Here is a 222,619-nt window from a genome sequence, read left to right as displayed (position 1 = left end):
ACAGTGACCCCACCAGCAGAATAGTGGGTGCAGCTCTGGAGTATAATGAAGGCTCTAGAAGTAATACATGGTAGATATGAAGTGTCTGAGCTTCTCCTATACAGTGGTTATAGTCGGACATAGGCCATGTATTACTCGGGGTGAAGGGAGATGTGCTCGGTCTCAGAACAGCTGTTTTCAGGTACGCTGGTGTCACGCAGGTCTGGGAATGGATGGGCGTTGTCCTGGTGCGTCTGTGAATATTTATATACACTCTGTATATATTATTCTGATATATAGTGCAGTTATTGCAGGGATGGGGAGGGCGGCAGAATGTAACCCAATCATTGCCAGATTTCTAATAACCATGAAGTGAGGCGGCGCGGTGACAATATCAGAACATCGGCCTCAATCACAAGCTTATAAAAATGGCTTTATTGTGTGTGAGTGGTTGGGAGAGTGTAGAAAAGAAGAAGCGGATGATAAGTTATAATACTATGAGTCCGTCCATTGGTCCGTTCCTGCCATCAGTGCCCGCCGCCTCTTACCGCACCGCCAGGACACCGACATTCTCACTACTGAAGATGCCCATCACTTCGTTGGCCAAACCGCGACGACTACTATAGCGATGAGAAGTAGAACGATGACCGTCATCATGGCTGCAGGGAGAGAAGAGAGGAAAGGGTCAGTCATTACACCAAACATTCATATAAGCCTCTTATCTAGGTCTAGGAAAGCTGGGTGACAACTACTACAGCCGCCAGATTGTCACCCAGCTCCCAGCACACATGTATGCATTCTATAGCGTTACAGCTCGTTCATGAACCAGGAAGCTCCGGATGAGCAGGCCACCCATCAGTAATGTGACTATTATTATTATTAGGTGATGCTGCCCGCCTGGACGCTTCACTAGTAATTTATCACTTCCATTTGGCATCTCTGGTCATTTAGACAGCGCTGGCCTCTCCAAGACAACAGGTGGCAGCGCAGGATTGAGGGGGATCAAGACATTCCTTCCGCTACATTCCCCGGCCGTGTTAGTGTCCTGTTGTGATTATGTGCTCTATTACTACGATTCCACGGCCCGGACGGCACAACCTCTGGGAAAGTCTGGGAATATGAAGCCGTAGAGCAGGGCCCTTATACCAGTGTGTGCCCACTAGTCCCCGACATGGCAATGCAGCATGGCACACGTATTAAAGGGGACTTATACTGTTATAACACGGCATATTTCTTCCACTAGAGACAAATGCAGGATGGGAGTTGGTGGAGTCCGGCTGCTGTAATGCTTTGCTCCAAAGTTTTATATAAATGACAGTATCACTTTAAGGGATCTGTCAGCCATATATCATGATCAGAGCTGAACACATGGGCCAATAACTGATAGGAGACAATACATGATACCGGTCTCTCAGCTGTTATAAAATCATGTTTTTCTTCTAAGTGCAGGAGTCATAGAGGCAGTGTTAAAAATGGCTCCTCCCTCCCTGCATACAGGGCTCAGTGCTGGAAGCCAAGCAGAAAGAGGTGGAGGAGAGATGAGGCACGCATGCTGCAGCTCAGCCCAGCCTCTGGGACTCTTATTATAATATGATTTATTTCTTTGCAAACAGCCATAAGAAACAAGTATCATATGTTTTATCTCGGTATTAGCCATCCACTATGATGTAGAGCTGACAGATTCCTTCCTGACAGATCAGTTTTTAACCTAACAAGTTAGTAGCGGAACAATCTTAGTCTTACAAGAGGGAGGAGCCAAACTGGGGTATGTTCCTAAAAGTAACTGGTAAAATTTTAAAAGCCCCTAAAACTGCAGAGAATATGTTCAATAACACAAGAATCAGTAACAAACTATGTACAGATAAAAAGGGGGAAAATCGATGGGTAGACTTCACATGCTACAGGCTGGTACCTTAAAGGGATTCTCTATCCATAATCAGCTGCCACTCTAGACATCATGTAATGTTATGCAATTCCCTTCCAGCCTTCACCAGTTAGGAAACCCCCTTTAAGAAGAGTGGGTGTGCCTAAAGACTATCGATGATGTACATCGGTGACACTAGATTTTGTATATAAAAGATATTACATCCTGGAGAGCCGGACCTAATCTCCAGACTCTGCACCCCCCGCTGTCCTGTACAGACTTCATTAAGGGGGGCTTATGACATATTTTAATATCCGTCAACCAAGAACTTGCCCCCCCCCCCCCCTCCGTCCTCAAATCTGGGAGAACAGTAACATGGGAATGGTCAGGTAGGTGGTCAGTGTTACAGTTACATCCACATGATGCCAGGACACAAGGTCTCCAGCAGAACATTGCCCATCACACGGCCCCCGCCATCTTCCCATCACACGGCCCCCGCCACCTTCCCATCACACGGCCCCCGCCATCTTCCCATCCCGGAGCCACCTCCTCCCCAGGTAAGTGACGCACAAGCACCGGCTGTGATGGAAAACGTGATCCATCAGACCAGGCGGCATCTTCTATTGCTCCATGCTCCAGTTCTGACGCTCATGTTCCCAATGGTGGACTCTAACCAGTGTGCGATGTCCTGCGTGATCTGACACCTTTCTATCATATACAGTAGGAACTTTTCAGCACTTTTCTTTACAGCAGCTATTTAGTGGGATAAGACCACATGGGCTCCTCACACATTAATCAGCCCCAATGTCCCTGTCCTCAGTCACCGGTTGCTCACCCTTTGACATATTTGGTGGGTACTGACCACTACCCAACAGGACCCCGGCGTCTACACATCATTAGTCGCTCAGATCCTTAGGGTCCTATTAGACAAAGCGATTTTTAACCATTACCGATTAACGGTTGTTTATCGTTAACCTGAAACTGTTCACCATATTACACAGAAAGATAGTCGTTATTTCCGATTGTTACAACAATCGTTTACTCCATCTGGTCCTGGCAAAAGACGGAACGATGTGCAATTACACTGAACGATTAGCGTTGATTTTAGGTTTAGATCTAAATCAACCATCAATAACACACAAAGAATTTTTCGATTGTTGCCTGCAATTATACAGGACGATTATCGTTTCAATCCAAACGATATTCGGCACAATAATCGTCCCGTGTAATAGGGCCCCTCCATTTACCCATAATTCCTGCTTCCAGCATTAACTTCAATACGGAAAGATATCAGATATGAGATATGGAAATGAATCAAAGTATAAATATTATAATTGATAGATTAGTAGATCCTAATGATATGCGTATTTTCTCTCTATCCCTCCGGCTTCATCATCCCATGTGAACTTCTCTCCCATTATAACATTTTTTTGCTTGTGTTCCTCTCGCTCCATGGCAACATTAACCCTCGTAACACTTGAGGGACCACCGGCAACAAAAGGGCAATGGCCGTAGCTTATGGCATATATCAGGAGAACAGCGGCACTAAACTTACAAGGACTTTCTCATCTGTGCACAAAGGCAGCAATTGTCGGCTGTCACAGGGAGATGCAGGGCCCGGTCTCCCTGGCACGGTGGTATTTACACTGTCAGCTCTCCGGCTCGCTGTGCGGCTGAGAACCTGCTTCACATCCTGGCAGCCATTCAAGTAGAGTGTGAACAAAAAAAAGCCCGTCATAAATATGTCTTGTTCTGACGGCCTCCCTTGTGTATCGGCCGCCTGGATGCACAAGTCTGGAGCGGGGAGCGCTGCGGCTCAGGCTGATTTACCGTGAAGGAGCACTCCGAGGTGTCGCTCTACCCGAGTGTGGAGAATATGGGATCAATTACGGGGGCCGCGCTAATGGCTTTATAATAAGGGTAGGAGGGTAATGGGGAAACAGGGATTCATCCCACTATTTTCCCGATTTACATTTAATAAACTGAGAAACGTCAGTGGACAACGAAAATCTAAGTAGAGTGGAAAAGGTTAAAAAAATAAAAATTCAAATTTTTATATTACTAAAAATGCAAATGAGAAATCCACCCTCTGTTTTCCATCACTCAGCCAGTTGCTTACCCATTTACATATATTTTTTCTCATAGTCCTTCATCAATGTCTGGTCTGATACTCCAGTATAGTATACTTTGCCAACAATAGATGTTAGACTTACAGGCCTATAGTTTCCAGGACCACATTTTGACCTGTTCTTGAATATTAGTACCACATTAGTTATGCGTCAGTCCTTTAGAACAATCCCTGCATTGTGTGTTTCCAGCTTTCTTTACACTTAGAACAATCCCTGTCAATATAGACTCTTTAAAGGGGAACAATCAGCAGGTTAGACAAATCTAACCCGCTGATAGCCCCCTATTGCACAGTAGACGCAGAAAAGGAAGGTACGTCTCATACCTTCCTCCTCTGCGCTGTTCCCGTGCTGTTAGCAGTGTAATCCTTGGTCTGGACCGTTAGGAGCACTGCCTTGCCCCCATAGCACCGAGTCAGCCTGCCCCCTCCCTTTATTATCATTAGAAAGAGCGGGCACTCTGGGGGTGGGGCAGTGCTCCTAATGGTGCTTCAGACCAAGGACTGCACTGCTAATAGCAGGGGAACGGTGCAGAGCAGAAAGGTAAGAGACATACCGTTCTCCTCGGCAGCCCATCTAACATGCTATTAGTTCCCCTTTAAATATTTGGAATAAGGGTCCTTTTACACGTGAAGATAAATCACTTAAGCACTTGTTTAGTGAACGACAAGCAATGATTGTTTTCTTTTAAACAATAGGTATTTAGACAAGAAGATAAATCTTTATGAATAGTAGTTAATACCATCATAAAAATTATACTAATTGTGTTCGTATATATATATACTGTGAATGATCGTAATTGGGTTTGAATCTATATACTGTGAACAATGACTATTTACACTGAAAGACTTGGGCCCAGTGATTTGTGTATTTTAATGTTTTTAAAGCTAAACCGCACTTCTTGTTATGTTAGGCAGGTGAGATTTATTGGAGGATTTACATCATCCCTACTCACATAATCTGTTATAGGATTCTCCTCTGTGAATACAGTAGAAAAGAATGTACATGTATTTAGTAGATTGGCCTTTTCCTCATCTCCCTCCACTATTACACCTAGATTATTTCAGTTTTAACTTTATTATTTAAGAGCATTTTGGGAATCTTTTTACTTTTTGTGGCAATCATTCCTTCTGGTTTTTGTTTTTTTGTCATTTGTTTCAATTTTATTTGCTTTTTTATACAATTTATTCTTCTGCCTAGAATTTTTCAATGCTTCCCCACTAAAGTTAGAGATCTAAGGGTTTCAACCTCCCTGCTCCCCGGCGATCTCCAGATTGTAAATTACTTCAATTTAAAAATCTCCAGTCTTTCAGCACCTGATGTGGCAGCGGTGGTGGCGGACATGAAAGTGTTCTTGGCCGCTGACAAGACTCAATGTTGAATGTCGGAGGAAGAAGCAGGCCAAAATATTTGTCAACAAATTTTCAATCTTATGTCCACCTATTTTGCCACACAACGTGGTATCTCACCTCAGATATCAGCGGAACCCTGGGGGATCTTCCCTTGTCTACATGCTTCACAGAGTAACAGCAGCTTTTCACACAATATTTTTTGAGATTCCCTTCCTCCCTCCAATCCTCTCCACTCCCCTTTTCCACCTTTTCTTATTTTGTTTCTTTTCTCTTTTTTCCCCTTTCTTTCTCCTTTCCTATCTTTTCTCTCTGTCTCCCTATTGAGACCCTAAGAATTCTGAATTGTCTAGAAAAAAGTAAAAAAATTTGCAACTATTCGTTGAATTCTGAGCTCTTGTTGTTAGGAGTTATGTGTACCCTTTAACTGGAAATGATATACCACTTCCTGCAGGATATACAGCAGCTGATAAGTACTGGGAGACTGGAGGAAATAGAAGTAAATTACAAATCTGTAAAGAGGGCATACTCACCTGTCCCCAAACCCTGCTGATGCTGTTCTAAAAATGCCCAATCCCTGGTGTTCTCCTCTTCTTCCTGTAATGATTCTTTCCTGAAGGAGATGCCGGCTCAGCCCAGTGTTTGGCTAAACTGACACACCTTGCAGGGGAAAAAAACATCACAAAACAACAAAGAGGAGGAGAACAGCAAGGTCTGGCCATTGTCACCAATCTTCCTCCATACACAGCACCTCAGCAGCTTAAAGGTTACAAAGGTTTAGAAAAACATGTCCGCTTTCTTTCAGAAACAGCACTGGGTTTGACTGGGTTTGGTTTTACATTTACGCTCCATTCACTTCAATAGAACAGAACATATAACAATAGACATTTGTTACATGTTCTGTTCAAGTTGCCAAACAACAGAATAGTAATCGTAACTTCTTAATTTTGGGGCGTCTGGTTGACGCTCCAGGGTCCCTGTGATGCCCATGTTCCTGCCCTGTGTTTATGAGCTGGTGACATTACTGAACCGTAGGCACCATTGGGCATGGAAGGGTTAAAAGTGGCATCTGTTGGTGAAGAGGATATGAGCTAAGTGTTACATCCAGCATCTCTCCCCAGTGCCCGGCCTGCTCCAGGCTTCTAGGTCACGACTGTTCATTTAACAGCTAGAAGAAGCTCAGTTACTGGACGGCGGATCTGGCAGAGGCGGCACACAAAGCCAGGAACGGGCAAATGATCGGCCGGCTGTACTGCGACTAATGTGTCCTGCTGGACCCCAGCCCCTCACTAAGAATCTGCTGTAACAACAACATAACACATGTTACTACCAGTGCAGCCAGAGCCGGAAATCTACCTGTATCCATAATCCTACTCTAATACCGCACATCCGCACCGCGCTAACATACTGCAGATTTACACCTGTAACATAGACAGCAGGCAAGTGTATGGGAATGTGACTAATAGTACTCATGTTCTTGTATACGGGAAGCAGTATTATAGTAGTTATATTCTTGTATATAGGAGCAGTATTATAGTAGTTATATTCTTATATATAGGAGCAGTATTATAGTAGTTATATTTTTGTATATAGGGGGCAGTATTATAGTAGTTATGGAACAAGGTAGAAAAAGAGAGGCGGTCACTCACCATTAGATGCCGAAAACATTCATTTATTCATCCAGGAATGAACAAAGCAAGGAAGGTGGAAGGTGGAGGAGCAGGTGCAATCAGACGAACGTTTTCACGCTATCGCGCTTCGTCAGGTCTGGCCAGACCAGACGAAGCGCGATAGCGTGAAAACGTTCGTCTGATTGCACCTGCTCCTCCACCTTCCCCCTTCCTTGCTTTGTTCATTCCTGGATGAATAAATGAATGTTTTCTGCATCTAATGGTGAGTGACCGCCTCTCTTTTTCTACCTTGTTCCATATCGGACTGTTTTCTTTGGCGTTGAGCACCTCCATGAGCCGTAACTACATCCAGGTGAGAGCTTGCCTATCCACAAGACTGCTGATATAGTGTGTATTCCCGTAGTGCCAGCCACCCAGTTCTCACCCTGTATTATAGTAGTTATATTCCTGTATATAGGAGGCAGTATTATAGTAGTTATATTCCTGTATATAGGGGGCAGTATTATAGTAGTTATATTCCTGTATATAGGAGCAGAATTATAGTAGTTATATTCCTGTATATAGGAGCAGTATTATAGTAGTTATATTACTGTATATAGGAGCAGTATTATAGTAGTTATATTCTTGTATATAGGGAGCAGTATTATAGTAATTATACGAACTGGAGAGAATGGAACGGCTGCACATCCCATCTATGGCTGATACTAATGCCGCTAGGCCTATATTAAAAATCAACACCAGAGTGTCTGTATATGAATTGATCAAGCCATATTGCCCCGTGTACCACCGCGCAGGTCCTCTGGTCCACACGGGTCCCTACGCTAACTCCACACCGTGTCGGTCAGCGACCGCCAACCCCGCAAAGCGTGCACGTACAGGGAAGGGAGGCCATGGAACGGCCCTGCAACCCCAATGTCACAGGACCAGACCCAAAAAGCCCCACCAAAACCCAGCCAGCACCACCGGCGGGGAAGACACAAGTATGGATATGGTATTACACTTACCATTGCTGCTCTCACAGAATGGGGAAGACATAGGGTCCAGACATGTGAGCACAGGCATATCCTGCTAATTTTGATCATGTGGGTCTTATAAAGGAGTGCTAGAGCTGTTATGCAGCCGAGAGGTACTAGTATCAGCCATAGGTGTGAGGTGCAGCACTCTTTTTCTTCCCTGAACCGTATTATAGTAGTTATATTCCTGTATATAGGAGCAGTAATATAGTAGTTATATTCCTGTATATAGGAGCAGTATTATGGTAGTGATATTCCTGTATATAGGAGCAGTATTATAGTATATTCCTGTATATAGGAGCAGTATTATGGTAGTTATATTCTTGTATATAGGGGTAGTATTATAGTAGTTATACTCCTGTATATAGGAGCAGTATTATAGTAGTTATATTCTTGTATATAGGAGCAGTATTATAGTAGTTATATTCTTGTATATAGGAGCAGTATTATAGTAGTTATATTCCTGTATATAGGAGCAGTATTATAGTAGTTATATTCTTGTATATAGGAGCAGTATTATAGTAGTTATATTCCTGTATATAGGAGCAGTATTATAGTAGTTATATTCCTGTATATAGGGAGCAGTATTATAGTAGTTATATTCTTGTATATAGGAGCAGTATTATAGTTGTTATATTCTTATGTATAGGAGCAGTATTATAGTAGTTATATTCTTGTACATATGAGGTGGTATTATTGTAGTTATATATCCCTTACATACTTTGTAGGCTACACATTATGGTGGCCAATGTCCACAACCCATGCTGTTCCTTAGTGGTACAGTGTGAATGTAGAATTGTGTGATATTATCTCTTCATGTACATTAGCCCTTGCCTCGACCTCTTACAGGGGGCAATGAACCTCCAAAAACGCCATTGCTCTCTGCCCTGTGCATCTGCAGTTATATCACTGCCCAGTATGAAACAATGTCCTGTAATTAATCCTGAGTTGGGCCATGTGCTCGGCGGTCTGCGTACAGTCTGTGTTTTAACCGCAAGATGGACGGAAAAATGTCAACCTGATGCTCGGCGACTTGTTAGCACTGTGTTCATATGTCAGTAAAACCACAAAGGTCTGGATTTCATTTCTTCCTTGGCCACGGAAGGATTTAGAGGAGGAACAGGGCGGACAAAGGACAGGCTGGAGGGATAGGGAGAGAGTCACGGACAGAAAAGTGCCGCTCTGGTGAGTATACTCCGCCTTTCCACTGCTAAAACCTTAAGTAGCCGGATCTCAGTTCTGTCGGCTGAGCCAGGGACATTTAAAAAAAAAAAAAAAAATACAGTATATGGTGCAAAAACTTTCATTCAGCTTATCTAGCCTTGAAGAACACCTGTCACTGTCTGCGGCACAGGTAGCTACGCGATGTAAACTAGCGCTTCTAGCTAGATTGGCGCTCCTTCACTAGGCCTATTACATGGCCCGATAATCATTTAGCAAGGGCTGCAGGGACATTGTTAGTGATGTCCGTGCAGCCCTTGCAGCCAGTGATTCGCTGAGCGGCCTGTCAGCTCAGACAGACCTCTCTGGAGCCGTAGCACGCAGTTCGGGGATACATACAGAGTGCAGGAGAAAACCGGGAGTGCGGACAGCGTCAGCTGTCGGCTGTGCATCTCTATTACATGTACGTCGTGTTTTAAAGAAATGATCGGCTGATTGTTGTCTCTATTACATGGAGCGATAATCGGCCGAATCTGGACAATTTTCACTCTGTGTAATAGGGCCCCAAGACTGGGTAGTTCTCCCTTGCTCTGACTTAATACCTATAGCCCTCTGATGACAACCCCCCCAGGGCCCGGACCTTATAGCCCTGTGATGTCCCTCTCCCGGGGCCCGGACCTTATAGCCCTGTGATGTCCCTCTCCCAGGGCCCGGACCTTATAGCCCTGTGATGTCCCTCTCCCAGGGCCCGGACCTTATAGCTCTGTGATGTCCCTCTCCTGGGGCCCGGACCTTATAGCCCTGTGATGTCCCTCTCCCAGGGCCCGGACCTTATAGCCCTGTGATGTCCCTCTCCCAGGGCCCGGACCTTATAGCCCTGTGATGTATCCCTGGGGGCCCGGACCTCATAGTCCAGTGATGACCCCTGTGGTATCAGCAGCAGATCCTGTATGGTGCAAGGTGCAGCCTCCATGGATCAGACTTCTTCCTCCAGCACATCCCACAGATGATCGAACTGAGGTTTGAGGAATCTGGAGGTCGAGTCACCTTGATCTCTTTGTTATTCCTGAGCAATGCTCCAATGTTCCTGCAGCCATAAAAGAGACACTTGGTGAGTATAATGGTTAGGTAGGTGGTGCCCGTCACATTAACATCCACATGATGCCAGGACACAAGGTCTCCATCCAGCAGAACATTTCCCATCACGCTGCCCCCTCACTTAGAGGGGAAAGGATCCAGCACTGGGTCTACAGCTTTAGGCACAGATAGGACAGGCCCATCCCGGCCACACTATGGGTTAATTTTCATAATAAAACAGACCACAGGCCCACACACAGCTATTGGTAACCTGCCTGCCCCTTATTGTCTGGAAAGGAGGGGAGGACAAGGCTATTCCCTTGTCAAACGTTCTCCTAGCACCAAAACACAAGACAATTCATTCACAACCCTGAAAAATGGGTGAGAAAGGAGGGGGCTGGGCGACCCATGTCATACAAGACACAGCGGAGGGCAGGAAAACATGAGGAAGGGGCTCCTGCACTTGTGGGGTTGTTTCTACAGTAATTTGTCAGGATATTAAATAATTTCAGTTCACCTGTGCCACATACATATACATCCTTAACTATGTATACACAGAAAGTATATTATATAGCACAAAATAATATATAATACAGGAGAAACAGTACTAAGAGGAAAGAGCAGAGGAGTTTATGTGCTGGGTGAGGGTGGAGGGGATTTATTACAGAGTACAAGCAGTCAATGGGCTCCTCCAGTCTCATGTGAAAAAAGCCTCATCAAAAGTTCTGCAACTTTTACTTCAGAAGTTAACAGGCGATTCAATACAGTGTTTTTTTTCAAGATATAGCATATATATGTGATAAGAACCTGTATATGAATTGTATTGCGGCTTTACAATCCTCTTGCCTCCAGACTGATATATCTAAGGCCGGGCTCACACTACGGCTGCTGGTGTGTCTGTGCTCAGATCAGCATGGGCCCAATTCATCTATGTTTGGGTCTTTTTCCAGGTATATATTAAGTTCATCTCGATCCAAGCATGGACACATCAGTAGCCGATTTTCAGTTTTTGCCAATGTATCAGTACCCAAGAGGCACACAAGGTGGTGTGAATCTAGCATAAGGGTGCCTTCACACACACCGGATCCGCAGCAGATTTGATGGTGCAGATTTAATACTGTGTTTAGTTATTTAGATCAAATCTGCTGCGGATCCGCTGCGGATCAGCAGCAGAAAATCCGCTGCGATACGGTGTATGTGAAGCTACCCTAAGGCTCTTTTCACTTCCATATAAGGAACCATGCCAATAGACCCGGAGCAGTCAAATCACGGACCAATTTGGCCGATTATTGATCCGTGTAATAGAAACAACTATCGTTGGTTTAGGTTTGGACCTAAAATCGCCAGGGGACGGACCGTGCATCACTATGTGTAATAGTGATGAGTGGCCAATGACTGACCATTGCCTAAAAACTAGGGATGGTCCGAACCTGCCGAGGTACGAACCCGAACTCTCGGCAATGATTCCCGCTGTCTGCCCGCTCCGTGGAGAGGGTGGATACAGCGGGAGGACCGCCTGGAAAACTGGGATACAGCCATAACCATAGGCTGTATCCCAGTTTTCCAGGCGGTCCTCCCGCTGTATCCACCCGCTGCACGGAGCGGCCAGACAGCGGGAATCTGATGCCGAGCGTTCGGGTTCATACGAACCCAAACCTCGGCAGGTTCGGACCATCCTTACCAAAACCTAATCCCTTACCTCTCTCCGCTCCCGGTCTTCTCTCGACAGTCCCATCCTGTCAGCTAACGGGCCGCTCAGGGGGATTATCGGGCCGGCTAATAGGTCCAGTAAACAATTGCCAATCTAGCAGATCGGCGCTTGTTTACTAAAATGATCAGGACGTAGTCGGCCCATGTTCTAAGACCCTAAGACTTGACTAATAGACCCCATTGTCTTATGACGCGGTCCCTCAGGTTTCGTCGTGTTGTCCATGTCCTGACAGGAAGAAGTTGTTTGCTGTGCTAGCCTTCCTGTCAAATCTGACAGAACCAGTAAAGGAGTCTCTGATGGAAGCAGAAACACGGCCGTAGGCAATGCATCTAGAAAAGTCTGTCGGAGGTATACATCTGTCTATCTGATATCGAAATAGGACTCTACAAACATCCCGCTATTCCAGGTTCTAGTACACGCTGAACAATCATCCGGTTCCTCCCACACGGTAATGTGTCTCCGCATCACGCCCCACACACGTGCACTGCATGAACACTCTCAGCAGTCAGATTCTTCCCTTAGGAAATTGCCTTCATTTTCCAGTCTTGTACAAATCAAACACATCACTGTCACTCCCTGCAGCAATTAACAAATTCCAGACAAATATTAGAGCACAAAAATTATTTTCAATGGGATTTTCAGATGGGGGTCACTACTACGGCAAATTCCGAGAGATGTCAATATTGCCTGGCGGCGAGCACGGGCTTGTGGGGGCATCGAAAATGAAGTGTAATTATAAGTACATGCATATTTTATACATTACATACAAAACACCAGGGCAGGAAAGGTTAACGTGTGCCTGTGCTGGGATACAAAAGTATACAGGGGACGAGGGAAGATTTACGGATTTAAGTCCTTGCTTTTTTTCTTCTTTATATCAAATCACAATTAAAGCAGTAAAGCTACCTGCCATAGCAGTAAAGCTACCTGCCTGATACTGTGCTCTTCCCCAGTTCTCTGACTGGTGAGGCCCAGACCCTATGAACCCCAGCAGATCCTGTAGGGCCTCCATGGATCAGCCTTCGAACCACAGATGATTGACCAGACTAAAAGCTGAGTCACCCCCTTGATCTCTTTGTTATGTTCCTTATTCCTGGAAAATGTCTGCAGTGTCATCAGGGGGTTCCGCTGCTATGATGGGATTGTAGGGGCTTGGTGGTGTACAATGGTTTCTCTCCTTTGCTTATTTTGACAAACATTCACATCAGTAGGTACCTGAAGCTGTGTTGAGTCTGGGGGATGAGTACATAGGCTTTCACCATAGGAGATTTACAGGAAGACATGGAAATGGTTGTTGTGAACAAATTCAGCCCCTGGTATCCAGTTGGACCAATAGACAACTACTCAGGTTCTAGATATTGCTTGAGGAACTTATTGATGGGTTCCAGCTGACTATTACTCAGATGATAATATCAAGGGGAAAAGTCCTGATCGATTTTTAGGGCTTTCTAGAAACAAGTTGTATTCCATAATTCAAGATAATATAGGCAGGGAACTCAAAGATGCACTACTACATCATTACAAAAACTCAGCCAACAGAGGACAAGAAGGCAACCCAGACAAAAGGAAAATTAAAAAAAGAGTATTCACCACTCCCCCAGATGGTAGTGAAGGCCTTAGCAGGAGGGAAATTGATAATAAAAGTCTATCGAGATTTCACTCCAAGGTTTGGCTGGAATGAGCAATGGCAGAAGAAGAGCTAAGGATGTCCATCTAGAATTCTAGATGGTCTAAACTATACAACAAACTCTCTAACTCCACGCTTCCATTTGGGCCGCTGGCCAATAAATCTGTGGAGAACCTTGAGCCCCGTAGGATGCAGGCAGCTCACTAATGAAAAGACTTTATCTGGATCCATATGACGATATAGAGGATATAAAGTAACCCAGAAAAAGAAAGTCTTGTTTAAGATACAGACACACTGACAAATCCTGCAGGCAAGATTCAACAGGCCATATTAATAATCCCGAGGGCAAAGCAGGAGAGACCGAATACATGGAATAGAGTGCAGAAATTACTTGATCCAACAAATTATTTTTGTAGTGAAGATTTTTGGAAATTAAAGTAGATTAAAGGGTGAAGACCTAGAGGGCACTAAGGTCCATATTAGATGGCCCGCTCGCTTACTGAGCCCATATACAGGGCGATAATCATGCAGCAAGGGCTGCATGGAAATCATTAGCGTTGTCTATGCAGTTCCTGTAAAATAAACTATACATACCTCTCCACCCTCCCTGCTCTCCTGCTAACTTAGGCCTGCTTCCTGCAGTGTCTGAAGTGACAGGACGCTCAGCCAATCACCGGGACTAGTGACTGGCTGAGCAGTCTGTCACCTTAGACACTGTGAGGAGGAAGGAGGACATCAAAGAGCACAGAGAGGTATGTATAATATATTTTTTTTCCCCACAGTCATCATCTGTCAACCAGGCACCGCTAATACGCCAGCATCTGATGTTTTTAGGTCTGGACCTAAAGGCACAATCAGTTCATGATCGGTGCCATCAGCTGATTGTTGCCTTTATTGCATGAAACGATGATCTGCCAAATTGGACTGATTTAATAGATCATGTCTCTGTGTAACAGGACTCTTAGGGTCGTATTACACAGAACGATTGTCGTTCAATTCAAAAAATTCTTTGGATTTAAACGATAATCGTTTTGTGTAATAGCAGGCAACGATTAAACGACCAATGGGAAATTGTTGATCGTTTGAAAGAATCTGGACCTATTTTAATCGTTGATCATTCACAAATCTTTCGAACAGCGTTCGGTGTAATAACACGTCATTCAGTCGTTTCCTGGTCTATCAGCCAGGAAAGGACGAGCGCAAGAACGACTGTAAATAAGGATCATCGTCCTGTGTAATAGGGTCAACGATTTAAAATCGTTTGTCATAGCGGTTGTTTAAGATCATTTATCATTAATCGCCGGAAAATTAGACTCCACGCTCTCGCGTGGCCCAAAGCCAAACCAACTCGGTACGGAGTCCACACTCTGTCCGTTACAGGATGGAAAACCACTGTAAGAAGTACTTATCAGTAAAATCCCCTGGATGTATCTTCTATTTCAGCTGCAGTAGAAAACACAATTATACCTAATTAAAGGAGAAGTACGGCCAAAATAACAACTGAAGGCAGCGCCACTGCTCGGCTCACTGATCGCTGCCGGGCTCCAGTTTCTCCCTGCTTTCTGGTAAGTCACGACCAGAGGGAAAATACCCGCTCAGCCAGTCAGTGACGGCAGCGGCGTCATGCCTCAGTCACTGACTGGATAAGCAGGCATTCCTAAGCCCAGGTTGTGACATGGCAGGAGCGGTGATGCAGTGCTGCGAGGGCACAGAGAAGGGTAAGTATACATTGTTTATTATATTTCCGCATTAAGAAGGCATCTGATACATCATACTACTGGCACTCATCACAGTAAGTGATGATCCCTGCACCTTGTTATGATTTACAGCATCATTATGTGCTATTTACCATCTTTTCTCCTATCCAAGTCAGCCAAAAATTCTATAATTCAGGAAGGAGTTAAATCATTATATCCAACACGGTTTCCTATTGCTGCTTAAAAAGAAACTAATGGCCCCAACAAGCTTCAGGCTTTCTCCACAGTAGAAATAATAGGGACTGAGATTCTTTATCGACAAGCACCCCGCTTTTTGTCACTGAGCACCCTCGAGGAGAAAGGGCTGAGCCTCAGTCTGACAAATGATGGTTCCAGTACCCAAGTATTACCGGGAGAACGAAGTCTGAAGGACCCTCTCGATTTCTAGTCCAAGGTAGAGAACAATGGGGTTCCTTGTCTGCTTTTACCGTACGATAGTCTGCATCTCATACGCTCACCCCTCGTGAGGCCGAACCCTTGAGCGAAATGCTAGTCATTAAATGGTGCCTGACCACGGTGAAAACATTACCCACAGATTCAGTGAAAGACCTCCGGAGCAAATCACTTCCGATCTAATAAACTTTATCTGGATGAAAGCATCTGGAAAGGGATTCTGATCAACCGCATCTATAATTTATACAAGGACGCAACAAGCAGTTTGCATAAATACTTCCGTATATCAGGGAGCCATCATCAGGTTGAAGTTAAACAACTAATCATCTGGGCAAGGAATCTTCTCTTCTGGATGTATGGGTTTCCATTGCATTTGTCAACCAGTCGTCCCTATGAAATGCCAACATTACGAGACATTGTGGACCTGGAATTTAGTCTCAATATTTATCTAAGTTGGTCATGAATGCAGCCATGGTGTCAAATTGTAAGGTTTTTTTAAGGAAAGGTTTTAATGGTTCAGTGTCAGTGTGAACACGTACTGATTGGAGCCACAGGAAACAAAGCCTGGTCAGTATTGTTAGACTAGCCAGGGCCAGGACTTTAAAAACTGGCAGCCATGTGGGATTTACTGAAAATGGTCCAGGAGAGAAGAAACAACTAGCGAAAGGGGGTGCTGTAGATGTAAGCAACTTGTCTACAAAAGGGAACATCAAAGAAGTGAAGAATTGTTTGTGACGAAGAGATGATGAACAATCAAGGAAACTGCAGTGGTTTCTACCAAGCCAAAACTCATCGCTCTTCAGAAAAGATGGGCTATGCCAGTGGATGACCGATTCCAGTGCCAGTGTGTCTCAAGAGAAACACAAAAGGCAAGACTGATGCCGGAGGATCGACATTTGGCCTATAGGACTTATCTAGGCATAGTGTCCTACCAAGTTCATTCCTTCACAGAGGTAGGACAACGTCAGCAGGACAATGCACCATGCACAAAGGTCGTATAGGTATGGATTAGCCGCTGGAAAACAGCAGTGAGTTTTCCTTCCTTGTTGGCCTGCAAAGACCCCAGATTTTAATCCTATAGGGCTATTCTGTGATGAGTTAAGGCCCTATTCCACCAACAGATCCGATGACAGATTATCTGTCAAAGATTTGAAGCCAAATCCAGGAGTGCATTTAAAAAGAGGAGAAATTTAGTCTTCCCTCTATGACCTGTTCTCTGATTATAGTCTGTTCCTGGGTTTGGCTTCAAATCTTTGGCAGATAATCTGTCGTCAGATCTGTTGGTGGAATAGGGCCTTTATTTCGGAGATGCAACCGTTGCAAAAAGTGATCCTATCTGCGTGGGTCAATATTCCTGCAAAATGATTTAATCACCTAATGAAATATATACAATGATGAATTTCTGCAGTTTGTAATGCCAAAGTCAGTCAAATGTGTTATTAGATGGGGAAAGTGGCTATTCAGTGTATACCACTCTAAGAGTATGTGCACACTACAAAATTCCAGCGGATCACCCATCGCTGATTTGATAGCTCACCCCCACTGGTGCACGTACGCATCTCCACTGGTCCCATAGACTTCATTCTATGGTTTGGCAGATTCCACCGTCCGCCCAAAGAATGAACCCACTCAGTTACCATGTAAGCATCTATCTTGCATTCAGCCATAATGTAGATGATGTAGGATATATATTACTGTTATCTCTGCACAAGCGCATATTGTATGGAAGAGACTCTCCTATCATTATGATGTCTTAGCAGTGACCTGTATATTTTTATTTAACCTATCGCACATGTGTTCATTCTGTGCTTGGCTACATTGTTGACCTTTCACTTCTGGATCTCTATTATTGCGTTATGTGGTAGTTCAGGATTCCTCCATGTGTTTTTTTTTTTTTAACACGAGGGAATGGAGTAAACCATTGGACGCTTTAGTTATATGCATGGGGTTATGTCATACACTGTTTTTTGTTTTTCATCTCTAAATCAGTGGATCGTTTGGCTGTGAGTGATTTATTAGGAGGGAAATTATTGTATATCTTTACATCGCCACTTGTGCTCTTTGTTACTGTTTAGGTGCATTTACAAAATGACTAGATGTATTCACTTTGTACATTATCTGAACGGAGCATGCGTACTACTGCCCATTGAGGCTAGGAGTCCTGGACGTCTGCTTACTATACTCTGTGTCTAATAAAATGGTTGCGGTCACAACAAGATGGTGCCCAGCCAGAGAAAACAATGGATCGTGGTAAGACAATCTTTCACTGCGATTCCCTTACAAGGTCTCCCATGGCTGCCCGGCACCCTGCTTACTACCCTGAAGTCTCACCCCACTATTGGACCAGTGATTGGGGCGTGCTCGGAGAGGGCGGTATGGCAATTTCTTCTCCCTCTGAACTCCAAACTTTCCCCTGTACTGGGACATCCTGAGTTTACGCCTAGTCTGGAGGACCCGGTCTTCCGAGAATGGATTGAAGCTGGGTTTTTCCATGCTGGTGATTTCATCAAAGACTCCTCATGGTTATCTACCTCCAGCCTGCTGGAACGTGCTGAACCATGTTGCCTGGGCTTCTGGAGAGCAGCACAGTTGCGCCACTTCCTCCTCTGCTGTCCCAACCCTTCTACGCTCGCCACATCCGTCACCCCCTTCAAAGCCTTATGCTCGGGCAAGGAACCCTTACGACAGTCTTTTCTTGGCTTATCAATTTCTGTTGAGTCCCCCGGAGGTACCCCCCCCCCCCTGAGTTTATGGTAAAATGGGAGGAAGAACTCAACCTCACCCTTACATCGGAACAAAGATCCAGGATTTTCACCCTCACGCATAAGTCCTCTATTAGCTCCCACCTTCAGGAAGCTGTATACAAAATTCTCTCCAGATGGTATCGGGTTCCCTCCCGACTGCATGCTTTCATCCCTGAGGTTGAACGAACATGCTGGAGGTGTGGCACCGAGGAAGGTACGTTCCTCCACATTTTTTGGGACTGTACTCGCCTTCAAATTTTCTGGTCCGAGGTCACATGAGTGATACGGCAGGTCACTGATCTGACGTTTCCAATGGGCCCGCCTTATTTCTCCTTCATCACTGCGACTTATCTTTGTCAGTATACAAATGCTTCGTTTCTTGGCAATGGCCGCCAGAGCATGCGTTCCCCTTTATTGGAAGAAACAAAACCCCCCTCCGATCTCTCTCTGGATCTCAAAGGTCAATGACCTCATACATATGGAGGATCTGACAGCTAGCATCCTAGATTCTAATGCTCGTTTTACCCAAACTTGGTTTGCATGGATATAATTCCAAGAAACTGATATGTATAAAGAACTACTGCGAACCCCCTCCACAACTTGATTTCTTTGTCTGCTAGGGGACATTCGCTATACTTTCTGGCTACTTCACCTCGGGCACCCCTTTCCTCATTTTCTCAGTTCCTTATCCCCCCCAATCTCTTCTTTCCCCTCCCCTCCTACATTTCCTTCTTGTGTTCCCGCTTTGTATTTCTGTTCTGTCAGTTTATGTCTTATTCGGTGAATGTATGTGTTGTTTGTCCTTTTTCATGTAGTCCGAGCCCCGGCTCGGCTCGTTGTTTCCTAAATTTTGGAGACCCAGCGGAGTGGTGACACCTTCTTGACACCCTGGTTTGCTGCTCATTCGTGTACTGACATTAGTGGTTACATCTCTTGTCATTGTTCTACTGATATAAGTTAAGACCTCTGAGCAACCACACTTTTTGTTGTACCTTTACTTTCACTGTACTTATATATTTCGATTATACATGGTGCTGGCGTTGTTGCCATTTCCTGGTGTATCCTTTTGAAAATACAAATAAAGAATTAAAAAAAAACAAAAACAAGAAGATGGTGCCACAGCGCGGATGGGATCCACACATGCCACGGCGTTCACGGGAGTCACACATGGGTATTTCTTCATACTGTGTAAGTGCTGAATCCATGTCTTACATGGCGCTCCCCTTATACCTGTTATGGAATCGTTTTATCATCAATGCTTATGGCTATATAAAACGCTGCGGCGGGTTAATTCGCTTACCCCTGAGGAAGTCTTAGTGACGGATCGTGTGGGCTGTCTGCCCTGATCCGCTCGAGATGTGATGCCTGTTGTTACATATCTAATCACGGTTTATCATATAAATTGTTTCTGTATTTTTGGCACTTTTGGATGTTATTGCCCTTTCTTTGCATAGTCCGATTCTACCATCTCTGGTTCTCTTTTTGTGGCTTGTGAGCAGATGCTCCACCATGAAGCTTCCAGTAAAGGTATCTTCTGTTGATGTATCCATCCGGACATTTAGAATCTGGTATCGAGCCTTCCAATGGAGTAAAGATGAGCCTTGTTGACTATATAGTTTTGCATTCGGTTGACTTGTACACTCGACGGGCTGTTTCCACTGCTAGACATTTATAGTTGACCAGCTCGATGCAAAGGTGGCCAAGAAGAGAAAAACTGGGATCTATGTAGACTCCATCTTTTTGTTCAGCTGTAAGCAACAGACTGAGCAAAAATGACTGACCCTACACATTGGAATAGGGGTCCATATATCTTTGGTCATAGGCTTTATAGGATTTCATTAGGAATAAGCTTGCATTGTCTACATTATGTCCTTATAACCAGAAAATGATATTGAGTAATTGGATATTTTATCAAATAACTTTATTGACCTTCTTTGGACTGTCAGTTGATTGCAAGCTCTTGTATCCCAGTCTGCAAGCGACTGGGCTAGACACCAGAGCTCCCACCGTGCTGACCTCTTCCAGCACAGCAAGGGTCTACAAGAAACCTTTTGAGGCTTCTATACATGAAACCAATCGGGTATAAAGTCCTTGGAATGGATAGAGCTTGTTCCCGGTCGCCTGGGTGATTTATCTCTCTCACCCTCCCCATCCCCCACCCCTTGTGCCCAGCATTCATTATACACTAACTCCTAGACACCCCCTCGTCCTCTCCTCTGCAAATAAAGTGGATGAAAAGGGAGAGAGGGGTGAGATGAACCAGGCTTGCAGGGGAAACAAATAGCTGATCTCTGGAATACATTAATTTCCTTTGCTGGAAGCTCTCGGAGGGGATAACAATAGGGCACTGACTCTAGGGTCTGGGATCTTCAAATAAAGACTCCCTGCTGTCATGGGTAGCGGGACGTGGAATGAAGGGCGATATCACATGGTCCTTCGTGTTGTTGTTCCTTTGGCGCAGGCTGGAGGCTATCTGTTTGGCCGTTACTAGGCGTCTTTGGCAGAAAAATGGAGGCATTTCCTATGCTATTGAAGACTTGGTTTATTAGGCAAATAAAGCTGGTGTGAGACACTTTAGTTGGGGCTGCAGAGGGGGAGACAGGGAGAAGTGGGAGCCCTGTATTTATGTTTTGCCTTTTTTCCACCTTCATGCAAGCACAAGCCCCGTTGGAAGACATGAGAATCGGAGGCTAATATCCTGAACTCCATCATGGCCCCAACACAAGAGTCTGACACGACATAAAACTTTAGACTTGCCCATTAACACCTCTTATGCCCCATATAACAACACTTCTCTTCCTCAATGCTGTCTACATCCAATTTCCATCTGCTAAGCACAATGCCTCTCTATGACACCTAGTGCTCGGTCTACCCTTGCTGTAACTTTTTGAAGGGTGAGATCAGCAATCGGCAACCTTCCCATTGCAAAACTATGAAACAGTAAAAGCTTTTAGGATCTATCGCCTATGTTATACCCTACAAGCTTTAAGTATCTTACTTAAAAGCTCCAAGGTGCTAAACTAAGCACAGATTGTCTAGCTCTCCCTCCTATGTAGAAAGCAAGCCTCAAAGTCCATGGTCAACTAGAGCTCTGAACTGTGAAATCATATTGGTCACATTTATATATTAAAAAAAAAAAAAACTTCCCACATGTAAAAGTATAAACCCCAATACAACAGAGATACTGCATTATTCACAAGCAAGGCGGTTGTCACTGTTTGAAGAGAGAGCGGTTGTGCTGAGAAGAGACGTCATCAATGTAACCTTCCTCCATGGGTAAAGAGAATATATCACCGGTGCTACATCCTGAGGTATGTTTGGAATGGACACTGAAAAATTACAAGAATTTGTCAGCCGTTTTGACCCATGAAACAGCCATATATAGAGGTCAGAAGGTGGGCAGAACGAAATCTGTCAAAAAGCGTTGTGTAATTTTTCCATCCACCACCGTGGGAAGTGAGTAGCAGGTGAGCTCCTTGTATTGACAGCTTCTCCACCATGATTGACAGCTCCAGAGTCTTATCAGGAGACTGTTAGATCTGTCAATCACAGTTGGTTAGAGGGGGAGCTCTCAACACAGAGAGTCCAGGGGCGTCAAGTGAGAAGAGCTCACCCACTGGACACTGGGACTAAACAGCAGGTGTCTCCTTCCACTGCCTCGCTTTATTTCATACTTCTTATATTGACTGTGTTCAAAAAAAGAAAACTTTATCAGCTTCCCTCTAGTTTACCACTTTATAAAACACAGCGAATCTTACCATTGCACAATATTATTTCGAAGGAAAATATCTTCAGAGCCGACAATGTTTCACTCTCTGAGCCTGTGAGTAGTGTCCAGGATCTTACGGTTAAGCCTCAATCCAGACGCTGGGAACACAATGAGGTCATGATGATTTCTTTCAAATAGTACCCAACGTAATTTAAAGACAAAAATCAAATTATCTTTAAGGCGGGTGCACGGAGTTTAGGCAGCGGCTGCAGGAAAGGTGAACTCTTTTGCAGAAAGGCTCCTAAGGCATGAGTGAAAGCATTGTGCAAGATCCCAATATACAGTAAATGTAGATTTATTACTCCCAGTCCAGTAAAAAGAGGATGCTGGAATTAGTCACAGATGCCAGAGATGAACCTTTGTACTGCCAGAGGCCTGTTCAGCATTTGTTGCAGGCCTCAATGTTCCGTACCTTAAATTTTCTCAATCTTCATTCACCAGAAAACAATCAATTCAAGGAGGGCCCATCACTTTAGGACAGTATACTGAACCATTCTACACGTGTACACGTGGTAAGTTGAGAGTCGTCTTCTTCCCTCTAGCAAAAGTTGCTGGGATGTTGTATAAAAATATTTGTTGAAATGGAGACTAATGATAATTTAATCTTGGACAATGAATTTAAAAGTCTTAAACTTTCAATGATGTTCAACCAAAAACATTAAAGTAAAAGTCACATGAAACAAAAAGAAGGGCAGGAAGACAGGTGGGTGCAAGAACCTATCCTCATGCCCCGTAGCACTGCTTCCCAGTCTCACTGACAGCTGCCGGCGTCCTGCAGCTCCTTCAACAGCAGCATTACGTACCCTGTTGATTGACTGCAGCTCAGCCAACCAGGCCAAGTCAGTGCCAACATACCGCCCAAGTCACTGACTGGCTGAGGGGGGGCAATTGATCAGCCAGGCAGTTGCAGCTGGGGTAGACGAGTATGTGACGTACCAGGATGCTGAGCAGAAATGATAGACCCGGAAGTTGCGCAACAGAGGCACGGGGAGGGGACTGGTAAGTATAGTTTGTATATTATGTTCCCGCACCCCCGGCCTTCTAATTTCATAGGACTTGCTTTTTAAAGGGAAACTATCAGCAGCTTAGATGAATCTAACCTGCTGATAGCCCCCAACTGCACAGGAGATGCCAAGGGGGAAGATAAATCTCTTACCGTCCTCCTTGGTGCCATTCCGATCCAGTTAGTTGTGTGCCCCATTGTCAGTTGAGACCATTAGGAGAACTGCCCGCTCCCCATAGCGTTGATCCGCCCAGCCAGCCCGTCCTTTGCTAATGATAATGAATGAAGCGGGCCGGATTGGTGCTAAGGGGGTGGCCAGTGCTCTTTACGATCTCACGGGACTGTGAAGCACATGACTAAAGGGACATACCTTCCTCCTCGGCGTCTCCTGTGCAATAGGGACATATCAGCAGGTCAGTTTCGTCTAACCTGCCGATAGTTACCCTTTAAGGAGTGCGGATCCAAAAAGAAGAATGTAACCACTCTGAGGGGATGAGGGTGGTCTGGTGGAAGGGGCAGCAAAAGAGCAGAGTGCAGTTGAGCTCCCTGTGTCATTTAGCAGTGCTGCACTAGTCTCCCTTCCCATCCACCTTCTGCAAGGGGCGCTCACATGAAGAAAAAGTCCTATCTTCTGAAAACATTAACAGGAGCAATTCTTGAACCAACCAAAATTCTGCAGACATGACTTCGGGCCGGGCCTTGTAAAGGTAGCCAAGAAAATGGACGGGCCTGTCTAATGATGCATCTTCTAACGTTTCAAAGGGTGGTATTACACGAAGCGATTATCGTTCGAATAATCGTTCAATCGGTCGTATTTGAACGATTATCTTTAAGTGTAATAGTAGACAACGATTAAATGACGAACGATTGGTCGTTGGTCGTTTAATAGGTTTTGGATCTATTTTTATCGTTTGTCTTTTACACATCGTTCGCACATCGTTCGTTTGAATAAGATGTCGTTAGCCGTTCCCTGTTCATTCGCATATTGAAAGGGGAGTGTTCTTGAATTTTGTTGCTCCAATATAACCGATAATCTTTCCGTGTAGTAAAACGAACGATTATTAGGCAACCGCTATTGCGATCGTTGGAGATCGTTTATCGTTAATCGTTAATTGAAAAAAATCGCTTCGTGTAATACCACCCTTAGACCCTTTGAGGAGGTGTGATCTATTCTTCATGCATGCTTCATAAAAGGCCCTGGAACTTCTCACCTTGTAAAACACTGCACAAGATCATGGTACAAGTAGTATACTACTCCAACAAGTACAATACTGAATGCGGCTTTAGATGTTACAGGCAAAATCTATCGCAGTGCGAAATTAGGAGAGCAACCGGCTGTGTCGCCTTACATATAATCTACAACTCAACTATAAAATTAAGTTGGAAAATCGCAGCTACTCTTACAAGTACATAGAGTAACCCAAGCCTTGCAAAACACACTTTCTTAAACTGGTATTGTGCTTGTGACTTAGCACTACGCAGAACAGGAAATATCCAGATTCAAGTGTTTTCAAACGTCTACATCATCGGGGCATTTACATTTCTCGTCTTTTACTTTGAGTGGATTGGTCAAGATATCCTAAAATTAGGTGCTAATGCCTGCAAGCTTCTGGCTACGCACAGACCCCGGATTATGTGATGTGTTCCGCACAAGCCTCGTACCCCAGTGTCCCAGCGCTAACCGCAGCCAGAAAAAGCTTAATATCATGAAGTCACTTTTTAGGCAACACATTGTATTATTAAATGAAAAGCAAAATTCATGCCACTTACAATGAGTCAACATCATAGGTTACACAGACTTTACCAGACGTACATTATCTTTCCACTCGCTGGAGTATATTACAGTAAATGATCTTTAGGGGTTTGGTTTACAAGCAACTCAGCAAGAAAATCTCTTTCCCATCCAGATCCATGTATACAGGGGACAGTGTTATAATACCTATATTATTGTACATAGGGGACAGTATTATAATAGTTATATTCCTGTATATAGGAGCAGTATTATAGTGGTTATATTCTTGTATATAGGGAGCAGTATTATAGTAGTTATATCCCTGTATATAGGAGCAGTATTATAGTAGTTATATTCCTGTATATAGGAGCAGTATTATAGTAGTTATATTCTAGTATATAGGAGCAGTATTATAGTAGTTATATTCTTGTATATAGGGGGCAGTATTATAGTAGTTATATTCTTGTATATAGGAGCAGTATTATAGTAGTTATATCCTTGTATATAGGAGCAGTATTATAGTAGTTATATTCTTGTATATAGGAGCAGTATTATAGTAGTTATATTCTTGTATATAGGAGGAAGTATCATAGTAGTTATATTCTTGTATATAGGAGCAGTATTATAGTAGTTATATTCCTGTATATAGGAACAGTATTATAGTAGTTATATTCCTGTATATAGGGAGCAGTATTATAGTAGTTATATTCTTGTATATAGGAGCAGTATTATAGTAGTTATATTCTAGTATATAGGAGCAGTATTATAGTAGTTATATTCTTGTATATAGGAGGATTATAGTAGTTATATTCCTGTATATAGGAGCAGTATTATAGTAGTTATATCCCTGTATATAGGAGGCAGTATTATAGTAGTTATATCCCTGTATATAGGAGCAGTATTATAGTAGTTATATTCTTGTATATAGGAGCAGTATTATAGTAGTTATATTCTTGTATATAGGAGGCAGTATTATAGTAGTTATATTCTTGTATATAGGAGCAGTATTATAGTAGTTATATTATTGTATATAGGAGCAGTATTATAGTAGTTATACGGTTCAGGGAAGAAAAAGAGTGCTGCACCTCACACCTATGGCTGATATTAGTGCCCCTAGGCTAAATAAAAAACACATCAGAAAAGAGCACCGCCGGCGGAGAAGGTCGCCCCCAAACAGCACAAGTCTGGATGAGGTATTGCACTCACCATAGCTGCAGACAGAATGGGAAAAGACAGGAGGGATTAAAACCATGTGCACTCAGGTGTCTCCTGCTAATTGTGGTCATGTGGGTCTCACCAGGAGGAGTGCAAAACACAGAGAAAAGAGAGAAACAAAATGCGGTTCAGGGAAGAAAAAGAGTGTTGCACCTCACACCTATGGCTGATACTAGTGCCCCTAGGCTAAATAAAAAACACATCAGAATTTTGTGTATGAATTGATCAAGCCATACTGCCCCATGTACCATCGCGCAGGTATCTGATACACATGGGTCCCTACACTAAGTCCACACTTATAGTAGTAATAGTCTTGTATATAGGAGCAGTATTATGGTAGCTATATTCTTGTATATAGGGGGCAGTATTAGGCTATGTTCACACAACCTGAACACCTGGCTGTTCCGTGACCCCGGCCGGGTCACGGAACGGCCGGTCTCAGCCCGGATCATCCCAGCCGGTACTTAAGTACCGGCCGGGTGATCATTCCGGCCGCAGAGCTCTGATGCAGGTGCATCAGCGTGCGCCCGCATCAGAGCTTCCCATAGCCCACAGTGAAGCAATCGGCCGGAGCCGCTCGCTTCACTGTGTGAACCGACAGGGCTTTTCAGTGAATTCCGGCCGCAGAAAACTGACATGTCAGTTTTTTCCGGCGCCGCATGGGATCCCGGGCGGAGCGCATACGATGTGCGTACGCTCTGGCCGGGATCCCATTGAAAATAAAGCTATGTTCCACCCCTTAAAACTACGGCCGTAGTTTTACGTAGTGTGAACATAGCCTTATAGTAGTTATATTCTTGTATATAGGAGCAGTGTTATAGTAGTTATATTCTTTTATATATTCCTGTAATAGATATTGTAATATATTATTGTATATAGGAGCAGTATTATAGTAGTTAGATTCTTGTATATATTCCTGTAATAAGGATATTGTAATATATTATTGTATATAGGAGCAGTATTATGGTAGTTGAATTATTTCTCTCTCTCTTAGCATGTGCCATTAAACCTTCTTATTATGGTCGCTGTCATTAACAACCTATAGCTTAAAATAAGGGTTCCCTGAAACAAATGTTTCATAGGAAAAGCATTTACATTAATTTAATTTACTCCTATAAAATGCATATAAATATAGACATCCATGGCACATCACCATATCCTTGACAAGAAGCAACAAACATCAATTGTCCTTCAAATTATTTACCAAGCCCTTCCCTACTGGGGCTTTACATTGTGAATACTGTATCTTGCATATTTTAGGTTTCACAAAATGAGTAACTTCGAGTGACCTTCTCAAAACATTCTTGAGCAAGGAGATAAGTCAACGGCCAAAGAAAGACTTCTCCATTGATTACCCAATGTTTGAGGGTAACAAAGACACAAGTGTTCGGCTAAGTCGTCCATGAAAACCGCTTAGGCGTCTTAACTGTGGAATTAAAGGGAAGAAAAAAAGTATAGGGGGGTTTGAAGTTCCCGTGATCAAACTAGTCTTAAGGAGAACTTCCTGACCTCTTTGGTTATGCTTCCCTGGCTGGCTTGTCTCCCGTTAGCCATCAATTTTGGGTCGGTTCCCAGTGGTTCCCTCAGAAACATATTGTTAGCCTTTTGAATCCTAATATCCTAATGTCTCCAAGCCAGGGGCCACCCAGGGTGGGCAATAACAATGCCATTGTGGGATGCTTGGTTTGTCCACCACCCTCGTTCTCTGAACTTGATCTCCAACTGGGATAAGTGACCGTGATCTCTCTCGAATCAAAGGAAACCTAACAAATTGGTGCCTTAATCCACTTAGCCTTCTGTCACCCTGTCCACTCTGGGGTTGTAAGGAGCCGGACTCTGTCTCTTGAAATGGAGGGTCTTCCGCACTAATCCTTCAGTGACCAGCAGGAACACGTATTACTTGGCTTTAAGATTCCTCAACGCTTGCCCTTGGTGTTCCGACTTACAAAGGAACTCACCCATGTGAAACAAAGTGTGTAAAATCAGGGTGAGAACGGTTAACGGGAAGAGGAGGAAAGTTTGTCGGGTTCATGTGAAATCAATAAAATTCACTTCAAACGAAAACTTATGTCGGATTCGCTGGGAAGTGATGTAACAGAGATGTCTACAGTGACTTTACAGCGAGATTGGAGGGGGGGCAGTCCAAAACATGTTTGGGTGGTCTGAGTGTTTCTTATCTCCCGTGAAATTCCATTTAAACATGCTTGTAGTGATAAATGGTAAGTCTATCTACGGAGCCTCGGTGGCTCTGCCCTTGAGAATTCTTTGGAAGGGGCTCAATGTTACTTGGTGTCTGTTCAGAAATCTACATTTAAAAGGAACCTGTCAGCAGTTTTCAGCCATTAAAATGGGCGATAGCCCTATACAGAGGTTGGAAAGATATCTGGTGTCTTGGTTATGCAACTCTGTTTAGTGCCCCAGCTCCTGCTTGTGAACTGTCCATTAGCTGTTGCGCATTCCGCAGCTCGCAGACTGAGCCGGGTGCGCGCGCCACCGCCCATGTTATAGACTCAATTCTATGCACGGGCGGATTCCGTCCTCCATCCAAAGAATAAACATGTTCACCAACGGGTAATCAGTCACCACTCCGCAGTGTGCACATACCCTAATGGAAGGGGCTAGCAAAGTCGGTCTTCTGGGCACTTTCTAAGACATAAAGGCTAACACATAAAAAGTTGCATATTTGAGACACCATGTACCCTTATTATCCCCTCGCCAACCTCTGTATTGGGCAGTCAGCCGAAATGCCAATAACTGAATTGACGCCGTCCTGGCATGAGAGCACCAAGGGAGACACTTCTGATTAAAAAAACTGATGGTACAGATTCTACCAATCCTTACCACAATTTAGCAATGGAAGGTTCACAATTTTGCAATCTTTGAATCTTCTGTTGGTGCAATGCTTGCAGAGACATCACCAATGATTTACATTCTAGGAGGTGCTACTTTTATATGTGTTATAATAAACAATAGGATATTGTAACTTCAGATCGAAAACATGTAGCTTATAGCGGTGACCATTACGGTAAATTATCAGCTGGGGAGATGAGCATGAACCGTCTTAGAGAAGCATTAAAGAGGATATCCCAAGGTATCACCTATCCACATAGATGGGGTCCAATTGCTGGGACCACATGCTTGACCACTTTTCCATTTACTTCCTATGGGACTGCCGTAAGGACTGGTGGTCCCATTATTTGGACCCAAATGATCTGATTTTTATAGCCTATAAATAAGTTATAATCTTGAGAACGACCCCTTTAAGGATGTGCACCTAAAACAAGAAGTCGGACTTTGCAGAATGATGATGGCTTCCACCAATATTCTCACCAGTCAATACACAATGTGTTTTATTTGCGAGCTGGGGATTTTAGATGCTACATATCAATAACAATAGGCAAGCAAGAAAACCTTTTGTACCGTGTCTGATAAATCGTCCAATATCTCTTCGGGAAGCCTGGTAAAAGGTATCTCTGTGAAATCTGGAAGTAATCAGATTTTTCTTTGGAATGGGACCTGCTTGTGATTTTCCAAACCCTTTTATATAGACGCCTAACTTATGAATTTGTTATAATGAAATACAGTATATAGTCCGGCTACGCGTATATGCAGGCACCTAATATCTCTGCCTATGGTTTTTCCACTTTCATGTTCGCATATTGAGTAAAGACGTCAAAAGTTTTTTATTTCCTCAACTTATTGCCGGAACATTTTTTTTTAAGGTGAAAAATATGGAAGTTTATAGGGACAAAATGTGTTCCTTAATGCGTCTCTATATTAAAACTATATAGGGTCACATTCAAAGCACCCATTATAAAGGCCCCTGGCCAGTCCGCTCCGTGGTGAGACAAGAACTGTATCAGCTGCTCTTTTTTCCAAAGAGGTTCTGCAGCAGTTGCGGTATTATGCTATATAGTGCACCAGAACCTCAGCCACTACAGAATTCACTACTGTAAATGACCCAGACAGGGTTAAAAAGAGGCAATTATGTACCATTGTGTTTTCATATTGAAACTATGAGAAAAATGGCTCTTGAAGAATTCAAAGCAGAATGGAGGGGGAGGGGGTGGTAAACTATGGAGTGAGGTAGAGGAAAGAGGAAGGGGGTTCTACTTATTCCTGGCTGGTTTTCAAACACCTGGCAACCCGATTCCAGAAAAAACAAAGCATAAATTCACACCCCCTCCCTGTAAAATCCACTACGGCCCTGTCTCAGTCATATTGTACGCGGCCATTATTTTACGTATTATTTGACACCGTTGGTCGAGTAATAAATCAGGTTTCGTCTTATACATTGTTTTATATAATCCACCACCTTACACGTATATCTACCAGGTGTCTGGGGTCTAACAGGCAATGCTTCCTGGGAAACAGTATGATTAAAGAGCAAAATTCCACCTATAGGTCAAGATCCGACTAATTAAAGAAACTTCAAAAGTGATTAGGGATATTGGCCAAAAAAGAGAGATATCTATTAGAGAGCAACCTGTACCATACTTATGGGTGCATGGCTGCTATGCCTAGCCATGTTATAATGGGTTGAACATTGAGTTACATATAGGTGGCATTAGTTAAATAGTTCTGAGGATGGCTAATTTGCACACTTTTCCCAGAGGAATTGCCTGTAAGACTCCTTACATCAGTTGGATGTCCACAAGGAGAACTGGAACCTTCCACAGGTCCACCAATAGGATTGATTGTTGGCATTGTGTTGGCATAAGGTGTCAAGATCCTCTCACTTTGCCTTATCGTTGTTTGATTTACTTAAAAAAGTTACGGTTTTACTCCAAAGCCTTTCAGGTTAATTTTCGTATTAATAAATTAAAAGACGGGCTCATAGACAGCTACATTGGGTCTGCCGTCAATAACAGTGACCATTATCTAAACTAATTCAGAGAAAATCCTCAAAAACCTAAACAATGGGCAACGCCCAATATTATCGAGCTTTAGGTGTTCCTTCAATTATGGACCTCGTACGGTTAGAAAGTTTTTCTGATACGTTGGGATTACTCACCACACGATCCAGATTTCTTGTCCACCAGCTTCACGTGTCTGGTCTGGTTACGAACTTTTGTGTCCGTGTTTTCTACAAGATTTGTCAGGTCATCGATAATTTCTAAAAGATAAAAAAAAGGAGTAATGTGTTTAGTTAACTGTTGCTGCTATCCATATTGGCGGTAAAAACCAAAACCCCTTACCAGTACTGATGAAGAACAATGGAGTATGTACCATACACGCGTGAGATGCTATGGGGTCCTTGAGAAAGAGACTCCACATTGGTTTTATCACCTATGCTTGGTGGCAAGAACCTGAGCTGGCAAGTAGGTTGGCATTACTAACAAGAAAACAGAGCAAGGCTCATGGAAGACTCCTCCTGGCATCATAATAGGGCCCCTTTTTGAGGTTTACTATAGGGGTGCCTTCAATTCTGACAAAGAGGCCAAAAGAACAGAAATCCAAGTGTGTGTGGGGGGGGGTCATGAGTTCCAACTCTCAATAATCCCTAGAATTAGAGAGGAACATGGCCACCAGTCACCAGTTTGCCACCTTAACACCCTCTCCACCATTACCCCTTTGGATTGGCTTGCTATGCGGTGCCTAAAGTGACTAAAATACAGCACTGTAGTACATGTGGCATCATATGAACAACATCTAAACATTCTAAGTACTGTATTGGCAATATAAAAGGAATGTTCCAGATTGACGTCAGTATAATATATGACCAAGATGGGCTGAAAAGCTTGTTGACCCTCATTGACATACTTCGCTCCAGCATATCAATTTGGTCACAGTAACCAATAACCCCCCCCCCCACAAGCTTTGGTTCAACCCACTAAATTTTCTCATCAGTATGAAGGAGCGATCTCCGAATAATAAAAGCCCGTGGAAATTTCGGAGGCCAAATAAGGAGAGGTTAACGTTGGCCTCTGAAATGTATTGCTTTCAATAATAAGAGGATTAGTTCAATGAAATCCAAATAAATCACACCAGAAATTCTGTATATTCTGAGGAGAGACCAGACTTGGGAAAGTGGAGGGGGAGACCGTGTAGTGTTCTTAACCTTTGTGATGCCAGACGGACCCATAATGCACAGCAGGACAATAGCGCGTCCAAGTGGATTAGGCCACCACTGCTACGTTATTACACAAATAAAGGATATATTATTCAGATTTAGACATTTTGTGACCCGTTTCTTAGTAATTGGCTAACACCACACCAAATCCTTGTCTTTCTATCATCACACAAGTATGACGGCAGCGATCCGGCCGCCCAAGTTGCTCGTCTGGGTTTCTGCGTCAGGCTCTGAGTGTTTTCCTATTTACGTCTTTGGATGTGCTAAAGGCCCTTCAGGCTGAGAACTTCTCATCACCTAAGTATTCCACCGAACACAATGCTAACCATAACGGCAGCCTGGGGCTTCAGGATTAACCCTTTGTGTGAACCCTGGATTTAATTTGTGCAAATTAACTATTTCCTATTCTTTTTTTATTCGGAGATCTGTATCTCATGTCAGTTCTTCACTTACAGTGTTGGGGTTTCACAGCTGAGAGACGACTGATGACCATTACCGCACCCATGTGAGGGTCACCACTCAATTTTGTTAGAAATTTTGACTTATGATGCCATAATATGGAGGCAAGGGATGATGAATAACTAGAAGACATAATGAGGAAATCATTAACCCCTTCATGACCAAAGGTCATTTCTGCACGGATGTCCAGGTCACGATAAAGCAGAAATCTCCTCATTGCCTTCAAAGAACCATAACCCTATTATTTTTCCACCTACAGAGCTGGTTAGGTTGTAATTTTTTTGCCATGATCTTTAGTTTTTATTAGTCTTATAGTGTTATTTTTTAGCGCTTTTGTTTTAGCCTCTTTTCATTTACATCGTTCACCATTGTTATATTTTAATAGATCGTACAATTCCGCACGCTGTGACATATATGTTTATATTTACAAAATTTTATTTTTATAATGGGAAAGGAGGTCATTTTAACTTTTATTGAGGGTTTATTTCATAGGTTTTTTTAAATAATAAAATAATATTTTACTCAACTTACACTATGCTTTTTTCTTACAGTTACATATGCAATCATTAGATTGCATACACTGGTCAATACTATGCTATAACATATATCAGTACTATTGGTGATCCTCCCATATAGCCTGCCTGAGGGCAGACTCTATCAAAGGATAGCCAATCCGGCAAAACAGAGATAAGGAGATCTCCTCCGCGTGCCAGGGAAAGTGAACAGCTATGCTGCAGGGGTCCCGATTAGTCAGTGACAGGTGTTTATCCTGTCACTGACTTCCTTAAATGCTGGGACCACACACATTAAAAGCCCCTTCACTGCAGGAACGTGTGTATATAAAATATATATATATATATATATATATTCCTATTGCATGCGGCGTGTGCAGTAGGAACGTATATATATATATATATATATATATATATATATATATATATACACATACATATACACACACACACACACACATACAAATTGTGGACGTGAAGGGGTTACCAAACTTGTCTATTAGGGCTTAGGGAAAATGTGGGGACAACACCTATACTGAACTTTTATGTTAGGAGATAACAGTCCTATTTTACCCATCATGTGTCATATACAAATGTAATTTTGGTAATTGTATACATGTCCCCTCATGGTACTGGTGTTCTGTACTGCTCTTTTTTACATTTTGTGTTAATAAAGGATATATCCTTGTGAGATTGAGTAGTCCAGCATTTGTCTGATCCCTGCAGATCTTAGTGTTTTTTTATATAGTTAATATGTATATGGTCAGGTAGTGTATATACATAGTATACATTTTTTGGGTTTAGATCCCAGTCCTGTAAACTTTTCAACTGCGATAAATATTATTTTCCAAGTGCAGACTCAAAGGGGTATATTCCAGCATAAAAAAAAATCATAGATTGATAGGGCCATAAGAAAAAAAAACTATATGTATTTACCCTGGTACCCCTTTTGTCTGCTTCCAGTCCAATGCTGCCCCTGTCTTCTGTCTGCTTGCAAGATGAGAGCTCAGAGTAGGACCTGCCGGCTCAGCCACTCGCCAAGACAGGACACCACCGCAGCCAGCGATTGGCTGAGCAGGCAGATCCTGCTCTGAGCTTTCATCTTATAAACAGGCAGAAGACACGCGTTGCACATGTAACAGGGTGGTGTCATTTGCCACAATTTGGAAAAAGTAGGTGTAAACTCAGAAGAAGGTGTGAACGTGGCCATACTACCAGTAACATAAGAGGTCTTGTTTTATATGCCATTTGATTGCCTTTGATCACAGCCTGGCAATACATTGTATGTAACACCAGTGAGAAGGCAGGAAAAGCAGAGACCACGCTTTTCAAGGAATCTTGGTGACTGTGTGAGAAACAGATGGTGCCAAAAATGGATGTTTCAACGTAGCTATTTCTTATGACTAAGGGCTAACTGTACAGCTCGAAAAGCATCAAGATACCGTTGTGGAGTTTTTGTGCATTTCTTTTTTAACTTTTGAATGACATGACACTCTTTGCTGGACTTCTGTTTGCTGCCTAACTAGGTCACAGCTATGAGGGGATAGAAGCTAGGTCAGAAGCTAGCCAAGGCAAGAAGAACGATCGCTCTAATCTCTATCAGTACACCATCCAGCCAGACGTTAGGTTGCGGCACTGTTCCTTTAAGTTTATGACTTTACGAAATGTGGCCGCAGGACAGGCTTCAAATCGACAAACTGAGCTCCGAACGCTCTTGAAGAAAGTTACAAGGTTTGCATACTCCGCCTGTTATCGTTTCTAAAAGCTCTTCTGCTTGTCCCCTGTGGGGATTATGGAAGCTTCCTTCTTGGCTGTCGGGCCCTGCAGTCATCTTTGCTGTCATGCTTAAAGATTATGATACAGAAGGGAAAACAGAGATCTGGTGAACAAATACATCTAACAGAATTCTAGAAAACAACTGGAGATGTTGGGTCAAATAAGAAAAACTAAAGAATTTACAGAAAACATCAACTTTTCACCATGTAAAGAGGATAGACTAGACCACAGCTCCATGCATCCAGGACAGTCAGTGCCCGTTCTAGACATTATAAGAAGTCTGATTCCCCACAGATTCATGGTAACTTTTTAGGGGCTGGGATACCCCTTTAAGGTGACCATAGACATTAGTCGTCCAAACTTAACGATAACTTTGCCTGGATCTGCCACCTAATTTATATGGGATGTAAAAAGGATCAGACATGTTGGATTTTAAGTGTTGAGGTTGATTTGACCAACCAATATTGGCCCAATGGGCACCTCACCATAAGCTCTTTTCCTTTGAAGAGTTCCTACATATGTATATCAGATGTTCATTGGCCAACCTACTGTAGCAACGTTGTTTAGACCTGATGTTGAATATAGCGGGAAAGAGAGATTGACCATGGTGGATGTAAACCATTAATGTGTACCAGATTGCTTTAACAAAAAGTTGATGGCTAAGTGGGCATCAAGCCAATAACGATCTAAGGTTTGAAAAAATTGGGGCATCATGGCGGCTCAGTGTTTAGCACTTGTTACCATGTAGCTCAAGTGTCCTGGGTTCAAATTTGACCAAGAATACCAAGACTGTTCTCTCTATGCACGGGTTTCCTTCCCCACCCTGAAACACACGAAGGGTAATTCACCGCCTATGAAACTGGATCTAGAGTGTATGAAATTACACCATAAGCTCCACTGGAGCCAGAGACTGATGTGAGTGATGACAATCTTTGTACAGTGCTGCGGAATAAGTTGGTGCTATGTAAACAGGACAACTATGTTCACACTGTGTAAGAAGACCACCGGACCTCAAGAAGAAGCTGGTGTTCATTACCACCACAATCTAAGGGGAGATGACTTTCCGAGTAGAAGTTAATACCGGATGATTGGCAAATCCCAGGGATTGGAGAGATCTGTATTTCCTGACGGACAGGAACATGTGAAGGGGAACGCCACTGACTGGCAGTTCCCGGGTAAATTGTATTGCACTTCTCTTGGCCGTGCCAGCTATTCCCACTCCAGTACATGGATGTTTTATGAATGTTGTTCTCTGTGCTCGGATTACACACAATTCCCCCTATTCTGATTGCCACAATCCGCTGGAACGTGTTACATATGTCTGTCACGGCAGCTGTGCTTTTCTTAGAAAAAAAAAAAATACTAAAATAAAAAATGGTTTGACGGGTTCAGTGTAAAACCCCAAGGCAGGTTGTTGTTTTTCACACAGATATTTTAGATGAGATTTGTGTCTTTCTAAGCCGTGATCCGTCTATTACCGAGACAAACTGAGCCAATGGGACCCTGAGCGTATGTCCCGCTGCCAGAATTTTTTACGGCTCAAGATGATTATAAACATGGAACACTGTAGTTAATAAAAATAAATTGTATAACTATATTGCTAAGGTTTGGACATACGCTACTTGCCAGAGGAGTCCCTCAACAAAGTATGACTCCCACTGATCATCTGTAATCTGTGGGCAATCCTGGCCATAGGTGTAAAGCTGCCCTGCAGCGCCACCACAGAAGAAATGAAGTATTACACAACGCCAATGAGTTGTCAGTATAATGCAGGACAGTACAGGTCCTCCAGAGTGAGAGACGCTCTTTATAAACGCTCTATCCTCTGGCCATGAGATGAGGATCGTGAAGAGGATTAAATTAAAGGGATTATCTAAAGATGAAAAGTTATCCCATCTACATAGGATGACTGATAAAAATCTGTTCAGTGGGAGGGTGAGAGCTGGGACCTCCATCATCATCCCCAGGAGTAAACATAATGGCGGCACACCAGTCCTTATCATAAGGGTCCTAGACACTCACTGTTAAGATACCCATCATATATCCTTAGGACAGGTGATAAGTTTTACCCTCAGGATGACCCCTTTAAATCCCTGATGAAGTAAGGTTTATGGTCAACTTTATTAAAAATAATTGGACAACATGGTGGCTCGGTGGCTACCATGTAGCTCTGGCGTCCTGGGTTTGAATCTGACCTAGAACACCAAAACTGTTCTCTCTCTGTCTGGATGGGTATCCTCCTCCTATATCCTATGAATGTACTAATGGTAAATCCCCGCCTATAAAATTGGATCTAGAATGTATAAAAGGACACCATAAACTCCGCTGGAGCCAGAGACTCATGTGAGTGACGACAATCTTTATACCGTGCTGTGCAATAGGTTGGCGCTATATAAACAGGAAATAAAATCTGCATTGGCCAATATGGACGAATGTGTTTACACTGTGTATGAAGACCACCAGACCTCATGAAGAAACTGGTATCAATCACCACAACCCCCCCCCCCCCACCCCTCAAATACGAAAATGGGTATTAAAGACTAAATTAACCTTTAAAGCGTGATGGTGATTAAAAAATAAAAATGGACACAAAAGTTTTGGTTGGTCATGGCCGACATCTCCAAGGATCAGAAAGAGTAGAGGGAGGCGTTCTTCACTTCCTCGCTGTCAATCATTTCCGTCTAGTTGCCGCAAAGTATTATAATGGAGCTGCCTGGACGTAGATCACTGCAGGTTGGAGGGTGAAATGCTCTTCCACTTGCTTCTCCCGAGACCACTGACCAGTCGAAATCTCTTACATGACCCTGTGAGGTGTTGACAGTGCCCATTAAGGGGTACTTGGCATGCTACACATAGTGTCTATTTTTAAGAACGCACATCCTACACATGCCCTAATATTGGGGAATTTCCATCCCATTATGTGATGACATATTGCCAGAATATGCCAACACTTCATAACTGGTAGAGATCCGCCCTATGAAACTCTCTTTAAAGGGGTACTCTGGCGAAAACCTTTTTCTTTCAAATCAACTGAAAGTTATGAAGACTATAATTTACTTCCATTTAAAAATCTCTAGTCTTCCAGTAAGTATCAGCTGCTGTATGTCCTGCAGGAAGTGTTTTCTTTTCAGTGTGACACAGTGCTCTCTGTTGCCACCTCTGTCCATGTCAGGAACTGTCCAGAGCAGGAGAGGTTTTATATGGGGATTTGCTGCTGCTATGGACAGTTCCTGGCATGGACAGAGGTGGCAGCAGAGAGCACTGTGTCAGACTAGAAAAAAATACACCACTTCCCGCAGCTGATAAGTACTGGAAGACTGGAGATTTTTAAATAGAAGTTAATTACAAATTTATATAACTCTCTTCGTAAGAAAAACATTTTCGCTGGAGTACCCCTTTAATCCTGAGAATGACTACAGCACAGTGACATCTCTCTCGTAGCTGTGTCTGGGGCTGGCAGCAACTCCTTTAAAAAAAAATTTAGAAGGTGACAAAGCCCCTTACCAGTGGCTGCATCCCCTTCATTTTTGTGATCACGAGTGGTCAGACCCCCACAAATCCTAGTGATCCATCTTCACTTTATACATTGAAAATCCTCTACTGTAAATGGCCGCTGGAGCTGGTAGCCTGGTATATGAGGGAGATATAGATGTGCTACTTTCTGTAGTATTGGTGCCATCTTAGGTACATGCTGGTGCCCCAACATCTCTAGGCCTGGGCGGTGGTACGTTTCTCTAACCCATAATGTGGTTGGCCCTGTAGCCCGACCGAAAACTGAAACTCCAGAAAATTCCTGACAGACCGGTGACTTGTATAAAAAAAATAAAAGCGGTAATGAGCGACATGCTCATATAATATGGGGGAGCGGGCTACGGAGCGCATGGCTTCCAATACTAATAGGCCGTATGCTAAGTGTATTGTATGGCTCCAGGCCAAGACCACCATATTAACACTCCCGGGGCACGGCACAGCACCACTCCGAATACTGGCTCATTCTCCCAGTGCCAACATATGCAATAAATTAGAGGCACGGTGTTATATACATATTATTCTTACTGTTTTCCTTTCAGGACTGGGAATTACTTATTATTCATGAGCAGGTTCAGGATACGTCAAGTGAAAATATTTGGTTGTACTACTCCGAGCTCGGGAATTATTCGACCTTGTGAAGGTTTTCAGTGCCCGTCCTGGTGGCTTTGTGTCGCCTGCCAAAATGGCTTCAGCCGGGAGACTATGAAGTATATATGCGGTGCTGATAACTCTATCATTTGTTAGAATGTTTTTACTAGACGGTTTATAGCTGCGGGCCGTAAGAGGAGAATTCATTAGAGAAGTGGAATAACAAGTGTACACGGGACGGCGAGGGGGACCATGACCGCCCATCGTGGTGCATGGTAAGGTGGCAATGGTGGGCGCAAACGCCTATATGTGGTAAGATTTCATATAAAATATGGGCGACTTAGACTGTTCTCTGACTGTTAACTTTTTGTACATTTTTAGGGGGGCATTTCGCGGAATGCTTTACAGCTGCCCTATGGAGATGTAAACAACAGAATGGAGGGGACCCTATTGATTTATACAGGAGCGTTTACTTGGCATGCTCTGTGATTATGCGAGAAGGGGATTAGAGATGAACGCAACTGGAGCATGCCCTAGACCGGATACAGCCATAGGCTCATGTCTAGATTTGACCATTGCCTATTGTAAAAGGTCTGATCTCATCTTATCTATACATTGGTGTCACCTTTTATTGTAATTCTCAAGTGTCAGCGTATTATTAGGCTTAGTGTCCAGAATGAAAACTGAAAGATTCTTAAAACTAAACTGATAATTTTCTTTTTTGGTCAAAACAAATTTATCAAGACAACAAACGTGCGGACAATAAATGGCAGATCGGTGTTGGGTGTCAGGACCCAGTCGATCAGTAACTGATCCTATTTTGAGGATACTAAGTTTTGCTCAGGACCCAAACCAAGCCTAACTGGGCCGACTGGTTCCCCTTTAAGCATGCATCCAATGATTACATATACATTTCCGCAATCCATGAAACACTCCCAGATACGTCAAGCGGTTTCTAAGGAAATACTTTTTTGGAAGGAAACCCCAAAAATAAACAGTTCTGATGCCGGTTCCAGAGGATTTGAAAGCGGGGCCAACGTGGTGAGTAACCGTAACAGGACCCAACCGCGGTGCGATAAGCAGATGTGATGCATCACGCCGCTGCGGTCAGGAGTCTGCCAAGTGGTTCCATTACAATTACTATGATTGGCTTCCTGAACGGTTTTGTTCTCTTGCCAATAAAGTTGCCATGGACGGACAAGACCTCACACTGCCATGTGCTACCAACGCTAAGGTGCCCGATACTGTAGAACAAGCAGAACAGAGGTGAATGGGAGCCACCCAAACCATTTTTGTGTTTTTCAATACAGTTCCAGGGTTCTAAAAGCCGCAGAAGATCGGCTGTCTGACACCAGGATGTCGGTCTACAGAAATCTTAGTGTATATAGGTAAATCTTTTATAATCTTATCTATTGGTGGAGAGATTTTAGTCACTGACTAAAGCAAAAGTAGCAACACTGACATCTACTGGTTATAGAGGCCGAGTAAAAGTACCTGATGTTGTACATGTTAAAGGAACACTAAAGGGGAGATTTATCAAACATGGTGTAAAGTGACACTGGCTCAGTCGCCCCTAGCAACCAATCAGATTCCACCTTTCATTCCTCACAGACTCTTTGGAAAATGAAAGGTGGAATCTGATTGGTTGCTAGGGGCAACTGGGCCAGTGTCACTTTACACCATGTCTGATAAATCTCCCCTAAATGTATGGAAGTAAAAAAAAAGTGATCTATTGTATTATTAACACGAATGATCAGCAACAATCATCTATATATCATCTAGTTAAAAATAAAAGCACTACAAAGGTTCTTTCATAGGTCTCCTACATACTCATGTAGGCATCCATTAACCCCCCCGCCCAAAATGAGCCACGAAAATGAACCCACCCTCCCTACTACTGCTCCCCTCAATTACAATGACAAACATGGAAAAGCCAAAGTATGAAAGGATGTCTAGGCATCAGCTGGAGGGCCGCAGGTTCTCTACAATTATGAGTTGAAGGATGGATTCTGTCTACCTATCAGTAACAGTTCAATAATAACTGTGTATGCAGTAAGCTTTGAAAGCTCCCCCTAGTGGTGGCTGCAGGCAGTCAGATTTTTATTTAAAAGTGTCACTTTTTTTTGTTTTGTTTTTGCAGAAGTCACTAGTCCAGGCAATTTTAAGAAAATTTGTAATTGGGTTTATTAGGCAAATATGCCATTATCTGCATTCAAAAAGACTTTCCCCAGGTCCCCCCCCCCTCCCTCCTCTCTCTCAATCACTGCTCATTATCAGGAAATCTCAACTCTTTTACATCAGTTGAGCCCTGTCTAATCTATGGAGAGGGGAGGGGGAGAGAGATTAGTCAGCGGCAGAGAACAAAGGATTACACAGCAGGAGCTGTGTGAAAGCCACTATTCAAATGTCAAATAGGTTAGTGCTGACTTCAGAGGTGACAGCCTGGTGATGTAGCTGTAAATTAACTCTTTGTTGTCCTGTTTTGGTGCCTCATCTACCTCCACCCCTCCCCTCTCCATAGAGAACAATGAAGACGGGGGAGAGCTTCAGACTGCTTTTTCATAATAAAAATGCATTTTCAGCTAATAAACCCAATTACAAAGTTTCTTAAAATCACCTGTACTATTGATTTCTGCCAAAAAAAGTACACTAGTTAAAATTCACTACAGGCTATGAACACCATAACAATAATAATAATAAAAAAATAACTGCAGTCACCCCTGAACTCCTCACCATTTCAGCGCATTCTCTCCCTATAGGTATTGCATGCGACCACTAGGGCAAGTGATGGATGCACACAATGAATGGGACATCATTGCTACACGTTGGGTGGAAGACATGCAGCGGCGTCCGTCATTATTCACAGGGAAATAGTTAAAGGGGTTGTTCATCCATTTTTTTTTCTCTTTTAAATCATCTGGTGCCAGTAGTGCCAGAGATTTATAATTTATTTCTATAAAAAAAAAAAATCCAAGTCTTCTAGTACTTATCAGCTGCTGCATGTTCTGCATTAAGTGGTGTATTCTTCCCAGCCTGGACAGCAGTAGAGATTATATTTATGAGGATTTATGTGCCAAAGTTACGTTTAACAAAGAAGAAGAGTAGTGAGAATGGCGCCCCTCAGTGGCCAAATAAAAGATGAATGCTGGTTGTGTAATGGGTCAGTATTACACAACTGTGATGTTCTGGGAGCCAGAGGAGTAACACGTGCTCAGTAATTGGTAGTGGATGTCAGACTTGCAACACACTTGTTATTATGAATGGAAAGGATACTACTCCTGGCAGCACAGAGGATTTCAGGAGAGAAGTCTGCCATCCACTCGTGATGATGTCTATGTGACAGGGCTGTGATGTAAAGAAAAAAGAGAGAGGGACATAGTGGAAGAAATGAGGTCTCCCTGCAGCACAGAGTATGTCAGGAGAGAACTGTACTGAGAAACTACCTGTTATTATGATAGAGCGTCTGACAGCACAGAGGATTTCAGGAGCAGGGTGTGATGATCTTGGTATGTCTGAGGAGACAGCTGCATGTGAAGGAGGTAGTGTCATTACTAGAGTAGGGGAACGGAGACAAGTGAGAGAGTGGCATGGCTCCTCCCAGCAGCACAGAGTATGTCAGCAGCTGATGACGATGGCGAGTGTCCTGTCTGCTCCTGTAATGATTATATTGATATTAGTCAGGACAGGACTGGGACTGTGTGTGGAATGGGAGGTCACAGACTGAGTGTGGCATGGTCCCTCCCAGCAGCACAGAGTATGTAAGCAGCTGATGACGATGGCGACTGTCCTGTCCCCTCCTGTAATGATTATATTGATATTAGTCAGGACAGGACTGGGACTGTGTGTGGAATGGGAGAGGAGGGGGGGGGGGGGGTCACAGACTGGGCGAGGCATGGCTCCTCCCAGCAGCACAGAGTATTTTAGGAGAGGAGTGTACTGCCCATGACCTGTCCATCTACCATGCTGGGAGTTGCAGTTCTAAAGCTACAGGTTGATCATGTTTCCACAATTTATGTAATCCTGAAACAAATGTTATCCTCGCTTCACTGAGCGCAAGCTCAACAATCTTGCGCTGGTAACCAGTGTAAAACCACCTATAAAAGGGACCAGTATTCCGCTACTCCTGCCAACGCCTTCATACCCGGTGACGTTGACGACTCCTGACATGTAAGTGACGTCCGGGACCCTCCCCCCCTTACACTCGCCTTGTAATCCGTGTCAGCAGCTCTTTCCGGACGCGGCTCGTTAGGGGTTAAGTTTTGGCCGCGTTTAATTGAATGATTTCTTATGGGAATAGTTCAAGGAGGATTTAAGGGCGTCCAAGAGCTATTACCAATTGGCATATACCACGGCCTGGATGTGCCAACTTAAATACTACTCCTTAATGTTACTGGAACGCGCTCCCCTCCAGATGTGGTGGCGGGTCCCAGCTCCGAGGCGCAGGCTATATTTACAAGGAGAAGTATTTGGACTATCCTCTCGCAGTTATCTGGCGGTGGATAACAGCTCTTGTAATTAGAAGCATGTGCTGGACGGGGGAGATAAGAGGCGGCAATGGCTTGTTCTGCTGTCAGACGCCACTTCTGCTATCTCACCGGGGTATTTACAGCCGGCACAGAGCAGCCTGACACCGGGGACACCGGGCAGAGGGCCGACGGCTGACGCTTTTACACAATGGTACAGGAAGAACTAAACTTTTGATGGGACGGGTGGTGTGGGACTACAAGTCTCAGGAGGGAAATTAAGTTATAGAACAGGTTATTGACAGGCAAAACAGAATTTCCCACGGACTGTGCAAACACATGAAAGTTTTCGAGTCAGCGATCTTGATTTTATAGGGTATGTTCCATGTAATACAGTGCTTATAAACATGAATACTCTGTGCTGCCCCTTCCTTTATGTAACTCTAGGATGCAGTCACACTAGCCTTATACCGACCTAATATATGTAGTTTATAGAGATGAGCGAACCTGGAGCATGCTCGAGTCGATCCGAACCCGAACTTTCGGCATTTGATTAGCGGTGGCTGCTGAAGTTGGATAAAGCCCTAAGGCTATGTGGAAAACATGGATATAGTCATTGGCTGTATCCATGTTTTCCAGACAACCTTAGAGCTTTATCCAAGTTCAGCAGCCCCAGCTAATCAAATGCCAAACGTTCGGGTTTGGATCGACTCGAACCCGATTCGCTCATCTCTAGTAGTTTAAGACTGAGTGTAGGCCTGAACTGATATCCATCAGGTCGTGGAACCGAGGGTGGGCCGGGACTTGTGGGCATAATGCAGATACTTAAAAATACATCTGTATTGGGTTAGTATAAACATGGCCTTAGGTTAAAGGGCTAAGGTTTTGTTTTTTTGTTTTCTTTTTCCAAATCTAGCACTACATGAAAAAGTTATATAACTTTGTCACGTGGCGCCATTAGCTTTCTTGCAAAACAATATTTTAATAAAACTTTTCACCGGACTTCTCCTTTAAGCTAGGGCAGGGATGGGGAACCTGTAGTCCCATCATGCCTGGACAGCCAAAGCTTTGGTTTTGGATTCCCCATCTCTGGGCTAGGATGTTCCATAAAGTGACTCCTCTAACTGTAGAGAACCCTTACCTATACTGATGCCTGGCTCATATCCGGACATGATGAAGAAATGTCCAGGAGCCTGCACATCCAGACTGTATAATGACAGGACAGGACTTTTTGTGGTACGGGCTCTGGGTGAATGTACAGACCATGGAATCGACAATTATGTGTATTGAGAGATAGAATACATCGGGTCTTATACTTTACATAACTGCGAACAGTATGCAGATAATTTCTACGGACATGTGCAAGTGCGGGCATACGATAACTACTAAGCTTCCCCTGCTAGATCCTTGGAGATCAGATGTAATCTGTAGGTAAATCTAGATGTAAAGGTCCTATTAAACTAAAGCCCCTATTACACGGGGTGACAGAGAGGAGCAAACGAGCGCCATCTGCCCCTCGTTCCCCGCGGCAAAAGTGAGCGGGTAGGTGCAGGGGAGGCCGTGGGGAGCTGCGGGGGGGGGGGGGGGGGGGGGGGGCTGCCCGGGTGATCACTAGATCGTCCGGGCAGCCCATAGAGGATAGTGGCGGTCTGCTGCCACCGCTCATATTCAACGGAGCAAAGGCAGAAGATCGTTCATTTCGGCTGATCGTTGCCTTCTATTACACGGAACGATTATCGGCCGAATACAGCCGACAATCGTTCCACGTAGAAGGGCCTTAAACGATAATTAGCCCTATTACACGAAACAATTATGCCGATTCAGCCGATATTGGCCGATAATCGTCTTGTGTAATAGAAGGCAACAATGAGCAGACATGAACAATGTCAGCTGATTGTTGCTGTCATTTGTCTTTCAACATGTTGAAAGACAAACGACTATGATAGCACCGATATGTTGCCATCGCTCCGTGGAATAGGAATGGTGGTAGCAGACTACCGCAGTGAGTGGGGAAAGAGGATAAAACGAGCAATGACAGCTCTCATTTGCTCCCCTCTGTCGTGTGTATAGGGGCTTTACTTGGCCGATTACCGACCATTCAGGCCAATTGTTTAGTCTAATAGCACATGTTGAAACATGCTGTAAGATCACTATTACGTCAGCATTGGTCTGCTCTGCGTCGTTCTGTGCAGTAGGAGCAGCGGCCTCTGACCTCAATGGGCTGCCCAAAGACCTGAATGGTCATTCGTGTGGCCCCTTCTGCTCCTCCCTGTTTGTTGTTTGTGCGTGTATTAGCATAGGCAGTGAGCGGGGAATAAAGGGGAAGCAAGCACTGAGCTAACACGGCTAACTGAGCCGTGTCGTGTAATACGGCCTTAAGTGTTGATAAAACCAGCAGTTCAGCTGCTGTGATGTAGAGGAATTTTATATGACTTTGAGGATCAGTGATAACACCTGTAGTGGTTGTCACCCAGTAGGCTACCAGAATAACCAGATATGATATATAGAGGAGACATGTCGAGCCCCGTACCCCGCAGAGAGCCAGGTGTCCTTTTAACCTGTATATTGGTCCCCAGCTAAACACACTATAATAAAGAATAACACGCAGGGTAGTAAATAGACTTGTAAATCTGTTTTTCTCCTTGTTGCTGTACGTTCCCAGATGGAAGTTTGCTTTGACTCACAGAAGAGTTTGCTGGTGTGTCAGATGTGCCTCGATGGAGTTGTTGCGTTTGACCGTTAACCAAGGAAGTTACACAATCCAAAGGTTTGGCACGAGAAGAAAGGCAAGAAAAGCACAAGGAGGAGGGAAGGAGGATCGCTGGTCTATTCTACGCTGTGTCATATGCCTCCTCCCTAACACTGACATGACTCCGGCTAAACACAACAATGTACCTTGCTGCAAGCAGACCGCCACTTACGTCCTGTGCTGGCGCAAGCGCAAAGGCTTCTGGGAAGGTGCCATGCAGGTGCAGAATACATGCATCATTTATACCGTCTTGGAGAATGGACTAAGGTCACTCAATAGTCATGTCAGCACCGGTCCATGAACTGTTGCCGTTGCCCAATCTATGTACCAACTCTACTAGGAAATGTAGCGTCTGATGACAGACAGGAGACGTTTGGCCCACCCAGACTGTGGAGACACAACCTCATATTCATGAATCCACCGTGCCGTGAACAGGTTTTTCGCTATGTAGTCGTCTGACTAAAGAGCCATACAGTCCATGCAGGGATTTTCCTAACAAGTGAACTGTAAAGCTTTGAGCTGGATGACAATAGACAGAGGGTTCGTACCACATTCATACGACATGATGGAAGTCTTATGCAGTTCATTTTGCACAAATCTATCATCCCCCCCCCCAGCCCCCGTCCTTGCTTAAAGGGGTATTCCAGTATCAGAAAAATGTATTTAAACAAAACTATCGCTCCAAGATTTATAGCGTACACCTGACATGAAGTTGTGCAGTGCTTCCATTTTTACTGTGGTGTTGTCTCAGCAGCTCCTTGGCTTCTTTCTCTCTCCTGAGGCAACATATCCTTTGCTGTTTTAGGAGACTTGGCTGAATCTTGTCTCTCAGCTTAAGCCCCACCCCCTGAGTGATGTCACTACCTGACCAGACCCTACAGCCTATCATGTCCCTGTCAAATACACTTATATCTTTATTGAGACTTTTAGGAAAGAATATGGTGTATTCATAGCCTTGTGCTGAGCAATGCCTCAGCCAGAGGAACTGGCAGGTAATGAATGCAGCAGGTGCAGCAGATTTACTGACTGCAGAGCAATAGTCAGTTGTGCATTGAAATGTTCTCCAACAGCTCTGGTCCAGGAGCTGGTGGGAGTGCTGTAAGGGTGGTGTATTCCGCTATCTGCCGAAAGAAATGACATAGAATGGTACATAGAATGGTGTCTATGGAGCCGGCGGAAGACAGACAGCAGAATTCCGCGGATATTGTCCGCGAGAATTCGTCAGTATGAACCTACCCTAAGATAGTGAATGGGGCCGAAGGGCTGAGGGAAAGCCATGCATTATAGAACTTAGAAAATTACATACCCACAAAACAAATGGATGAACCATGACCATTTCATTCATTGGACCAATCCCAGTTTACTGGTGATTATAACCTTCATAACAGGGCAGACAGACATGTAAAACAATAGTATACACGGGGCAATGGACTGAACGTGGTCACTAGCAGACTATGGTCCATTGAAGAGAATGGGCCTGGCTTACGTACATCATCGATGTATGGTTCTGTTCATATGTCGACATATCAGTGGTGTCAAACCTGCGGCCTTCTCCAGCTGTTGCAAAACTACAATTTCCATCATGCCAGGAATTGTAGGCTTGCAATAGGTGGAGGGCCGCAGGTTTGACATCACCGTCTTATATGGTTAGCAGGGCAAAAGGATGGGGTAACAAGTGCCCCCCTTTCCACTGTTGTTACTATTTCACTGCTCCCATTCACATAGTTTTGGTTCTGGTAGGAAAACCCAATTAGCCTTTTATATGATGTAGAAATGTGCTTTATAACCGGAAAACCACCATCTGTAAACACGATAGCGGCTGGAACCAAACGCTACATAAACAAATCACCGCCGCCAATTACTTTTATGGCTTCACTTTCCTTGAAGTTCTTGTGTATGAAAAGTTGTCGTTTTTACGCAGTTTAAAATTTTTTGTTTGTTTTGCAAAATTCTTCTTAGTTCCTGGAAAACACATGAACATAGTAATATCTGACAACGCGTAAAACTACTGGTTTTTAAAGGGTGTTGTGCTTCATCCTGGTCAGGACTGATGAAGAAACCCAAGATAATTCAACGATGGATTGGGTAAAAAAAGACAACCAACCGATACATGGCCACCCGAGGCTGCCCGGATAGGACAGGGTATTGTAAAGTACCCATACCCTCCCTCTAAGACCCCAGTTTTACCCCAGTTTCCATTTGGTACTGCCTTAGATGCGACCAGCTGGAAAACAAGTGCAGAAAACTATTATTCCTTTATCTCGAATCTAAACAAACGCGACATCTCATAAAGGGTCGAATGACTAAATCCTTATTTCCATTAAATAAAAAACCACCGGCAATAATACCATAAAGTGCCACCGTGTGAAGCAAAGGCTCCATTTCCCAGAATCCCCTGTGCCTCGGCTTGGCAGTCAGGCAGGCCGGCCCCGCAGTCTGAGAAGGGGTCACAGCTCGTTTCTCTAATCAGATGACATACACCCTATAAGAATCCCATGCGGGCGTTCAGAAACACTTACACACTGAATGAAAATATTTGTAGACCGGGAATACAGGTGCCTGACCAAGGCTATTAAATAAAAGAGGCGAAAGAAAGAAGGAAAGTAGGAGAAACTCCACTAACAATAACACCATCTGTTCTGCTGTACGGGCCGCTACCCACAATCCTCTGCCGAATGAAATAACACACGTGTGTGTGTGTGTGTGTGTATATATATATATATATATATATATACACACACACACACACACATACACTAGGTTCAACGATCAGCAAATTGAACCTAGTGGTGTGCAATCTGGGAAATATATATACACATATACATAAAACATGCAAAAAACAAAGTGCAACAGCAACCCACAGGTGCAAGCTGTATACTTCCCCCGGTGTACACACAATAAAAACCTGCCCTGTAGAGGATGAGGATCTTACAGAGTGTACCATGTCACAGCGTTACAGAGTGTACAATGTCACCGCGTTACAGAGTGTACCATGTCACCGCGTTACAGAGTGTACCATGTCACCGCGTTACAGAGTGTACCATGTCACCGCGTTACAGAGTGTACCATGTCACCGCGTTACAGAGTGTACCATGTCACCGCGTTACAGAGTGTACCATGTCACCGCGTTACAGAGTGTACCATGTCACCACGTTACAGAGTGTACCATGTCACCACGTTAAGGTGTCCTCAGAGACATGGTCCCTACTCTAGCATTTTTACACTAGCAATGGTCTCTCCTGGGCTGAACAAGCCTACAACTGGGCAGATAGGAGCCAAATGATTTCCTTTTATAGCACCCTTGGGGCATGGGTGGAGTGCAAGCCAACAGGAGGTAGCCACACACCCCACATTCAACAGAAAAAAAAAGAAAAATAGGCAGCACCCCTATGCCTCTGTTCACACTGCATATATATATATATATATATATATACACACACAACCTTTATAGAGGCAGTGCTAAAAGCATCCATTACAGTGCCCAATGTTATGTGCTATTACGCTCATCTATCTCAAGCAGTCTAGTAGAGAGTGAATTTTTTGAGTCAAGGCTGAACTCGCATCACGCAACACCTATTCTTTAGGATGTATTTTGGGGAAACCTCTTTTTTGCCTATGAATAGAACAGCGCCGATGCGGGGAAGCTTGTGCCGCAGTCCTTTTTTTTTTTTAAACACAGTCCTGTTCCCGTGTACGGGAACGATCTATTACCAAGCTCCGGCTTGGGCTGAAGCACTGGAGGCGGATCGGCCCGCCCCCAGTGTGATGAAACCCTCTCTGTGATGTGGCACCATTTAAATCAATGGAACCGCATCATAGAGGGACAGGGGTCTCCTCCCACTGGGGACCAGCCGGCCCGTATACAGTCCTTCAGGCCAAGCCAGTACCCGGCAATAGACCGTCACCGTACACGGGAAATGGGCAGCGGCAATGTTGGCCATTACTAGTTACCCTTGTAAGAAACTAACATACCAAACAGTATATGGCTTCTATTTCCAGGTAGCTATAGAATGAACTACCCACCACCAACAACAAATGGTGACATGGTTACTATGGTACAAGGTAGGAGCGATCGCTTGCCGTTCAACGAAGACGCGCCTAATCCAAACCATAATGTTCCCTCAGAAGTAAATAATGAAAACAAGTTGTTAAAGGCCATTAGCGAAAAAAAAACAAGCCGTAAAACAAATCCTGGCCGGGCGAGGGGAGTATTCTGCCGGCAAGAAAAAAAACCACAAAAGCCTCGTAGACACGTGCCAAGAGATTAGTGTTACAGATCGTATGAAAAAGAAGTCACCGGGGTAGGGTTTTATGGGCGATTTTTATAGCTCCATTTCCAGTAGAGACCTAAAGCCAGACAAGAGGCAGATAAGAGTCTAAATCTTTTGTTCCCTCTTTTAAGTAGACTAAGCAGCCCTCGGCTTTTTAATGGCAGATCAGGCCGGTTACATTATTAGGAGACGTTTACAAGGAGAGAGGAGATTAATCTCTTTGGAGGATCTGTTTGGCCGCTGCGTTTTACATTTACAAGGTTATTAGGGATTGTTTAGCAATAAAGCGAGGTGTGCTTAACGCAAGACTAGAGAGGAGACAAGGTAAGGCCAATAGTTTTCATTAGCCGCTACCTGATGGATCAAAGGTTACTGCAGCTGAGGAAGGAACATGCTCGTATCCCGAAAGGTGGTGAAATAGCCAAACAAATAATAGTAATAGGCAGAATGGAAAGTCATAGTATAGAGAAACTTAGTCCAGTGCTCACAGAGACCATCAGTGATAATTCAGAGCAGTCATGATCCAGTTCTGGTAGAGACCTTCAGTGATAATCCAGTACTCGTAGAGACCTACAGTGATAATTCAGTGCTGGTAGAGACCTCCAGTGATAATCCAGTGCTGGTAGAGACATCTAGTGATAATTCGATACTGGTAGAGACCTCCATTGAAAATCCAGTACTGGTAGAGATGTCCGGTAATAATTCAGTGCTGGTAGAGACCTCCATTGATAATCCAGTACTGGTAGAGATGTCCAGTGATAATATAGTGCTGGTAGAGACCTCAGTGATAATCCAGTAGTGGTAGAGACCTCCAGTGATAATCCAGTGTTGGTAGAGACCTCCAGTGATAATCCAGTAGTGGAAGAGACCTTCAGTGATAATCCAGTACTTGTAGAGACCTCCAGTGATAATCCAGTACTCGTAAAGACCTCCAGAAATAATCCAGTGCTGGGATTGACCATAATTGTTAAAAACATCAGTAATGACGAAGTGCTGGTCAGTACCTCCCAGTTCTCCGCATGTTCCTCCTATTCTAGCCCCTCAATCAGAATCCTCCTAAAGATTATAATCATCCATGACATCACCAGCCACAATATGGAGTTCCATAAGAACACAAATATGTGAATGAGGTAAAGGGAATGTATCACCTATGATCTTTTCTAAACCGTTTCTGTTATCCGATTGTAAATTGTTTCACTTCATTTTTTTGTAGGGTATTATGGAGACTGCCATTTTGCTGCCCTGAGTTTTACAATATTTAGAGATATGGTTTACAGCCAGCCCTCTGTATATTGGTACGACAGACTGGGCCAGGCCCTATTCACCATAAGGTTCAGCCTACAGTATAAAGTATATGGGGGGGGGGGCCCTCCCGGTTTTCCACCAACATAACCTGTCGGGCCTGATGGCTTTTTAGCACTCGACTGCTTTGTTCTCAGAGAGATAAGCTGGAACCAGAGCTATGTTGCTGCAGCTTATGGTGCGTTTACACGGAACGATTATCGTTAGAATTTTTGCAATAACAATCGCATTTGAGCAATAATTGGCTCATGTAAACACAGCGAACGCTCAAGCGACGAGCGAAAAATTGTTCATTGTGATCTTTCAACACGTTCTCAAATAGTCGTTGTTCGTTCGCTAAAAATTTGAAGATTTTCTAATGATTTATTCGTCTAAACGCTGATCGTTATAAAAACCAAATTGTTACTTCAAAATCGTTAAACGATCGATTGGGCGAATTATCGATTTGTGTAAACACAGCATTACTCCTCCCCTCTTTCAAGGAAACACATGAATTCTTGGCTGCATCGAGCATTCAGAAGAGAAAACTGTCGGCCAACTCATTGATCTGCCAACAGGTAGTGAAAATGTGAATGGGGCAGGATCACTGTGTGGCGCAGGTGCCATACAGCTCATCGGTGGGAGTGTGGGGTGTCAGCACCCAACTGATCTGTGATCGATTTGTCAATTTCTACCTAAAGCGGTGAAATAGTTGCACATTTTTTCGGCAGAAATGAGTCTCCAGGAAGCTTTATAGCAACCTCTATTGTCCAAGTGACAAATTCATATTACTAGGGCCGAATATTCCCTTCAGGCCGACGACACATCTCACCAGTATACTTAATATACACTTTAACCCTTGCATTGCTAAGGTAGAAACCCCAAAAAATTAAGCATACTGTTGGCAATGAAAGAGTCAACATAAAAAGCTAACACTGGCAATCTGAACAATAACAACCTCACTTACATTGGCTCTTAGCAAGTATCTGGCCAGGATGAGAAGGAAAGAGAAAAAAAAGAGAGAAAGAAAAAACACCCCACTAGTAAACGTGAGCCAACGGAAAGCACGCAGGACGCTCTTCTACTCATCGTCTCATCTTTTCAACCCAAAAAAGAAGAAATTTATGGGACTGACTCAGTCACCTTCCAGTGAACCCTTTAAGTCGTACTTTCCACCTCTCCGGGACTCGGAGCTGCATCAATCTTTCTGACCATCTCCCGAATACTGATATTTGCCATTTCAGGACACATAGCTCGATAGGGATCCAAAAATTATTTTCGGCAGTAAACTTTAAGGGAAATCTGGGTTTTGGATAAAAGACGTCAAAGTAATATTTAGGTTTCATGAGGCGTAGAGTAACTGCGTCAATGCTGGTCTTCAAACTATGGAGCCTTATTCTCCAGTCACCTCTGGAGCGACACTCAAAATTCTGCTGCATTCCCAATACCACTGTAAGTGATCACTCCGGATCTCTACAACAACTGCACTTGGGGACTGGCAGCCATCACCTGACAGCCGTAGACTCTGTCAGCAGCTAGGCCACCATAGCTGTCTCCCTGGCAGCTGGAACCAAAATGTGCTAGAGACACATTGAGCAGACTCCCTTAGAGTATGTTCACACGTCTGATTTTGTCACGGATTCCGCATCATATCCAATGGATGAGACTGGGGTTTCTACAACTCTGCTCAGATGGATTTTAGCAGCAGCATCATCATGGAAGGACAATGGGGTATTCCCTATGTTAACCTGCACCAGTGTGGGATGGTATTTTATATGGTTGTTGTACAGGTACCATATTTATTCTGTTTCATTTCTTATGGTTCCATATTATGGTACCATTTTTCATCGTTGAGAGCACACATAAAGGTTTTGATATTTCAAAAGAACAACACTGGAATATGGACACCTTTGAAAAACAATTTTTGCTTTGTATAAAAAGTCATCTCTATAGGTCTTCACTAAAAATGTTACTTACTTTTCCTTGTAAAGCCTTTACAGTGTGCTGCAGGAGCTCTATTTTCTCTCTACACAGCCTATAGGACTCTCCCCTGCAGACTGCCCTGTATCTGGTCTTCACTCTATGTAAGCTGTCCTCAAAGGTTTCTCTTCTACCAGTCTACTATCTGGGCTGGCACGTAATCCCAGACCCCTGCTGTTATTGCCATCACTAAGAGACAAGAAACTTCATCAGAAATTCTGACACTTCATTAGAATCTATGGAGAAAACACATTGGATGTCCCTACCAGCTGGGAAGTGGAGTGAACTTGTCCATCAATACTGTATTACGGGGGTCAGTATTTCAGCTTTTTGATGATCAGCCGATTAAAGTCACACATTCCTGTCCGTCCTTACCAGACACAGCTAATATCAATATTGTAATGGCTCTGCACGCTATTGCAGCTTAGTCCCACTCTCTTGAATTGGACACACCACATACTAAAAAGGTATGGAGCGCTGTTCTTAGCAAACGAAGGAGCCGGCACTTTCCTCAGCCGATCGGTGGAGCGCAGATCTAGTAATGCATTTTTTTTTGCAAACAGTCCTGAGTGAAAGTACCATTCTGTTTTGTGTCTTCAGCTCCCATATATACCCATCTGTACCCATGAGTACTGTAGTCCAATCCTGCAGATGCACTCTCTTCAATCTGTCCTCTATTTCTTGCTATACTACATAATGTACTTGCAAGATGTAGGGGATAGGCAGAAGGGAGAAAGGATGTTCTATGGAGAACATCAATGTCATATTGGCGCGTGCAGGGTGACATCAGCGCATGCAGGTATGGCGGCTTCCAGTCACCAGGGGGAGCTCACCACAGCACATTCGTACAGCACAGCAGGGGCAGTGTATGGTACGGTATGGCAGCTTTTGGCCACCAGGGGGAACTCACCACAGCACACTCGTACAGCACAGCAGGGACAGAGATTACAGTATGGCGATGGGATAACGACAGACTGTGTGCAGCTCTACATCTGGCGGTAGGGGACAACATGGATGGCAGCATGCCAGATGGCACTCATCGATCAACAATCCGGCTTTATTCAGTTACGAACCTTCACGTGACCCTTCCTACATTTTTTTTTTATCATGGAGAACATTTAGGTATATTGGTGACATTGGCGCGTTCATTGTGACATCAGCACGTATATTATGACATCAGCACATACAGGAAAAGCGGCAATTGCTTACTGCTTTTAAATCGCTACAATGTAGCAGGCGGCAGATCTACGTATGCCATTAGCGGAAAACTCTCTCTGCACATCTGTCCCGTCCAGATTCAACACTTCTGCAATACATTGTAAAGAAGTAAAAGAAGCAGAAAAAAAACACGGAGATATTTATGTTCCTAATTTGGAGCAAATGATCACAAGTCTTCCGAGTGGAAAAACCTGTCAATTCCTCTATCATAACACTACACAATGTTACAGGGAAAACGGAGAGTAATTTCTCCCCTACAATCTATTAGTCTTGTCAATGGTCTGTGGTTACCAGTATATTTCTGTACTCTGGCTATTTCCACCGCTCCAGGATCTGGAATTGACCTCCCACCACTCTCCATTCTCACATTTTCCCCTCGGCAGAAAATATATATATATATATATATATATATATATATATATATATATATATACACACACATCATATTTCCCCAAAATTCAGACAGCGTCTTTTATAAATTTTTGCTCCCAAAGATGCACTAGGTCTTATTCTCAGGGGATATCCTGTTTTCCATAAAGAATTGACATGTCACATGCACAGCAGGGACAGAGTGTACGGTATGGCAGCTTCCGGCCACCAGGGGGAGCTCACCACAGCACACTGGTACAGCACAGCAGGGACACAGCATGCGGTATGGTGGCTTCCGGCCACAAGGGGGAGCTCACCACAGCACATTCGTACAGCACAGCAGGGACAGAGATTACAGAACGGCGACGGGATAACGGCAGACTGTGTGCAGCTCTACATCTGGCGTTAGGGGACAACAGGGATGGCAGAAGGCCAGACATCACTCACCGATGTGAATCAACAATCCAGCTTTATTCAGCTACAGGAGACTGGACCTGGATACAGTAAGTATGGCTGTTATATAGCTGCCTGCAGGAGATTGGACCTGGATACAGTAAGTATAGCTGTTATATAGCTGCCTTCAGGAGACTGGACCTGGATTTCTGGTAAGTTCAGCTTTGTTTTACAGCATGAAAACAAAAAAAAAAAAAGAATGTATAAAGACAAAATTGCTTTATATCACATTTACTGTTGATTTAGATTTTGAAAGTTATAATGACAGGTACACTTTAAGATTTTCTAGAAACATATATAAAACAAGAAAAAGGCTGAACATATAGGGACACGCCACAAAGTGCAGTTAACTGAGGCTGGTGATGTCACAGGGTAGGAGTATGGTTATTAGATATCAGAGCTGTCTGGTGACGTCACACATTGGGAATGAGGATATCTAGGATGGATGGTGAAGTCACATAGTGAGGTGTGGCCAACAGAGTGACAGCATGGATATCAGATATAAGAAATGGCTGGTGATGTCACGGTGTGTGGGTGTGTGGTTATCACGGATGGTTGGTGATGTCACAGCGTAGGTGTATGGTTATCAGAGTTATCTGGTGATGTTACACAGTGGTAGTGTGGAGATCTGGGATGGATGGACACAGTCAAAGAGTGTAACTGTGGTTAACAGATACCATGGATGGTTGCTGATGTCCTAGAGAGGCAGTGAGGTCATCAGATATCAAAAATGGCGGTGTGGGAAGCGAACAGAGAGAGGATGCGGTTATCAGGGATGGATGGTGATGTCATACCAGGGGAATGGTTACAAAGAGGGTGTGATCATCACAGATGAGTGGTGACATCGCAGAGTAGGTGTGTCATTATCAGGCATGGTGGGTGATGTCACAGAGCGGTTGTGTCATTATCAGGAATGGATGGTGATGTCATACTGTGCGGAGTGGTTATAGAGAGGGAGTGGTTATCACAGAAAACTGGTGATGTCACAGAGTGGGTGTGTCATTATCAGGACTGGATAGTGATGTCATACCCTTGGGGGGGTTACAGTGTGGATATCACAGATGACTGGTGATGTCACAGAGTGGGTGTGTGGTTATCAGGGATGGCTGGTGATGTCACAGAGTGGGCGTGTGGTTATCAGGAATGGATGGTGATGTCATACTGTGGTTACAGAGAGTGAGTGGTTATCACAGATAACTGCTGATGTCACAGAGTGGCTGTGTAGTCATCAAAGAGAATTACTGATGTTACAAAGTGGCAAAAAGCTAAAAACTAAATAAAATAAAAAGTTTTCACACATTATAAAAGACATGTACAGCGCAGTTTTTGGGAAAAAATAAAAACAAAAAATTTTTTAAACAATTTCGAACATTCAATGCAACCCTATAAAACCCCGGGAAAGGGGTCATGAAGGTAGCTGTAAATAAGACGATATGACAGCCCTTCAATCACAGCCCACAGTGCCAGCTCTGTGCCATACTCCCTGCCACCCGCCAACATACACTACTCTTTCCGCCTGAGGTGACGGAGAGTTAAACAGACCCCCAGACATGATTTAGGGCTCCTACAAAAAGTCAGCCCTGCATGGAATCTCTTCTCTTAGTCATCGAAGCCTTTGATGCGAGTTTGTCGGAAAAGGGCACAGGCTCTGGCAGAAGCTAAAACCCCTGGCATGGAGGTTCAGAATATGGAAAACCCTCCCACGCAAGCTGCCATGAACACGGATACTGGCTTCTACTTCAAGTGTCATCCAAGAGGAAGAGGTGACCGTAGCGGCCCAGGAATTGGGAGTTTAAGTGGGAAAGTTTACTGAAAGAACTATAAATAATCACTATCTAAGGCTATGTTCACGCAACGTAAAGAGACCGGGTCACGGAACGGCCGGTCTCTGCCCAGATCATCCCGGACGGTACTTAAGCACCGGCCGGATGATCTTTTCGGCCGCAGTGTTCTTATGCGGGCGCATCAGCGCGCGCCCGCATCAGAACTCGCCATAGGACACAATGAAGCAAGCGGCCGGAGCCGCTCGCTTCATTGTGTGAACTGACAGGGTTTCCTACGGCCGCAATTCACTAAATTGCGGACGCAGAAAACTGACATGTCAGTTATTTGCGGGTCCGCATGGGATCCCGGCCAGAGCGTATACGACATGTATACGCTCCAGCAGGGATCCCATAGCAGATAAGGCAATGTTCCACTCCGCATAAAGTACGGCCGATGGCAACAACGGCCGTACTTTTATGTAGTGTGAACATAGCCTAAATCTGTTTTTACAAAAATCTGATAAATATAAAAGGGAGAGATAGTTAATAAAGCATCATATACAGAGCCTCATTGCCTCCCAATACTACAAATGTCAGGTCAGCCGAGGTCCTATACAATCTGAGACAGACTGAACTGCCTGACAACCGCATATCATAGCCTGCACCACCGATGTATCCAGTAGAGCAGTGATTTTCAACCTTTTTTGAGCCGCGGCACACTTTTTATACTTAAAAAATGCCGAGGCACACCACCAACCAAAATGGCACAAAATGTCACTAAAACAGTACATATTATACATACAGTTAATAATAGATTCTAAAAGTATTTATACTCACTCAGTGTGAAACCTGGGCCTGTTTTCTTCTCCCCCCTGTGCTTCTCTCCACCATACTTCTCCCCCCCTGCTTCTCTCCTGTGCTTCTCTCCCCCATGCTTCTCTCCTGTGCTTCTCTCCACCATACTTCTCCCCCTGCTTCTCTCCTGTGCTTCTCTCCACCATACTTCTCCCCCTGCTTCTCTCCACCATACTTCTCCCCCCCTGCTTCTCTCCCCCATGCTTCTCTCCACCATACTTCTCCCCCCTGCTTCTCCCCACCATACTTCTCCCCCCTGCTTCTCTCCTGTGCTTCTCTCCACCATACTTCTCCCCCCTGCTTCTCTCCACCATACTTCTCTCCCCCATGCTTCTCTCCTGTGCTTCTCTCTCCCATGCTTCTCTCCTGTGCTTCTCTCCACCATACTTCTCTCCCCCCTGCTTTTCTCCGTTGTTCCTCTCCCCCATCCCTAGGTTTCTCTCCCCACCTTCCTCCTCACCTCCTCCGAGATGGTCGCCGCTGCTGTCCGCCTCACCTACTGGCCACCCGTAGGGCCCGGACGTGCTCCTCCAATCAGCGTGGTGCGCTGATTGGATGTGTGCATCACGGCCCGCTGCAGCGCACCACGCAACCGCCCACATTATAATCCGCCAACGATCGCTGGGCATTGCCGGGGAACAAAACACAGGGGCACCATAGTTTAGGGAACTTTCCCCGCGGCACACCCGACCATGTGTCGCGGCACACTGGTTGAAAATCACTGCAGTAGAGCACCGTATATAAGACTACAGAAAAGAGGGGGCAGTATAACAGTAGTCATATTCTTGTATATAGGAGGTAGTATTATAGTAGTTATATTCTTGTATATAGGTGTGCTGTCCCACCAGGGGTGTTGCTATTGGTTGCACCCTTCGTAAAAGCCTGTACTTTTAAGATTAAATGGTAATGTAGTAGTACCATTCCATGAGACGTCGTTGCTACAAGTATGTATACCTAGCTATTGCACGGCTGTCTCTCTTTACTTCTTACACATACACTCCTCACCCACTCACAGGACACCTTATATGCGCTGTAGGAAGGAAGTCACATGGGTTGAGGAAGTGTAGGGTCTTTTGCCTTTGGATTCTGTAGAGAAAGGACGCAAGCCAGAAGGCTCTCAACAGCGGTCCAGTTGGGCCCTGGCCCCGGTCAGGTCCCCAGACGTAGAGCACATGAACCTAGACACAGTTTCTTCTCAAGCAACATCACTACCCACTATGCAGTGTCAAGCTTCCACTAGAGAGGACAAGTCAGGGATAACCCTAACCCATGCCGTGGATCAGAGGAACACAGTGCAGGACAGTATCCATAGAAAAGTAAAGGAACTGATCCGTATAGAGCAAAGTTGCTGGAAGCCTATGAACTCTAGCTTGCAGTGCGGGTGTAAGCAGGAAACCTTCAGCATTCCGCTCATCCCAGGTAACAAGGTCTGAGGCTTGTGTCACCCTCTAGGACGGGTCACTGGACACTGGTGGGCAATAGGTGATGCAAAGACCAAAGAGTCAAAACACAGGCACAAGTATTCTCTCTACTCTTAAGTATTCTTCTATTTCTACCTCTGAAGTTCCGGCAGAGCACAGTACTACTTGGGTTTGGACTCTCGACATCCTCCTCTCTACTTCTCTGATCCTCTTCTCCACCTCTTATCATGCAACTCAGTCAGGGCAACTGTATCACTTCTTCTACTCTCAGCGCAGATCTGGATTCTAAAGTATTAAGTAACATATCAAGTGTAAAGTATTGTATCAAGGCAAAGCTGTATTATCTGCTGCCTACCTCAGGCATCTTCAGAGTAAACCAGATTATATTTATGCTAAAGAGACTCTGTGATTCCTCGTCAAGCACTGACACAGCACACACACTACTTGGGTCATCTCCCCTTTGTGTGGGTGGCAGTGCCAATAGTCCGGATGGGTCGCTACTCCACTCCGGACCACCGTCATAAGTACCCAAGGGACCCGTAACAGCCCGACAGGTCACGGACCACAGAAAAACAAGGTATAGCCGGCCCATTAAAATAAAAACAGGTGTGCCACCATACCTGTGTGCCCAACAGACACTGGCGTCACAACAAATTACCATCACTGGGCAAGGCTATATCTCAGCCAACCACCATAGGACTGGCGTCACACATAACGATCTGGCAAGTGACCTGACGTACTTCAACACCGGGGTTCACCACATAGGGAGCAGTACTACAGTAGTTATGGTTCAGGGAAGAAAAAGAGTGCTGCACCTCACACCTATGGCTGATACTAGTACCTCTCGGCTACATAAAAAACATCAGAATTCTGTATGTGAATTGATCAAGCCACACTGCCCCATGTACCGCGTGCAGGTATCTGATACACATGGGTCCCTACACTAAGCCCACACTGTGCCAGTCAGCGACCACCACCCCCGCAGGCGTGCACAGTCAGGGAAGGGAGGCCATGGAACGGCCCTGCAACCCCCATGCCACAGGACCAGACCTAAAAATGCCACACCAAAACCCAGCCAGCACCACCGGCGGAGGAAGCTGCTCCCTGAACCGCATTTTGTTTCTCTCTTTTCCCAGTGTTTTGCACTCCTCCTGGTGAGACCCACATGACCGCAATTAGCAGGAGACACCTGAGTTCATATGGTTTTAATCCCTCCTGTCTTTTCCCATTCTGTTTGCAGCAGCTATGGTGAGCGCAATACCTCATCCAGACTTGTGCTGTTTGGAGGCGACCTTCTCCGCCGGCGGTGCTGGCCGGGTTCTGGTGTGGTGTTTTTGGGTCTGGTCCTGTGGCATGGGGGTCGCAGGGCCGTCCCATGGCCCCCGTTCCCTGACTGTGCACGCCTGCGGGGTTGGTGGCCACTGACTGGCACGGTGTGGACTTAGTGTAGGGACCCATGTGTATCAGATACCGGCACGAGGTACATGGGGCAGTATGGCTTGATCAATGCATACACAAAATTCAGATGTGTTTTTTATTTAGCCTAGGGGCACTAGTGTCAGCCATAGGTGTGAGGTGCAGCGCTCTTTTTCTTCCCTGAACCGACTACAGTAGTTATACTCCTGTATATAGAAACAGTATTATAGTAGTTATATTCTTGTATATAGGAGCAGTATTATAGTAGTTATATTCTTGTATATAGGAGCAGTATTATAGTAGTTATATTCTTCTATATGCAAGGCAGTATTATAGTAGTTATATTCTTGTATATAAGAGCAGTATTATAGTAGTTATATTCTTCTATATGCAAGGCAGTATTATAGTAGTTATTATGCTGGTTGGAAGAAAGGCATTACGCCAGAAACAGCCGTCGCATCGGGTGACACGCCTGTACCCTCCACCACTCCCTGGCTGCTTGGTAGGGTGGCTTCTGTAGATAGGAGTCAGTATTTTCTCAGTTATCTTGCCTGGATTGTAAAAGGCAAAACTACCATGCAAATAAAAATGGCAATTACAGAATGGAATCCTTTTTCTCCAAATCTATATGTTTGACATTATCCGAGAATGCCAGACCCTATATTTAGAAAGAATATGTTACCCTTGTAAACATGAGCAATTTCCCCTGAACATACCACAGTTATGACAGCGTTCCTATAGTATTCCTATAACACACATAGGCGCGGCAATCGGCAGCTGATATCAATCTCCTCTGCTTGACACCATTTTGTCAGTGATTTGCACAATTAAAGCCATGATATAATATACATGTGTTATCCGTGCATTCACATTCTCCTATGTGTGTTGAGCGATTTCCCTCCTTGCATCTTTTTTTTTCTCCAGCAGATTCCTTAAATCAGAAACATCTTGAGCGGTTGTCAGGGACGGCATTTTTCACCTATGAATATTCCATCGCAAATGTCTTGCTTCTCGAGCGAGGAGAGGGGAGAGCACATGTTATTCATTGGAAAATAATGAGCACAGTGCCTGCTAGTCATAAAACTGTCACCCGGCCGCTCTGATCTCTGTGTTAATGCCGAATAAAATCCTTCTGGGATGGGACGGCTAGTCGAGCTGACAGATTTTCACCTTTGTGAAGCCGGTGGGGGTGAAGGAATGGAGGGCCATGGATTGAGCACTCTAAGAATACATATATAACTCGTTCCGGTCTGTTATAGTATGAATGAGAAGATTAGGGGCCACTTAAAGGGGAACTCCATTAATCAGGGAGTCTTTAGGCACTTTCATAATTCATTCTCTTCCCAGTGGACCCGGTTAGCGATAGGAAGTGGGTGACATGGTAAGTCAATGGTGAGCAGGTGTCACGTGACGTGATGAAAGAACGTGCATCTCCCCACCACCACCTACTGGTTACTAAAAAAAAAAAAAAACTTATGGGCGCTCGACCCTATTTCAAAACATGGTCAAGCTCTTGCAAAATCCTGCAAGGTTAATCACGTCAGCCTCCGAGCCCCATTTGTTTAGCTTTAGAAACATCTGGCAGGCAGTAGGTGCCTAGGAGAAGGGGACGGGGGGTTTTGCAGGAAAGGTAAGAAAGCTTGTTTGACTGCCAAATAATTCCAGGAGAATAAGCTCAGCAGATCTGCCTAGGAATATGTGTTCATACAGTGGCGGCACAGAGTGAAGGGGAAGGGGGGGGTTCGTGTGTGTTCGGGAATGCTAACCCTATAATTCTTACCACCATGTGGAAGCGGTGAGGCCGGGGGCAGTGAGGTAATGCAGACCACTGACGGAGATCTGTAAATACCACAAAATGTCCAATTGCCAAAATTAGGAGCGTGCCACCCACCCACCGTCAAGAGAAGAGACTTGAGCAGGACTGGGCCCGTTCCAGTATTGCAGGCAAGAGTGTACGACTCCCGGCCATGCCAAGTGCCCTTCTGAACTGCATCTGTTGAACGCTACGGAGCTATGTACGCCGCAACTCCTCTAGTCTGGAATTTACAGTGCATGACCGTAACTAGGCTTCTGGAATATTGGATGTTTAGAGGAAACAACATGACGTTTCTCTAGGAGGGTTGAGATATTCCAGAAAGGGAGAGTAAAAAGATTACATCACAAGGATATTCTGGTATTCCTGGATCATTAGAATCTCTGAATCAATGGATAAAAGTAAAAACAAAAAGTTATCATATATATATCTTCCACTGTGGTGTGTCTAGTGTAAACATGGATGGATAATAAATTCAATGGGAGTAGCTTTATTGGGAGAGGATAAGTGTAATAGCCAGCAGTGCCCTATGAGGACTATGACTGGTAGTTTAACCTCTTTGTCTTCTCGATCGTCCTTGCTGGATAATCACAATTTAGGGTGCGTTCACACGTACAGGATCTGCAGCAGATTTGATGCAGCAGATTTGAATCTGCAGCAGATCTGCAGCAGATCCGCAGCAAATTTGATGGACCAGAATTGATTTGCTTTGAATCTGCAGCTTCAAATCTGCGCTATCAAATCTGCTGCAGATCCTGTATGTGTGAACGCACCCTTACAATAAGTGTTCCTATGACAGATCATACATACCGGAGAGAAGTAAAGTGTTTGTCTGTTTAAGTGATATTGTCACCCCCCTACGGATATGTGCAGTTCTCAGCACCACTTAGAAGTTTACATTCTGCACTGTTCATATTTACCTGTATAAAACATGTCTTTGTTGTTCTTTTTTTCATTGGTGGACAGTGTCATGTGGGCGGGGCTTCCCTGCCGTTGTGCCCCTATATTTCCGTAGTCCCACTCTCAGAATGGGACACTCCTGCTGCAGTGGAGGCAGAGATCAATCTTCTTTGGCGCATGCGTGGTTGGGCAGTGACGTTGCTGTATCCTTATTTGCTCTGTGCCACAGAAGACGAATCCCAACCTCCACTGCAGTAAGAGCGGCCCATTCCGATGACATCATGGAGTGGGCGGGGACTATGGCACTGACAAAAGGTGGGAGGACAGGGCACAACAGCTGTGAAGCCCCGTCTAGATAACACTGTCGACCAATGAAAAAAAACAGTTTGGGCCAGAAAGACAACAAAGACATGTTTTAAGCAGGTAAATATGGGCTAATTTTTCTTTTGCCCGAAGGACCCCTTTAAGCCCACATGCAAGCCTCTCCTGACATGTAGGTTTGAGGCCTACTTTCCATCGATATTTGGTATTAGATGTTATGAATGACAGGGGCGGCGGTCATTATAACCTGCGAACATTTCTGGGGACAGTATCTTCAAGCACACATGTGAAAAGATTTAGGGAGAGTACTGACCTAGACTCCCTAGGGATCACATGCAAATAAGCCAGGAGAAGGGGCTCCTGGGTAATGCGATAGACATATAAGGATTCCTGGTTGGGGTAAGCAGGAATGCTCAGGAACTGCGAGGGGTCTCCTACAGACCGCCAGGACTATTTTAGCAGGGAGGGGATGACGGATTACATGGTGTCAGGCATGATGAATCCCCTGTAATGAGTTCCTGCTGTGGGCCCAGAACTGTCCATCAGTGTCTCACTGCAAAAGATGGAGTCCTGGGGAGCAGATGCTGCGTGTCACTCCAAACCCCCCCACTACTGACTCCGACATTCCTATAAGTCATTGCTCCAATAAACAGTTAAAAGCGAGGGCCACAAGGACACTATAGGGTGCTGCTTACCATGGGAGACATTTGGGTAAGAAATACTCAAAATACAAGAAAAGTGGAGTTTCACTTTAAGTAAAAAAAAAAAAAAAAAAAAAAAAAGAGCAGAGCTTCCTCCAGAAAAGGCTCTGGAGCATCTCTTTACTATACCCGATCCTCATAAAGGGTTAAATCAAAAATGTATCTGGCTCATAACACGGTAGAAACCATACAGACGTGTGTTTATTTTTGCTTTTCTACGTCCCATTTTTCGGTTTGTTTCAGTGATGGAGACCACCTGGTACAGTTTACTAACTCCGAAAAAAATCTCAATAAACAACGTTCACTCCTTTCAAGCCGTTCCATACTGGCGAGAATAATAACTCACATATTCATAACGCAGATATCGCTGGAGGAGAAAGGGAAAGTGAATAACAGAGGACGAAAATCACCATGTGGGAAAGAAAAGAGAAGATACTTCCACCTCCATGACATAGAATGATGTCCAGTCTACTCCCAACCATTCTATGTAACATGTATGGAATTAGGGTTGGGTCACAGTGTACATATCTAACAGCACTTATCCTGTACTAACCCAACATGGTATCCCATATTATACCCCAGAGCTGCAGTCACTATTCTGCTGGTGGGGTCACTGTGTACATACATTACATTACTGATCCTGAGTTACATCCTGTATTATACCCCAGAGCTGCACTCACTATTCTGCTGGTGGGGTCACTGTGTACATACATTACTGATCCTGTACTGATCCTGTATTATACTCCAGAGCTGCACTCACTATTCTGCTGGTGGGGTCACTGTGTACATACATTACTGATCCTGCGTTACATCCGATATTATACTGCAGAGCTGCACTCACTATTCTGCTGGAGGGGTCACTGTGTATATACATTACATTACTGATCCTGAGTTACATCCTGTATTATACTCCAGAGCTGCACTCACTATTCTGCTGGTGGTGTCACTGGGTAAGTACATTACATTACTGATCCTGAGTTACATCCTGTATTATACTCCAGAGCTGCACTCACTATTCTGCTGGTGGGGTCACTGTGTACATACATTACATTACTGATCCAGAGTTACATCCTGTATTATACCCCAGAGCTGCACTCACTATTCTGCTGGTGGGGTCACTGTGTACATACATTACTGATCCTGTACTGATCCTGTATTATACTCCAGAGCTGCACTCACTATTCTGCTGGTGGGGTCACTGTGTACATACATTACTGATCCTGTACTGATCCTGTATTATACTCCAGAGCTGCACTCACTATTCTGCTGGTGGGGTCACTGTGTACATACATTACTGATCCTGAGTTACATCCGATATTATACTGCAGAGCTGCACTCACTATTCTGCTGGTGGGGTCACTGTGTATATACATTACTGATCCTGAGTTACATCCTGTATTATACTCCAGAGCTGCACTCACTATTCTGCTGGTGGTGTCACTGGGTAAGTACATTACATTACTGATCCTGAGTTACATCCTGTATTATACTCCAGAGCTGCACTCACTATTCTGCTGGTGGTGTCACTGGGTAAGTACATTACATTACTGATCCTGAGTTACATCCTGTATTATACTCCAGAGCTGCACTCACTATTCTGCTGGTGGGGTCACTGTGTACATACATTACATTCCTGATCCAGAGTTACATCCTGTATTATACCCCAGAGCTGCACTCACTATTCTGCTGGTGGGGTCACTGTGTACATACATTACTGATCCTGTACTGATCCTGTATTATACTCCAGAGCTGCACTCACTATTCTGCTGGTGGGGTCACTGTGTACATACATTACTGATCCTGAGTTACATCCGATATTATACTGCAGAGCTGCACTCACTATTCTGCTGGTGGGGTCACTGTGTATATACATTACATTACTGATCCAGAGTTACATCCTGTATTATACTCCAGAGCTGTAATCACTATTCTGTTGGTGGGGTCACTGTGTACATACATTACTGATCCTGAGTTACATCCTGTATTATACTCCAGAGCTGCACTCACTATAGTGGCACTGCGGCAATGATGTGACAGTCATTGAGCGTCACAGCGATACAGTAAGGATTAGGAGGTGAGACATGAGATGGAGGACGTCACCAGCATAAAACAATACAGACTAAAAAGTACAACTTGTCTTATAGAAGAAAACGTCCCAGTAATTACAATGGCAGGAAACCAGGACTAAATCACCTCATAAACTGCAGTACGAACAAGGAAAAAATGAGAAAATTATGGAGAGAATAATTATAAGAAAGTTATTGCTTATTTCCATAATTATCCACCTCGGGGTTATTTCACTGGACGGACAGAAGAACATCTGTGGACGGAAGGAAAACATGGAAATAAAGGACTCCAAAAATTAGATGCCGCTGCTTGTTAATAACAGTCCATAAAATGGTCATACCCCTGCAGCCGCTACAGAGCATGACCACAATGTGGGCACCGATCAGAATGATTGCATGGACCATGGATCTCTCCTTCTCACTATGTACCCAAACACTAATAATAGGGGTAAGTAAAAGGAAGAGAAGGGGCACAAAGGTATTGATCCTTCTGTTTTAGGATGTGAGGTTGCAATAGAAAAGAAGAACGGTCATGGCTGGCTGATTGCACAACCACATTTTTGGGGGTTTGTTTGACCTTCAAATGACCACTAACTTTTTTTTTTTTTTAAAAACAATGTATTATGAATTAATAGGACAAGCAGATAAGAGAAACTTTGTAATATATCTTATCAGAGAAAAATACTTTTATCTTAAACTGTCACTTTTTTTTTTTTTTTTGCAGAAATCAATAGTACAGGCTCTTTTGAGAAAATCTGTAATTGGGTTTATTAGGCAAATACGCCATTATCTGCATTGAAAAAGACTTTCCCCAGGTCCCCCCCTCCCTCCTCTCTCTTATCCACTGCTCATTATCAGGAAATCTCAACTCTTGTACATCAGACATGCCCTGTGTAATCTATGGAGAGGGGAGGGGGGGAGGAGGGAGATTAGTCGCCAGCAGAGAACAAAGGATTACACAGCGGGACCTGTGTGAAAGCCGGTATTCAGAGGTCAGAGAGGTCAGTGCTAACTTTAGAGGAGATAGCCTGGTAATGTAGCTGTAAATTAACTCTTTGTTGTCCTGTTTTGGTGCCTCATCTCCCTCCACCCCTCCCCTCTCCATAGAAAACCATGAAGACAGGAGAGAGAGCTTCAAACTGCTTTTTCATTATAAAAATGCATTTTTCGGCTAATAAACCCAAATACGAAGTTTCTTATAATCGCCTGGACTATTGTTTTCTGCAAAAAAAAAAAAAATTAAACGACAGGTACACTTTTACTTATCAGACTTCCACCCTTCTAAATGTATCATTTAGTTTGTAAACCTTTTTACGACCGATTAGAAAATTAAAATTGGAGTCTGCATTGGGGAAAACTAATGAATGACATATAGTATACTAGTTATATAATACGTATGTAATACATACGTATGACTGGCTCACACCAAGATATATAGCTTACTAATACAGTGTTATCCCTAACAGTATCAGCTTAAGCAGCTTTTACGTGCTTCTACCCGACAGGAAATAAAAAATAGAAGAACTGCAAAATGTGTATTGTCTCCAGCTCCTCGGCTCCTCCCTCTCTCCTGAGACAACACCTCATTCTCTGGTGTAAAAGGAGACTTAGCTATTGAGCTCTAGCCCCACCCCCAAGTGGTGACATCATCTCTGACCAGTCTCTCCAGCCTACTTCCCCATCTCCCTGTCATATATACAGACACAGAGTGAGGAGTGATTACAGCATGCTGCTACGTGATGAATGATGCCACAGAAAGAGCAGCAGAGAAGAAGCACGCAGGTGCTGCAACCTCACCAATTGTAGAAGGAAGTCTGCAGAGAAATTGGATGTTCTGTAACAGCTTCGGTCAGGGAACAGTCAGGGTTGCTGCAGAATTTAAAGGGGCTGTCCAGCGAAAAATGTTTTCTTTCAAATCAACTCATGTCAGAAAGTTATATAGATTTGTAATTTACTTCTATTAAAAAATCTCAGGTCTTCCCATACTTATCAGCTGCTGTACGAGTGTGTTAAGAGGAATACGTATTTAAAGGGGTATTCCACTCAAACACAACTTTTGATGCTGCCCATGGTCAGACTAACAATGCTGAAGACACAAAAATCTGTGTGTGAGCCTTTCGATCTGTCTCTTCCGCCTCCCTTCTGAGACAGCTGAGACAAGTCCTGGCAGTCTTCATCTGCAACATTGTAGCTTCTTTGCAATGCAGGGAGAGTTAATCATTAGCAACCTGACCTCAGAATAACCCTCACAGCTTTACAAAGTTGCAGATACAGCCAGGAAGGGACTTGTTTACACCAGCTGTCTCAGAAGGGAGGGGAGACAAGGGGGAGACAGAGAGAAAGGAACACACACCGATTTTTATGTCTTCAGTAGAAATCAACAGCTGAGAACTGGGGAAAGGAGACTGAATAGATAATAACAAGTATTGAAGGAATTGTTAGTCTCACCATGGGCAACAACATATTAAAAGTTATGTGTGAGTGGAATACCCCTTTAAGATCAAGCACTGAAACGTCATCTGTGCCAGATACTGTAATCTATGGGGCCTCCTGGAACAGCCCAGGTGAAAGGAAATGGGCTCCCGAACAGCAAAAACATCTTGAAAAATGGCAGACTAATCCTTATTGCTGTAACACGGCCATATTTATTGCGCAACGATAAAGCCCCACAGAGTCAAGACTGTGCGCTAGGACTCGCTCCATTAATATTACAATGCAGCCAGACAAAATGGCTTTTTTTTTCTTTTTCTTCCAGGGATTCTAGCAACATACATCAGGAACGTGCAGCCGAGAGGAGACAGGACATCCTTCTAGGTGACAAGCAGGTTGCTATATTACTAAGCAGGACTGATGAATGGCTGGAACTTATACACAGGTCACAGCACTGAGCACATTTCGGCGTCATAAAGCGATGATCTATGGCTATGCTGGCCTCTGCTGCCGGGCCATTCTAGATATGCTTATATAACAGTCGGGGGCTTCCTGTGAACAGGGTCGTTTGTCATCAGATGTTGGTGTGGCGAAGCGTGCCAGGTCTACAGGTGAGGCGAGGCGGGGGGGGGGGGGGGGGTCAGTCCTAAGCGGTGACTTCACACTGCACATGATCTATTCGTGTTCTTAACTTTTTATTTCTAGAATTAGATTTCGGGCAATTTGTGAATTTTTGTACAGGAGATAGAAATACGAGTACAAGATTAATAAAATGGTCTGGCTCAGTACAGATACAGTACCACCCTGTGTCTGGTGATTTTCACATGGCTGGCATCAAACAATGATCGGGGTTGGGTAATGGTCAGGGCAGGTTATAAAAGAAAAAATAGATATATTAAATTCACAATCCTCCCCCACTACCACTCCAATGCTTAAAGTGTTTTTTTTTGTTTTGTTTTTTTTGCAGAAATCACTAGTCCAGGCGATTTTACGAAACTTTGTAATTGGGTTTATTAGGCACATAGGCCATTATCGGCATTCGAAAAGACTTTCCCCAGGCCCCCCCCCCCCTCCTCTCTCTTATCCACTGCTCATTATCAGGAAATCTCAACTCTTTTACATCAGTCGAGCCCTGTCTAATTTATGGAGAGGGGAGGGGGAAGGAGGGTGATTAGTCCGCAGCAGAGAGCAGAGAACAAAGGATTACACAGCGGGACCTGTGTGAAAGCTGGTATTCAGAGGTCAGAGAGGTCAGTGCTGACTTCAGAGGAAATAGCCCAGTGATGTAGCTGTAAAATAACTCTTTGTTGTCCTGTTTTGGTGCCTCATCTCCCTCTACCCCTCCCCTCTCCAAAGAGAAAAATGAAGACGGGTCTCCAGAGTAAGATCTCTTTCTTACATCATCTCTTAGTTGTCTCTCTCCCTGTGTACCCAGGTACTCCCCCGCCTACTCCCCCCACTTCCATAGCACTGTCTTGCTTGTAACTTGACCCCTGAGCTAGCTACAGGATGGGACATAGTGGATGACAGTTTAGCAGGGAGAGGAAATACGCTTAATAACAGAAGAAAAGATTTTTGTCTGATAAGATATATTACATTTCTTAAATTCGCATTTACTATTGATCTATGCAGAGTTTGGTTAAACAACAATGCCAATTTAAAGAGAGTCGAGGTCTTGCTGAGGAACTGATTCACAAAGAGGATAATGTACAATTCTCTCGACAGTCATTTTTGCGGGGTTTTTTTTAAAATTATTTTTGTGCTATTCACACCACTTTATAAAGGAGGAGGGGGTGGCCTCTTGCACAACCTGGTGGGTTTTAAATAATTCATGCCAGAAAATTAGCATAAATTGTCATAAAATTGTTTATCAGATTGCGGCTGGTGTAGATTCCAGTGTGCGGCACGTGGAATGACAAAGATGTACACACTGTAAATGCTCCACATATATAAATCAATTACGCCGCTTCTGTTAAAGGGGAACTCTGGGTAGAGGTTAAAAAAAATTAAACTTCTGCAGAAGCATATAGTATGACTTACCTGTCTATCCCAGTTTTGAAACTACAGGCTTTGTTCTGTATTGTGTTTCTGTCCTTCCTGGTTGAGCAGTTCCCAGAATGCAATGCTTTCCCTGAGCTGATCATCACAGTTCCTCACCCATCACAATCAGTAAAATTAGTGCTGCACCTGCTTCTGGCCGGACAGAGATGGTGAAGCCTCCTGTGACCTCACGCCGTGCCCCCGTCTGCATCATCAGCCTGTGCTCAGCAAACACACACAATGTGAGACAGAGGCATGGAAGATTTGTCTCCTAAGAGGGGAGAGCAGTGGGAGCAGGAGACAATGTGGATTGGCACAGGGGCCATGTTTTTTCACTTCCTGGATTTCTATCAGCTACCATTGTGGCAGAACCAGATAGGTAATACATTGTATAGACAAATCTATATAACTTTTTATTTACTTTTAATAGAAAACAAGTTTTTCTTATCCAGAGTTCCCCTTTAAGCTCCACCCACATTTCACAGCTCTCTTAAAATTGTCAAAGAAGAAAACATTTAGAAAATTTTGGCAAACATGACATGCACCAAAAAAAAAATAAAGAAAACTGGAATAAAAGGCTTAGATATCTGTCTGTGCTTCCAGGTAGGACCCACTGCAATCTAACCTGTGGATAGGGGACAAGTCTTTTTTTCCTGGACAAACTCTTTAAGAAGCTTGGCATCATCTCTGTGTTACTTTGCATAAGAAAACAGAAATGTTTCGGAATGACAGCTGGCTATATAAAAGGTACCATGTGTCTCCTTGTCCAAACAGTGAGTTGCAGCTAAAACATCGACTTTAATAGACCTCCATGAAAAAGCAATTAAATATGGCGCGTTTGACCTCAATGTCTTATCGTTAAGTACTCAGGACTGAAGGGTGAAGGATGAAGGATGAAGGAGATGGGGAATAATCACTCATGGGAAATGTATCCAACATCCCAAGCTCCGAGTGTTCTCCTTACTAGAACCCATCAGAACATGACCTATGTGTATCCATGACTCCCCCCACAACAGTGTCACTTCAACAGTAAGTTTTTCACAGTCCTCCTCGATGACAAGCCCATCTTAGAGAAGAAGCCCTTCCAGTTTCGGGCTGAATTTACGAGCAACTCTTGTAGCCACAATGAAGCTCACAAGTTTTATGCCACTAGAACAACTTGCCAAAAAGATATAACTCCAGCAGCAGAAATGAGGCAGTCACGTCTCTGACAGCACAATAAATTTGCTCCCCTAGTGAGCGCAGGGATGAAGAATTCAGTTCAGTGACCTCGGATGCTTCCGTAAAACTTTTGGGCATGTGGGACTAAACAGGATGACATCTGGACCAAACCGGGTGGGTTGCTTGTGTTCCTAAGCATGGTGGGAACATGGGGATTTATGTTTTAATAGACTGCAAGGACAAGCCAAGAAATAAAGACATGTGAAAAATTTGACAAAAATCATGATTAATCACCTATTAAAACTCATAAAGACGCTCATAGTTCTGCAGGTGCCATTAACAACAGACCCAAGCCTGCTCCCCCTCAACCAAAATCTCTTCCCGACTGCTTAGAGGTTGTCAAAAAAATAGTTATTTATTCTGGGGGTCGGCTTAGAAGTGCTCAAACTTCTAGCACACTCTCCCAGGGAAATGAAGAATTGGTCCTCCTCTCCTCTTTTGCCAAGAGAGTTTAGAAGAGTTCTTCGGAGATGCCTAGTAAAGAGGGGCGAAGGCGACCATGACCCCATCCTGCTCAGAGCGTTGGTTTGAAAGTTGCTGAGTCTCTGGATTGCATATCATGCTAGTTAAGATACCCTTAGGGGTCTATTCCACGGAGAGATAATCGACCCAATTCAGCCGATTATTGCTCTGTGGAATAAAGACAACGATCAGTGATGATCGTGTCATCGGCTGATCATTTATTTAGGTTCCAACCTAAAATCATTGCACACCGCTGCGTGGAATAGCGGTGTGCGGACGACGATTTGTAAAGCACCATACATTACTTAGTATGTTGTCTTCTCCTGCGTGCCTTCTTCCTCCCGGTCCTGCGCGCAGCACCAGCTTTGGTCCAGTCTGTCTTAGCGGACAGACCGCTCAGCCAATCACTGGCCAGGACGGCCGGGGCCAGTGATTGGCTGAGCGGTCTGTCAGCTCAGACAGGCCGCACCGAAGCTGTTGCTGCGCGCGGGACCAGGAGAAAGAAGGAGCGCAGGAGAAGACCTGCAACATGCTAGGTAATGTATGGTGTTTTAAAACAAGGGCTGCCAGGACATCGGTAACAATGTCCCTGCAGCCCTCACTAAACATTATTGATCGGGCCCCCATCAGCCCGTGGAATAGGACCCTTAGAAGACCTAAAACATGATGCCCCAACTCTCAAATCGTAAATCTGTATAGTATCAGAAAAAGGGTACACTTTAGTGCTTATAAAGGAGGATTGGATTCCCACATGAGTTTCTAACCTGATGATATGTCCCTATAGCACACAGGGCGCAAACGATGAAGAAGAAGTTTCTTACCTTGACCCTTGGTGCTGTTTCCCTGTACTTTGTAGTTTAATCCATATGCTAGTGAGGCGGTTTGGAACACTGGGGGCAGGACTACCACCCTCAGTGCACCAATCTGCCCTGGCCGACCACCCCTTCTAATGAATATTGGGGTGGGGCTCTGCAGTGATGTCACTTTGACCGCTCATCATGCACAGTGCCAGATGAATATTCATTAGAAGGGACAGATCGGTGCACTAAGGATGGTAGTCCTATCCCCAGTGCACCAAACCAACTTATTAGCATATGGATTAAACGTCAAAGTAAGCAACCTTCCTTCATCCTCAGCACCCTGTGAGCTATAGAGACATACTGTATCAGCAGGTTAGATGCTTCTAGGCTGCCTTAGGCTGTGTCCATGTTTTCCCAGACTTCCTAGGGTTGCATCTAACTTCTTTAGCCACCGGTATTCAAACACGGAACGATTAGCTTGAGCATGCTTGAATTGCCCTCATCTTAAAGAGGCGTCAATCGCAAACAACGTGAGGGGTATTTATCAATATTTTCCCCAGAAAACAGGTGTAAAAAGTAAAAACTTTTTTTGTGCAACGCTGTAAATTTTTGCACGGTGCTCTCCAAATTTTGTGCAAGGCACAGAAATAGTTTATACCAAAACCACTGATAAATTCCACCCGATATGTGCGTCTCCTATACAACTAATATACCATATTCTTACTGTATCTACATTCATCTCTCATCTTTGGCCAACACCAGTAACGTGTCGAGTGCTAAAACATTGCTCATGGTGTACATTCTCACTAACTCACCTGTCTTCTCTTCCAAGGTCCCGAGAGGCCAATGAGTAAGGCTCCTACACTGACAAGAGCCCCTGGGTTATGACTCCAGAACCACATCTTTAAACATTACCACCATGAGAGTCAATGACTCAGTGTTGAAATATCGGCCAAGAACAACAGTAATGGCCCCCGGGGACCCCCAGAATGACTAGGATTAACAATCTATTCATATAACCCCAAAAATATGTCGAATACGTCTAATTGTCCTGTTCGGGTCTCAGCGACTTTTGGGAATGAAACAGTCTTAACTTTCTTTTTCCCCGGCTGAATACTTCTGGGTACCGCTTCCCGCATTTACCCTCCCTCTTTAATAACAAGCCTTTTATTAGCTTTCTCACGACTTTGGCCTAAATTGGGACAGAATTATATTATTTTCAGCAACGCAAAGCCCAGAAGGGACGTGCGAGGTGTTAACGCGCGTGAACCGCAGATGAGTGAGAGGTTGAAGCATAGGACTTGACAGAAGGCGAAACGTACACAGCCGCAAGTCTTCTGAATTTCCATGAGGTATTAATGAATAGAGAACATATGGGCTAGGAAAATGGACGCAGAGATATGAGAGACTGATAGAAGAGGCGTACGCCAAAAAATAACGGTGGTATCAACAGAAGCTTACTATGAATTATTTTCTTTTGATCTATCGGATAGAAAGAATTTCGACCATTTGGGACCATGGAGGTGATGGATTCAATATTTTGCAGGACTAGCGGATCTAAATACAAAGCACATGAAGTCAGTGATAATACTTGAATTTATAAACAGATTTGTTAATTTCAGTGGAATCTTAAGGCGGCCATTCACTTTCAAGAACCGTCAGCGAATATGCCTTGGGCTAACAGACATCTCTTTTGACATTCCTATATGCATGGATGTTCAGCGTGGTAAAAAGGTTTTGGTTTCTTCTGTGGGGAGGAGAGGGGTAAGCCGTAGCCATACAGCAATGATGCCAGGGTAATGGTGCCTAGAATGAGATTGGGAAGTAAAAATCCAACACAATCCTCCTTTACATGAACATTTTAAGGGGTTGTCGACAACCAACACTTAAAAGGGGTTGTTCACCCCCCAAAATTTCTTTTAAATCAATTGGTTCCAGAAAGTGCCAGAGATTTGTGATTTACTTCTATTAGACAATCCCTTTGGGGGAAACACGGTCCTTCCCGGAGGGATATCTGGCTAGACTCTTTGATGAGGCTCCATGGGCTCTCTTTTTGCATATTCATGTTTCCCAGGGGGCAATGCACCTAGGATTTCACTGCATTGAGCGCTCAAACCGGCAGCCGGCAGTGTTATCGTTTGGCTGGTCTCCCTGAGATCAGCGATCTGTTTCTCTTATGGCTCTACTAGGCATTGCTCCCACCTAGCCAGAATCCTGCTCCACACTGATGAGGGGCAACACCGCGAAACAGCTGTATGTGAATGGATACCTGGCCTTGGTTTTTCCCTTGTCATTACATTGACTTATAGGGCCACTTAATATGGTGGTTTTGGTGGTTTCCTTACAGGAGCCACCCCTTGGCTGGGTTCTTCCTGGAGGAATATCTTGCTAGTCCTGTTTTTCGATACTCTTCGATGAGGCTCCACAGGCTCTTCTTTTACATATTCATGGTCACCGAAAATAAGACAATGCCTTATTTTAATTTTCGTTCCCAAAGAGACACTCTGTCTTATTTTCAGGGAATGTCTTATTTCTCCGAAGCCGCACTACACGAGCACCTTGAGGGACAGGTGAGCAGCACGGGAGGAAGAGGGGTCAGTCGCGCAGGCGGGAGAGGGGTCAGCCGCACAGGCGTAAACCCACAGAAGAAATCCAAGGGCATGCCTGTGATTTATGCCACAACAAATTTTTCTGACATAGAAAACCATTGTGTGGACAAACCCTTAAAAACAACAAGATGATGTCCATAGCAGGCAATCGCAAGGGCCAAAGGATGGGCCAAGATAGTTTAAATACCTGGCCCAACCCTTCCTATCAAAGACTATCATCACACAATCTTATACTTCCTTATACCTACCATTGCCGCCATCTGTCCCAGCTGAGGAAACAACCACCTGTTGGCATGTGTCCTTACCATACATCTAGACTCGAGAGCAAAATTAAAGGCTTTGCACTGGTTTACTATAGTATTAGAATTGTTAAGATTTCTTTTTTTTTTTTCCTTCCTGTTTCTTACATTTCTATAACGCACCCAATAAAAAACGCATAATTGAGCTGCATTTCCAGAACATCTGTGGACACTTAATTTTCACCCTCGTCCTACACAGCCTGACCTGTTAAATACAGGAGGGTCTTCACTGAAAAATTATGACTTTTCATTTACAGCAATGGCAGCGGCTCATGTTTTCCTAACCGAAGGAATGTTTGACGGCCTTTGATTTAAAGAGCCCTGGTGTTGGGGCTGCCGCAGAGCGTGCGATGATGTGTAATTATTAATCACGCCGTCCTCTCTTCCGCTGGGAACAGCTGAGACGATAGGCCAGAAACGTTAATATGATGCACTTCTTATTTGTGTGCAAAGACCGAGGCTAAGAGTCCAATAGGAAGAGAAAACACCATCTCGGTGATTCTAGGAATAGGCAATCACCCAAATATAGGTCAGTGGTTACCAATGGGTCATCACCAAGACTATGGAAAGACTAGCCTAGCTGAGGAAGCCGAAACGCACCCTTGTTTGGTATACAGAGCCTGTTATATGCATATATATGTAAATAAATGGCTTTTGCAGGAGAATCGGTGAGTGCCAGGAACACTTCCATTTTATTTGTACCTGGTTGTCGACGAGCACTACGCACCTCCGGAGTGCCGACTATCTTCCACTACACGACTATGGTAGAGCGCCGCAGGTCATTGTCCAAGGGCATTTTTCAATATGGTGTTTATGAACGCATACACCAGCTTCAGAAACCGATAACAGTCTCTGACCAACCTTCTATGATGGCCACCGGTGATTGAAGGTTCATATTTAATTTCAGCAACAAGAAAAGTCAAGAGTATATGATTTGTACATGAACCATGTTTAATTTTAAGATCGAGCCAACTATCAAGGGGCAATGCAATACATCAGTTCCTGAGGACTACGTCTGACCGATATTTGGTAGGTAATATATTGGCTATGTTAGCTTTTCCCAACCATCCGTGAATATTGGCTGCTCCTGGGCTCAATTACCAAGGATAAATGAATGTGGATGACTGCACGCATGTCATCCAGGTCATCCAGCCAATGGATACAATCCTAGTATGGTCATGGGGTTGCTGGCTACCTGATCAGTAAAAATACTTGCCTAACATCTACAGCCAGAGTCTTAATCTGGTCACACACATTAGATAAATACAATATGGGGCAACTTGAATGGTCAGGCCCCCTCCGTGAGAAAAGTGTTGTTAGCTGTCAGTTAACGTTCCTCAAAGTAGTACGTTCAGCTCTTTCCATAACTGAGAGCCCAAGAAAGATCGGCACTCGCTTGCCAAGCCTGTACAAGGCACAATCAATCGTGTGGCCGAGCCATGCGAACGATGGTGCAAAATATAAACTTCTTCAAAGTCGCCCACACATTATCGTTTACACCAATTTAAAAAGATGTGATCAGCAAACAAATGAGAGATTGGATGCGATCATCCTTGAGCACAGGACAAATACCGCCAGTGAACGTTCCTGCCTGCTGGTAACCAGCTGGTAACAAAAAAAAAAGGAAAAGGCGTTTATAGGGTAAATACAAACAGACACAGATCCCTGAACCAGGATCTGTGTAATATCACATGAGAAGAAATTATTATGGACAGGACTAGAGATGAGCGAACCGGGTTCGCGTTTGAGTCAATCCGAACCCAAACGTTCGGTATTTGATTTGCTGGGGCTGCTGAAGTTGGATAAAGGTTGTCTGGAAAACGTGGATGCAGCCAATGACTATATCCATGTTTTCCACATAGCCTTAGGGCTTTATCCAAGTTCAGCAGCCACCGCTAATCAAATGCTGAAAGTTCGGGTTCGGATCGACTCGAGCATGCACCCGGTTCGCTCATCTCTAGACAGGACACATATGACCACACAAATGCACAAAACGGGACACTGCCAAATAAGTAACTGGTTGGTGTAAATGAGTCCAAACGCACAACACACAACGGAGAGCGACACGTACGAGCTTGGCCATCTCTCCTCTGTACTAAATGGGTCCTGGGACAACTAAGTATCAGTGAATAGGAGTCAGATGAAATCTGCTTTGTACTTTTCAAATTAAGGTGTAGAGTCTAAGAGTCCTCTAACACCAAGCAATTTTTACCGACTAACAGTAAACGATTGCAAACGAGATTGTTTATGGTTAACCTGGAATCATTCACCATATTACACAGAATGATAGCCGTTAGTTATGATTAGCGAACGATTTACAATAATTTTAGGTTCAGATCTAAATAATCGATCAACCACACACAAACAATTTTTCGATAGTTGCCTGCAATTACTCAGAACAATTATCGTTTAAATTCGAACTATATAGCGATTTTTCACACGATAATCGTGCCGTGTAATAGGGCCCTTAGGGATACCCTGTTCTTTTCCTAAACTCCCGTTAGAAGGTATAGAATGTATGCTCTAGAATAGTCACGTAACACTAAAATAATTTAGTCAGGAACATGGCAAAAGAGTGTCACCAGGAGAGCAGAATATAGGAGTGTAGTCAGAAACAAAGAGCTAGGAGTAGAACATCAGGTACCCGGCAGACAATCCAAGGACAGAGAGGATCATCGCCAGGAACAGGGCTGCAGTGATCTGGATCAAACATAGTAATCGACTGCAATGAAAAGAAGCCAGGAAAGAACGTCCCCTAATGGCTCTTTGCATCCAAAGATACTGCCCAACCAAGTATGGCCAAAGGGAAAAACGGGAACTGAAACAGGACTGGGGAAAGAGCCTGGTTGCTAAGCAGAAGTCATTGCTGCCTGCGGGAACAGAGCGCTTAATAACATTTATTTTAGTGCAAATAGGTAGTTCTATTACTTTATGTTTTTTGTAAAACCCATATTATGTAGCAATTGCCATTTATTGACGTTGCTGTGTTGAAAACTTACTCAGTACTCTGTCATCAGACTAGTAACTACAACGCTCTTCTCTCTACAAAGAAACCAGACAACTTCTCATCTCATCTTTAGATATGAACAGGGAATAAACTAATAAATCCCATATCTCAAAAGAGTAAAAACGTATACCTACCAGATCTTGGGCTTTAGTGTCAATGGTTACGAAGCACAAGGTTTATAATTTCTAAAGAAATTTACACCCAGAAATTCTGCTTAGTAACAGAAGTGACTGTGCGAGTAGATGGAAGATTTCTCTGACTTCGCTACTAAACAAATCTTTCATAGACGTAGCGCCAACGTCTCCTAAATTTACACAAACAACTGATGTAAATCAGACATAGCGGAGCTCGAAACGTGTCAGAAAAGTGAAAATATTTAGGCCTCGGGGAGCCATTTAGCCAACCTTAATCACCGGGGTCTGGAATGGCACAACCTGTGGAAAAATCTCCGGCAGTAGCTCTCAGTAAAACACAGGATAATTAGTCTGACCACTCAGAAGCGGCAGATCTCTGGATACAAGTCCCATCACGTGGTCTCCTCACAAGCGCTCAGCTAAGTACTTTTCCAGAAAATCTGTGAGGCAGCCCCAAAGAATGAAGTCTATGGAAGTCTCTTGTGGTTCTCTGAAATAGCTTGATATGATACAGAAGGTATGTATATGTATAGGCAGAGGTGGCCATAGACCTCCGCCAAATGAGCAGTGAACCCTCCCATCCTTAGAAAATATATGTACACTTGGTTCATTGTTCTTAATAGCGAAGAATAAGCCACTGCCAGACGTCTATGGCAGCTCTCCATCCTTAAAGGAAAACTCGTACATACGGCGCTATTTTCAAATCATTTGATAAAAATATGGAAATGAACCTGTTTGGGGCACTGGGGGAGTTCGGGGCACTGTCCTGTCCGCCCTACCGGTTTCTACATCCTCCTACTAATGCATATATGCACGAGCGGTAACATTAGAAGGATGTAAAAGCCGGCGAGTGGGCAGGACAGAGCACTGAGGGGCAGAGGAAAACCCTCCCACTGCAGTAAATGGGTTAATTTGCATATTTTCTTTTCATTTAGGAGAATCTGTCACTAGAAATTTGTATAATTCTGTTCAGCCGTTCTACTAATATGCAGGAGAATAGAATTCTTGCCACACTCCTCCCCCCACCCTTCAGCTGCTGATTGATAGGTGATAAACAGAATCTTAGATAAGTCATGAAGCATAATGGTAGTGTGGTGAAGAGTAAAGGCCCCATTACAAGACGTGATTATCAACCGTATAATTCCGATTATCGGCCATTACGGCCAATAATCCATACATGTAATAGAAGGCAACGATCAGCCAACATTGTTATATAACAATCTTAAATAAAGTATACATACTAAATATCTGTCGACCCCCTCCTCTTCTCCCAGGCAGGTGCCATCTTGGGTTGTCACAGCGCACCAGCAGCCTTTTCATTGGCTAGAGCGCATCACATGGCTTCCAGCTTGCTCAGATCTGATTGGCTGAGCAAGCTGAAAGCCATGTGATGTGCTCCAGCCAATAAAAAGGCTGCCGGTGTGCATGCGCACCAGCAGCCTTTTCTCTCCCATTCATTGCACCTGGACGGCGGACAAAGATGTCGGGGACGCGGCGGGAAATTTGAACGGTGATCGCCACCATAGGCATGGTGAGTATATTTCCTGTTTGTGTCTGTGTTTTGTTTGTTTTTTAGGGGGGGGGGGGCGGCGCCAGAGTACTTCTTTAAAGTATCAAAGTGTTTTATTGAAAGGTTTTTCAGAATGTTTTCAAAAACACAAATAATTCCAAATACAAAAACAATGCCAGAGCAGAAATATGTCAAGTATAAGGATGGTTCAAGTACAGGAAGTAACAGATAGCTACTGATAACGACTCTACACCGGAGTACTCCTTTAACCGTTCGGTGTGACTCCACATTCGTTCATCAACGGCTTTTATTCTGTGTAATATGATGAACGATTCCAGGTTAACGATAAACAATCTCGTTTGTGATCGTTTATCGTTAAAAATCGCTTTGTCTAATAAGACCCTAAGATGGTAATAGGGTTTAATAGCGTTAGCTTGAGACTGTAAGAGAAAGAGACATGTGCTTGCACTCAATGAGACACGAGGCATCCTGGAATATGTGAATATCGCAGGGTACGAAGAATTTCCAATGCTAAAATTTAGTGTCCAAGAAGAGAATGAATCATAAAAGGTCATAGATAATGTGAGGATACAATTTGGTTGGGAAACAATTCCAAAATCATTCAACAGCTTCCTCACTTTTTCCCACAGAGAGACCCACACACAGAACGTTACGAGCTCCGGGCTGTCGGGTGATGTTTACGAGCCACCGGCGGGGAGAGGATATGATGGCTGAAAATCCAAGCTTTCATTACAGGCCGCAAGGTGTCCGCGAGGAGAGGATACAGAGGATTTGCTGCAGCTGACACCAAACTTCTGAGCAAACTTGTAGAATATTAAAGTTGTGAGCCCCTAATAAAAGAGCGTAAATCCCAGCCCTATTCTCCTTCCTGTGGTCGGGCTGAGGCTGACCCCCTTTCTACAAGAGGGATTTACAATATACCAGTGATTTATTCTATATTTATGGGCCTAATAAAAACTTTTTAATTAAAATCTCATTAAAAGATCTGCGTACGGGTCACATGGAGTTGGCCGAAAAAATTCTGTGTAGCGCGGGGCTAGCTGGTGTAGATTAATGTTCAGACGGGACCCCCATAAAACACGGGGAAATAGTCTGAATAGTTCCCAGAAATTTAGTCTGTGGGAAGAAATAATTGGTTAGAAGAGGTGCGCGACAGATTTCAGGATTGTGACCAACAAGTTAGAGAGAGAGAGAGAGAGAGAAAGAGAGAGAGAGACAAAGAGAGACAGACAAAGAGAGAGAGAGAGAGAGAGAGAGAGAGAGAGAGAAAGAGACCACAACCAGGACCTCACACTATAGCAGTAATGGTTAGGGATTCTACTTTGTGTTATTGTCCTGTACCTCAATTGTCAGTGTCTCACTATCCTGTACCCCAAGTATCAGCGTGTCATTATCCTGTACCCCAAGTGTCAGCGTGTCACTATCCTGTACCCCAAGTGTCACTATCCTGTACCCCAAGTGTCACTATCCTGTACACCAGGTATCAGCGTGTCATTATCCTGTACCCCAAGTATCAGCGTGTCATTATCCTGTACCCCAAGTGTCAGCGTGTCACTATCCTGTACCCCAAGTGTCACTATCCTGTACCCCAAGTGTCACTATCCTGTACGCCAGGTATCAGCGTGTCATTATCCGGTACCCCAAGTATCAGCGTGTCATTATCCTGTACCCCAAGTGTCACTATCCTGTACCCCAAGTGTCAGCGTATCACTATCCTGTACCCCAAGTGTCACTATCCTGTACCCCAAGTGTCAGTGTGTCACTATCCTGTACCCCAAGTGTCAGCATTTCACTATCCTGTACCCCAAGTGTCACTATCCTGTACCCCAAGTGTCAGCATGTCACTATCCTGTACCCCGTGTCAGTGTGTCACTATTATGTACCCCAAATGTCATTATCCTGTACCCCAAGTATCAGCGTGTCATTATCCTGTACCCCCAAGTGTCAGCGTGTCACTATCCTGTACCCCAAGTGTCAGCGTGTCACTATCCTGTACCCCAAGTGTCAGCGTGTTATTATCCTGTACCCCAAGTGTCAGCGTGTCACTATCCTGTACCCCAAGTGTCACTATTCTGTACCCCAAGTGTCAGCGTGTTATTATCCTGTACCCCAAGTGTCAGCGTGTTACTATCCTGTACCCCAAGTGTCACTATCCTGTACCCCAAGTGTCAGCATGTTACTATCCTGTTCCCCAAGTGTCACTATTCTGTACCCCAAGTGTAAGCGTGTCACTATTCTGTACCCCAAGTGTAAGCGTGTCATTATCCTGTACCCCAAGTGTCACTATTCTGTACCCCAAGTGTCAGCGTGTCACTATTCTGTACCCCAAGTGTTATTATCCTGTACCCCAAGTATTACCCTCAATGATGTTCGAATGAATTGTGGACGATCAACGATGAAAATAGGTCCAGATTCTATAAAACAATCAACGATTTCTCGTTGGCCGTTTGATCGTTGCCTGCTATTACACAAAACGATTATCATTTAAATCCGAACGATCTAACAATTTTTCTGACGATAATCGGCCCTTAGTGTTTCATTAGCAAAGTACAGCGTGACAGGTGGCAGGTGCATATCTGGCTGCTGCTCCATTCAACCAGGCAGACATGAGACTCGCTTTCTTGTGATCTACCAGGATCCCAACAGTTGGACCACAACTAATCAGACAGATAGATGACGACGATTGTCGCCAGTGGAAAAACCCTTGTTATCTGCCCTATAATACTGCAAGTTTTGTCACCCAAGTAGTTCCGACATCAGGATCCCGGATATTAAAAAATAACATGTTAATGTAGAGTATGACTTATAAGTCACGGTTCTTAATAAACCCGTCCTTATATTGCTCGATGTATATATAGTTACAGAAGGTAAAGAACATAAAAAAACAACCTCGAGTAAGGGCCCTATTACACCAGACGACTATCGTGTGAACAATCGTTATATTTAAACGATAATCGTTCTGTGTAATTTCAGGCAACTATAGAAAAATCGTTCGTATGTCGTTGATCGTTGATTTAGATCTGAAGCTAAAATTATCGTTAATCGTTCACTGTACTTCCACATTCGTTCACTAATCGTTCAGTGTAATTGCACATTGTTCGTTGTTTTGCTAGGATCAGAAGGAATAAACGATCATAGTAACGATCACAATAACGATCGTAACTAACGACCATCGTTCTGTGTAATATGGTGAACGATTTCAGGTTAACGATAAACAATCTCATTTGCGATTGTTTATCATTAGGCGTTAAAAATCGCTCCGTGTAATAGGACCCTAACTAGCCCTCCCACTCATCCTGCTAGATGTCGTGCCGAGCCTAGTGGATGACTACACATTCCTATCTCTAATACTGTTCCAATATGGCATGGGTAGAGAACCTTGGCTCTCATCAAGCCTGATGGGAGTTGTAGTTTTGCAACAGCTGGAGAGCCAAGGTTCCCTACCCTTGCCATATCCAGGACAGAACAGGGCCATCAATGATGTCATAAGGGCCATGACGTCACTGCTCTTGCTTTCTTATTCTGCAGGAATTTTACACTTCTTCCTGCATTAACCGGCCCTAATCTCCCCCCCAACGCTTGTTCAATTAGTGCTGCTAATTTTTATTGGAAAGTGTTTTCTACATATATAATCCAATTGCCATCAAACCACACAGCGAGGGGAAAATAACAGGCCCGGAAAGACTCCTTCAAGTTCAGAAAGGCAACCCGTGGGTCTATTAAAAATGCATCAGTTGGAGCCTAATCCTCAATACGAAAGCTGTCAACGGAACAAAATCGGCTATTTTCAGCCGCATTAAATGGAGCGGCCTATTGTCCCCGCCGGTTTTTAAGTTGTATGTTGTATTATGAAATTAAAAAGGTCAGATCTCCTTTCTCTGCGGCTTATTCGAGCTCCTTGTCGCGCGCCCGTCTCCTGGGATTCTGCCGTGCCAGGTAATAAGGAGCCTGCACCAAGCCGATGCCAAGGAAAGGATCGTATCACGATGTCATTGTATTGTTCTCCGAGTGTTCTCAGAAAAAAAGGGCACTTAACGGGTGATGCCAGAGATTGGGAGAAAAAAAAAAAAACTTGCAGAAGGATGCCAAGTCGCAGCCCTTGATGATACAACGGCTCGGGAAACAATGACTGTTCTCTGGGCTCTCGACAAAGCAGAAAAGGACTAAAGAACTAAAAACACCAAACAAGAATAGAAGTAGTAAAATGCTATAAAAATTCTATGACAAAACAAACTAAAGTGCAACAATTGTAGCCGTAAAAGCAGTAAAAATAGCTCTGATGCATGGAGGAGGCCGAGCCAACAGTTAGGGCCCCATTACATGGGAAGATTATCGTGCGAAAAATCGTTATATCGTTCGAATTTAAACAATAGTCGCTGTGTGTAATTGCAGGCAATGATCGAAAAAAATCTTTCGTATGTTGTTGATTTAGATCTGAGGGTAAAATTAACATTAATTGTTCGCTAATCGTTCGCTGTAATTCCACATTCGTTCGCTCAAGTTCCGCATTTGTTCACTAATCGTTCAGTGTAATTGCACATTGTCCATTGTTTTACTGGGATCAGAAGGAATAAACAATCATAGTAACAATCACAATAACGATCATAGTAACAATCCTATCTAACGACCATCGTTCTGTGTAATAAGGAGAAGGATTTCAGGTTAATGATAAAACAATCTTGTTTGCGATCGTTTATCGTTAGTCGTTAAAAATCGTTCCGTGTAATAGGACCCTTACGTTGCCCCAGTAATATAGGTTAGGATTAGGCCTTATTCACATGTTCAGAGATTTTTCTGGGACGCTATTTTTTTTCTCCACAATCCGTCGAAAATCATCCGTAATTGCATCTGTTTCCCTAAAATGTGAATAATACTACTTTGCATAAATTTGATTCGTTTTTTTTTGCGGACGTCGCGGATATCACATAAAAAATACAGATCCCATAGACTTCTATTGGTAATCCGCAGCATGATCCGCACTAGGACATGTCCTTTTTTTTTTTTTTACGGAACGGATAACAGATCGAATGTGTGAATAGCCCAAAATAAATCAATGTGCTTTAAGTTGAACTGTGATTTCGGATTTGCAATTACGGACAACTTTACGGGACGTGTGAATAAGGCTTTACACAGCATTTTCTGGTCGCGCAAGTCCATCATTGATACAAGTTAATGGGGTCACATGGTGATGCAGAGGGTTGCGGTCATGGGCGGTTGTGAGTAGCAACACGACACCTTCACTTGTATGAGCGGTGGAGTCGTGCAACACAAAGGTTCCTGGTCACACAAGCACAAATCGTTTAGTAGCCCCAGTCGTAAATGAGGAGCAATACAAGGTTTACAGTAAGGGCCCTATTACACTGAATCAGGCCGATACGGACAATTATCGCTCCATGTAATTGAGACAACGATCAGCTGATGACAACGATCCTCGGCTGATTGTGTCTTTAGGTTTAAAATCATCTGCCATCAACAGCGTATCGCTACGTGTAATAGCAATGCATGGCCAATAGCTAACAATGAAATAAACCTGTATACATTACCTCTCCATGCTCCCAGTCTTCTCCTGGGCTCTGCCTTCACTTCCAACGCCACCGCTGTAGCATCAGAGTGGCCTGTATGAGCTGACGGTCAGTCACAGGGGTCATGGCCAGTGTTTGGCTGAGCAGCCTCTCAGCTCAGACAGGCCCCTCTGAAGCTACAGCGGTGGCGTCGGGAGTGAAGGCAAAGGGCAGGAGAAGACTGGGAGCATGGGGAGGTAATGTATACCAATTTAGGCCAAGGGCTGCACAGACATCACAAATGATGTCTGTGAAGCCCTTGCTAAATGATAATCGAGCCGTGCTATAGGCTCAGTAAATGAGTGGAGATCTGACATATAGCGCTGATTTACATTATTGATGGGGCTGCCATCAGCCGTCTAATAGTATCCTAAGCGCTAAAGGCAATATTTTCCTAAAGCAGTGGTGGCAGCAGCCACACTGGCACAATTTTACAGCAAATTCGTGGAGCCCAAAGTCTGTTACAGTTCAAATGTATGGAGCTGAGGTTGTCTAACATAATAGGTTTGACATACACAGGACACATAGGGGGAGATTTATCAAACATGGTGTAAAGTGATACTGGCCCAGTTGCCCCTAGCAACCAATCAGATTCCACCTTTCATTTTCCAAAGAGTCTGTGAGGAATGAGAGGTGGAATCTGATTGGTTGCTAGGGGCAACTGAGCCAGTTTCACTTTACCCCATGTTTGATAACTCTCCCTCATAGTGTGTAATCACGAGACCCATTCACTTGAATGACACTGAGGTCCCTGGTTGTGCGAACAGGAATTTGCTTTAGAGCTCTAGCTAGCAGAAGACGACCTTTACTACATAAACATGCAAAAAGACGAGTTGCATGAGCTTTAATAGATATAACTTCTTTTCATTATTTATTATATATATTTAAAAAAAAAAAATTTATTTTTATGTTCAATAAATTATATGTGTTGCATGTAAAAAAATAAATAAAAAAAATCCTCAAAATAAAACCACAATAAATACAGCTATATAATATATATATATATATATATATATATATATATATATATATATATATATATATATATATATATATATATAAATAAAAATAAAAGTAGAAAACCGCAGCACTCCGAGTAAAGTCAAAAAAGTCCTGTAGTCTCCTTGGTGAGTGACCCCCCCTCTGTGTACCCAGCTGGTTGTTTATACTTATTTACTTATATTGTGAACTTTGGTGCATTTATTACACTTATATAAATCACTATATCTACATGTGCACTTATGCCAAGCACCTATATTTGTTTTGTTACACTGTCACTATATGCTATATGTATTTTTATACACTTTATCGATTGATTGTCTGTCAATCATCTTATTGATATGTGAGCACATATAAACCTGTATTGAGCACATGTTATTACACTGCTTGAAAAAGCTCTCAGTGAGGGAGCGAAACGTCACAAGTTTTGGGTGGAATAAACAAAGAACTTTTTTGACTTTACTCGGAGTGCTGCGGTTTTCTACTTTTATATACTTCAAGCACCGTTGGTCCCTTGTGCTGACCGCCAGGCACCCATTTGCATTACATATCTGAGGAGTGCTGCAGGACTTTTTTGCTTTATATATACTGGGCTATCTAATGGTTTCAATTAACAAGCATAATTTTGGGAGGTTTCAACCTTTCATGGATGCGAGAAGAAAACAAATCATTACTTGTCCACCTTCTGGCGGTGTCCACAGACAGCTGGTTAATAGTAAAACCGAAATAGAAACATCGAGGCCCGATGAGCTCTAATAAAGGAAACCTTGTACAAATAAACACCAACCAGACAAAAAGGAAAAAGCCATGGAGGAAAGGTGCGGTTAGAATGATCTGACGGCGTTTGGTATTCAGCTCTCTGATCTTGGTTTTTTTTATAAATTCATTTCCAGGAAGAACCATGTGCATCATATTCCAACTTGAAGGTGCGTTCACACCTACTGTATCGCAGCAAATTTCACGCTACGAGTTTATCGCAATAAAATCTGCCGCGATAATGATTACTATGTAACTCAATGGCAATTTATTTCTGCAGCAGCGTATTATGTGCGTTTATTTGTACCATATGGATTTTGTGCGGGAAATTTGCTGTGATACGGTATGTGTGAAAGCACCCTTAGGGTATGTTCACACGGAGCAAATACGGCGGAATTCCGAATCCCGCCGTGCTCAGTGTCCCGCTGAGTGAATGAGAGTGCGCACGCTCCTTCGCTGCCACCGCTCTCCGCTCGAAGAAGTGACATGTCACTTCATTGAGCGGAGAGCGGCGGCTGTGGAGGAGCGCACACTCTCCCATAGACGGGCTGTGACACTGAGACAGGTGGGATTGCGTGGTGGAAAGTTCCGCAGCGGAATTCCACCTGTTTTACTCAGTGTGAACATATCCTTAAAGAGTATATCCACATGAGAAGTACATCTCCCTGTTTATATGCTACAATAACCTACATAAAAAGTGGAGACACTGTGTACATTACATTACTTATCCTGTCTTATACTCCAGAGCTGCACTCACTATTCTGCTGGTGGGGTCACTGTGTACACACATTACATTACTGATCCTGAGTTACATCCTGTAGTATACCCCAGAGCTGCACTCACTATTCTGCTGGTGGGGTCACTGTGTACATACATTACATTACTGATCCTGAGTTACATCCTGTATTATATTCCAGAGCTGCACTCACTATTCTGCTGGTGGGGTCACTGTGTACATACATTACATTACTGATCCTGAGTTACATCGTGTATTATATTCCAGAGCTGCACTCACTATTCTGCTGGTGGGGTCACTGTGTACATACATTACTTAACATGAGCTAACAGCTGGACTAGTATATTGTACTGTATATGATTACAGCAGTGCCATACATTAATCAGCAGTAGGTTTCCCCCATGGTTTCGGTGATGACCCCCAGGCATTACGCTCACCCAGATTAAAGGGCATTCTCCATAACGGGCGACGTCTCAGTGGTTCGGTTCACTGAGAAGTGATGAGTATGAGCCGTAGCCGTGTCTGAGGCCCCATGTGGTGTGGAGTGATGAGTGAGGCCAGTGGTGACAGACACTTCTCTCACACTACTTAAGCCCCCCACCCTTATATAGATCCCACCCGTATGTGGGGAAAATAAGCAGGCAAGTCAGAAGGGGAACACGGCTACAATCATTTCCCTCTGATATAGTCCAATATGCTGAGGGTGACCCAAATATTGCTTAAAGGGGGTCTCCACTATGGGTAATAACTACTAGTTAGAAGGATAATAAGACACTAGGTATAGAACACTTAGAGATCAACTGGATTCATGGAAAGACCTGGTTGTAAGTGTTCAGTTTCCCTGCAGCATCACCAGGTCCTTCAGATCAAGAGACTCTCTTGATCGATTCGATTCGATTTACTGGGCCTATTCCACAGCCGATAATCGTTTAGCGTGGGCTGCAGGGACATTGTTACCAATGTCCTTGCAGCCCTTGTTTCATACTTTACCTGTCCAGGCTGCAGGTCTTCTCCTTCTCCCGGTCCCACGCCGCAGCAGGTTCGGAGCGGCCTGTCTGAACTGACAGAACGCTCAGCCAATCACTGGCCGCGACAGTCCTGGCCAGTGATTGGTTGAGCGGTCTGTCAGCTCAGACAGGCCGCTACGAAGCTGCTGCTGCTGCGCACGGGACCAGAAGAAGGAAAGCAGGAGAAGACCTGCAGCCTGGATAGGTAATGTATGATGTTTTTAAATTGTCGGTCCCCCGCCGCGCACCGCTATTCCACGAAGCGCGGGTGGCGACCGATGATTTTAGGTTTGAACCTAAATGAACGATCAGCCGATAACACGGCCATCGGCTGATCGTTCTCTCTATTCCACGGAGCGATAATTATCGGCCAATTCGGCCGATTATCCCTGTGTGGAATAGGCCCCTAAGAGGCAAGGAGCCTGAATGGGGACCTCTATGATAGAGTATAGAAGTATAGAAATAAGAGAACAGACCTCCACCTCCTAGCAACACAGAGTATTTCAGGAGAGAAGCGTGAAAATTTTGTAAGACATTATAGACAGAAAGGGGGAGATTTATCAAACATGGTGTAAAGTGAAGCTGGCTCAGTTGCCCCTAGCAACCAATCAGATTCCACCTTTTATTTTCCAAAGAGTCTGTGAGGAATGAAAGGTGGAATCTGATTGGTTGCTAGGGGCGACTGAGCCAGTTTCACCTTACACCATGTTTGATAAATCTTCCCTAAAGTGTGGGGACCCCCAGGGGCACAGAATATTTTGGGAGAGCAGTGAGATCTTATGGGAGGTCATCAGGGGCGTAACTACCACTGTGGCAGCCATAGCAGCTGCTATGGGGCCCACCACATCAGGGGGCCCTGTTGCCTGTTCCTGAAATACACTGGGCCTCCTATTAGGTGACCAAGCGGGCCTCCCAGGTTCTGCAAATGTCCCTTTAACGGCAAGCACTCCTGAAGAGCCCTTGCAGTTATAACTAGACTTGATGGCTGAGTGGTCAGTCGGGAATGGGGGCCCCAATCAAAAATTTGCTATAGGGCCCAGCCATTACTAGTTACGCCCCTGGAGGTCATAGATTATTACACGGAGGAAGGAGCAGGGTCCACAGCAGCACAGAGTAAAAAAAAAAGAGGTGTGCTGATCTGTGAGAGGTCACAGAAAATAAATATTGGGTCCCTCAGCAGCACAGAGTATTTAAAGGGAACCGGTCATTATAAAAATGCTACCTAAGCTATTGGTATCATGTTATAGAGCAGAAGCAGCTGAGCGGATTGATATATATTTTTAAGGAAAATGTATGGATTGAAATCTCTGATGTTTCCAGGCTAAAGAGTCCAGTCCATTGAATGACACCGCCCACTGGACTCCTAAACACAGAATGATCAGGGATTCCAATCAAAATGTTACAAGTTATACTGAATCTTGTCCCATAAAGTTATATATCAATCGGCTCAGCTCTTCCTGTTCTATAACATGATGATGATTTTTAGATAATATTGTCTTGGTGGCAGGGCCCCTTTAAGGAGGAGAATTTTATGGTAGGTGATTGACTAAGGGCCCTATTACACGGAACAATAATCAGCCGAATAGGCCCTATCCGGACAATTTTCGCTCAGCGTAATAAACACAACGATCAGCCGATGACAACGATCATTGGCTGATCGGTGATTTAGGTTTGGACCTATAATTGTAGGGCGCCGACGTGTAATAGCGGTGCGCGCCCAGCGGCTGACGGTTTCCAAACTCTATACATTACCTATCCATGCTGCAGGGCTCCTCTTGCGGTATTCTCACGGGGTCTTCTGTCCGGGACCGCCGTGACAGAGCGTGGCTGAGCGGCCTGTCAGCTGAACCCGGGGAGAAGACCGCAAGAGGAGCCCTGCAGCATGGATAGGTAAAGTATAGAGTTTAAGCAAGGGCTGCAAGGACACCGGTATTGATGTCCATGCAGCCCTTGTTAAACGATTATCGAGCCGTGTAATAGGCCCAGTAAATGAGCGCCGATCTAGCAGACCGGCGCTCTTTTACAGTTATTATCGGGCTCCCATCGGCCCGTATAATGGTAACCCAAGTATTACACAGTGGATGGAGGAGGGTCCACAGAAGCACAGAGTATTTAGGGGGAGAGTGTGGATATATTATAGCAGGTTATATACTGAGTATTACATGCTGAGGAATGTGCTGCCCTTTGGGGGGGGAGGGGGGGAATGGGACACAAGAACCCGTCCACCCATGTGACGATGTAGTAGAGGACAGGGCTGAATGTGGCAGGGACACTCCTAACTAGAGACATGGCTTCTCTTTGTAGGCTTCTTCTTTTTCGGATACGGCACAGTGTTATTCAGTTCCTTTATTCTTCTCCTTACGACAACCAGACTTCCTCAGGGGAGACCTCGGCCATATTAATGAGAGACGCAGAACCCGACCCGTCTGATAGAAACCTTTAAAAGCTTTCCCATCCAGATGTGAAGCTTCGGCAGGCTGGATGTGGTCTGCTAATGCCGAGCCAGGTGGCAAATGTAGCTGGCGGATTGCTCCCTCTAATGTGAAGCCAAGTGGCAACCTTATTAGTGCTGGAGGCATGCGAGGCCTGTGAATGAAGTACGCACAGCGCGCGTTTATCTCGCCGTTCCACCCAAACAATTCATTTGAAGCCTGAGGAATTTAAAAGAGCATCGCCGCGACCTCGCATGACAAGTCATCGAGACGTCACGGCCAAAAAGTTCTCATCTCTGCGCCTATAAACCGCATCCCGATCTGCAAATAATCCCTTCTTCCTTTGCGTGGCTGCAGATCGTCAGGAGCCGGAGCCAAACATTCTTCTCCGACTATGCCATTCTCTCCGTAGCCTGAACCTTTGCTGCCCCTGTCGTTATACGACTCGATTCCCGCACGCCTAGGGCGCGTCTACTACAACCTTTACCGCTGGTTGACTTGTTTTTGGTCCCAAGGACCCACAAAGGAGTTCTGCCAAAAGTAAACTTGATGTGTTGTAGACGGAGGCTTGCCAGGGCAAGGGGCAGCAAGGCCTGTCTGGGGCCCAAGAGTAACAAGTCTACAGAAAGCATACCAGCCGAATTCACAGAGCGTCTGTGACTGCAGAGATATGGGCAGGAAAGCCGCAGTGAACGTCAACAGTTCCAGGCAAACAATAGATTAAGGCTATGTTCACACTGTGTATAAACAACGGCCACTGTTTGACATGTTACTGCGGCCGATATTTACCATATCGGCCAACAGGAATATCATTTTATTTGGATTGCGGGGGTGTGCCTGCAATCTAATCAACCATTGTAGTCCATGCGATATACAGCTGTCAGAACAGCCAAACATTGTGTGGACGGCCGTTGTCTCTGCCGTCACAAATAACTGACAAGTCGATTATTTGTGTAGCGGTAGTGAACAACGCTGTTGTTAAATACAGTGTGTGGACAACGGCCATTGCTCTCCAGAGCGTTCAATGCAGTGCGGCCATTCTTGTCTAAAATAAAAACACCGTGTAAAATGTATTTTGAATCTATTCTTTAAAAAATTGGATTGTTTTTTGTTAGAAGAGTCTTGCAATGTCCCACAATCAGCTGCGATCTGTGGGGAAGTGGCATACAAAAGAATTAGAGGTAGCCATCAGTGCCACCGCAAGGGAAATAAGGCATTACACTGGTCTTAAAGGGATTATCCAGTTTTAGAAAAACATGGCCACTTTCTTCCAGAGACAGCACCGCTCTTGTCTCCAGGTCAGGTGTGGTTTGCAATTAAGCTTCTTTCACCTCAATGGAACAGAGTTATAAAATCTGCACCCAAACTGGAGACAGGAGAGGTGCTGTCTCTGGAAGGAAGTGGCCATGTTTTTGTAGCACTGAATAACCCCTTTAAAAGCAGCACCTGTCTTTCAAGGGCAGTAAATTAAGGGAGAATTATAATTTGGGATTATGGAACAGAACACGCAGGCTTCCAAGTTTTTTTATAAGAAGCCCTGCTAAGGCTTAAAGGGTTATCCCCAGATCCCCTTTTTACCTTGCACATTGCTTGAAGGCTGCTCCACTTCTTGGTGTCCTCTGTGGGCGGGCTCCTTCGCTGTGATTGGTCCTCATCAGCAGCACTAGGGCTGGCATCACGGCTGCTGACCTGTGCTCTGCTGTTCTGTGCACAGCTCAGCTACACCAACTCCACTGAGCTACTGCAGAAAAGGTGGCCGGCAGAGGAACCTGTATATTAACTTCTGCACGCTCTGGGCAGGGAGCGATAACACTGCTTATAACACAGAGGGGGTTGGGAACCTAGAACGCAGCTATAATCACAGCAGACACATCAGAGTGCCTAGTAGGGAGCCATTTGGTTGAGAACTGGCCTGTGTAAAAGTGTCAGCGATCATCCGAGTTGCAAGAAAACTCACACTCTTTGCATCTTTTGAGCAGCTCTATTAATCATTGCTTGCCGGAGTCACGTCTCGCTGTGTACACAAGAAATACGCAGAGCAATATATTTAAATGGTCGCATGAACGATACAAGGATCGTTTGTGTGGCCCGACCTCTCAATTAACTGTGGCGTGTAAAGGCAGTGCAAGTGCAAGAGTGGCAATCTCACTAATCGTCGCTCACTTGTGGCCTTGGATGTTAGAAAGTTAGGCTCAGTAAATGAACGCTGATCTAGCAGATCAGTGCTCGTTTACAATATTGATCGAGCTGGCCCGTGTAATAGGACCCTAACCGTGGTTGTCATCCATTTGTCTTGGATCCTTAGTATTTGGTATTATCCGTTACAAGGGAAAATTTTTGATAATCTTGGTAAACCAAGCACAGTCCTTCCAATTCTCACAGACTTAAAGGAGTCATCCAAATTTAGAATAATTGTATTGCAGTTCGGCTCAACTGAACTGAAGAGGGCTGAACTGCAATACCCCACGTGACCTGTGGACAGTTGTGGGGCTGTTTCTAATCCTTAGAACTAAAAACAAACATTTAAAGGGGTTGTAAACTTTCAGTGACGCCTTTGCTGGCGTTGCGTTTGACCTATTTAGTGTTTATTCCGGCTGAAGCCAAACGCTCGGCGCGCTGCATCTACTTATTCCGGAACGTCACGAGCCTTCAATGAACGATCATCACATAAACATTTACTAGCGACCATAAAATTGCGGGATGCCAATAACAAGCCGAGCAACAATTACGGAGAGGGGAAATTTTATCAAGGTAATGAGGGGCCGACGGCTCCCCTATTAATGTGGAGAAGGCCGGTTTATGGGGCAGCGCTTAGTCACAAAGAGCGGCTTCCAATAAACAGAAAGGTTGACTCACAGGGAAGGGAGCGAGGACAAGATGGAGGTCATCTGACTCAATGACGCACTTGAAAGCGAAAACAAAGCTGAAGTGAGTTTGAAATATTTTCCTAACAGATATAAAATGGACAGGAATATAGTAATAAGCGAGGATTTGCTGAAAATAAAGTAACACATCGTGCCCACCACTAATTCTACATGAAGACGCTAGAGGTTTAATGGAAATAATCCCGGGAGGAGAAAGAAGAGCAGGCGACTGTGTGACTACATGATCACATGATCGTCTCCAACATGATAAGCCATCAGGAAGATTTTCCAACATACAGCATAAGGCATTGCTTACCTGTCTGCCCTAGTTGCTTTGAGGGTAAGAAATCCTCTCCCCTACTATGTCCTCTCCGGGTTGAGCAGTTGCTTGGTACTACAACTCCCAGAATGCATTGCTTTCCCTTAGCTCTTCATCACAGTCCTCCTGCCAGTTCTCTTTTTCTGCAGTCAATAAATCTGCAGCACCTGCTGCATTCATTCCCTGTCTGCTCCTCAGCCTGTGGCATCATTTATCACAAGGCAACATGCTGTAATCACAACTCATATCACAATAAAAACATATATGTATATGACAGGGAGAAGATGGATAGAGTTTAGATACACAATTCAGCCAAGTTTCCCCCGAGACTGCAGAGGATGAAGAGTTGCCTTAGGATGGAAGGACACCACATTGAAAATGAAAGGACTACACAACTTCCTGTCAGGGGTAATCATGCTGAAGACACTACTATTAGTGATAACACTATATTAGTAAGTTATATGTACATTTTTATTAGTTTTATTTAATTATAATACTGGATTAGAATACTCCTTTTAGAAATGTTGCTATATGCAGGTCCGGTATGTAAAAGAAAGGAAAGGAACTCTATCATGTTATATATGCACAATATGGGGTTTAGCAATGTTACAAGCCCCCCCCCCGCAGTATTATCCACCCCATTTTAAGCAATATAGGCACCCTCCCTGTCGTACCCACAGCCCCCCCCCATATATTGTCCCCAAGCCTTGCACATACTGTCCGCAGCACCCCATGTATTATGCACAGTCCTTCACAGCTCCCTATGTAGTATTTAAAGACCACTATGGTCCCCATGTTGTATCCACAGTCAGAATAAATATTTGCATGCCTCAACATTATCATGCCCAGGATGGGTATCCTGCTGCAACTCATGCATTCCCCATCGACATAAAACCCTTCCGACATGATGAACCTGATGAAATCCAACATAAGAACATGGCTGTGAAGGTCCTTTTAGACTAAACAATCTTTGTCTATCTGCAAACAAGTACAAAAGCTTGTAGTGCCTTTACACAGCACGATCAATCGAGTGGCCGGCCGCACAAATGATCACTGTATCGTTCTTGCAGCCCTTTAAATACATTGCTATTGCCTCACATCACTGGTTACACAGGAAGATGTGCGCCAGGTAAACAATGATATATTTTTTTTTTTTTTGGCCTGACATTTTTTGAGCTGACATTTTCTCATTCTTTGGCTAGTCGCTGGTGTTTTTACATTAGCCAATTATTGGCCTAATGAGCGTTTCTCCATACACTACTTGCCGATAATCAGCTTGTGTAAAAAAGCCCTTACAGAGGGTCCAATCCAGTCATTGCTTCACACCTGTTAGGTAATGGACCCACATGAGACAAGTCCCTGGATGGGGGCAAGGGGCACAGAGGCCCACGTCTTGGTTCTGGGGCCAACCAGGTGGTCAGTCCAGGCCTCTTCTTGCATGAGAGTCAATAAGGCAGGACCAAAGCTACTATACCAACGAAAAAGTAAATTGTGTGGTATTAAGATTGAGAAGTTATTGAATAAATGTGATTAATCAACCAGCCTTGCTCTGATGCAATGTGAACTTAGTCCAACATAAGAAAAATGCACAGAGCAGCTCTTAAACTGTAACAGTCTTTTTTTTATTGCAGAAATCAGTAGTATAAGCAATTTTAAGAAACTCTATAATAGGTTTTATAAGGCAAAAAAAGCCTCTTTCTGTACTCAGAAAGCAATTTCCCAGCCTCCCCCCCTTACTTCTTATCTGTGCATTATCAGGCAAATTCACCTTTATTACAGAGAAGCCAGTAAAGACAGCTGTGTTTATTATACCCTATGAAGGGGGGAGGGGCTGAGGGAGATGAGGGAGCAGGAAGAGGAGACATGAAGGTCAGCTGTTTGTAGACTGTCTGGAAACCTAAAATGCTGAATTCAGAGGTCAGAAAGGTCAGTGCTTATCTAGGAACTTGCTGAGAGAAGATTGCAGAGTGTTGTGCTGTGCAGGACTGCTCCGTGCTCACTGACTCCTCTCAGCCCCTCCCCTCTCCATAGAGCATAAAGGACACAGAAATCCTGCTTCTGCTGAAGTGAGGGGCGAGCTAGGAAAACTGCTTTTTCAGTACAGAAGGAAAATGGTAAATAATTTTGGTAAATAAAACCTATTACAGAGTTTCTTAAAATCGCTTGTACTATAGATATTTATTGTTTTCAGAAAATTTACCCTGAAATGACAGTTACGCTTTAAGGCCCTAATACACAAAGTGATTATTGGCTGTATCTGGTCAATTATTGCCCATTACAACCGATAATTGCTACGTGTAATAAAAGGAAACGATCGGCCAATATGAGCGATGTTGAAAGACAAACGACCATCTGCTGCCATTGCTCCGTGTAATATCATCTGGGGAGAACCCCCCCCCCCCCCCCGCGCATCTTCCCACGCCCCCCCCCCCACACACATTTACGCTCTTGCTAGCGCCAGCAGCGAGCTGGGAACGTGGAGCAAGCAAGCGCTCGCTTACTTTCGGAGACCGCCCCGTGTAATGGGGCTTCAGTAAAGCTGTGGGTTCTCACACATACACGGCCTTGTTACGATGTGTATTGTGTGCAGCACCCACAGGAACGTACGGACTCGTACTGATATAGACCTATTATGTACCTTTTTTAGGATTCTCCCGTCTTACAGCTTAGTAACCTCACCCCACTGGCCGTATCAAGTGAAGGGTTTTTCATGGGCCCCGCCACGGTTTATTGAATATTCTCTCGCTCTTTCTGTGTTTGTTTTGTCAGAGCGCAGTTCTCACAAGAGACAAATATTTACATTCAGAGATGTGTCGCTTTTGGCAGGATACGAAAAAAAGGAGAAAAAGAAAAAAAAAAAAAACCTTCCTCGTTTTACTGCGGTGAGGAAATGATTTGTTTTCTTGTCTGCTTGACCCAGCGCAGGACAAAGCACCTTGCAAATATCAGCCACTTGACAAGAAAAGAGCAGGCGGCCAAGCAACCAGCAGACGGAGCTGAGGGAAGCTGGTGAGAATCTCCATTATATAAACCAGGGGTTTGTTTAGGAGTGACATCATGGCAATGACATCATTCCTGCTATTACATAAGCTTAACCCCTTAGAAGCCATTGCTCCGGCCCCTGGGAATGTTTACAATTCCATTCTTACTGGGTGAGAACAGGTAGAATGAGTTTTCCTAAACTTTAAGGTAGAGACTTTCTATGGAGCTCAAATTTCAGGGTGTTTTCATGTGTTCAGCGTCGACCCCCGCTGAGGAATATAAGATAAGTGCGGGAAGAAGCTTTGTTACTCACCGTTGTGCTCATCCAGTTCATTTCCAATATCATAACCCATCTGCTTCTGCCGGGCGATTATAGATGAGAGGGCGTCCAGGCCAGCGTCTTGTTCTGCATAAAGAAATAATAATGGTCAGTTTACCAAATAAGAGCTAATTGTGTCCTACATCTGGGACCCCCTATGAGAATGAATGTACCGGGTCCTCCAGACAGAGGGGCGCTCTTTGTAGAATGAATGCAGTCCTGAATGATGACTCTACTAAGTGAATTCAGAAGTCCCTGGCATTGTATTTAAAGTGGGGTAATCCAAAGAAATAAAAGTATTACCTATCCTACCAATCAGCTAGGTTTGGTATTACCTATCCTACCAATCAGCTAGGTTTCATATTACCTATCCTACCAATCAGCTAGGTCTGGTATTACCTATCCTACCAATCAGCTAGGTTTCATATTACCTATCCTACCAATCAGCTAGGTCTGGTATTACATATCCTACCAATCAGCTTGGTTTGGTATTACCTATCCTACCAATCAGCTAGGTTTGGTATTACTTATCCTACCAATCAGCTAGGTCTGGTATTACCTATCCTACCAATCAGCTAGGTTTGGTATTACTTATCCTACCAATCAGCTAGGTCTGGTATTACCTATCCTACCAATCAGCTAGGTCTGGTATTACGTATACTACCAATCAGCTAGGTTTGGTAATATCTATCCTACCAAGCAACTAGGTTTGATATTACCTATCCTAATGGTGCGTTTACACGAAACGATAATTGGCCCAATCGTAAGATTAACGTTGTCGATTAATCGTTGAGTAACGATTCTTTTTTCATAACGATCAGCGTTTAGACGGTACGATATATCGTACTGAAAAATCATTTTGTGATCGTTTTGCAATGGCACGCACGCCCGCAGCCCAGCCCCCGCTCATCCGCAGCCCGGCCCCCGCTCTGATCTCCACCCCCGCCGCCCCGATCTCCACCCCCGCCGCCCCGATCACCCCCCCCCCCTGGCCCACTGATTGGCTGAAGAGGGGAGCCGGGAATTTCAAACGGCTCCTCTTCAGCCAATCAGTGCTGCCTTGCATTGATTGGCTGAAGAGGGGAGGCGGGAATTTCAAACGGCTCCTCTTCAGCCAATCAGTGCTGAAGAGGAGCGCCAGGGATGTCGGAAGACCTGCTTCGCGGAGCAGGTAACGTATGCTCGCGGCGGGGGCGATCGGAGCGGCGGCGGCAGGGGGCGATCGGAGCAGCGACTGGGGGGGGGGGAATCGGAGCGGCGGCAGGGGTGGCGATCAGAGCGTCGGCGGGGGTGGCGATCGAGCCGGCGCAGGGGGCTGCGGATGAGCGGGGGGCCGGGCTGCGGGCGGCCGGACTATCGCGCGACGACTGTTTACACAGAACGTCTGCGATTTTTTTGCGAGCGACGAACGACAATTTGATGACATGTTGAAAGATCAAAATGAACGATTTCTTGTTCGTCGTTTGATCATTCACTGCGTTTACACGTACGATTATCGTTCGAATTTGATCGTTATCGCGCAAATTCGCACGATAATCGTTACGTGTAAACGCACCTTTACAATTAGTTGGTTTGGCATTACCTATCCTACCAATCAGCTAGGTTTCATATTACCTATCCTACCAATCAGCTAGGTTTCATATTACCTATCCTTCCAATCAGCTAGGTTTCATATTACCTATCCTACCAATCAGCTAGGTTTCATATTACCTATCCTTCCAATCAGCTAGGTTTCATATTACCTATCCTACCAATCAGCTAGGTTTCATATTACCTATCCTACCAATCAGCTAGGTTTCATATTACCTATCCTACCAAACAGTTGGTTTGGCATTACCTATCCTACCAATCAGCTAGGTTTGGTATTACCTATCCTACCAATCAGCTAGCGTCAATATTACCTATCCTTACCAAACCTTGATGATTGGTAGGGATCCTAGTATTGCAACTTACTCATTGTCACGCTCACAAAAATGTATGTCCCTTGACCCCTAAGTAAATGGCGTGGTGGTCAGGCATGTACACTGCTGCTCCTTTACTATGGGACTATTGAAGATAACAGTGTAGAGTCCCATGGCAGGTGAATGGAGCAGGGGCACATACTGTGGCAATGTAAGTATAGTAACCCTGCATAGACGTTCTCATTGTGGAAGCACTAGGGTTATACCGTGCCTTTGTGTACAGAGGCCCAGATGGACCAGAATTTCCCCCCTTCTCTCCTGTCCCCAGGACCTCACTACATAAGGCAGAGGGCGGCTATGGGATCTCAGGAGAGTCAGGGATGAGGAATAATATAAAATAAGACATCCAAATCTCTCCATACACTATGAATATTATCCCTCTAGCCCCCAATGGCAGCTACACGCACAGGACCTCCAGCAGCGAGCGGCACTTGGCGGTGTCATGTGACTGCACGTTGGGTTTTAGCACTGCTGGGACATGTAATCTCCTCGATCTGACGGCTCCGTTCTTTGAAATCAGACCCAGAAAAACGTTTGCAGCAAATTAGGTCTAATTTACTGTAATGGTACAATATGAGCGTTCTCGCTGGGAACAAATCGTCTGATAATTGAGGCGGACAAGCCTGAGAACAGGGCGTTGGTGATGGCCGCTGAGGACTATTATGACTAAATTGTTATAGATATGGCACGGACTGGCGGCCTAACTCCGGGGAGAGTATTACACATGGATACAATCAGCAACCCCGTATACCGGGAGACATGCTGAACACATCTCTGAGGCTGGAGGGAGGGAAAGGGAAGACTGCTCCGGGCGCCACAATGTACTACCTGCCACGACTGTCACTTTCTTCTATTGTTATCTGTATTGTTACCTTTGTTTGTAACACAATGACTCCTCTCCGTAAGGCGACAGCACGTGACTTACACACGGTCTTCACTTCTACTTCTATTATGTCTTCTTACCCTAAGGCTGCATTATTACTGTGCAACCTTCTCATGTGTTCTGTCATCCTGAAGGAAGGGACCTAACACAGGTCTGTGTGACACATAGAGAGGCAGATGGTGGTGACTACTCCAGTACCGTGAACAGAATAAAATAAAGAGGACTATAGGTCACTATATGCTATCAGCTTTATATGGATTCAGGTATTGCATTCTGTCCCATTGCCACAGGTATATAATATTCGGCACGGCGCTTTACAGACATTGGTGATGCAGCACAGTTGTTCTATGGGGCTCACTGATACCAGCACGGTGGTTTAATAGAAGAAATCGCAGCAACAAGTCAGGTCCTGAGATTTGTTCCCTCCTAGATATTTCTCCGTCAGACACAGGGAGACCATGTAAAGTTATAGGAGGGGGTCACCAAGTGCAAGAAAGTCACCAATGCTGCCGACTCCATAACTGCAGAGATCAAATGTCATCTGGTATCACCATAAAGACTGTTCCTGCCAGGAGCTTCATGGTTTAGGTTTCCATGGCTAGAAGCCTTATTTAACCGAGCACAATGCTAAGCGTCAGATGGTGGGGTGCAAAGCCACTACCACTGGAGATATGTTCTGTGGAGTGATGGAATACCCATCTCTATCTCGCATCTAATGGACGAATTGGGCTGGTGGCTGCCAGGAGAATGTTACCTGCCTGACTGCATTGTGTCAGCTGTAATGTATGGTGGAGGAGGGGTAATACTATGGGGGGCTCCACAGCAGTTGGCCTAGGCTCCTCAGCTTAAAAAGTCACTGTTTAAATTTTTTTGCAGAAATCAATAGTACAGGCGATTTTAAGAAACTTTGTAATTGGGTTTATTAGCCGAAAAATGCATTTTTATCATGAAAAAGCAGTTTGAAGCTCTCCCCCCACGTCTTCATGGTTCTCTATGGAGAGGGGAGGGGTGGAGGGAGGTGAAGCACCAAAACAGGACAACAAAGAGTTCATTTACAACTACCTCACCGGGCTATCTCCTCTGAAGTCAGCACTGACCTCTCTGACTTCTGAACACCGGCTTTCACACAGGTCCCGCTGTTTAATCCTTTGTTCTCTCCTCTCTGCTGGCAACTAATCTCCCTCCTTCCCCCTCCCCTCTCCATAGAACAGACAGGGCTCAACTGATGTAAAAGAGTCGAGATTTCCTGATAATGAGCAGTGGATAGGAGAGAGGAGGGAGGGGGACCTGGGGAAAGTCTTTTTTAATGCAGATAATGGCATATTTGCCTAATAAACCCAATTACAAAGTTTCTTAAAACCACATGTACTGTTGATTTCTCAAAAAAAAAAAAAAAAAAAAAAAGACAGTGACACTTTAAGTGAAGGGACTCTTACTGCTTCAGGACAAAGACATTGGAAACAATTGTCAATTCCATCCTTCTGGCGTCAGTCTGGGTTTAGCCCTTCATGACTGAGTCCCAGTACCCACAGACATGGAGGGGGGTCTGGTGTGGAGGAACCTGAGCCCGGACCTCATCCCCATCCAACACCTATGGGATGAATTATAATAATGATTGTGAGCCCGGCCTCTCCCCAACATCAGTGTCTGAAGAAGTGACAACTTCTACCTGCTATAATCCGCTGCTGTTGTTGTCTCAGCTCTCCAATCCCAAGACCCCGCGTCTCTTCTGGTTCTTCCATCACCCATGGATTATACTGAGACGGTCCTGCCGCTCCGCCAGTCATCAGACTCGACCTGGTTACAGATTAAAGCAGAAATCAATGCAACAGTGAATTATGACATACAATCCAGTGGCACATTGTCCTTATGGTTAAAGTTTCACTGTCGTTACAAAAAACTTTTGACATGTCATAGAGACACGTCAAAAGCTTTGATCGATACGGGTCTGAGCGTTCATATCTGTACTAATTGGGAGAACAAGTGGGGAGAGGACCGCACTGCAGCGCATCCTCTCCCTGCTCTGAGTTAGAGAAAAAGAGTCGAGCTCCATAGAGTTCCACTATCAGTGGACGTGCCGCAGCGCAGTCTTCTCCCCGCTCAATACGGGTCTGAACACTCAGATCGGAACCAATCAAAATTTCTGACATGTCTATGAAAAAAGTTTTTTGTAACAACAGATATATTTTAATGATGATGGAAGACAATGCACTTATTGTTATTAGTGCCATACCTCCATGCACATATAGTACAGTACTGACGGACGGACAGTAACCACAATCGGGATTAAAACAAACTTGTATGGTCTGGAAATAAAGGACACAAATAATGATATAAAGCGTAACTGGTGGCAGCAGAAATAAGGATCTATGTGATCTATAAATGTAATGGAATTGTGCTCCAAGCACTTCATGTGATCAGGTCATTGGGTGGTCTACAGCGCCATCTACTGATCAGTTTTGGGAACTGCACGCTGACAAATCAAACACAAAATCTGTGCTACAAGGGATTGTCATAGCTATAAAGGGACAGTAAAAGACTTAGGATGGGGTCTATGATGGAGGTGTAAAATGGTAAAACAGTAATGGCTGCTGTCAGGTATAATGTAGAGGAAGAAGGATTGTATAATGTGTAGACAGGCGGGGACCCAGGCTAGTGCAGTATGTATAAAGGGAATAGGTAACGCTGTCTACAAGGTTACAGAGCATTGTAATCCATGGCATATCAAGGCGATTTAACTACAGCCCAGGCTAGTATGAATGAAGAGATACAGGCCGCCCATTGTCAGTTCTAAGACAAGGAATCCTGCGATAAGTCTTGGCCCCCGTCTCCCTATGTGATCATATCCACTTGTTCCATCAATGTCACAGGGGACAAACAAGCAGCGCTTCAGCTGCTGAAAAACTACAATACCCATCTTGGTCAATCCAGGCATGATGGGAACTGTCGTTTTGAAGCTCTGATCATGTCCCTGTTACATCCGTCTTACAGCCACAAGGCCTAGCCTGACTATGGGCCTAATGGCCCGAACTGAAGCCTTATAGATCCCTACATGAAGTCAGGTCCCCATAATACACAGATGGAAGCCTGTCAGGAGTTGTACTGTACTAGATGTATGTGGAAGGTGAAAGGCACATGGATGTCTGTAGAGGAACTACAACTCACATCATGCCCTGACTATTTTAAAAAGCAACAGTTAAAGTGTCACTGTTGTTTATTTTTTTTTATTTTTTATTTTTAGTCAATCAATAGTACAGGCGATTTTAAGAAACTTTGTCATTGGGTTTATTAGCCGAAAAATGCATTTTTATCCTGAAAAAACTGTTTGAAGCTCTCCTTCCTGTCTTCATGGTTTTCTATGGAGAGGGGAGGGGTGGAGGGAGATGAGGCACCAAAACAGAACAAAGAGTTAATTTACAGCTACATCACTGGGCTATCTCCTCTCTGACCTCTGTATAGCAGCTTTCACACAGGTCCCGCTGTGTAATCCTTTGTTCTCTGCTCTCTTTTTGCGACTAATCTCCCTCCTCCATAGGTTACACAGGGCCCGACTTATGTAAAAGAGTTGTGATTTCCTGATAATGAGCAGTAAATGAGAGCAAAGAGGGAGGGGGGGGACCTGGGGAAAGTTTTTTGATAATGGAATATTTGCCTAATAAGCCCAATTACAATGTTTCGTCTATTCATTTCTGCAAAAAATAAAAAAATAAAAAATGGCAGTGACACTTTAAGGAGCCTCATGTAAGAAAACGCGGCTCTAGTGTTTCAGTTTAAGTTGCAAGTTGTGAAAACAAGATGAGAGTTGTAGTTCTGCAACCATTAAAGAGCCATGGAATGGTAAACACTGCCCTCTGTTGGGGCATGTTGGGAGTTGTGGTTCTGCAACATTTTGAGAGCCACAAGTTGGGTAAACACTGTGCTAGAAGTCACAACTGCAACTGTGGGCTGTACGGGCATGCTGGGAGTTGTAGTAATACAACAGCTGGAGAGCCACAGGTTTGGGAACAGCGTTGTAAATGTTGTTTCAAAGCATGCTGGGAGTTTTAGTCCTATAAAAGTTAAACAGTCACAGGTTGGGAAAACACTATACCAGGGATGGGGAACCTTCGGCCCTCCAGCTGTTGCAAAACTACAATTCCCATCATGCCTGGGCAGCCGAAGCTTTAGCTTCGGCTGCCCAGGCATGATGGGAATTGTAGTTTTGCAACAGCTGGAGGGCCGAAGGTTCCCCGTCCATGCGCTATACAAAGATTTCTGGAGCATTGATTCTGTTCTGCATTATATCAGCCACCCTGGACCTGTAGTAAAGTTTATAGGGGGTTCCCAGGGTCCGTCGGCCCCCGATGCCTGTGAGAATGAGGTCCTGGCTACATTACCGTGACAGCTTAGACCTGCAAGCCGCTATCCTAACACCACACAAGGTTTTGTTCTAGACTGAATTAGTTTTAACTACGACTCATTAAAAAGATGAGTGACAGCCGCCTCCCCTCTGCTCACGGCCCTGGGTATACCGATGCCGAGACATGGCCGATTATCTCCGCAGGACAGTGTAATCTCCCTGACATGTTTAGTAAGCGCTTTCATAACTTCCTCTGCGTCCTGTGATCGGCCCGGCTCAGCTATTTTGCTGGTGTGAAGATTAAAGATTATCCAATTAGCCCCCCGTGGCCGGCGTTCACTTAATCCCCTAGATCGCGGCTGAGTGCTGGACTGTGCCCACGGCTTGTGATCACACCGGCGCTCGCACTAATGATCACTTGTTAGGAAGGGTGTGAAGAGAGGCAGGATGGTGCGGTGCGGGCACAGGGCCAGGGTCTATCCAGTGCTCAGGTCAGAAAGAGACACTGTCTTACCTATAAGTTTATATTTAAAGGGGTAACCCAGCGAAAATTCCTTTCTTTCAAATCAGTTATATAGATTTGTAATTTACTTCTACTAAAAAAAATCTCAAATCTTCCAGTACTTATCAGTTGCTGTACGTTCTGCAGGACATGGTGTATTCTCTCCAGTCTGCTCTCTGCTGCCACCTCTGTCCATGTAAGGAACTGTCCAGAAAAGCTGTAAATCCCCATAGAAAATCTCTCCTACTCTGGACAGTTCCTGGCAGCAGAGAGCACTGTGTTAGACTGGAAAGAATACACCACTTCCTGCAGGACATACAGCAGCTGATAATTACTAGAATAAGGAAATTTTTAAATAGAAGTAAATTACAAATCTGCTCAACTTTGACACCAGTTGATTTGAAAGAAAACGATTTTCGCCGGAGTAACCCTTTAATGCAAAGTCTGATCATTATAGAAATATACACCAGAAAACTGCTGAAAAATATTGTGCTTTATTTCATATAAAGGAGTCAGATCATGCGAAACACAACTTTCTGTGCATGTGACCCCTGTCCACCAACGAAAGTGTCTACAAAGGGCAGCAGAATTAGCGTATGGAGCAATGAAAGAAAGCATGTGGTCTGATGGGTCATGTCCTCCATCATGTGGATGGACGGGTGCGTATACATCACTTACCTGGAGAAGGGATGGAACCAGGATGCACTATGGGAAAAAGACAAGATGGCGGGGGTAGTGTGATTATGTGGCATCATGTGGATGTTACTGTGACACTGACCACCTACGTAACCTGGACACAAGGGCCTGGGATGAGACAGACACAGAACGACGAGACAATACAGCCGCCATTGTGAACCACCTGACAGAACCCCTTGTCATCCTGCTGACCAGACAGAAACCAGCACAACATTCTAGCCGGCTGAATGTGACATTCCCATCGGAAAATAAATGTTATGACTGCCGCAAACCAGGACGGACGAGAGTCACTGAGTTATGACCAAACATAAACTCTGGTTCATTTCCCTAATTTCTCAGGAAGAGAAGACGTGGGGATTGGGCCCAAAACCTTCATATGATCACCGGAGCAGTAAGCGGAACGTGGAGCGTCACATGGGGGTGGGGGGGGCGGAAGCTGTCAGCTCAGGGAGCAGCGAATGATGGACACGGGGTGAAGGGCCACAACAGGAGGCATAACGTTCCAGCTCTTAAGTAAGAAGAAAGGAGGGATTCATCGCTCCGGTACCTCGGCCCCTGTGGCCTGCTCAAGCTACCAGTCATAATGGCTTAAATGAGCCTGTCAGATGGTGGCGCCACGCTGTGCCAGTCCAAACAACCAGGGAACATACTCAATAAGAGGGATTTAGATTGAAGCAAATACATAGTTATAGGGAGAAATATATATATATATATATATATATATATTTATTTATTTATACACATATGGCCATACAGTAATCAGGCTGTAACCAGTGTATGTCATACATAAAGAACACAACACAAGTGGTGGAGGGATGTGATGGTCACTTGGTAAGGAGTGTAAAGCTTGGTTGTTCCCACTTGATACAACTACAGCCCGACGCCTCCCATAAACGCTTGTGGCTGATCTTGAAAAATAACCATTTAGCTGATGGTTAAGAGGAAATTCACACACAGCAGATATATTGCAGAATTTTCTATCGCTGTCTAATTTCTCCAAATAAAATCCATGTGCTTGCTGCAGAACCAACTCCTTTCACATGTATGGAACAGATTTTCGGATGATAGATAGATAGATAGATAGATAGATAGATAGATAGGAGATAGATAGATAGATAGATAGATAGATAGATAGATAGATAGATAGATAGATAGATAGATAGATAAAGACTGGGGTTGGGTCGGCAAATCTCATCACTTGTAAAGTAGGAGTTCTAAAATATATGAAATGTTTCTGCCTCTTCATATGTGACAGGTTCAGCTGATATAAAACCATAATATTAGAGGGCAGAAGGCGGTCTGTAATCAGGTGCTGATCTCAGTGATGGCAGCATTTGAAGATCCTTTACAGGGCCTGATCAGTTAGGGGGCTTGGCCACTTGAACAATCGTTGGATTATTTGTGTGGCCATGGGGAGATGTCCCGACAATGGACGATGATTTGTCAAAATGACCTGATCAGCTGAGAGGCGAGCTTGTTCATCGGCTGATCGCTGCCCCTATTACACAGGGAGATATCATCCCATAATCCCCCTAATAACTGCTGCCAGCCCTATACAGAGGGAGAAGAGCGGGACTTTAGCTGCTGTTCCAGTCAGAGAAATATCCGAGCCGCCACCATATAAAGTATCCAAGAGGCGACTTCTTAGTTGAACAGAGCTCTATGGGGGAGATTTATCAAACATGGTGTAAAGTGAAACTGGCTCAGTTGCCCCTAGCAACCAATCAGATTCCACCTTTCATTTTCCAAAGTCTCTGTCAGGAATGAAAGGTGGAATCTGATTGGTTGCTAGGGGTAACTGAGCCAGTTTCACTTTACACCATGTTTGATAAATCTCCCCCTATGTGTTTTGTTTCTCCTCCTCTCAGCGATGATTGACAGATAAAGTGTCCTATCAGTAGAGTTGTCAATCACAATGGAGATGAGAGGTTGGGGACAGGACACGTAACAGTAGCGGGGAGCTCCAGGGCACTGATATGGTGATGGCCAGGATATTGCAGACATTGTAGCACTGTCCTTCTTCACCTTTCTATAACGCCGTCAGTATAATTCTCCCCTTTACACTATATAATTCTGAATGTAAAAGGATCTAGACACATGTATGGACTCTCTCACCTTATGACGTCGGGTTCGGCACCTTCGCTTTTGAAGGAGATCTGCAGCTGTCGCTCTTTGGTGAGGAGCTCGTCCACCAGGGTCTGTCTGCGGTCTCCCTCCAGCTGCGTGCTGTGCCCCATCCAGGTTAAGACCATAAAACAGCAGCGTATAGGATGGTGGAGAAGACATATCTAACATTTAGGACCATGGCTGCATTATAGGAACGCTCTACAAAAATGGAAGACTATGCTATGCGTGGGGCGAAAAGCACATCCCATAGGGCGTAATGCTGTCTCATGCCCCCTGCACTAGGCACACACTGCTAGTGCCACCTCCATTCTGTACCCACATACCTTAGGTGGCTCAATTTACCAGAGATTTCAGCTCTGGAGGTCTGCCGATGAGCACTGTGTATTATTATAACATGTAGGGCCTATAGACAGGCCTTACTTCTTTCCATGAACATGGGGGAAGCATTCTTCCAGAAACAGCACATTTCCTGTCCTCAGCATGGACTATGCTATGTACTCGAGGAGAGTTCTGTAGCTCAGATTTGGTGTGCTGGGACCTGTGGTCCCACTGATAATTCATTACGAGACAAAAACAGTCCTCTCCTGTCCTCAAGTTTGGATGGGAGGTTTTTAAGCTCAGTTCCATTAAAGTGAACAGAGCTGAATTGTAATACCACAAACAACCTGAAGACAGGGATGGCGCTGTTTCTTCAAGAAAGCAGCTGTGTGTTTTCTAATACTGGTTTACCCCTTTAATGCTACCACCATATCTGCACTTCCTATGGGGTTCATAAAGCAGTGTGCATGGTGGTCCTCCGCTTCCTCCCCACCATGGATGTCATGGTCTCTAAATATAGGATGGCGCCCCCTTCTGTCACCAGACATGCAAGGATACATCTGCCTGGTGGAGACGGATCTCAGCAAGGAGACCCGCAATTGTCCGATATTCTCCTCCAGCCGCTTCATGAGCGATCGCACTGTGACATTTATCTGTAAGAAGAAACCAACATGTCAGACGGGTCACTATGAGGGAATTAAACAAGGCAGGCACTAGCTGCTGGTGTATCTAAGCCTACTGTGTGTGATACTGTCTGATGATCGGGTGTATTTAGTACTATCATGTGTTATACAGTCTCACTAGCTGGTGGATCTAAGCCTGTGATGTGTGATACTGTCTACTGAGAAGGTGCATCTAAAATTACTATGTATGATACTGCCCACCGTGATGTGTATCTAAGCATATCGTGTGTGTCAATGAAGCTGGTGTAACTAAACTCGCCTTGTGTGATACTGCTGGAATAGACAGAAAAAATATATATATAATCCTATAATTACATATTCTTCTACAATAGTGTATCTAAGCATGTCATGTGTGATACCGTCTGCAGAGCCACTGTATCTAAGCCTATCATCTGATACTGCCTGTATCTATGACTGTCATGTGTGATACAACCTGATGAGCTGGTATCCAACCTCACCGTGTATGTATGCATATACATACTATGGCACTGTAGTGAGAGCAAGTGACCAGCAGAGGGCCCCGTCCTGTGCCGCTACCTATACCACATCCTGAGGCTGCTCCTCGCCCCTTACATTAACCCACCGACAAGCAAACACATCAAGTTTTGGAAAAAATTTTAACGGAAAAACAAAGCTGCGATAAAAACATGTCTCCCCCCTCCAGCCGGTGACTAAGGCGATGATCTGCGGCACGGTCAGCCACCATTGTTGTCACTACAAACACCGGGACCTGTGTACTCCATGTTTACAGTACAAGCAGAACTAAGAGTCAGCTGCTCGTCCGGAAAGATGTCCACATGACAACACTTCCTGCCATCACATGAATACAGGGACCCCTACTACTCTGTATATAAGGATACACCGGCTGGTGAGGTCACTATGGCTGCCCACTGTCTGTATATAGGGATACACCGGCTGGTGAGGTCACTATGGCCTCCTGCTGTCTGTATATAAGGATACACCGGCTGGTGAGGTCACTATGGCTGCCCACTGTCTGTATAAAGGGATACACCGGCTGGTGAGGTCACTATGGCCGCCCACTGTCTGTATATAAGGATACACCGGCTGGTGAGGTCACTATGGCCGCCCGCTGTCTGTATATAAGGATACACCGGCTGGTGAGGTCACTATGGCCGCCCGCTGTCTGTATATAAGGATACACCGGCTGGTGAGGTCACTATGGCTGCCCACTGTCTGTATATAAGGATACACCGGCTGGTGAGGTCACTATGGCCTCCTGCTGTCTGTATATAAGGATACACCGGCTGGTGAGGTCACTATGGCCGCCCGCTGTCTGTATATAAGGATACACCGGCTGGTGAGGTCACTATGGCCGCCCGCTGTCTGTATATAAGGATACACCGGCTGGTGAGGTCACTATGGCCGCCCGCTATCTGTATATAAGGATACACCGGCTGGTGAGGTCACTATGGCCGCCCGCTATCTGTAGATAAGGATACACCGGCTGGTGAGGTCACTATGGCCGCCCGCTGTCTGTATATAAGGATACACCGGCTGGTGAGGTCACTATGGCCGCCCGCTGTCTGTATATAAGGATACACCGGCTGGTGAGGTCACTATGGCCGCCCGCTGTCTGTATATAAGGATACACCGGATGGTGAGGCTGCCCGCTATCTGTATATAAGGATACACAGGCTGGTGAGGTCACTATGGCCGCCCGCTGTCTGTATATAAGGATACACTGGCTGGTGAAGCTGCCCGCTGTCTGTATATAAGGATACACCGGCTGGTGAGGTCACTATGGCCGCCCACTGTCTGTATAAAGGGATACACCGGCTGGTGAGGTCACTATGGCTGCCCGCTGTCTGTATATAAGGATACACCGGCTGGTGAGGTCACTATGGCTGCCCGCTGTCTGTATATAAGGATACACCGGCTGGTGAGGTCACTATGGCCGCCCCCGCTGTCTGTATATGAGGATACACCGGCTGGTGAGGTCACTATGGCCGACCGCTGTCTGTATATAAGGATACACTGGCTGCAGAGGTCACTATGGCCGCCCGCTGTCTGTATATAAGGATACACTGGCTGCAGAGGTCACTATGGCCGCCCGCTGAGGTTATTCCTCCTCTCCTCACAGTTTACCTCACACTGGTTTCTGTCTTTTTTCTCACAATCCTTCAATCCTGCCTCTTTTACCTCACAGCTGACTCCGCCCCTTTCCCTGCCTATGATAGGTCGGCTCTCTTTTCGTGTGATTGGCTATGCCTGTGTCCCCTAACCTGCGGCCCTCCAGCTGTTGCAAAACCACATGTCCCATCATGCCTGGGCAGTCTTCGGCATGATGGGAATAGTAGTTTTGCCGCTCAGTTCCATTGAAGTGAATGAAGCTGAACTGTAATACAAAACAAAACCTGAGGACAGGAGAGGCGCTGGTTTTTCTGTGCTTCGTCTAATCCTGTATAACCCCTTTAAGCTTTATTTATAGAAAACTAAGGGGACGGGAGGATAACTGCTAAAAATAACACACGGCCAGATCGGATGATGTTTCCAATACAGAGGTGATAGCGGTAATTATAGATTTGTGTCCGTTAACATGTAATATATCTGGCAGAATGTAATTACATGTGTGGCTACAAGACGCAGAAAACACACAATGGGGTCATTTCATAGAGCGCAGCCAATCAGGTGTCAGCGTTTACAGCTCGGGCTACGAGGACGTGATGTCTGACAGATATGGCATTATATTGATCAGCCTCAGCCGATGTACAAGGTGTTATGGCTCTTCACACTGAGGTGATGGGATGAAATAATGCCAGCGGCGGGTTCAGCTGACAAAGTGTATGGGCATCAGTGTAGTGACTGGTACAGGGGGAGGAGACATCAGTGTAGTGACTGGTACAGGGGGAGGAGACATCAGTGTAGTGACTGGTACAGGAGGAGGAGACATCAGTGTAGTGACTGGTACAGGAGGAGGAGACATCAGTGTAGTGACTGGTGCAGGAGGAGGAGGAGACATCAGTGTAGTGACTGGTACAGGAGGAGACATCAGTGTAGTGACTGGTACAGGAGGAGACATCAGTGTAGTGACTGGTACAGGAGGAGACATCAGTGTAGTGACTGGTACAGGAGGAGGAGACATCAGTGTAGTGACTGGTACAGGAGGAGGAGATATCAGTGTAGTGACTTGCCATCCAAACACATGTCCGTCAAATAGTCAAAAAAAAAAAAAGTGTGGGGTCGTGGCTTAAGGCCATGTTCACACTACGTATAAGTATGGCCGTTGTTGCCATCAGCAACAACGGCCGTACTTTGTGCGGTGTGGACATAGCCTTATCTTCTGTGGGATCCCATACGGGGCCGCAAATAACTGACATGTACCCTGTGCTGTGTCCTCCTCCTATACCCTGTGCTGTATCCTCCTCCTATAACCTGTGTTGTATCCTCCTCCTATAACCTGTGTTGTATCCTCCTCCTATACCATGTGCTGTATCCTCCTCCTATACCATGTGCTGTATCCTCCTCCTATACCATGTGCTGTATCCTCCTCCTATAACCTGTGTTGTATCCTCCTCCTATAACCTGTGTTGTATCCTCCTCCTATACCCTGTGCTGTATCCTCCTCCTATACCCTGTGCTGTATCCTCCTCCTATACCTTATATCCTCCTCCTATACCCTGTACTGTATCAGTGCAGAGGGTCTGGAGCTCTGTAACACCTCAGCCCACTCTATAACTATGCTAAACATTAATATGAGGCACAGTCACTAACCACACTACATTTACCCCCTCTTCCATATTGTAACTTTGGAAATTTACAGCCAAAAAAACAACAAGCCAATTACGGACAACGCAGCGATAAGCTGGTAATTACGGCTAATAACGGAGCTTCACCTGTTGTCACCATAATAGAAAACTGTATTTTATGATGGATTATAGTTACAGAACCTGAGGTAAACCTGAGCCGCTCACGTTGTCCTGTGTACAAGAAAACTGCACACACAGAAATTCTCCAGGGTCCTGGGGTACAGGATGGAGATCTGCAGTGGTCACCCAGTACAGGAACAGATGGTTGCTAGGCAACAGCCCAACTAATTTCACAGAAAAGCCAGCACCAGTCTGCGATATATAGGAAACCCTGTTGTTTGATGGATTTTTCCCTTTTATGCTATGTTCACACAACGTACATTTTATGAAAACAACGGCCGTTCTTGTCTTTGTGAAATGTGTTGCATTGAAGTCAATGCAAACAACAGCTGTTGTTCACACATAGTATTGAAAATTGCACTGAAATCAATGCACAACGGCCGGAAATAATTTACATAACTGACAGTATCAAACAACGTCTGTTTTTGAGTGCTAACCATCGGTCATTGTCCGTACATTGTGTAAACATAGCCTTAAAGCAAAAGTACCATCGGGTACATAGCTCCCTTTTTTTTTTTTCACCTTAATCGATTAGCGCCAAAGCGGGGGTGCTGGGCGGCGTTTCAAAAAAAAGACCAAGCCACCAGCATCCCTGCCCAAGCGCCGATTGATTAAGGTATAAAAATGGTATAAACTGCAGTTCAATACCACACACAAACAGAGGACAAGAGTGACGCTGTTTCTGGAAGAAAGCAGCCATGTTTTCTCTATGCCTGGACAACCACTTTAAATGATGGTAAAGTTTAAAGTTTTTTTTTTTTACCTTAACCGGATTCTCTCCATTCCGTAAGCAGCGGTTCCGCTCGTGGATTTTCTCTGCAATCTCCTGTGCGAGGTGATAGGTGGAGTCATACGAGGACAACCTGCAAGCAATTCAGACACCAGATCAGTCCCTCAGCACCAGCTATAGTAAATATCTTATATATGTACATGGAGGGTAACCAACATCACCTGTATCAACATTTCTTGCCAGGGTAAGATTTGGAGACGCTTATCCCTTATCCATAGAACAGAGATCAGTTATCGGTGGGGGCTGCACCAGTCACAAGAATGGCTTCCTACATGCCCCCAATGAAAGCAGAAATAGTCAGAATAGCTAACCACTACTCCATTCAGCTCTATTTACTGTACAGAGCTCTGGGCTTCCTTGTGTGGCCCATAGAGTTAGGTAGAGCAGTGCATGCATGTCCAACCCCAGTCCATCCCAACCGGGTGAAACCAAGACCCTCAATCTCAGGATTCTTTTAGAACCCAGCAGGCGGACCCCCACCGATCAGACACTCATGTCCTGGTTAGTAAACCTAAAACTTCAGGCTCAGCTCCCCCCGTTACACTGACACTGAGGGATCGCTGTAAATGTTACTGAGCGAAAAACAGCTCCTCATATCTTAGCTGCCAATGATTTGTTTTGGTCGACAGTTATTATTATTATTTATTTATAAAGTGCCCTTAATTCCTTGTGAGTCACTGAGTCCTGAGCACATGTATGCCTATGCCTGCCTAGTGTTTTCTGAATAGGGAGAGAGAAATATGCTGCCCCCTCCGGACTCCTCAACTCTGCCCCCAGCAGGCTCTTCCACTTTTTCCAGGCTCCTCTGCTTTGCCCCCTCTGGACTCTTCTGCTTCATCTGGGCTCCTCTGCTCAGCCCCCTCCAGGCTCCTCCACTTCATCCAGCCTCCTCTGCTCAGCCCCCTCCAGACTCCTTCATTTCATCCAGCCTACCCTGCTCAGCCCCCTCCACTTCATCCAGCCTCCTCTGCTCGGCCCTCTCCAGACTCCTCCACTTCATCCAGGCTTCTGCGCTAAACCCCCTCCAGACTCCTCCACTTCATCCAGTCTCCCCTCCCCTCCGGGTTCCTCCACTTTATCCAAGCTTCTGCACTCAGCCCCCTCCGGGTTCCTCCACTTTATCCAAGCTTCTGCACTCAGCCCCCTCCGGGTTCCTCCACTTCATCCAGGCTTCTGCGCTCAGCCCCCTCCAAACTCCTGCACTTCATCCAGGCTCCTCCACTCTGCCCCCTCCGGGATCCTCTGTTGTTGGCCTATATCCCCTGACACCAAAAGGATCAACCATGTTGGAGTCGGGGCCCCCCTACATGCATCCCACCAATATCAGAAAGGATGGTCGGCATTCATGTAATGTGTATAGACAATGTATTAGTGCAGGACACTAGCGTGAACTCCAGTATAAATATAGTAACAGTCACCATGATAAATTGTGGAAAATATGTGTGTTCCTGATGTGTATGTGTACACCATAAATAGTGAATAAGAAGAATGGTAAAGAGTGAAAATACAGCGTAGCAGCAACACACAACACTATAATATAATACCGGAGGTCACAGGATAATGACGGTCCTGCAGGGGGCGCTCATGGGGATATACAGGACAGTGACACGCTTACCCCTGGGGGGATGGGACAGTGACACGCGAACAAATGGGGGGACAGGATGCTGAGACGTGTACAACTGGGGGGACAGGACGGTGACACGCTTACATCTGGGGGGAGACAGGACGGTGACACACACGTACCCCTGGGGGGACAGGACAGTGACACGCGTACAACTGGGGGGACAGGATGCTGAGACGTGTACAACTGGGGGGACAGGACGGTGACACGCTTACATCTGGGGGGAGACAGGACGGTGACACACTTACCCCTGGGGGGACAGGACGGTGACACACTTACACCTGGGGGGACAGCACAGTGACACGCTTACACCTGGGGGGGGGGGGGGGGGGGAGGACGGTGACACGCTTACACCTGGGGGGGGGAGGACGGTGACACGCTTACACCTGGGGGGAGACAGGACGGTGACACGCTTACACCTGGGGGGAGACAGGACGGTGACACGCTTACACCTGGGGGGACAGGACGGTGATACGCTTACACCTGGGGGGACAGGACAGTGACACGCTTACACCTGGGGGGACAGGACAGTGACACGCTTACACCTGGGGGGACAGGACATGACACGCTTACACCTGGGGGGGGGGGGACAGGACAGTGACACGCTTACACCTGGGGGGACAGGACGGTGACACGCTTACACCTGGGGCGGAGACAGGACGGTGACACGCTTACACCTGGGGGGACAGGACGGTGACACGCTTACACCTGGGGGGACAGGACGGTGACACGCTTACACCTGGGGGGGAGACAGGACGTTGACACGCTTACACCTGGGGGGACAGGACGGTGACACGCTTACACCTGGGGGGACAGGACGGTGACACGCTTACACCTGGGGGGACAGGACGGTGACACGCTTACACCTGGGGGGGAGACAGGACGGTGACACGCTTACACCTGGGGGGACAGGACGGTGACACGCTTACACCTGGGGGGACAGGACGGTGACACGCTTACACCTGGGGGGACAGGACGGTGACACGCTTACCCCTGGGGGGACAGGACGGTGACACGCTTACCCCTGGGGGGACAGGACGGTGACACGCTTACACTTGGGGGGGGGGAGACAGGACAGTGACACGCTTACACCTGGGGGGGGAGGACGGTGACACGCTTACACTTGGGGGGGGGAGACAGGACGGTGACACGCTTACACCTGGGGGGGGAGGACGGTGACACGCTTACACCTGGGGGGACAGGACAGTGACACGCTTACACCTGGGGGGACAGGACAGTGACACGCTTACACCTGGGGGGAGACAGGACGGTGACACGCTTACACCTGGGGGGACAGGACAGTGACACGCTTACACCTGGGGGGACAGGACAGTGACACACTTACACCTGGGGGGACAGGACAATGACACACTTACACCTGGGGGGACAGGACAGTGACACGCTTACACCTGGGGGGGGGACAGGACGGTGACACGCTTACACCTGGGGGGACAGGACGGTGACACGCTTACACCTGGGGGGACAGGACGGTGACACGCTTACACCTGGGGGGACAGGACGGTGACACGCTTACACCTGGGGGGACAGGACGTGACACGCTTACACCTGGGGGGACAGGACGTGACACGCTTACACCTGGGGGCACAGGACGGTGACACGCTTACACCTGGGGGGACAGGACGGTGACACGCTTACACCTGGGGGGACAGGACGGTGACACGCTTACACCTGGGGGGACAGGACGTGACACGCTTACACCTGGGGGGACAGGACGTGACACACTTACACCTGGGGGGGGGGGGGAGGACGGTGACACGCTTACACCTGGGGGGGAGGATGGTGACACGCTTACACCTGGGGGGACAGGACGGTGACACGCTTACACCTGGGGGGGGGGGAGGACGGTGACACGCTTACACCTGGGGGGACAGGACGGTGACACACTTACACCTGGGGGGACAGGATGGTGACACGCTTACACCTGGGGGGACAGGACGGTGACACACTTACACCTGGGGGGACAGGACGGTGACACGCTCACACCTGGGGGCACAGGACGGTGACACGCTTACACCTGGGGGGACAGGACGGTGACACGCTTACACCTGGGGGGGGGACAGGACGGGGACATGCTTACACCTGGGGGGGGGACAGGACGGTGACACGCTTACACCTGGGGGGACAGGACGGTGACATGCTTACACCTGGGGGGGGGGACAGGACGGTGACACGCTTACACCTGGGGGCACAGGACGGTGACACGCTTACACCTGGGGGGACAGGACGGTGACACGCTTACACCTGGGGGGGGGACAGGACGGTGACATGCTTACACCTGGGGGGGGGACAGGACGGTGACACGCTTACACCTGGGGGGGGGGACAGGACGGTGACATGCTTACACCTGGGGGGGGGACAGGACGGTGACACGCTTACACCTGGGGGGGGGGGACAGGACGGTGACATGCTTACACCTGGGGGGGGGACAGGACGGTGACACGCTTACACCTGGGGGGGGGGGGGGGACAGGACGGTGACACGCTTACACCTGGGGGGACAGGACGTGACACGCTTACACCTGGGGGGACAGGACGTGACACACTTACACCTGAGGGGGGGGGGACAGGACGGTGACACGCTTACACCTGAGGGGACAGGACGTGACACGCTTACACCTGGGGGGGGGGGGGACAGGACGGTGACACGCTTACACCTGAGGGGACAGGACGTGACACGCTTACACCTGAGGGGGGGGGGACAGGACGGTGACACGCTTACACCTGAGGGGACAGGACGTGACACGCTTACACCTGGGGGGACACATGCTGCCACTATCGCCAGCCTACCACACAAAGCACTCGCACGCATTGCTGAGACTTGTTGTACTATACACACGATACACACTGCTCCGGCGTTATACTGCACCCACCAGGGATCCATAGCTGCGGCAGACACCAGCGACACTTCCTGTTTGTGTCACATGACGGACGGCTCCTCCAGCGGGTCAGACCAATCAGCTCCGCGCGCCGGGTCACGTGACTGTGCAGTGATTACAGAGTGCAGGTTGTATACACTGCGCAGCCAGTATATAGCCAGCAGGTCACTGTATATAGATAGAGATGGGATACATATTGCTCTGTGTAGTTGGCATACCGTAACCTCCCAATAGTCCTTGGTTACAGTGAATTATGTGCAAACAGCCTGCTGGGAGTTGTAGTTCCACAGGGTTTGCAGTTCCAATAGTAATAACTTATAGTATATCAGTGAAGGACTGAAGGATCCAGTGGTTATAGAATAGTTATAGAATCCAAGGTCTGGGCTGCTGCTGCCGTCCTGCTGGGAGTTGTAGTCCCACACTGGATGGCCACTGTTGCTGGTTCTCCATGATTCCTGGATGGGTCATATGATGGCGGAGGGTGATACCTGTGTGCACAACAAACCGGTGTTATTATATCACCCCGATGTGCCTGACTGCAGAACTACAACTCCCAGCATGCCCAGACAGGACTGCCGCCATCCTGACCCCACCTCACTGCAGAACTACAACTCCCAGCATGCCCAGACAGGACTGCCGCCATCCTGACCCCACCTCACTGCAGAACTACAACTCCCAGCATGCCCAGACAGGACTGCCGCCATCCTGACCCCACCTCACTGCAGAACTACAACTCCCAGCATGCCCAGACAGGACTGCGGCCATCCTGACCCCACCTCACTACAGAACCACAACTCCCAGCATGCCCAGACAGGACTGCGGCCATCCTGACCCCACCTCACTGCAGAACTACAACTCCCAGCATTCCCAGACAGGACTGCGGCCATCCTGACCCCACCTCACTGCAGAACTACAACTCCCAGCATGCCCAGACAGGACTGCGGCCATCCTGACCCCACCTCACTACAGAACCACAACTCCCAGCATGCCCAGACAGGACTGCGGCCATCCTGACCCCACCTCACTGCAGAACTACAACTCCCAGCATTCCCAGACAGGACTGCGGCCATCCTGACCCCACCTCACTGCAGAACTACAACTCCCAGCATGCCCGGACAGGACTGCGGCCATCCTGACCCCACCTCACTACAGAACTACAACTCCCAGCATGCCCAGACAGGACTGCCGCCATCCTGACCCCACCTCACTGCAGAACCACAACTCCCAGCAGCATGCCCAGACAGGACTGCCGCCATCCTGACCCCACCTCACTGCAGAACCACAACTCCCAGCATGCCCAGACAGGACTGCGGCCATCCTGACCCCACCTCACTGCAGAACTACAACTCCCAGCATGCCCAGACAGGACTGCAGCCATCCTGACCCCACCTCACTGCAGAACTACAACTCCCAGCATGCCCAGACAGGACTGCCGCCATCCTGACCCCACCTCACTGCAGAACCACAACTCCCAGCATGCCCAGACAGGACTGCGGCCATCCTGACCCCACCTCACTGCAGAACTACAACTCCCAGCATGCCCAGACAGGACTGCCGCCATCCTGACCCCACCTCACTGCAGAACCACAACTCCCAGCATGCCCAGACAGGACTGCGGCCATCCTGACCCCACCTCACTGCAGAACCACAACTCCCAGCATGCCCAGACAGGACTGCGGCCATCCTGACCCCACCTCACTGCAGAACTACAACTCCCAGCATGCCTAGACAGGACTGCGTCCATCCTGACCCCACCTCACTGCAGAACTACAACTCCCAGCATGCCCAGACAGGACTGCGGCCATCCTGACCCCACCTCACTACAGAACTACAACTCCCAGCATGCCCAGACAGGACTGCGGCCATCCTGACCCCACCTCACTGCAGAACTACAACTCCCAGCATGCCCAGACAGGACTGCGGTCATCCTCACAACACGCGACGTAACAAGGGTCCCAGTATTCCATGGTGTATGCCTACTGTATGTATGGATGATGTATCTAAGCCTGCAATATGTGATACTGTCTGCATATTGGTGTATCTAAGCCTGTTGTGTGATATGGTCTGCTAAACTGGTGACTGAACACTTATCAAGTGTGTATGCTGTATCTAAACATGTTGTGAAGCTGTTTTGTCATGGATGATCTGAGCGTATCATGCGTGACATAGTAACATAGTAACATAGTAAATAGGGTTGAAAGAAGACAAGAGTCCATCTGGTTCAACCTAGGAAAATCCTACTGTGTTGATCCAGGAAGGCGAAAAACCCCTATGGGGCAGAAGACAAACGCCCCACCACAGGGAGAAACTCCCCCCCCTCCCCCGACTGCAATGGCAACCAGAACAATCCCCGGATCAACGTATCACCAGAAATCTAATGCCCATAACTTGTAATATTATATTTTTCAAGAAAATCATCCAGGCCTCCCTTGAACTTATTTAATGAATCAGCCATGACAACATCATGTGGCAGAGAGTTCCACAGTCTTACCGCTCGTACAGTAAAGAACCCGCGTCGATGCTGATGATGAAATCTTCTTTCCTCTAGACGTAGAGGATGCCCCCTTGTCATTGTTACAGACCTAGGAGTAAAAAGACCACTACAAAGATCTCTGTACTGTCCATTCATATATTTGTACATTGTGATCAGATCGCCCCTAAGACGTCTTTTTTCTAGCGTAAATAACCCCAAGCGTGATAACCTGTCCTGGTACTGTAACCCACCCATTCCCTTAATGACCTTTGTTGCCCTCCTCTGCACCCGCTCTAGTTCAGCTGTGTCCTTCTTATATACCGGTGCCCAAAACTGTACACAGTATTCCATGTGTGGTCTGACCAGTGATTTATAAAGAGGCAAAACTATGTTCTCATCTTTAGCATCTATACCTCTTTTGATGCACCCCATTATTTTATTAGCCTTGGCAGCTGCTGCCTGGCACTGATCACTAAAGTTGAGTTTACTGTCCACCAATACCCCCAGGTCCTTTTCGGAAGTAGTTTTACCCAGTGTTTTATTATTTAGCACATAACTGTACTTATTATTTCTATGGCCCAAATGCATAACCTTACATTTATCCACATTAAACTTCATTTGCCATTTCTCCGCCCAAGCCTCTAGCTTCTCCAAATCCCTCTGTAATATGATATTATCCTCCTCTGTACTGATTACTTTACCCAGTTTAGTATCATCTGCAAAAATAGAGATTCTACTCTGTAGCCCCTCTACAAGATCATTAATAAAAATATTAAAAAGAAGTGGACCCAACACTGACCCCTGTGGTACCCCACTAGTAACTAAAACCCAATCTGAATATGTTCCATCAATGACCACCCTCTGTTTTCTATCACACAACCAGTTACTTACCCATTTGCATACGTTTTCCCCGAGTCCCAGTATCCTCATTTTGTAGACCAACCTTTCATGCGGCACAGTATCAAATGCCTTTGAAAAGTCCAGATACACAACATCCACAGCCTCCCCCAGATCCAGTCTATAACTTACCTCTTCATAGAAGCCGATCAGATTAGTCTGACAGGACCGATCCCTCATAAATCCATGCTGGTGCTGCGTCATAAGATTATTTTCATTAAGATACTCCAGTATAGCATCTCTTACAATCCCCTCAAATACTTTACCTACTATAGATGTTAGACTTACAGGCCTGTAGTTTCCAGGATCACTCCTTGACCCCTTCTTGAATATTGGTACCACATTAGCTATGCGCCAGTCCTGTGGAAGAATCCCTGTCGTAATAGAATCTTTAAATAATAGGAATAACGGTCTGTCCAACACAGTATTTAATTCTTGCAAAACCCTAGGATGGATACCTTCTGGGCCCGGTGACTTATGGATTTTAATGTTTTTAAGGCGTTTCCCCACTTCTTGTTGTGTTAGGCAGGTGAGATTTATGGGAGGATTAACATTATCCCTAGTCATGTCGTCTGTTATGGGATTCTCCTCTGTGAATACAGTAGAGAAGAATCTATTTAGTAGATTGGCCTTTTCCTCTTCCCCCTCCACCATTACACCCAGATTATTTTTGAGGGGACCAACATTTTCGGTTTTAAGTCTTTTGTTATTTATATAGGTGAAGAACATTTTGGGATTTGTTTTACTTTCTGTGGCTATCCTTCTTTCTGTTGCTATTTTTGCTTCTTTTATTTGCGTTTTACACATTCTATTCTTCTGTCTATAGTTGCTCAATGCTTCCCCACTACCTTCTTGTTTTAGTAGTCTGAATGCTTGTTTCTTATCATTTATTGCACCCCTTACAGCTGTAGTTAACCACATTGGATTTCTCTTATTTCTACTACGTTTATTCCCATATGGTATGTGTCGTTCACACGATTTACCCAGGATGCTCTTAAATATGTCCCATTTCTCTTGTGTACTTTTATTTCTGAAGGCATTGTCCCAGTCTATGTTCCCAAGGTCCTCTCTTAGTTTTTGGAAATTAGCCTTCCTGAAATTTAATGTTTTTGTAGCCCCTCTGCTAATCATTTTATTGAAGGATAATTGAAAACTTACTATGTTATGGTCACTATTACCTAGGTGACCCCCCACCTCTATTTTTGAAATTCTGTCGGGCCTATTGGTTAAGATCAGGTCCAGAAGGGCCCCCCCTCTTGTTGGTTCCTCTACTAGTTGGGAAAGGTAATTATCTTTTACTATTTCCAAAAACACGCTTCCCTTCCTGGAGCTGCAGGTTTCTGCTTTCCAGTTGATATTTGGGTAGTTAAAGTCCCCCATAATAATGACTTCCCCCTGCTTCGCTGCCGCATCTATTTGTCTTATAAGAAGATTTTCTGATTCTTCCACTATACTTGGAGGTTTATAACTCACTCCTATAAGAATTTTATTATTCTTTGTCCCTCCCCTTATTTCTACCCAAAGAGACTCCACATTATCATCACATATATCCTCCCACAGAATAGGCTTAAGGCATGATTTAACATATAGACAGACCCCTCCCCCTTTCTTATTTTTACGGTCATTTCTGAATAGACTATAACCCTGGATATTAACGGCCCAGTCATAGGTCTCGTCCAGCCATGTCTCGCTTATCCCCACTATATCATATTTCTCTTCAACCATTATGAGTTCTAATTCCTCAGCTTTATTAGTGAGGCTTCGAGCATTAGTATACATACATTTAATATATTTGTCCATATTCCCTTTCCTTTTATCACTAGTGACTATTCTAACCCCTCCCGCCGCTCCACCCCCAGTTCCATAATCTAGGCCCAGCTCTCCATCTACTCTGTCTTCACTTACTATATTGTAGTTGCCCTCCCCCCCGGTCCCTAGTTTAAACACTCCTCCAACCTCTTAGCCATCTTCTCCCCCAGCACGGCTGCACCCTCCCCATTGAGATGCAGCCCGTCCCTACCGTAGAGCCTGTAACCGACCGAGAAGTCGGCCCAGTTCTCCATGAACCCAAACCCCTCTATCCTACACCAGCTCTTGAGCCACTTATTTACCTCCCTAATCTCCCGCTGTCTCTCAGGTGTGGCTCGTGGTACAGGTAATATTTCGGAAAAAATCACCTTGGAGGTCCTAGTTTTAAGCTTCCTGCCTAAGTCCCTGAAATCATTTTTAAGGACCCGCCACCTACCTCTAACCTCTACAGCTCAGCTGCTGTATCTAAGCCATGCGTGATACTGTCTGCTCAGCTGCTGTATCTAAGCCATGTGTGATACTGTCTGCAGAGCTTCTGTATCTAAGCCATGTGTGATACTGTCTGCAGAGCTTCTGTATCTAAGCCATGTGTGATACTGTCTGCAGAGCTGCTGTATCTAGCCATGCGTGATACTGTCTTCTTAATCATTGTATCTAAGCCTTCCATGTATGATACTGTCTGCTTATCTGCTGTATCTAAGCCATGCGTGATACTGTCTTCTTAATCATTGTATCTAAGCCTTCCATGTATGATACTGTCTGCTTATCTGCTGTATCTAAGCCATGTGTGATACTGTCTTCTTAATCATTGTATCTAAGCCTTCCATGTATGATACTGTCTGCTTATCTGCTGTATCTAAGCCTGTCATATATGATACAACAGGCTGAACTGCTGTAGTGAGCAATGGCAGATGCTGTCAGCTGTATCTAAACCTGTTGTATAGCATGATTTCTGCTGAACCTCTGTATCTAAACCTGTCATGTGTGATACTGTCTGCTGAGTTGCCCTATTTAAGCCCACCATATATGATATACTTCTGTGATATTGTTGGCCGAGTTTCTGTATCTAACCCTATGTGTGATACTGCCTGCTAAACCTCTATATCTAAAGCCTGTCATGTGATACTATCTGCTGTATCTAACCTGCGTGATACTATCCCAGAGACCCCTCCCCCCCCAGCATCCATTATTCTGTGGACATTTAAGAGCTGCTGTTTTGTCACAATCCCAGGATAACAATGGCTGCATTATGTGAGCAGCTGATCTCCAGAGCAGGACGCTCGCAGACAATCACCTTCCTGTTAGATACAATGTATCACAGTTTATTGTTCGATCATCGCTGACAAGCGGCGTATAACCGCTGCTGGATCGGATTCCTGATACTAAATGTGTGATGTGTTTATGGTATCAGTGGGCAATGGAAGCCTAGGTACCTGCCAGCTCACTGCCATGGCTGCCGCCCGGGGTCCTGGCAGGGTTGCAGCTTGATAACTTTGTATATAACTTTATTAAATAATTTTTTTCTTGAACATTTTTAATGTTAATGTTTTAATGCTTTTCTTTCAAATCAACTGGTTTCAGAAAGTTATACAGATTTGTAATTTACTTCTATTAAAAAATCTTACATTTTCCAGTACTTACCAGCTGCTATATGTCCTGCAGGAAGTGGTGTATTCTCTCCAGTCTGACACAGTGCTCTCTGCTGCCGCCTCTGTCCATGTCAGGAACTGTCCAGAGCAGCAGCGAATCCCCATAGAAAACCTCTCCTGCTCTGGACAGTTCCTGACATGGACAGAGGTGGCAGCAGAGAGCACTGTGTCAGACTGGAGAGAATACACCACTTCCTGCAGGACATGTAGCAGCTGATAAGTACTGGAAGACGTTATATTTTTTAACAGAAGTAAATTACAAATCTCTGGCACTTGCTGGGATCAGTTGATTTGGCTGTGTAGGGAACTGCAGGGCAGCTTAAGTCATGGTCTCAGGACCAGTGCTTAGGCAGCCCTGCAGTTCCTGATACAGCCATTAGTGGCAGCAGAGGGGCTGCATCTTCTCCTACTGCTACTAGTCAATGTATAAATTTAAAAAAAGAATCAAGCAGTGTAGTTGCTGTATCTAAGCCTACCATGGATGCCACTAACATAGGCCATTGCTGGTTGTCCGGCTATGGTATGAACCGCTAAATCATGTATGAGCTGCTGTATATAAGCCTGTTTTGAGAGGCTGTATCTAAACCTGTTGTGTAGCATAATTTCATCTGAACTGCTGAACTGCTGTATCTAAACCTTTAAAGTGTCACTGTTGTTTCATATTTTTTTTGCAGAAATCAATAGTCCAGGCGATTTTAAGAAACGTTGTAATCGGGTTTATTAGCCAAATATGCCATTGTCTGCATTCAGAATTTCCCCAGCCCCCCCCCTCCCTCCCCTCTCTCTCATCCACTGCTCATTATCAGGAAATCTCGACTCTTTTAAATCAGTTGAGCCCAGTGTAACCTATGGAGAGGGGAGGGGGAGGAAGGAGATTAGTCACCAACAGAGAACAAAGGATTACATAGCAGGGCCTGTGTGAAAGCTGTTATTCAGAGGTCAGAGAGGTCAGTGCTGACTGTCAGAGGAGATAGCCAGTGATGTAGCTGTAAATTAACTCTTTGTTGTCCTGTTTTGGTGCCTCATCTCCCTCCACCCCTCCCCTCTCCATAGAGAACCATGAAGACAGGGGGGGAGAGCTTCAAACTGCTTTTTCATGATAAAAATGACATTTTCGGCTAATAAACCCAATTACAAAGTTTCTTAAAATCGCCTGTGCTATTGATTTCTGCAAAAACAAATTTAAACGACAGTGACACTTTAACATTATATACCTGTTCCCCCAACTAGTTGCACAACTACAACTCCCAGCATGCTCTGACAGCCTTCGGCTGTCAGAGCATGCTGGGAGTTGTAGTTGCGCATTAGCCAAGGAGCCACGTGTTGGGGGACAGTGCCCACAGGCACTTTGCAATCAATCTAACACCTATAGGTAGAGTTCCCCTTGAAATACCTTTGCGGCTCTGCTACATGTGACGCGTGGTGGTAACTCGCCCACCTATAAATAGCCCACCGCGGAGCAATAACTTTCCCCGTTTATAGAGGTGACTAATGTCTGTTGATGTTTCCTACGGGAGGAAATTTACTAAGTGTTTTGTCCTTGAAGTGATGGCTTCTCCCCCTCTCGGATCTGCTCCTCCATTATCTTCCAGCAGATCTACAGTAATAACACAAAACAAGGGGGAGGGGATTAGATACCTGCTCTTCATATTGTACAGGTGACAGCGTAGACATCATTGTAGCTGCTGCTGGTGACGGATCCTGGGCCTGGACTGGAGTCCTGGGATTACTTTAGGTGAGGATTATATACTATTCTCATTCATTTACATGGCATATCTCTTTAAGGTTTAAAGGGGTACTCTAGAGAGATTTTTTTTTTCCTTAAATCAACTGGTATCAAAAAGTTTTGTAAATTATTTCTATTTAAAAATCTCAAGTCTTCCTGTACTTATCAGCTGCTGTATGTCATGCAGGAAGTGGTGTATTCTTTCCAGTCTGACACAGTGCTCTCTGCTGCCCCCTATGTCCATGTCAGAGAGGTTTCTATGGGGATTTGCTACTGCACTGGACAGTTCCTTACATGGCCGCAGAGAGCACTGTGTCAGACTGGAAAGAATACACCACTTCAGGACATACAGCAGCTGATAAGTATGTAAATTACAAATCTTTTTTTTCCTCCGGATTACCCCTTTAATTGGGGCTAGGCTGTCCAGGCATGATGGGAATTGTAGTTTTGCAACAGCTGAGGGCCGTATGTGAATGGACGCCTGTATACAAGCTACAGCTTGCTTTTTTTAATCTGTCCTCCCACAATTCCATGCTGTGCACCATAGTAAGTCAGGGCCATGCACCTTAGTACGTCAGGGTCGCGCATCGTAGTAAGTCAGGATTGTGCACCTTAGTACGTCAGGGTCGCGCATTGTAGTAAGTCAGGGCCGTGCACCATAGTAAGTCAGGGCCGTGCACCTTATTACGTCAGGGTCGTGCATCGTAGTAAGTCAGGGCCGTGCACCTTAGTACGTCAGGGTCGCGCATCGTAGTAAGTCAGGGCCGTGCACCTTAGTACGTCAGGATTGTGCACCTTAGTACGTCAGGGTTGTTCACCATAGTAAGTCAGGGCCGTGCACCTTAGTACGTCAGGGTCGCGCACCGTAGTAAGTCAGGATTGTGCACCTTAGTACGTCATGGTCGCGCACCGTAGTAAGTCAGGGCTGTGCACCTTAGTACGTCAGGGTTGTTCACCATAGTAAGTCAGGGCCGTGCACCATAGTAAGTCAGGATTGTGCACCAGGGGCGGATTAAGGATACCATGGGCCCCGGGCGGTTCAGAAATTGTGGGCCCCCTGCTAACTATGCCCCCTCTAGCCCTGTCCCCACTCCACTAAGCTCCGCCATACAGGAGACTGCTGCTGCTGTCTATGGGACACTTCAGCTGATAATGACAAGGACTCACAGGAGGCGGCTTCTCTCCATGAGTGACGTTTTGCTAAATCAAAGTTGTTCTCTGTTCCTTTTCCTCTCCATCTGGCTCCGGCCATCATGAAGACTTCGCCGGCCGTGACTCGTCACCACAGAATCTGCCAGACAGACATTTTAGACTCTTCACTGCAGCAGCATCCTCATCTCTATACAAAGTCCCCATCTGCTTCACACAGGAACCGTGCTCCCTCTGTGTAGCATCCCCCATATATATATATATATATATATATATACCCCCCTCTGTAGCATCCCCTCCATATATATATATATATATATATATATACCCCCCTGTAGCATCCCCCATATATATACTCCCCTCTGTAGCATCCCCTCCATATATATATATACCCCCCTGTAGCATCCCCTCCATATATATACCCCCCTCTGTAGCATCCCCCATATATATACCCCCCTCTGTAGCATCCCCCATATATATACTCCCCTCTGTAGCATCCCCCATATATATACCCCCCTCTGTAGCATCCCCTCCATATATATACCCCCCTATGTAGCATCCCCTCCATATATATACCCCCCTCTGTAGCATCCCCTCCATATATATATATATATATATATATATACCCCCCCTGTAGCATCCCCTCCATATATATACCCCCCTATGTAGCATCCCCTCTATATATATATATATATATATATACCCCCCGCTGTAGCATCCCCTCCATATATATATATATACCCCCCTGTAGCATCCCCTCCATATATATACCCCCCTATGTAGCATCCCCTCCATATATATATATATACCCCCCCCTGTAGCATCCCCTCCATATATATACCCCCCCGTAGCATCCCCTCCATATATATACCCCCCTCTGTAGCATCCCCTCCATATATATATATATATATATATATATATATATATATACACCCCTCTGTAGCATCCCCTCCATATATATATATATATATATATATATATATATACCCCCCTATGTAGCATCCCCTCCATATATATATATATATATATATATATATACCACCCTCTGTAGCATCCCCTCCATATATATATATATATATATATATATACACCCCTCTGTAGCATCCCCTCCATATATATACCCCCCTATGTAGCATCCCCTACATATATATATATATATATATATATATACCACTTTCTGTAGCATCCCCTCCATATATATACCCCCCTCTGTAGCATCCCCTCCATATATATATATATATATATATATATACAGTGGTACCTCGGTTTTCGAACATAATTGGTTCTGGAAGGCTGTTCCATAACCGAGCAGTTCGAAAACCGAGCTGTAAGTTCCCATAGGGAACTCTTGGTGGGGAGAGACAGGAGGACAGCGCTGGGAGACGGCTTCTTTACAGCCTGTCCCCGCAGTGAGAGGCGGGAGCGGGCGGCTATTTAAACTTGCCGCCCTGCTCCTGCTCCTCTCAGCTGTGGGGGACACCCTGTAAAGAAGTGGGGAATCCCATCATTTTGATGGGATTCCCCACTTCTTTACAGGGTGTCCCCCGCAGCTGATTGGAGCAGGAGCACGGCGGCAAGTTTAAATAGCCGCCCGCTCCTGCCTCTCAGTGTTCCGAACACCTCTAACTGTCAGCTGAACATCAGTTCAGCTGACAGTTATCCCCCTGGTTTTGTTCGGATACCGAGCAATGTTCGGATACCGAGAAAAACTTCAGGGGGAAATTTAGTTCGAAAACCGAATTGTTCGAACACCGAGGTGTTCGGAAACCAAGGTTTTACTGTATATATATATATATATATCTGCAGTAGCTATGGTGAGTGCAATACCTTATCCAGACTTGTGCTGTTTGGGGGCAGCTTCCTCCGCCGGTGGTGCTGGCTGGGAGTTTTTTGGGGGGGCATTTTTGGGTCTGGTCCTGTGGCATGGGGGTTGCAGGGCCGTTCCATGGCCTCCCTTCCCTGCCCATGCACGCCTGCGGGGGTGGTGGTCACTGACTGGCACAGTGTGGACTTAGTGTAGGGACCCATGTGTATCAGATACCGGCACGAGGTACATGGGGCAGTGTGGCTTGATCAATTCACATACAGAATTCTGATGTTTTTTTATGCAGGCGAGAGGTACTAGTGTCAGCCATAGGTGTGAGGTGCAGCGCTCTTTTTCTTCCCTGAACCATATATATATATATACCCCCCTCTGTAGCATCCCCTCCATATATATAGCCCCCTCTGTAGCATCCCCTCCATATATATATATATATATATATATATATATATATATATATATACACTCACCGGGCACTTTATTAGGTATACCATGCTAGTAACGGGTGGTCTTCTGCTGCTGTAGCCCATCTGCCTCAAAGTTGGCCGTACTGTGCGTTCCGAGATGCTCTTCTGCCTACCTTGGTTGTAACGGTTGGCTATTTGAGTCACTGTTGCCTTTCTATCAGCTCGAACCAGTCTACCCATTCTCCTCTGACCTCTGGCATCAACAAGGCATTTCCGCCCACAGAACTGCCGCTCACTGGATGTTTTTTCTTTTTCGGACCATTCTCTGTAAACCCTAGAGATGGTTGTGCGTGAAAATCCCAGTAGATCAGCAGTTTCTGAAATACTCAGACCAGCCCTTCTGGCACCAACAACCATGCCACGTTCAAAGGTACTCAAATCACCTTTCTTCCCCATACTGATGCTCGGTTTGAACTGCAGGAGATTGTCTTGACCATGTCTACATGCCTAAATGCACCGAGTTGCCGCCATGTGATTGGCTGATTAGAAATTAAGTGGTAACGTGCAGTTGGACAGGTGTACCTAATAAAGTGGCCGGTGAGTGTATAGCCCCCTCTGTAGCATCCCCTCCATAAATAGCCCCCTCAGTAGCATCCCCTCCATAGCCCCCTCTGTGCAGAATCACCGCCCTTAGCCCCCTCCGGGCCCCGGGCGGTTGCCCAGATTGCCCTCATTATAATCCGCCTCTGCCGTGCACCATATTAAGTCAAGGCCGTGCACCATAATAATTCAGGGTCATTCACCATAGTAAGTAAGGGCTGTGTAACATAGTAAGCCAGGGCCTTTCATCATAGTAAGACAGGGTCGTTCACCATAGTATGTCAGGGTCGTTCATCATAGTAAGTCAGGGCCGTGCACTATAGTAATTCAGGGTCATTCACCATAGTAAGTAAGGGCTGTGTACCATAGTAAGTCAGGGCCTTTCATCATAGTAATTCAGGGTCGTTCACTAAAGTAAGTCAGGGTCATTCACCTTAGTAATTCAGGTTCGTTAACCATAGTAAGTGAGGGCCGTGTACTATAGTAAGACAGGGTCATTCACCATAGTAAGTCAGGGCCGTGCACCATAGTAAGTAAGGGTCGTGCATAAAAGTAAGTCAGGGCCGTTCACCATAGTAAGTCAGGGTTATTCACCTTAGTAATTCAGGTTCGTTAACCATAGTAAGTCAGGGCCGTGCACTATAGTAAGACAGGGTCATTCACCATAGTAAGTCAGGGCCGTGCACCATAGTAAGTCAGGGCCGTTCACCATAGTAAGTCAGGGCCGTTCACCATAGTAAGTCAGGGTCATTCACCATAGTAAGTCAGGGCCGTTCACCATAGTAAGTCAGGGCCATTCACCATAGTAAGTCAGGACCGTGCACCATAGTCAGGGTCATTCACCATAGTAAGTCAGGGCCGTTCACCATAGTAAGTCAGGGTCGTTCACCATAGTAAGTCAGGACCGTGCACCATAGTCAGGGTCATTCACCATAGTAAGTCAGGGCCGTTCACCATAGTAAGTCAGGGCCGTTCACCATAGTAAGTCAGGGTCATTCACCATAGTAAGTCAGGGCCGTTCACCATAATAAGTCAGGGCCATGCACCATAGTAAGTCAGGACCGTGCACCATAGTCAGGGACACATCTCCTGAACATTTCCTATAAGATCTGTATCTGCCCTTGAAGGGGATTTGGTGACTTCTCACTCACTTCTAAACGTCATTAGTTTGTTTGACAAACAGAGGAGTAGTAATAAGTAGTGATAAGATCGGCAGGAGAAGTGGGTCATGTTATCTGTCATCCCAATCTGAACTACCTGAACTCGCCATCCCAGATCGCCCCCTACAGGTCACACTCACCGGTGGCTCTCAACCAACTTAGAATGCATGTATGCTCATCTGAGCTGAGCGTGCACTCAACATTCTCCACTATCTCACTTAGGGTTGTTATAGCGTTGTTATTTCTTTACTGTCTGGCACTATTATATGGGCACTATATAGTGGTATTATTTATTCCTCATATAGCATTGTTTTTTCTTTACTGTCTGGCACTATTATATGGGCACTATATAGTGGTATTATTTATTTATCATGTAGCATTGTTATTTCTTTACTGTTTGGCACTATTATATGGGCACTATATAGTGGTATTATTTATTTATCATGTAGCACTGTTATTTCTTTACTGTATGGAACTATTATATGGGCACTATATGGTGGCATTATTTATTCATCATATAGAAGTTACTTCTTTACTATTTGGCACTATTATCTGGGCACTATATGGTGGTATTATTTATTCATCATATAGCATTGTTATTTCTTTACTGTCAAGAACTATTATATGGGCACTATATGGTGGCATTATTTATTCATTATATAGCACAGTTACTTCTTTACTGTTTGGCAATATTATATGAGCGCTAACTAGTGGTATTATTTATTCATCATGTAGCACTGTTATTTCTTTACTGTTTGGCACTATTATATGGGCACTATATAGTGTTATTATTTAGTCAGTACATAGCTCTGTTATTTCTGCATTGTTTGGCACTATTATACTGTATGTGGACTATATGGCAGCATTATATGGGCACTATATGATGGTATTATTTAGTCACTGCATGTAACTATTACTGGCGTTGTATTATGTATAATGTAACAAAATGCCTGAGGGCCTGAACATGTCTGCCCAGAGGCGTCAACACGTGTGCTGACCTGTCCCTGTGCACAAAAACACCCAAAAAGTATCAACATAGAAAGAAAAACTAGAATAAAATGTGACCTCATTGTGACTATAAACAGCAACACCTATGGTACGTGGCTTGTTTACTGCTGTGGGGATGAGGTGGTAATGGCTGCAGGGTCACTGGGGTCACACCCTGCGCACAGATTGTCAGAAAAACTGTTGGTTTTTTTTGTGTTTTTAGTGCGTTTTTTATGTGTCTACATGTTTTATTACATTTATATTGGTACAGGCAATGCTTTTGGTGGCTATTTTGCGCTTCTTTAGTGAGTGACTTGAACCATCTAGTACAGCCTTCAAGCTGCCCATACACAACAGATACAGTAAGTGTCAGCCGAACATGATGGTCGTTGTCATGACGGGCCAACCATGCATTGTGTAGGGTGACCTCCATGGTTGGACGGGGACTAAAAAGCAGCCCTGGCACATAAATCACCCTTCCAGCCCACATAAAATATCCCCCCCCCCATAAATTTAAAAAAAAAAAAAAAAAAAAAAGAACACTTATAGTTAAAGGCATAGGCACAGTGACAGCCGAAGAATCCACTGGGGGAAAAGCCAGGGGCTAATGCCACCTTGTCCCCCCCACCCCATCATTAGGGAGCAAACAAGGTCAGCCAAGACTAACCCATCTGGCATTTGCCAGAGATGCCAGATGGCCAGTCCAGCCCTGGTGACCTATTATCTCCCTCCAATGACTCGAGCATGACTGATTCTTTTGTTCTCAGGGAAAAAAGTCTTTGCTAGTAAAAACTACTTTGACCCCTCTCGTCATTGAGCATGCCTGTATGGGGGGGAATCGGGATGTAGCCACCATATGCATATGGCCAGTTTAAGTTGCGAGATAAGGTCGGTTACGATGAAGGAATTAAGAAATGTTTCATCATAGGGGATGGTTCTCGGGGAGCTCCAATTCGTGCCCCTATATAAGGTCTTATAGTAGGAACCACCCATCAACCACCTAACGTCTTCTCCTTCTTTCCCAGAGATGAGCATTTCCTGTGGGCCCCCGGTGATCATCACACCGGACGCCGATGTCTGGGAAATCGACACCGACTCCTACGTGGACTGCGGCCACTTTGTAGACTGGGACCAATTCCCATCTAATACTGGATCAAAGAAGACCACCCATGTAGAGATCCCTCAATCACAGAAGGACCTGAAGAAGATGGCCAGAGACGGAACCTGGGGTGTGAACCGAGCCGTGCGGTCACAAGCCTACAACCAGATCATCAAAAACATCAACTCTAAGATATTTACACCCAACGCCTCTGTGTATCACGATGTATCCGAACGACTATTTGGGCAGGGTGGACTCAGTGATCACCCCTTGCCAGAATTCGTGGACGGGTGCCTCATGCCCATGTACTGCCTCAATGTGCGAGGTGAAACTGCTGTGAAGAAGATCCTCATATGCATCGGCAACCAGTATCCGGACATCACCTATAGTCCGGCGTTGCCCGCTGTGGTGGCCCTCTTGATGCATTTCAGTGAAGATGAAGCAGAGTGTTTCGAGAGGGCTTGCCGCCTTATATCTTGCACCGAACCCCATAAGACTTATATCGAACAAAGCTTCTTGTCCTACGAAGCTTCTAGCATGACGTTTGGTGACTTGGCCAAAAAGTATTGCCATGCCACCCATAAGTTCATTACCACCCACTGCGAAAACTCATTGGAGGTCTTCTCCGATTGGTTGATGTGGATCTTCGGAGACTTGCCCTTCGATTACGTCATCAGGGTCTTTGACGTCTTCCTTCTGGAGGGCGACAAGGTGCTATACCGGGTGGCGCTGGCCTTGCTCAAGCAGTACAAACTCCACACAGAGTATGAGGGCCAGGACATTAAGTATGACATCCAGGGGTTTGTCAAGAACATCTCCAGCCATGTCTGTGTGGAGAAGCTCTTGGAGAAAGCCTTTAGCATTCGGCTTTTCTCCCACAAGGAGATCTGGCTCCTCCACATGGCCAACAGAAAGGCTTTGTCCCAGAGTGGCATCACCGTAATGCAACCAAGGTGAGTGGATACTTAAAGGGGTATTCCACTCAAACATAACTTTTGATATGTTGTTGCCCATGGTGAGACTAACAGTTAATTCCATACTTGTTATTATCTATTCAGTCTTCTTCCCCTAGTTCTCAGCTGCTGCTTTCTGCGGAAAACACAAAAATCTGTGTGTGAGCTTTTCTCTCTGCCTCCCCCTCCTCCGTCCCCCTCCCTTCTGAGACGGCTGATGTAAACAAGTCACTGACAGGCTTTATCTGCAACATTGTAGCTTCTTTGTAATGCTGGGAGGAATAATCACAGTGAGGTCATCAGCAACTTGACCTCAGATTACCGCTCCGAGCATTACAAAGAAACTACAAAGTTGCAGAAAAAGCCTGCCAGTGACTTATTTACATCAGCTGTCTCAGAAGGGAGGGGGGAGATGGAGAGAAAAGCTCACACACAGATTTTTGTGTTTTCAGCAGAAAGCAGCAGCTGAGAACTGGAGGAAGGAGACTGAATAGATAATAACAAGTATGGAAGGAATTGTTAGTCTCACCATGGGCAGCAACATATCAAGGCTGGTTTCACACTACGTATATTTCAGTCAGTATTGTGGTCCTCATATTGCAACCAAAACCAGGAGTGGATTAAAAACACAGAAAGGATCTGTTCACACAATGTTGAAATTGAGTGGATGGCCACCATTTAATGGCAAATATTTGGTGTTATTTTAAAACAACGGCTGTTATATTGAAATAATGGCCGTTATTTACTGTTATATGGCGGCCATCCACTCAATTTCAACATTGTGTGAACAGAGCCTTTCTGTGTTTTTAATCCACTCCTGGTTTTGGTTGCAATATGAGGACCACAATACTGACTGAAATATACGTAGTGTGAACCCAGCCAAAAGTTATCTAAATTCTAGCAGAATAGCTTTGAAGGTCCTCATAGATGCCAATGGTTGTATGTGGATCTGTATGTATCGTGGCTTGTATGGTGGTTAGGTGGAGACGCCCAAAGAGTCTCTTATACCGTATTGATGTCATATCGATTACGTGGTCCTGTTCCCTTGCAGACAACCAGCTCACATGGCCGTAGATATCACCAGCTTCTCATCGGAAATCATAACGGCCCATGAAATGAGGATGGTGTGGTCGTGGATCCCTGAACGCTTCTCCCTGTACTCCCCGGTTCTGCTCTTCTCCACCCTGGAGCACGGCTATAGTCTGCAGAGGTAATGGCACCAATCACCCCTGTATACAGGGGATGTAAGTTAGCTCTCCTACAGAAGGAAAAGAGCGCCACCTATTGGAATTAGCTTAGACCCTTAGAGAAGCTTGAAGCCTGATGTACACCCACTGACTTACACAAGAAGTGACTGGGTCGCTGGGTCCCCCCAATAATAGGCTTTGTACAGTGACTTATAATCCGCACCCCGCCGTTTTTCTCCAGGCCCCCTAGTTTACAGATACAAGAAAAAGCAATTTAATGCCTGAGTTCCCTTTACTGAGTGGCTTGTATAACGTTCAGCTAATCTATGGCCGCTCTTCAGCCGCGAGTCCAGAAAATACATTTATCAGTGCCAGGGATTAGGAAAGAACATTGCAATGACAACAGGGCGGAACAATGTATTTTTACATGGGCGGCTGTGGTTGTGTAACCCAAGGTGACGTCTTTACCTCTGATATCTATGGTAAGCGCTGTGAGTGGGAGGATAGCCTAAAACGGCTCCCTGTGAAGATGAAGTGATAGCCAGGGCTGTGCAGACTGGGTGCGGTATTGGTTACAAAGTGCTATACATGATAGGGGTCCATACAGGCAGGGGCGATCTTGGCATTTCTGGGGCCCCAAGCAAAGTTATGTCTGGGGCCCCCCCCTCGACACGCGTTCCAAAACAATAGACCGCTGTGTGTTGCCCCCAGTAGTATATACCCCTTGTGCGCTACCGCCAGTAATATATACTCCTTGTGTGCCACCCCAATAGTATATACCCCTTGTGTCCTGCCCCCAGTAGTATTTACCCCTTGTTTGCTTCCCCCAGTAGTATATAGACCCCTTTGTGTCCCCCCAGTTATATTTAGCCCCCCCGTGTGCTCCCCCAGAAGTATATAGACCTCCTGTTTGCTGCCCCAGTTTTATATAGACCCCCTGTGTGCTGCCCCGAGTTGTATATACCCCCTGTGTGCTCCCCCACTAGTATATAGGCCCTCTGTGTGCTCCCTCAGGGGTATTTAGCCCCCCTGTGTGCTCCCCCACTTGGATATAGACCTCCTGTGTGCTCCCCAACTTGGATATAGACCCCTGTGTGCTCCTCCAGTAGTATATAAACCCCCTGAGTGGTTCCCCCAGTAGTATATAGACCCCCTGTGTGCCCCACCAGTATTATATAGACCCCTTGTGTGCTGCCCCAGTAGTATACAGACCCCTGTGTGCTCCCCCAGTTATATATAGACCACCTGTGTGCCTCACAAGTAGTATTTACACCCCCTGTATGTTCCCCCAGTAGTATATAGACCCCCTGTGTGCCCCACCAGTAGTATATAGACCCCTGTGTGCTCCTCCAGTAGTATATAGCCCCCCTGTGTGCTCCCCCACTTGGATATAGACCTCCTGTGTGCTCTCCAACTTGTATATAAACCCCATTCTGCTGCCCCAAGTAGTATATAGACCCCTGTGTGCTGCCCCCAGTAGTATATAGACCCCTCTGTGAAGCCCCAGTAGTCTATAGCCCCCCTGTGTGCTCCCCCTGTTATATAGCCCCCTGTGTGCTCCCCCCATTTATATAGCCCCCCCGATGTGCGCTCCCCCAGTTTAACAGACCCCTGTGTGCTCCCCCTCCAATATAGTATATAACATAATAAAACAAACACTTATACTCACCTGGGTCCGGGCGTCTCCTCTTCTCTTCACTCTTGTGGCCGGAGGAAGGGTTTTCCCTGCTATCACAAGAGGCTGCACTCCCCTTGTCCTGGCACTGATGCTCCAGTGATGTCACTAGAGCGCCGTCACCACAAGGACAAAGCTGCCACTTGTGACCGCAGGGAAAACCCTTCCTGCGGCCACAAGAGTGACTGACAGGAAAGGACCCAATGTCTCCCGCCCTGTCAGTGCTGCTGCATGTAACTATGAGCGCTCATTACGAGTGCTCATAGTTAAAGTTCAGATGGCAGCAGTGAGCGGGGCAGCGGCCCTCTCCAGCGGTCTTGAGCACAAGAGCGGGGCGTGGGGCCCCCCTGGATGTTGGGGGCCCCAAGCGATCGCTTGGGGTGCTTGGTGCCAAAGACCGCCACTGCATACAGGAGACTGGGTGCGGTATACAGTGCTATACATGATAGGGGTCCATACAGCAGACTGGGTGCGGTATACAGTGCTATACATGATAGGGGTCCATACAGCAGAGTGGGTGCCGTATACAGTGCTATACATGATAGGGGTCCATACAGAAGACTGGGTGGGGTATACAGCGTTATACATGATATGGGTCCATACAGGAGACTGGGTGCGGTATACAGTGCTATACACAATGGGGGTCCATACAGGAGACTGGGTGCGGTATACAGTGCTACACATGATGGGGGTCCATACAGGAGAGTGGGTGCGGTATACCGTGCTATACATAATAGGGGTCCATACAGGAGACTGGGTGTGGTATACAGTGCTATACTTGATAGGGGTCCATACAGCAGACTGGGTGCGGTATACAGTGCTATACATGATAGGGGTCCATACAGCAGACTGGGTGCGGTATACAGTGCTATACATGATAGGGGTCCATACAGGAGACTGGGTGCGGTATACCGTGCTATACATGATAGGGGTCCATACAGGAGACTGGGTGCGGTATACAATGCTATACATGATAGGGGGCCATACAGGAGACTGGGTGCCGTATATAGTGATATACATGGTAGGGGTCCATACAGGAGACTGGGTGCGGTATACAGTGCTATACATGATAGGGGGTCCATACAGGAGACTGGGTGCGGTATACAGTGCTATACATGATAGGGGTCCATACAGGAGACTGGGTGCGGTATACAGTGCTATACATGATAGGGGTCCATACAGGAGACTGGGTGCGGTATACAGTGCTATACATGATAGGGGGTCCATACAGGAGACTGGGTGCGGTATACAGTGCTATACACGATAGGGGTCCATACAGGAGACTGGGTGCGGTATACAGTGCTATACATGATAGGGGTCCATACAGGAGAGTGGGTGCCGTATACAGTGCTATACATGATAGGGGTCCATACAGCAGACTGGGTGCGGTATACAGTGCTATACATGATAGGGGTCCATACAGGAGACTGGGTGCGGTATACAGTGCTATACATGATAGGGGTCCATACAGCAGAGTGGGTGCCGTATACAGTGCTATACATGATAGGGGTCCATACAGGAGACTGGGTGCGGAACACAGTGCTATACATGATAGGGGTCCATACAGGAGACTGGGTGCGGTATACAGTGCTATACATGATAGGGGTCCATACAGGAGACTGGGTGCGGTATACAGTGCTATACATGATAGGGGTCCATACAGGAGACTGGGTGCCGTATATAGTGATATACATGGTAGGGGTCCATACAGGAGACTGGGTGCGGTATACAGTGCTATACATGATAGGGGTCCATACAGCAGACTGGGTGCGGTATACAGTGCTATACATGATAGGGGTCCATACAGCAGACTGGGTGCGGTATACAGTGCTATACATGATAGGGGTCCATACAGCAGACTGGGTGCGGTATACAGTGCTATACATGATAGGGGTCCATACAGGAGACTGGGTGCGGTATACAGTGCTATACATGATAGGGGTCCATACAGGAGACTGGGTGCAGTATACAGTGCTATACATGATAGGGGTCCATACAGGAGACTGGGTGCGGTATACAGTGCTATACATGATAGGGGTCCATACAGCAGACTGGGTGCGGTATACAGTGCTATACATGATAGGGGTCCATACAGGAGACTGGGTGCGGTATACAGTGCTATACATGATAGGGGACCATACAGGAGACTGGGTGCGGTATACAGTGCTATACATGATAGGGGTCCATACAGGAGACTGGGTGCGGTATACAGTGCTATACATGATAGGGGACCATACAGGAGACTGGGTGCCGTATACAGTGCTATACATGATAGGGGGCCATACAGGAGACTGGGTGCCGTATACAGTGCTATACATGATAGGGGGCCATACAGCAGACTGGGTGCGGTATACAGTGCTATACATGATAGGGGTCCATACCGGAGACTGGGTGCGGTATACAGTGCTATACATGATAGGGGTCTATACAGCAGAGTGGGTGCCGTATACAGTGCTATACATGATAGGGGTCCATACAGCAGACTGGGTGCGGTATACAGTGCTATACATGATAGGGGTCCATACAGGAGACTGGGTGCGGTATACACTGCTATACATGATAGGGGTCCATACAGGGGTAGTTCACCATTTTTTTTTCTTTTGAATTAACTGGTGGCAGAAAGTTATATAGAATTGTAATTGACTTCTATTAAAAAATCTCCAGTCTTCCAGGACTTATCAGCTGCTGTATGTCCTGCATGAAGTGGTGTATTCTCCAGTCTGACACAGAGCTCTCCGCTGCCACCTCGGTCCATGTCAGGAACTGTCCAGAGCAGCAGCAAATCCCCATAGAAAACCTCTCCTGTTCTCCATACTGGAAAGAATACACCAAGAAAGAATCAACAAAAACCAGCAACACGTAGTAATAATATACAGTATCAGACAATGAGGGAGGGTGCGATTCCTCCTCGCCTTTCAGAATGGGAAGTGGAGCTAAGCGTTCTACTTGTCCTCTGCAGTTTGATGTTTCTCCTCCAGGGGGCAGCACATACACTCCTATCGATCGCTCGCTTTCTTCTGAATTCCTAAGACGTCCTCTATCTTTCTAACAATTTATACAAAGCCGCTAAGGTCAAACCCTAAATAAAATAACCGAATAAATCGCCAAATTGCTTGTGTCTTTCGGAGACAATTGGGGATATGAGCCGCTAAAGGCTTTCTTTATAAAAGTTTCATGCTCCAAGGTGTTCAAAACTACCCAGAATCCCCTGCTACACGGAGAACCAGTGAGCAAAGCTGTGGGTTCTGCTTATAGTCATAGTGGGCAATACAGAACCTCACTGTACACCAGGGATGGGGAACCTGCTGCCCCCCCAGCTTCACAAAACTACAACTCCCATCATGCCCGGACAGTCAAAGCTATGAATATGGCTGACCAGGCATGATGGGAGTTGTAGTGTTGCTATAAGTGCTATAGATTCTGCATTTTCCGACTGCTTACCTTTGTTTTAGGAATGTGGAGGATCCCTTTAAGAAGGTTATATAGCAAGAAGCATATTTTGTCTCCTTTAAGGCGGCCATTTTGGGGGGATCCTGTATGTAACCAGATGTGATCTCTTTGCAGGTTTTATTCCCATTGTGAAGGGACGGAGCCCACGGTCCTGTTCATCAAGACGACCACAAACGAGGTGAGAAATGTCATTGTAGCATGTGACGTATAAGCTCAGGACAGGTGGGGGTGAACACGGTTTATATTCACTGACAGCAAGCCAAGGTCTTCAGATGGTGACAATTGATTAAAGGGGTATTCCAGAATTAGACACTTACCTTCTATGCAAAAGATGTGGAGATCCGGCTCATGAGAATGGGGGTCTGTGTGAATGTCCACCTACCTCCATTAGCCCTATAGAGAGGGGATAGAGTGGTAGCGAGCATGCTTAGCAGCTGCACCGTCCACACAGGGGGGCACAGGACCCCCCTTCTCATGATAGATACATGTCCAATAATGCCGCCAAAAACACAGGGGAGCACAGGACCCCCTTCTCATGATAGATACATGTCCAATAATGCCGCCAAAAAGACAGGGGAGCACAGGACCCCCCTTCTCATGATAGATACATTTTCAATAATGCCGCCAAAAAGAGAGGGGAGCACAGGACCCCCCTTCTCATGATAGATACAAGTCCAATAATGCCACCAAAAACACAGGGGAGCACAGGACCTTCCTTCTCATGATCAGTGGATACCCACCATCTCCACCAAACACACAGGGTGACACGGGACCCTCCCTTCTCCTGATAGGTGCATGCCCGCTAATTCGACCAAACATACAGGGGGACACAGGACCCCTCCCTTCTCCTGATAGGTGCATGCCCACTAATTCCACCAAACACACAGGGGGACACAGGACCCCTCCCTTCTCCTGATAGGTGCATGCCCACTAATTCCACCAAACACACAGGGGGACACAGGACCCCTCCCTTCTCCTGATAGGTGCATGCCCACTAATTCCACCAAACACACAGGGGGACACAGGACCCCTCCCTTCTCCTGATAGGTGCATGCCCACTAATTCCACCAAACACACAGGGGGACACATCACCTATCTTATCAATGTAAGATGAAGGCTCATCTGCCTCCTTCCTCCTCAGGTGTGTGGTGCCTACCTGTCCACAGACTGGAATGAACGGAGGAAATGCTGCGGGCAGGTGTCCTCATTTTTTGGAACCGGAGAATGCTTTGTGTTTTCTGTAAGTGACCGGTCATTTATTACACTACAGCAGCATTATAAGAGGAGCTGTGATATCAGTCACATATGATGTAATCTCTCTGGCAATTATATCAGTACTGGAGCGTTATAAAAGGATATTATCAGTCACATATGATGTAATAGGAGGTTATATCAGTGCTGGAGCGTTATAAGAGAAGCGGCTGATATCAGTCACATATGATGTAATAGGAGGTTATATCAGTGCTAGAGCATTATAAGAGAAGCGGCTGATATCAGTCACATCGGATGTAATAGGAGGTTATATCAGTACTGGAGCGTTATAAAAGGATGTTATCAGTCACATATGATGTAATAGGAGGTTATATCAGTGCTGGAGCGTTATAAGAGGAGCGGTTGATATCAGTCACATATGATGTAATGTCTCTGGTGATTATATCAGTACTGGCTTGTTATAAGAGCAGCGGCTGATATCAGTCACATCGAATGTAATGTCTCTGAAGGTTATATCATTACTGGAGCGTTATAAGAGGATGTTCTCAGTCATATATGATGTAATGTCTTGGGTTATATCAGTGTTTGAGCGTTATAAGAGAAGCGGCTGATATCAGTCACATATGATGTAATGTCTGGAGCGTTATAAAAGGAGCTGCTGATATCAGTCACATATGATGTAATGTCTGGAGGTTATATCAGTACTGGAGGCTGATATCAGTCACATATGATGTAATAGGAGGTTATATCAGTGCTGGAGCGTTATAAGAGGAGCGGCTGATATCAGTCACATAGGATGTAATATTTCTGGAGGTTATATCAGTACTGGAGCGTTATAAGAGGAGCGGCTGATATCAGTCATATATGATATAATATCTGGAGGTTATATCAGTACTGGAGTATTATAGGAGGCTGATATCAGTCACATATGATGTAATATCTAGACGTTATATCAGTATTGGAGTTTTATAGGAGGCTGATATCAGTCACATATGGTGTAATATCTCTGGAGGTTATATCAGTGGTGGAGCATTATAAGAGGAGTGGCTGATATCAGTCACATATGATATAATATCTGGAGGTTATATCAGTACTGGAGCGGTATAAGAGGAGTGGCTGATATCAGTCACATATGATGTAATATCTCTGGAGGTTATATCAGTACTGGAGTATTATAGGAGGCTGATATCAGTCACATATGATGTAATATCTCTGGAGGTTATATCAGTACTGGAGTATTATAGGAGGCTGATATCAGTCACATATGATATAATATCTGAAGGTTATATCAGTATTGGAGTTTTATAGGAGGCTGATATCAGTCACATATGATGTAATAGGAGGTTATATCAGTGCTGGAGCATTATAAGAGGAGCTGCTGTTATCAGTCACATATGATATAATATCTGAAGGTTATATTAGTACTGGAGCAATATAGGAGAGGAGTGTAGACGCCATTTACAGCAGTCTCCATCTCTTCCCCTTGCAGATTCGCCCGGACATGGAGCGGTACGAGTGGGTCGTAGTGAAGAAACCGGAGATGGTGAAGACCGCCCCGCCATCCCCACGCTCCAGACCCCGATCTTACTCTTTCGGTGCCCGACTTTCCCCGACCCTCAGACGCCGGTCGTCTACAATGTCCTCGGCCCCCTGTAGTCCCTCCCAGTCTGCAAACTTCCTGACCGTCCCGGGGGAAGGAAACCCCAGCCACCTATCCCCGTTCCTTTCCGTCCGACATTTCCAGCTGCCATCTAACACCGCCTCCATGTTTATGTGTGGGAACAGCCAAGGCATTATAATAGGTGAGATATGGCAGACATGAGATATATATATATACTGTATACTCAATGTATATTACACTTCAGTTCCTTCTCTCTGTAAAATCACCGCTTGTCAGTGAATGGAAACCTGACAGTATCGTGTGGTCTTTCGTTTCAGGGGGCGGCAGCGGACAAGCCTTGAGTATCGATGCTGATCTCTATAACGGGAGGACGGAGCACTGCGAAACGTTCGACAACCCGCCGCTGTGTGAAGAAAACTTTCATATACAACAGCTGGAAGTCTGGAGCTGCAAAAACTCCTAAATTTGCACCGAAAAAAAAATATATATATATGTTCATTTGGACACTAGGTGGCGACAGTGTGTAGGTGACCAGTTGCCTTGAGCGGTTGTATACTGTATGCCAGGGTTCTCCATATGGTGCAATCTATCTGCAGCGCCACCACAGGGGATAGTTAGAATGACACCAGTGAGTAACACCAGACGGGACAGGACAGGTCCTCCAGACTGAGAGACGCTTTTTATGTGTTTTTGTCAGCACTATTTTAAGATACATATATTGTATTGTGAGAAAGGGGGCAATTTTGGGGTGTTGGGGGTATTTTTTAGATGGTGTCTTACTGGTTTTCACCATGCAGTATAGTATGATATATATATAGATCTGAGTGCCGCAACTTTTTCTATTTTTCCAATGATATAGAAATGAAAGAAAGCAGCGATTCTCTCTTGTTTTTTTATATTATTATCATTCACCCTGCAGTCATTTTATAGACATTGTATGCTGGGTTGTTACTGATGACAATGCACAGAGCCAGCCATCTGTTGGGTTTTATTTGTACATAATAAAACATTTTGTACAGTGTACTATATTACTATATTATTCCATTTGGTTTTATGTTTTGTCTCACTGTGGGAGTCAGTACAATACACGCCTCCTATAGGTCACCAGCTGCTATAACAGCTCTGTCTATCCCCTTAGATGCCACAGTGTTCACTGACCACAGCATCTAAGTTGTGATTCGAGTTATCTCTAATTCCACCTAGGAATGAGCTTATAGGATCCGATGATCGCTTCTTATGAAACACATACCTTAAAGGAGAAGTCCGTTGAAAAGTTTTATTAAAGTATTGCATTGTCCCCCAAAAGTTATACAAATCACCAATATACACTTATCATGGGAAATGCTTATAAAGTGCGTTTTTCCCTGCACTTACTACTGCATCAAGGCTTCACTTCCTGGATAACATAGTTATGTCACTTCCTGGATAACATGGTGATGTCACTTCCTGGATAACATGGGGGTGTCACTTCCTGGATAACATGGTGATGTCACTTCCTGGATAACACGGGGATGTCACTTCCTGGATAACATGGGGATGTCACTTCCTGCATAACATAGTGATGTCACTTCCTGGATAACATGGTGATGTCACTGTCACCGCCTGGAGAAAAAAAGGTTCAATCTCCGGAGGCAACAAGCCTTCTTTACCATGAGAACTGTGAATCTGTGGAACAGTCTACCACAGGATCTGGTCACAGCAAAAACAGTAGAGGGCTTCAAAACCGGCCTAGACAAGTTCTTAGACCAAAATAATATTAATGCATATGTATAGAACCTATCACCCCTCCCCCTTCCCTGTATCCATCCCCTCCTTGGTTGAACTTGATGGACATGTGTCTTTTTTCAACCGTATTAACTATGTAACTATGTAACTTCCTGGATAACACGGTGATGTCACTTCCTGGATAACATGGTGATGTCACTTCCTGGATAACATGGGGGTGTCACTTCCTGGATAACATGGGGATGTCACTTCCTGGATAACATGGTGATGTCACTTCCTGGATAACGACTCCTAGAGCTGTGCGGGCTGTGGCTGCTAGAGAGGATGATGACAGAGGGATGGTCAGTGTCCCTCAAGTGCCCTGTGTCCCTCCGTGTCCCTCTGCCATCATCCTCTCCAGCAGTCACAGCCCGCACAGCTCTGGGAGTCGGGTTGTGACATCACCATGTTATCCAGGAAGTGACATCACCATGTTATCCAGGAAGTGACATCACCATATTATCCAGGAAGTGACATCACCATATTATCCAGGAAGTGAAACCTTGATGCAGTAGTAAGTGCAGGGAAAAAAGCACTTTATAAGTATTTCCCATGATAAGTGTATATTGGGGATTTGAATAACCATTTGGGGGGGCAGAACAATACTGTAATAAAATTTTTCGCCGGACTTCTCCTTTAACCCCTTAAGGTCAAAGCCTATTTTCGTTTTTGCGCTTTTGCTTATTCCATTTTAAGTTTAAAAGTCCATAGCGCTTGCATTTTTTCACCTAGAGACGTATATGAGCGCTTATTTTTTGCGAAACCAATTGTACTTTGCAATGACACGCATTATTTTTCCATAACATATGCTGCGAAACCGGAAAAAAATCATTTGCGCTGTCAAATTGAAAAAAAAACGAATTTGTTTTGATTTCGGGGAGTTTTGCATTTATGCCGTCCGTCCTATGGTAAAACTGACTTGTTATGCATGTTCCTCAAGTCGTTACGATTACTATGATATATAACATGTATAACTTATATTGTATCGGATGGCCTGTAAAAAATTCAAACCATTGTTAACAAATATACATTCCTTAAAATCGCTCCATTCCCAGGCTTATAGCGCTTTTATCCTTTGGTCTATGGGGCTGTGCGAGGTGTCAGTTTTTGCGCCATGATGTGTTCTTTCTATCGGTACCTTGATTGCGCATATACGACTTTTTGATCGTTTTTTATTACATTTTTTCTGGATTTGATGCGACCAAAAATGCGCAATTTTGCACTTTGGAATTTTTTTGCGCTGACGCCGTTTACCGTGCGAGATCAGGAATGGGATTAATTAATAGTTTGGGCGATTACGCGCGCGGCGATACTAAATATGTTTATTTATTTATTTATTTATTAATTTATATTTATAAAATGGGAAAAGGGGGGTGATTTGGACTTTTATTAGGGGAGGGGATTTTTTTTTAATAAAAACACTTTTTTACTTTTTTTTTTACTTTATCTAGAAGCCCCCCTGGGGGACTTGTATATAGACAGCACTGATCTCTCATAGAGATCAATGCTGTGTATATACACAGCAAAGATCCATTAGATCGGTCATAGATTACTATGGCCTGCTGCAGGCCACAGCAATCTATTGCCGAGGCAGGATCAGCGTCATTCCGACGCTGAGGCCCGGCACGGGCAGAAGAACGGATCTCCCCCCTGCGATCGCATCGCGGGGGGGAGATCCGTCCCACTAGACACCAGGGACGTGCGGCGCAGTGCCTCTAAGTGCAGCTGTCAGGTTTGACAGCTGCACTTAGAGGCTTAATTAGCCGGCGCGGCAACGGGACCCGCGCCGGCTAATAGAGGCACTGCCCGGCTGCACGTGTCAGCCGGGATCAGCGCCGTTCAGAGCGGGGTCCCGGCGGGACCCCGCTCTGAACACCCCGAGCGGCACCATGACGTATCAGATACGTCATGGGTCGCTAAGGGGTTAAGTATTTGATACACTGCCCATTTTGCAAGTTTTCCCACCTACAAAGATTGGAAGAGATGAGCGAACCTGGAGCATGCTGGAGTCCATCCGAACCCGAACTTTCGGCATTTGATTAGCGGTGGCTGCTGAAGTTGGATAAAGCCCTAAGGCTATGTGGAAATCATGGATATAGTCATTGGCTGTATCCATATTTTCCAGACAACCTTAGAGCTTTATCCAAGTTCAGCAGCCCCCGCTAATCGAATGCCGAACGTTCGGGTTCGGATGGACTCGAACCCGAACCCGGTTCGCTCATCTCTAGAACAGACACTTCACCTGTAAGTGGAAAAAAAATTCCAAACAATCACAGTGTACGTTTTTTAAATAATTAGTGTGCATTTTCTTGCATGAAATGAGGATTTGATCACCGACCAACCAGCAGGAATTCTGCCTCTCACAGAGCTGGTAGTTTATTACCAGCACCTGTTTTATCTCTTTAGCTATATAAAAAAAAAAAAAAAGCAAATAAAGAAAACACCTGTTTACACACTCAATAAATCACACTCCAACCTCTCCACCATGGCCAAGACCAAAGAGCTGTCTAAGGACACCAGGGACAAAATTGTAAACCTGCACAAGGCTGGAATGGGCTACAGGACAATAAGTAGAAGATAGCTGAGAACTGTTAGCGCAATTATTAGAAAATGGAAGAAACAGAAGATGACTGTCAGTCTTCCTTGGTCTGGGGCTTCATGCAAGTTCTCACCTCATGGGGTAAGGAGGATTTTGAAAAAGGTCAGACACGAGCGCAGAACTACACAGGAACCCACAGATCTGGGACCACAGACTCAAAGATTACCACTAGTAATTAACCAATAACCATCTGAATAATCCAAAAGATGCAATCCACTGGCGTTCTGGCGTTTTCCCGCTGGTCAGTTGATCACTGACACTTTTTTAGTGTTTATAGCAACGCTCCAATGTAGTGATCACAGTGTGGGAATGCGACCTTAAAGGGACTCTGTTACTTCCAAAACACCTCATAAACTCAAAGCAACCTGAAAGACGCGCTAACAGGCTTCTAACTAGCTCCCGACTGTCTTGTGCTGGTGTAAAAGACGTAGTTTCTGCAGCTAAAGTTACTATAGAAGACACAGAACACATGGTAAGGGCAGGAATTTCAAGCGGAACCCACCATGGACACTGCATGAAATTCTGTTTCTCTTGAAATGCCGCTACTTTTATGAAGCGTGAACGGCCCTAAGGCAGCGTTTTAGCGCGTCTTTCGGGGGCTGCTAGTAGCGTTACCATATTGGGTATGATTTAAAGCACACATCAGACATGTCACAAGTTATTGATCACAGCAGGTCTCGCTGCTGAGACCCCCTTTGTTCAGGAGATACAGCCGGGGAGAGCAGTGCAATGCTTTCCCCACCCGTCCGTCAGTATTCTCAATGTAAGTCTATGACAAAATATTGACAGAATGAGAGGCCGGCCGGGGAGAGGATCACGCTGCTGCCATCTTTCCGCCTATATCTCCTGATCAGAGCGTCTTCAATAACTTGTGACATGTCTGATGAGATGTCAAAAGGTATTTTTATGGTACCTTCACACGTACCGGATCCACAGCGGCTTTAACGCTGGTGATCCAGTGCCCGTTCATCCGTATGATAATACAATATGTAAGTTAACCCCCTGGCGGCCAGAGCATACATCACCTCCTCCTCGCCCCGGCTTGCTTCGGGGCTTCTCGGCTGGATGTCCGGCTCAGCCAATCAGTGGCTGCGGCGGGGAAGCGCACTGATTGGCTGAGCAGGACGAGCAGATGCCAGGAACCCTATGCTATGCGATGTATGCTCTGGCCGCCAGGGGGTTAACTTACATACTGTATTATCATATGGTTGAACGGGCACTGGATCCGCAGCCGATTTCCAGTACGCGTGAAGGTACCCTTAGTGACATTTTACGTACTTGTATTCCTTTGCCCACAAATTAAGGAGTCCTCTTCACTGTATTCTTAAAGGGTTTTTTTTCCATTAAAAATGAACTTGGATACGGGGTAAGTAAGAGATCAATGGGGGGGGGGGGACACCTCTGAGACCCCCGTGATCTCCGGATCGCCCAACCCCCCCGCAGGTACAGCATGTGACCACGGCTCTATTTATTCTTAATAGCAGAGTGATGGACTGGTCTCTTTCCAGTGACTCAATTCATTCTGTCTTCTCTCTGGATATTGCCAGGGGGCAGGGGGTTCGGATCATCCGCACTCTCTTAGGGCCTTATTACACCGGACGATTATCGTTTGCATAATTGTTCAATGCGAATGATTTGCGAACGTTTTGCAAACGAGCAACGATAAAAATAGGTCCAGGTCTTATAAAGCGATCGATTTCTCGTTCGGTCGTTAATCGTTAATTTCACTTCAACCGAACGATTATCGTTTAGATTCGAACGATTTAACGATAATCTGAACGATAATCGTCCAGTGGAATAGGGCCCTTACTTGTCCCCTATCCTGTGGTGGTGGTAATATTTTTGGAGGAGAGCAGCCATGTTTATAAAATCCTGTACAATCCCTTTAAGGATGAGAGAGGCCTGGCTGTACATTGTGGATGGTGTGTGCTGTGGCAGCTCTGCACTGTTGCTGAGGGGGCTGTGCTGTGAGACCATTAAACACCGTATTTCTGACTGTATTTTTTGAGCTGTAAAACGCCATGTGTATGAAAATCGGCCAATTTGCTGGTAATTAATCTCATTGTAAAATAGGTTAAAATAACGGCTGAAAACAGCGTGTGAACATGGTGTGAGATGTCACACAACATGTGGAGAGGTGTGCATCTGATTTTGGGGGGAAAAGGGTGACCATGTAGAGCGGAGCCCGACTTTTTGTGATCGGTGTCGGGCCGGCACGTGGCACATTGCTTCAGCTCTGTGACCCGCCTCTACTTCGCAACCACGTGACTTGGGGCCAATCACGTGACAAGCGATCGTCTTTCGCTTCTACAATAGAGCCTGCCGACCGTTCTCAGAAGGAACACTGCGCATGCGTTTACGCCGTATCCATGGCAACAGGTACAACATAACGTAGGGGCTTGTTGCTAGGAAACGGGAGGAAGCTCGGTGATACTGTACGGTGAAACAGTGAGTGGACGGAGCAACACGGGACAACATGGCATCCCCGATCCAGGACGATGGAATGCAGCTGGAACTGGAGTCAGTCATCGGATTTAATGGTGAGAGGGATGTAATAGAGAGAGGGGCGTGTGAGAGGGATACCAGCCACATACTGGGGGCCTCATCACTGTATTTAAAGGGGAACTCCATACAGGAATTGGGGATCTATAGGTGACACTGTTATGGGGGATCCCTGGGTGACACATATGCAGTATATATATATATATATATATATATATATATATATATATACACACACACACATACAGTGGTGCCTTGGATTATGAGCATAATTCGGCGCTTGTAATCCAAATCCACTTTAAACCAAAGCAAATTTTCCCATAAGAAATTACTTATTAATTACTTATTAATTATTGGTTCCACACCCCAACAATTATTTGTTATTCTGAATAACATGTAAAACGGATGAAACAAATAATGAGAAACAGCTGGATATGTGATATATAAGTTACTGTACAGTATAGCAGCATGTGGTGTATAATGTATAGTAACTGCATAACCCTGATAACACAGCAGCTGGATATGTGATATATAAGTTACTGTACAGTATAGCAGCATGTGGTATATAATGTATAGTAACTGTATAACCCTGATAACACAGCAGCTGGATATGTGATATATAAGTTACTGTACAGTATAGCAATCAGCATGTGGTGTATAATGTATAGTAACTGTATAACCCTGATAACACAGCAGCAGCTGCATATGTGATATATAAGTTACTGTACAGTATAGCAGCATGTGGTGTATAACCCTGATAACACAGCAGCTGGATATGTGATATATAAGTTACTGTACAGTATAGCAGCATGTGGTGTATAATATATAGTAACTGTATAACCCTGATAACACAGCAGCAGCTGGATATGTGATATATAAGTTACTGTACAGTATAGCAGCATGTGGTGTATAATGTATAGTAACTGTATAACCCTGATAACACAGCAGCAGCTGGATATGTGATATATAAGTTACTATATAGTATAGCAGCATGTGGAGTATAATGTATAGTAACTGTATAACCCTGATAACACAGCAGCTGGATATGTGATATATAAGTTACTGTACAGTATAGCAGCATGTGGTATATAATATATAGTAACTGTATAACCCTGATAACACAGCAGCTGGATATGTGATATATAAGTTACTGTACAGTATAGCAATCAGCATGTGGTGTATAATGTATAGTAACTGTATAACCCTGATAACACAGCAGCTGGATATGTGATTTATAAGTTACTGTACAGTATAGCAGCATGTGGTGTATAATGTATAGTAACTGTATAACCCTGATAACACAGCAGCTGGATATGTGATATATAAGTTACTGTACAGTATAGCAGCATGTGGTATATAATGTATAGTAACTGTATAACCCTGATAACACAGCAGCTGGATATGTGATATATAAGTTACTGTACAGTATAGCAATCAGCATGTGGTGTATAATGTATAGTAACTGTATAACCCTGATAACACAGCAGCAGCTGCATATGTGATATATAAGTTACTGTACAGTATAGCAGCATGTGGTGTATAACCCTGATAACACAGCAGCTGGATATGTGATATATAAGTTACTGTACAGTATAGCAGCATGTGGTGTATAATATATAGTAACTGTATAACCCTGATAACACAGCAGCAGCTGGATATGTGATATATAAGTTACTGTACAGTATAGCAGCATGTGGTGTATAATGTATAGTAACTGTATAACCCTGATAACACAGCAGCAGCTGGATATGTGATATATAAGTTACTATATAGTATAGCAGCATGTGGAGTATAATGTATAGTAACTGTATAACCCTGATAACACAGCAGCTGGATATGTGATATATAAGTTACTGTACAGTATAGCAGCATGTGGTATATAATATATAGTAACTGTATAACCCTGATAACACAGCAGCTGGATATGTGATATATAAGTTACTGTACAGTATAGCAATCAGCATGTGGTGTATAATGTATAGTAACTGTATAACCCTGATAACACAGCAGCTGGATATGTGATTTATAAGTTACTGTACAGTATAGCAGCATGTGGTGTATAATGTATAGTAACTGTATAACCCTGATAACACAGCAGCTGGATATGTGATATATAAGTTACTGTACAGTATAGCAGCATGTGGTATATAATGTATAGTAACTGTATAACCCTGATAACACAGCAGCTGGATATGTGATATATAAGTTACTGTACAGTATAGCAGCATGTGGTGTATAATGTATAATGTACACAGCAGCAGTTTGTAGATACAGGATGGAACTGCAGATCCCCATAATGCAGTAGCGTAGTACAACAGGCATGGTCACATGACAGCAATAGGGAAGGGGTGGGTGTTCAGCATGGACCAATCAGGAAGTGAGAATCACAGAGCTGTGCAGGAGGACAGTGACAGAAACTTTTCTAGACAGCAGTGTGTATGGCTGAGTGGAAGTGCAGGCACATTATAGCAGGAATTTAGAGAATGGGAAACACAAGGCTGACAGAGACTGCAGGGAGCATAAGGGAATAAGCAGGGCAGATGTGGGCACATACATGCAGCACTCTCTGTCCGGGGAGAGAGGGGTTACAGCTATGGAGAGATTACCTCCACAGTCCTGTCCCCTGATGTAAGCCCCAGCCTGAAGTGGATCTGCTATGATTTGGAAGGTGAGGGAGACTTCCTGGGTCAGAGTACAGGGCTGTAGACCCCGCTATGCAGACCATGCCCCTCCCCCACTCCCCCTCCTGACCAGTACAGGGAGCTCTTACACCAAAGCAATGCTCTTACACCAAGTCACAATTTTGAAAAACTGTGAGCTCTTAAATCAAAACGCTTTCAATCCAAGTTACTCTTAAACCAAGGTACCACTGTATATATATATATATATATATATATATATATATATATATATATATTGCCCCTCTCTTATTGCAGGACACGTGCCCTCGGGGCTGATCAGTCACCCGGACAGAGAACACCTCATCTACCCCTTGGGGTGCACGGTTATCATTCAGAGTCTAAGTAAACAAAAGCAGCACTTCCTGCACGGACACACCAACAACGTATCCTGTGTGGCCGCCTCCAGGTCCGGGAAGTATCTGGCGTCAGGACAAGTCACCTACATGGGATTCAAGGTAAGAAATCCTGACTTACAGCCTCTATTATAGTCAGAGCTGCATTCACAGTTTTGCCTACTGCAAGATGCATGCAGAGGCAGATAGGTTTCCCATCATCAGTATAAAGGTGAGACTTTACAGACCAAGTTCTGTACAGACACCGAACATGCAGGGAATGATGAGAGATTGCAGCTCTGAAGTAGAATTGTGAATGCAGCTGTGGATTTCTAACAGAGATGCTTCTTTCTAGGCAGATATTTTCCTTTGGGACTACGCTAAGAGAGAGTCCTGCGGGAAGCTGAGCCTACACAAGGTCAAGGTGGAAGCCCTGGCCTTCTCCCCCAATGACCGATACCTGGTGTCTCTCGGGGGGCAGGATGATGGCAGGTGAGTGCTCTCCTCCCTGCTGCCCCTCAGCTGCCTCTGAGTTCCTGTCTGGTAAACTGACCCGTTCTATTTCATAGTGTCGTCCTGTGGAACGTGGCGACGAGAGAAGCCATCTGCGGCAGCCCGGCCTCTTCCCTCAGCGTGGGGCATGCCCTGACCGTGGCCTTCACCAACAATAGTGATGATGTCTTTATAACAGGAGGAAAGTAAGTCCTGAGAGCCAACTGTGTCACCAGCAGAATAGTGAGTGCAGCTCTGGAGTATAATACAGGATGTAACTCAGGATCAGTAATGTAATGTATGTACACAGTGACCCCACCAGCAGAATAGTGAGTGCAGCTGTGGAGTATAATACATGATGTAACTCAGGATCAGTAATGTAATGTATGTACACAGTGACCCCACCAGCAGAATAGTGAGTGCAGCACTAGGGTATAATACAGGATGTAACTTAGGATCAGTAATGTATGTACACAGTGACCCCACCAGCAGAATAGTGAGTGCAGCTCTGGAGTATAATACAGGATGTAACTCAGGATCAGTAATGTAATGTATGTACACAGTGACCCCACCAGCAGAATAGTGAGTGCAGCACTGGGGTATAATACAGGATGTAACTTAGGATCAGTAATGTATGTACACAGTGACCCCACCAGCAGAATAGTGAGTGCAGCTCTGGAGTATAATACAGGATGTAACCCAGGATCAGTAATGTAATGTATGTACACAGTGACCCCACCAGCAGAATAGTGAGTGCAGCTCTGGAGTATAATACATGATGTAACTCAGGATCAGTACAGGATCAGTCATGTATGTACACAGTGACCCCACCAGCAGAATAGTGAGTGCAGCTCTGGAGTATAATACATCATGTAACTCAGGATCAGGCTTGGTATCGGCATCAGTCATCTAGTCTCAGTATATAGCAGCTGTATATAGCAGCCATGCGCGGTGCTGGTGATATTGGAGTCAGGTCACACACAGCTCAGTAAACCACTTTACAGTCAGATTTGGTTTAAGCCATTGGAAAGTAATGGAGTGTGACCTGTGTGTCTGTTCACAGCGGGACCCTGCGAGTATGGGAGGTGGATCTGCCGAACAGGAAAATGCGTCCCATCGAATGTCAGACGGGTCAACTGAAGCGAGTGGTTACCTGCCTGACAGTGAGTACCACGCTGAGATAATCCCGCCGCCATCCATTTATAGCTCTATTTCCTGGGAAGATTTCGGATTGTGTCTGAAGTGATATCCCAGATACCTGGGGTCCCTCATACATAATGCAGCCACCAGGGCAGATCGTGTCCGTGTGTCTGGATGACACACCTTGGATTGTTTTTAACCCCGTAGGCCTCTTTAACACACATTGGGGAAGATTTATCAAAGGGTGTAAGATTTAGACTGGTGCAAACTGCTCACAGCAACCAATGACAGTTCAGCTTTTATTTTTCCAGAGCTGAAAGCTGAGCTGTGATTGGTTGATGTTGGCAATTTGCACCATTATTTTAGAGACATTTTTTTTGATGATCTATACAGAAGCTTTAAGATCTCTTAAAATTCTGGCTGGTGTGAATTGAACCCAAGACTAAACACTGTGCTAGCTCAGTGTTCCCTCACTTTCCCCCTACTGTTGTATCCAGTTTGGGTGGGGTTTTGAAACTCAGTTCCATTGAAGTTAATGGAGCTTAATTGCAAACTGCACCTGAACTGGAGACAAGAGAGGGGGAAAACTGGCCATGTTTTTGTAGCGCTGGATAACCCCTTTAAAGGGGTTATCCAGCACTACAAAAACATGGCTACTTTCTTCCAGAGACAGCACCACTCTTGTCTCCAGCTTGGGCGGGGGTTTTGCTGCTCAGTTCCATTGAAGTGAATGGAGCTTAAAGGGGTACTCTGGCGGGGGGGGCTATTTTGGGATCTGGCCGGGGAGGAGGTGGCTGAGAGAAAATAGCCCCCCGCTGGAGTACCCCTTTAATTTGAAACCGCACCTGAACTGGAGACAAGAGTCGAGTTGTCTCTAAAAGAAAGTGGCCATGTTTTTGTAGCACTGGATAACCCCTTTAATGGGGTCATCCAGGCTTAGAAAAATGTACCCAAGGCATTTGACTCCCGATGCCAGGAGAAGTTGGATGCAACTCTAGGAAGTCCTGGAAAACATGGAGACAGCTATAGGCTATGTTCACACGCTGTAATGAATTTGGAAGCCTATGGCCGTAGTGGTCATTGAACACAAACGACCGTAGATCTCCGAATTCATTGTTTTCTATTAATTTCAATAGAACAACGGCCTTTGTTATGCACACAGTGCATCAACTATGGACGTTGTTCACTGCAGCCGTAATAAATAATGCATTATTGGCTGGTGGAACACGTAATACAGCGACGGTTGACACTCAAAACCATGACCATGTCAAACAACGACCATTGTATTACAACGTGTGAACGTCAGACAAGGGAGAGAGAAAAAAGCCAGGCAGCAGCGCCTCGTGTGATACCGTACAAACAAGTCAGTTAAAAATGCAAGGTGCTGATGGGGTGCTCACCTTCAAGCCCCTTGGGCTTTATGCATATCACCCAAATGGGTACCAGGTCTTCAGAAGATGCCAGGATATGGATCTTCGGTGGAGAGTGCAGGGCTGCAGGCCAACTAGGATAGCCCAAACGGGATGCTCCCAAGTGGGGGCCCGTGGGAATAAGGCTAGTCTAGGTACGTGTGAACGTAGCCTGAGGCTTCCTAGGGCTGCATCCAACTTCTCCAGGCAGCAGGAGTCATAAAATAAGCATTCGGGTTTGGACCAACACGATTGTTCGACAAGTTCTCTGATCACTAACATGGGCGCTTTTTTTCAAAAACAGCGGCACAGTTGTCCCCAGTTTGGTCTGGGTTTGCAGCAGTTCCTTTGAAGTGAATGGTGCTGAATTGCAATACCACACACAACCTGAGGACAGGGGTGGTGCTGTTTTTACAAGAAAGTAATTCTAGATAACCCCTTAAAAGCACTGGTGTGAAACCTGCGGCCCACCTCTAGCTGTAGCACTACTACGATTCCCATCATTGTAAAGGGTTTCTCCACTTTTTAGAGCTTCCTTCTCTATCCATAAGGCTGGTCCTGTGTATATGTTGCAGTGAAATGATAGAATCAGGGATTTGATCAAATCCCGGGAAATGATGGAATGACCGCGCCGTCCCATCATTTCCCTCAGGGAAATGATGATATGAACTCTATAATTTCCCCCCACGACATAGAATTCGCTTACCGTATCGCCTCTCTGCTCCCCGTCCGCCTCAACCGACTCTCTGCTCCCCTTTGCAATCGTTTACCCTGCTACACACCTCCCGTTCCCCTGGCCTGTCCGCTCCACTCCCTGTCCGCCGAACACCTGCCCAGAGGTGTGCCGCTCGTCCACCCCACCCTGCGACTCGCCTCCTGCTCCCCCAGTCCGTCCGTCCCAACGCCATTTGCCTGCAGGGAGGTGTGCTGCACTGCTCCCCATCCATCCCCGGTCTCGTCCACCCCGCGACACGCTTTCTGCTCCCCTGGCCCGTGCACTCTGCTCCCCGTCCGGTCCACCCCGCCGCCATATGCCTGCCGGGCAGTCATGCTGCCCCAACCGCCCCACCGCCATACACCTGGCGGGGAGGTGTGCCGCTCTGGTCCCCGTCCACCCCAACGCCGTATGCCTGCCGAGAGGTGTGCCCCTCTGCTTCCCTGTCCGCCTCTGCTGCTGTGTCTTCCGGGAGTTTCCGTCCGCCCCCGCCATCATATGCCTGCAGGGAGTTGTGCCGCTCTGCTCCCCGTCTGCCTCCGGTCCCGTCAGCCCTGCCTCGCGACATGCCTACTGTTCCCCTGGCCCGTCCGCTCTTCTCCCTGTCCGTCCCAATGCCTGCCGGGTAGGTGTGCCGCTCTGCTCCCCGTCCGCCTCCGGTCCCATCTGCCCCGCCCTGCGACATGCCTAGTGTTCCCCTGACCCGTCTGCTCTGCTCCCTGTCCGCCCCAATGCCTGCCGGGTAGGTGTGCCGCTCTGCTCCCCCGTCTGCCTCCGCCACCAAACATAGAGCCGGGCGACTCCGCGATCGTTCATTCCGTCATTTCCCTAAAAGGGGTCAGGCATTTGATCAAATCCCTAGAAATTCTATAATTTCAATCCAATATAAATAACCCACAGTGACTATAGACATTTTTGTATCACTGGTTGCGCTCACTGCGTTTCTCTCCCAGGTGGCAGAAGACGACAGCTGCTTCTACTGCGGCACAACTACGGGGGATATCCTGAAAGTGAACACACAGAACAAGCTGCTGAACAGCTGCGGACCCCAGAAGGATCGCTTCAGCCTGGTGAGATGATAGTGATGTGGGGTCTGTGGCTGTTACATAACTATTAGATCTCTGGTCATCAACCTGCGGCAGCAGTCAGGGCATGCTGGGAGTTGTAGTTTTGCAAGAACTGAAGAGTAGGAGAATGCTGACCATGTATAGACATAGCCCTGTGGGTGAACCCCTAAGGCCTGCACTTACACTGTACCCCATTCTTCTCCCCATTATCAGGGGGTGACGTCTCTGATCCTGCTGAAAACTGGCGAGTTTATTATCGGATCCGGAGATGGAAAATTATCCCTCTGCAAAGCCCCAAACTACAAAGCGGTAAAGTAAGTGTCCACCATCACCATCATCATCCTCCTAAAATCAGATGCAGCTTTTTTTTTTTTTTAGCATATTTTATTAGTTTTTGGAAAGAAAAAAAATAACATACAGTGTTATATACAATCAAACAGATATATGGAAATAAAGTTTCAATAGTAGTAGTAGAAAGTCAGTTCTTTGGAAGGTATATTTCATTCCACTTAAAGGGGTACTCCAGCGGAAATCTTTTTCTTTCAAAGCAATTGGTTTCAGAAAGATATATAGATTTGTAATTAACTTTTATTTAAAACTCTTAAGTGTTCTCATACTTACCAGCTGCTGTATGTGCTGCATAAAGCGGTCTATTCTTTCCAGTCTGACATAGTGCTCTCTGCTGCCACCTCTGTCCATGTCAGGAACTGTCCAGAGCAGCAGCAAATCCCCATAGAAAACCTCTCCTACTGTGGACAGTTCCTGACATGGACAGAAGTGGCAGCAGAGAGCACTGTGTCAGACTGGAGAGAATATACCACTTTCTGTAGGACCTACAGCAGCTGATAAGTACTAGAAGACTGGAGATTTTTAAATAGATGTAACTTACAAATCTACTGTATATAACTTTCTAAAACCAGTTGATTTAAAAGAAAAAGATTTTCTCTGGTATAGAGGTATAGAATCATTTGCCTATAGATAAAGTGCTAGTGTAAAGAACAATTAAAGGGTTTGTAATTTACTTCTATTAAAAAATCTCAAGTCTTCCCATACTCATCAGCTGCTGTACGTCCTGCAGGAAATGTTTTATTTTCTGTCTTACACAGTGCTCTCTGCTGACAACTCTGTCTCGGTTGTATATGAATCCCCATAGAAAACCTCTCCTGCTCCGGACAGTTCCTGTCTCGGCCAGGGGTGGCAGCAGAGAGCACTGTGTCAGACAGAAAATAAAACAACCTTTTTCTGTAGGACATACAGAAGCTGATAAGTATGGGAAGACTTGAGATTTTTTAATAGAAGAACAATACAAATCTATATAACTTCCTGACACCAGTTGATTTGAAAGAAAAAGATTTTCGCTGAACAACCCCTTTAAACACAAACCTAATGTAGCTCCAGTTCTGTTCAGTTGCGAAGCTCCTCATGGTGACTGCGGTTTCCATCTTTGTATGTTCCCCTCTCTTCAGGAGTGTCACCCTGCAGGGGGCTGTGAACTCCATCACGCTCAGGGGTCAGGGACACCAGTTTTTCGTGGGGACCGGACAAGCCCAGATCTATCGCTTTAACTATCCGGAATTCAAAGAATTGCTCATCGCTACCTGTCACAGTGAGGCGATCACTGACATTGTCTTCCCCTTGTACGTATCTAACTGTTACTAAGGGGGGGGGGCAGCCATTATACTGTGGCCATGTGCTGCCATTATAGGGGTCTCCTTATACGTTGTTTTTTAGTGGCACGTCAGAGCTGTTTGCTACTTGCTCCAAGAATGACATCCGGGTTTGGCACACCACCAGCCACAAGGAGCTGCTGAGGATCACCGTCCCCAACGTGATCTGTAACGCCATCGAGTTCATGAGAGACGGCAGAAGCATCTTGTCAGGTGAGAGGGACCCCCATTTCCTCCACCTCATACTTCTTTCTCATGGACTGTGGTGGTGATGGCTGTAGGCTATAGTCTTTTTCTTATTATTGCAATGCTTAAGCTGCAGTATGACCCAGTGACAAGATACAGTGATACTGTGATACAGATACTATAGGGAGTCAGATACTATGGGGAACCAGATACATATATACTATTGGGGGTCAGATACATATATACTATGAGGAGTCATACATATATATATATATATATACTATGGTGAGTCAGATACTATGGGGAATCAGATACATATATACTATTGGGGGTCAGATACATATATACTATGGGGAGTCATACATATATATATATATACTATGGGGAATTAGATACATATATACTATGAGGAGTCAGATACATATATACTATGGGGGGGGGTCAAATATATATATATATATATATATATATATACTATGGGGAGTCAGATACATATATACTATGAGGAGTCAGATACATATATACTATGGGAGGTCAGAAACATATACTATGGGGGGGTCATATATATACATACTATGGGGATTCAGATACATATATACTATGGGGAGTCACACATATATATATATATATATATACTATGGGAGGTCAGATACATATATACTATGGGGAGCTAGCCACACAGCAAAGTCAGATACACGCAAACATGTGCTTTGGTGACATCAGACATGTACAGATATACCCTGTGTTAACTTGATCACAATGACGCATTTAACTCGACACTCTAATTGACTTAACACAGCTCCCTGACACAGTTGTTGCGTCAGGGATCATGTTAACCCTGCTACAGGGTTATATACTGTATAATGTATATACTGTACAGTGGAGAGATGAGATACTAATGGGAGGTCAGATACATGAACCGATACTCTCTCCTCAGCCTGGAACGACGGCAAGATCCGAGCCTTCACCCCTGAGAGTGGGAAACTTATGTACCAGATAGAGAACGCACACAGCATGGGGGTGACAGCCATTGCCGCCACCAGTGACTGCAGGAGGATTGTGAGCGGAGGAGGAGACGGCAGGGTACGTAGATGGGAAGATCCACCATTGTGCCCAAAAGCAGGAAATCTCCATCCTAATGGGGGACTGTCTGTGCAGGTGCGAGTGTGGGAGATCGGAAGGGAGAGCCAGAGGCTTGTGGAGTCCATGAAGGAGCACAAGTCAGCCGTGTCCTGCATCAAACTGAGGAGCAACAACCGCGAGTGTGTGACCGCCAGCACCGACGGAACCTGCATCATATGGGACCTCGAGTCTGTATCATATCCATTATTACATGCTGAGCACCACTGTACTACTTACAGATAGAAATCCGCTCCATTATACTCCAGAGCTGCAATCACTATTCTAGAGTATTTTTACTCTGGAGTATAATACAGGATGTAACTCAGGATCAGTACAGGATAAGTAATGTATGTACACAGTGACCCCACCAGCAGAATAGTGAGTGCAGCTCTGGAGTATAATACAGGATGTAACTCAGGATCAGTAATGTATGTACATAGTGACCCCACCAGCAGAACAGTGAGTGCAGCTCTGGAGTATAATCCAGGTAGTAGTGGTCTTGCAGTTTATACCTATGTCTTGGAGGATAGCACTGTAACTAGTATAACCGGTCTCTTTCTCTATCTTTCAGGCGGTTCATTAGAAAGCAGATGGTTTTATCCAACACCCTGTTCCGCTGTGTCTGTTACCATCCTGAGGAATTCCAGATTATCACCAGCGGCACGGACAGAAAGGTCAGCGGCATCTTATAGACCATCACCCATTGGTCTTTGGTTTTTTTTCAGTTTTTTGGGGTGCAAACAGTGTTGGGGTTTTCTGCTGTATAAAACTTGTTAGGGCATATAGATGTAATAGAGAGTGGTCTCTCCGCCCAGCTTGTCGCATCCACATGTAGATACTTAAAGGGGAGCTCCCAGCAGTGAGCCCCCGCAGATAACTTACCATTTAGAGCACCTTTCAAATAGTTAGGAGATGCAGTATACTTATTGGTAGGTTCAGGTTGTTTTTGGAAAATATCTGCAGAACCAACAATGACCAGCAGGTGGCACTGTTTTACTGTTATTTCATGTAATTGTATATCACACCATAAGGAGATTCTACAGATGGGTCCTAAAATGTATGGAGTCTGAGGTAAGGACTATTTAAAGGGGTATTCCCATTACCTAAACTTGCTAATCTTCCTCTCTTATAGATCAGTTACTGGGAAGTGTTTGATGGATCAGCGATCAGAGGACTTGATGGATCCATGTCCGGAGCGATCAACGGGATGGATATAAGTGACAGCGGAAGCCACTTTGTCACAGGTAACAGCCTCTCTGCCATAAGGCATAGTAGTCTATGTATGACAAAGTCACAATGTAGAGTACATTACAGAATACATTTATTGCAACTCATGGGCAGCTGGTACAAAATTACAATTCCCATCATGCCTGGACACCCTTTGGCTATGCAGGTATAATAGGAGTTGTAGTTTTGCAACAGCTGAAGGCCAAAGATGCACATCCCTGGTTTAGTGTGTCTTATATTGTTCTATCATGGCTACATATTAGCCGCTGTAGTTATGACACCAGGTGGCAGTGCAGTCCTGTTTTATACAAGTATATATAGAAAGATCTCTGCTTGAAGGGGAGAAACCTGGCCACTTTCTTCCAGAGACAGCAGCGCTCTTGTCTCTAGTTTGGGTGCAGGTTTGCAACTCATTTCCATTGAAGTGAATGGAGCTTAATTGCAAACCGCACCTGAACTGGAGACAAGAATTGTGGCCACGATCGCGGTGTTTAAGTGTGACAGGAGCAGCTCCTGTCACTTACTGATCGGGACCCCTGCAGTGTGACTGCGGGGGCCAGATTGGTGTGATGGCCTTGTAGAGATCTCTTACCTTCCTCAGTGTGATCCGATCGGCGCTTTGCTGATTGAGTCTGCTGCAGGCCTATTACACTGCCTATGGCATAGCAGTGATCAGTGTATGTAAGGGGACTTAAAATGTGTAAAAAAAAAAAAAAAAAAAAAAGTAAAAATGTTTTTATAAATACCCCAAAGCCCCTCCCCCAATAAAGATTCAGATTACCCCCCTTTCCCATTATCTAAATAAAACATATAAAAATAATTAAATAAATAAACATATTATATACAGTAGCGTGCGTAATTGTCCGATCTATTAAAATATAACAAGCGTGATCCTGTACGGCGAACGTTCTACATGAAAAGAGGGAAAAAAGCGCCAGGATTGCCGATTTTTTTTTTTTGTTACATAATATATATATAAAAAAAATTTTTTTTAATAAAAAGTGATCAAATGTCCGATCTTCACAAATATGGTATTAATAAAAACTAGAGATCATGGCGCAAAAAATGACACCACATACAGCCCCGTAGGTGAAAAACTAAAACCGTTATAAGCGTCACAATAGGCCCATTTTATTAATAATTAATTGCAAAAAAAAGGATTTCATACAAAAAAAATATATATAACATTAGAGAATCTGTGTAACCTGCATATGGTTGTGTTGGGACTGACCTATAGAATAATTGTATCATGTCGCTGTTACCATATAGTGCATTACGTAGCCACAGGAACCCCCCAAACGTTACCATATTGCATTCTTTTTCACCTATTTATATCTTCATAAATACTATTTTTGGGATCCCATCATACATGTTAGGGTAGAATAAAAGACGCCATTACAAAGTACAACTACTCCTGTAAAAAACAAGCCCTTACATGGCCCAGTAGATAGAAAAGTGAGCTCTTAGAAGGGGAGGAGGAAAAAACGAAAACTCAAAAATGAAAATTGGTCCACTGGGTGATTTTAGGCCGGGTCCTCAAAGGGTTAAAGGAGTTGTTCATGATTAGAAAAACATGGTGCTTTCTTCCAGCTGTGCAATACCACACACATCCTGTGGGCAGATGTGGCGCTATCAGAGCAAAGACAAATGAGTTAGAAGGAGTATTCCTATCCCGAGAAGTTATCCAGTCCACAGAATAGGGGACAACAAGCCGCAGTAAAGTCATTGGGGTCCATCGGGGTCTCGTGTACAGATCTCCGGGTGCGGTTTTATTTGTTGTTCTGCTCCGTTTACAGAACAGAAAATACAATGCCGCCTACTAAAGTGACTTATGACCCACCAGCTGCCACCCTGATTCCTCTAATGTTACGTGTGGTTTAAAGGGGTACTCCAGCAAAAATCAACTGCTGTCAGAAAGTTATATAGATTTGTAATTCACTTCTATTTTTAAATCTCCAGTCTTCCAGTACTTATCAGCTGCTGTATGTCCTGCAGGAGGTGCTGTATTCTTTCCAGTCTGAAACAGCAGCAGCAGCAAATCCCCATAGAAAACCTTTCCTGCTCTGGACAGTTCCTGACATGGACAGAGGTGGCAGCAGAGAGCACTGTGTCAGACTGGAAAGAATACAGCACCTCCTGCAGGACATACAGCAGCTGATAAGTACTGGAAGACTGGAGATTTTTAAATAGAAGTAAATTACAACTCTATATAACTTTCTGACACCAGTTGATTTGAAAGAAAACTATTTTCACCAGAGTAACCCTTTAATACCTCAATATCTTTGCTTGCTGTCAGTGAATAGGAACATTTTTACCTGTAGTCAGGTCTGAAATCTTTCCTGATCATTAAGGGCAGTTTCTCAGCAATGTATTGTGTCCATATTGTGGCTGAATGTCCTGATGTGACAGCTGTCAGTCTGGGTCATCACACCCGCGGTCAGCCTCTGGCTTACTGCTCTTGCCACACTGCCAAGAACTACATGGCAAAAAACCCCACACATGCCACTATATTGCAATGTTAGCAGACAGATTATTGAAGCCAAAGCCAGGAATGGATTTGATAAGAGGAGAAATCTCAGTCTTTCCTTTATGACCTGTTCTTTTCTTATACTCTGTTCCTGGCTTTGGCTTCAATAATGTGTCAGATGTGTCTGTGTAAAAGGCCATTTAGACTGTGGCTATAGTTGCATGACACATGACTTTACATACATACTGCGACCGCAACTACTACATGTGAATAAACCCCAACAACCATCATCCTGTAGTCCTGGACCATAGATATCTGTGCCAGGCCCAACTATATATATATATATATATATATATATTGCTATAAATAAGAGTGTCCGCGCTCACTGACAGCAAACGGAGATACTAATATTCTTCAGGTAATAGGAAAATATAACATAGGTACAATAACGGCTTCTCAGTAATGTACGGTAAAATGCGCACATGTTAGGAGACGCCATCTTATCCTTATGTCTCTTCTAGGTGGAGATGACAAGCTGGTGAAGGTCTGGGACTACAACGAGGGGGAAGTAACCCAAGTCGGCATCGGGCACAGCGGCAGCATCAGCCGGCTAAAGATCTGCCCTCTGTCCAAGTACATCATCAGCGTGAGCAGTGATGGCGCCATTTTACGCTGGAAGTACCCCTACCCAGTTTAGATAGACATTTATTCCCATCAAGAGTTCACTTAAAGGGGTATTCCAGCAATGTTTTTTTCTTTAAAATCACTGTTTTCAGAAAATTATATTGATTTGTAATTTACTTTACTTAAAAATCTTAAGTCTTCCAGTACTTAATAGCTGCTGTATGTCCTGAAGGAAGTAGTGTATACTTTCCAGTCTAACACAGTGATCTCTGCTGCCACCTCTGTCCATGTCAGGAACTGTCCAGAACAGTAGCAAATCTTCATAGAAAACCTCTGCTGCTCTGGACAGTTCCTGACATAGGACTGAGGTGGCAGCATAGAGCACTGTGTCAGACTGGAAAGAATACACCACTTCCTGCAGGACATACAGCAGCTGATAGGTATGGGAAAATGTGAGATTTTTAAACAAAAGTAAATTTCAAATCTATATAATTTTTTGACACCAGTTGATTTGAAAGAAAAAGTACCCCTTTAAAGCAGGGGTAGGGAACCTTGGGCCCTCCAGTCGTTGCAAAACTACAATTCCCATCATGCCTGGACAGACAAAGGCTGCAACAGCTGGAGGGCCCAAGGTTCCCCATGCCTGGTTTAAAGGAACAGTCCAGGCAGATGTGGTGACTGTGTTATACCAACTGCAGGGATGATGGGCGGAGCATGACACATTCGCCACCTGGAAGATCTCTTGGTGGTACCTATTCCTTCCTTTGTACTCTCAGGCAGCCAGTCGGTGTCCGTCAGTGATTGGCTGAGCAGGCACTTCCTGAGATGACTTGTCACTACCTACTTACTAGGTCAGTATAGCTTCTTTTAATTTTTATGACACGCTGAGCCATATATAGATTTGTTCGCTGGACAACCCCTTTAATGGGAGGTCTGTGCACAGAATAGTAACCCCCGAGCAGTCATGAGTGATCCCTGTGTCATGCTCCGCCCACTCAGGCCTTCTTCTCAGCACAACACAATGTATCCCATCTGCTTAGATACCCTGCATTAATTTATAGCTGTCTTGTAAGGTCCAGCATCTTACCCCTGTTGTTAGTATGGATGACACCGAGGACCTGGGTGGAGCCATCATAGACCTGTCCCCGATCCTCATCTGGTTTTCTCATGTCTGGAAATAAACGATTTATGTTCTTTATTCTTGTATGGATTATTACAGATGTAAGTCACGTCCTGGTACATGTATAGGGGGAGGAGGGATCGGCTAGTTATAAACCTTATGACATTGTAATCCATCTGGTCCTCCATGACGCCTACATACAAATCTCTACATACAACCACACCAGTTATGGCGAGTACATGGCCATTTCACTAAGCCATGTGTGCATAAATTTGTATTGGGTGGAGTTTAGTGTAGGGAGCGAGGTGTAAATGGACGGCAATAGACACACCTCTTTAGTATGGCTTAAAGGGATTATCCAGAGTTAAGAAAAACATAGTTACTTTCTTGCAAAAACAGCACCACCCGTGTACCCAGGTTGTGCGTGTTATTACAACTTATCTGCACTGGCGTAGCTACCATGGAGGCAGACCACGCAGCTGCTACAGGGCCCATGCGGGCCTCCATGGTACAGCACACACCATCACCACCACCTTGTCTGCTTTTCAGCCACTGTCCTGCACCAAGCCCCTGCATTGCTCTGCTTCCCTCTGGACAGCTGCCATCACGCATCAACCCCCAGACCCCCCCCCCCCGCTCCACACCCCCTGGACACCTGCCAGCGTGCACCAACTCCCCCCAGACAGCTGCCGGCCCGCACCAACCATCCCCAGGATTTTGTTCCCCCAGGTCCCCAGTGCATGATTGACGTCCGTTTTTGTTTGCTGTGGGGCCCCCGGGAATCCTACTTACGCCCCTGGTCAACTCCATTTACTTCAGTGGAACGGGGTTGCAAAACCTGAAGACAAGGGGTGCTGTTTCTGTAAGAAAGCAGCCATATTTTTAAGGCTTAGGACCAGAGTATGAAACACCAGTAAATTCCTCCCCTTTGTGTTTCTGTTCCTTGCTATATTCAGGATCTCTGCTTGCTGTCAGTGATTGGAAACCATCTTGTAGTTGTAAGTCTGTACAAGCCTAGTACATCTCATAATGAAAAGTTTTCTCCACTGGTATCAGTCTATGCAATTTCTTTACAGGCGTTAAACGGGATGTCCAGGTTTACAAAAAACATGGCCGCTTTCTTTTTTTTAAAAAAAACAGCACGATTCTCATCCTCCTGTTTAGCTGTGATTTTGCTGTTCAGGTCCATTAAAAAAAATGAGCTGAATTGTAATATCGCACACAACCTGAGGACATGGGTGGCGCTGTTTTTGTGTTTTTCTCAAATCCTGGATAACCTTTTTAAGATGCAAAAAAGCAGAGCTATCATCTTGTAGAAACAGCGCCACCCCTGTCCTAAGCATGTGTGTGGTATTACAATTCAGCTCCATTCACTTCATTGAAACTGAGATGCAAAACCCACGCTTAAACTGAGGACAAGAGTAGTGCTGTTTCTGGAAGGAAGCAGCCATATTTTTCTGTCTGGATAACCCCTTTAAGGGCAGTTCCAGTGAACGGCAGAATGTGGCCAAGGCTCTACATAAATCCGGGTATGCTCACACTATTTATTGCAGCAGTGACTGTAATAAAAGGCAGAAACTTTGCAGCGACTATAAGGGATGCAGTGTGCTGGTGGGATGTAGGAGGAGTCTGCAACGTGACTGCACCGCAGGAATATCCCCTTACACTACCGGAATATTGCACCGTCAATTGCACATTATCGACACTGAGGATCTGTTCACACATGGGGTGCAGACGCAGCAGAAATCTCACACAGGCTGTGGCGCTGCAGCTAGCCGAGTCCAGTAAGACTGCAGCAGTTCATCTATAGATCAGGGATGGGGAACCTTCGGCCCTCCAGCTGTTGCAAAACTACAATTCCCATCATGCCTGGACAGCCTTTGGCTGTCCAGGCATGATGGGAATTGTAGTTTTGCAACAGCTGGAGGGCCGAAGGTTCCCCATCCCTGATCTATAGATTCCTATAGTGCCGGGATAGGGAACCATCCGCCCTCCAGCTGTTGCAAAACTACAATTCCCAGCACAGCTTTGGCTGTCCAGGCATGATGGGAATTGTAGTTTTGCAACAGCTGGCAGTCTGTAGGTTCCCCACTACTGTTATAGGGTAGTAGTTTGCAACCTATCGCTCCCTAGCTGTTGTGAAACTACAACTCCCAGCATGGCCTGACAACCCACAATGCATTTGGTTTATATTACATAGTGCTTGATGGTGAGAAGTCACTAAAACTGGGATGGAGACCCTGCGGCCCTCAAGCTGCTGCAAAACTACAATTCCCATCATGCCTGGACAGCCGATAGCTGGAGGGCCCACGCTTCCCTATGCCTGTAGGGTTAGATCAGGGTGTAGTGTATATAATGTATGCATACCATCCTCATCGTCTAATATTAGAAGCAGCAATGAGCGACTGTGAAACGCAATAATCACCTCACGGTTTACAGCAAAAAAAATACAAAATTGCGAAAAAAAAACCCTTGTCTCTTGTAAATATATCTCTATGCCAGGGCTCCATGACAACCCATCATCTGCAATGGAATCTCACGTATAAAGCCAGGCAAGCAAAAGACACGTATACACAGGGAAACGTGATATTGCGCAATTATCCTCATACAGAGAATTCAAGTGTATTTGCATAAAATATTTCCTAGATCTTAGGCCGGGTTCACACTGTGTTTATGTAGTACTATTACCAGTTTATCACTAGCATACAGCGTATAGCAGCGGATCCCGTTTAATTCAATGGTGTAAATGGGTTCACCCATGCTGTATGTGTTCAGGCTACGGTATGCTAATTTGTAGGAAACCCCTTTAAATTAGCATGTACCATGTAGCATGGATGCTGATGGGTGCCTGTGACCTAAACACAATGGGGGAGATATGGAAATCACGCAGATAACTTCCAGTGTCGCTCACCCCATTGCCCAGCTTGAATCTTCGCCCGTCCCATAGACTTCATTCTATGCTCGGCCAGATTCCGCCGTCCACCCAAAGACAAAGACAATTCTTTGGGCGGACGGTGAAATCTGCCTGAACATCGATTGGCGCCTATGGAACATGCGGGGGCGAGCAATGGAATCCGCTGGAACTTATCCGCATGATTTCCATAGTGTGCATATACCCTGATGGTAAGTATGCATTTTGTCACTTATAGCAACCAATCACAGCTCAGCTTTCACTTGACTTTGGTATTGTAGAGTATGGCTGGCACACTTCACAGTCCCAAAGCCAAGTCACTTTGCTACATTAAAGGGGTTATCCAGGGCTACAAAAACATGGCCGCTTTCCCCCCTCTCTTGTCTTCAGATTGGATGGGGTTTCAAACCCAGTTCCATTAAAGTAAATGGAGCTTAATTGTAAACCGCACCTGACGTGGAGACAAGAGAGGGGGAAAAGCGGCCATGTTTTTGTAGCGCTGGATAACCCCTTTAAGCTTTATTTACTTCAATGGAACTGAGTTCCAAACCCCACCCAATCTGGAGACGAGAGGGGAAAAAGTGGCCATGTTTTTGTAGCGCTGGATTACCCCTTTAAAAGTTGTTGCCCTTAGCAACCAATTACAGTTCAGCCTTCACTTTACCAGAGAAATGAAAGCTGAGCTGTGATTGGTTGCTATGGGCATCCAATGCCCTCGGTTGCCCATATCAACCAATCACAGCTCAGCTTTCATTTTTCAATGAGCTCTGGTAAAGTGAAAGCCGAGCTGTGATTGGTTACTATAAGCCTGCTTGTTAAATTTCTAACATCCTTTGTTGCCCATAGCAACCAATCACAGCTCGGCTTATACTTCACCAGAGCTCATTGAGAAATGAAAGCTGAGCTGTGATTGGTTGCTATGGGCAACAAGGGACATTCCTACTGTGAGAGCTCTATTTTATGGAACATTTATCATGCGGAAATTGGTATATCGTTCAAATTTAAGTGATAATGGGGAAGATTTATCAAACATGGTGTAAAGTGAAACTGGCTCAGTCACCCCTAGCAACCAATCAGATTCCACCTTTCATTCCTCACAGACTCTTTGAAAAATGAAAGGTGGAATCTGATTGGTTGCTAGGGGTGACTGAGCCAGTTTCACTTTACACCATGTTTGAAAAATCTCCCCAAATGTTTCCACATGTATGCAGCAATGATCAAACCACCAATGAAAATTTGTTCGTATGTCGTTGATCGCATCTTTTTAGCTGACCGTAAAATCATCAGAAGTCTGGCGATTTTAAATAACAGACAGGGGGGAACATAGTAACGAAGCACTACTTACTTCTCCGTGTGCCCGCAATGTGCCGCCCCAGGACCCCCCCGAGTTGTGATGATGATAATGCGTGTGGTGTATTGTGGTGAACAATTTCGCAAAAGCAAATCACGATAGGACCCTAATGGTGCGTTTACACAGACAGATTTATCTGACAGATTTTTGAAGCCAAAGCCAGGAACAGACTATAAACAGAGAACAGGTCATAAAGGAAAGACTGAGATTTCTCCTCTTTTCAAATCCATTCCTGGCTTTGGCTTCAATAATCTGTCAGATAAATCTGTCTGTGTAAACGCCCCTTGCAGTACTGCGTCATTTTAATAAATATACTGCAGTTCCACAACACAGCCCTATGCTACATTTACACGGAGCAATAATTCGCCCAGTCGATCGTTTAACGATTTTGAAGCAACGTTTTGGTTTTTATAACAATCAGCGTTTAGACGGAGAAAAATCGTTATTGCGATCGTTTTTAAGATTGCTTTAGTCCATCTTTCACATAGGGTGAATCTTTAAAAGACTGTTTACACGAGGCGGTCTGCAAATTTTTTGCGAACAGCGATGTTGAAAGATCAAAACGAACGATTTCTTTCTCATCGCTTGATCATTTGCTGTGTTTCAAATGCGATCGTTATTGCGAAAATTCGAACGATAATCGTTCCGTGTAAACGCAGCATTAGGAAAGTTACTGCAATGTGTGAACAAGCCCCTTGTGTGATGATATTAGCCTATGGGCTCCAGGTGACTAATGTCTGATGAGATATTTAATCACAGTTTCTGCTCCACCCCATCCCGGGACTCCCAGGAATCTCCAGGTTACACATAGATCACACATACCATCATGTCGTACTCACCCCAGCTGTATGTGGCATGTGGGCAGACGGGCATCACAATGTTACCTATATCTAGTCTATAGTGCTGCATGGAGTGTAGTACTGGGTATAGGAGACGTGGGGGCACTACTACATGTTATATATGTTGGTGCTGGATTATCAGATATTCTGAACTACTGGATGACTCCTCTGTAAGGGATCGTTCCCACATTGCAGTGTTCTGTTATTTATGTTGATCTGCAGCGTATGTGAACATATCTTAAAGGTGATGTCAGATGCCATTTTATGGCAATTCAGCTCCACTCACTTCAAAGGAACTGAGCATCAAAAACCAAACCCCAAGCATGGTGCTGTTTTTGGAAGAAAGCAGACATGTCTTTTTTTTTTTTTTTAACAGGGAACTCCAGCGAATTTTGTTTTTCTTTTAAATCAACTGGTGTTGGAAAGTTATATAGATTTGTAATTTACTTCTATTTAAAAATCTTTAGTCTTCCAGTACTTATCAGCTGCTGTATGTCCTGCGGGAAGTGGTGTATTCTTTAAAGTCTGACAAAGTGTTCTCTGCTGCCACCTCTGTCCATGACAGGAACTGTCCAGAGCAGTAGCAAATTCCCATACTGTTCCAATACTACAACTCCCAGCATGCCCTGACAAGCTTCCCTGCTCTAAGGGTCCTATTCCACCGGATGATTATCGTTCAGATTATCGTTAAATCGTTCGAAACTAAACGATAATCGTTCGGTTGAAATGCAGTTAACGATTAATGACCGAACGAGAAATCGTTGATCACTTTATAAAGCCCGTATTCCACGGGTCGTTGGAGGAGCAAACGAGCGCTGTCAGCGCTCGTTTGCTCCTCGTTCGCCGCTCGCTGCCGCCGCTATTCAACGCGGCGTCAGCGAGCGGGTGAGTGCGGGAGGGGGCGGCGGGGAGCTGCGGGGGGGCTGCCCGGGGGATCGCTAGATCGTCCGGGCAGCCCATAGGATACAGCAGCATCTGCTGCCGATGCTCCTATTCAACGGAGCGACGGCAGCAGATCGCTGCTATATCAGTCGCTTGTTTTTCAACATGTTGAAAAACAAGCGACTGCAACGATCAGCCGACATGAACGATGTCGGCTGATCGTTGCACTCTATTCCACGGAACGATTATCGTCCGTAGCGGTCGATATCGTCCGAAAACGAACGATAATCGTTCCGTGGAATAGGGCCTTAATAGACCTGGACCTATTTTTATCGTTGCTCTTTCGCAAAACGTTCGCAAATCGTTCGTATTGAATAAGACGTCGTTCAGTCGTTCGCAATAGATACGAACGCAATAGCGAAGAAAAAACAATCGCAAATACAATCATAAGTAACGATTATCGTTCCATGGAAATGAGTAAACGTTTTCAGGTCTTTCGCAATAGCGGTCGTTTGAGATCGTTAATCGTTAACGATTATGCGAACGATAATCGTCCGGTGGAATAGGGTCCTAAGTGTTTGGTGTCTCACCCCTCACCGGGTGGCAGCAGCCAGAGGATCCTGTTATACCAGGTTTCCGCTCATTTCCTCCTCATGAGCCGGGATTTCCTGCTGAGGAAGCCTCAGGCTGTGGCAACAATAGGGGCGACCTGAACAAAGAAGAATCCCCCCCACCCCCCCATCAACTGTAACCGATGAAAGATGGGGGGTGTAGTGCTGTGCGGGTTATGACAGGGTATCACACCTCATAGGTTTAGATACACCAGATCTGCAGCACAATATCACACACCTGAATAAATATGCTAGGTAGTATTTCACACATGCGTTTAGATACACCGGCCCAGCAGCACAGTATCACATATAATAAGCTAATACACCAGTTCAGCAACAAGGTATCAAGCAATATAGGCTTAGATACATAAACTCGGCTGCATAGTATCACATATCGTTGGCTTAGATACAAAAGTTCACAAGTATAGCACCACACACTCTATGCTTAGATACACAAGCTCAGCAGCAGTTTCACACATGATAGGCTTAGTTACACAAGATAAGTATCACACTGTAAGCTTAGATACATTGACTTAGCTGACAGTATCTCACATAAAGAGTTTTGATACAACGACTCAGTAGACAGTATCACACATGATAGGCTTAGATACATTGGTTAAGCAGACAGTATCACAAATAGGGGGTTTAAATACACTAGCACACAAGCTTAGTTACACAAGATCAGTATCTCACGGTAGGTTTAGATACATTGACTCAGCTGACAATATCACATGTAAAGGGTTTAGATACACTAGCTCAGCAGACCGTATCACACATAGCAGGTTTTGATACACGTGCATGGTAGACGGCATCACACATGACCAGCTTAGATACACCAGCTCAGCAGACAGTATCACACACAAAGGGCTTAGATACATTGGCTCAGCACACAGTACCACACATGACGGACTTAAATACACTGCTCAGCACGCAGTATCACACATGATACGCTTAGATACACCAGCTCAACAGACAGTATCACACACAAAGGGCTTAGATACATTGGCTCAGCACACAGTATCACACGACGGACTTAGATACACTGCTCAGCACGCAGTATCACACATGATACGCTTAGATACACCAGCTCAACAGACAGTATCACACACAAAGGGCTTAGATACATTGGCTCAGCACACAGTTTCACACATGACGGACTTAGATACACCGATCAGCGCGCAGTATCATACATGATAGGCTTAGATACCCCAGCTCAGTAAACAGTATCACACATAATGGGCTTAGATACATTGGCTCAGCACACAATATCACACATGACGGACTTAGATACACTGATCAGCGTGCAGTATCACACATGATAGGCTTAGATACACCAGCTCAGTAAACAGTATCACACATAAAGGCCTTAGATACATTGGCTCAGCAGATAGTGTCCTAAAGTTGCCCAGTGGCTTCCCCCCATAATCCCCTGGGGCTGCGGCATGTGCAGAGTAAGCAGGGGGCAGCTCCTGTCCATCCAGCCCTGATCCCTCTCTTGTCCATAGATTATCCTGCAGGCAGCGGATGAGACACTCAGGGATGGGTGACACACTGGGGATGGGATCTGTCAGGCTGTACTACCCCCTGGTGACCAGCAGAGGCTCCCTCCTCCTCCTCCCCCTGCCTCCCATTGCTTGCCTTCTGAAAGTAAAGCAGCCCAGCTAATAATATTCCTAGTGTGGAGGTGGAGCAGAGCCCAGCAGCAGCTCCGCTCCCGCCTGCCGGAGACCTGCCACTACTCTGCTCCAGGGACACAATGGCAGGCACACCTTCCCCGGCCAGGTAGGATGGGGCCACCTCTATGGGGTGACAGGTCCCCCCTTCTAGCAGCCATGGGGAGACGCACTCTGTAAGGGAGGATTGCTAGAAGAGCCTGGTGTCCTTCTTCCTGGTCAACCTGTACTCTAAGCCCAGCAGGTAGAGGAGTCTGCAGGACTCTCAGGTGAAGAAGACGCCATGGAGGAGCAAGACAAACCGGCCAAAGACAAGAGCTCGGGCTCCAAGAAGCTCTTCCGCAGCAAGTCCCTCAAGTCTATGGGCAATTTCATGCAGAGGGTCCTTAAAACTTTGAGCAATTTGTCCCACCTGATGGACGTAGAGAGGAACAACCTGTATAGGGAGGATGATGACGGGGGCTTCAAGCAGGACCACCAACCCGGAGGGTCCTCACATGAAGATTGTAGAGTGGTCCAAGGAGGTGACAGCAACAACAACCTGGGCAAAGCTCCCATGGTGGCCAAGGGCCAGGAGAGGTCATCCTTGGGCTCCGACGAGAAGGTTCCAGGGGTCCAGGGGCTCAAGAACCATGGGAACACCTGCTTCATGAACGCGGTAGTCCAGTGCCTGAGTAACACCGACCTGCTGGCCGAGTACCTGGGGATGGAGCAGTTCAGGGCAGAACTGGAAAGGCCTAAGGGGGGCGAGGGTCTTCAGAAGGGGTCCACAGAGGAGACCGCACCAACCGGACGGGGGGAAGTCACCGAGAGGTTGGCCTCCTTGGTTAGGGGTCTCTGGACTTTGGAGTACACCCCTCAACTTTCTGTGGACTTTAAGGTGAGTGCAAAATTTCTCATAACACTCAATAACGTCTTAAAGGGGTTATGATACGGCGCCACTCTTGTCATCGGTCTGTGTGTGGTACTGCAGCTCCGTTCCATCGAGATGTAATACCGCGCACAAACTGAAGACAGGTGTGGCGCTCTTTTTGTGATTTTTTTTTTTTCCCCTCTAGTTTCATACACATTATAATCTTCTATCGTCCGGTGTGAACATACCCTTACCCCGCTCACCGGTTAATCATCCACAGTCAGAGGTTATTTATTATCTAGCCGCCGATGATGTCATCGCTGAGTGATTATAACAATATCACTCACAGGACAGAGGCTCTGTTGTTCTGCCGGGTAATTAACACTCCACAAACACTCATTAAAGAGAAGTTTGTTTCATCTAGTTTTGGTCATGTGACCAGAGATGTTATCCTGTCCTGACTGCGTGTTATGGGGCAGATTTACTGACTGATAGTGTCTTACTGACGCCTGGAGGGGCGGAGCATATCTCCCGCTCTTCATACATAACGTCCACCATAAAATATCATTTTGCTGACTCCTAGTAAACTTACTGACCATGAAGCCGTCAGGGTCCCCCCCCAACCATGTACCATTTATAATCCTGCCTAGGTCCAAACTACAACTCCCAGCATGCTCTGATTCACACCCCCCCATACACATTGCAACCCGTGTTTCTATACCTACAACTCTCATCATTCCCTGATAGATTCATATACACCAGGGATGGGGAACCTTCGGCCCACCAGCGTGTTGCAAAACTACAATTCCCATCATGCCTGGGCAGCCGAAGCTTTAGCTTCGGCTGCCCAGGCATGATGGGAATTGTAGTTTTGCAACAGCTGGAGGGCCGAAGGTTCCCCATCCATGATATACACGTTAGCGCAGTGTTTCCCTACCTGTAGCGCTACAGCAGTTGCTAAACTACAACTCCCATCATGCACCGTGAAACCTCTATTAGTGTTCTCCAAATTATGGCTCTATAGCTGTTCTAAAACTATAACTCTCATCATTTTCTAAACTTCATAGCAGTGTTCCCCTACTTGTGGGCTGTTGCAGAACTACAACTCCCATCATACCCTCACAGATTCAGCAATGTTTCCCGACCTCTGGTTGTCCAGCCATTGCAAAACTACAACTCTCAGCATGCAATGACTGATGCGTTAGAGTAGAGTTCCCCCAACCTTCGTCCATCAGGTTCTCAGGTATGTTGGGAGTTGTAGTTTTGCAACACTATAGTTATGTCAGTACTGCCCATCAGTAACTGCGCTGGGTTACTACAGGCTCTGGGCACAGTACCATTGGGTCCTGTACAGTCCCATCACTGCCTATAGTAACTGTAATGCCTGAAGTGCCTCCAGTAACCCACCCGTATACTAAGTGATGAGCATCAAGGTGACTGATCTCAGGTGTCGCCTCAAAGTCACCACCAGGGAATTATCCAATTGATAAAACGCTGCGCACAATTAAATTAAAAGCCTCAGCGTCCCCGGAGAGGATCCCTGCACCAGCCGCTGCCGGAGGCTTCCCCCGGCCTCCCATATACGTGACGGCTGGTAGTACGTTCCTGCATGCTTAACCTCTTCCCAGCTGGAGGGAATGTAACCCGTCATCCTGTATCCCTGTGACGAATTCAAACCTTCTGCATAGATACATAATAAAATTCTGTCTGCCTGTAGTCACCACTAGGGGGAGCTTACTGGGTACTGTTCTGTTATTGAGGCAAATAGTATACAGAAAGCTCTTAAGCTCCCCCTAGTGGTGGCTGCTGGCAGGCACAATTTTACTGTTTTACTACATCTATGCAGATGATTTGGAGCTCTGTACCACAATGTTGGGCGTTATCATCTGGTGCCAAAACTTAGGTTTTGTTTTGTTCACTAGCCCCTATCTGAATACACTAGCCAAGGCAAATTGGCATGGTGGCGCCCCCAGCACCTTATTTCCTTGCCCCAGTTATGCTCCTGTTTAGAACTGCAGTGATCCCCTCTTGGTGTCCCCTTCTAGTGGTCCCACAAGATCAGTAGTGTCACATGTAGACACTGGGTCCCACTCCACTATGACCACTGTCAGCAGAACAAAAACTTAAAGGGGTGACCCATAATACTTTTATGCTGCCGCATCCAAGGTGAGTGAAGCTGAGCCCCATAAGAGATGCCACCCTGGTGGTTATGCCCATAAATTAGGTGGTGCTATCCTTGTAGTTATACCTATGAACAAGGTGGTGCTATCCTGGTAGTTATACCCATGATCTATGTGGTGCTATCCTGGTAGTTATACCCATGATCTTGGTGTCGCCATCCTGGTAGTTATACCCATGATCTAGGTGGCACCATCCTGGTAGTTATACCCATGATCTAGGTGGCGCCATCCTGGTAGTTTATACCTATGATCTAGGTGGCACCACCCTGGTAGTTATACCCATGATCTAGGTGGCGCCATCCTGGTAGTTATACCCATGAACCATCTCCAGTTGTAAGAGTCCTAAAGTTTCCATCTGCCTCCAATATGAACATCCATCCCGAAACCCATGAAGTAAGCCCAATGCCAGGTGTCTGCAGGAATGGGGTAAAGCCCTGGATATCACACATTACAGCCATGAATCCCATTTCGCCATCTGGCGATTTGAACCTTTGTTCGCCTGAGGCCAGGAGAGCAGCCGACCAGACGAGCCCATTATCTATGGTGTTAGGTTTCTATTGTTGTTTGTGTTGCGTTACACAATACTACACACTTCGGGTTATTAGTACGTTGCGAAGCTGAGCGGTAAATGCCCCATAGCAAGGACTCTCTATAACACTGAGCGGGCACGTGAGCTGGGCCAGATGCCAAGCACATATATCACTTACATATCTTCATCTCCATCTTGTTCTTGGTCTACACTTAGCTGGCAACTACTCAGGTACCAGCTCAGTACTACCACAGTCCTGTACGTACATGACGCTGCACAGTATAACTTCTCTAGTCCTACAGCAGCACTTCTATGACTTTTGGCCTCAGTACTTTTACCCCTATTGATGAGTTTTATGGAGCAACCATGTAGTATTAAATTGTTTCACAATGTTGCAGGAAGGCGCAAATACAGGATATATACCATATAGCCCTAGACTGGGCCAGTGTGGAAGATGTGGTGAAATGAATTGCTATATGGCAAGATCTGTGGTACTGTTGCATAGAGACACAATGTTGCAGGAAGGTGCCAATGGTGGACAGGATGCAGTAGAACCCTAGACTAGGCCACTGTTGAAGATGTGATCCATTGCATAGCCTGCTTATTATCCAGTGAACATCTTTTTCTTTCAAATCAACTTGTGTCAGAAAGTTATATAGATTTGTAATTTACTTCTATTTAAAAATCTCCAGTCTTCCAGTACTTATCAGCTGCTGTATGTCCTGCGGGAAGTGGTGTATTCTTCCTACTCTGACACAGTGCACTCTGCTGCCATCTCTGTCCATGTCAGGAACTGTCCAGAGCAGCAGCAAATCCCCATAGAAAACCTCTCCTGCTCTGGGCAGTTCCTGACATGGACAGAGGTGGCAGCAGAGAGCACTGTGTCACACTGGAAAGAATACACCACTTCCTGCAGGACATACAGTGGCTGATAAGTACTGGATTTTTTAAACAGAAGTAAATTACAAATCTATATAACTTTCTATGTAACCAGTTGATTTGAAACAAAAAGCATTTCACTGAAGTACCCATTTAAGAGATGGCAAGATTGTGGTAGCATTGCATTGAGACACAAAGTTGCAGAATGGCGCAAGTAATGACCAAGCTGCTGTATATCCCTAGACTAGGCCAGAGAGGAAGATGTGACGCAATGCTTTGCCTATTGATATAGGGCAAGGTCTGAGGCGGCCTTGTACTTAGACGCAATGTTGCAGGAAGGCATAAACAGTCTACAGGGTGCCATATAGCCCTTGACTTGTCTGTGGTGGTATTGCACAATATTGCAGGAAGGTGCAAATAGTGTACAGAATGCAGTGGGACCTAAGAGAGATGTGTGAGAGATTTCTGATGTTGTTGCATTGAGGCACAATGTTGCAGGAAGGTGCAAGTGGTCTTCTTCATACAGTATAACCCTATACTAGGCCTGTGTAGGAGAGGTGACCCTGTGCCATCCCTGTGTATTGTTCTATGGAGTGTGTGCGGAGTCCCAGCCCCCGCCGCAGCGTATCTCTGGGGCGTCCATATTGCATGCCTCTGTACGCTGCGGCTTCCTGTTGTCTTCAGCTCCTCTGCTATCTGAGTAAATATTGAGCCTGTTGGATTGCGGCCCTGGTGTGCAGCCGCCGCTGAGCTCACAAACTGGTCCGACCACATTGCACACACTGAAGAGCGCGACAATCCCTGTAGCGGCTTCTTTCCCATAGCCGCTGGACTGGCTTGTTGGTGACGGCTCTCATAGTAACCTCTGAGTCTCCAAGCTACAGGGTAACCAGCAGTCCTGCTGGGCCACCGAGGGCCGGAGAGGCACCACATGGTCTCCAGAAAAGTTGTACAAAAGTTTAGAGCTCTTACAGTTGTTTGCCCAAATTGCATCACTATGTGTATTATACCAGTACGGTGACATCACTATGTGTATTATACCAGTACGGTGACATCACTATGTGCATTATACCAGTACGGTGACATCACTATGTGTGTTATACCAGTACGGTGACATCACTATGTGTATTATACCAGTACGGTGACATCACTATGTGCATTATACCAGTACGGTGACATCACTATGTGTGTTATACCAGTACGGTGACATCACTATGTGTATTATACCAGTACGGTGACATCACTATGTGCATTATACCAGTACGGTGACATCACTATGTGTATTATACCAGTACGGTGACATCACTATGTGTATTATACCAGTATGGTGACATCACTATGTGTATTATACCAGTATGGTGACATCACTATGTGTATTATACCAGTACGGTGACATCACTATGTGCATTATACCAGTACGGTGACATCACTATGTGTATTATACCAGTACGGTGACATCACTATGTGTATTATACCAGTACGGTGACATCACTATGTGCATTATACCAGTACGGTGACATCACTATGTGCATTATACCAGTACGGTGACATCACTATGTGCATTATACCAGTACGGTGACATCACTATGTGCATTATACCAGTACGGTGACATCACTATGTGCGTTATACCAGTACGGTGACATCACTATGTGCATTATACCAGTACGGTGACATCACTATGTGCGTTATACCAGTACGGTGACATCACTATGTGCATTATACCAGTACGGTGGCATCACTATGTGTATTATACCAGTACGGTGACATCACTATGTGCATTATACCAGTACGGTGACATCACTATGTGCATAATACCAGTACGGTGACATCACTATGTGCATAATACCAGTACGGTGACATCACTATGTGCATTATACCAGTACGGTGACATCACTATGTGTATTATACCAGTACGGTGACATCACTATGTGCATTATACCAGTACGGTGACATCACTATGTGTATTATACCAGTACGGTGACATCACTATGTGCATTATACCAGTACGGTGACATCACTATGTGCATTATACCAGTACGGTGACATCACTATGTGCATTATACCAGTACGGTGACATCACTATGTGTGTTATACCAGTACGGTGACATCACTATGTGCATTATACCAGTACGGTGACATCACTATGTGCATTATACCAGTACGGTGACATCACTATGTGCGTTATACCAGTACGGTGACATCACTATGTGCATTATACCAGTACGGTGGCATCACTATGTGTATTATACCAGTACGGTGACATCACTATGTGCATTATACCAGTACGGTGACATCACTATGTGCATAATACCAGTACGGTGACATCACTATGTGCATAATACCAGTACGGTGACATCACTATGTGCATTATACCAGTACGGTGACATCACTATGTGCATTATATCAGTACGGTGACATCACTATGTGTATTATACCAGTACGGTGACATCACTATGTGCATTATACCAGTACGGTGACATCACTATGTGCATTATACCAGTACGGTGACATCACTATGTGTATTATACCAGTACGGTGACATCACTATGTGTATTATACCAGTACGGTGACATCACTATGTGCGTTATACCAGTACGGTGACATCACTATGTGCATTATACCAGTACGGTGGCATCACTATGTGTATTATACCAGTACGGTGACATCACTATGTGCATTATACCAGTACGGTGACATCACTATGTGCATAATACCAGTACGGTGACATCACTATGTGCATAATACCAGTACGGTGACATCACTATGTGCATTATACCAGTACGGTGACATCACTATGTGCATAATACCAGTACGGTGACATCACTATGTGCATAATACCAGTACGGTGACATCACTATGTACATTATACCAGTACGGTGACATCACTATGTGCATTATACCAGTACGGTGACATCACTATGTGCATTATTTCAGTACATTATGTAACAGGTTCCAGTAAGTCTCTGGTTTTCCCCTGTTATCCAGTATACGCTGTGCACCTCGCGGCTGGGTACGTGCGCGGGGCTCACAGATACGGCTGGACCTGACACACCGGTTTGGAATGTGTGGGACTCGGTAATGGAGGACGTGTTTCGTGCCAGGGCGCTCGGCTCTGGCGTCATGGGAATGTAGCGCTTTGGCCCCACGTTCACCCCTGGGGCGATGGAGGGAGACAATACTCCTACCTGCTGCACCTGACAATGGGGGCCATTCACTATCAGCTATACGTAAGTGATGGGACCGGGCTCACAGGGTGACAACCACTTGTATGAACCACATATCCCCCTGGGAGGCCATGCAGAGTGTGGTATCCAGCAGGGGGCAGCAGTGAGTTCATGGGAAATCTGCTCCTCCACTAAAGAGAATTGAGAATAACACAAGCGGCCGCATCCTGAGGATCACAAGGGGTTAAATCATTCTTCATACTGGGAAATGCGAGTCATGAGTGGAATGTAATGCGGCAGACGGTGACATCGTGGGCAGGAGCGGATCACCGCCACCTCCGATCTTATCTGCCATGTCATAGACAGGAAAATAGTCACTGACATCCTATATATAGTGACATGGAGCGTGCTGCTATAACCTGGGGATCTCCTGTATATATGTACAGCTGCTACAACCTAGGTATATACTGTATATATGTACAGCTGGTATAACCTGGGTATCTCCTGTATATAATTATATATGTACAGCTGGTATAACCTGGGTATCTCCTGTATATATGTACAGCTGCTATAACCTGGGGATCTCCTGTATATAATTATATATGTACAGCTGCTATAACCTGGGGATCTCCTGTATATATGTACAGCTGCTATAACCTGGGGATCTCCTGTATATATGTACAGCTGCTATAACCTGGGGATCTCCTGTATATATGTACAGCTGCTATAACCTGGGGATCTCCTGTATATAATTATATATGTACAGCTGCTATAACCTGGGGATCTCCTGTATATAATTATATATGTACAGCTGCTATAACCTGGGTATCTCCTTTATATATGTACAGCTGCTATAACCTGGGGATCTCCCGTATATATGTACAGCTGCTATAACCTGGGGATCTCCTGTATATATGTACAGCTGCTATAACCTGGGGATCTCCTGTATATAATTATATATGTACAGCTGCTATAACCTGGGGATCTCCTGTATATAATTATATATGTACAGCTGCTATAACCTGGGTATCTGATGTATATAACTATATATGTACAGCTGGTATAACCTGGGTATCTCCTTTATATAGTTATATATGTACAGCTGGTATAACCTGGGTATCTCCTGTATATAATTATATATGTACAGCTGGTATAACCTGGGGATCTCCTGTATATAATTATATATGTACAGCTGGTATAACCTGGGTATCTCCTGTATATAATTATATATGTACAGCTGGTATAATCTGGGGATCTCCTGTATATAGTTATATATGTACAGCTGGTATAACCTGGGTATCTCCTTTATATAGTTATATATGTACAGCTGGTATAACCTGGGTATCTCCTGTATATAATTATATATGTACAGCTGGTATAACCTGGGGATCTCCTGTATATAATTATATATGTACAGCTGGTATAACCTGGGTATCTCCTGTATATAATTATATATGTACAGCTGGTATAATCTGGGGATCTCCTGTATATAGTTATATATGTACAGCTGGTATAACCCGGGTATCTGCTGTATATAATTATATATGTACAGCTGGTATAACCTGGGTGTATACTGTATATAATTATATATGTACAGCTGGTATAACCTGGGGATCTCCTGTATATAATTATATATGTACAGCTGGTATAACCTGGGGATCTCCTGTATATAATTATATATGTACAGCTGGTATAACCTGGGTATATACTGTATATAATTATATATGTACAGCTGGTATAACCTGTGTATCTCCTGTATATAATGATATATGTACAGCTGGTATAACCTGGGTATATACTGTATATAACTATATATGTACAGCTGGTATAACCTGGGTATCTCCTGTATATAGTGATATGAAGCATGCTGGTATAACCTGGGTACCTCCTGTATATAATTATATATGTAAAGCTGGTATAACCTGGGTATCTCCTGTATATAATTATATATGTACAGCTGGTATAACCTAGGTATCTCCTGTATATAGTGATATGGAGCATGCTGGTATAACATAGGCCTATTTCTATACAGGTAGTGGCGGTGGTGCAGAGGTTAATGTGCTGTGAGCGGGAACAGCAGATAAACCGGTTTCCCGCACACAATGGTTCAGTGTGAATGAACAGGACCGGTCTGTGGGACTTCAGTCCTTTGGGCTCCATTACCAGTACCCCCCCCCCCCCCCCTCACCACCATAGAAGGGGGGGGGTTGTGGAGAGTAATGAACTGGTCTGACTGGGAGGGAATCTTTATACCATAAGAATACAGAATACTAATGGCGGAAATGAGGGGTCAGAGGTCAGTTGTGTGGACGTCCAGGGTGCAGCCATATGTGTCTGTTATTGTCCATCAGGAAAGCTTATACAGACCCTGTCTGCAAACAGTATCACACTCAACATGCTTAGATACACAAGCTCAGCAGATTGTATTACACATGATAAGCTTAGATACTGTGGCTTAACAAACTGTATCACTCAATATAAGATTAGATACGTCTCAGAAGACACTATCACATGATGCAGGATTAGATACACTGGCAGTATCACACATGACAGGTTTTGATACAACAGCTTAGCAGACAGTATCACACATGAGTTAGCGTACCTGGTGAGCTAGTGTATCTAAGTATGCCATCTGTGATACTTTGTGATGTGCTAGAGTATCTAAGCCCATGATGTATGATCCTTTATTGTGTGATACTGTCTATTGTATCTAAGGCTCTCGTGTAATAGTGATGAGCTGGAGTATCTAAGCCTTTGGTGTGTGATCACACATCTATCACACTTTATAGGCTCAGATACTTTAACTCATCAGAGAGTATAGTATATGGTAGGATTAGATACAGAAGCTCAGCAAACAGTATGGCACATGATAGGTTTAGATACTTTGGCTGAGCACACCATTTCACTCATGATGGGCTTAGATACACCATCTCATCTAGACAGTATAACATATAATAGGTTTAAATACAGCAGCATCACATCACATGATACACCGTCTCAGCAGTCTGTATCACAAGGCTTAGATACACCAGCTAAGCAGACAGTATCACATAGAATCGGCTTAGATACACCGGCTCAGCAGACTGTATCACATGGCTTAGATACACCGGCTCAGCAGACAGTATCACAAAGGATCGGCTTAGATACACCGGCTCAACAAACTGTATTGCATGGTTTAGATACACCAGCTCAGCAGACAGTATCACATGGCTTGGATACACCAGCTCAGCAGACAGTATCACATGGCCTAGATACACTAGCTCAGCAGACAGTATCACATAGGATTGACTTAGATACACTGGCTCAGCAGACAGTATCACATGGCTTAGATACATTGGCTCAGCAGACAGTATCACATAGGATTGGCTTAGATACACTGTATCCCATGGCTTAGATACGCTGTCCCAGCAGACTGTATCCCATGGCTTAGATATGCTGTCCCATCAGATTGTATCCCATGGCTTAGATATGCTGTCCCAGCAGATTGTATCCCATGGCTTAGATATGCTGTCCCAGCAGACTGTATCCCATGGCTTAGATATGCTGTCCCAGCAGACTGTATCCCATGGCTTAGATACACCGTCTCAGCAGACTGTATCCCATGGCTTAGATACACCTGCTCAGCAGACTGTATCCCATGGCTTAGATACACCAGCTTAGCAGACTGTATCCCATGGCTTAGATACGCTGTCCCAGCAGACTGTATCCCATGGCTTAGATATGCTGTGCCAGCAGACTGTATCCCATGGCTTAGATACGCTGTGCCAGCAGACTGTATCCCATGGCTTAGATACACCGGCTCAGCAGACTGTATCCCATGGCTTAGATACACCTGCTCAGCAGACTGTATCCCATGGCTTAGATACGCTGTCCCTGCAGCCTGTTTTCCCTAGCTCTCCCCGGTGTAATGGTGTGTAGGCGATCGGTGATACGCTGGGAGGATGAGTCAGTGGCCGGGGCGGGCGCTGTCTATATTTACCTTTCCTCCTGTCCTCTAGTGACCTGTCATTGTGGCATCTTAACCCCTGGCGCCTGCAGCGTCCACTATACAGGGAGGAGGATGGGGGTCACCCAGCAGGTCTGGGGAACAATAATGGGTGCTGTAGTGCGGACGTGGTACCGCTACCCAGCAGGTGTGGTAATAGCCAGGTATGCCATAGACCGGTTCTACTGAGCAGCGAGGAATCCCAGCAATGGCATGTGACCCGCCTAAGAATGTCCCGAAATTCTAGATACTGTATTCAGTATGATCCCTATACGCATGACCAGGGTGTAACTATAGGGGGCGCTAAGATAAAGACCACACCTGGTGCCCCAAAAGTCCCATCACCACATGGGGGGGGGGTGCCAGTATTATCAATGGTGCTTGGTAGGTGTGTGCTCCTGTTACCCATGAGGTCCATGAGATATGCGTATTATTGGGGGTGTGCGGGACCACCAGCCAAGCATGAGAATAACGTCCGTACAGGTATATGGCCGACCCTTAGCCGTTGCCCCTGATCGGTGACCACCTCTCTTCTCTCTTTCAGAATGTCGTGGCCAAGTACGGTTCCCAATTTCGAGGGAATTCTCAACACGACGCCTTGGAGTTCCTGCTGTGGCTCCTGGACCGGGTCCATGAAGATCTCAACCCCCCGTCCCAGAAACCCAAGAACTCGCTCAAGGTGAGACTAGACAAGATTAAGGACAAGCGTGTGACTCCAGCCTGCTTACCAACCAATCAGCGGCCAGTAATATAAATATAACAAAAATATTTCTTGCAGCGCCCCTCTTGTCTTCAGGTTGTGTACGGTACTGCAGCTCAGTTTAACTAAAAGGAATGGAGCCGAGGTGCAATACCACCCTCAGCCTGAGGACAGATGTGGCACTGTTTCTGGCAGAAAGCAGCCATGTTTGTCTAATCCTGGATAACCCGGTAATATATTGGAGCTCTTTGCCGTCTTCCTCGCATCGTGTGAGATCTGCGAATCCTAATCCTTTCCTTACTTATAATTTGCGATGTTTATGAATCCATCTTAATTGGCTCCTGCAAATCCTCCAAGACAAATCTGTCACTGAGCAGGAACGGCGTCGGGAAAACCGAGAGGGGGGGCGAGACCGAGCGATACAATCAACTTCCATGGACTACAACTCCCAGCAGAGACGCAACTTTAACCTTCTAGGTCCCAATCCAAAAAGTACAACAGGGGCCCCAGCTACTATGCGTTATATATATTATAGACCAGACGGCCACACACGCGGAGTCCCATTGTACGGCCTTGCTGGGAGTGTACAAGAACATACGGGAAAGCATGGCTGCCGCCTTCCTAAAACAGTGCCACACCTGCCTTCAGGTTGTGAGTGGTATCACAGCAGGGAGTGGTATATAAGCAAGGAGCAAAAAAAGAAGAAAAACTGCACCATGTAGACGAGGCCCAGTTGCTAGTTATGGTGCAGTAGTGGGGAATATATTTATTATCAGTAACGTTATTATTTTTATTATATGATGATATGTATTTATCTTTTGCATCTCATTATAATAGAAACATAGAAGATTGTCGGCAGAAAAAGACAACTGGGTCCATCTAGTCCGCCCTTTTAGTATTCCCCTTCTTAGTATCTTAGGATAGATGTATGTATACACCAGGCAGGTTACATTCTGTTATTGTAGATTTACCAACCACATCTGCTGGAAGTTTGTTCCAAGTATCTACTACTCTTTCAGTAAAGTAAGATTTACTAATATTATACTATTTAGTATAATGATTTAGTTTATTGTTTTAAACATATTTATTTATTTATATTCTATTATTTACTTATTATTCTATTTTATTTATTGATTTATTTATTATTCTATTTATTTATTTACATACATAATCTATTTATTTATTTTTATATTATTCTATTATTTATTTATTTATTTAATTTATTTATTTATTATAGAAAAACACAATTTTTCTCCAGAATCTTCCCCACCCCCCCCAGAAAAACTTAAAGGAGAAGTCCGGGGAAAAGTTTTATTAAAGTATTGTATTACTTCCCAAAAGTTATACAAATCACCAATATACACTTATTACGGGAAATGCTTATAAAGAGTTTTTTTCCCTGCACTTACTATTGCATCAAGGCTTCACTTCCTGGATAACATGGTGATGTCACTTCCTGGATAACATGGTGATGTCACTTCCTGGATAACATGGTGATGTCACTTCCTGGATAACATGGTGATGTCACTTCCTGGATAACATGGTGATGTCACTTCCTGGATAACATGGTGATGTCATGACCCGGCTCCCAGAGCTGTGTGGGCTGTGGCTGCTGGAGAGGATGATGGCAGGGGGATGCTCAGTGTCTCCCCAGTGCCCTGTGTCCCTCAGTGCCATCATCCTGTCCAGCAGCCACAGCCCGCACAGCTCTGGAAGTCGGGTCATGACATCACCATCTTATTCAGGAAGTGACATCACCATGTTATCCAGGAAGTGACATCACCATGTTATCCAGGAAGTGACATCACCATGTTATCCAGGAAGTGACATCACCATGTTATCCAGGAAGTGACATCACCATGTTATCCAGGAAGTGACATCACCATGTTATCCAGGAAGTGACATCACCATGTTATCCAGGAAGTTTATAAGCATTTCCCGTAAGAAGTGTATATTGGTGATTTGTATAACTTTTGGGGGCAATACAATAATTTAATAAAAAGATTTCGCTGGACTTCTCCTTTAAGGCATTTTGTGCATTACATTTCCATAGTTTCCTATCATGAAAACACCCAAAGCAGAACATAAAATAAGTATAATGTAACCAATCATTCGCTCTGCCCATCCATTAGTGTTGGGTCTCGGTCTTGCCCCCGGCCGTGATGTGTCCGTGTAATAGTACCCTATACTGATGGCGGTAAGAACATATGGTGATCCCGCTCTGAGCGCTGAGATTCCCTCTGACGGGCAGACGAGAGCCTGTGTGGTGTATGAAGGAGTGAGCTTGGGGTCACCGCCAGGCCGTGCCACGGTCACCGGGCCTCCCTGGGCCGCCATGTGGATGGCTTTCCTGCAACCATGCAAAAGATTGTGGTAACCCCTTCCCTGCTGGATGCTGTGGTGTCAGTATACGGGGCAGCTTGCCTCCTTGCTGCTTATACCGGGGTTAATGCTGAAAAGTGATGAATTATTCACCGCTCTCCTGTGCAATCTTCCAGACTGCTGGACGGACGCGCTATCACTCTGGATACACGGCTCCCCTCGCTGTGTTTTCAAGATCTCCTGAGCTGCTTATTCTTTGTGGTAGATTCCTTGCTCCGAACTTACAGGCGGCAAAACAAGACACATAACTGGCGCTTATTAGGATAACGGGACGAAATGGGACATTATCCATTGGCCCTATAGGAGAACCCTATCCATTATCCACTGGCCCTATAGGAGAACCCTATCCATTATCCATTGGCCCTATAGGAGAACCCTATCCATTATCCATTGGCCCTATAGGAAGACCCTATCCATTATTCACTGGCCCTATAGGAGAACCCTATCCATTATCCATTGGCCCAATAGGAGGACCCTTTTCATTATCCATTGGCCATATAGGATGTCCCTATCTATTACTAATTGGCCCTATAGGAGCACCCTATCCATTATGCCCTGGCCCTATAGAAGAACCCTACCCATTATCTGCTGGCCCTATAGGAGGAGTCTATCCATTATCCACTGGCGCAATAGAAGGATCCTATCTATTATCCATTGGCTCTAAAGGATGGCCCTATCCATTATCCATTGGCCCTATAGGAGAACCCTATGCATTATCCATTGGCCTTATAGGAGAACCCTATCCATTATCCATTGGCCCTATCCATTATCCATTGGTCCTATAGGAGAACCATATGCATTATCCATTGGCCCTATAGGAGAACCCTATGCATTATCCATTGGCCCTATAGGAGAACCCTATCCATTATCCATTGGCCCTATAGGAAGACCCTATCCATTATCCATTGGCCCTATTCATTATCCATTGGCTCTATAGGAGAACCCTATCCATTATGCATTGGCCCTATAGGAGGACCCTATCCATTATCCATTGGCCCTATAGGAGAACCCTATGCATTATCCATTGGCCCTATAGGAGAACCCTATGCATTATCCATTGGCCCTATAGGAGGACCCTATCCATTACCCATTGGCCCTATAGGAGCACCCTGTCCATTATCCACTGGCCCTATAGGAGAACCCTATCCATTATCCATTGGCCCTATAGGAAGACCCTGTCCATTATCCATTGGCCCTATGGGAGCACCCTGTCCATTATCCATTGGCCCTATGGGAGCACCCTGTCCATTATCCATTGGCCCTATGGGAGCACCCTGTCCATTATCCATTGGCCCTATAGGAAGACCCTGTCCATTATCCATTGGCCCTATGGGAGCACCCTGTCCATTATCCATTGGCCCTATAGGAGGACCCTGTCCATTATCCATTGGCTTATTCATTATACATTGGCCCTATAGGAGAACCCTATCCATTATCCATTGGCCCTATTCATTATACATTGGCCCTATAGGAGAACCCTATCCATTATCCATTGGCTCTAAAGGATGGCCCTATCCATTATCCATTGGCCCTATAGAGGGGCCTATCCATATCCATTATCCTGGGCACCTGACACCTGGTATAGTGATTGGGCTAGGTTCACACAACATTTTTTGAAGTCTATTTTGAGTAAAAAAAAATGTTTTGTGATGTTTTATAAATTTTCGCATGGATTAGACCATGAAAATCAACGGGCGTTCTCAAATCCACATCACAATCCGTGCAGATTCCAGATGAGGATTATGAGGTGACGTAATTCGGACATGTGACGCTGCCCTCAGCTTTGCCGCTGACCTCCTGATTCTGCGCGTTTCAGTCGCTGGGTGCCACAGTGGGTGACGTCGCCCGGTTACGGAGTGACATCCAGAGTGAATAGCCCTCCCTGAGCTGACTTGGCCGTCCCCGGGTGTCGCCCTGTTCTCTACGCGCCCTGCCAGCGAGGCTCAATCCTGGGGATTAGGCAGAGGATCAGCACAATGGAGGCCCGATCAGGCGTGAAACGCGGAATCGCATTGTACCTGACACCTCCGAGGCTGAGGTCACTTCCTGACTGTAAATGTCGCAGCAGGAAGCACTATAGACTCCGGGATCTGGAAGGATTAACCCTTTCATGCCCAGCATTGTCTATTATATCCAATGGCTCTCTGGCTGTTGCAAAACTACAACTCCCAGCATGCCCTGACAGCCGAAGGCTGTCAGGGCATGCTGGGAGTTGTAGTTTTGCAGCAGACAGATGAGTCCTGCATAGAATGAGAATTGGCCCCTTAACTTTTTTTCCTGTCCTCTTTGGCTGTCGCCCTCCTGTATCCTGTAGGACAGGTGCTTGTCTGCAGAGCTGACGCTCTAACCCTACGCAAGACCGCCGCTGCAGAGCTGGGGTAGTTCACCAAAAAGGGCCAGAGATTTGTAATTTACTTAAAAAATAAAAAAAACTCCAGTCTTCCAGTACTTATAAGCTGCTGTATATCCTGCAGGAAGTGGGGTATTCTCTCCAGTCTGACACAGTGCTCTCTGCTGCCACCTCTGTCCATGTCAGGAACTGTCCAGAGCAGCAGCAAATCTCCATAGAAAACCTTTCCTGCTCTGGACAGTTCCTGACATGGACAGAGGTGGCAGCAGAGAGCACTGTGTCATGCTAAAAAGAATACACCACTTCCTGCAGGACATACAGCAGCTGATAAGTACTGGAAGACTGGAGATTTTTTAATAGAAGTAAATTACAAATCTCTGGCACTTGCTAGGAACAGTTGATCTTAAAGAAAAAAAAGTTTTTCCTAAATTCTCTCTTTAATCTCTGGGGCAACTGCAGAGCCTTTGGGGGCCTCATATACAGGCATCATATACAGCTAGCTTTGACTCTTTCCCTCATGGGGGGTAAGATATTGACTACACTCCCTGGATCTTGACTTAAAAGAGGTACTCCAGAAATCAACTGGTGTCCAGTACTTATCAGCTGCTGTATGTCCTGCAGGAAGTGGGGTATTCTCTCCAGTCTGACACAGTGCTGTCTGCTGCCACCTCTGTCCATGTCAGGAACTGTTTAGAGCAGAATGGGTATTTGCTGCTCTTCTGGACAGTTCCTGACATGGACAGAGGTGGCAGCAGAGAGCACTGTGTCAGACTGAGAAGAATACACCACTTCCTGCAGGACATACAGCAGCTGATAAGTACTGGAAGACTGGAGATTTTTAAATAGAAGTAAATTACAAATCTATATAACTTTCTGACACCAGTTAATTTGAAAGAAAAGGATTTTCACTGGATAATAAGCAGGCTATGCAATGGATCACATCTTCAACAGTAGCCTAGTCGAGGGTTCTACTGCATCCTGTCCACCATTGGCACCTTCCTGCAACATTGTGTCTCTATGGAACAGTACCACAGATCTTGCCATATAGCAATTCTTCTCGCCACATCTTCCACACTGGCCTAGTCTAGGGCTATATGGTCTATATCCTGTATACCATTTGCGCCTTCCTGCAACATTGTGTCTCTATGCAACAGTACCACAGATCTTGCCATATAGCGAAAAGGCAATTCATTTCGCCACATCTTCCACACTGGCCTAGTCTAGGGCTATATGGTATATATCCTGTATACCATTTGCGCCTTCCTGCAACATTGTGTGTTAATGAAACAATGTAGTACTACATGGTACAATACAATAGCATCAAAAGAAAATGCATTTTGTTGGAAAACCCCTTTTAAAGCTCTTGGGTCCCCAATCTATAAATGTGTTCCACCACCCCCATCATCCGCCAGTTATAATACCAGTGTCTTCCAATATGGCAGATGGGCTTTTGGGGCCTCTGTACCCCCCTATACGGACACCATATATAACTAGCTTTAATACTGGGACCTTGGGGCCCCTCACCCCCCTGCACCCCTCCCAGGGTCTCTCCATTTTCCCCATCATGCAGTTGGCTCCTCGTGTCGTGCGCACTATTGGACAGATGGGCGAGGGGCTTGTATTTCGCAGTCTATAGAACAGGCTCTGTACTTGGCAGAACCCTCATTAGCGGATCTACCGCGCTTCCTTAACAATCCTCTTACGACCCCCTCCTCCCCTCTTATAGATTCGCATCCATCAGTTCCTTAAAATTTTTATTCCCCCCCCCCCCCCGTTCTGGAATTGTTAACCCATGTTATGCTGAGACATATTGTGCCGCCTGATGCCAATTAGCTTTAACCAGCTGCCACCTTGTTACTTGCTATGTATGAGCGCAGCGCCTCGCCGTGTGGTGGTGGTATGGGGGGGGGGGGGGGGGCGGGGGTGTCATCCGTCTGCTTATCATAGTTACCCAATTATAAGAAACAAAAAAACCCGAATTGGATTTACTGCACCTAATCCCTCACAAGCAGCTTATCCTCCTTACTGCGGCCGACTGCACACAATGTATATACACACTTACTTACATCTACTCAGACCTGAGAGTTATGGCCTATTAGGGGGTTGTGTTATTTTAATTATCATTTTTTGTTGGGGGGGGGGGCACAAAAATTATTATTCAACTTGTAGTCAGGGACGTTGCTTGGGTCCTAAAACATCCCAGGCTAAGGCCTATCCGCAATCTAGGTACCCACCTGTGCTAGTTGGCCCCTCTAACTAAATAATATCCCAAATGTAAATGGTCCCTTTGTAGGCACCCTTCCTCTAGGTTGTGCCATAGGTAGTAGGTAGGGGGCAGTATTATAGTATATTCCTGTATATAGGGGGCAGTATTATAGTAGTTATCTAAAGCAGAATGCGGTCGGCACCACTGACGCTGTGATAGCAGGAGGATATGCAGTGACACAGAAATTCCAACGGGGTGCTCCGTACAACAGAAGAATGTGTAATATAAACAGTGAAGACAGAGGTCCGGGCACTCACCGATCTTCAGGAATCTTTATTCAGGCACAGTATACATCAGGGAAGGGAGGACAGGTGAAAGTGCGGGCGTACGCTACCCCAGGACAGCTGTTTCCCGGCTGATTGCCGCTTCCTCAAGCTAGGGTATCTATACATATATATATATATATATATATATATATCTAGGATACCCTAGCTTGAGGAAGCGGCAATCAGCCGGGAAACAGCTGTCCTGGGGTAGCGTACGCCCGCACTTTCACCTGTCCTCCCTTCCCTGATGTATACTGTGCCTGAATAAAGATTCCTGAAGATCGGTGAGTGCCCGGACCTCTGTCTTCACTGTTTATATTATAGTAGTTATATTTCTGTATATAGGGGGCAGTATTATAGTAGTTATATTCTTGTATATAGGAGCAGTATTATAGTAGTTATATTCTTGTATATAGGGGGCAGTATTATAGTAGTTATATTCTTGTATATAGGAGCAGTATTATAGTAGTTATATTCTTGTATATAGGGGGCAGTATTATAGTAGTTATATTCCTGTATATAGGGGGCAGTATTATAGTAGTTATATTCCTGTATATAGGGGGCAGTATTATAGTAGTTATATTCTTGTATATAGGAGCAGTATTATAGTAGTTATATTCTTGTATATAGGAACAGTATTATAGTAGTTATATTCCTGTATATAGGAGCAGTATTATAGTAGTTATATTCTTGTATATAGGAGCAGTATTATAGTAGTTATATTCTTGTATATAGAAGCAGTATTATAGTAGTTATATTCCTGTATATAGGAGCAGTAGTATAGTAGTTATATACTTGTATATAGGAGCAGTATTATAGTAGTTATATCCTTCTACATAGGGGGCAGTATTATAGTAGTTATATTCCTGTAAATAGGAGCAGTATTATAGTAGTTATATTCCTGTATATAGGGGGCAGTATTATAGTAGATATATTCCTGTATATAGGAGCAGTATTATAGTAGTTATATTCTTGTATATAGGAGCAATATTATAGTAGTTATATTCCTGTATATAGGAGGCAGTATTATAGTAGTTATATCCTTGTATATAGGAGCAGTATTATAGTAGTTATATTCCTGTATATAGGAGCAGTGTTATAGTAGTTATATTCCTGTATATAGGAGCAGTATTATAGTAGTTATATTCTTGTATATAGGAGCAGTATTATAGTAGTTATATTCCTGTATATAGGGGCAGTATTATAGTAATTATATTCTTGTATATAGGGAGCAGTATTATAGTAGGTATATTCTTGTATATAGGAGGCAGTATCATAGTAGTTATATTCTTGTATATAGGAGCAGTAATATAAGTTATATTCCTGTATATAGGAGCAGTATTATAGTAGTTATATTCTTGTATATAGGAGCAGTATTATAGTAGTTATATTCTTGTATATAGGAGCAGTATTATAGTAGTTATATTCTTGTATATAGGAGCAGTATTATAGTAGTTATATTCTTGTATATAGGAGCAGTATTATAGTAGTTATATTCTTGTACATAGGAGCAGTATTATAGTAGTTATATTCCTGTATATAGGAGGCAGTATTATAGTAGTTATATTCCTGTATATAGGAGCAGTATTATAGTAGTTATATACTTGTATATAGGAGCAGTATTATAGTAGTTATATCCTTCTACATAGGGGGCAGTATTATAGTAGTTATATTCCTGTATATAGGAGCAGTATTATAGTAGTTATATCCTTCTACATAGGGGGCAGTATTATAGTAGTTATATTCTTGTATATAGGAGCAGTATTATAGTAGTTATATTCCTGTATATAGGAGCAGTATTATAGTAGTTATATTCTTGTATATAGGAGCAGTATTATAGTAGTTATATCCTTGTATATAGGAGCAGTATTATAGTAGTTATATTCCTGTATATAGGAGCAGTGTTATAGTAGTTATATTCTTGTATATAGGAGCAGTATTATAGTAGTTATATTCTTGTATATAGGAGGCAGTATTATAGTAGTTATATTCTTGTATATAGGGGCAGTATTATAGTAGTTATATTCCTGTATATAGGAGCAGTATTATAGTAGTTATATTCTTGTATATAGGGGCAGTATTATAGTAGTTATATTCCTGTATATAGGAGCAGTATTATAGTAGTTACATTCTTGTATATAGGAGCAGTATTATAGTAGTTATATTCTTGTATATAGGAGGCAGTATTATAGTAGTTATATTCTTGTATATAGGAGCAGTATTATAGTAGTTATATTCTTGTATATAGGAGCAGTATTATAGTAGTTATATTCCTGTATATAGGAGCAGTATTATAGTAGTTATATTCCTGTATATAGGAGCAGTATTATAGTAGTTACATTCTTGTATATAGGAGCAGTATATTCCTGTTTCTTCATGAATATATTCAGTATTACATATAGTATGACATTGATTATTTCTTTATCTTCTGCAGTCTCAGGGTTCTGATCACGGCTCGGTGAGCTCCATCCCCTCCTCACCCACAGACTTTGGACAGAGTTTTGTACAGGAGCACTTTCAGGCACAATACAGGTATGGTGAGGCGTAATAGAAATAAGACACAACCTTTGAAAATAATCCTCATCTTTTATATGATTGTAAAACATTTGTTGTTCTTCCTCTTTTTTTAGTAACATTTTATTTCCTAATTTATTCCGTAAACTTATTTTCCTGAATAATTATATGGATTGTGATGTAATTTGGTGACCGCACATTGTTTTGCTGCCCAAAAGAGAGATAATGGCGGCTCCTCCCTGTGGTTAAGGAGATGACACCACTGTAATTACGTGTCAGCAGACACCTCGCCTGCTTCCATAATATCTATATATAGGAGTGATGATCTTCCACTATTGTCCATGTGATTTATACTGGGCCTCCAGGTCACTATTAATGGTTGTGTCCCTTTCAGGTCTTCCCTCACCTGTCCGCACTGTCACAGGCAGAGCGACACTTTCGACCCCTTCCTCTGCGTCTCTTTGCCCATCCCACTGCGACAGACAAGGTAAATGTAGTTTACACTATTTTATGATATTAGTTTCTATACTGTTTCTATACAGTCATACTGCTGAAAACTATCTTCCTTTACTGCCTGCTGTGAAACTTAAAGTGTTAGGCTGGGCTCACACTGCATTTATGCCATCCGTTAAACGTATACGTTTTATGGAAAAAACAGATGCAATTCTGATTCTGTGTCATCCATTTGGATCCGTTTTTCCATTGACTTCCATTATAAAAAAAAAAAAAAAAAATCGAAACGGATGCTTTTTTTTTTTTAAACAGACACAAAAGTAGTGACTACGTTTTTCTGTCCGTTAAAAGTAACCAATTAAAAACGGATACGCTAAACGGACAGCAAACACGCAGTGTGAACCCAGCCTTAGTTCACCAAAAAATGCTTTCTTTCAAATCAACTGGTGCCAGAGATTTGTAATTTACCTCAATCAAAAATCTCAACTCTTCCAGTACTTATCAGCTGCTGTATGTCCTGCAGCAAATGATATTTTTTCCAGTTTGGAGAACAGGAGATTTTGTTTTTTCTATGAGGATTTGCTACTACTCTGGACAGTTCCTGACATGGACAGAGGTGGCAGCAGAGAGCACTGTGTCAGACTGGAGAGAATAGACCACTTCCTGCAGGACATACAGCAGCTGATAAGTACTGGAAGACTGGAGATTTTTTAATAGAAGTTAATTATAGATCTCTGGCACTTTTTGGGATCAGTTGATTTGTAAGAAAAAAATTTTGGCGAACAGCCCCTTTTATACAGTTATCACTTATCCCTTGTATTTTTTTTTACGTGTCTCTAGTCCGAAAATGTTCGTCTTGCTAAATAAATTAATAAAAAATAACACAGTTTTGGTATCTAGGATTGTATGGTAGCTTGTGGTTACTAAACAAGGTTTATGATACCGAAGTGTGAAGTAACAAATAAAACCCGCTCTGAGGCTTGGCGGATGCGCGGCGAGTGGGTAGGCGGTGTGTAATTAGTGCGGTAATATGAAATTACACAGGACGGAGCGAGGGAACGCATCGGATAATTACAGATTGCCGCTTCCCCTAATATGGCCGACTCCTACTCTAGTCTGTGTGTCGATAAGAGCCAGAAATGGAGCGGAAGGGGTTAAGCTGCCCCTGACTCCCAGCCCTGTTATTACTGGGATTACCAGGAATTGCAGCTTTACTAATCACTGTAATTAAATGTCATCAGTATCATCTACTTTTTGTATCTATTACTTATTACTTATGGTGTTTTTGTATTTTTTCAGTTTAGACTTTCCCGGTGTAATCAGTATGGCCGCCATTACAGTTCCAGCTTGTATTGTCACCCTTTTTTTTTTTTTTTTTTTTCAAATTGCCTGGTGCCACAAAGTGCCTGAGATTTGTAATTTACTTATATTAAAAAAAGTCTTAAGTCTTCCAGTACTTAACAGCTGCTGTATGTCCTGCAGGAAGTGGTGTATTCTTTCCAGTCTGGAGAGCAGGAGATGTTTTCTATGGGGATCTGCTGCTGCTCTGGACAGTTCTTGACTTGGACAGAGGTGGCAGCAGAGAGCACTGTGTCAGACTGGAAAGAATACACCACTTCCTGTAGAACATACATCAGCTGATAAGTACTGGAAGACTGAAGATTTTCTAATATAAGTAAGTTACAAATTTATATAACTTTCTGTCACCAGTTAAAAAAAAAATGCGAGTGAACATGGTTTAATGGTTAATCTGTTATGTAGTGATGTATATTCTGGAAAAGCTGGGCGGTCATTAAAAGTATGTGCCCCCTCCCCCCTAAAAACCACTGACATCTTTTTTTTTCTCTCTGTTTTTTGGTTTCTAGGGCCCTGAATGTTGTGTTAGTTTTCCAAACCAAGCAGCAGCGGTTCCTGCGTGTAGGTCTGGCTGTGCCATTGTTGGGCACCATCGCATCTCTACGTCAGATGGTGGCCGATCTGGGCAAAGTTCCTCCAGATCAGGTAATAAGCTTTGGATTCCTATAGTCTGGCATTAGATAGTCCGGCAACTCAAATTTTATCATGGGCAGGGCTGCCTAACCATACACATTACAATTAAGCTTAAAGGAGAAGTCCAGAGAAAATTTTTATTAAAGTATTGAATTGGCCCCCAAAAGTTATACAAATCCCCAATATACACTTATTACGGGAAATGCTTATAAAGTGCTTTTTTCCCTGCACTTACTACTGCATCAAGGCTTCACTTCCTGGATAACATGGTGATGTCACTTCCTGGATAACATGGTGATGTCACTTCCTGGATAACATGGTGATGTCACGCCCCCGACTCCCAGAGCTGTGCGGGATGTGGCTGCTGGAGAGGATGATGGCAGGGGGACACTGAGGGACACAGGGCACTGGAGGGACACTGAGCATCCCCCTGCCATCATCCTCTCCAGCAGCCACAGCCCGCACAGCTCTAGGAGTCGGGGGCGTGACATCACCATGTTATCCAGGAAGTGACTTCACCATGTTACCCAGGAAGTGACATCACCATGTTATCCTGGGAGTGACATCACCATGTTATCCAGGAAGTGACATCACCATGTTACCCAGGAAGTGACATCACCATGTTATCCAGGAAGTTAAGCCTTTATGCAGTAATAAGTGCAGGGAAAAAAGCACTTTACAAAGCATTTCCCAGAATAAGTGTATGTTGATGATTTGTATAACTTTTGAGGGGTAGTTCAATACTTTAATAAAAATTTTCACTGGACTTCTCCTTTAAAGGGGTTGGCCACTTAATAGAAAAATAGTTCAGTGTTTAATATTAGTGAGCGCCCTTACTGCGCCTATTGACAGCAGCTCACTGTGTACTCACTGTATATACTGACAGAAGCTCCCTGTGTACTCACTGTATATACTGACAGAAGCTCCCTGTGTACTCACTGTATATACTGAAAGAAGCTCCCTGTGTACTCACTGTATATACTGACAGCAGCTTTCTGTGTACCTTATAGAGCTAGAATAAGACTCCCCTCCTCCATGCTTTGCTGTCCTGCTCTGTGGTGATTCTGTCCATAAAATGGCCGACATGGAGGAGCATGTGACCATGTCTCGCCCCTCCATAGGCATATACAGGCTCAGTGGTGGACACAGAGGGTGGGGCATGGTCACATGCTCCTCCATGTCGGCCATCTTATGGACAGAATCACCACAGAGCAGGTCCTACAGGCCAAAAATGGTTCAGAAAAAGTGAAAACCTTTTTCCTCTTCACAATTCTCTATCTGCACCTCTTGTCCCTGCAGGTGATCCTGGTGGAGTTACATCCCAGCGGCTTCCAGAGATCATTCCTGGATGATGAAGACCTGAACACCATCGCTGAAGGAGACCCTGTCTACGCCATTCAGGCCCCTCCGCCATCAAACAAACTATCAGCCTCTAGTAGGGGATCAGGTGGGTTCCATAGCCGAAGGCTCCGTATCCATCAGTAAGGACGTCTCTATAAAACATGTCAATCCTTAGATTTTGGTTAAATCAGAAATTATTTTGGGTGGAATTAAGCTCTTATGTACATAGCAACCAAGTCATAGGACTGTGGGCAAAGCCGTGACAACTGAGCAGGTGGCCGCTATATACCAGGATAGCTGGTACTGTGCTATATACCAGGACAGCTGTTACTGTGCTATATACCAGGACAGCTGTTACTGTGCTATATACCAGGACAGCTGTTGGCCGCTATATACCAGGATAGCTGGTACTGTGCTATATACCAGGACAGCTGTTACTGTGCTATATACCAGGATAGCTGGTACTGTGCTATATACCAGGACAGCTGGTACTGTGCTATATACCAGGACAGCTGGTTCTGTGCTATATACCAGGACAGCTGGTACTGTGCTATATACCAGGACAGCTGGTACTGTGCTATATACCAGGACAGCTGGTGGCCGCTATATACCAGGACAGCTGTTACCTTGCTATATATACCAGGACAGCTGTTACTGTGCTATATACCAGGATAGCTGTTACTGGGCTATATACCAGGACAGCTGTTACTGTGCTATATACCAGGACAGCTGTTACTGGGCTATATACCAGGACAGCTGTTACTGGGCTATATACCAGGATAGCTGTTACTGGGCTATATACCAGGGCAGCTGGTACTGTGCTATATACCAGGACAGCTGTTACTGTGCTATATACCAGGACAGCTGTTACTGTGCTATATACCAGGACAGCTGTATATACAGGCAGGGGCGTAGCTAATGTCTCCTGGGCCCTGGTGCGAGAGGCCAACTTGGGCCCCCCCCCCCTCCTTTCACGACCAAGTGATGCTATTGTTGTGTGTGTTTGTGTATATATATATATATATATATATATATATATATATATATATATATATATATATATATATATATATATACACACACAGTGGTGCCTTGGATTATGAGCATAATTCGTTCCAGGACCGTGCTTGTAATCCAAATCCACTCTTAAACCAAAGCAAATTTTCCTATAAGAAATCATGTAAATGCAGACAATTGGTTCCGCACCCCAAATATATTTATTATTCTGTACTGTACAGTAATGGAGAGGATGGGAAACACAAGGGCTGACAGAGACTGCAGGGAGCATGAAGGAATGAGCAGTACAGATGTGGGCACATACATGCAGCACTCTCTGTCCGGGGAGAGAGGGGTTACAGCTATGGAGAGATTACCCCCCCCACAGTCCTGTCCCCTGATGTAAGCCCCAGCCTGAAGGGGATCTGCTATGATTTGGAAGGTGTTTAGAGTACAGTGCTGTAGACCCCGCTATGCAGGCCATGCCCCTTCTCCACTCGCGCTCCTACCCGATACAGGAAGTTCTTAAACCAAAGCAATGTTCTTAAACCAAGTCACAATTTTGAAAAACTGTGAGCTCTTAAACCAAAACGCTCTTAAACGAAGTTACTCTTAAACCAAGGTACCACTGTATGTATATATATATATATATATATATATATATATATATATATATATATATATATATATATATATATATACACACACACACACACCAAGACAGATATTACCTATTACCGCCATACTGTTACCGACCAAATCCTGTATACTGAGACCAATATTACCAGTAATACCAGTATATAGGAAGGAAACATTACCGCCACACCACAACCACTACCATCACCACCATATTGTTACTGACCAAATCCAGTATACTAAATCACCTCATCCAGTCATATAGAGGTGGCCCCAGCTCTACACAGGTTCTATACACCATATACATTACAGTGCAGATATATCAGGTGACTCACAGTGGGACGTCTTCTCTGATCGGAGTTCTTTCCTTTTCATCATCTTCTCCATCCGTCCTGGGCCGTTATGAGAACTTCTCCGAGCCACGAATCCACAGAATCTGCCAGACAGACATATTAGGCTCCACACTCTGACACCATCTCCATCTCTCTACACACTGCACATCTGTACTGTCCCCTTTACACCCTCATTTAGTGGGTAGCCCTGACTCTATGTGACCTCCTAATAATATATGCCCCCCTCTGTGTATTCCCTCTCCCCCTATGTTGCCCCCCTCCCTTATAGATGGCCCCCTCTACCCCCTCCCTTATAGATGGCCCCCTATACCCCCTCCCTTATAGATGGCCCCCTATACCCCCTCCCTTATAGATGGCCCCCTCTCTCCTCACCCTCCCTTATGGATGGTCCCCTCTCCCCCCCCCCTCCCTTATAGATGGCCCCCTCTCCCCCCACCCTCCCTTATAGATGGTCCCCTTCCCCCCCCCTCCCTTATAGATGGTCCCCTTCCCCCCCCCCCCTCCCTTATAGATGGTCCCCTTCCCCCCCCCCCCTCCCTTATAGATGGTCCCCTTCCCCCCCCCTCCCTTATAGATGGTCCCCTTCCCCCCCCTCCCTTATAGATGGTCCCCTTCCCCCCCCTCCCTTATAGATGGTCCCCTTCCCCCCCTCCCTTATAGATGGTCCCCTTCCCCCCCTCCCTTATAGATGGTCCCCTTTCCCCCCCTTTATAGATGGTCCCCTTCCTCCCTCCCTTATAGATGGTCCCCTTTCCCCCCCTTTATAGATGGTCCCCTTCCTCCCTCCCTTATAGATGGTCCCCTTCCCCCCCCACCCTCATAGATGCCCCCCTCTTTCCCCCCACCCTCATAGATGGCCCCTCTTTCCCCCCACCCTCATAGATGGCCCCTCTTTCCCCCCACCCTCATAGATGGCCCCTCCTTCCCCCCACCCTCATAGATGGCCCCCTCCTTCCCCCCACCCTCATAGATGGCCCCCTCCTTCCCCCCACCCTCATAGATGGCCCCCCTCTTTCCCCCCACCCTCATAAATGGCCCCCTCTTCCCCCCACCCTCATAAATGGCCCCCTCTTCCCCCCACCCTCATAGATGCCCCCCTCCTTCTCCCCCACCCTCATAGATGCCCCCCTCCTTCCCCCCCACCCTCATAGATGGCCCCCTCTTTCCCCCCACCCTCATAGATGGCCCCCTCTTTCCCCCCCCCCTCATAGATGGCCCCCTCTTTCCCCCCACCCTCATAGATGGCCCCCTCCTTTCCCCCCACCCTCATAGATGGCCCCCTCCTTTCCCCCCACCCTCATAGATGCCCCCCCCCTTCCCCCCCACCCTCATAGATGGCCCCCTCCTTTCCCCCCACCCTCATAGATGGCCCCCTCCTTTCCCCCCACCCTCATAGATGCCCCCCTCCTTTCCCCCCACCCGTACAGGCTGATAAAAAAAAAAAAACTTAACTCACCTGACATCGCGCTCCCACGTTGATTCTCACTCCTTCTGGTCTGTCCCCGACTGCTGCGCGGCTGCCGGGGGTGTCGCGTCTTATCCCCGGCAGCGCGCGCATCCCAGAACTCCCTGCGCGCCGGAACCGGAAGTCAGGGCCCAAGGCGCGCAGGGAGTTCTGGGATGCGCGCGCTGCCGGGGGTAAGACGCGACACCCCCGGCAGCCGCGCAGCAGCCGGGGGAAGACGGAGCCCGACTCTTGTGACCGCAAGCAAAACAATGCTTGCGGTCACAAGAGTGATTGATCGGGGGGCCCCGCGGGCCCCCCTTGTGGCGGGCCCGGTCGCGGCGGCGACCCCCGCGACCACGGTGGCTACGCCACTGTATACAGGGGATTCTGTTACTGTATGAAATCCCTTCTGTCTTGCAGGGTATCCTCACAGTCTTCCTTCCTCCCCTCGCTGCTTCGATCAAGAAGGTCCAAAGTTACCTGGAGGAGGATCCGTCTCATCCGAGTACCTGGCGTCAAGTTCTAAACTACTTCTACTTCTGTGCAATTTGGAAAGTGATAATCAACAAGTAGTTAGGTACGTCTGCATCATTTAAAGGGATAGTCCATTTGTGGCTTTTTTTTTGTGTTGAACTACTTTAATTTACTGCAGATCGCTAAGGGTCCTATTCCACCGGACGATTATCGTTCAGATTGTCGTTAAATCGTTCGAATCTAAACGATAATCGTTCGTTGAAATGCAGTTAATGATTAACGACCGAACGAGAAATCGTTGATCGCTTTATAAGACCTGGGCCTATTTTTATCGTTGCTCGTTCGCAAAACGTTAGCAAATTGTTCGCATTGAATAAGACATCGTTCGGTCGTTCGCAATAGATACGAACGGTATAGCGAAGAAATAGCGAAGAAAAAACTATCGCAATTACGATCATAAGTAACGATTATCGTTCCATGGAAATGAGTGAACGTTTTCAGGTCCTTCGCAATAGCGGTCGTTTGAGATCGTTAATGATTATGCAAACAATAATTGTCCGGTGGAGGTCACTGTGTCACATCTTGTATTATACTCCAGAGCTGCACTCACTATTCTGCTGGTGGGGTCACTGTGTACATACATTACATTACTGATCCTGAGTTACATCCTGTATTATACTCCAGAGCTGCACTCACTATTCTGCTGGTGGGGTCACTGTGTACATACATTACATTACTGATCCTGAGTTACATCCTGTATTATACTCCAGAGCTGCACTCACTATTCTGCTGGTGGGGTCATTGTGTACATACATTAATCTTTGTCTTGCTTTGCTCAGGTTTGGACCTCCGCTGATATTACGGGAGGACAGGGCAGTTTTTTGGGATCAACTGCAGCAAAGCATCTTGGGAAAGACTCGCTATTTGATGAGGAGCGACACTCACCTTCCTGTATGTATACAGAGACTGTGAAGCTTCGGGGGATTCCGGCTACAATAATAACCTGTTGCTGCTATAACATTTACACCTTTTCTCTCCCTATAGACTGGAGGAGTGATTTTCCATATTCGAGTACTGGGGGCGCCAGCGAGCAGCTGCTATTTGTCTTCAAAGGATGCCCGACCTCTTCAGCACCCGTCTGTGAGCAGGTTAGTAGAACATACTTACCATCCAGTCCCCCTAAAAAGTGTCTGCACCCCAATGTAACAGTGTTCTCTAACATGTGACTACCTAGCTGTTGCAAAACTACAACTCCCATTATGTCCTGACAGCCTTCGGCTGTCAGGGCATGATGGAAATTGTAGTTTTGCAACCGCTTAACTAAGCCCTGTTGTACAATATTGTAGGAGATATAGGATAGTATTGGCACTTGAAGGGTTACTTGCAGCCTGTCCTTTCAGCGACTGCCACCTGGTGGCTGTTTTGGGTATTGCATGGGAATTACAGAAAAGATTGTGTTGCCAAGAACCACTATGGCTGCCGCTATAACAATAAGAAATAATAGTAAACTTGCACCAGGCAAAGGTCCCATTACCCCCTTTTTATTATTTTAATAGGGCTTTGCAACTCTGCGGCACCGGAGGACCACCCCACGTAAAGCTGGCTATAGAATGGGACCCTAAAATCAAAGAGAGGTATGTAAGGGCATTAGTGCACATATATACTAATATTTATACATATATACAGACAGAAGCTAGGTGGCCTTTTACCCCCTGACCTGTCCCTGCATACATATGCATTCATATATACATGTGTACATACATACATGCATACACACAGGAGTGGGACTGACTACTACCCCCTGACCTGTCTCTGCATACATATGCATTCATATATACATACATAGATAGATAGATGTATACATACATACATACACACAGGAGTTGGACCCACTACTACCCCCTGACCTGCTGTCCCTGCATACATATGTATTCATATATACAAATACATAGATAGATGTGTACATACATACATAAATACATACATACATACATACATACATACATACTGTGGGAGGATTTGCTCAGTAGAGTGCAGGATTGCAGTGTGAACAGCAGTCAACAGGCTCAAACAAATGAAGTCCAAGTACAGGCTTTGCCTGCGTTTATTCTCCAATACAAGAAAACAAATAAACAGCCTTGGCTTTAGGCATAACACAAAATAAACTCTGCTTGTCCAGCACTAACTAAACAGAAGACGGCCCTGTCTATACGCTACGACTAGCTGCAGTCGCACGAACATAACATTGTATACAGTCCAGTGTTTTACCTTGGTCAGGTATATGGCTTCTCCTGAGGCTGCAGCCTTCCAGCTCACTCAGCTGCACCCAGCCTCACTCTGTCCATGGCTCTGCAACACTATATGAAGCTGCTGATGATCCAGTCTCAGCACCTGTGGCGTCTGATGCCAAACAATATCTGGAGTGGAGGAAGTGGAATGGATAGCCCCACTACCAAGCCTGCCATCCATTCCTACAAACCAGGCCCAAACACACTTTATCAATACATCCCCAGCAACTACCTTTGCTGGAGATCACACCACATCCCTGGTTTTTCCATGTCTCAGATTCCCTCAGTCCTAGTAGGTGTAATAGCTGAATACAGGTGAAACATAGCGACCATCCAGGATTAACCCCTTCAGTGTCTCACATACCCTCCCCCTCTGTTCGAACCTGTGGGGGCGAACACCTTTAGCCAACAAACAGTGGGTTCTAGACAATGCATCAGCATTCCCTTGTAGTTTACCAGCCCTGTGCTCTACGGTAAACTTAAAGTTCTGCAGTGTGAGAAACCACCTTGTTACCCGTGCATTTCTCTCTTTAGTCTGGCTCATCCAGGTGAGAGGGGAATGGTCTGTTACCAACCTGAAGTGTCGACCCAGCAGGTAATATCTCAAGGACTCTAGCGCCCACTTTATCGCCAGACACTCACATTCAACGATGCTGTAATTTCTCTCTGCGGGTGTAAGCTTCCTACTAAGATAGGTGACTGGGTGCTCCTCACCCCCAACCTCTTGGGACAGGACGGCCCCTAAACCCACATCAGAAGCATCTGTCTGTACCACAAACATTTTGGTGAAGTCAGGAGTAATTAGGACTGGTTCTCTGCAGAGGACTGACTTCAACTTTTGGAACGCCCGCTCAGCCTCTTCACTCCACTTTACCATAATGGATCTACTTCCCTTGGTTAGATCTGTCAGGGGAGCTGCAATGGTGGCAAAGTTAGGGATGAATCTGCGGTAGTAGCCCACAATACCTAAAAAAGCTCTCACCTGCTTCTTAGTGACTGGCTGGGGCCAGGTTTGGATTGCTTCTACTTTATTAACTTGGGGCTTTATGACACCTCTTCCTATAATGTACCCCAGATAACGTGCCTCCTCCAAACCCAACGCACACTTTTTAGGGTTGGCCGTCAACCCTGCAGCCCTGAGGGAATCAATTACAGCCTGTACCTTTGCCAAGTGACTTTCCCAATCATCACTAAAAATAATGATGTCGTCTAGATATGCGGACGCATATCTACGGTGAGGTTTCAAGACAACATCCATTAATCTTTGGAAAGTAGCAGGAGCCCCATGTAGCCCAAAGGGAAGACAGACATACTGAAAAAGACCATCAGGGGTAACAAAAGCAGTCTTCTCTTTGGCACTGTCAGTGAGTGGTACCTGCCAATACCCTTTAGTCAAGTCTAATGTAGAGAAAAACCTAGCATGTCCCAGTCTCTCTATCAGTTCATCAACCCGTGGCATCGGGTAAGAGTCAAACTTTGAGACCTCATTCAGCTTTCTGAAGTCAATGCAGAACCTCAGTGTCCCATCTGGTTTAGGAATCAGGACAATGGGACTTGACCAATCACTTTTTGACTCTTCAATAACCCCAAGGTCCAACATCTTTCGGACCTCTTCTGATATGGCATGTCTACGAGCCTCGGGTACTCTGTACGGTTTCAAATGGACCCGTACCTGTGGCTCAGTTACAATGTCGTGTTTGATTACTGATGTACGCCCAGGGACTTCCGAAAACACATCTCTGTTTCTAAGCACAAACTCTTTTGTTTCCTGCATTTGCACCTTAGACAGGGTCTCTGAGATACGCACCTCGGGTTCCTTCTCACTAGGGGTGTTCACCCCAGACTTTACTGAAACACCCCTATTTAGCACACCCATAGCTGAAAGAGATTCCCTATCTTTCCAGGGTTTGAGCAAGTTCACATGGTATATCTGCTCAAGCTTTCTCCTGCCAGGCTGGTACACTTTGTAATTGACCTCCCCCATTCTCTCAATTACCTCATAGGGCCCTTGCCACTTAGCCAGAAACTTACTTTCTACAGTGGGTACCAATACCAACACTCTGTCACCCGGGTTAAAGGTCCTGACTTTAGCTGCCCTGTTATAGACCCGACTCTGTGCCTCTTGTGCCTGCTCTAAGTGGTCCTTCACTATGGGCATGACCGCTGCTATTCTGTCCTGCATCAGGGTAATGTGCTCTATGACACTTTTGTAGGGGGTGTGTTCATTTTCCCAGGTTTCTTTGGCGATGTCAAGAAGGCCATGTGGGTGTCTGCCATACACTAGTTCGAACGGGGAAAACCCTGTGGAAGACTGAGGTACCTCACGGATTGCAAACATCAAATATGGTAACAAACAATCCCAGTCCTTCCCATCCTTGCTGACCACCCTTTTTAACATGCCCTTCAAGGTTTTGTTAAATCTTTCCACCAGGCCATCAGTCTGGGGATGATACACTGATGTACGCAGATGCTTAATTTTTAGTAGCTTACACATCTCCTTCATGATCTTTGACATAAATGGCGTCCCCTGGTCCGTGAGGATCTCCTTGGGTATGCCTGTACGGGAAAACATATGGAATAGCTCCCTGGCAATAAGTTTCGAGGAGGTGTTTCGCAAGGGTACCGCCTCAGGATACCGTGTGGCATAGTCTAACACAACCAATATATACTGATGCCCCCTTGCAGACTTCACTACTGGGCCCACTAGATCCATAGCGATCCTGTCAAAAGGTACCTCTATAATCGGTAGGGGTACCAAAGGACTCCTAAAATGAGACATGGGGGCAGTTAGCTGACACACAGGACATGAGCCACAGTATCTTTTAACATCCTCATGTATCCCGGGCCAATAGAACCTTTGCAAGACCCGTTCTCTGGTCTTTTCACACCCCAGGTGACCACCTAGCACATGTTTATGAGCCAGCTCTAAGAATACACGGCGATATGGTTGGGGTACAACTAGCTGTTCCAGCTCCTCCCCTCTTACCTTATCTATTCTGTACAGTAGGTCATTGTTAGTAGCCATGTAAGGGTATTCCTTATTTTCCCCTGGGACTTGAGATACACCATTTATCCTTTTTACATTTTCCCGGGCCCTTAGCAATGTGGGATCACTAAGTTGAGCGGTCCCAAAATTGTCACGTGATACCTCTAGTTCTGGCATGTCCAGAACTTCCTCCTCATTCTGAGTGTCACCAGCCAGTACAGCTAGGGGAAGACTGTCATCTCCACTTGGGGTCACCCCTACAGCTGGTACCTCATTATCTGGGTCATATGGTTCGGGGGTTACTCCCTGACACACATTATTACCATCAACATTAATATTTTCAGCAGACCATGTGTGCCTTCCCCTCCACAGGTCCCAAAATAACGGAAAGTCCCTTCCAAGTATCACCTTATGTATAAGAGATTTAACAACCCCCACTTCATGTGTAGTTGTACCACAAGGTGTGTCTATGCAAATAGTAGCAGTGGGGTATTCCCGAGTGTCCCCGTGTATGCATAGTACCCCAACTTTCCTTCCACTGTAGGCCCCCGAATTGACCAAAGTTCCATGCACTAGTGTCACAAGACTTCCAGAGTCCAGCAGAGCCGGGAAGGGATATCCCCCAATGCACACAGTGCACATCTGTGGCTCAGTCTCGGTTATAGTCTCTGCGGCCAGAACGGGGTGTGCATATAGGGAGACACGTCTGGAGGCGGTGCAGTCCATGGGCTCGGTGGTAAGAGGACAGTGAGCGGCTATGTGACCCCAGTCATGGCACCGCCAACATTGTATGCGGCCTTGGTCTCGAGACCCACGTTGTGGCCCAACCGCTGACTCACCCTCTGAGCCACCTCCCTTTACAACTCGACTCCCACCGGCAGTAAATGGAGCAGTCTTACCAGTTCCTTTGGCCGACTTGGTCTCCTTGGCACTGCTGCGGCTGGTAGAGGTCTGTAGCAGCTCCTCTGTGGCACGATACCTCTCCACTAAGTTCACCAGCTGGTCTGCATCAGTAGGGCCCGCTTGTCCAACCCAGCGCTGTATCCTAGGCGGCAAGGAACGGTTGAACTTATCCAGGACAACCCTCTCGACCACCTGTGCTGTAGTACACTTTTCTGGCTGTAGCCACTTTGTCACTAGGTGGATCAGGTCATGCATCTGGGACCGTGGGGGTAGGCTTTCTGAGAAAGTCCAGGTGTGCACTCGGCCTGCACGCACCTGCATGGTTACCCCCAGCCGAGCAAGGATCTCTGCCTTTAGCTTGGTGTAGTCCCGAGAGTCAAGCTCATTCAGGTCATAGTAGGCCTTTTGTGATTCGCCTGTGAGGAAAGGTGCCACGACATCTGCCCACTGGTCCATGGGTAGTCTTTCACGCTCAGCAACTCTCTCATAGATGGTGAGATATGCTTCTACGTCATCTGTAGGAGTCATCTTTTGCAGCGCAGCTTGCACTGTGGCCCTCACGGATGGTTGCACTCCTCGGGCTCCTTGCATATTTGTGTTTTGCCCCTCAGCAGTTGCAGTCCGCTGTGCAGTTATTGCAGTTATCCATCAGTAGGCGATTCGTCTCCTGCTGTTGTACATTAGCCTGGGCCTGTATTTGCTGCTGCTGCTGCAGGGCTTGAGCCTGTGCTTGCTGCTGCTGCTGCATGGCCTGAATGATTGCTTTAGTCTCCTCTCGCTGTTGGAGATTAGTTTCTTTTTGCTGCAGATTGGCTTGGATCATTTGTTTGACCAGGTCCTCCATTGCAGTAGTCTTTTTATGCAGTTCACCTGCAGCTTTCACCCAGGACATACACAGGTCACAAAATAAGTCTTTATAGTGTGTCTCTCTTTAAGACTGCGGTTTTTTTTTTCACTGCCCGCTCCGAAGCACCATATGTGGGAGGATTTGCTCAGTAGAGTGCAGGATTGCAGTGTGAACAGCAGTCAACAGGCTCAAACGAATGAAGTCCAAGTACAGGCTTTGCCTGCGTTTATTCTCCAATACAAGAAAACAAATAAACAGCCTTGGCTTTAGGCATAACACAAAATAAACTCTGCTTGTCCAGCACTAACTAAACAGAAGACGGCCCTGTCTATACGCTACGACTCGCTGCAGTCACACGAACATAACATTGTATACAGTCCAGTGTTTTACCTTGGTCAGGTATATGGCTTCTCCTGAGGCTGCAGCCTTCCAGCTCACTCAGCTGCACCCAGCCTCTCTCTGTCCATGGCTCTGCAAAACTTTATGAAGCTGCTGATGATCCAGTCTCAGCACCTGTGGCGTCTGATGCCAAACAATATCTGGAGTGGAGGAAGTGGAATGGATAGCCCCACTACCAAGCCTGCCATCCATTCCTAAAAACCAGGCCCAAACACACGTTATCAATACATCCCCAGCAACTACCTTTGCTGGGGATCACACCACATCCCTGGTTTTTCCATGTCTCAGATTCCCTCAGTCCTAGTAGGTGTAATAGCTGAACACAGGCGAAACATAGCGACCATCCAGGATTAACCCCTTCAGTGTCTCACAATACATACATGCATACACACAGAAGTGGGACTCACTACTACCCCCTGACCTGTCCCTGCATATGCATTCATATATACATAGATAGATAGATGCATACACACAGGAGTGGGACCCACTACCACCCCTTGATCTGGTCACAAGCATGCAGTCGTCCTTTCATTTCCATGCATAGATACAAATTCATAGGTGCTTGTATATATAATGCTACACACATGGACTATACATGGTGATACATAAACCTAAGTGTCGGCACAGATTGGCTTACCCCATTGTATGACTCTCTTGAAGATTATTTGGGAACATACAGGAAGAAGTGGTTCAGGATGATGAATCTGTTCGGAGCCAACAGCTGGACCACCAGCAGCAGACGTGCACCCTGGACGAGTGCTTCCAGCTGTATACCAAGGAAGAACAGGTAAGGGGCAGCCTATACGTACATCCACTATGTAGTGTTACATAACGTCACATCTTGACCCTGGTGTCACGTTTCTTCCACAGTTGGCACCTGATGATGCCTGGAGGTGCCCCCACTGTAAGGTACTGCAGCAAGGTACAGTCAAACTAAGCCTATGGACCCTCCCAGACATTCTCATCATCCACCTTAAGAGGTTCCGGCAGGTTGGTGGCCGCAGGAACAAGTTGTCTACTCTAGTCAAGTTCCCCTTGGTTGGGATGGATATGGCACCACACGTGGTTAAGAGGAGCCAGGGGAACAAACGCTCCTTAGGGCCATGGTCAGCATGGAAGCAGCCTCCATACCAGCTGGACAACGCTCACCTGGATGTACAGTATGACTTGTATGCAGTGTGTAACCACCATGGAAGCCTACAAGGAGGTCACTACACAGGTGGGTCACAAAGCTTTCCTGATGTCTCTGAAATCACCGGGTGCAGGTGATATATCACTGAGTATATATATATTCTCTTCTGCCCTCAGCCTACTGCAGGAACTCTGTGGATGCCCGCTGGTACAGCTACGATGACAGTAATGTAGACCATGTTCTTGAGGAGGACGTCTGCACTCGGGGGGCCTATCTCCTGTTCTATCAAAAGAGGAACGCCATTCCAGCTTGGTCTGCCAGCAGCTCGGTTAAAGGTACAGTCCACAATTTTTTGGTATCATCTTGTCTCATTGTGGTCACTAGGACTTGTTCCTGGCCAGGAGGGAGGAGATGTTGGCTAGTTGGTCCTCCATCCATGCCATCATCTAGTAATCTTGGGATATGTAAAATTTGTACTTCCAAAACGAGCATGGCGGGCATCTCTGGGCTCCCGGGGATCTTGCGATTAGGAAGTAGATTTAGTGAGTTTTAAGTATAGAGATTTACTAATATCTGGATGTATCTTCAGGTTCCACAAGCTCGGCCATGTCCGATCACTGGGTCTTAAGGCTTAATGAAAGCAAAAGAGAAAGTCTAGTGTCTCGGGCAACCACTGTCTGCTCGCCACTGCCGCAAATACCAGACTCCCCCATCTTCCTGGAGAAAGAAATTAGCATGGAGAAAGGTATGGATGTCTTCTAGTAGAAGAGTTTAGGTACAAGCTTACTTGACACGTTCACGTTTCTTATGTATTCCACCTATTTTTTCTGTAGGGTCGAAGTCTTTTATCCGAGGAGCGAAAGGTCGCAGTGTAAGTTTAAGACTGCCCTCAGCTTCTAAACTAAAGCTGAGCATCAGTAAAGCCATGCCGCTCAGGTGGTCATTTGGTGCTAAGGATAAGAAGAAGCCTGAGACTGGCGAGCTGGTGGAATACTTGGAATCGGGAAGACGACCAAAGTACACCAATGAGCCCATTGTGCCCGTGCAGACTAACGCAGAAAAGTCAGCCAATGGAACTCCCCCAAACCTAAGCCATTCAAGTAGCCATGGTGCCAATGGAACCAACTCTACAGGTGGACAGTCTAGAGCATCTTCAAGGTTGGACATTTTAAGGGGTAAGCCAAAAGAGAAGCTTTCCCACCAGGAGGAGGGGTCTACACAGTCCCAAAGCAACGACAGGACCTCAGCTGGTGACGGCCCAGTGCGTATGAATGGCTCAGCACCACATAATGCTGTAAAAGTCAAACCACCTTCAAGTCAGAAGGGAGACCTCAACCAAAGACCCCCTACAAAGGTTGGTGATAACCTTAAAGCGAAACCCTCTGAAGGAGAGTCAGATGGGAAGTCAACCAAATTGAGGACAGGTTTACTAAAAAAAGAGCCAAGGAGACAAAGTAGTTCTGAGACCCCTACCCCACCCGAGCTCCATAACGGTATCTCACGGACTTCTCTATCCAACGGGGTTGTGGTGGCCGATGGTAGAACTAGCGGGACAATGCCTCGGAAACAGAGAGAGGATCTCTCCAATAAATCTAAACTAGACATTAGACGAGCGCATAGTTCTAGTAACGTACAGACAAAAGCAGAATGGTCTATGAAGAGGTCCGCTTCCCTCTACAGAAATGGCAGTGCCCCTCATCAACCTACAGGACAGATGGCCGTAGCGAAGGCTCCTTCTAGTTTGAAATACCAAACGTCCTCACTTGGCAGGAAGAAAACTGTGCCTGAGTCTAGCTTCTGAGGACTTCTCACATCTCATGGGTCTTCTGGCCATTTCAGGCCAAAATATTGGTGCCCCTACGACCTGCTCAAAAGCGTACTATAACGCCATATTGTATAGGACTATGTACTAATATTTTTTAAAGTGCCATAAGTGAGTCATCGAGCAGCTCTTCCATGGTTCATGTCAACCTGTAAGCCATCTCCTTCCTTTCCTTATGCAGCATGGAGGTAGTTGTATAAGACTTGGGTGACCTGCTGGTTTGTTGTAGGCCGTAAGTGTAAGAATGAAGGTCCTACCTCAAAACTCTCACATTATAGTCTCTTGGTGGTCTCCACCACTGAGCTCTTCCATCTTCTGCCCATTGAGTGGGAAGGCGTTCAGCTGGACTCGTCACCCCATTGGGTTGCTTAGTTGTTCAAAGGCTTATTATATGTATTAGTCCATTGGCCTAAAACTTACCCCATGACCAATAGGGTGGGTCTTCTGTTACGGTAATTCGCATGGGAAGCAGGGAAGATTTACGGCTATGGATGCCCTATAGACCTTTATCTCATATATACTGAAGCTCAGGGAACCCAATGAAAAACTAGTGTCCTCTTACATGGTGTCCCCTTGGGGCCCCTAATCGCAATGATCAGCACCTTCTAAAGCTTTGCTCTAGGTTTCAGACTGTGGCATTATATGGCCTGTTAATACAAAGGTTCCGCCCCCGAGGAACCAACCTATGATTTTTGGATGTCACTTGCAATAATGGGCCAAAGTCATTGGCCGAAGAACGCCCATGTGCAGACAATTTATTAAAATAATAAAGTGTAAATTAAAATGCAAAAATGTATATATATATTTTGTGAATTCTCAGCCTATATTACAAATAGACGGGATACATGACACTGATGTAAATATTCTGTTTTTATGGGGGGAAAAAAAACTAATGAGGAGATGAGGACCCTAAACAGACGAGTTAATATTTTTGGGGTGTTCTCTATGTTTTTATAAATAAAGTTACCTCAGAGGATCACATTGTAACACGTTATATATATATATACAATAAATATATATATTATTATAATCTGTGGGAGCAGATTTCTTGGACTGCGGTCCCCAGGACAGGACTGTTTTTAACAAGCTTTCTATTTCAAGCCATTTTTATTTGTAATGGCAAAAAAAAAAAAAAATCCTTTAAAAAAAATGTACTCCCGCCTACTTTAAAGGGGTACTCCAGCGAAAATCTTTTTCTTTCAAATCAACTGGTTTCAGAAAAATATATAGATTTGTAATTTACTTCTATTTAAAAATCTCCAGTCTTCCAGTACTTATCAGCTGCTGGATATCCTGCAGGAAGTGGTGTATTCTTTCCAGTCTGACACAGTGCTCTCTGCTGCCACCTCTGTCCATGTCAGGAACTGTCCAGATCAGGAGAGGTTTTCTATGTGGATTTTCTACTACTCTGGACAGTTCCTGACATGGGCAGAGGGGGCAGCAGAGAGCAGTGTGTCAGACTAGAAAGAAAATACCACTTCCTGTAGGACATACAGCAGCTGATAAGTACTGGTAGACAGGAGATTTTTAAATAGAAGTAAATCATCTATTTAACTTTCTGAAACCAGTTGATTTGAAAGAAAAAGATTTTTGTTGGATAACCCTTTTAAAGGGTGTGTACACTTTTGCAACCACTTGATTATTGCTCTAATGCAGTATTTCTGAACCTGTTTTTCTCACGCTATTGAACCACAGGTTGAAGAACATTGCTTAAACACATCAGAAATGAACAGAAATGTCACAAATAGCTGTTTTGTGTATACAGTTTCTATGTGTATCCATGGTTACAGAATACAAACAAACACGGTGTAGTCTAATCGTACAGTCACACACCACTCAACCTGCCCTCACTTCTTCTTGCTCACCTGCTGAATGTTAGAAAGAAGTAGGAGACATACAATGGAGTGTGACAGGAGGATCAGACTACACTGGCTTTGTTTGTAGTCTGTAACCATGACGACACAGCAGAACATGCCATATTTATCACAATGGCTCAGGATGTTTGATTTTGATGTGTCTAGTCTAAGTTTAGTCCACCTCTGGGCTGAACTTTATTAAGACAGTTCTTGCAATAGTAAATCTGGGGCACTGTTTGCAAAAGTATACACACCCTTTAATAAATGTATATTTTAGAATATTCTGCAGAAATGTAATATGATGGCCTATAATATTTAATGTATTTCTCAGGAAAAGCTATGATATCTGCACACTGTAAAGTTCTGTTAATCTGGCATTTTAAAAATTCTAAAACAGATTCCAAAAAATAATTCCGTAATTTTCATCAAATTCTGGATTAAAAGAAGTCTTCTGTGGCCTATGTAAATAAATGAAGGAACAATGTAAATCTGTACAGTGTCGCACTTAATCTGAATTTTAATCCGCCTCAGGTTTTCAAAAAAAAAGGCTGAGAAAAGAAATTCTCAACGTTTGCACTGAATCCAAAGGGATTATCCCCTCGAAGGAATTTATAGAATAATTATGATGTTATTTTATGTGAATATTCAATATATTTAAAGGGGTTCTCCAGAAACACACCTGTTTTCCTCTAAAAACAGTGCCACCCATGTGGTTGTGTGTGGTATTACAGCTTGGCTTCATTCACTATAATAGAACCGTGCTGCAATACCACACACAAACTGAGGGCAAGGGTGGCGCTGTTTGTGTAAGAAAGCAGCTATGGTTCTCTGATCTTGGTAAACTCCTTGTATTTTCAGCTATTTTGTTGTCTAATTGGCTTAAAGCCAGGGGTCTCAAACTCAACTACAATTCCCAGCTTTGCTTTGGCTCTCCAGGCATGATGGGAATGGTAGTTTTGCAAGGGCCGCGAGTTTGAGACCCCTGGAACAGAACCCGGTCTTCTATTAAGACTTTATACATTGTATTGGAAGGCCTGTTTTTAGTGGACTTCAAAATAGTTGGATAGGGTGAATTCCTCCAGAAACAGCGCCACTTTGTACAGTGGTTGTGTCTGGTATTGCAGCTAAGCCCCATTGAAGTCAATGGAGTTCTGCCGCAATCCTGTACACAACCACTATACAGGTGTGGCGATATTTTTAGATGAAAATTGGCATGGTTTTTTCTGGACAAGCCCTTTAAATTTACGCAAGAATAAGGGTGCAAATAAATGGAGGGAAAAAAAAAATATATATAGTTTAAAATTCTGAAGGATTATGGGTAAGGAGGTTGCATATATAATATACCGTCTCTATGGGCGGGAGATGAATACAAAGTCTATTTATTAAGCAGGATATATAATGTCTGTTGCTGTTCAGCCTTGTAAAGGTAAATCTTTTTTGGTAAAGAGGAAAATGCAAAAATTTTGTCAGGTATTTTTACTCTGAACTTCTATGCAATAATAAATATTTTCTTGATTTTCTTTTGTATCTATATTTCTATTTGTTCCTGAATTAAAAATGAACCCGTCTGAACTGTGTTTGTGGCTTGTCTTGTGTCAGTGGTGGACAGGGAAATCTGTCCGGAATAAATCAAATCAGTTTAGAATTTTACTAACTTTTTGAAATTTTAAAAAATTGTGTTAAGTGAATCATTTATAATTTTAGCGATCGGCTAAAAGGAACCTATCGCCACTTTCATGCTGTCCGAACCATGAGTGATCGGGGCGGTCTCTTGTGGCTTGCCGGCAGGGCAGGAAGAAGTCTGCCCCGATCACTTGTGGTTCGGGCAGCATGAATGCAATAACTGGTTTATTTTAATGGGGTTGTTCAGCAAAAATCTTTTTCTTTCAAATCAACTGGTATCAGAAAGTTATATAGATGTGTATTTTACTTCTATTAAAAAAAAATCTCAAGTCTTCCCATACTTATCAGCTGCTGTACGTCCTGCAGGAAATGGTGTTTTATTTTCAGTCTGACACAGCGCTCTCTGCTGCCACCTCTGGCCGACACAGGAACTGTCCAGAGCAGGAGACGTTTTCCATGGGGATTCATATAAAACCGAGACAAAGTTCCTGTCTCGGCCAGAGATGTCAGCAGAGAGCACTGTGTCAGACCAAAAATAAAACATTTCCTGCAGGACATACAGCAGCTCATAAGTAGGAGAAGACCTGAGATTTTTTAATAGAAGTAAATTGCAAATCTGTATAACTTCCTGATACCAGTTAATTTGAAAGAAAAAGATTTTCACTGGACAAACCCTTTAAAGTGACTGTACCACCAGGCCCAGGCTGAAGCCCTGGAGGCGGACCGACCCATCCTTAGTGGAAAAAAACCCCAGCCCCTCTATGATGTGACTCCATTAGAATCAATGGAACCTTCATAGAGGGGCTAGGGTTTCCTCCCACTAAGGGTGGGTCGGCCCGCCTCCAGTGCTTCCGCCTGGGCCTGGTGGTACAATCACTTTAAGGTTAGTTTAGGCGCTCTAACCCTACTTAGCCTAACCCTAGGTTATCCAACACTCAAAAATAGCACCACTCTTTTCCTCAGCTTGTGTGTGGTATTGCAGCTCTGTGCCATTGAAGTTAATAGAGCCCGGCTTTGAATACCACACAGAACCTGAGGACGGATGTGACGCTGTTTTGGAAGAAATCAGTTATGTTTTTTTTTTTTTCAAATCCTGGGTAGCCCCTTTAAGGAAAAGGACCCTAATGTAGGTATAGGATTATGCTGTATTTACATTAAAGAGCTTGGATACAGTTGGATACAGCCTTAGGAGACCTCAGAGTGTCTTACACAATTTTTCAAGGGAATTTACACACTTTCGATTTAAACCAAATCCATAAAGTAAAAATCAGATCCGTATCCAATTTCAAAAAATTCAGTGGCCTCCAGTTTTTGGCTCTACAGCTGCTTCATGACTACAACCCCCAGCGTGTTGGTGCAGCCCAGTGCAGGGCCTTAATGTAACACTCCGCCACCCTAGGCTTCACA

At 45.1% G+C, this 222,619-nt stretch overlaps 4 protein-coding genes across 4 annotated transcripts; 3 read left to right on the top strand and 1 right to left on the bottom strand.

Annotated features, from left to right (window-relative positions):
* Positions 1–394: 394 nt before the first annotated feature.
* On the bottom strand, positions 395–120,412 carry STX8 (syntaxin 8). Its single transcript, XM_069952533.1, has 8 exons — positions 120,336–120,412; positions 115,798–115,897; positions 111,023–111,117; positions 110,135–110,245; positions 104,152–104,279; positions 99,633–99,725; positions 31,166–31,267; positions 395–638 (listed from the first exon to the last, which is right to left on the bottom strand). Exons 1-8 carry the CDS (start codon positions 120,344–120,346, stop codon positions 571–573), a joined length of 708 nt encoding a protein of 235 aa, XP_069808634.1. The 5' UTR covers positions 120,347–120,412; the 3' UTR covers positions 395–570.
* Positions 120,413–128,837: 8,425 nt separating this feature from the next.
* On the top strand, positions 128,838–147,195 carry LOC138771989 (TBC1 domain family member 24-like). Its single transcript, XM_069952040.1, has 7 exons — positions 128,838–128,904; positions 136,046–137,072; positions 138,124–138,282; positions 143,499–143,562; positions 144,526–144,624; positions 146,086–146,398; positions 146,535–147,195. The coding sequence occupies exons 2-7, from the start codon at positions 136,048–136,050 to the stop codon at positions 146,678–146,680; spliced, it is 1,806 nt and encodes a 601-aa protein (XP_069808141.1). The 5' UTR covers positions 128,838–128,904; positions 136,046–136,047; the 3' UTR covers positions 146,681–147,195.
* Positions 147,196–152,950: 5,755 nt separating this feature from the next.
* CFAP52 (cilia and flagella associated protein 52) lies at positions 152,951–168,383 on the top strand. The gene is made up of 14 exons (XM_069952387.1): positions 152,951–153,120; positions 156,019–156,218; positions 156,451–156,587; positions 156,665–156,793; positions 157,651–157,750; positions 160,805–160,921; positions 161,132–161,232; positions 162,385–162,555; positions 162,650–162,798; positions 163,709–163,854; positions 163,930–164,081; positions 164,465–164,567; positions 165,026–165,137; positions 168,109–168,383. Exons 1-14 carry the CDS (start codon positions 153,057–153,059, stop codon positions 168,282–168,284), a joined length of 1,857 nt encoding a protein of 618 aa, XP_069808488.1. The 5' UTR covers positions 152,951–153,056; the 3' UTR covers positions 168,285–168,383.
* A 9,233-nt stretch (positions 168,384–177,616) lies between these two features.
* Positions 177,617–218,978, top strand: USP43 (ubiquitin specific peptidase 43). Its single transcript, XM_069952925.1, has 15 exons — positions 177,617–178,478; positions 189,734–189,868; positions 199,588–199,685; positions 200,062–200,154; positions 201,986–202,121; positions 203,409–203,556; positions 207,303–207,459; positions 208,196–208,307; positions 208,401–208,504; positions 208,913–208,990; positions 215,440–215,566; positions 215,650–215,998; positions 216,088–216,246; positions 216,501–216,656; positions 216,745–218,978. Exons 1-15 carry the CDS (start codon positions 177,882–177,884, stop codon positions 217,710–217,712), a joined length of 3,417 nt encoding a protein of 1,138 aa, XP_069809026.1. The 5' UTR covers positions 177,617–177,881; the 3' UTR covers positions 217,713–218,978.
* The last annotated feature ends 3,641 nt before the right edge of the window (positions 218,979–222,619 follow it).

This window comes from Dendropsophus ebraccatus, chromosome 14 (genome assembly GCF_027789765.1).
Source record: "Dendropsophus ebraccatus isolate aDenEbr1 chromosome 14, aDenEbr1.pat, whole genome shotgun sequence".
NCBI lineage: Eukaryota > Metazoa > Chordata > Amphibia > Anura > Hylidae > Dendropsophus > Dendropsophus ebraccatus.
The sequence above is the reverse complement of the archived record's forward strand: the minus strand, read 5'-3'. Positions and strand labels throughout refer to the sequence as shown.

Coding starts and splice junctions, on each gene's coding strand:
- STX8 (XM_069952533.1), bottom strand. Junction 110,246..111,022: donor TCCGTCTCCACCAGGCAGAT/GTATCCTTGCAT, acceptor GATGGGGCACAG/CACGCAGCTGGAGGGAGACC. Junction 99,726..104,151: donor ACAGCAGCGGATTATAGCAG/GTAGAAGTTGTC, acceptor TTCTTTATGCAG/AACAAGACGCTGGCCTGGAC.
- LOC138771989 (XM_069952040.1), top strand. CDS start 136,048: ATGAGCATTTCCTGTGGGCCCCCGGTGATCATCACACCGGACGCCGAT. Junction 137,073..138,123: donor ATCACCGTAATGCAACCAAG/GTGAGTGGATAC, acceptor GTTCCCTTGCAG/ACAACCAGCTCACATGGCCG. Junction 146,399..146,534: donor CAGCCAAGGCATTATAATAG/GTGAGATATGGC, acceptor CTTTCGTTTCAG/GGGGCGGCAGCGGACAAGCC.
- CFAP52 (XM_069952387.1), top strand. CDS start 153,057: ATGGCATCCCCGATCCAGGACGATGGAATGCAGCTGGAACTGGAGTCA. Junction 163,855..163,929: donor GCGGAGGAGGAGACGGCAGG/GTACGTAGATGG, acceptor CTGTCTGTGCAG/GTGCGAGTGTGGGAGATCGG. Junction 164,082..164,464: donor TGCATCATATGGGACCTCGA/GTCTGTATCATA, acceptor TCTATCTTTCAG/GCGGTTCATTAGAAAGCAGA.
- USP43 (XM_069952925.1), top strand. CDS start 177,882: ATGGAGGAGCAAGACAAACCGGCCAAAGACAAGAGCTCGGGCTCCAAG. Junction 208,505..208,912: donor CAGCACCCGTCTGTGAGCAG/GTTAGTAGAACA, acceptor TTATTTTAATAG/GGCTTTGCAACTCTGCGGCA. Junction 215,999..216,087: donor ACAAGGAGGTCACTACACAG/GTGGGTCACAAA, acceptor TTCTGCCCTCAG/CCTACTGCAGGAACTCTGTG.